General features: G+C 40.0%; 4 protein-coding genes, 2 long non-coding RNA genes, 2 other non-coding genes and 1 pseudogene across 9 annotated transcripts; 5 read left to right on the top strand and 4 right to left on the bottom strand.

Annotated features, from left to right (window-relative positions):
* Positions 1 to 5,383: 5,383 nt before the first annotated feature.
* Positions 5,384 to 7,301, top strand: LOC132405223 (general transcription factor II-I repeat domain-containing protein 2-like; annotated as a pseudogene).
* Positions 7,302 to 18,838: 11,537 nt separating this feature from the next.
* On the bottom strand, positions 18,839 to 137,012 carry LOC132405222 (protein FAM13B-like). Its single transcript, XM_059989911.1, has 22 exons — positions 136,942 to 137,012; positions 135,097 to 135,130; positions 110,086 to 110,174; positions 103,551 to 103,689; positions 97,907 to 98,049; positions 96,243 to 96,284; positions 91,176 to 91,344; positions 86,962 to 87,068; positions 83,103 to 83,160; positions 79,399 to 79,546; positions 78,109 to 78,195; positions 69,080 to 69,145; positions 63,314 to 63,530; positions 62,456 to 62,594; positions 46,559 to 46,640; positions 36,496 to 36,725; positions 35,948 to 36,031; positions 35,602 to 35,691; positions 28,223 to 28,306; positions 22,889 to 23,076; positions 21,248 to 21,349; positions 18,839 to 20,317 (listed from the first exon to the last, which is right to left on the bottom strand). Exons 1-22 carry the CDS (start codon positions 137,010 to 137,012, stop codon positions 20,188 to 20,190), a joined length of 2,499 nt encoding a protein of 832 aa, XP_059845894.1. The 3' UTR covers positions 18,839 to 20,187.
* A 16,461-nt stretch (positions 137,013 to 153,473) lies between these two features.
* On the top strand, positions 153,474 to 183,047 carry LOC132405502 (thymosin beta-11-like). 2 transcript variants are annotated; one of them, XM_059990366.1, is made up of 4 exons: positions 153,474 to 153,781; positions 155,176 to 155,300; positions 181,561 to 181,668; positions 181,942 to 183,047. In XM_059990366.1, exons 2-4 carry the CDS (start codon positions 155,270 to 155,272, stop codon positions 181,977 to 181,979), a joined length of 177 nt encoding a protein of 58 aa, XP_059846349.1. In that variant the 5' UTR covers positions 153,474 to 153,781; positions 155,176 to 155,269; the 3' UTR covers positions 181,980 to 183,047. The 2 variants fall into 2 exon arrangements, with proteins under 2 accessions (XP_059846349.1, XP_059846350.1); XM_059990367.1 differs by lacking the exons at positions 153,474 to 153,781; positions 155,176 to 155,300 and adding an exon at positions 180,553 to 180,768.
* Positions 183,048 to 190,258: 7,211 nt separating this feature from the next.
* LOC132405503 (uncharacterized) lies at positions 190,259 to 196,993 on the bottom strand. The gene is made up of 3 exons (XR_009515901.1): positions 196,627 to 196,993; positions 194,301 to 194,437; positions 190,259 to 190,535 (listed from the first exon to the last, which is right to left on the bottom strand). It is a non-coding gene; the product is annotated as an uncharacterized LOC132405503 (long non-coding RNA).
* Positions 196,994 to 197,122: 129 nt separating this feature from the next.
* Positions 197,123 to 206,981, top strand: rack1 (receptor for activated C kinase 1). Its single transcript, XM_059990364.1, has 8 exons — positions 197,123 to 197,341; positions 200,585 to 200,756; positions 200,936 to 201,083; positions 203,047 to 203,142; positions 203,850 to 203,960; positions 204,596 to 204,736; positions 205,984 to 206,094; positions 206,848 to 206,981. The coding sequence occupies exons 1-8, from the start codon at positions 197,233 to 197,235 to the stop codon at positions 206,911 to 206,913; spliced, it is 954 nt and encodes a 317-aa protein (XP_059846347.1). The 5' UTR covers positions 197,123 to 197,232; the 3' UTR covers positions 206,914 to 206,981.
* A 5,354-nt stretch (positions 206,982 to 212,335) lies between these two features.
* nme5 (NME/NM23 family member 5) lies at positions 212,336 to 223,339 on the top strand. The gene is made up of 5 exons (XM_059990365.1): positions 212,336 to 212,764; positions 216,876 to 217,081; positions 218,027 to 218,127; positions 221,775 to 221,893; positions 222,762 to 223,339. The coding sequence occupies exons 1-5, from the start codon at positions 212,648 to 212,650 to the stop codon at positions 222,825 to 222,827; spliced, it is 609 nt and encodes a 202-aa protein (XP_059846348.1). The 5' UTR covers positions 212,336 to 212,647; the 3' UTR covers positions 222,828 to 223,339.
* A 7,993-nt stretch (positions 223,340 to 231,332) lies between these two features.
* On the top strand, positions 231,333 to 243,147 carry LOC132405499 (uncharacterized). Its single transcript, XR_009515900.1, has 3 exons — positions 231,333 to 231,434; positions 239,691 to 239,765; positions 241,208 to 243,147. It is a non-coding gene; the product is annotated as an uncharacterized LOC132405499 (long non-coding RNA).
* trnav-cac (transfer RNA valine (anticodon CAC)) lies at positions 232,501 to 232,573 on the bottom strand. Its single transcript has one exon. It is a non-coding gene; the product is annotated as a tRNA-Val (tRNA).
* On the bottom strand, positions 233,720 to 233,792 carry trnav-aac (transfer RNA valine (anticodon AAC)). Its single transcript has one exon. It is a non-coding gene; the product is annotated as a tRNA-Val (tRNA).
* Positions 243,148 to 258,113: the final 14,966 nt, after the last annotated feature.

Below are 258,113 nucleotides of genomic sequence, written 5' to 3'. Positions count from 1 at the left end.
TTGAGGAGGTTACAAGGAAGGTTGTCAAAGGAAAGGTTGTTGTTTTGTCTACATGGACTTCAGCAAGGTCTTTGACAATGACCTGCAAGAGAGGCTGATCTAGAAGATAAGGTTACTTGGTATTCAGGGTGAAGTAGTAAATTGGATGTGGCATTGGCTTAACAGGAGATGGCAAGGGGTGGTAGAAGATGGTTGTGTCTCTGACTGGAGACCTGTGATTAGTGGTGTGCTGCAGGGTTCAGTGCTGGGTCCACCGTTTGTCATTTATATCAACAATCTGAATGATAATGTAGTAAACTTAAATAGCAAATATGTGGGTGACACCAAGATTGGAGGTATAGTGAACAGCAAAGAAGGCTAGCAAAGATCTGGACCAGCTGGAAAAAGACAAACGGAATTTGATGCAGTCAAATGTGAGGTGTTCCAGTTTGAGAGGACAGGCCAGATTAGAAATTAGACAGTGAATGGTAGAGCACTGAGGAGTGCAGTAGAATACAGTGATCTGTGAATACATATTCATAATTCCTTGAAAGATTAATAGGGTTGTAAAGAGAGGTTTTGGCACATTGGCCTTCACAAATCAGAGTACCGAATCGGAGCATTCACAAATCAGGTCCCAACACACTATACCACTGCCACACTATGATAAGGAATACCAATCATTCCTTTCTGAGACAGCATTTAGGCAAATTGGATCATTTGGCTGTACTCTTTACCTGCATGTGGTCAGAGCCTAAAGAGCAAGGCTCCAGAAGTCAAGACAACTAAGAGGTGGCCACAGGAGGCAGACAAATGGTTATAGGATTGCCTTGAGTCAATGGACTGGTCCGTGTTCAAGAACTTACCTGAGGATCTGAATAACTACACCAGGGTCATTACAGATTTTATTAAAACAGCTGTGGATGAGTGTGTCCCCATGAAATTGTTCAGGGTTTTCCCCTATCAGAAGCCCTGGATAGAAACATAGAAGCATAGAAAACCTACAGCACAATACAGGCCCTTTGGCCCACAAAGTTGTGCCAAACATGTTCCTACCTTAGAAATTACTAGGCTTACCTATAGCCCTCTATTTTTCTAAGCTCCATGTACCTGAACAATGAAATCCAGAATCTGCTGAGAGCCAGATCAGAGGCATTCAAGTCTGGCGATCAACAATGCTACAAGAGATGCTGGTAAAATCTCCGGAAAGCCACCTCTCGGGCGAAGTGGAGATTCTGGACTACACTGGAATCAACAAGGGATGCTTGACAGCTGTAGCTAAGTTTGAATGCCATAACCTCCTATAATCTTACAACGTAGGGGACAGCAGAGCTTTGCTTTCAGATGAGCTCAATGCCTTCTATGCTCGCTTAGATCACCAGAACAGGGTGGAACAATCGCGCACCCCCATGTCTCCCAACGATCCTTTGGTCTCAGTAGCTGAAAATGACAAGCGGTCTGCCTTCAAGAGAGAGAATCCAAGGAAAGAACCTGGTCTGGACAGAGTACCTGCTGACCACTGAGTGGTGTATTCACGGATATCTTCAATCTCTCGCTCTGCCTGTGTGTGGTACCCACCTGCTTCAAGCAGGCTTCAATTGTACCAGTGCCCTTGAACAGCATGCTAACCTATCTAAATGTCTATCATCCAGTGGTACTTACAGCCACAGTAATGAAGTGTTTTGAGAGGCTGGTGTTGCAGCATATCAGCTTCTGTCTGAGGCGTGTCTTGGATCTGCTCCAATTTGCCTACTAAAGCAACAGGTCTACAGGAGTTGCTATCTCATTGGCTCTTCACCCAACCCTGGAAAATCTGGACAGCAAAGATGCATACACCAGGATGCTCTCCATCAACTACAGCTTGGCATTTAACGCCATCATCCCCTCAAAACTAATCAGTACACTCCAATACCCAGGCCTCAACATCCCCTTGCGCAATTAGATCCTGGATTTCCTCACTTGTAGACCCCAGTCAGTTCAAATTGGCAAAAAATCTCCTCCATAATCTCCATCAGCACAGGAGCACCACAGGGATGTGTACTTAGCCCCCTGCTCTACTCACTTTACACCTATGACTGTGTGGCTAAGTACAGCTGTAACACCATATACAAGTTTGCTGACGACACCACTGTTATGGGCCGTATCAAAGATGGTGATGAATCAGCATGCAGGAGGGAGATTGAAAATTTGACTGAGTGCTGTATAACAACAACCTCTCGCTCAATGTCAACAAGACCAAGGAACTGATTGTAGACTTCAGGAGAAGGGGTTCAGAGGTCCATGAACCAGTAATCATCAGAGGTGGAGAGGGTCAAATTTCTGGGTGTCACTATCTCAGAAGACATGTCCTGGATCTATCATATAAATAAAATTGTGAAGAAAGCACATCAGCACCTCTACTTTGGCAGGAGTCTGCAGAGGTTCTGGCATGTCATCAAAAACCTTGGCAAAAATCAATAGCTGTGAAATGGAAAGTGTGCTGACTGGCTGCATTATGGCCTGGCATGGGAACACCAATGCCTTTGAGTGGAAAATCCTACAAAAGGTAGTGGAATCAGCCCAGTACATCATGGGTAAAACCCTCTGAAACACTAAGCACATCTACATGAAACTTTGCCATAGAAAAGCAGCATCCATCATCAGATCCTCACCACCCAGGCCATACTCCTTCTCACTGCTGCCATCAGGTAGAAGGTACAAGTGCCTCAGGACTCACACCACCAGGTTCAAGAATAGTTACTACTCCTCAACCATTAGGCTCTTGAACAAGAAGGGATAATTACACTGATTTAAGGACTCTTTTATATTGTTATTTCATGCTCGTTATTTATTGCTATTTATTTATTTTCTGCATCTGCATGGTTTGTTTACAGTTTAGTTTCTGATGTTTACAGTTTACAAATCCTGTTTACAGTTACTGTTCAGACAGTCAGACAAATTTTATTGATCCTGAGGGAAACTGGGTTTCTTTACAGTCGCACCAACCAAGAATAGTGTAGAAATATAGCAATATAAAACCATAAATAATTAAATAATAAGTAAATTATTCCAAGTGGAAATAAGTCCAGGACCAGCCTATTGGCTCAGGGTGTCCAAGATGGCATGCAACTTGGACAGCATCCTCTTTTCAGACACAACCGTCAGAGAGTCCAGTTCGACCCCAACAACATCACTGGCCTTACAAATGAGTTTGTTGATTCTGTTGGTGTCTGCTATCCTCAGTCTGCTGGCCCAGCACACAACAGCAAACATGATAGCACTGGCCACCACAGACTCGTAGAACATCCTCAGCATCGTCCGGCAGATGTTAAAGGACCTCAGTCTCCTCAGGAAATAGAAATGGCTCTGACCCTTCTTGTAGACAGCCTCAGTGTTCTTTGACCAGTCCAGTTTATTGTCAATTCGTATCCCCAGGTATTTGTAATCCTCCACCATGTCCACACAGACCCCTTGGATGGAAACAGGGGTCACCAGTGCCTTAGCTCTCCTCAGGTCCACCACCAGATCCTTAGTCTTTTTCACATTAAGCTGCTTGCACCCTGTGACAAAGTATCCCACCATAGCCCTATACTCCGCCTCATCTCCCTTGCTGATGCATCCAACTATGGCAGAGTCATCAGAAAACTTCTGAAGATAGCAAGACTCTGTGCAGTGGTTGAAGTCCGAATTGTAGATGGTGAAGAGAAAGGGAGACAGGACAGTCCCCTGTGGAGCCCCAGTGCTGCTGACCACTCTGTCTGACACAGTGTTGCAAGCGCACAGACTGTGGTCTGCCAGTCTGGTAATCAATAATCCATGACACCAGGGAAGCATCCACCTGCATCACTATAGACACTATAGTTCTATAGACTTACTAAGTATGGCGACAGGAAAAGAAATCTCAGGGTGTATGTGGTGGCATATATGTACTTTGATAATAAATTTTACTTTAACTTTGAAAGAGAACTTTTGGCACACTGGCACATACATTAGTGCACTGATTACGGGAGTTGGGATGCTATGATGAAGTTGCATAAGACTTTTTAATGAGGCTGAATTTGGAAGCTTTGTGCAATTCTGGTCATCTACTGCAGGAAGGATATCATTAAGCTTGAAAAACTGCAGAGAAAATTTGTAACAATATTACCAGGACTTGAGGACATGAGCTATGGGGAAAGGTTGAATAGGTTATGGTTTTAAACTCTGGACTGTAAGTTAATCAGGGAAGATCTTGTAGAGATGTACAAAATTATGAGGGTATATCTAGGGTAAATGCAAGCAGGCTCTTTCCAAAAGTTGGGTGAGACGAGAACAAGAGGTCATAGGTTTAGGGTGAAAAGTGAAATATTTCAGGGGATCATGAAGGGGAGTTTCTTCACTAAGAGGGTGGTGCAAGTGTGGAACAAACTGCCAGCAAGTGGTAGATGCAGGTTCAATTGCAGCATTGAAGATGTTTGGATAGCTAACATGGATGAAAGATATATGAAAGGCGGGTAGATGGGACTGGGCAAAAAAACACATTGGTATGGAATAGATGAGCCAAAGAGCTGTAGTATCCTATGAAACTAAGGATAATCCTGATTATTCATTACTTATATTTATACAGATAATAACAGAATAACTCTTACTATAATTCAATTTTTAAAACTGGCAATGTTCAAACCAATTGAATACTTTTAAATTGTATTTATTTACAAGTATATACAGTACTGTACAAAAGTCTTAGGCACACATATATAAAAAAAATTTTAAACCCTCTCTCTGTAAGGTAACAGTGCAGTAGATTTTCAACAGACCAAAACAAAATGAAGGCAAAAGAGCATGCAAGACAAGTCAGGGAAATGCTAATAGAGAAGCACAAATTTGGAGAAGAGTATGAAACCATCTCAAAGGCACTGAACGTATCTCAGAGCTCAGTGCAACCACAGCCACTCTGCCTAGTGCAGGCTGCATCTCTAAACTTAGTTGCCAGGGAAGAATAGCACTTGTAAAAGAGGATCCAGGATGTCAACAGTCACTCTAAATCATATATGTCAAATTCAAGGCCCGCGGGCCAAATCCAGCCCGCGGTGGAATTATCTTTGGCCTGCGAGATAATATCTAATTACTATTAAAGCTGGCCCCAGTAATCGAAGCACCTATGGCGTATGATATGGCTAATGCTGAGTTTATTCAGGTACCAGGTTTTCAGGGTTTTTAGTGTTTATTCGGTTTCCCTGGTTTATTTTCTGAATATCATTAATGAATAAATTTTTTTTCTATTAGAGCTGGCCCGCCGGTATATTGCATGCACCACTAATACTACAAATCCCACAATGCACTGCCAGTGCATTGCTCACGCTTGCCTTACTCTCTCATCAGCATCCTTATGGCGCTAGTCACGTGTGGTCAACTTTCAGCTATCCCTCACCCCAAAAGTGGCTGAATGAAAGGTGGACTGAAAACGGGTTTTCAAGGCAGGTGGGAGGCAGAGTATATGTTCGCAGATATAAAGGGCAAACCTGTTTGTCTTGTGTGCGGAGACGGTGTGGCTGTAATTAAAGAGTATAACGTAAGACGACACTATGAAACGAAACACCACGACAAATACAAGCATCTGGACAAGAAACAGAAGCTCCAGGAGGTAGAAGAGTTGAAAAGAAGTCTGGCGTCACAGCAGGCTATGTTCACAAAAGCCAAAACACAAAGTGAGGCTGCTGTAAAGGCTAGTTTTATTGTGGCAGCAGAGATCGCTAAATCAGCCCGGCCCTTTACCGACGGAGAATTTGTTAAAAACTGCATGATGAAAGTTTGCGACGTCGTGTGCCCAGATAAAAGGCAAGCATTCTCAAATGTGAGCCTGAGCAGAAACACCGTTGCTGACCGTGTACGTGAGCTTGCCACCATCTACAACAACAGCTGGTGGGGAAGGGAAGAGATTTCATCGCATATTCCCTTGCTGTGGATGAGAGCAGGGACACTTCTGATACTGCCCAATTGTCAATTTTCATTCGTGGAGTGGACTCAAGTCTGTGTGTAACAGAGGAACTTTTGGGATTAAGATCAATGCATGGCACAACTACTGGAAAAGATCTCTTTGAAGAGGTATCCAGATGTGTAAATATAATGTGGCTGCCTTGGGATAAACTTGTGGGACTGCCGACAGATGGAGTGCCCGCGATGTGCGGTCAAAAGAGTGGATTAGTGGGCAGGATCCGGGAGAAGATGCGGGAGGAAAACAGCGCAGGTGAGCTGACAGCTTATCACTGCATCATACACCAGGAATCGTTGTGTGGCAAAGCCTTGAAAATGGAACATATAATGAGCACCTTAACACGAGCAGTTAACTTCATAAGAGCCAAAGGTTTAAATCACCGCGAGTTCAAGTCGTTTCTGGAGGAGTTGGGTTCAGAATATAATAATTTGCCCTATAACACAGAGGTGCAATGGTTAAGCCAAAGAAAAGTGCTGAAAAGATGTTTCGAGTTGCGTGAGGAGATCTGTCAGTTCATGGAAAGCAAAGGGAAAGACACAACAGAGCTCCGGGATAAAAAGTTGCTTTGTGAAATGGTTTTTCTGTGTGACATCACGAGCCATCTCAATGCACTCAACCTGCAGCTTCAGGAGCGGGGTCGTGTGATCACAGACATGTACGCTGCAGTGAGGGCTTTTAAAACCAAGCTGCGCCAATGGGAGACGCAGATGCAGCAAGAAAACTTGAGCCATTTTCCGTGTTGCCAAACTATGAAAGAGCAGGTTTCTACCGCAGTGTTCCCATGTGCAGTTTGCTGAAAAACTTAGCATACTTGGTGCCGACTTCACACGGCGATTTGCCGACTTTGAAGCCCAAAAAAGCAGATTTGAACTGCTCAGTAATCCATTTGCAGCTGACGTGGAAAGCGCACCAACCAACATACGAATAGAGCTGATTGAACTCCAATGTAGTGACACACTCAAGGCAAAGTATGACTCGGTGGGCGCTGCACAGTTTCTACGTTTCATTCCCGACACAATGCCCCAGCTGCGTACCCAAGCTGCTCAAATGCTCTCTATGTTTGGCAGCACATATCTGTGTGAACAACTGTTCTCCTTGATGAAGATAAACAAAACATCACACAGGAGTCGTCTTTCTGATGAACACCTTTACTCAATTCTGAGGATTTCCTCAGCTCAGAGCCTGACTCCAAACATTGATGAACTTGCATCCAAGATGAGATGCCAAGTATCTGGCTTAGACTAGTGTGAATCACAGAGTGTTGGCCTGTGGAAAAATGTTTTCATTAGAAATTACTCTGGAAAAGCTGCAGATAAAGCCATAAGAAATAAATGCAACTGATTTTTTATTTATTTAATGTTCAATGTTGTTTTTGTAGGCAATAGCCTAAGCTTTGTTAGTTCCAGGTTAATATGTGTAATAAATTCATTTCAATAAGTTTTGCAATAAACGCTGAACCAGTCCGGCCCTCGACTTGTACCGATTTTTTAATTTTGGCCCACTGTGTATTTGAGTTTAACACCCCTGCTCTAAATGAACTGCAGAAGTGAATGGCTGCAAATGGAGATGAGGTTCATGGCTCCACAACCTCTAAAACCTTGCACAAAAAAGGAGACCCTGGCTTTAAAAAAAGGCATTTCCTTGCCTGTAAAGACTTTGGAAAGCGTGACTTAGAAGATACTGCAAAGATGTGGAAGAAGGTCTTATTATCGGATGAGACTAAAGTGGAACATTTTGACCTCAACACTAAGCAGTACATGTGGTACAAGTTGAATACAAACTGCGCATCAGCCAGGTAACACCATTCCTACTGTAAAGTACAGTGAAGGTAGCATCATACTCGGGGGATACTTTTCAGCAGCAGGGACTGGAAATCTGACCAGGATTGATGTGAAGATGAATGTTGCTAAATACAGAGAGATCCTTGATAAAAACCTGCTAGCCTCTGCCAAAAAAGCTTAAATTGAGAAGGAAGTTCATCTTTCATCAGGACAATGACCCAAAACACACCGCCAGGTCAACCATGGAGTGACTTCAAAAGAAGAGAATTGATGTTCTTGAGTGGCTCAGACAGTCCTGACCTTGATAGTGTTTCCTGGCTAGTGCTTTTTATTTTAGCCAAGGCTTCTTGCTTGCCATCCTCCCATTTGTGCAAGGCCTTGGAGATTGTGGAGCCATAACCCTCATCTCCAGTTGCAGCCATTGATTTCTAGAGTTTATTTAGAGTGACTGTTGGCATCACAACCTCCTCTCTTACAAGCACCATGTAACTAAATTTAGAGAGGCAACCTGCACTAGGCAGTGGTGCTCTGGTTTCATATTTTTTCCACATTTTCACAATGGACTGCACTGAGCTCCAAGGTATATTTGGTGCCTCTGAGATGGTCTTGTACCCTTCCCCAGATTTGTGCTTCTCTATTATCATTTCCCTGATTTGTCTTGAATGCTCTTTTGTCTTCATTTAGTTTTGGTCTGTTGAAAGCCTACCATACTGCTAAACCTTCTGGGGGTGGGGGGGATTTATTCTTATGAAATCGTTGAAAACAGGTGATCAATCTTCTACATCAACACTTACAGTGAGTTGGTAACATAATATATTGCACCCAAGGAAAGTTAGTATAGTAATTGGAAATGGGATGAATACATTTTTAGCCTCAATTTTGGTTTTTAATATTTAGTGAATTGTTGACAGGTTTTGGAATTTTTCTTTTGATTTTATATGATACACAATGTTTTGTAGATTAGCTCAAAAATCATACTTCAATATATTTTTACTTTAGAAAACCAGACAGTAAAATGTAAAAACAGTTGTAGATGGCTGAATACTTTTTCATGATACTGTAGGTTGCCAGGATAAATAGGGTAAGTGAAAGGGTGGGTTAAAAAATAACCGCATAGACAAGAAGCAGTGAAGTGGTTAGATGGAAAACTGTGACAGAACATAGAAGAATACAGCACAGGAACAGGCTATTCAGCCCACAATGTTGTGCTGAACCCACTAAAAAGCAAATCAAAAACATTAATCCCTCCTACCTACACCATGTCCATATCCCTCCATTCACCTTATATCCATGTGCCTATCCAAACATTCCTTAAAGCCTCAAATGTATTTGCCTCAACCACCATACCAAGCAACACATTCCATGCATCCACAACTCTGAATCAAAAACTTAACCCTCCCCTTATGTCCCCTTGAACCTACTCCCTCTCTGTCAAAACATGCCCTCTGGTGTTAGGTATTTCCACCCTGAGAAACAGATACAATCTGTCACTCTCTTATAAATCTCCATCAGATCTCTCTTCAGCCTCCGCTGTTCCAGAGAAAACAACCAAAGTTTATCGTCGAGCACGCACTTTAAAAGGCAGGACTTCTTTTCAGAGCGGGCAGCGGAGTCTGTGGAAGCAGAGTCCTGGGCTTTGGCTAAGTGGGCTTCGGCGTAAGGGGACTTCGGTAAGCTTGTGTGATTGCTCGCTGAGAGGAAGAAGGTAAGGTTGCTAGGTGCTTTTTAGACATTCTATTAATCCAGTTCAGGTATGGGGGAGACAGTCAGAGCAGTGGTGTGCTCCGTATGCAGTATGTGGGAGGTCAGGGTCAACACAGTTGTCCCTGATGACCACACCTGCAAAAGGTGCGTCCAGCTGCAGCTCCTATCAGACCGAGTTAGGGAGTTGGAGCAGGAGCTGGATGAACTATGGATCATTCGGGAGGTGGAGGCAGAGATGGATAGGAGTTATCAGGAGGTAGTCACACCAAAAAACCAAGAAGTAGGCAGATGGGTGACGGTCCAGAGAGGCAGGGGGAGCAGGCAGAGAGAGCAGAGCACCCCTGCGGCCATTCCCATTAACAATAAGTATACCGTACTGGATACTGTTATGGGGATGACCTACCAGGAATGAGTTGTAATGGTCCTGCCTCTGGCACAGAGGTTGAACCCTCAACTGGAAAGGGGAGGAGGGAAGAGAAGAGAGCGATAGTTTTAGGGTACTCTATAGTTAGGGGGGCAGATAGGAGATTTTGTGGGGCAGATCGGGAGTCTCGGATGGTATGTTGCCTCCCTGGTGCCAGGGTCCGGGACATCTCAGATCGGGTGCAGGCTATTCTTGAGAGTGAGGGCATGAACCCAGATGTAATGGTCCATGTAGGGACCAATGATGTAGGTAAGGTGAGTGAGGGGGTCCTGCTTAGAGAGTTCAGGGAGTTAGGAGTGAAGCTGAAAGGCAGGACCTCCAGGGTGACAATCTCGGGATTGCTACCTGTGCCACGTGCGAGTGAGGCGAAGAATAGAATGATTATGCACATTAATACGAGGCTGAGAGCATGGTGCAGGAAGGAAGGGTTCAGGTTTTTGGATAATTGGTCTTTGTTCCAGGGACATTGGGATCTGTTTCGAAGGGATGGTCTACATCTGAACCGGAGGGGTACTAACATTCTTGCAGGAGTATTTGCCAGTGCTGCTCGGGGGGGTTTAAACTAGATGTGCAGGGGGCAGGGATCCAGATCCAGAGGGTTGGTCAGAAGGTGCATGGGGTTAAATGTGTACAAGGTTTGGGTGATCTTGAGAAGGTCATCAAAATTCAGGGTGCAATTTGCCCGATGGAAGTTCAAGGAGCTGGGTTAGGTACAGTAGACAGTGTTTTAAGCAAAGAGAGGAGGAATGGGCTAAGAATTCTATACTTGAATGCGCGTAGTGTCAGAAATAAGACAGATGAGCTTGAAGCTCAGATGAAAATGGGGAACTACGATATTGTTGGGATAATGGAGACATGGCTGCAAGGGGAGCAGGCCTGGGAATTGAGTGTACCAGGGTATACGTGCTATCGTAGAGACAGAAATATGGGAAGAGGGGGTGGGGTGGCCCTGTTGGTGAGGAATGAGATTCAGTCCTTAGCAAGAGGTGACTTGGGAACAGGGGAAGTAGAGTCTGTGTGGATTGAGCTGAGGAACAGTAAGGGTAAAAAGACCCTAATGGGTGTTGTGTACAGGCCCCCAAACAGTAGCGTGGATATTGGGTACAAGTTGATTAGGGAGTTAACATTGGCATGTGCTAAAGGTAATGCAGTCATTATGGGAGATTTCAACATGCAGGTGGACTGGGAGAATCAGGTAGGTGCTGGACCCCAGGATAGGGAGTTTGTGGAGTGTCTAAGGGATGTATTTTTGGAACAGCTTGTGCTTGAGCCAACCAGGAACGAGGCTATTTTGGACTTGGTGATGTGTAATGACCAGGAATTGATAAGTGATCTTGAAGTAAAGGAGCCATTAGGAAGTAGTGATCATTACATGATAAGTTTTTATCTACAATTTGAGAGGGATAGGGGCAGATCAGAGGTGTCAGTGTTGCAATTAAATAAAGGAGACTACGGAGCCATGAGGGAAGAGCTGGCCAAAGTTAAATGGGCGGATGCCCTGGCAGGAAAGACAGTGGATCAGCAGTGGCAGATATTCTTGGGCATAATACAAAAGATGCAAATGCAGTTCATTCCAATGAGAAGGAAGGATTCAAAGAGGGGGAAGGGGCCACAGTGGTTGACAAAGGAAGTCAGAGATTGTATAGCATTAAAGAAAAAGAAGTTTGACAGGGCTAAGATGAGTGAGAATACAGATGATTGGGAAAGTTTTAAGGAACAGCAGATCTTAACTAAAAAAGCAATACGGAGAGAAAAAATCAGGTATGAGCTCAGTCTAGCCAGGAATATAAAAGGGGATAGCAAAAGCTTTTTTAGCTATGTGAAGAGAAAGAAGATAGTTAAGAACAATGTTGGCCCCTTGAAGAATGAATTGGGAGAAATTGTTATGGGAAACAGGGAAATGGCAACAGAATTTAATGCATACTTTAGATCTGTCTTCACCAGGGAGGACACAAGCAATCTCCCAGATGTATGGATGGGCCAGGGTCATAAGATATCAGAGGAATTGAGACAGATTGACATTAGGAAAGAAACTGTGATGAGTAGACTGGTAGGACTGAAGGCTAATAAATCCTCGGGTCCAGATGGTCTGCATCCGAGGGTTCTAAAAGAGGTGGCTCAGGAAATTGCGGATGCATAGGTAATCATTTTCCAATGTTCCTTAGATTCAGGATCAGTTCCTGAAGATTGGAGAGTGGCTAATGTTGTCCCACTTTTCAAGAAGGGAGGGAAGGAGAAAACGGAGAACTATCGCCCTGTTAGCCTAACATCAGTCGTGGGGAAGATGCTTGAGTCCATTATTAAGGATGAAATAGTGGCACATCTAGATGGCAGAAATAGGATTAGGCCGAGCCAGCATGGATTTACCAAGGGCAAATCATGCTTGACTAATCTGTTGGAGTTTTTTGAGGGTGTAACAAGGATGTTAGACGAGGGTAAGCCAGTAGCATTCGATAAGGTGCCACATAGGAGATTGGTGAGTAAAATCAGAGCTCATGGCATTGGGGGCAGGGTTTCAACATGGATAGAAAACTGGTTGGCAGATAGAAAGCAAAGGGTAGCAGTGAATGGGTGTTTCTCAGCCTGGCTGGAGGTGACTAGTGGGGTACCACAGGGCTCTGTATTGGGACCACAGCTCTTTACGATTTATGTCAATGATTTAGATGAGGGCATTGAAAACTATATCAGCAAGTTTGCTGACGATACTAAACTGGGTGGCAGTGTGACATGCGAAGAGGACGTTAGGAGAATACAGGGAGACTTGGATAGGCTGAGTGAGTGGGCAGATACTTGGCAGATGTCATTCGATGTGAATAAATGTGAAGTTATCCACCTTGGAAGCTGGAACAAGAGGGCAGAGTATTGTCTGAACGGAGTCGAGTTAGGTAAGGGAGAAATGCAAAGAGACCTAGGAGTCCTAGTTCACCAGTCAATGAAGGTGAATGAGCAAGTGCAACAGGCAGTGAAGAGGGCAAATGGAATGTTGGCCTTTGTTACAAGGGGAATTGAATACAAGAGCAAGGATGTTCTTTTGCATTTGTACAGGGCCCTGGTGAGACCACACCTGGAATATTGTGTACAGTTTTGGTCTCCAGGTTTAAGGAAGGACATTCTGGCAATTGAGGAAGTGCAGCGTAGATTCACTAGATTCCTGGGATGGCAGGGCTGTCTTACACAGAGAGATTGAGGAGATTGGGCTTGTACATGCTGGAATTGAGGAGATTGAGAGGGGATCTGATTGAAACGTTTAAGATAATTAAAGGATTTGATAGGATTGAGGCAGGAAATATGTTCCAGATGTTGGGAGAGTCCAGTACCAGCGGGCATGGATTGAGAATAAGAGGTCAGTTATTTAAAACAGAGTTGAGGAAGAGCTTCTTCTCCCAGAGAGTTGTGGAGGTGTGGAATGCACTGTCTCGGAAGACAGTGGAGGCCAATTATCTGGATGCTTTCAAGAAGGAGCTGGATAGATATCTGATGGATAGGGGAATCAAGGGATATGGGGACAAGGCAGGGACTGGGTATTTATAGCGAATGATCAGCCATGATCTCAGAATGGCGGTGCAGACTCGAGGGGCCGAATGGTCTACTTCTGCACCTATTGTCTATTGTCTATTTATCCAATCCCTTGTGATAGCACATGTCCTCCAAACGAGGCAGCATCCTGGTGAACCTCTTCTGCAACTCTCCAAAGCCTCAAGTAACCTAGCCAGAGTTTTATGAAGTTGCAACATACCTCTTGACTTTTGAACACAATACCTCAACTAATAAAAGCAAGCACTGCATAAGCCTTCTTAGCCGCCTTATCAATCTCTGTAGACACTTAGAAGAAGCTATGAACTTGGATACCAAGATCTCTCTGCTCAGCAACACTGTTAAGAACCTTTCCCTTAACACTGTACTGTCTCCTTGCATTTGCCCTACCGAGGTGCAACACCTCACATTTATCTGGGGTAAACTCCATCTGCCATTTCTCAGTCCATATCTGCAACTGGTCTATATTATGTGTATTTCTTGCCAGTCTTCTACACTATCCACACCACCACCAATCTTGGTATCACCTGCAAATTTACTAACCCACCCATCTACATTTTCATCCAGTTTATATACATTACAGACAGCAGAGATCCCAGCACAGATTCCTACCGAACTCCACTAATTACAGACCTCCAGCTCGAGTAAGTCCCTTCAACCACTACCCTCTGGTCTTCCATGTGCAAGCCATTTCTGAATACAAACAGCCAAATCGACGTGGATCCCATGCATCTCAATCTTCTGGATTAGCAAACACCTTAATAAAACTCATGTAGACAACATCCACTGCCCTACCCTCATCAATCTTTCATGTCACCTTGTCAAAAATCTCAATCAAGTTGGTAAGACACAACCTGCCATGCACAAAGCCTATTTAGGCCATGGGTTTTCAAATGCTCATATACCCTAACTCTAAGAATTTTCTCCAGCAATTTCCCTACAACTTCACCCAGGATTTTCCCTTGTTCCCTTCTTAAACAGCAAGGTACAACATTAGCCACTCACCAGTCCACCAGGACCTCACCTGTGACAAGAGAGGACATGGTGCTCAAGGCCCCAGCAATCTCATCTCTTGCCTCCTCCAATAACCTGGGGTAAATCCCATCAGGTCCTGGGGACTTATCCACCTTAATACTCCTTAGGAGGGCCAACTCTTCCTCCTCCTTGACCTCTAAACTCCATAACCTATTTATACACTCAGTACTGATCTCCTGTTCCTCCATATTCCTTTCTCTGGTAAATACTGAAGCAAAGTTCTCATGAAGTACCTCATGTACCTTTGTTTCCAAGTTTCCCATTTAACCAGTGGTACAAGATGTGCAGAAGCACAGTGCTCCTTTAGCTTCAGTATTTCAAGGGATAATCCAAAAATTCCAGAGAATTCCAGAGAGCAGAGAAGAGACTGTCCCAGGGAGAAGTTCGGATACTCAAAGGCAGTGTCTTCCCAACTTCCTGGAAGGTGGTGATGCATCTGGACACAGTGGCCTCTTCAGGGCCAACCAAAGGTGCTTTTTTCTTTCATAAACTACTCTTTTAAAAGTATTGGTTGAGTGGTGTCACAGCATCAACCTTGCATTCATTGTCAGTAAGACCATGGAATTGATTGTGGACTCTAGAAAGGGAAATCAAGGGAACACATACTATTTCTCAATGAGGAATCAGCAAAGGAAAGGGTGATCAGCTTCAAGTTCTTGGATGTCAGCATTTTAAAGTATCCATTGTAAGCCCAAAATTTGATGCAATCATGAAGGCACAACAGCAGCTATTTTTCATTAGAAGCTTCAGGAGATTTGATTCCAGCAAGTTTATCCAGATGTACAGTGTTGAGCATTCTGACTAGTTGTATCATCACCCGGTATGGAGGCTCTAATGTATAGGATCAAAGGAAGCCGCAAAGGGCTGTAGACTCAATCAGCTCCATCAGGGCATTAGCCTCCCCACTATTGAGGACACCTTCAAAACACAGTGCCTTAAGAAAGCAGCATCCATCATTATGGGCCCTCACCATCAGGACATACCCACTTCTCATTACCATCATCAGAGAGGAAGTACATGAGCCTAAAGACATGCAATGTTTTAGGATCAGCTGCTTCCCCTTCACCATCAGATATCTGAATAGCCCAAGAACCTATGAACTCTGCCTCACCATTTTGCTCTCTCTTCACACTATTCTTATTGCAAATTTTTTTATCCTATTGCACAGTACTGCTGCCACAATACAAAAAAATTACTATGTCATAGAACATAGAAATTTACAGGCCCCTCAGACCACAAATTTGTGCCAACTATGTAACCTACTCTAGAATTTCCCTAGTGCACAGCCCTCTATTTTTCTAAGCTCCACGTACCTACCCGAGGCTCTTAAAAGACCCTATTTTATGTGCTTCCACCACTGCCGCCAGCAGTGCATTCCACACACCCACCATTCTGAAAAACTTACCCGACAGTCATTTAGTACCTATTTCCAAGCACCTTAAAACCATGCTCCCTCATTTAGCCATTTCAGCCCTCAGAAAAAGCTTGTCTATCTACACAATCAATGCCCCTTATCTTATACACCTCTATCAGGTCACCTCTCATCCTCCGTCACTCCAAGGAGAAAAGGCCAAGTCCACTCAAACTATTCTCATAAGGTACACCCTCCAATCCAGGCAACATCCTTGTAAATCTCCGCTGTACTCTCTCTCTAGTCTCCACATCCTTCCTGTAGTGAGGTGACCGGAACTGAACACAGTATTCCAAGTGGGGTTTGACCAAGGTCTTATATAGCTGTAACATTACCTCACAGCTCGTGAACTCAATCCCACTGTTGATGAATGCCAATGCACCATACGCCTTCTATGACAGTGATAATAAACCAGATTCTGATTAGTAGTAACAGTATGGAGGTCAAGTTGATGAAATTTGATTGTTGTCTGGATTAGTGCACTTGAAGTAGCTAGGTTCCATTATTTTTTCAATCTAGCATTAAGCAATGAAAAAGGAACAATGATTGAGGATTTCAAAGGTCATTAAAGAACTAGGTAATTGTCAAGTTTATCAAGATTTGAAACTAACATGATTTGAACCAAGCTCCTAAATCTGAATAAAGTAGTAAATCTGAACAAAGGCACACAGCATCCTTGCCAAAGCTGATTAGAAAAAGGAACCACATCGGAAAAAATGGCTAAATTTTAAGAATTAGTACACAGCTCACATGTAACATATCCCACCATGTCAGAAAAAAATCATTAGGAATGAAGGACCATCTATAGCTGGGCAGTTAAATATACTATTAGATTTTAATCAAATGCATATAATGTTGAAATAAAAAGATTTGAGAATTAGGAAAACTTCAGAATTCACCAGAGGAGTACTAAATTATTTATGATGAATGGGAAGACAGAATGGAATAATAGAGACTGAAAAATATCAACTTAAGAACTGCAATAGAAAAATAAAACAGAAAAAAGTAACAAAAGGTAATGTGGTCCACTTGCTGACACAAACCAAAAAGAAGACATTAGGCATGTTGGACTTCACCAGTCAAGACAGTGTAGGATTTGGGACATCACATTACACTTAGGCAATATGTTGGTGTGACAGCAAAACGAGTAATGTGTAGAGTTTTGCTCTGTTATGGGAAAGGCATCATTAACTTGGAAAAAGTGCAAGAATATATAAAAGGATGCTGCTGGGGCTCAAGGGCCTGAGTTACAGGGAGAGGCTGGGCAGGCTAGGACTTTATTCCTTGGAATGTAGGAAATTGAGGGGTGACCTTATTAGGGGTGTTTAAAATCATAAGGGGAATAGACAGGGTGAAGAGGTACTAACTGGAGGGCTTAGGTTCAAAGTGAAATGTGAAAGACTTAAGAGAACTGAGGGGCAAATTCTTCATGCAGAGGGTGATGTGTATATTATGTAAGTGTATAAGAAGTGATTGAGGTAGGTACAATGTCTAAAAGACATTTGGATAAGCATATGGACAACAGATATACTGTATCACTAAATGCATGCAAATGTGACTAGCTTGGTTGGCATCATAGTATGGACAAGTTGGGCTGAACTGCCCATTTCCATGCTGTATTACTCACAAGTGACTTAACAGAGGTCTCTCAGAGTTAGTACCTTGTTCATGCTGATGTAGAAAAGATAACTATTATCTTAGTGAAGGGTGGCACAGGCTTAAGTGGCAAACAGCCTAATCCAGTTTTGTGCATTATGCACAAATTGTGCTTAAGTTTTTAAACATTTATCATTCTTAATAATTCAATCTTCTTCATACTCCAACTGTAATTTGGGAAGCATAGACATTACAATGCTTGAAAATGGGCAATAAAATCTAGATATTTAAATGAGCAGCTTGCCACTAAGTTGAGAAGGCAAGCTGGTGAATTTTGCCAGTGACTCTAAACACTAAATCAATTTCATTACTTATCAAAGATCATTAGGTAAGATATTCATAACTTCTGGCACTCTGGATTAAAGTTATTAAATTTACAAATCAAACTTTGAAAAAGCTACCACAGAGCAGTATCTCAATAGTTTTTAAAAGAAAACGTTCACTTCTCCTGCAAAAGAACAAATTTCATGAATACACCAGTGATATTAAACCTGATTCTGATTCAGAGTAGGCACGGCTGAGTGCAGGGCAGAATGATACTGATTCTCCCAAGAAACTTAAAATTGCCCAGTTGCCAATATATAACAAAACCCTATTAACATTTGTTAGTGTTGAATTAGCAGATAATCTATTAGATGTTATTTCAACTAATATTCCAACAGAATTACTTTCTTTAAAAAAATTGTACGTTTTGTCGTCATAACTTTTCCAAGAAACCCAGTAAGTTAAAAGGGAACCAGCGCGCAGGTGTGTGTAAAGGGAATGTGGGAACTGGGGCCTTGGGGAGCTAGGTGCCAGGCATTTCCAAACAAATTGGATAGTGGTATATCAGATCTACTGTATATTGTAAAAACTTGCGACAACATAAAATGTAGCCTACATACACTTACTTTAATTTTACTATAATATTGCACAATAGGATGATTTGTAGCAATAGGATTGAAATGGTGTAGTAACTTTGGCAAGAATTAAATAATTATTATGGCGTCTTTTATCTAATTAACTTATTCAATTACAAGCCAGACTAATATGGGAAACATACTAATGAAGAAAATAACATTATAAATTAGGAAAATAAACTATCTTCCAAGATGTGTGAAGCATGTAATATGAAAAACCTCAGTCCATAAAATGAAACCTGATATTTCAAGCTAGCAAAAATGATTACGTTAATATTTGTATTGCATGTTATAAGGAATGCTATGCAAAAAGAAAATTGCCACATCTATTAGAATTCTTTACTATTATTGTTTCTTTAAATTTTATTGCTCATATTTTTCTACATATTCAGTTCTCAAGCAACTTCAATATGGATGACAAGAGTGTACAAGACTAGTTAAAAATTCAAACACACCAAAATATACAGATATAGCTTTTTATAAAAAGGAGTGAAAATGATACATTATTTCAAAATGCACCACCTTACAATGACATATGCACACACAAAAAAGACCTCAAAGTGCTGATACCATGCATTTATTAAATTCTTCATATAGTAATGCAGTAATATTGTCATTTTTAAACAATGAAGTGTCAACATATACAGTGCCCGAAAATTTTACTGCATGGTTTTGTTACACAAAAGCAAACTCAATCATGTACAAAAATGTACACTGTTTATCAATGCATTTAAGATGCATCATTATTCATTCTTAACAAATGTATTTTCAAGGGGAAACTGATGTTTACATTCAGATGTTTTGCAGTACTAATTGAAATCATGCAAAAAAATAAATGGTAGCTGCTTAAATGACACATATACAGTAGGTGCATGCAATAATCACTCACTTACAAATAGTATTATAAAGCAACATCCATCTTATTCTTCAAATGACAAGGATACTCAAAAACATTTTTATATTTCCAAAAATGTGTTTCTTTAAAAAAAACACCTTATTCTGCAATTAATTGGTCTTCAGCAGTAAAAAGTGGCACAAGGTAACAAATTATACTGAAAGCAGGTATTTTGCATTAAAACATTCATAAATTGAACTCTGCCAAATATTTTATTCTGCAGAAAATATTTTGAAATGTTAATACATTTAGTAAAAGTAACAGCAATTTACTGTTTATTAGTGCTTTCTGTACCACTAGAAACAACTACAGTTAACAAACAACTCCAAATATATACAGCAAGTGTAAATCTCCACTTTCTGGCTCAGCATCTGTCCACTTCACAGAATGGGTGATCAATGATTCAGGAAGAGTTTTACTGAAAACCACCACCCTATCTTTCTATTCTGAAATCTTAACTTAAAATATAAAGTGTTGATACTTACGAGGAAACAGAAATCATTATGTATAGCTAATGTAGCAAGCACAGTTGAAGACAGTATTTTGTTATCAGCCTTCAAAACTGGAGAATATGGTTCTTTGCAATCCATGCCTGTTTTCATCAGTATATATACCTCAAAGATCATTGCCGCTCCCCTCCTCTATGGATTATAATGACCCATTTCAGAACAAAATGTATGATCCTAATAAAATATCAGTACTAATTTAGTCAGATATTCTTGTTATTCCAGAGCCATCTACCATTCAGAACCTTCGGGTTATAAATTTACCCTTGGTTCATTACCTTGTAAGAAGCACCAGAGTAAAGTGCACAAATTGGCATTAGGCAAGGCAATGTTACAATAAGAGGTAAGCACCAGGTCCAAAAATAAAATAATGAACACATTAGTCATGATGAAAATAGAACCGGTTAACATCAAACCAACTTAAATTTTGCAGAATCTTGCTTGCTAATAAGAACTTCCAAAAGCCTGACTCTGGCTTTTATTTGCTTATATTCTCTGTATTCTTCAATCATTGGAGCACGATCTTCCTTCTGTACACTTCTAGAATAATTAATTCAATAAATGTGTAAGACAGAAAAGATATCGCAGATTTAATTTTTCAGTCATTCAATTATGCTTAATGCTCTAATCAAAATGTTTTGTTTTAGTGACCTTCGATTATCAACCAAGCAAAAAGGTAACCATTATTCACATTTGATTTTAAATACCGATAAAATTCAAGTATACCTAGAGGCCTGTGTATAGCATAAATGTAATGGGCTGAACAACCTGCTTGTGCTTCAAAATTCATTGCAAGGCATCACATCCTAGAACTTGGTTATATATAAAACAAATCAGTTCCAATTCAAAAGAAGAATAATTTAGAAGAAATTACTAATACTTCTTCTAATTTGGATCTGGTGTTAACAGAACTATTTTCTTAAATATTTTGTACCAAAGGCATGTCACGCACAACGTTGCTTTACTCAGTTCTGAAAGGCTGTCATCCACAAGAGTTGCAATATAGTTCTAGTATTTTTATATTAGAGTAAAATATATAGCACATAGTCCAGATCTACAAAATATGGAAAGGCATTAAATTTTAAGGAGATTTATTCTTGCCAAAATTTATAAGTAGACCAAATGGATGAAGAAAATCATATCTACATATTGCTGTTAATGGGAAAAGAAAACAAGCCAGAGTTGATTAATTTCATCAAAATGTAAACCAAATGATAATTGTTACTAAAATCATGGCCAGTACATATATTGGCACATAATGAAATAACTAACAAGTTCATAGTGACACGTTACTCAAGTATTGTATGAGCAGGTAAGTAAATGGAAAACCATGCTGTGAGAGGCAGATCAGAATTAGCCTTTGAAAATGAACTGTGTAGCATGCATTTTGTGCCCCAATTATTTAAAAGTAAAATAATTTCTCAATTTGTGGTCTTTTGGTTAAATAATGAAAGACCAATTAGAACAAACCTTCCATTTTTTTGATAGAACTCCTCTTCAAACTCACGCAGTGTCTTGCGCAAATTCTTCCTTTCATCTCTTGCTTTCCAGAGTTGTTCAAGTAGTTCAGGCCTTAAAATATTTGTAAACATAGTGATTAAATTTAGGAATTTAGAAATGGTAAACTCAAATACACTTTCACCAACAGATGAATGTTAACAACTGATTAACCAAAACACAGCAACAAAAACAACAACCGAAGGTTGAACACAAAGTGCCTTCCTTGGTCTCCTAAATTTCCATTGAAACTCTACTGAAAATAAATTCTACATCAAGAAACTGTATACCTAGGATGGTATCAAAGAACAAAGATAAATACAGTTTAAAACGTACTGTCTGGGAACTTGGTGCATGTGGACATCTGAAAATCCACATTTTCAGAAATAATTCAGTATGTATTTGAGCAATGAGCAACCTAAAAATGGCTAATAATAAATAGAATACTGATTAGATTGATACAAAGTATTTAGTCCCCCAAAAAATCAAAAACTTTTAAGATGTTCCTAATTATATCTTCATATCTTAAGAAGTTTATCTTTTTGACTACTGGAATTATCCAGCTGTCAGATGAGTGTAATCGTCTGGGGATAAAAAAAAGTTGAGTAGCAACAGGAAATCACTGATAATATTAGAAACCAATTGCAGATTGTCACTTTCCTTGCCATGCCACTGCAGTGTGAAGTTCCTTAGTTCCATTTTCTTTTTCCTCTCTTCTCATTCATCTCCCACTTACATCTCCTCCAGACAAATCAGCTAAAATTATGCATTCATCACCTTCTTGGTCAGCACCACCACAACTTACATCATTTAGTCAAAGACCTCTCCATCTCTCCCACTACTTAAAACATGTTTGATTTTTAACCTTCCTGAGATTTAATAAAAGATCAATGACATGAAACATTAACAGTATTTCTCTCTCCACATTACATCTCCAAATTTTTGGGAATTTCTGATTTTATACTAGAGATATTGTTTCTGATTTCTGCAGAGAACTAAGAGAGGCAATACATGTTCTTAAGAAAGAATTTTGCACCTTAGCTAATTTAATGGAAACAATTCAAGTTGTTTCTTTTTTTCTGGGCAACGTGTTAGAATGCTTTAAGATTGACCTACAAGATATAACCTTCTGGGACTGGTGGAAACTAGTACAAAGAATTAAGAATCAGCCTTTAACCTTCTTGGATACCAGCTAACAACGGGAGTTCTGCTGTGATCAATATTTGTTAAACAGTCAAGCCTCTGGGGTAGAAATGTGCTTGCAGTGCACACTCCAAAATCAAAGCACAATAGTGGCTGCACTCTGCTTCCAAATTTTATTTCAATTAGCGACAGGTTACAGAGGCACTCTCTGGCTAAAGTTATACATTGAAGACCTTCTTTTAAAAATATTAAGTGCATTAAAAAAGTGCATTCATATTATGATTTGTAAAGGACTTATACTTAGCTTATCAAAAAAATCAGAACTCCCCAGGAAAAGAACAAAAAAAGACAAAATGATCCATCAACTAGACTTCACATGCAAAACTAATTCTATTTCTCTGCTTTCCTTGTCAATGAAAATAAAACTGCATATCATAATGTCATGCTTCAGTATTTTAATCACATACTCACATTGACGCAGCATGTATGCTTGAAACTCCTAAATCAAGGCTCAATCTTACTGAAGTTTCTTCTACAGTGGTTGAAATTGTGTTATGGTCATTATCCAACTGATCCAAAAAACTCCTTGCATGCAAGCCTGGCCTTAGGGTAACTGTAAAATCTGTTGCTATATTACAATCCTCTTCTTGCTCCTCTTCCTAGAAACAAAGGGTTATAAGCATATACTCAATCATTCTGCAAGTAAAATAAACTTTTATTAAGACTTAACATCTTCCACAGTCCTGACTGAAAAGCTACCTCCCTCTACAACTGGATCCTCAGCTTCCTAACCAGAAGACCACAATCTGTGCAGATTAGAAGTAACACCTCCACCTTACTGACAATCAACAATGGCACTCTACAGGGATGTGTGCTTAGCCCATTGCTCTACTCTACACCATGACAGCGTGGCTGGGCGCAGCTCAAATGGCATCTATAAATCTGCTGATGATACCACTATTGGCAGAATTTCAAGTGGACGAAAGGGAGTACAGGAGCGAGAGTTAGTTGAATGGTGTCACAGCAATAATCTTGCACTTGACGTCACCAAGATCAAAGAGAATTAACACTGGCGCTCCACAGGGATGAGTGCTTAGCCCACTGCTCTACTCTTTCTACACCCACAACTCTGTGGCTCAACATAGCTCAAACTGCATCTGTTGGCAGAATTTCAAATGGTGACAAAGGCGCGTACAGGAGTGAGATATACCAGTTAGCTGAGTGGCGTCGCAGCAACCCTCAACGTCAGAAAGACCAAAGAGCTGATTGTGGACTTCAGGAAGAGTAAGATAAGGGAAAACATACCAATCCTCAGAGAGGGATCAGAAGAAGAGAGAATGAGCAATTTCAAGTTCCTGTGTGCGAGCATCTCTGAGGACTTAACCTGGACGTAACATTTTGGCACAGCTGTAAAGGCAGCAAGACAGCAACTATATTTCATTAGGAGTTTGAGATTTGGTTTGTCAATTAAAACACTCAAAAACTTCTACAAACGTACTGTGGAGAGCATTCTGACTGGCTGCATCACTGTCTGGCATGGGGTGGGCGGATACTGCACAAGATGGAACTAAGTTACAGAAACTTGTAAAATTAGTCAGCTCTATCAAGGCTACCAGTCCCCAAAGTAAATAAGACATCTTCAGGAGTGGTGCCTTAGGAAGGTGGCATCCATCATTAAGGATCTCTACCACCCCAGACATCCCTGCCCTACCTGTCATGAAACAGCTGGACCTACTCCCAACAGAGGAAGAACTCAGCAAGGCCATCAACTCACTTGCTCACAGCAGGGCACCAGGCAAAGACAGCATCCCTGCAGAAATGTTCCAGTGCAGGAAACCAGTGCTCCTAAGCCATCTTCACGAACTGCTCTGCCTGTGCTGGGAGGAGGAATCAGTTTCCCAAGACATGCGAGACACAAACATCATCACATTGTTCAAGAATAAGGGAGATGGCAATGACTGTAATAATTACAGAGGCATATTCCTGCTCAACACCATTGGCAAGGCGTTTGCCGGAGTGGTTCTGAAGTGACTGCAGACACTGGCAGAACGCATCTACCCCGAGTCCCAGTGTGGCTTCAGAGCAGAGAGATCCACCATCGACATGATCTTCTCACTCAGGCAGCTGCAGGAGAACAGAGACAGCCTTTGTACGTTGCCTTTATCAATCTGCCCAAGGCTTTCCACCTGGTTAGCAGGAGAAACCTCTTCGCACTCCTGAAGATTGGATGCCCATCAAAGCTGCTGAATCTCATCGCCTCTTTCCATGACAGCATGCAGGGGTCAGTACAATTCGATGGATCATCCTCAGAGCCCTCCCCATCCAAAGCGGAGTGAAGCAGGGTTGCGTCCTTGCCCTGACACTTTTCAGGATCTTCTTTTCCCTCGTACTGTTGTACGCTTTTAGGACATCTGATAATGGAGTGTACCTACACACTAGGTCTGAGGGCAAGCTCTTTAATCTTGCATGCCTCAGAGCAAAGACCAAAGTGTGTCAGGTCCTGATCCAGGAGATACTCTTCGCTGATTATGCCGCCCTGATGTCACACACACAGTCTGGTCTCCAGAGGCTAGTCAGTTCCCTGGCACATGCATGCCATGAGTTTGGCCTCACCAGTCTGAAAAAGACAGAGATCATGGGCCAGGACGTCAGTGAAGCCCCCAGCATTGGCGACCACACCCTGCAAGCAGTAGATGAATTCACCTACCTGGGATCGACAGACTCCAGCAACCTGTCCCTTGATCCAGAGCTCAACGGGTGAATAGGGAAAGCCACTGCTGCTATGGCCAAGCTGTCAAAGAGTGTGGAAAAACAAGCTCACCACAGCCACCAAGATTGCAGTGTACAGAGCCTGCATACTGAGTACTCTTCTCTACGGCAGCGAGAGTTGGACAACCTACGAGCACCGCCTCAACAGCTTCCACCTACGGGGCTTGCGTCGGATCCTGGGCACTTCCTGGAAAGACTGCGTGCCAAACAAAGACGTCCTGGACCAGACCAGCATGCCAAGCATGTATGTCCTTCTCGCATAGTGACAACTGCGCTGGCTCGGCCACATCTGCCGCACGCAGGATGGCCGCATCCCCAGGGCATCCTATACGGAGAACTCGCTACAAGATCCTGCCCATAGGGCGCTCACTGCTGCGTTACAGGGACGTTTATAAATGTGACCAGAAACCTGCTGATATCAGAGTGGACCCTTCGGAAGAGACAGCAGCAAATCACTGCATTACAGGCATTACCAATGCAGAGGAACAGAAGAGAGAGAAGGAAAGCTGTGGCAGTAACTACCCAGCCGTGGCCATCAGCCTTCGTGTGCAGCAGCTGTGCCAAAGACTGCCGCTCAAGAATCGGCTTATTCAGCCACAGCCGACACTGTTCCACACCCAACTGAGTCCTAAACCGGGTGCATCCACTGTCTACTTAAAACAGCCCAAGCCATTACTATTATAATAATTTATATATTATGTATATGTTTTACAACATCTTTCATACAATAAAAGTAAACTTAACATTAAAGCAACTTTGGAAGAATTCTGACCCACACACAAACTTCTAGGTTTTGGTTTACTGGCAGAACCGGTATAACATCATAATTGCTTTCACTGTTTTCATTGCATAGATAAAGATTTTCAAATATATTAGTTTAAATGTGACTATGACATAACTATCAACAACCCTATCTTGCCATTATGCTTTTTATTGTGTTTTTTTGAGTATGCTCAATTAGGTTACCTTATGTTTGGAACCCAGTTGGAAATTTTACACACTTTTGGCAACTGTGTGTATGTATTAAAATTTCATTACATAAACATTGCAAAGAGTAGTTAAGAGAACTTAGCTTTTAAAATCTGTTTTTGATTTTCTTTAATTTAGTTGTCAATAGTTTTTTTTTTATTGATTAGTAGAACTATGTGTTTGTGTCACTGTGGTCTAGCCATTGATTTTCAACATTGGAAGAGAAAAGCAGATAATGTAAAAGCATATGACAAGTTCTTTAAGCTTCCTGTTCAGCTCCAGTGAAAGGTTCTCACACATTTGGCAACTTCCCTTTTTGTATAATGATGTGTAACTGTATATTTACAGTTCTTATTTAGAATTTTCCTTTTTAATGTCATGGATTTTATTAAGTCAGCAGCCACCAACTTACATGAGATTAAGAGGTGAAATAGATTTACAGGGATTTAGAAGGATGTTGCCTAATGAGAATAGATTGGCCTTTTCTCCTTGGAGTGATGGAGGATGAGAGGTGACTTAATAGAAATGTACAAGATGATGAGAGGCACTGATCGTGTGGATTTTTACAGAGGCTTTTTACCAAGGCTGAAATAGCTAACACAAGAGGGCATAGTTTTAAGGTGCTTGAAAGTAGGTATAAGGGAGAAGTCAGAGGTGCTTTTTTTTAAAAAGAGTTGTGGCTGTGTGGAATGCACTGCCAACGACAGTGGTAGAGACGGATACAATAGGGTCTTTTAAGAGACTCTTAGATAGGTACATGGAGCTTAGAGAAATAGGTTATGCAATAGGATAATTCTAGGCAGTTTCTGCAGTAGGTTACATGGTCGTAATGTGCTGTAGAATTCTATGATTCTATATACACACACACTTAATGTAACTCAGTTTTATCCTCTATACTTATCATGTATTACATTGTAATGCTGCTGTAAAGTTAACCAATTTAGCGACATATGCCATTGATATTAAATCTGATTCACTCCAAGTGTGAGCTAGAGATGAATGATGCAAGATAATATCAATATTGTCAAAGAACACTGCAAGCCCAATATCAGTCAGAAATGGCAATTAACAAACAAGTAGCAATACCTGGAGCCATGAGCAACTTCCAGGTTTAGATAATTTCTTTAACAAATACCTAATTAAGATGCAAATCTGGAGCAACAAATCTATTGTATAAACTCAGTGTGTCTAGCAGCATTTGGTGTGGGGGGGGGGGGGGGGGTATGTTAAAGAACTGCCCACCTCTGATGTCTATTTCACTTCTTTCTTCTCCTCTATATTGGCCATCTCCTTTCTTAGTCCCGATGCTGGGTTTCAACCTGAAACGTTGATGATCCTTTCCTCCCCCACCCCCATAAATGCTGTGTTCCTCCAGCAAACTGTTTATCTTAGATTCCAGATATAACTCAAAAGAGTACTTAATTTCCCCAGAAGGACAGAGGATTTTTTTTTCATATCTACAAATATTTTATGGTATTTCGCAATGGTAAAAATTTCACCATATGTTCAGAAAATTTAAGTGGTGGTACGAATGATGCATGTTTTACCCGTTATATCACTTATCACCTCTCAGCCTGTCATTATCTTCACTCCTTGCTTCCCCATCTGGATCTATCTGCCTATCAACCCTTACCTTTCACAGCTTTGTACAGCCATCTCCCTTTTACACTTGGTCTGGTGCCAAGTCTCAACCTGAAACATGAATTATCCCTTTGGGATCACAGATAGCAGACACGCTGAGTTTCTCCAGCAATCTTTTTATTTGCTCCAGATCTCATCACTTGCAGTCTCGTGTCTCCATGGTACATTACTTTACTTGCAGGCTTTTTTTTAGCAACTGTCCCTCTATCCAATTACTGGATTGGTAGTTTGGCATGGTTGTTGTGAAAGGCCTTTTTTCAGTGTTTGAATTATCTTCAAATAGCTCTAAAGCTATCTTAAATTGGTGTTATTGCACTGTCATAGAAGGTTCAATGAAATTTAATAAATAAGCAATAAGGAAAACAATCTGAAAAGCCGCAGAACTACATGCAATGATTTTATATGATTAATATGATTACACCTAACCTTTATATCCTCAAAGAACTGAGTAGTTTCACCTTCTATGATTGGCTGTAATGTCTGGCCACGACGTTTGGCTGATGGAGAGCCCTAGAAGAAAATGACGGAAAGAATTACTGTTAAAGCAAGACTAATGTGGGGATCAGTTTGATTTCCTTAAAATACAGATCACCACATTACCATTTTAAATGCAGCACTGATAATTATTTAATGAATGATGTGTTAATTAACTACATTAAATTGCAAAATGTAGTGAGAAATCAAATAAAGCAACAAACCACAAAAGAAAATATTAGACTTACTGCAGGTAGAACACATCCACAATATTAAAAGAAATGAATCTTATACTTATGAGTGTACTTTCCAAATAAATTTTCAAATACAGGCTAATAAATTTAACCTATGCTATGGTGTAAATTTAATTTAAAAGAATAAACAAATTTTTTTGATAACATTCCTAAAACACTACAGTGGAGTTAATCAGGGCAGCTGCTTATTTGGGACACTCTTAAAAAATAAAGACTAATTGAGAACATTGTCAAGATTCCTTTTATTAACTTGGCAGACTTAACTGGGACAAGAGGCTGTTGCCAAACTGTTTCTAACTAGCATCAGCCATTTGCATTGATGTAGCAATTGTGGTGAACTACATATACCTGTTTGGACACGCCTCCCCCTGCTGACTGCTCCTGTGGCTCCTCCCACGGACCCCGGTATAAAGGCGATTGGAGACACCGCCCCGGTCTCAGTCTCCAGGATGTAGTGTGGTGGTCAATTGCTGCTTGTTCTTTCTTCCAGCCAATAAAAGCCTATATCTCACCTCACGTCTCCGAGAGTTATTGATGATGCATCAACAATTAGAGACTACACTGTGCTTAGAACGGATGGACCATAAAGTGTCAGTTGCGTGTGTTTCTGTTCAAAAGCAGTGATTTTTATCACTGATAACTGGAGAGAAATAAGCAGTAGGAAATTTTGGAACTGTTTGCTTACTATAACTTCAAGCATTGAGGCTTGGAGATGCCAGAAACAGCCAAGAGTGAAAAAAAGAATTTCACTACTTCAGCATGCTCAGAACTATGAAGAATTTGAAGATAATGACAATCATCTTAAATGTTCCAATGAAATTGAATAACTGGAGAATGCAATCATCAAAAGCATTGTATGAAGGCAAACATGAGGAAATCTGCAGATGCTGGAAATTCAAGCAATACACACAAAATGCTGTACTTCTTCCTATAGATTTGTGTGTGTTGTATGAAGGCAATCCATTATCTGCACTAGGTGTCTATGCTGATTTTTGTTAATTTACAGTCAAGCAAAAGAACATGACAGCGTACACTGAATGAATTCCTTCATCAATAACTACTAGGAACTAATATACCATTCTATAGTCTTGTCTTGTATTGGTAGTATTGTAACTTGTTCTGTATTTCATACAAATTACATACATACAAGGTTTGCCTTTTTTCAAAAATACCTTTTTTAACTATTTCCATGAAAATTGGGGAAGCCACTCAATTGGGTTAAAATGTACTGGTCCCAATCATCCTTAATCTACTGTATACCAAGTTGGCAAGCATTATAATTCCAATTATGCTTTCCTGTTCCCCTCTTTACTAGCTTAAAATCCATCAGGAGAAATAAGTGATGACCACTTAAGGCTGTAAAATGTGTGTTCTAAATAGTGGTTGATCATTAAGTAGTTTTCTTTTATTTGTTTGCAGGATGTGGATTCATCCTTAATTATCCCAGAACCCAGTCAACCACAATAAGCCTGAAATCAAAAACAGATCAGACCTGAAATGGATCCCAGATCTCCTTTCTAAAGGACAGTGGAGAAGTAGATGGGTTTTTAATGTCAAACTAGCACTAGCAATTTTGTTTTAAGAAAGAAAGCATAGTTTTAATAAATTGAATTTAAATTCTCCAGATGTCACACTAGAATCCAAATTCATATCAATAATTCTGGATGTTAGTTGAGTAATGAAACCCATAATTCTACCCTACCTTTCTGTACAAGTATGAACAATAAATAATTATCATATATTCTCTATTAGCTTGATCTACAAAATTATTTCAATTGGCTGAAATCAATATCAATGTAGCCATACACATGGTTAATTTTAATATCACATTGGTTATGTTTAGTTGTTAGTGTATATGCAAATAGAGGTGTATATTCTTGACTTCAGAAGCAAACAGACATTCCTGACCCAATATGAGCATGGAGAGTGAAATAAAAACATGAAAGTAAAACAAGTTCCTAATTAAAATTAATATTTATTTTTTACAAAATCACTCCAATCACAGCATATTTTGCTTTCTGTATTAGTTGATCCATTACAATAGATCCTGCTATGGGTTGGAAAAACAGGATATTTCACAACGATTAGCAGAATGGCATAAAAGTAGGCAAGGTATATTTTATACTCCCCACATTTCTATGAAGTGGATGTGACCATTTACCCTATTACACAATTTGTTAAATTTACTTTCTAGCTGAGGTGAACTGTTCTGTTGCAACACTGAAGAATCTGTACCTCAATTAGATTTTGTGTAGTAGTGTTTTCTGAGAATTTGTTCGAGGAACACTTAAGTCAGCTGCAGACGAACATTGCTACAGTGCATTTACTCTTCTTCAGGTCCCACACGCTACATAGTTCATTTAACAGCCAAGGCTAAATTCCTTTATTCAAAGCTTCATACACTTTAAAGATCATGATCTTATTGCTTCATGATTGTGCTCTGAAGTGCCCAGTCTTCAGAACTCAAGAAGTTTTGTTTTTGCTAAAACGTCATCAGGTCAGATAGTTAACAGACATCTCAATAAAATGTTGAATTGGACAGCCATTGTCAGAAATACAGAAGCACATCTTTAGACATGTGGTATGTATGATGGATGCTATAATGTTATGATGTTTCCGAGATAGACCAGATCTCTCTCAGCTGCTTACAGATTTCAAATACTTACAGCTGCATACCTGATGGCAAGCATGAATAAAGGCACTGTAACAATCTGATCTGCTGGCTGTTCGAAGAATTTTATATAGTCAGTAAATAAAAAAGGCTAAATTTCCAAAAACGTCCCAATTAATAGTTTCATTATCTCTTTCTCCTCTGCCCATATCTTTCACTTGATGTTACCCTACTGCTAGACAGAAACTGAAATACACATTTTTTAAATATAGAATTCACTATTAATATAAGTAATGTATTCAGTAACAAATGACAAGTGAGGTTTATTGTTATTTAACTACATACATGTATATAGAAATGATACAAAGTTTCTTTGAACCAGTGTGAAACACTTAACACAATCACTTATGAGGAAAAAAAAATCTACAGATGAATCGTACATAAATAACTAACTGGTGCATTAATATTAGTACTGTAAGGTACAGAACAGATAAAACCATGACACTTCAGATATGATGCAGCTGGGAGTTCAGAAGCCCAATGGCCTGGAGGAAGCAACTATTTCTCATCCTGGCTGTTCTTGCTTTTTATACATCATAGTCTCCAGCCTGATGATAGAAAGTCACAAAGAATGCTGCATGGATGCGTGGGATCCTTAATAATACTAAGGGCCCTGAGTATGCAGTGCTCCTGATAAATGTCCCCGATGGATGGTACAAAGACCCCCAAGATCCTCTCAGTTGTTCTCAGTCCTTTGTAGGGACTTCAAGTCTGATGCTATTTTTTAAAAAAGTCAATGCTCAATCTACAGTGGTGCTATAAAGTTTGTGAACTATGAAGAATTTTCTCTATTTCTGCACAAATATGATCTAAAATGTGATCCAATATTCATGCAACTTTAAATAACACAATTAATACAAACATTATATCTGTTCATTTATTCTTTGAGAAAAATGATCCAATATTACATGCATTTGTTGGAAAAAGACAGAGTCAGGTTACTGACAGAGCCTGCTCTTCTCAAAAAAGGATCTTTAATGTGCACCATGCCTCAATCAAAACAACTTTCAGAGGACCTTAGAAGAATTGTGGCAATGCATGAAGCTGGAAAAGGCTACAAGAGCATTTCTAAAGACCCGAGTGTTCAGTCCACAGCAAAGGAAACTGTCTACAAATGGAGGAAATTCAGTACTGTTGCTACCTCCTGCAAAGAGCACAACCTGCAATGCTGAAGGAGGTCAGAAATCTCTAGAACTTGCTAAAAACTCTGTCACAAGTCCAGAATAAGAAAAACACTGAACAAAAATGATGTTCGTGGAAGGACACCACAGAGGAAACCACTGCTCTCCAAAAAAGAAAAAAAAATGCTGCAGGTCTCAAGTTTGCAAAAGGCTAGCTGGATGTTCTACCATGCTTCTGGGATAATCTGTGGACAGATGAGACAAAAGTTCAACTTTTTGGCGGAACAGCAAATTGCTATGTTTGGAGGAAAGAAAGGGCACTGCACACTAACATCAAAACCTCATCCTAACTGTGAATCAAGGCGAGCATCATGGTTTGGGGCGGCTTTGCTGCCTCAGGGCCTGGACAGCTTGCAGTCATGGGAACAATGAATTCAAAATTGTATCAAGACATTTAACAGGAGAATGTCAGGGTAGCAGTCTGTCTGTCACCTGAAGCTCAATAAAATTTTGGATAATGCAACAACGATTCAAAGACAAGAGTAAGTCAACAAAAGAATGGTTTAAAAAGAAGAAAATCTGTGTTTTGGAAAGGCTGACTCTCAGTCCTGACTTTAATCCAATAGAAACTTTGTTGAAGGACATGAAGCATGCAGTTCATGCAAGTAAGCCCACCAACATCCCAGAATTGAAGCAGTTTTGTAAGGAGGAATAGACTAAAATTCCTCCAAGCCAACGTGTAAGACTGATCAACAGTTACCTGGAAAGTTTGGTTGAAGTTATTGCTGTACGGGGGGGGGGGGGGGGTCACACCAGTTACTGAAAGCAAAGGTTCACATACTTTTTCCAACAAACACACATAATATTAGATCAATTTTCTCAATGTAAAAGAACAAGTATAATGTGTGTGTTATTTATTTATTTAGGTTCACTTTATCCGGTTTCAGAACTTATGTGAAGATCTGCTCACATTTTAGATCACATTTATGCAGAAATAGAGAAAATTTACAGGTTTCACAACCTTCCTAGCAGCACTGTACATCACGCATCATCCTTGCACTGAAAACACAGAAATCACTAAATTCATTAACTCTTGAAACTCCTTCTGCTATGCTTTGCCAAGATCACTCAAAAACACTTCTGGTTTCATTTATGCACTTCTGAAACACAAACCCCTCTCTGGTCAGATTAACTACCTGAATTCCTATCCGAATAAGCTAAAGGACCTTCCTTAACAAGACGAAAAAAAGTTTACGTTTCAAGCCGAAACTCTGCCTTCTCTTCAGTAATAACTCCCTCTGTAGATGAGTATCTCGGAAATAAAGACTCTTTTATGAGGGGAAAAAGCAATGCCCAAGTCATCACAGAGAAAATCGGAAGAAGCTGGAAATCCAAGCAACACACACAAAATGCTGGAGGAACTCAGCAGGCCAGGCAGTATCTATGGAAAAACAGTTAAGTCGCCATTTCGGGCTAAGATCCTGCCAAAGCATCTCAGCCCAAGACATCAACTGTACATTTTTCCACAGATGCTGCCTTGCATACTGAGTTCCCCCAGCATTGTAAGTGTTGCCCAATTCATCAATTAACTTGACTTCATATACCTTTAACTCTGGATCACCAGGACTGCCTATTTCTGCCTAGACGACACCATTAACTTTTGAAACAGTTATTCAAAATCTAAGTCTACTGGAGTCACAATTATTCCAATATCTTCCTTGCTTTCCTTGCGCCTTGCATCCCGAGATGAGGAAAAACTTCTTCACACAGAGAGTGGTGAATCTGTGGAATTCTCTGCCACAGGAAACAGTTGAGGCCGGTTCATTGGTTATATTTAACAGGAAGTTAGAAATGGCCCTTGTGGCTAAAGGGATCGGGGGTATGGAGAGAAAGCAGGTACAGGGTTCTGAGTTGGATGATCAGCCATGATCACACTGAATGGTGGTGCAGGCTTGAAGGGCCAAATGGCCTACTCCTGCACCTATTTTCTATGTTTCTATCAGCTATAATTTTGAGCAAATCCAAACTTCTACAGCCCATATCCCAACTCCACTGAAATCCTGCTTATCCACTAGTGGTCACTAATGTAAAGATCCCTATTCCTTGAAGCGTCCTTTGAAAAATCTTATCTCCACATTAAGAATTGTGGGAGGTTGCAAAGATGGTGCCAGAGGGCAACTTCGAGTTCATCTGTTAAACAGTTTAATTTCTTCTCTTTAATGTCTCTTCTTTCCTTTTCTAAGTGGCTGGGGTCCTGTTGGAGTCCATGATCTATAGCTGCACTCAAACTGTGGTTCTTCATGATGGCAGGTTCCCGCTCTCAGAGCTTGCCAAACAGCCTAGCGATTTTAATATCTCTAGGAATGGCCTGGAATACATGCGTCCTTGGGGTGCAGCCTTATGTGGTCCTGTCAATGACCAAATTCCTCACTAGTGTTACTGACTGAAGCGTCGCGGGAGAGCAGAACATCAAGACAGCAGGTGCAGCTGTCAGAAGCCTCTGTACTCGAGCAATTAGTTGCTTGCTCTCTCTCTCTCTCTATCTATCTCGCTCGATGGTGATAGAGACAGTTTGCTGCTGATCTCAAGTCAGAGAAACTCAAAATAAAGTAAATCTGCAGACTGTAATAGAAAAGCAGCAAGCTGGTCTCCCCTCTTGCTGTGGCAGGAGTAATGCCTCTCTCTCCCTCTTGCAGTGACAGAGAGCACCTGGGATGTCAAACTATTGGGAGAACTGGTTTTGATGGACTCTAGATCATGGTCTCTTTGGGGGCTTTGCCATTGCTTGTATAGTGGGTGGTGGTGGCTGATGCTTTTGCTGAGGCAGATGGAGAGGGTTGATGCTTTGCTGCTGCTTGTGCCTGGGGGAGCTTTGGGATTCTAACATTTTTCTGTCATTGATTCTTAGGCATTTTTCTCCTGTTTCGTGGATGTCTGAAGAATAAGAATTTCAGATTGCATATTGTATTCTTTCTCTGATATTAAGTGAAACCACTGAAATAGATCCATATTCATGTTTTCATCAATTTATTCCTAGAATTTGTCCAATTTTCATGTTATTCATCTTGTACTTCCTTACTCTGAGCTTTCAGCTTTGTAGCTCCCAAGTTCTGGAAATTTCTTATGATTCTCTTTCAAAGTAAATTTGAATAAATATCTTTTTACCCATCCTCTTCCTCTGATTGGTTTTCATATTTTGTTTGATCATATTTTTAAGAACCTTAGCACATTTTATCACAAACAGAAAAATACTATCTAAATATTTAAGAGGAATGTTTCACTTACAATAACTGGCGTAGCTTTGGCTAGCATCTGCTTCACAAGTCGGTATCTATCATATAAAGGCTTCACCAGCTGTCTTTCTTCCCTAGTGACCTGTACAGTAGAAAATTAAAAACTGAGCATTAAGTACAGGTTCAAACTGTTATGTATATTATGATACATTTTTGCAGAGTAATTCAATTGCTGCTGATCTGCACCAAGTTTAGTCTACTTGATAACCACCTATATTCAAATTTGATCCACAAAGCATGCTTAAGTGAATTTAATACCAGATACTTTCACTTAGAAGTTTTAAAAACTAGACCTGATACTTATGCAAATATTAATAATAAGTTAAAAGAATACATACTGGACGACCATGAATGCTCTCAAAATGCAACAAACTTTTCTGAAGAGCTATTTTCTCTGCTGTTAAATGATTCTGTCTCATTTCCTGTCAGAAAGATAATTAAATGCAACTTGAATTAAAAAGTGCAATTATAACAACAATTCTCAAAGTTTTGCAGACCAATTTACTGCTTGCACTTCTTCAGCATCATCATGTGTTATAAGTAATCAATTAATATTTTCCTTGTGGACACATATCCACTACACTAAGTTGGCAAAAAGGTTATGCAGAGAGGCTAGTATATTGTTTTTAAACCATGATACTTGATTAAAATATTAATCTTTAAAAAATAGGAGTTCCACTGTTCTAAGAGCATAATCAATCGAAAAAAAAACTGAGTAACAAATGTGTAAGATACAGTAAATGTAATTAAAGTATGTTTAAACCAGTCTGTGTCAATTTAATTGAAAACAGTTAATGAGCTTGCAAGTGAAGTGAGAACAAGTAGTGTTGGAGGGGATTTTGCTAAATAAATTAAAACCTACAGGCAAAAGGTTACTAAGCAATACCTTAATATCCTCTGGCCAGTCTTCCTCAGCTCGTTTCTCTTTAAGTCTTTTTAAGATCGATTCTACTGTTGCTTCCATATTTGGCTTTTTCTCCTTCTCAGATGTTTCTTTATAAACATCTCTTTGCTCATGTTCCAGACAAGAACCAAAGCTCTTTGGAAGAGTATTGCTTCTTGGGCGTAATACGGGTAAAGCTTCTAAATCATTTTCTGAAGATTTATATTTCATTTCTATTAGGAAAATACAAAGAAATTATCAGTACTTCAGTTCACTTATTTGCAGTACACAAAACTACACTATGGTAGTGAAAACATGTTTTCTATTTAATCAGAGCGACACACAAAATGCTGGGGGTACTCAGCAGGTCAGGCAGAATCTATGCAGTCAACATTTCAGGCCGAGACCTTTCATCAGGACTGGAAAGGAAGGGGGAAGAAGCCAGAGAAAGAAGCTAGGGGATGGGATGGATTACAAACTGGCAGATGATAGGTGAAGACAGTAAGGGTAAAGGTAGGTCAGTGGGGGAGGGGAAATGAAGTATGAAGATGGGAGGTGAAAAAGGATTCTGATAGGTGAGAAGATTAGAGTAAGGGAAGGAAGGGTACCAGAGTAAGGTGATAAGCAGTTGAGGAGAAGTGGTAAGAGGGAAGCCAAAATGAGGAATAGAAAAAAGGGAATTGGGAGGGGATAGAAATTGCCTGAAGTTGGAGAAATCAATATTCATTTCAGATTGGAGGCTACCCAGAAGTAACATGAGGTATTTATTACTCTCAAGTGGCCTCAACCATGCACCGACATGAAGGAATGGGAATGGAGAATGGATTTTAAATGGCTAGCCACCACAAAATCTTGCCTGTTGCAGATGGAGAAAAGGTGCTTGACAAGCACTTCCCGGCTATTCACTTCATCTCCCCTCCTCCACACACTTATCTTCCCCTTCATCTGGCTTCACCTCTCATCTGCCAGCTTATACTTTTTCCCCTCCTCCCCCCCATCAACATCTATTCCTTTCCAAAGATGTTGTCTGACCTGCTGAGTTCTTCAAGAAACTTGTTCAAAGTAAACTTACTATCAAAGTACTTGTATGTCACTATATACTACCCTGAGATTCATTTTCTTGCAGACATTCACAGTCGACACAAAGAAACACAATAGAATCAATGAAAAACTACACACAAAACAAAGATTGTCAAACAACCATTAAGCAAAAAACTAGTTTTGCAAATACAATAATATAATAATGAATTAATAAGTATTAAATAATATCAAGAACATGAGTTATAGGGTCCTTAAAAGTGAGTCCATAGATTGTGGGATCAGTTCAGTGTTTGGCGAGTGAACTGTTGTGTGATTTCAAGATTTGTTGTCTAGATTTCAAGCATTTGCAGAATTTCTTGCATTTATGTTGTTCTACTTATTGGATTCGCTACATTTTAAACATAATATATTAATGAAACTTTATATTAAATGTTAAATAATATCACAATGAGAAATGTAGATTAATGTAGATTAATCGTATTCTTGAAGCTGAGAAGAGATTACTAACAGTTTGGTTGTACTAAACCTGGTTGAATGTGGATTAACTCTTTAAATACAAGATATAATGCAGAGTAAATGTATTCTTTCCCCTTCTTGTGATGTTTTAAAATAAAGACATAATCAATAAATACAATTAGGTCAAATACAGCCACCAACTCAAACAGGATCTTGAAACACACACAAAAAAAATGACAAATTCAAAGAAAAAAAAGTTTTTTTTAAGCAAAATATATTTCTCAGTGAAAGAAAAAAATATTCTTTCTCAGAAAGGTAGATGCCAGATCTGGGGCACACAAACTGGCTCTGATATACAGCAGAAGAGGGTGGAGACAAGGAACATTGTATGGTAGTTAACGTTGTGCAATTATTTAAGAAGTGTTGCAAGAACATGCCAGGAAATTAGACTAGTGGACCTAATTTCAGTGGTGGGAAAGTTACTAGAGGGAATTTTGAAAGACATCTACCAGCATTTGGAACATCAAGGGATGATTCGGGATACTCAGCATAGCTTTGTAAAGTTTGGTTTTAAAATTTCAAGAAAATTGGGGGGGGAGGGGGGCAGTGTGGCAGACATTGGCTACAGTGATAGTAGTGAGGCCTTTGACAAGAACCACATATGCTGGTCTGGAAGGTGAGCTCAGAAGAGATCTTGGGTGAATTAGCCAATTGAATACAAAAATTGTCTTGGGTGTAAGGAATGAGACTATAAAACATATGAGCAGAATTAGGCCATCTCGCCCATTGAGTCTGCTCCACCTTTCAATCATGGTTGATCCCTTTTTTTTTTAAATCTCCTCAACTCCAGCTCCCAGCCTTCTCCCCAAAACCTTTGACGCCATGTCCAGTCAAGAACCTGTCAGTCTCTGTCTTAAATACACCCAACAACCTGGCCTCCACAGCTGTATGTGGCAACAAATTCCACAAATTCACCACCCTTTAGCTAAAGAGATTTTTCCACATCTCTTGTTTTGACTGGATGGCTCTATATCCTGATGCTGTGCTCTTGTCCTAGACTCTCCCACCATGGAAAACATCCTTTCCATGTCTACTCTGTCTAGGCCGGGGGTCGGCAACCTGCGGCTCCGGAGCCACATGTGGCTCTTTTACGTCTGTGTTGCGGCTCCCTGTTGCTTTGGGAAATAATTGGTCAGTATTTAATTAAAATGTATTTTATGTTAGTTTGTTAGTTTTTGAAATGTAATTCTAAATTTGAAGATTATGGTGATCTTGTACAATCTAAATAAGACGTTGTGGCGAACCATTTCCTGACACATCCGAACCGGCTCACAATTAGCCAGCGTTCAGGCTAAGGGAGATAGCCTACGGGGGTTTGTGAGTACGTGTCTTTTGCAGCATCCACGCCCATGGGGGGGCGGGTTGAGGGAGGCTTAAAAGCAAGGCTGTTTAGTTCGAATAAAGTCATCTTTGACTGCAGTTTACTGACTGCGTGTAGCACACCGCTACAACGTGTTTTTATCGCTGGCTGTCCAGAGGGAAGGTGCTGAAACGCTTTGTCGCGTGTCTGGAAGAAGTGAAAACGTTCCTGGGCAGCAAAGGGCTCACCTTTCCTGAGCTGGAACAGCCAGAGTGGCTGGAAAAGCTACACTTCATGGTAGACATGACAGCGCACCTGAACACGCTGAACACAGCTCTTCAGGGGTAAGGACGTACAGCCCTGCACATGTTGGAGGATGTTTTGGCATTCGAGCGCAAGTTGACAGTGCTTGCCAGAGATTTACAGAAAGGCACATTGTCTCACTTCCCCAATTTGAGAGAGTTCAAACGACGTCACGACATGATAAATTCGGAGTATTTACATTCTGCAATCATCACAATGCAAACATCATTTGGGAAATGCTTCTGTGAGTTCAGAGAGGAAAAAAACACATTATCCTTCCCGGTCACTCCCCTAAGCATCAATCCATCCCTACTGAATACGACTGCATTGTCAGGTGTGAGTCAACCTGACCAAGTATGATAAATATTTTAATTGCCTATTATTTTACGTATATTCATATGTTTTCATTGTTCAGTGAAATAGTCCTTTTATTTTTCAGGTTGACAGCTGGCTGACGTTATTTTTGGTTTGCTGCTGGCGGCAAATTTAAGTTTGGCGTTTTTCATAAATACAAGAAGGACTCAAATAGACGTTGAGTATTTTACTTTAAAGTAACCTTCAACCCGTCTTTTTTTCGGAGTTCAAAATGTTTTTGTTGCATGCAGAAATGTAATTTTGTTTTCTCTGCAGGAGTTCATCGATTTCATAAATGCAACACATTATAGTTTGTTTATACATAGCATAAAGACAAAACAAAACGTTGTATGCAGTGTTATTTCATTTTAAATGTCAAACGGGTTTTGCGGCTCCCAGTGTTTTCTTTTCTGTGGGAAACGGGTCCAAGTGGCTCTTTCAGTGGTAAAGGTTGCTGACCCCTGGTCTAGGCCTTTCAATATTCGAAAGGTTTCAATGAGATCCCCCCCCCCCACCTACTAAATTCCAGCGAGTACAGATCCAAGCCATCAAATGTTCCTCATAAGATAACCCTAAGATAACCCTTTCATTCCTGGAATCATCTTTGTGAACCTCCTCTGGACCCTCTCAAATGCCAGTACATCTTTTCTAAGACAAGGAGCCCAGAAGTATTCACAATACTCAAGGGGAGGCCTCACCAGTGCCTTATAAAGCCTCAGCATCACATCCTTGCTCTTGTATTCCAGACCTCTTGAAATGAATGCCAACATGGCATTTGCCTTCCTCACCACCAACTTAACCTGCAAGTTAACCTTTAAAGTGTTCTACACAAGGATAACCAAGTCCCTTTGCATCTCAGATTTTTGGATTTTCTCTGTTTAGAAAACAGTCCACACATTTATTTCTACTACCAAAGTGCATGACTATGCATTTTGCAACATTGTATTTCATTTGCCATTTTTTTGCCCATTCTCCTAATCTGTCAAAAGTCCTTCTGCATCCTAGGTAATAAAGCCACCTGTTCCATCATCTATGTCAATTATATACTGCCTAAAAAGAAGTGGTCCCAACACCAATCCCTACAGAACACCACTAGTCATTAGCAGCCACACAGAAAAGAATAATTTTATCCTTACTTGCTGCCTCAGTCAATTCTCTAACCATTTTAGTAACTTTCCTGTAATGCCATGGACTATTAACTTGGTAAGCAAACACATGTGTGGGACCTTATCAAAGGCCTTCTGAAAGTCCAAATGTACAACATCCACTGCAGCACTTTTATCTATCCTACTTGTAATCTCCTCAAAGAATTACAACAGGTTCGGCAGGCAGGATTTTCCCTGACGGAAACCATGCTGACTTTGTCCTATCTTGTCCTGTGTCACCAAGTACTCCATAACCTCATCCATAACAACTGACATCATCCCAACCACTGAAGTCAGGCTAACTGGTTTATAATTTCCTTTCTGCTGCCTTCCTCCTTTCTTAAAGAGTGGAGTGACATTTGCAATTTTCCAGTCCTCTGGCACCATGCCAGAGTCCAATGATTTTTGAAAGATCATTGCTAATGCTTCCAGAATCTACTGCTACCTCTTTCAGAACCCTACGGTGCAGTTCATCTGGTCCAGGTGACTTATGTACCTTTAGGTCCCTCAGCTTTTTGAGCACCTTCTCTCCTGTAATAGTAACTGCACCCACTTCTCTTTCTTCACACACTACAACATCAGGCATACTTGTAGTGTTTTCCATAGTGAAGGCTAATGCAAAATACTCATTTAGTTCATCAGCCATCTTCTTGCCCCCCATTATTATTTCTCCACTCATTTCAGCAACAACCACACAAAATGCTGGTAGAACACAGCAGGTCAGGCAGCATCTATTGGAAGAAGTACAGTCAAGACCCCTTGTCAGGACTAACTGAAAGAAGAGATAGTAAGAGATTTGAAAGTGGGAGGGGGAGGGGAGATGCAAAATGATAGGAGAAGACGGGGGGGGGGGGGGAGGGATGAAGCTAAGAGCTGGAAAGTTGATTGGCAAAGGGATACACAGCTGGAGAAGGGAGAGGATCATGGGACAGGAGGCCTAAGGAGAAAGAAAGGGTGAGGGGAGCACCAGAGAGAGATGGAGAGCAAGCAAGGAGTGATTGTGAGAGGGAGAGAGAAAAACAAGAGGGAGGGAGGGGAAGGGAGCATTAATGGAAGTTAGAGAAATCAATGTTCATGCCATCAGGTTGGAGGCTACCTAGATGGAATATAAGGTGCTGTTCCTCCAACCTGAGTGTGGCTTCATCTTGACAGTAGAGTCGAGGAGGCCATGGATAGATAACCTGATGGCATGAACATTGATTTCTCTAACTTCCATTAATGCCCCCATTCCTTCTTACCCCATCCCTTATTTATCTATTTATTTATTTCCCCGCCCCTTTTTTTCCTTTTCTTTCTCTCTCTCTCTGCCCCCCTCACAATCACTCCTTGCCTGCTCTCCATCTCCCTCTGGTGCTCCCCTTCCCCCTTCTTTCTCCCTAGGCCTCCTGTCCCATGATGCTCTCCCTTCTCTATCTAGCCTTGTATCCCTTTTGCCAATCAACTTTCCAGCTTTAGCTTCATCCCTCCCCCTCCTGTCTTCTATCATTTCGGATCTCCCCTTCCCCCTTTCAAATCTCTTATTATCTCTTCTTTCAGTTAGCCCTGACGAAGGGTCTTGGCTCAAAACGTCGACTGTACTTCTTCCTATAGATGCTGCCTGGCCTGCCACGGTCCATCAGCATTTTGTGTGCGTTGCTTGAATTTCCAGCATCTGCAGATTTCCTCATGTTTGCGTTTTTAAATCCACTCTCATTTCTCTTATTTTTAACATACTTGAAAAAATCTTTTACTAGCCACTCTGATATTATCTGCTAGCTTCCTTTCATATTTCATCTTTCCCTTTCTAATGATTATTTTAGTTGCTCTCTGTAGTTTTATAAAAATTTCCCAGTCCCCTATCTCCTCACTAAGTTTTGCTTTGTTGTATGCCCCTTCTTCTGCTTTTACAATACTTGACTTCCCTAGTCAGCCATGGTTGTACTAGTTTACTATATGAGGATTTCTCCATTTTTGGAATGCATATGTCCTGCACCTTGCTAACTTTTCCCAGAAACGCATGTCATTGCTGCTCTAGTGACATCCCTGCCAGCAGCTCCTTCCAATTTACTTTGGCCAACTCCTCTCTTACACCACTGCAATTTCCCTTACTCCGCTGAAATACTACAACATCAGAATTTACTTTCACCCTATAAAATTTCAAGTTGAACTCAATCATATTGTGATCACTGGTTCCTAAGGGTTCTTTTACCTTAAGCTTCCTAATCTCCTCTGGTTAATTACATAACACCCAGTCCAGTATAGCTGATCCCTTAGTAGGCTCAATGAGAAACTGCTCTAAAAAGCCATCTCTCAGGCATTCAATAAACTCACTCTCTTGAGATCCACTGCCAATCTGATTTTCCCCAATCGACCTGCATGTTAAAATCTCCCATGACTACCACAACGCTGCCCTTTTGACTCACTTTTTCTATTTCCTGTTGTAATCTGTGGTCCACCTCCCAACCACTGTTGGGAGGCCTGTATATAACTGCCATTAATACCCATCGTAAGATGGAGGTAGTGAAAATATGCCTTTCAAATTGAGGTCTGTGACCAGTGGTGTGCTTCAGGAATCACTGTCTCATCTGTTTTAACTACCTGAATGAAAATATAGTTGGCAAGTTTGTGGATGACACCAAAACTGTAGGAGGGTGGACAATGAAGTTTATCCAAGATAACAAGATATACTTAAAACTGGGTAAGTGCACCGAGGAATGGCAGATGGCATTTAACTCTGACTAATGCAAAACGTTGAACTATGGGAAGTTAAGCCAGGAGAAGACTTGCACAGTTAATGGCCAGGAGGATAGTGGAACAGACCTGGAGATACAACAGCACACTGATTTTCTGTAAATAGTAACACAGTTAGACAGGGGGTGATGGTGGCACTTACCTTTGTCGGTCAGGTCACTGAACACAAGCAAAGGGGCATCTTACAACCACATTAGTATAGGTGGATGCAAATACAATGCTTAAAACATTTATACAGGTACTTTGACAAGAAAGATTATATATAGTGAACACAGGGAAATGGGACCAGCTCAGATAGACAAATTGGTTGGAATGAATAAGTTCAGCAAAAGCATCTATTTCCATGCTGTTTTACTTTATGACTGCATTTCCTCTGGATTGTAAGGAATTAATCTCAATCCTTCTCTCCTTATGGGAGTTTGCCCGTGATTTAGGATCCTTTGACTAAACAGCTTCTTACAACCATTAATCAGTATTCAAATTGACTTTTTCCATCAACAAATTACTAGATCTGTACTTAAAAATAAGGAAATCTTTACTCTTTGATGTTTAATTGTCCATAAAAATCAGTGTAGTCAACAAGCATAAAAGTTGCTTATGTCAACCACTGTCCTCAGCAAAGCAATTCTCTGCTTCCCCTAACAATGTTAATGTTGATCCTTGCTTTTATCAGGCTATCTACATAGCACTCAATTTGCTCCGCTTTTCTCACCTTTATTTCCCCTAATATAGCTTCTATCATTAATCCAACACATCTTTATGATGCTAATGTGCCCAAGGGTGGCTTCTGAATGATTTAGACTAATCTGGCTAAACTAAATGAGGTGCATTATACAACATTCCACTTTACACAGTATTCAAGAATTTTTCAACCAACAAAAATTAACTATTTCAGTAAATTCCTTTTCATTTCCCTCTCTTCCACTGCAAACCCTAAGTGAAAAGAACAGACTGCTTAATCCAATTAATAGCCAGCACTCTTTCCCCTCTGAGCTTCTTTTGTGCCTTAACCCAAAATACACAACTTTTGAAAACTTGCTCTCCTTCCCTATACATGCTTCATAAGTTCCTGCTCTTATATCTCCATTCCCAACAAACTTTCTACTATTCAAATTCCTTCAGGGTTCGCCGATGATACAAAATTGTAGCTCATTTAATGCTTGGGATGCATTCCTTTAAACGAGTGCACAGACAGGGTCATTATAATATTACATATAGAAAAATGTATATTGGACAGTGCTGCTGTGCCAGGAATCTGCAATAAATCCCTGCCTTCCCAAATGTTGTACTCTGCAATGAAATATCCTACTGCAACCATGACTCCCATATCTCAAATCTGAATAGTCACATGACTCCAGCCCATCCAACTGCAAATCTTAGGAAATGACCACATAGCTCATTTATTGTTGCAGACAGAATTTCACACCAGATTTCTGCCAAAGAAGGAGCGTAGTATTCATGTTAGATTCTTGCTTCAGTAATGGTAGGCAGGGGCTCACACCAGGATAAGTCAGGGCATTTATACTCATGAATGTCTGGATCAAGAAAGTTACAACAAATCAGTATTCTGTAAGGAAATGCAAAGGATTCCTCCCTTCAGATGCATCACCACCCACCCCACAGCCACCTCCCCACAGTAGCTCCTATCATCCCTCCTCATACTTAGTCCTCAACCTTCTGTCAAAAGGAAGTTGGCATCTCCTGTTCTTCCCCAAAGATGTTTTAGCTTAACATCACTTGCTAAATCCAGGACCAAAATATCAGTATTCAGGATTGTGTCTACTACACACTGAACTACTTCTCAACAAAAGTCATATATGACATTGGAAATGTGGGGAGAAGATATAGGATTAGTACTTGAATAGTATAAATGGGAATGTGACTCAGTGGGCTGAAGAGCCTGTTTCCATGCTTGTACGACTATGACATTATTTGTTGCTATGCTGCACCATCTGTCCTCAATTTCATAAAATCTTTGACCCAAAAGTCCATACCACACTGCTGTTCATTTACAAGAGCTATGTTTATTTAATAACTACATTGAAGACAGAATACCATGACTTAGTTACAATGCATATTGTTTATCCCATGAGTTATACTGAAGTAAAACCATTTTTAATAATAAAAAGGGGAAACTATCTTTGGCAATTTACCATCTGAAAATAAATGGGGTCACAAGCTAAAACAGAACTGAGATGAATGGTCAGGCCAACCAGAGGAGTTGTGTTTAATAAGTTAGGAATTTAGTCAAGGCATAAGGCACATAGCAAAACTATGACAGAAAAATTCTGTCAGTGATCAAATGATTAACTATGGCAGTATATGTATTGTACTGGAACTCATAACTATTGTCAATGATGTTTTAATGAGGATAATGTAGAATTAAATTTTCCAGGATCTAGTGCTTTCCTAGTGTACATGACGAAGAAACACTTCTTGCACAGCCAGCCAGGTACAGATATCGATCATAACCAACGTTTCAATGACAAACTCTGCCATCTTCTTCATAGATGATATAAACTGTCATAATATAATAGATATAATACCTGTGTTTGGCTGGAAGTCCGAGAAGAATTTATTCATTAATTTTTCCAGTTTAATCTACAATGGTATGTCCACAGGAACTATGAACTTTCAAAATGGGCAATACATACAAAGTCATGTCAAAAAGTCTTACCTTTAAATTGCTTACGTAATTTGACTAATTCATTCATCCATTTCAAAACCTTTGGATTTGCTACTTTGTCACTGTGGGATGGCTGGAAGAAAACCAAGAGCCTCTAAATCCAGCACTGTCATGAAAATATTATTACAAAAACTTCCTGCCAAATCTTTTAAAATTAACTTAATATTTTTAACTGGTTACAATATGAATGCAATGGAAGTTAACATTTCAGTGAACTTGAAAGCTGAAATAGAAAAGTTCATGGAGCAGCACATTGGAGGATAACATGCCTTAAATTTTTCACTTTAATGCTATGTATATTTATTGGTCAATATTTTTGTACTTTCAAAATATTACAGTTGGCCTTTATTTTTAAATAAAATGATAAACAACTTTATGCTATATCCCAAGGCAAGAGACCTAATCATGCAAATTAACTAGAGTGTGCAACAGAATGCTAAGGGATGCTACTGCAGATGTTCTTTCAAACTGGGTAGACAAACATCTGGGCTGCAATTGCCCTTTATCTATAGGTCCAGAGAAAATCATCTAGAGACAATATCCCCCAGTACTGTTTGCCAGACCTTGTAAATAGTCATTGCCACCTTTCCCTAAATTTAACAGTGACTATAGTTCAAAAGGTACCAATTATTTACAAAATATCCAGATAATTTATATACAGTGCCTATAAAAAGTATTTACCCCCACTCCCAGAAAGTTTCATATTTCTACAACACTGAATCAAAGTGGATTTAATCTGGCTTTTTAAAAAAAAATATGCTGATCAACGGAAAAAGACTTTCAGTCAACGTGAAAACAGATCCCTACAAAGTGATCTAAATTAATTAGAAATATAAAACACAAAATAATGGACTACATAAGTATTCACTCCCTTTAATATGACACACCAAAACATTAATGGTACAACCAATTAGTTTTATAAGTCACATAATTAGTTAAATGGAGATCAGCTGCGTGCAGTCAAAATGCTTCAATTGATAGTAGTAAAAATACAGCTGTATCTGGAATGTCCAACTGCTGACGAGTCAGTATCCTGGCAAAAACTACACCACGAGGACAAAAGAACACTCCAAGCAACTTTGCAAAAAGGTTATTGAAAAGCACAAGGCAGGAGATGGATACAAGAAAATTCCCAAGTCACTGAATATCCCTTGAAGTACAGTTAAGTCAATCATCAAGAAATAGAAAGAATATGGTACAGCTGTAAATCTGCCTGAAGCAGGCAGTCTTCAAAATCTGAGTGACCGTACAAGGGGACTAGCAAGGAAGGCCATCAAGAGACCTATGACAATTCTGTAGGAGTGACAAGCTTCAGTGGCTGAGATGGGAGAGACTGCGCATACCACAACTGTTGCCCAGGTGCTTCACCAGTCACAGCTTTATGAGAGAGTGACAAAAGCCACTGTTGAAAAAAAACTCACATGAAATCTCGGCTGAAGTTTGCTTGAAGGCAAATGGGAGACTCTGAAGTCAGCTGGAAGAAGGTTCTATGGTCTAATGGAACAAAATTGAGCTTTTTGGCCATCAAACTAAGTGCTATGTTTGGCATAAACCAAACACCACACATCATCAAAATCGCACCATCCCTACTGTGAAGCATGGTGGTGGTTTCATCATACTGTGGTGATGCTTCACTGCAGCAGACCCTGGAAGGTCTGTGAAGGGGGAAAGTAAAATGAATGCAGTAAAATGAATGAAGCAAAATACAGGGAAATCCTGGCGGAAAACTTGGTGGAGTCTTCAAGACAACAACAACCTGGGAGAGGATCTGTTTTCCAAAGGGCTGTTCACTCACGAGCCTCATGCAATCTAATAAAGCTCGAACAGTTTTGAAAAGAATGGGGAATAAGTGCAGTGTCCAGATTTGCAAAGCTGATAAAGACCTAGCCACACAGACTTTAGGCTACAATTGCTGCCAAAGATGCATCTGCTAAATACTGACTTGAAGGGGGTAGTAATTATTCAATCAATTAACATATAACCATAACAGCACAGAAACAGGTCATCTCGGCTCTTCTAGTCCGTGCCGAACACTTAATCTCACCTAGACACACTGACCTACACTCAGCCCATAACCCTCCATTCCTTTCCTGTCCATACACCTATCCAATTTTACTTTAAATGACAATACAGAACCTGCCTCTACCACTTCTACTGGAAGCTCGTTTCACACAGTAAAGAAGTTCTCCCTCGTGTTACCCCTAAACTTGTGCCCCCTAACTCTCAACACATGCCCTCTTGTTTGAATCCCCCCTACTCTCAATGGGAAAAGCCTATCCCTCTCATAATTTTAAATACCTCTATCAAGTCCCCCTCAACCTCCTACGCTCCAAAGAATAAAGACCTAACTTGTTCAACCTTTCCCTGTAAATTAGATGCTGAAACCCAGGTAACATTCTAGTAAATCTTCTTTGTACTCTCTCTATTTTGTTGACATCTTTCTTATAATTCGGTGACCAGAACAGTACACAATACTCCACATTTGGCCTCACCAATGCCTTGTACAATTTTAACATTACATCCCAACTCCTATACTCAATGCTCTGATTTATAAAGGCCAACATACCAAAAGTTTTCTTCACCACCCTGTCCACATGAGATTCCACCTTCAGGGAACTATGCACCATTATTCCTAGATCACTCCACTCTACTGCATTCTTCAATGCCCTACCATTTACCATGCATGTCCTATTTTGATTATTCCTACCAAAATGTAGCACCTCACACGTATCAGCATTAAACTCCATCTGCCATCTTTCAGCCCACTCTTCTAATTGTCCTAAATCTCTCTACAAGCTTTGAAAACCTACTTCATTATCCACGTCACCTATCTTAGTATCATATATAACCATATAACAATCACAGCACGGAAACAGGCCATCTCATCTGCATACTTACTAATCCAATTTACCACCCCATCATCCAGATCAATTATTAATGTCATAAATTTAGACTAATTTGTAGAATTTGTTTTCACTTTTACACGTAAGAGACTTTCTGTTGATCAGTGCCAAAAAAGCCAAATTAAATTCACTGTGATTCAATGGTGTAAGACAATAAAATATGAAAACTTCTGGGGGGAGGGAGGAAGACTTTTTATAAGTTCTGTAGCTGTTTCCGTGTGTTTTAAAGTTTTGTATCTATTTTCATATGCTTTCACTTCAAATTTTTGAGTCACTGGTCATTGCTAGGAAATGCGTCAAAAGTCACTATATACAGGTAGGTTATTCCAAGGCAGAAACACCTCCCACAGTAGCCTGGGGTATATCTCGTCCAGTCCCAGTGACCTATCCAACTTGATGATTTCCAAAAGCTCCTGCACATCCTCTTTCTTAATATCTACATACTCAAGCTTTTCAGTCCACTGTAAGTCATCCCTACAATTGCCAAGATCCTTTTCATTAAGTACCTCTGCTATCTCCTAAGGTTCCATACACACTTTTCCACTGTCACACTTGATTGGTCCTATTCTCTCACATCTTATCCTCTTGCTCTTAATATACTTGAAGAATGCCTTGGGATTTTCCTTAACCCTGTCCACCAAAGTGTTCTCCTGGCCCCTTCCAGCTCCCCTAATTTCTTTCTTGAACTCCTTCCTGCTAGCCTTATAATCTTCTAGATCTCTATCATTACGTAGCTTTTTGAACCTTTCGTAAGCTCTTCTTTTCTTCTTGACTCGATTTACAAAAGCCTTTGTGCACCAGGGTTCCTGTACCCTACCATCCTGAACATTTGCCATATTTCTTCCATACATTTCCCTGAGAACATGTTTCCAATTTATGCTTCCAAGTTCCTGCCTGATAGCCTCATATTTCCCCTTACTCCAACTAAATACTTTCCTAACTTGTCTGTTCCTATCCCTCTCCAAAGCTATGGTAAAGGAGATAGAATTGTGATCACTATCTTCAAAACGCTATCCCACTGAGAGATCTGACACCTGACCAGGTTCATTTCCCAACACAAGATCAAGTACAGCCTCTCCTCTTGTAGACTTATCTACATATTGTGTCAAGAAACCTTCTTGAACACAGCTAATGAATTCCACCCCATCTAAACCCCTTGCCAATTGATATTTGGGAAATTTAAGATCTCTCACCACGTCAACCCTGTTATTATTACACCTTTCCAGAATCTGTCTACCTATCTGCTTCTCGATGTCCCTGTTACTACTGGGTGGTCTACAAAAAAACACCCAGTAGAGTTGACCCCTTCCGGTTCCTAATTTCCACCCACAGAGACACCGTAGACAATTCCTCCACGTCTTCCTCCTTTTCTACTGCTGTGCCACACCCCCACCTCTTCTGCCTCCATTCCTGTCCTTTCTGAAAAATCTAAAGCCTGGCACTCGAAGTAACCATTCCTGCCCCTGAGCCATGACATCAAGGCTCCAAGTACTGATCCCGCTCTGTTCATAATACTCCTTGTGGTAAAATAGACACATCTCAAATCACTGGTCTGAGCGCGTCCCTTCTCGATCACCTACCTATCCTTCCTCTCACAAGCTTTCTTTGTGAGCCAACCGTCTCTTTCTCTGTCTCTTCAGTTTGATTCCCACTGCCCAGCAAACCTAGTTTAAACTCTCCCCAGTAGTCTTTGGAAAGCTCCCGCCAGTATATTGGTCCCCTGGGATTCAAGTGCAACCCATCCTTTTTGTACAGGTCATTCCTGCCCCAATGATCCAGAAATCTGAATCCCTGCCCTATGCTCCAATCCCTCAGCCATGTACTTATCCACCACTTCACTCTATTCCTATACTCACTGTCGCATGGCACAGGCAGTAATCCGGAGATTACTACCTTTGTGGTCCTGCTTTTCAACTTCTTTCCTAACTTCCTGTAGTCTACTTTCAGGTCCTCCTCCCTTTTCCTGCGTATGTCATTGGTACCAATATGTACCAAGACCTCTGGCTGTTCTCCTTCCCAGACCCTGGCACCTGGGAGGCAAATTACCATCTGTGCTTCTTTCCTGTGTCCACAGAATCGCCTGTCTGACCCACTAACTATAGAGTCCCATATCACTGCTGCCATCCTCTTCCTTTCTCTACCCTTCTGAGCCACAAGACCAGACACTATGTCAGAGATGCAGCTACTGATGCTTTCCCCTGGTAGGCTGACCACCCCCCCCCCCAACAGTACTCAAGCAGGAGTACTTATTGTCAAGGGGTACAGCCACAGGGGTACTCTCTAGTCTCTGCCTCCTGCTCTTCCATTTCCTGACTGTTACCCACTTATCTGTCTCTCCAAGCCCCTCCTACCTATAGTTCCTATCTATCAGTTCCTCACTCTCTCTGACCAGATGAAGGTCATTGAGCTGCATCTCCAGTTCCTTAACACAGTCCTCAAGGAGCTGCAGCTCAACACACCTGGCACAGGTGTAGCCGTCCGGGAGGCTGGGAGTCTCCTGAACCTCCCACATCTGACACTGAGCACAGAACACCAGCCTAACACACATGCTTCCTGTCTGTATTCTACTCAGGCATCCTACCTTGCCTCAACCCATAATCACCTAAGCCCCATTGAGCCAAAGCCTTCTTACTCTGTCTCCCTCTACTCCGTCGTCCGGAATACTTTACTAGAATATTTTACCTCAGAATATTCACCAGAAATAGCTTTGACTACTCAATCAACAGGTCTATTATTATAAACACAGATTCCTAAAAAAACACTAATTGCAATATCCAACCCAAAAATAATTTTCACGACTTGAGTCTTTTTCTGTTGATCAGTATCAAAAAAGCCAAATTAAATCCAATGTTGTACAACAATAAGACCTGAAAATGTCAAAGGTGGGTGAATACTTTTTATAGGCACTTTATCTGTTATAAATTCCATTAACCACTCAACCATGCTAATATATATTGGAGCCTCCCTGCCCTCTATTGTGGACCTGTACTCTTCCAGGTTGAAGAAGAGGGCGGGGAACATCATAAAGGACTCCTTCCATCCTGCGCACGGACTGTTTGAACTGCTTCCGTCTGGTAGGCGCTTCAGATCCCTCCAGACTAAGACTAATAGGCACTGGAGAAGTTTTTTCCCTACTGCGGTCACTTTGCTGAACAGTTAACTGCCGGTTAACCGTCGGCTAACTATTACTTGGATTGCACTACTTGTATGTATAATCTATATTTTCATTTATATTTATCATTATTATTATGAGCAGAGAGACAACATCTGCCGGAAGTAAATTCCTTGTATGTGCAAAGGTACTTGGCGATTAAAGTCTGATTCTGATTCTCAAGGTTCAAATCTGCTTAAAAAGCTTATATGTAACTTTATCACCCTCCTTCATTATAATCCTGGTTTAAACCCTAGAAATCTCGAGTTGAGGAATAAAATTACAGAGGCTGTCAAAGTTATATTACAAAGCCACATGAATGTACATGCATCATCCATCCATGGATTAATAAAATTGCCTGCATTGGAAATTCAGTAAAAGTGAAAAGTTGTGTTCTGCCTCAGAGATTGCTAAAAAGACAACTGTAAAGACAGGCAATATATAAGTATGCTTGTTGATGTGTAAATGCTCTGAGAGATAGCTATACAATAAAATTAAATTAAATGCCTTTTATGTGTTATGAGATACATATTAACATATCTAGAAGTCCCACAGAAACAAATAGGGAAATGAATCCTTTACTGAGAAACAAACTTTATTGATATTATATCCAAAGTGGCTAAATACAAAGACAATTTAAAATGCTATGTCTCTCTTCCCCTGTATCACAGCCACACCTTCAAAATATATCAGATTAATACTTTACCATTAAATTTTCAGTGAAAAGTACAAAAGTAGTACATTTTAAGTGTTTTGTAAATGGTACATGTAGAAAGCCTACTAAACATACCAACAAAAACAGCATGGACCATAAAGTTCTCTTCCTCTTTAGGAACAGAGCCCAAGGTAACTGCTTTGTAATAGTAGATAGAAATAACCACCAGCAACCTTTGATAAAGACATAACATATGACAAGTTCAATAACTCGAGTGAAAAGGTTTTTGATTTGCTCTTCCTAAACATACCTTTCAATCCTTTCTCAATAATCCATCGCATCCTTTGACAATCCATCATTTCCTTCCATATAAACCATTCAAATGGAAGAATATAACAAAATACCAGCGGTAGGTACTTCGGCTCCACAATCCTATCATTCAGTATCACAGAACATAGAAATCTACAGCACAGATCAGCCCAAGGCCTCATCTCTTCCTGTGCCAAAAACATCAAACCTCAATTCCCCAATCCTTCAAAAATTTAACTAATTCTTTAAATATCCCCAATGATCTAGGCCTATAACCTCCTGAGGTAAAATATTCCAGTAATTTACCACTCTGAGTTTCTAGGTGTCTCAGTGTTAAATGAGTACCTCCAATTTTGAACTATTTAAACGATCTCACTCCTTTTGAGATGCTCTTATAATTGGAAACAGCTCAACATCTACCTTGCCATGCCTTCCCCCACCAATCCTAACCCCACACTGCCAAATTAATGCAGGGTTCAATATGGTCGCTCCTGGCTCCACATCAAAATAATCTAATTTCTTTAACTATGATAGTAGAAGCCTCACATTTCAGGAATTAGTTTAGTTACTTGCTTTTGGATTGTTTCCAATGCCAATATGTCTTTTCTTCAATAAGCTGACCAATATGATGTACAGTACTCCAGATGTGGACTCACCAGGACCCTGTACAATTATACTTATATATTTTGAAACTCCAACCCTCTTGCAATGAGAACAAATATGCCACATCTTCCAAATCACTTGCTATATCTGCCTGCTAGCTTCCTGAAATTCATGCACTAGAATACCATAAACACCATGTACTTAACTTATCTGCACTCATAAAAACCTCATGAAAGAAACCAAGGACAGGAATCATCTTGAAAATGTACCAAATAGTTCATCCTCCCTAGAATGAGTTCAGATACATAATTTAGAGTTGGACAGAGAGGTCTATCTATGGAAAAGGGACAAGATAAAATACTTGGCACCACCAAGTGCTAGCGGTATCTATTGCTTGGAAGAAGCCCACTGTTAGAAAATTATTCTATGCCTACTCTTTGGGAAGTCCAATCAGCTGGCTGTACTTCTATGCCCAGTGTACAGGCAGAGACAAAAACCACGGCACCAATTGTGAGAAGCAAGAAGGAATGGTCAAGGGAGGTGGAGGAGCACTTACAGGATGGATTTGGGTGAGTGGACTGGACAACATTCAGGGATTCATCTTTGAGTCAGAGTGAATAAACCACAGTTGTCACTGACTTCATCAAAACCTGTGTAGACGAGGGTGTGTCTTGGAGAACATATTGGACATAGCCAAATCAAAGAGCCATGGTTGAACCAGAAAATTCGTAGTCTGCTGAGGGCTAGATCTGTGATATTCAAGACTGGTGATTCAACTATACAAGTAGTCTTGGTACAACCTACGGAAGGCAATCTTAAAGGTGAAAAAACAATTCCAATTGACATTAGAGACGGAATCTGATGCATATTAGCTCTGACAGGGTTTGCAGGCCATTACTACTAACAAAACCTAACATTATGAACGGCTGTGATGCTTCACTCTCAAGATGAGCTCGATGCCTTTTAAGCACGCTTTGAAAGGGAGAATAAAACTATTTCTATGCAAATCCCTGCAGCATCCGGTAACCTTGAAACTTTGGCTTAGTGGCCAATATCAGAACAATGTCAAAAGGGTGAACACTTATAAGGCATCAAGCCCTGGTTTTCAGAGCCCTTTCAGGTATAGCTGATGGGCTCTGAAAACCTGTACCAACTAACTGGCTGGGGTGTTCAAGAACATCTTCAATCTCTGTTGCAGTCGGAGGTCCCTATCTGCTTCAAAAGAGGGCCAATCATACCAGAGACCAAGAGCAGGGTGAGCTGCCTTAATAACTATTGGCACTCACATGGCACTCAGATTTCCTGTGATGAAGTGCTTTGAGAGGTTGGTCATGGCTAAAATCTAATCTTACCTAATCAAGGACCTGGACCTGTTGCAGATTGCCCATCACCACAATAGGTCTACAGTGGATGCAACATCACTGGCTCTCCACTTGGGCTTGAATCACCTGGACAATAGTAATAGCTACGTAATGCTGCTGTCTATTGACTACAGCACAATGTTCAACACAACAATATCCTTAGTTCTAACCAAAATGCCACAAAACCTGGAACTCTGTGCCTCCCTCTGCAACTGGTACCTATGAAAAGAATAACCATTCACAGCCAAGGATTCTGAATGTGTTTATTTTCAGGATTTTTACACACGTGCTTTGTTTCTTGATTTTGAAATGTAGAAGTAGTGCATTTTGTAAGGATTAAGAGTTTTGTTTTTCTGCCAAAGACGATATTGCAAAATGAATTTCCATGTTATTTTAACAATGGTATTTTCAAAAATAATGATATTTCTTATGAACTATGCATATATAGATTAATACTGGCTTTGGATTCTTTATTATATATAATTTCTTTCACTTGTGGAGGATTTAATGCTATTTTTCTATATGTAATTTTTCAAATCATTTTCTACTGTTATGTCCGTAGCCCCCTCCTTTGTGAGAATCGCAAGATCACTGTTGGACTGGGTCAAGGGGCCCAGGAAATGAAAGAGAGACTGCAAAATGCCTCGTTTCCCTGGCGATGTAAAGCTACATGAACATGGCCATTGGAAACCAATTTGTGGATTGAGCTACTATACTACGTGAACGCCCTCAGGCAAAGTGGGCTGTTTGAGGGAGAGAGTGCACACCCCCAACCTGATTGACATCTACGACCCTGCCAGTCAGGATAAAAGAGGGTCTGTAGGAACAGTCCCTCAGACGCACCAGAAGAAACGTTAAGTGACCACGTAACAGCAGGGTGTCACCTGAAGGAGGCTACGTGCGTTCAATTCCGTGGCTGGAATTGGTGGCTGGAACCACAAAAAACAGCTTTTAGCTAACAACGGGGGAATCCACTCCCCTGACTCAACGGATTGGCATCATAAAAGACCTGGGCAAGTTTAAACCGCATTGCTCTTAAACCCAACAACGCTGCAGCTTGAACGAACTGATAGTGACTGTTATCTTTCCATCGGACAATACATTATCCCCTAGACAACGATAGAGCTATTATACCCACGCTTTAGATTTAGTATTGACGACGTATATTATCTGTATGTTCACATTAATCTTATTTTTGTGCCCTTTATCAATAAATACTTTTAAAAATAGTACCATCAGACTTCAACGGACCTCTCTATCTTTGCTGGTAAGTGATCCAGTACGGGATTTCGTAACACTACATTTGATGGAATGTTTGTTTAAGATAACCACATACCAGAGGGAAAATGTTGCATGTCAGTGAGAACGCAAAATCTGAGTAAGAATTTTCTGTGCTTTCAATCTCCCGAATAGAAACCCACATATCTCTCATTACCATCTCTCTCATTAAAATGGGTAGGAAATTCTGCATTGCCAAAAAATGCCGGCACCATTACCGAATATTATTCACTTAGTAATATCTTCAGTAAAGATTAAAATATTCATTAAATGAAGGGAAATTTGATACAAAATTTTCTTTGTGTTTACCTTCATCATCAATTAATGCAATCAACATTCATAAAGTTTTCAAAAAGCTCACCTTGTTCCTTTAATTCCTAACTTCCCTGAAAAATGTTATGGATTTATTTCTTTCTATTAATCCACTACGTAAAGGTTTAATATTATTTATTCGTGATAAATTAGCATCCTTACAACGTGCCCCTGTGGATAAAATTAGAATGGCTTGGGAGCATGATTTAAATATCTCCTTATCCGATGAGACTTGGGACTCGATTCTCAAATCGGTTAATTCAACCTCTCTTTGTGCTCGCCATTGCCTTTTACAGTTTAAGATTGTTCATAGAGCCCATATGTCTAAATCTAAACTATCTCGATTTTACCCTAATATTAGTCCTCTTTGTGATAAATGCAAAAGGGCCTCTCTCATTCATATGTACTGGTTTTGTCCTAGCTTGGAGAAATTTTGGAAAGATGTCTTCATAACTTTATCTTATATTCTGAATCACCTTTGATTGCTTTGTTCAGTTTTTTGGGTAAGATAGATTTACATCTGAGTTCGACTAAGTGTCGAATATTATCTTTTGCTTCTCTCCTGGCTAGATGTTTAATCCTCCTTAGATGGAGAGATGTTGCCCCGCCCATGTATGCTCAATGGCTTAATGATATTATGTCCTGCTTAGACCTTGAAAAAAAATTCATTATTCAGTTCTTAATTCGTATACAAAGTTCCATAAGGTCTTTTACTGAGTACTTTCATAACCTTCCTCTTAACTAAGGTTTTTTTTTGGTCTCTTGCTTTCAGCTCCTTTTTTTTGGTAGTAGGCATTAATATCTTCTGTTGCTAAGTGTATTTACAGTTTTGGGGGTTTGAATGTCCTGATTTATACTCTCTATATTGTGTTGTGGTTGGTCTGGAGTTCTTTTTTGTTGCGGGGCTTGGGGAGGATACTAATTTTACATGTCTTCAATTTGGGTGCTTTCTCAATTATCTTCTTTTGTATTATATTAATATTGTATTGTGGCGACCCATTTCCTGGCACATCCGAACCGGCTCACAATTAGATAGCCTACGGGGGCTTGCGAGCACAGAGCTTTGGAGCCTCTGCGCCACGGGGGGCAAGTTGAGGGAGGCTTAAAAGTGAGGTTGAGGATTTCAAATAAAGTTTTTCCTTCAACTGCAGTTACCGACTCCATGTCGTAATTTTAGCGCTGCGTGTAGCACACTGCTACAATTGGTGACCCCGACGGTCCAAATGATTTTTGGACCAGAAATGACCGACGCCGCCTCTGTTCACGCGGTTTCGTTGAAACTGCCGGGTTTCTGGACACAGCGACCGAACCTATGGTTCCAGCAAGCCGAAGCCCAATTCCACGTTCGCCGGATCACCTCAGAAGACACCCGCTACTACTACGTGGTGAGCTCCCTCGACCAGGACACAGCGGCCCAGGTCGCAGAGTTCGTACAGTCGCCCCCAGCAGACGGCAAGTACACGGAATTCAAAGCCCTGCTCCTCAGGACTTTCGGACTCTCACGGCGCGAGCGGGCTGCCCGTTTACTGCACCTGGATGGCTTGGGCGACAGACCCCCATCGGCTTTAATGAATGAGATGTTGCCTCTCGCCGACGGACACACACCCTGCCTCATGTTTGAGCAGGCATTCGTGGAGCAGCTGCCCGAGGACATACCCCTGCTGCTGTCCGACACGGATTTCAGTGACCCCCGGAAGGTGGCAGCCCGGGCGGACTTGCTGTGGAACGCCAAAAAGGTGAGCGGGGCGTCCATCGCACAGATCTCCCAGCCACGCTCCCGGCAGCAAACCAGTCCAGGCCCGGCCGCAGAGCCCGCCAACCCCCGGCCCAATGAACACTGGTGCTTCTACCACCAGCGGTGGGGCGCAGAAGCCCGCCGTTGTCGCCCGCCCTGCAAGTTCCCGAGAAACACCAGGGCCAGCCGCCGCTGATGGCTATGGCGGCTGGCCATCGGGATAGCCTCCTGTATGTGTGGGATAGAAGGTCGGGACGCCGGTTTTTGGTCGATACTGGGGCTGAGATCAGCGTTTTACCTCCGACGAGTTACGACACCCGCAGCAGGGCACCGGGTCCCCCCCTGAGGGCCGTGAATGGCAGCACAGTAAGGACCTATGGCACCCGTCAGGTGCAGCTACAGTTCAGCTCCAGCCAGTTCACATGGGACTTCACACTGGCCGCCGTAGCCCAACCGCTTCTGGGTGCGGATTTTTTACGAGCTCACAGCCTACTGGTCGACCTGCCCAGGAAGAGACTGGTACACGCCGAGACCTTTCAGACGTTCTCCCTGGGTGCAGCCCAGTTGCCAGCCCCTCACCTCGGCTCCATCACGCTGTCCGACAACGACTTCACCAGGGTCCTGGCGGATTTCCCATCGGTTCTGGCACCGCAGTTCACAGCGGCCATGCCCAGGCACGGCGTACAGCACCACATCCCGACCCAGGGACCACCCCTCCACGCACGCGCTCGGCGGCTTCCCCCGGACAAGCTCCGACTGGCGAAGGAGGAGTTCCAGAGGATGGAGGAATTGGGGATCATCCGGCGGTCTGCAGCCCATGGGCCTCCCCCCTGCACATGGTGCCCAAAGCGACGGGAGGCTGGAGACCGTGCGGCGACTACCGCAGGCTGAACGAGGCTACCACACCGGACCGCTACTCTGTGCCGCACATTCAGGACTTTGCAGCAAACCTGCACGGCGCACGGATCTTCTCCAAGGTAGACCTCGTCCGAGGGTACCATCAAATCCCGATGCATCCTGACGACGTCCCCAAAACGGCTCTCATCACCCCGTTTGGCCTTTTCGAGTTCCTCCGCATGCTGTTCAGCCTGAAGAATGCCGCACAGACGTTCCAGCGGTTAATGGACGCGGTGGGCCGGGACCTGGACTTCGCGTTCATCTATTTGGATGACATCCTCATAGCCAGCAGCAGTCGTCAGGAGCATCTATCCCACCTCTGTCAACTCTGCGCCCGACTGAGTGAGTACGGTCTTACAATCAACCCCGCCAAATGCCAGTTCGGACTCGATACCATTGACTTCCTGGGCCACAGGATTACTAAAGACGGGGCAACCCCTCTGCCCGCTAAGGTAGATGCGGTCCGCCACTTTCCCCTACCCACCACGATCAAAGGCCTTCAGGAATTCGTAGGTATGGTCAATTTCTACCGCCGCTTCCTCCCTTCAGCTGCCCGGATCATGCGCCCCCTGTTCGCCCTGATGTCGGGTCCGAGCAAGGACATTACCTGGGACGAGGAGTCCGCCGCCGCTTTCGTTCAAACGAAGGAAGCTTTGGCGAACGCCGCTATGCTAGTACATCCCAGAATGGATGCCCCTACCGCCCTCACAGTGGACGCATCTAACACGGCAGTCGGTGGGGTACTGGAGCAACTCATCGCAGGTCGCTGGCAACCCCTGGCGTTTTTCAGCAAACACCTGCGGCCACCCGAGCTCAAGTACAGTGCTTTCGACCGGGAACTGTTGGCGCTCTACCTGGCAATCTGGCATTTCAGGTACTTCCTAGAAGGTCGGCCCTTCACCGCGTTCACGGCCCACAAACCGCTTACCTTTGCGTTTACGAAAGCGGCCGACCCCTGGTTGTCCCGCCAGCAACGCCACCTGTCCTACATCTCTGAATACACGACAGATGTCCGGCACGTCTCGGGTAAGGACAATGTCGTGGCGGATGCGCTCTCTCGCCCTACCGTTCATGCCCTTTCCCAAGGGGTAGACTTTGAGGCACTGGCAGAGGCGCAGCAGGTGGACGAGGAGATTCCAAGTTACAGAACTGCAGTCTCCGGTTTGCAGCTCCAGGACCTCCCCATGGGTCCGGGTGAGAGGACCCTACTCTGTGACGTCGCCACCGGCCAGCCCCGCCCCGTCATCCCGACAGCCTGGCGGCGCCGTGTTTTCGACTCCATTCATAACTTGGCGCATCCCTCCATCCGGACAACTGTCCGGATGGTCTCCAGCAGGTTCGTTTGGCACGGACTCCACAAACAGGTCAGTGAATGGGCCAAAACGTGCATGCACTGCCAGACGGCCAAGGTGCAGCGGCACACCAAAGCCCCACCGCAGCAGTTCCATCCCGCCCACCGGCGTTTCAACCACATTCATGTGGATATCGTGGGCCCCCTGCCAGTGTCGCGCAGAGCACGGCACCTCCTGACTATCGTGGATCGGTTCACAAGATGGCCAGAGGCGGTCCCGCTCACCGACACCACCTCCGAATCTTGTGCCCGAGCCCTGATCGCCACCTGGATATCTCGCTTTGGTGTACCGGCCCACATTACCTCCGACAGAGGCGCCCAATTCACCTCCAGCCTGTGGTCAGCTATGACCAGCCTTTTGGGGACTCAGCTGCACTACACCACTGCCTACCACCCACAGTTGAACGGGCTGGTGGAGCGTTTCCACCGTCACCTGAAGTCGGCCCTCATGGCCCGCCTGCGAGGAGCCAACTGGGCGGACGTGCTTCCCTGGGTCCTACTCGGCATCCACACAGCGCCCAAGGACGACCTGCACGCCTCGTCGGCCGAGTTGGTATACGGCGCGCCCCGGTCGTCCCCGGGGAGTTCCTACCAGCCCCACGGGGGCAAGAGGAAGATCCCGCAGCAGTCCTGGGCAGACTACGCAAGAAGCTCGGTAACCTGGCCCCCATACCCACTTCACAGCATGGGCGGCACCCGACCTGCATACCCAAAGACCTACAGAACTGTAAGTTTGTGTTTGTACGAAGGGGCGGGCATAGGCCACCGCTGCAGCGGCCATACGAGGGGCCGTTTATGGTGCTCCGGAACAACAGGTCCACGTTCGTGCTGGACGTTGGGGGGAAAGAGGAGGTTTTCACGGTGGACCGCCTCAAACCGGCCCATGTGGACCTGGCATAACCGGCCGAGTTTCCGGCACCTTGGCGTAGAGGCTGACCTCCCAAGCAGGTTCTGACCCAGACTGTGGACATTGGGGGGGTGTATCGCCGGTTCTGGGGGGGGGGGGGGGGGTTATGTGGCGATCCATTTCCTGGCACATCCGAACCGGCTCACAATTAGATAGCCTACGGGGGTTTGCGAGCACAGAGCTTTGGAGCCTCTGCGCCACGGGGGGCAAGTTGAGGGAGACTTAAAAGTGAGGTTGAGGATTTCGAATAAAGTTTTTCCTTCGACTGCAGTTACCGACTCCGTGTCGTAATTTTAGCGTTGCGTGTAGCACACCGCTACAGTATGTTTATTTTTGCACTGTATTAATGTTCTTCATTTCGATCTGGGTTTTTTTTTATCTGTAGCGATGTAGAAAATGTATTAAAAAACTAATTAAAAAACTCACCTTGTATTTTCGTTCCTTTTCAAATTGTTCTTCAAATAACTTCATTTTCTTTTTGATATTCTGAATTTTTTTAGTCAGCTGTAGTTGAGCTGGGTCTTCCTTTTCATCATCTCTGGAATCAAATGATGATCTTCGAGGCCTTAAAATATCATTACAATAGTTAAGAGGAAGTTTAAGTCTTTCACTTAAGGCAAAGAAGAAATGTAAAATCATTAACCAAAATCTCTCACTAGTCATTTATTTGTCAAGTAAAAATCGTACCTTGAAATAATTAGAAAGATGCAGATTATTGTGGAAAGTATATACCAAATGCATTTAAAATACACTTAAATAAAAATAAGGTTGTGACAGTCAGTTTATGCAATCAATAAATGGTCCAATCAGACAATGTTATTCTATGTGATCAAATTTTGAAACAGACAACCATAGGGCCATTATAATCTGCCCTAGAGCACCTGGGGTAAGGAAATGCCAATGGCCAAAACAATCACTCCCAAAATTGAATTCTAGTGCACACATAGGCAAATCTATAAATGAGAGCTACACAACAACGCCATCATAAATTATTGGCACTGTCACTAGAAATCTGCATGAGTGACTACATTGGGTGGTTAAATTGTTAAGTGGTTAGTTAACTAATTAAGAAAATTAGCTAATGGATCATTCCCTGGTCTAGAGTTTAAGTGAAGAGAAGAGGGAATCAAATATTTAATTTCTGTACAGAAAAATGTGCAGTTCAAGAATCAAATCAGTTGTCATAACCATGCTAAAAACAGAAGAACAGTAACCAAACAACTGACATCAAAGGAACAGCAAGGAAAAATTGGAAAAAAATGCAATGATAATTACAAACTATACCTGAAGGTGGAAAGTCCTTTCAGTGAGGCAGTTATTGAATCAGATTCATCTAGAAAGCGCTGCCTATGACCAAAATTAAGGTAACGACGGCATAACATAGGTTGTGGGTCTTCTTCAAGTGGATGGTTAGTCAGTCTTCCTGCCTGTGGTGAAAGCTGTGCCTCTCCCATTTCATGCTCATATTCATCCTGCCATGATTTAAATGCTGGAACAGGATCTACACAAAAAACCAAAATTAACAATTATACAAATTCAACACTACTGTAAAGGTGAAAACCAGGTCAAAAGAACCTGTAACACAAGAATTAGAAGTTCCAACAAAAATATACCAATCTATTTCATTAAGACAGTCATAATTTAGTTTATACCCTAAATATAAATTCATGTCTATTCCACCTTACCTGCAAGTCTGTGACCACAGTGGACAACATAGAGCCTACAAGCCAAATCTAGACTATGAAATGATTCCATTCAGCATGCTTCAATAAGCTAAAAAACAACGCTCTCTGCTTCTCTACCCGTACTTACCTACAGCAGTAAATTGATTCCATAAGCAGTATCTTATGCATCATGGTCCAAGACAGACTGTATGTAACTTATTCTATCAGTACAGCACACACTGTACAATCCTGAGTCATGTGAACCATTATGTTGCATAACAATCAAAAGTGAGGAGAAATTTGAACCCTAGGAGGCAGTCAGCTAGAGGATTAAGCTTTCTTTTAAAATAATTAATTACACTTAATTCAACAATATTTAATTAACTTAATTCAGAGACATGCAAAATACCTGAAACTTTCCTCTCATTGTTGAAGAGATTCTTCTCTTCAATTAAATGAATGAAACCACTGAATTAAGCTAACCTGCTGTGGCTTCAGATTCCAGATTTCCCCCAGAGTAACTTCTGAGAAACTGCAGGAAAGATAGCAATAAGCCAAAACGGCTCAGGAAAACAAATGGAATGATGGCATCCAAGACTTCTGAAGTAGTTCGAGATTTATGATTTTTCAATAAGCTCTTAGATTGTCAATTTTGCTCTACCCACATAACAAAAAAACAAATCACTGGCCCAAGGGCTAAAAAAAACTAAGTCAGGGAAATACTCTATATAAAAATATTGATTTCCACCCAGCCTGGCTAACCTTCCAAAAAATTTCAAAGATTTCTACATTTATTATTATATTCCGTCCATCCGGTTTTATGAAACCTGGAGTAAGAAATCCCCAAGTATTTTTCGACTCATTGTTCAAGACACTCCTTTATCATTGTCACATTGCAGAAGCTGCAAAATAATGAACTCTGACAACAGAAATATTATTAAACCAGATAGAGGAACTAACAAACAATTCCTCTTGTGGTTAGAAACTACCATATATTTTCAGTATCTGATTGCATTGTCTCAGGCATTTTCGTCTTCCTCCATGCCTTGGCAAGATCATATTTTTCATTCTAAATCTATCAGTTCTTTCTGAAAACTCACTTGTCTAGAACACTCCACAATTCCAGAATATAAATACCTTCAAGTCTCTGGAGTTCAAACAAAAGCAGAAATTTTGACTGATACCAATTATGCCAACCTCAGATAAGCAACGCTGCATAGAAAAGTGACACATGACCCATACAGATCAGCTACTCAACAAACTAAATTTAGATTAGATAAATGATCACCTGTAGTGATGCAGTCACACAGGTTGGTGCCCAAACACTGAAACAGCAGGTTCAACAATCCTGCTGTATGATTTTTAATCCTGCAAGTCAGTATGAGCTGTATCTGCATATTATTTTTTGAAATTAGAATGGAGAATTATTAAAATGTTTCTTTCGTTAACTTGTAACTAGTCAGCTGAGACCATTATAAACAGTTATCTGGGAAAAGTAACCAATCCTTTCTGTCACAATGAGAACAAAGAAATTCAATCTATTAAAATGCATTAAGGTTTTTAAGTCCTCAATATCAATTTTAAGCAGCACAATCCTTTATATTTCACAATATCTGTTAATTTTATGATTTATATAATTGATTATTTAAAAATTAAATATCCCTGAGTAACTTTCTTGGGCCTGTGCAGGAAGATGGTTGGACCACCCATAGACTTCCTTCTAAATACACATTCTGATGATGATTATTGAAATTAATAGTTGCATAAGACCCCAATTTTAGAATTGATTTTCAGCTCCTGTATTTCAATGGGGATTTTCCATCCCAACTTTAATGTTGGCTGCCAGTGTAGATCTCAGTTACCCATGTTAATTATGATTGTATACAATATGTACAAACATTCAAATAAAGGTAAAAGTTGAAGTTTGTGTACAAGGGGTAGAGCAGTTGATCAAAAGCTGACAGCAACAAATAGCAAAAATAATCTTAAAAAGGGTAAAAATTGTATTGTTCACACTGTTATCATCATTATTGTTCAGAAAAATACAAAACTAGACAGCTTTTTAAAAATTGTGGCATTTCATGGAGTTATTAATTGACTAGGTGGTAACTTGGGACCTCAAAGTTGTGTAATGAACTACACACAGAGCATTTCCCTTCTTACTTAGTGTCTGTATTAGCTAAAAAAAAAGAATAAATAAGTACAGATTGAAATTCTATGCTGCAGTTAACAAAGTTTCAAGTTAAACAGTAAGTGCAAAATTCATAGATCATGTTTTTACAAATGGAGAGATGAAATAAAGGTACGGTCAAAATTTCTGAAAGAATAAACCCATACACTGGAGCCCGGATGTACTCTGTTTTAAGAGGCAATATTTATTTGATTCTTCCCTCTACAATTTATTCTCTACCTAACTTTGAAGCAGTAACTTACTATTTCAAATGCTGTCATACATGTTCACAACTAATTTAGTATTAAATATCAAAGAACTTTTTAATAACTCCATCAAATATTAATTCTTAGGAAATATTTTAATTCATACTACCCTTTTTAGTAATAACCCAATTATAAAACTTATATGTAACTTAATGTACAGGAAACTAAAATTCAGCAATGTTCAAACAGAGGAGCGAAACAATGACTTGATTTTCAGATAATCTCTTCAGCTCGATAGATTCACAGAAACAATCCTTTTGAGATTTTTTTTTCAAAATTCATGCATAGATGATCGCTTTATTATGGTAGTTTGGGATATACAAAAACACCCTTACAGAATTCACAATTCATAACCCACTGAATAAGATTTGCTCTTAAAGGATTTTGCATGGGTAATAAACACAAAATGTGAAAGAAACCAAAACTGTGTCAATTTTTATCTTAAACCCTACTGTGGGACAGTAAGATTTAGATATGATGTCACTGCATTGATTGGATTGGCAATCACAGCTCAGTACTTGCTTTGCCACACCCTCTCACAACCAGATCAGCCATGAACTTATTGAATGTTGGAGCAGGCTCGATGGACCAGATGGCTTACTCCTGCTCCCAGTTCTTATGTTCCGTCCAGTTTGTGTATGGTGACAGGTATCTCTTTCTGAGGTATTTTCGCTGATGCGCTGTACTGTGGGGAGCACTGTAGTCATGATTAATTCCCCAGCCTTTACTCCACTTCTACAAAATCACATTACTTTAACCAATTATCCCTTCCCCAAGCTTCTTCTGTACAGATTCAAATCCCATCCCTTTCCCTCACCATTTGTTAAACCCTTTCCTCATCCATGAATATTGCACATCAAAGAAAACAGATCAAACTGAAGAGCATGATAGTGCTGCTCTCAGAGATGTTTGTTCATGCCCAGAGACGGTGAGGGAATGGCAAAGGAGGGATTCATTTGTGACTGCTGACCCAGCTGATGCACTAACTCACATCTGAATCGTATTGCCACCCATTATTGAGCAAATGACACAATTTATTTCTTTTGTCCAAGACTTGTATGACCCCTGTCCAAATGTTGGCCCCAGCTGAGAAATAACTAAGATGGGTCAATTTGTCACTGCCAATAAAATAGCTTAATGAAAGAACAACTTCCCATATGTACATTTTCACCTTCTAACATGGAATTCAAAGGGGAAAGAAGGTTTGATACAGAAAATAGCAATACAGACAGATTTCTAGGGCTGCAATACTCCTGTAATGAAGGAGCCACAAGCAGAGTTAGCAAAATATTAACAGTGGCAGATTTTTAAAAAATGATACTGAGCTTTGTAGCTTTATGTAATTGTTCTCATTTTTCTTTCCTTCTTTTCCACTTACCCCACAAATCCTATTTGACAGGATTATGCACAGGCTTTCTTGCAGACATTTAATGTTCCTTGGTTTTATCACACAAGAACAGAAAATATTTCTTCCCCCAATCATGGACCACTAAGGCTGGTTTCAAAACGGAAAGCTACAAATAAGTTTGTTTCAGTTTTATGTGCAGACCATCTTTTTAGTTAATTTTGCCAGGAATATGTTTTACAAAGCAGACATCAAAATTTCTGTTACGTGACTAAACTAAAAATTCTGCAAAATTAAGTCACTTGTGTGCATACTACAAGCGAAAATCTTGATTTCAGAATCAGTTCCTTGATTACTAAATCTAATACAAAAATAATTTTTATTGTTATGTAAAATTTAGTGTGAATAAATTTAAATTTACAGTTGGAAACATCATGTTTTTCATTTAATACTTAGTATTTTTTATTTTAATTTTCAATGCTAAAGTAACAGTTCAAATATTTATTTTGCAGTTGTCAAAAGTATCAATCATGCTTCATGAAGCTTACATGCTTCAGCTGTCAAAAGTATTCATGAAGACCTCAAATCCCAGGAATCAGAATGTTTTAAACTAAAACATGTTTTCTTCCTGTACTTATCAACACTTAAATCCCTACAAGCCTGGGTTTTCCCTTACCCATGCTCAAAACATTGAATCTTTCTGAATGCTGCCACATATTCCCTTCCTTTTTCCACTTTCCAATCCATATCATTCATGATTAGGTCTGCACAATTGTGGTAACATTGCAATCAAATTAGGTCCAAAAAATCCTACTTTTGATATCTATGGACAGGCTTTAGGTAGCTAGCTGTTAGCATAAGACTACTACAACATCAGTGACCCAGACTCCATTCCACCAATATCTGTAAGGAGTCTGGATGTTCTCCCTGTGAGTGCATGTGCTGCCTCCGGTTTCCTCCCACATTCCAAAGACATACGGGCTGATAGATTAATTGGTCAAATGGGTATAAATGGGCAGAGCCGCCTAGTTGGGCCAAAAGGGCCTGTTACAATGAGGTATCAAAAATGGAATCATTTCTGCAATTCAGAGTTGAGAGAAACTTCAACAGAATATAACCATGGAGACCATAACACAGAACAGGTTCAGATCTGGCTTTATCAAACTGCCTGACCAATAAATTATTAACTTTACTTGTAGGCTATCAATAAAGCAAAAGCAAAGATATCTACATGTAGAGTTTTCTTCTGCAATGAATACCATCGATGATCCAAATTGTAGACTTGCATAAAAATAAAAGCAATTCAGTACATAAACAAAAATAATCAAATATATACACAAACTAGAAACCATTTTGAAACCAGTTCCAAGCAGTGTATAATTTTAGAAAGATTACTAGATTAGTTCAGTGCATGTGAATCACAGAACACCTTTAATTGTGGTACTTACATAATGAATTCTAGCAGCGTATGTTTTCAAAGGGTTAAAATTTAGCTTTCAAATAGGTTCCATTTCCCATGATTATTTTTAACTACCCAAATCTATTAGAATTCCTATTTCTAAATGCTGGTTGATTGAATGCAGATTGATGCCAAAGCATACTTACCATCCCCATCTCTTTGAAGATGCATTGTTTTGAAATCAATGAAGGGAAAAGTGATTGTACATGGCGCTAATAGAATAAAAAAATGGCAAAAATACTAGTGTGAGCAGCAAGCAGACACAGACACCCTATAAAACACAAAGTAAAGCAGAAAACAATCAAACTTTTTCACTATCCAAGACAAAACAGGATTTGTTTGCTTTTATGGTAAATATACATCATGAATTAAAATAATGTGTAAAGGCACTATGTAGCTTACAGCAATCAACTTATGGTTTTATATTAATACAATTCCCTCCACAGTGAGTGTAACTTTGCAACATTTAGTTTAGTTTTTCTGGGGCATGGACCATATAAAAAAGTAAACTTTAGCACTAACAGACATTACTTTCACTTTATCTGAAAGTCACAAGGTCATTGGAAATGCAGTTATTTCCTCACCACCCCTCACCTGGAATTGCAGTCATTGGAAATGCAGTTATTTCCTCACCACCCCTCACCTGGAATTGCATTTGTTGCCAAGACAAAGATTCTCTTACAGAACAATCAACATTTCTCAAAATAGTTGCCAAATATTCCTTTATATTTTAATGATGACCAGCTCCAGAAAGACCTCTGGTCTTCCTCAGAACAGTATCAAGAAATTTAAAGTTATTTTTCCTACGCAATCACTAGAGCTCAAAACATTTATTTTACAGCACTGCATACATAGAATATTAAATTAGCACTACCAATTTTTTTTAATGATAACCAATCTCAAGTCAACACCATTGGATCCCATTAGCTTTGGATCAGATAACTAAGATCAACTTCTTCCCTTCTGTAATTAAGACCAGCAAATCCCTTGGTTTACTACTTATACTGCACATTGGCTTTCTGCATTGTCTAAACCAGCAAGCCAAGATGCCTCCGTTCACCAACATTTCCCACATTTTAATGTTATAAAAAGGTGTTTTTCCCCTTATTCTTCCTGTGAAACTGAATAAACTATTTTCCATGACTGGAAGATATTAGAGACAGGGAAATGCAGTCACAAAATAAGTCCTAAAGTATGGCTGACAAGATAAAACAGAGTTGTCAAATTGAGAGACAATATAAGTCACACATCAATGTGCAATGGCTAAGCAGTGCTTGAAGCATATTAGAAAATGGATGAACTAAAGGTTACAAGGTAAGAAGCTCAATAGTAGAATAATAGGACTGAACAAAGAAACGGTGTTTGAGAACTTCAAATGAGACAAGATTGGGGAGACAGATAATGTTACCAAGGTAAACCTACGCAGCTTTGGATCTTGTGTCAGAAGTTCAACTCCAAGGTCGTGAATAGCCTGGTTTGCCTTCAGGTACGACCAGGGACAGGGAAGGAGTAAAGAAGCAAAGTCATTGGTTGGGGAATGTAACTTCATCAGGGGACCAAAAGCAAAGAATTTATGTCCTCAATACTGAAGGAGAAGAAATGTCTACTTATGTAATACCACATGTCAGATAAGCAGCATTACAAAAGGTGAAAGAGACAACTATATATGACTTTCATGAAACAAAATGTGATCTTGGAAGATGCACAACAAATGGAAAAAAAGGATGGAGCCAAGAATAATAGGCCACTCTAGAAGCAATGATACAAAAGAGGTTATTGCAGATAATTGACCCGCTAACACAGCCTGGGAATTGTAGAATAGCCCCTATTTGGACAAAGAAAAATTGTAGTTGGAGCATTGCGTATTCACTAATGTTAATAGTTCCAGACAGTTTGAAAAGTATGAAGAGCAAAAATTAACAAAAAATAATCACATTGAAACCTTCAATCAAGGGTCCTTCTATATTCAGGCAGAGCCAGAAACTGAATCCAAGATTCAACATGCAACTGATCAGCACAACTTTAGAAGTTACAACATTTTCAGGATCTTCAGGTAAAAGATACAGTACAAACTCAAAAAGTTTATTGATTGATTTATGCCCAAATAATTGTGTAAAATAAAATGCTTCCAAGTAACTGCTAGGGGCTACTTTTAAAAAAATAAGCTGTCATTTATCCTTCAACTGGGTCTTCATGTTCTAATAAGGAAGTATAACTTTATAAAAACAGAAGCATAGAACACATACCATTCATTGTAGAGAAGGGAAAATTAAGACATGCATATACAAGGATAAAACAAAATGCAATCATTTTTCAGAACTAGTGAAATTACAAAAGCAGTAACTATGATTTTAAATGTTGTTAAAACAGGTTCCCCTGACTAAACAAGGCTTACATATACCAGTCCTAAGAGCAAAAATGATGTAAAGTTTAACAGCACAATTTGTAATTAAATTGATTAGGAAACCTTGCAGCAGTGCTCAGTGGCTATTACTAAATAACTTCAAGATTACCAGTTTTAAATGCACAGTGCTGCTTTTGAAGTGTAGTTAAGTAGTTACCACAATTTTACAGAATAATGAAACTCAACACCAAAAACTTTATTACCATATATTCTGTATTCCTTAAAAAATTATTCTGAATAATGAATATTAATATTAATGTTACAGTAAAATTAATTATTGCTAACATACATTTTTCTTCCTCTCAAAAATATAACCACAGCACTAGTCTTTTTCAAAATCTAATGGCAAGAGTCTTTAAAATGCCTTCCCACCTGAAAGGTATCTGCAGGAATCAGTCCTCAACTTAAATAAAACATAATTTTTGGAAGTGTACAACAATCAGATCCAACAATACGGGTGAATTTACTACAAGGCCTAGCACCAAGCTTCACTAAGCCTTTTCAACAATATGTTGATGAAGCTCATCAGGTTTTCACCGACAGCTAGTAGCTACCCAACATTAATGAAAATTTGTCAACAAATGATTATGCAGTAAATCATACCAATTAACAACCTTTAATACTTTGGATTTTTGTAGAATACTTGCTAATATGGTTCATTTCTCATGTCACTTAATAGGCCCCTGCTAAGCACAGAAACCCAGCAACAAAACAGCTACAAGAATTAACGATGAAAAATAATTTTACTCAATTTGTTTTTGAAGAGGGAAGGAATAACAGGAAGACATTAATAGATTAATATAAACAATTCTGACTTGTGTGATCAAGATCTTGTCTGTATACTATCAAGTAGTGTATTCAAAAACTAATTTTCACAAATGAACTAATCTACAAAATTATTTCTTCTACCAGTTTTCACTGCTTTAACGATGAATTCAAGACCAGCCTTTCATTACATGGATCTTGCCTAAACATCATCTTCCTAATAAAACAACTGCTTTTAAAGCAAGTCCAGTACCCTAGTTTCAGTTTCCATTTCTCCCACCAATTATAGCTGTGCTTGCAAACAAAAATTCTACTGGTTTCAAACTGGAACTTTCAATCATATTACAATCATAAACTATTTCTCCACTGGCTCAGCTGCACAACAGAAACTGTTCTTTTCCTCAGTAAAATACTACAAAATAATACATACTGGTGCCTCTCATTTCAAGGACAGAAAACACAGGCTTACTTAGACAATCCTATGACCAAATCTAACAATTAGCCTCATTCTGCTTCTCTGTATAACCACAAAGACAGTATGTTGTAATGCCCAGAACTTTTTAATATTAATCCAGTAACTTACAGGTCTTCAAAATTCAATGACCTTCACAATGCACAACATTCTGCTTGTTCTACTATGACTAACAATGCTTCAGCGTTCCTTGTTCTTTTCCAGCTTACTCAGAAGCAAATTTCAGTCTGTTCAAATATCATAGAAACATAGAAAACCTAGAGCATAATACAGGCCCTTCGGCCCACAAAGCTGTGCCGAACATTTCCTTACCTTAGAAATTACCTAGCCCATAGACCTCTATTTTGTTTTAGCTCCATGTACCTGTCCAGGAGTCTCTTAAAAGACCCTATTGTATCCGTCTCCACCACTGTCACCGGCAGCCCATTCCACTCACTCACCATTCTCTGCATAAAAAACTTACCTCTGACATCTCCTCTGTACCTACTTCCAAGCACCTTAAAACTGTGTCCTCTCATGCTAGTCATTTAATGTTAATTACCTTAACTGTTTAGTATTCTACATAAATTCTTAACTTTTAATTTATGCTATTTATTTTGAGATAGTGAGCAAAACGCGAGTTTAACAGAAAAGAGTGGCTCTTACATAAATTTTTAGGACTTTTTCCATAATTACACTAGTTTCTTTAGTCTCTATAACTTATAACTTTTAGTGATAATTTTTTTTGTAATTCTAGGTATCAATGTAGTGTCATGCATATTCTAATTTCATCTTCAACAGACAACTTTTTTCTTGATTACAGTAAGTGGTTTAAAAGACCTTTTTTACCACTTCAGAATTAAGTTTTGGATTTCAATCAAAAGTTTTGAGTTATAAGAAAAACTAATGTGTGTAAAATTACTTGGATAAAACTGAACTATACTTGTTACTGCTCCAAGTAGGAGAATGGTGAAGATTGAAGACAAAAACAGTTACACTGTGCATTTCTTAGGAAAAATAATCCCTCCATTGAAAAAAAATACAGCAGTATAACAAGCATTTCAAAACATTTCTCAGATTTGGAGTGACTTTAATAAATTTAACACCAGTAATGTCACACAAAAAAACAAGTGAGGAGTTCACAACACTATCCTTCAAACCAGTACATCATCAATACAATCTTAGCTGGGGACATGAGCCTGTAGATACTGGAACCAGCAAAGACTCAGCAAGTCTAGCTGCAGCTGTGAGGGAAAGGAATTGTTAGTGTTTGGGATGGAGACCTTGCATCAGAACTGAAAATGGAAAGGGAAGTTAAGCAGTATGAGGAAGAGGAAGAGTGAGACAGGAGCTGATAGGTGGATAAAGGATGGATCAAGATTGAGAGAGGGTTGAAACCAGCCAAGGAAGGGAGAGGGTGAAGTTAAGGACAGGAGCTTAGATTGATGAACAGGAACACGAACACTACTGTGTTGGAATCTGATGAGGTACCATTAGGGGAGAGATGAATGGCAGGTGAGGACAATGAGGGAAGTTATCCAAATGAGTGAAACACGTGCATAGTGGGTGGATTTGGGGGCGGGGGGTTGAAAATGGGTAATTAGGGGCTGGAGACGGATCAGAGGAAGAGATACGTGGTAGACTACCCAAACTGAATTACAGAATTATAGGACAGTGGTAGAGAAGCTATAGAAGAGGAACTGAGGATAGAATAGTTATGTGCAATTGGAAAAGCAAAGCCTGCTTTGGACAGAAGGTCATGCCTTACAAGCTTGAGTTTTTTTTTAAAAAGGAGTTAGCAAAGGAGCTTGATATAGTGAACATTATCTACAGAGACTTTAATAAGGCATTTAAATAAGGCTGCCATCTTCCTGTAAGTTGGCTATCCTCCAATCCTCTGGTACATATTGTAATTTAGAGCAATTTATAGCTTCATTGTATGTATCGCACTGTACTGCTGAATTTCATGCCATGTGTCGGTGATAATAGACCTGACTCGGATTCAGAGCAGGTGTGTAAGGCTGTTATTCTGGCTAAAGCTCAGAGACCAGTTGTGTTGTGCAAGGATTGGCGCTGGGACCTATTCTTCGTGATATAGCAATGATTTGGATGAAAATGTAGATGGGTGAACTAGCTGTTTGAGGATGACACCAAGATTGGTGGAGTTGAGGACAATGTCAAGGACTATCAAAGAATAATACGTGATATAGATCAGTTATAGATCCGGGCAAAGAATCGGCAGATGAAACTTAATCTGGACAATTGTACAAGGCATTGCACTTAGAGAAGCAAAATGAAAGAAGGTATACAGTGAATGGTAGGCCCCTTATATTATAGATAAACAGAGGGATCTTGAGGTCCAAGTCCATAGTTCAGTCAAAATGACTACCAAAATGGATAGAGTATTAAAGAAGGGCAGCTTATAGCATGCTTGCCTTCACATCGGTAGGACTATCGAGCATAAAAGTAGTTGTGTTGCAGCTTGATAAAACTCTAGTCAAAATGCATACAGTTCTGGTTGCCCCACTATAGAAAGGATATGGAGACAATGGAAAGGGTGTAAAGGAGACTTACCAGGATGTTGTCTGATTACTGGGTGTGAGCCAAAGAGGCCATCATGACAAACTATCTAATTTCTATAGATGCAAGATGGAGAGCATTCTGATTGGATGTATTGCAGCCGTGTATGGCAACTCCAATGTGCAGGATCAAAAGAAGCTACAGAATTGTAGACTCCATCATGGGCACAACTGCCCACCATTGAGGAAATCCTCAAATGGTGGTGCCTCAAGAAGGCAAAGTAGATCATTAAAGACCCTGACCATCCAGTACATCCTCTAACATTACTACCAGTAGGGAGAAGGTACAAGAGTCTGGATTCCCTTCCTTTCACCATCTAACAAAATCTCTCCTTCAATGCACACACTCAAAAGCATTACAGACTCTAGTCCACCCATCACTTCCCCAAGAACAATGTTTAAGTGCATTTTGTTATCAAAACCTGTTCCACCATGGTAGATATCCTGAGCTTCAAGGGCACCAGAATAACCCAGCACAGGGACTTCATTCAACATGGACACCAACTCCTTAGCACGTACTGCTTTCATGTACCATCTTTGGAATTTTCCTCAATTCTGCCCACATGTGATATTCCATGCTATCCTGACCTCCATTTTAAGTAGTCCCCTATATTTTCTACATCTTAAGGGTCCTCATTTTCAATTGTCATATGCTAGTTTTTTTGGTATTCGTTATCCAGTCCTCGATATTCAAATTCTTTGACTTGCAGACACCTTTACAGGAACACACTGACCATGAACCCACTATTCCAGATAAAAGTACTTAACATTTGTCATTTATAGACCTACCTCCAAGTGGCTGTTTACCGCCTACTTTTGCCAGGACCGGTACCACAGCATTGAAATCAGCTCTCTCCCCACTCTCCTCCCTTCCCACCACCCCCCCCCCCAAACTAAGGAACTTAATTTTCAGAACATCCTGAAAAAATTTTTATACCCATCTTGGAACTTATAAGTTATAGTCACCATCTCCAAAATGCTTTTCCACAACAGACCAAGCATTTATCCAGCTATCTTTTCTAAGATTAGGTCTAGTATGTCTCTTTCCCAGTCTGACCATCTACTGCTCATAAAGAATTACATGGAATTATGAAAGAGACAAATGTAGATTTTAGAGATACACCAGGCACAATCTTATTTAACAATGAACCACAAACCATTTGTCTACCCTTTTTTCATGTGTACAGTAGATATCTGAAATAATGAACCAGAGCAGGAATTCAAATTCCTTGCAGCATCTGTGGAATTTAAATATAGTTGATTAAATAATCCAAAAATACAATTCCCAGCTTGACACAAAACATTTATTCTCAATAAACTTCAAGGAGGGAAATCTATACCCTGACACACATTGGCCTGTTTCAGAAATACAACAAAATGATATAATTGATTCTTAATGGATATGACCGGATAAGCTACTCAATTTTAAATAATGAGGAATAGTCAAACATGGGCTTGTTAATTATACAACAATCTGATTTTGTAACATCAAAAATTAATTTATCAATTTCTTCTTGAGGAGCAACTAACTCTTGGTGAATTGACTTTTTAAAATTTTAAAAAGGTCAACCCCCACCCCCCCCACTAACACCAAAGGTGCCTATCCCCTTGCATTTTAGAAAAGCAAAATTTACATCTCTTTGAAGACTTCCAAAAAAGTGTAGCTGGTACAAATTTCCCGTTTGGCATGTGGGTGCAGACAGTATTCTAGGCATAGCTGCTTTCATAGTAATGTTTATTTTTGAAAGAACTGACAAAAAAATTGCAGACACAATTCACAACATTTTACATCTGAAAATTCCTTAATTATTTGTACTGGATTTGGGTAACTGCACAAGTATTCAAACAAGCAGGAACTTAACCACAAATTTAACATTTTGGAACAAGCCAACAATTATATAAAATTTGCAAACTGCAGTTATGCACTAGTTAGCAACCCCCCCCCCCCCAACTATCCTCTTCCCACAGGGCAGGCATTTAGTCAGTGTGCGTTGAGAACTGGGCATCAAAGAGGATAATCCAGATGATCACAAACCAGGAATCATAGATAAACTGGGGGACCTACTCCCTATTAAAGTCCAGAAGTGTGGTGTTCAAATTAGATGACTTTGACCTACACAAGAAATCAGGATATGAATTTTCTAAAGCTATCAGGGATGCCAAAAGACTATACCAACCCAAAATAGAGTCCCAGATCAGCCATCAATTGTTGACAGGACTTGCATGCTATAACAAAGGCAGGCATCATCGTTGTGCTTACCTTCCTGATGAGCTTAACATATTCTATGCATCTCTGAACAGCAAGGAATTGAAATATCACCACCCAACCCAACAGCTTCAAATGCACCAAAATCTGGAGACACTGTTCTGGAGAGTGAACCCACTGAAAGCAACAGGCCCGGATGGTATCCCAGACCACATCCTTACATCCTGCACAAATCAGCTAGCGTGGGTATTTGGAGACATTTTTAACCTTTACCTGCTGCAATCTGAGGGTCCCAGTTGCTTTAAGAAGAGCACTATTATCTCCAATACTAAAAACAAGGTAACATCCCTTAATGTCTACCACCTGATGGCTATGATACCCACCATCATGAAGTGATTCCAGAGGCATGCAATGACTCCCAACATCCCAATTTTAATCCACTTGCAATGCATTTGCCGCTGAAACAGATCTGTTCCTGAAGCTCTTTCCAAGGTTCTACACTTATCTCTGGAGCATCTTAGACGGCAAAAATACCCAGGCCAGACTACTGTTTATTCATTACAACTCTGCTTTCAATTCTAAGCAAACTCATCTCCAAACCCCTAAGCCTGGGACTCTACATTTCCCTTTGCAACTATATACTTGATTTCCTGACCAACAGCCTGTAATTAGTAAGACTAGGCAGCAACACCTCTGCCATGATTACTCTCAACAATGATGTTCCACAAGACTGCATCCTCAACCCCCTACTCTGCTCCCTGTACACTTACAATTGCATAACCAGATTCTGCTCCTTAGCCGTCTAAAAGTTTGCAGATGATACCACTGTAGTAGTCTGTATTTCAGATAACGATGAGCTGGAAAACAAGGAGAAAAGAGTGCCGAGTGACATGGTGCCTTGACAACAGTCATCCCTCAATGTCATCAAAACAACAGAGCTGGTCATTGCCTTCATAAAAGGGGGGTGGGGGGCGAGTTTCAAGTTCCTCAGACTGGACAACACCTATTGGTTATTGTGGTCCAACCATGTCGACGTCATTGCTGAGAAAGCTAACTAGTGCCTCTACTCTCTCAGAAATCCAAAGTAATTTGGCATGTCCTTTTTGTCTTTCAATTTTTATTGGCGCATCAAACAAAACATCCTATGCAGATGCATCATGGTCCTGCCCAAGAGCACTCACAAGAAAAGGGTGGCACAACAGCAGAACAATTGGCACAATGCTTTATAGTGCTAGTTTTAAGATTGGGATTCAATTTCCCCCCCCCCCCCTTCCCCCACTGCTTTTAAGGAGTTTGTACATTACCTTTGTGATATGTGGTTTTCCTCCCACATTTCAAAGATGTATAGTTAAGGTTAGAAAGTTGTGGAAATGCTATGATAGCGCCGAAAGCATAACAACATTTGAGGGGCTACCAAGCACAATCCTTACTGATCTGATTTGACACAAACTATGCACTACTCTGTACATTTCAATGTACACGTGTCAAATAACTGCAGAGAATTGTGGACACAACTTAGCATGTCACAGTAAAACAACTTCCCCTCCATGGAGTCCGTGTACAGTTTTCACTGCCTTAGCAAAGTAGCCAGGATATTCAAACATCACACCCATACCCAACATTCCTCCTTGCCCCCTCCCATCAGTGATACAGAAGTCCAAAAGCATGACACTACAGGCCCAAGCTTCTATCCTGCTGTTACAAGGCTAACGAATTGCTCCCTAGTAGGATAAGCTGAACTCGATTTTACGATTTACCTTGTTGTACCCTTGCACCTTATGTCTACCTGCACTATCTCTGTACTGTAATACTTAATTCTGCACTCTTGTTGTCTTACCTTGTACTACCTCAATGCAATGCTGCAATGAATTGATCTGTATGGATTGCAAGATTTTCACTGTACCATTTACAAGGGACAACAACAACCTAATTTACCTAACGTGGTCAGTTTGACAATTAAATGAAAAACTGAGACAAGGTCTTAATCATCCAACCACCCACCAAATCAATGCAATGTGCGCATCATCTTAAATTCTTAAATTTTCTGAAAATGCAATTACCTTCCCAGTTACTTGTCTCAGTCACACTCTTCAGATCAAGCCGAGCAATTTCTGGGCGCATTCTGTTATCCCGAGTAGAAACTTCTAGATTTTTTGGCATATTAGACTCTCTATTAGCATTGAAATCATAGATCCCAGAAAGCAGTTTCTGAAAAAGAATATGGTAACAATAATTTTATTTAACTGTTAACTATTTATTAATAATTAGATTATTAAGATAGTCAGTTGAAATAAAGCATTCTAAAGCGATTTCAGGGCTGACCTGATTTCTCCTAGCGCACTTGGTCTAATCAAACACTCACAGGTATATACTCTTGAAGTGAAAAAAAATGCTCAGATTGTATATTGCTCTGCAGGAATTTGGCATAATTCCTTATCCCTGCTGGCATTTCCCCAATAGTGAAATCCCCCAAAGCTTAGTATAAAGTGGCTGCCTGCTTACCACACCACTCACCCTGCCCCACCAAACGCAAATCACACACACTCCAAATTCCACTATGGGGGAAATTCATTACTGTGGAAGTGCCAGTTTCCCAGCACAATAGCAGGAAAGACAGAAGGTCATGCCTAGTTCCTGGCTAGCAACTGTCAGTACCACATCCCTTCATGCTGTAATAACCCTTTTTATACTTAGCATATTGTCAACACTTCAGTGAGATACCAGTACAGGCAGTCCCGGATTACAAACGAGTTCCTTCCTGAGTCCGTCTTTAAGTCGGATTTGTACGTAAGTTGGAACAAGTACATCTGGGTATTATCTAGCGTCAGTTACCGTAAATTCCGGACTATAAGCCGCTACTTTTTTCCCACGCTTTGAACACTGCGGCAACACTGCGGCCTATACTACGGTGCGGCTAATGCAAGTTTTTTTTTCATGCCGCCAAAAACATTTTGCCTCGTAACAGTAGACCAATAAAATTGATGAGTAGTTCACAGAGGTCCAATGAAATTGTACGATAAATCAAGCGCACTTTCACAATTAAATTATTATAAATCAGTCATTTGTACTCACCCTCATCAACATGGAGAACACTCGAAGAAAAGCATATGATGCAGCTTTTAAGTTAAAGGCGATCAATCTGGCGGTTGAAGAAGGAAATCGAGCTGCTGCACATAATCTTGGCATAAATGAATCGATGGTGAGACGGTGGAGACGCCAGCGTGAAGAACTGAGTCAATGCAAAAAGACGACAAAAGCTTTCAGAGGTAATCATAGCAGATGGCCCGAACTTGAAAACTTTCTTGAAGACTGGGTTAACACACAGAGAGCAGGCGGCCGCGGTGTTTCCACCGTGCAGATCAGACTGAAGGCTAAAGCAATCGCCACCAAAATGAAAATCGAAGATTTTAGAGATGGGCCATCGTGGTGTTTTAGATTTATGAGACGAAAAGGCCTGTCCGTCAGGGTACGCACGACTCTGTGTCAGCAGCTCCCTCCCGACCACGAGGAACAACTTGCTAACTTCCGCACATTCACTCAAACAAAGATAGCGGAGAATTCCATCCGGCCAGATGATATCATAAATATGGATGAAGTACCTTTGACGTTTGACCTGCCTCTCACTCGGACTGTTAATAAAAAAGGTGACTCGTCCATCACACTAAAAACAAGTGGCCATGAGAGAACGCATTTTACTTGTGTTCTGAGCTGCACAGCATCCGGACTAAAGCTTCCACTGATGGTGATTTTTTAAGCAGCTGACAATGAAAGTTCAGTGAAAGCTGCCATCAAGAGTACAAACTCAATTCCAGCTGTGATTCCTGGGGGCACCACGAAGTATTTGCAGCCACTGGACATCAGCGTGAACCGGGCATTTAAAGTGGCGCTGCGCGTTGTGGGAGGCTTGGATGACGAGCGGCGAGAAATCCTTTACCAAAACAGGACGCATGCGAAGAGCATCTTTAACTCAAGTCTGCCAGTAGATCCTAAATACGTGGGGCGGTGTCACAACTTCCACCATCACCAGCGGGTTTCGAAAGGCTGGACTGCTGCGTGATGAAGAGGACCGCGTGCGCTCAAGTGAGAGTGACAACGAAGAGACTGAAGTGAGTGACGAGATCCTTAGGTTTTATTCAATTCGGACACTGAAGGACTTTGATGGTTTTAGTGCGCAGGAGGAAGATGAAGAAGGCGATCAATAACTTTTCCTGGTAGGCTGCAGTATATATATTTTTTTTTAACCAGTCGTTAGGAGATATTGGAATGTTGTTCGTGCACTGTTCAGTAAAAAAGTATATGCAATGTAATTTGTGTGTTACCGATACGTATGTATATTTAAAAGTAGCTGTGTTACAGGCACTGTTCGAAAAAAAGCATTTGCAATATATATTTGTTTATGTTACCATACGGATTTAATTAAAAGTTAAAAAATCCTTACGTGTAATATCTTTCTGTGTAAATATCTCATATTACAACATGGGACACCTGCGGCTTAAAATCCGGTGCGGCTTGTACAAGTACAAAATTGATTTTCTTTCTAAAATTAGAGCGTGCGGCTTTTAATCAGGTGCGCTCTGCAGTCCAGAATCTACGGTAGTCAAACGTTTGTCTTAGTATATAGTAATATTTAACCTTTCTATGCATATTAAACACTTAAGAAATGTATGTATTTCAATAATTAAACCATTGCGTTGCTTAGTAATAATTGTAGCTTTCATCGAGGCAGGGCCTTTCACATGCTCCATTATTCTTACTTTATCCTTTAAAATTGTTCCGATCTTTGACCAACTGTAGCCTAACGCTTTTCCAATGACCGATGGCATTTCACCTCTTTCCGATCGCTTTATTATTTCCACTTTATTTTCAATCGTGATCATTTTCCGTCAATGGAGCTGAAACACTGTGGATTCAGCAGCAGTGAGCACCCCCGGGTCCTAAAGTCCATCACACTGAGACAGGTTAAATGGACAATGGTGCTGACTGGAAAAGGCGGGGGCTCAGGGTGTATCTTGCTAAGAAAAATTTAAGCCAAATACAAAGTTATTTTATTGGCAATGTTAATGGCAATGACTTAAAATGGTGAACAGCATCATGATCCGACTTAAAATGGCAAACAGCATTCTCCTTCCTCGGTTCATAAGTACGAGTCATTTGTAAGTCGGACGTTTGTAACTCGGGGACTGCCCGTATACAGATTCACACTGGTATCTCATTTGGGCAAAAATATTTTGGAAACCGAACAATATCATGCTGCTGCTACTTTATTGCATCTTTAGTGCAAAAAACTTCTATGCCAAAGAGAACCTGCAGGATCCAGTTCATCCAACAAAAGAATTTTGAAATATATTACTTTACCAAGCTATATATTAAATTCATAACTTTTCTTTATTTTGCAATGTTGCTATTGTTTGGCTCACTTTTGGCTAAAAGAAGCAATAGCATGCGATGTATAGGAATTCTCAATTTTCCATTGGATTCAAGACTTTATGATAGTTCTAATTCAAATCTGGTACTTTTCTTAATCCTGCTTCAAATCAATCACTACTTCTAATTACAATATTCTCAAAAAACAACTGTACTCACCTACCTTGGTAAACCAAACTATATAAGCAAACTATATTCCTCTATTTGCTGCTATTTAAATAATTAATAATTATGAAACAATTATTTAAGACAAACAATAAACCTACTCTGAACATTTTAAGTTGAACATCATGCAAAAAAATCACTGTTATATAAAACTTCGCAAAATGTTGTTACTCACCAAAGTTAATTTTGAAGAATTATCCACTCTAATTTCAGAAAGCGAAGTACATTGTTCCCTGCATAGACAAAAACATTTCACATTTTGTCTCTGGCTCGCTTTCAAAAAGTTTTCCAAATAACAGCCAAACAATAGATTGCACAAATATTGTTTAAAATTCATCTCACCATAATGTACTATTCTAAAAACCAAGATGGGACATTAAAGCATAAATAATATGAAACTGAATACAACTTAAACACTCAGGACTACATGTTCGAAAGTAAACTAGCTAAAATGTCTCGAAGTTGTCAATTTTCCACATAAATATCAGCTGACAACTTTAATTATTTGAAAACAAGTTGGAAATAATGAAACAAAATATATTTTCAGAATATTCAGTTCATAATATGTTTCGGTGCAGCTTATAGACCTAAAGATAAACCAAAATAATTCAATTAAACAGGCCTACTGCAGACTACTAAAATTAAGACACAGATACAGAAATCTGGAGGAACTCAGTAGGTTGAGCACTTCCAAGGAGTTGACCCAATCTCTGCAGCACTTGAGATTGCAGAGACTGTTTGAGAGTTGCTAACAAATGCATAGTTTTGAGGGTATTAATAGGGCAAATGCAAGCAAGCTTTTTCTACAGAAGCTGGGCGAGACTAGAACTGGAGGTCATGGGTCTGTTAAAAATGATAGGCGAAATATTTAAGGGGAACCTGAGGGGGATCTTCTTCACTCAGTAGTGTGAATTTTAACAAGCTGCCAGCTGAAGTGGTGGATGAGGGTTCAATTGCAACATGGAAACCAGAATGCAAGAGCAGCTAGTGAAATGGTTGCAAGCAAGGTTAAAGAACTTAGAACATGGATCAATTATGATATTTTAGCCATTACTGAGACTTGCCTGCAGAAGGGACAAGACTGGCAGCTCAATCTTCTGGACTTTCGCTGTTTTGGACGTGATAGAGTGGGAGGGATTAAAAGGAAAGGGACAGCATTACTAGTTTGGGAAAATGTCATGGCATTTCTGAGACAGGGCAATCTGAAACTATATGGCTGGAACTGAAAAATAAGAAAGGAATGACAACATTAATGGGATTACATTATAGACTGCCCAATAGTCAGTGGGATTTAGAAGAACAAATCTGTCGGGAGATCACAAATAATTTCAAGAAACATTAAGTTGTGATAGTAGGTGACTTTAACTTTCCAAATATTGACTGGGAATCCCAAACTATGAAAGAGCTGGATAGGAAAGACTGTCAAGTGTGTTCAGGAAATACAACTGTTTCAGGAAATTTCAGGAGGAGGGGGAGGAGGAGCAGGGGGAGGGGGAGAATAGCAGGTATAGGCGGAGAATAGCAGGTATAGGCAGCAATGAACAAATGACGTACATGAGGAGTACCAGAAATGCAGGAGATCACTCAAGAGGGAAATCAGGAGGGCCAAAAGGTTTTATGAGGTTACTCTAGCAGACCAGGTGAAGGAGAATCCCAAGAACTTTTACAGACACATTAAAAGTAAAAAGGATAGTAAAGAACAAACTGGTCCTCTTCAGGAGATTGTACATTCTCCCTGTGACTGTGGGTTCCTCCGGGTTCTCAGTCCACAGTCCAAAGATGTACCAGTTGGTAGGTTAATTGGTCATTGTAAATTGTCCCATAATCAGGCTAAGATTAAATTGGGAGATTGCTGGGTGGCGTGTCTCAAAGGGCTGAAAGGGCTTATTCTACTCTGTATCTCATTTTTTAAAAAATCATCTATGCACAGAGCCAAATGAGATGGAGGATTTTTTGTATCTGCATTTATTCAGGAGATCGACATGTTGTCCAGAGAAGTAAGGCAAAACAGCAGTGGGGACCATATACAGACTGCAGCGGAGGAGGAACTAGCTGCCTTCAGGCAGGTTACTTATTTATAGCAACCCATCTATTTAACTTTGGCCTAATCATCGGACAACTTACAATTACCAATCAACTTATTAATCGGTATGTCTTTTGAATGTGGGAGGACACCTAAGCACTCTCAGTAAGGATACACAAACCTCTTACAGATAGCATCGGAATTGAACTCCAAGTTCCGATGCCTCCAGCTATAATACTGTTGTGCCAACCTCTACACTACGGTGGTGCTTAGTGTGGATAAATCCTCAGGAACTGACAAGGTGCTTCCTTGGACCTTCTGGAAGGCTAGTGCAGAAATTACAAGGGCCCTAACAGAACTATTTTAAATGTTCTTAGCCACAGATGAGCTGCTGGAGGATTGGGGAGTAGCTAATGTTGTTCCATGGTTTAAGAAAGTCTCCAAGAATAAGCAAGTAAATTATGGGCCAGTGAACCTTATGTCAGTAGTGGATAAATTACTAGAAAGTATTCTAAGGGAACAGATATTTAAGTGTTTAAAATAAACAGAGACTGATTACAGATAGACAACATAGTTTTGAGCATGGAAGGTCGTGTCTAACCAATCTTTTAGATTTTTGCGGAGGTTACGAGGAAAGCTGATGAAGGAAAGACAGTGGAGTTCATGGACTCTAACAAGGTACTTTGGCAAGGTCCTTCATGAAAGAGACCAAGATGATTTAGTCACTTCAATCACTCAGGATGAGGTAGTAAATTGGATTCAACATTGGCTTTGTGGGAGAAGCCAGAAACCAGTAATAGATAATTGACTCACTGATTGGAAGCCTGTGACTAATGGTGTGCCGCAGGGATACAGATGCTGCCTGTCATCTGTATCAATGATCTGGATAGTAACTTGGCAAACTGGATCAGCAAATTTGCAGATGACATCTAGACTGTGGGTGAGGTGAACAGTGAGGAATGCCATCAATGCTTGCAGCATGTTCTGGACCAGCTGGAAAAATGGACTGAAAAATGACAGATAGAATTTAATGCAGACAAGTGTGAGCTGCTGCATCTGGGAGGACAAAACAGTAAGCACTGAGAAGTGCAGTAGAACAGAGAGATCTGGGAATACAGATCATATTTCCTTGAAAGTGGATGCACAGATAGACAGGGTAGTAAAGACAGCTTTTGGTATAATACCCTTTATTAATCAAAATACTGAGTACAGGAGTTGGAATGTTATACTGAAGTTGTACAAGACATTAGTGAGGACTAACCTGGAGTCTGGTGTGCAGTTCTGGTCACCTCCCTTTTGTTATATCAATGAGATGAAACAGTATAGAAAAAACTTACAAGGATGGTGCCAGGCCTTGATGACTCGAGTTCAGCCTTTTGCTGAATAGGTTAGGACATTACTTCCTGGAGTATTGGAAAATAAAAGGTGATTTGATACAGGTATATAAAAATATAGTGGTATGGATAGGGTAAATGCAGGCAGGCCTTTCCCACAGAGGTTGGGTGCGACCAGAACTAAAAGTAATAGTATAAGGTTGAAAAGTAATAGTACCAGGTTGAAAAATGAAACATTTAAAGGATAACCTGAGGGGGAATTTCTTCACTCAGAAGGTGGTGCAACTGTGGAATAGGTTAGCAGCAGAAGTGGAGAATGTAGGTTCAATTTTACCATTTAAGAGAAGCTTGGATAAGTACATGGATGTGAGGGATATGTAGGGCTATCATCTAGATGCAAGTTGCTTGGACCAGACAGAATAACAGGTTGGCATGGATGAGATGGACCAAAAGGTTGTTTCTGTGTTGTAGCACTCTATGACCCCAAAGATGCTGTAATAAATTCCTCTAGCAGTTTGTGTTTTGTTACTACAAAGTACCATCTCTTCCACTAATGTAAAAAGACCTACAATATATATTAAGATAGGTACAGTTGTATTTGTGATCTTGTATACAAAGTACAATTCCGTACTTTATGAAAAGTATTTTTAAAATATTTAAAAACACAAACAAATTACCTTTCTTCTTTATTATTGTTTTCTTCATGTGCAATTGGCTCATTGTCCAGGCTTTCTTCAGGCACATTCACGAGTGGAACTTTGGGAAGAGAATAGCTTTCCGCAACCTACAAGACCCCAAAATTAAAGAAACTAATTAAGTCCATCCCGAGACTTATGTATACATTATCTGAAAGATGTGTACATCTTTCACAAGTAGAAGCATCTCTTGGCAAAACTTATGAATTGCTGTAAGCCTGCTTGCTTCAGCACTTAACACATAAATCCAAATTATTTTTGAAGATACACTTCAATGTGATTCTATTAAATATGAAAAACTGTCAGTTACAATTTTCTCTGATCGAGACTTGTTCAGCTATCAAGAGACCAGCAACCATCAATACCAGCAATCGTTTGATGGCAGATTCAAATATATGTGCAAATGTAAATAACTGTGCTTCCCCATCTGAGAAAGAATGTAAGTGTAATCCAAAAACAGCTATGTCGTCAAATAGCTATTTGCTTCATTGATTTTTGCCAATAAGATTTGATAAGAAATCACTTAATACATTTACCATCATCTGATTTTCCAATTCGCAAAGAAATGCTGTGATAGATTTTAGACTGATTTTGAAATTTAAATCACAATATCTAGCTAATATGTCAAACATGATTGGGTTCTATATTAAAACATCTATCAAATGATAAATCAAACTGAATTGCCTCAAGTCTTTTCCCACTGATTGAGGAACGACAAATGGAGTCTAATATGAATATTACAAGGTTTGCATTATGGGAAGCCAAATTAGGGTACCATTTTCATAGTGAATGGGAGAGCCATTACCACTGTTGTAGAACAGAAGGACCTGGTAGTACAGCTACCAGGAAAGTGGTGTCACAATTACATGGCCTGGTGAATAAGATTTGGCACAGTGGCATTCATCAGTCAAGGCACTGAGTTCAGAATCTGTGCTGTTATCTTGCAATTGTACAAGAAATTTCTGAAACTATTTCTAAAATACTGTGTTCAGGTTTGGCCTCCTTGCTATAGAAAAGATGCAAAGGAGACTTACAGGATTATCACTAGTACTTGAGGGACTGAATTGTGGAGAGAGGTTGAACAGGTTGAGACTTTTGTCTTTGGAGCTTAGGAGAATTATGATATAGCAGTATATAAAAATCATGAGGGGCCTAGATAGGGTGAATGCACTTTGTCTTTTTTCTAGGGTTGGAAAATCCAGAACCAGAAGAGCACTGAGTTCAGAATTTGGAATATCATGTTGCAGTTGTACAAGACATTTGTGAAACCATGTGTAGAATACAATGTCCAGTTTTGGGCTTCCTGCTATAAGAAAGCTGCAGAAGAGATTTACAGGATGGCTACTAGGACTTAAGGGACTGAATTATGAAGAGGGGTAGCTGCTGAGGAACAGGAAGCAAATCATATTTACCAGTGCCTTGTCATTGACTTTTATTATTGTGTGGTGCCAGGAAATTAGCAGACAATCTTTATTTTGCGGATGCCCAGCATACAGGTCTCCATCTCATGTGCTTGAGTGAATGTGTCATTTGCATACTGCAGCTCAGTAACTGTAATTGAGCTGATCTTGGTTTTGCAGAAAAGGTGATGTACAGTAGGTTGAACAGTTTTTCCATCTGTCCTGGCGACTAATGATATCAGCAGAAAGCTTGTCATGATAAGACTGAAAACCATTGGGCCAATTATATACAGTGGCATGGAGAAGTTTGAGCACCCCTGGTCAAAATTTCTGTTACTGTGAATAGCTAAGCAAGTAAAAGATGACCTTATTTCCAAAAGGCATAAATTAAAGATGACACATTTCTTCAACATTTTAAGCAAGATTACTTTTATTTCCATTGCTTACAGTTTCAAAATAACAAAAAAGGAAAAGGGCCCAAAGCAAAAGTTTGGGCACCCTGCATAATCAGTACTTAGTGACATCCCCTTTGGCAAGTATCAGTTTGTAAACGCTTTCTGTAGCCAGCTTTCCATTCTTGTTTGGGGGATTTTCGCCCATTCTTCCTTGCAGAAGGCTTCTAGTTCTGTGAGATTCTTGGGCCGTCTTGCATGCACTGCTCTTTGGAGGTATATCCACAGATTTTCGATGATGTTTCGGTTGGGGTACTGTGAGGGCCATGGCAAAACCTTCAGCTTGTTCCTCTTGAGGTAGTCCACTGTGGATTTTGAAGTGTGTTTAGGATCGTTATCCTGTTGTAGAAGCCATCCTCTTTTCACCTTCAGCTTTTTTTTTTAAAACGGACGGTATGATGTTTGCTTCCAGAATTTGCTGGTATTTAATTGAATTTATTCTTCCCTCTACCAGTGAGATGTTCTTCATGCCACTGGCTGTAACACAAGCCCAAAGCATGATCAATCCCCCCCCCCCCCTGTGCTTAACAGTTGGAGCGGTATTCTTTTCATGAAATTCTGCACCCTTTTCTCCAAACATACCTTATCTCATTGCGGTCAAAAAGTTCTATTTTAACTTCATCAGTTCACAGGACTTGTTTCCAAAATGCGCCAGACTTGTTTAGATGTTCCTTCACAAACTTCTGATGCTGAATTTTGTGGTGAGGATGCAGGAAAGATTTTCTTCTAATGACTCTTCCATGAAGGTAATATATTTGTGCAAGTGTCTCTGCACAGTACAACAGTGCACGACCGCTCCAGAGTCTGCTAAATCTTCCTGAAGGTCTTTTGCAGTCAAATGGGGTTTTGATTTGCCTTTCTAGCAATCCTATGAGCTGTTCTCCGGAAAGTTTTCTTGGTTTTCCAGACCTCAACTTGACGTCCACCGTTCCTGTTAACTGCCATTTCTTAATTACATTACCAACTGAGGAAACGGCTACCTGAAAACACTTTACCATCTTCTTATCGCCTTCTCCTGCTTTGTGAGCACCATTTTATTTTAAGTATCAGAGTGCTAGGCAGCTGCTGAGAGGAGCCCATGGCTGCTGATTGCTGGGACAAGGTTTGAGGAGTCAGGGTCTTTATAAAGCTTTGAAATTTGCATCACCTGGCCTTTCCTAACGATGACTGTGAGCTAGCCACAGCCCTAACAAGCTAATTAAGGTCTGAGACTTAGGTAAAAGTTATCTGAGAGCTCAAATCTCTTGGGGTGCCCAAACTTTTGCATGGAGCTCATTTCCTTTATTTCACTCTAAAATTGTACAAAACAAAAATAATACACTAATCTTGCTTAAAATGTTGAAAAGAATGTTTCATCTTTAACTTTATGCCTCTTGGAGATCAGTTCATCTTCTACTCACTTAACTATTCACAGAAACAGAAATCTTGGCCGGGGTGACCAAACTTTTGCATGCCACTGTAGCTTTGTACAACACCAAGGCAGCATATATTGTAGACACATTTGTTATAATCAGTCTGCATGTCATTATGATGCAGGTCTGAGGAAATGACAAAGTTTTGCAAGGAGTCAAATTTGAAAGAAAATACTAGAGTCACTCTTAGTTGCCTGAATCAAGTGCTTTTGCAAGGTCAATAGGGCCACAGTGTTTGATACTGTCCCCTGAATCTTTCCTTAAGTTGCCAGTGAAGATAACATTCCTAGACCCTCTAGATGGATTGAAATCATGCTAAGACTTGGGAGGCAGAGATGGTCATGGGGTAAAACTAAGTGTTTCTAGAAAGTATGCAAAAGCAAGTGTGTCATCTTCAGGAAATGTCACCAAGGGAAGGCAGCTTTGCAAGAAATAGGACAGTAACAATTCTCAACTCCCCAGTAATTAATGTTACATCATTTTCCACACTTCAGAATCAGGTTTAATATCACCAGCATATGTCTTTTTTTAAGTGTTGTAGCAACAGTATAATGCAATACATGATTAATATAGGGGCAAAACTGAATTATGGTAAGTGTATGTGTATATTAAATAGTTAAGTAATGCAAAATCGTAATTTTTTTAAAAATGTAGTGAGGTTCAATGTACATTTAGAAATCAGATGGCAAAGGGGAAGATGATCCTGAATTGCTGAGTGTATGCCTTCACACTTCGGTACCTCCTCCCTAATGGTAACAATAAAAGGACATGTCCTGGACATGTTTTGTCTAACTTTTATCCCATCCTGGTGAAAGATCACCAATCTGAATTGCTAGTCCCATTTTTCTCTCTTCCTAGGTTGTATGATCTAAGTATTTCCAGCATTCAACTTCACAATTAATTTCATAAAATACCTACATCTTTATACTTACATTTTCAACACTTTGGTGCAAATGAGTCCCAAGTACTTCCAATGTACAATTATGTAGTGAATTCTCCTGATCATCATCACCCAAACTATCAGTACGCTGCAAAGTATCTGAAAGGGCTATTTTGCTAACACTGGCATTGCAGCTATTATTCTCTTCAGTGAAATCTTCCCTAGAATGTAAAAAAAGAATCAAATAAACTGCATGCAGGTGACAGAAAATTGTTCTTCTTTAAAATCAGGTGCCCAATTCTTTCCCAAATCTACAGAATATAACCATCATGGTAGAGACTGGACAAACTAATTGCATTGATGCAAAATGCAAATTGAAAACTTTTTTTTTAATATAAAAGATATTAATTTGATGACAAATAGCCTCTGACAATCAAGTCCAGCTCCTGGTCTTCACCTATGGCTTAATTACTGAGCCCAGCAGAACAGTTTCTAATGACAGGAGAAGGGGTAGGGGCAAGCTACTGGCACCTTAAAACCAATCACTTTGGGTAGATGGGACTCATCAACCATGGTTGGCAGTTCATCTCTGAATTCATTCTACTACTTCAATATTAATACCCAACGATTGGACCTTCTGAAAGAACCTTCTGATCTCAAATCTCCACTGCCTTGCAGCTATACTCACTCATGGGGAAGGCTTTGAGAATAAACCCCCAAAGGAAAAATCCAGAGCTGGAGTCCTTAATGCAGTCCAACACTGAGTTCAACATTGACTGGCAACTCCTGAAATGCTGCTGGTGCCAAACTGTATTGGTCTCTGCCATTCCTTTGGGTTCATCAGATGCACAAAGAAGGAGAGCTTGCTACATGGGCAATAGCTTGCTCTCCATATTATACAGCCCTGGCTTGCTTATCTAGACAACTAGGGCACAACATCCATGGTTGACCCTAAATGACTGAGGCCTCATCATCAATTTGATGTTTAATCTAAATTTTCGGCAAAAAGTTAAAACTGAGCTCAAAGGAAGGGAGAATGGGATATAGTTCAGATTACTGTTACATTCTAATTTGATGCTGACTACCGACATCCTCAGGTTTTGTTGACATATCATTCAATACTTCCTTTAGCATTGATTAGCCAAGTAGAATTTATTCAAAATAATTAAAGAAAAATACATAATTTCCTGACATACAAACCGAAGTGAAATTATGTGGACGCAATTTGCAAATTTCTCCAATTTCACATGATTTATTTAGATAAAAATCAGACTTTTAAATAAATAGTTCAGATAAAACATATCAATATACTTCTTGGTAGTAAAGGGATAGTGCAAGAAAATGGCATCAAAGTAGATCATCCATGAGATAGATAAATGGTGACGAGATCTCAACAGTTCAAATGGCCTAACACTAATTTCAATATAATTATGGAGAAGGATAGGTCTGGACCCAGATAGGTGAGATTTTTGATTGGAGAAAGGCTAACTTTGAGGAGATGCAAAAGGATTTAGAAGGAGTGGATTGGGACAATTTTTTTTAAGGGAAGGATGTAATAGAGAAATGGAGGTCATTTAAAGGTGAAATTTTGAGGGTACAGAATCTTTATGTTCCTGTTAGGTTGAAAGGAAAGGTTAAGAGTTTAAGAGAGCCATGGTTTTCAAGGGATATTGGAAACTTGGTTTGGAAAAAGAGAGAAATCTACAATAAATATAGGCAGCATGGAGTAAATGAGGTGCTCAAGGAATATAAAGAATATAAAAAGAATATTAAGAAAAAAATTAGAAAAGCTAAAAGATATGAGGTTGCTTTGGCAAGTAAGGTAAAAATAAATCCAAAGGGTTTCTACAGTTATTGGATAGTGAGGGATAAAATTGGTCCCTTAGAGAATCAGAATGGACAGCTTTGTGTGGAGCCAAAAGAGATGAGGGAGATTTTGAACAATTTCTTTTCTTCGGTATTCACTAAGGAAAAGGATATTGAATTGCGTAAGGTAATGGAAACTATGATGATTAAAGAAGAGGAAGTACTGGTGCTTTTAAAGAATATAAAAGTGGATAAGTCTCCAGGTCCTGACAGGATATTCCCTAGGTCCTTGAGGGAAGTTAGTGTAGAAATAGCAGGGGCTCTGACAGAAATACTTCAAATGTCATTAGAAACGGGGATGGTGCCGGAGGATTAGCGTATTGCTCATGTGGTTCCATTGTTAAAAAAGGGTTCTAAGAGTAAACCTAGCAATTATAGGCCTGTAAGTTTGATGTCAGTGGTGGGTAAATTAATGGAAAATATTCTTAGAGGTGTTATATATAATTATCTGGATAGACAGGGTCTGATTAGGAACAGTCAACATGGATTTGTGCGTGGAAGGTCAGGTTTGACAGATCTTATTGAATTTTTTTTGAAGAGGTTACTAGGAAAGTTGATGAGGGTAAAGCAGTCTATATGGACTTCAGTAAGGCCTTTGACAAGGTTCCACACGGAATGTTAGTTAGGAAGGTTCAATCATTAGGTATTAATATTGAAGCAGTAGAATGAATTCAACAGTGGCTGGATGGGAGATGCCAGAGAATAGTGGTGGATAACTGTCAGGTTGGAGGCTGGTGACTAGTCGTGCGCCTCAGGGATCTGTACTGGGTCCAATGTTGTTTGTCATATACATTAATGATCTGGATGATGGGGAGGTAAATTGGATTAGTAAGTATGCAGATGATACTAAGATTGGTGGCGTTGTGGATAATGAAGTATGTTTTCAAAGCTTGCAGAGAGATTTAGGCCAGTTAGAAGAGTGGGCTGAAAGATGGCAGTTGGAGTTTAATGCTGATAAGTGTGAGGTGCCACATTTTGGTAGGACTAATCAAAATAGGACATACATGGTAAATGGTAGGGCATTGAGGAATGCAGTAGAACAGAGTGATCTAGGAATAATGGTGCATAGTTTCCTGAAGGTGGAATCTCATGTGGATAGGGTGAAGAAAGCTTTTGGTATGCCGGCCTTTATAAATCAGAGCATTTGTAATGTTAAAATTGTACAAGGCATTGGTGAGGCCGAATTTGGAGTACTGTGTACAGTTCTGGTCACCGAATTATAGGAAAGATATCAACAAAACAGAGAGAGTACAGTGGAAATTTACTAGAATGTTACCTGGGTTTCAGCACCTAAGTTACAGAGAAAGGTTGAACAAATTAGGTCTTTATTCTTTGGAGTGTAGAAGGTTGAGGGGGGACTTGATAGAGGTATTTAAAATTATAAGGGGGATAGATAGAGTTGGCGTGGATAGGCTTTTTCCATTGAGAGTAGGGGAGATTCAAACAAGAGGACAAGAGTTGAGAGTTAGGGGGCAAAAGTTTAGGGGTAACACGAGGGGGAACTTCTTTACTCAGAGTGGTAGCTGTGTGGAACGAGCTTCCAGCAGAAGTGGTAGAGGCAGTTCGATATTATCATTAAAAAAAAATTGGATAGGTATATGGACAAGAAAGGAATGGAGGGTTATGGGCTGAGTGCAGGTCAGTGGGACTAGGTGAGAGTAAGCGTTCGGCACAGACTAGAAGGGCTGAGATAGCCTGTTTCCGTGATGTAATTGTTATATGATTATACTCTTATTTCTGATTACTATACAAACCCATTCAGTTTGACTTGCATCTTGATAGCTCTTTATCTTTATTTTAAACATACTGTACATGTCAAAAAATTTCTAGAGTCACAACAACAATCCACACAAAAGCCATTATAAAATGTTAGTAGGCAAAAGAAAACCTTTCATAGCACATGCTCATTCTTAGGATATACAAAGGACTTTAGCAGGGAATTAAGTAGAGAAGTAAAGAGAATTAGCCTCCTCCTTTACAATGAGAAAAATAAACTTTTCTATAAAATGGGAGATAAAAGAATAACATGATCAAATCTTCCTCATGAAGATTTGATCATTAGCTATTCAAAATGGCAACCTTCTCTGAACAATGGTGCAACTTCAATGTAATATGCCTCTTCATAAGTTTTAGGTGGACTGTAGATATGTCTCCCAAGCTGGAAGTTAAGCAAGTCTCAGTTTTACAGAACACAGGAAGCTTACAAACTTACTGCTATCCAATTACATGAACATTCTCATCTCACTCACTATGGCCCTCATTCCCACACTCCCCATATGCTGCACAACTGTTAAACTGACCAGGCCCCCATTTACCACCCTTCCTTTAATTTCACTGGGTTCACTGAGAGAAAAAAAATGTTATATAACTGAACATTGAATTAAAAATATGTTGGGATAATAATAGGACTTGTATCAATCATCCAGAAAATCTGATAGTCTCACACCACTGAAGTCCTAGTGCACTGATTACCTTTTACCATATGAAGATTGTAATTGTAATTTCAATAATTTAAATGAAACCATTAACACTAGACTCAGTCCTCCATATGTGCTTTCTGTATAAATACAAGCAAGACAAGCTTTTCACTGCAGCTCAGTACATGGGACAATAATAAACCAAATTCCAATTCACCAGTGCCCTAAAAATCAAAACCTGCAATCATTTTGTATTCAATTACCTAGACAACTTATTAATTACTGTATCTGCTAGCCAACCCCTTGTGAATCACACAGACCTCTGCAATCACACACCATTTGGATAAATGTGCTTCTTTATGTTTCCTGCCAAAAAGTAGAATTTGGTATTTTCCCTAAATTATAATCAATTTGTCAGACCACTGGCTCTTCATCTTAACTTCTCACTGTCTATTTGTGTCTTCATTGTGTCCACCTTACAGCTTACCTTCCTACCAATCTTTGTCTCATTTGTAAATTTAACAAGAATTGCTTTAGTCCCTTTATTTAAATCACATATCAATTATAAATTTATTATTTTCCTTCCAAGACATTTCAAAATAGACTTCCTGGTTCCTATAATGAGAGTGGTCAATTGAACCAAATCAGAAATATCAGAGGTCTAATCATTCTGAACAGCTGATTTAAGTTAAGGTGGCAGCAGGAACATTAACATTAGTGTCAATTTCAAGAAAAGAAAATTCAGGAATTCCTACTCTTTACCCCTTAGGAGCAAATAAAACATGAAAAGTATTTGTAATTAGGGTTGTTAGGCTACAAAAATGATGAGTACTTACTCTGCAGGTACAGTCACTTGGTTGACAGAGGAACCATGAGCACTGCAAGAGAAAAGTACAGGGAGTAGGGAAATCGTGCAAAAATGCACAGAAATTGTAAATTTACAAAGAATCCTAGTAATCCTATTAGATTATTGTAGGAAAATAATTCCATTTTTATAGCAATTCTCTTAAGGCTTAGTTCATCAAATGGCTCTTTGGGCAAAGAAAATCCCTGTTTTTTTGAGTCTGTAACACTGGAAAGTTAGCAAATAATTTAGGAATAGAATTCAGTATTGACAGAGACAAATTACAAACTTATATGCTTTTATATACCTGAGGAATAAATATTACCAGAAAGAAATTCCAAGCTCTATCTTGAATACGGCTACAGGTCCCAAAGGGAACATACAACTATGCTTCTACATTTTAATCTGACTCAAAGCCTCCAAATTGTGAGCATCCCTCAAAACTTTAAGTACCAGCCCAGACCATGTCCATCCAAGCTTTTACAATATTTGTACCCAAATCAGTGCTACTTATAATAATGTTGTTAAATGTATGTTTATAATAGGCAAGCAAATCATCCTATCATCCATTCAGAAAAGAAAATACAAATATTAATTTTCACCGAGGAATTTAACATTCACTGATGGTTCAGATGGCAAAACAATAACATAAATTGCTGTGAATGGTACATGAAACTGTATTGCATATTATTTCCAAATCAACTCACAGGTTGTCTCCATGTTACAGCTTTTATGAACTGTCTGCAACACAAATTGAACATCTGTATGCTTACTCAGCCAACAATAGTAGTTTGCTGTCCTCTTGACAATACCAAATTAAACATTTACATTTGGGCAATACTGATCACCACCCATACTTTGCAAATTAAGTAAGGTGTTACTGGACGTTCACCACATTAGTTCTCATTTACCACCTTTAATTATATCCAGGTTTTCATATAATTAACATCAGGTTCATCAATAAAAAGTTACCTAGAAGTTTTATGAATGGGTGAGTAATCTGTTTATAATGCTTATTAATATGTTCCTTTAGTGAAAATGATGTTTAACATCTAACATATTTTTCTTTGTTGGAATATGGAGTTTATTTCAAGAACCACCTTAAAGCAATGCTCAAGACTATTACTTTCCTTAAATCCTTAAACACTTGCAGTAACCATATAAAAATGTTAACAGAATTCATCTTTAGTCCATACTAACAATTTTCCCTCAACCTATACTGCTGTATTTGCAGAAGAGAAGAATAAAATGCACCTGACTGAATTATCAGTAGAGATGGTAGTTTATAGAAAGCAACTAATGTAAACACTACACTAATAGACAGTATATTACTACACTGAATCAGGAATTTTAGCTTTATAATGGCACAAATCTAAAAAACTTGATAGTTTGAGCTCAGATGTGAACACTGCACACAGAATTCCTCAAGGAAGGCACAGATGAATACAGCCTTAATGCAGGGAAATAGGATTAGTGTAAATGAGTAAACAGGTCACCATGAATATGGTGGATCAAAGGGCTTGTTTCTTTGCTGTGTAACCATTACTTTCCCTAGAGTTGTACATCAATTCCAAATCAGAGGTGAAAAAGAACAAAAGCACAATATACACTGATGTACACTGATATATTCCAGATGATAAGTAGATAATAATTTACCTTGTTGACAAAACAATATTGTCAGATTCAATTATATTCTTGGTCACCAGCAAATGCTCAGTGTTCACCATCAACAACATCCTCTCTTTAGGAAGTTCATCAGTTTGCCCAGCTTTATTGCTTTCTTCACATGATTCAGTAACCTGAAATTTCAAAACATAATACTAGCATAATGGAAAAAACAAAGCTAGTGGCATATTGAGCCAATGTTCCTCTGAAAGAAAAGATATTTTCAGTAGCCAAGCCTTCTGATAGATTCCTACAACCTCCAAATAAAAAAAAATACTACAGAAAGGTAACATAACAAAAAGTAGTGCTAATTCCAGATAATGCTGACCAAATGCTTTGGCATAAAGCCAAGTGGCATGATGTCATGATAACAATCCTTTCCTCAATGCCAACAAAGCAAAAGAGCTGGTTATTGATTACAGGAAAGGATCCACTGGATGTGCTCCTGTTTACAACAGTGATGAGGAGAAGAGGGTTGAGTGAACATCTTCCTCTGAAGGCTAGAGTATTTCGGCACATCCTTTCTGACCCTTAAAAAATTTTAACTGATGCATCATAGAAAGCATCCTATCCAGATGTATATACAATTTGATATACCAAGTGCACTGGAAAACACTACAAAAAAAAAAGCAGCCTCCATTCCATGGACTTTGTCTACACTACCCATTACCTCTGTAGATCAACCAATATAATCAAGCCTATCCACTTCATTCTCTCCTCTCCGCATTTCCATCAGGCATAAGATACAAAAGCCTGAAAGCATGTATCACCAGGCTCTAGGGTAGCTTCTAGCCTGCTGTTAATGACTATTTAACAGTCCCTAGTACGATAAGATGGACTCTTGACCTCACGATCTTTCTCCACTGCACTTTCTTTGCAACTATAAGACTTAATTTTGCATTCTATTTTTGCTTATCCCTTGTAATGCATTGGATGTGATGAAATGATCCATATGGTTTTCCAGGGTTTTCCACTGTACTTTGATATATGTGACAACAATAAACCAGGTAACTGGAAAGGTACACAAAAGAGCACAATCACAATTATTCTGAGGCACAGCCAGTAATGCAACTGCCTTAAGAGCTCTAGCAACCCCAGGTCCAATCACAACCTCTGTTACTGTGTCTGAGTTTGTACATTCTCACAGGTTTCCACCAGGTGCTCTAGTTTCTTTGATATGGGTTGGTAGGTTAATCAGCCACTTCAATTTACCCCTACTGTGCATGTAAAGGGTAGAATCTAGGAATCGTAAAAATAGGATTAACACAGTATTCAAGTAAATGGATGTTTGATGGTCATCCATTGATGAATGGATGTGCACTGAAGGACTCGCTTCTGTACCTTATGTCTCTAACATTCTATAAATCACAACCTACAAATAGAGTGAAGAAAATTTAAAACATGTAAAGGAGGATAGGGTTCTGGTAGAACCTTTATAGGCCTGAAAGCCAATTAAAATTTGAATTTTTATTATTGCAGTATTGTTTACATTAATAATCTAATTTTAAATAATGCCAGTGTATGGAACATTTCAGTACTTTAGAAACTCCAAACAAGGAAAGTTGTTTCCACCAATAGGAAACAACTATGGGAACTGGGGAACATGGCCTCAAGATTCAGGGTAAAAGATTTAGGTCGAAGATAAGGAGAAATTGCTTTTCCTCAGAGAGTAGTGATTCGGTGGAATTATCTATCCAGGGAAGCAGTCACGGCTACCTCATTAAATATACGCAAGACAGATAGATTTTTTGCATAGCAGGAATATTAAAGGTTAGGGGGAAAAGGCAGGAACATGGAGCTGAGACCATGGCTAAATCAGTCACAATCTCAATAAACGGCAGAGCAGGCTCTAGGGGTCTGATAGCTTATTACCATTCCTATTTCTTCTATAAAATGCAAACTACTACTGTTGTTTACAAATAGGTAAAAAAGGGGATGGGAAGAGATGCCATCAAGATAATAGTACTGAGACACAATCAAAGATAAGCTTGGACAAAAAGATGCTTCCATAATTATCTTTAAAATGGAAAAATGATGAGAAAATAATATCCTATTAAATGGGCTCTATTAAGGGATTTTTGTCAGAAACAGGACAAACAAAGAGGCAAAATATTCAAATAATTAGAGGCAAGAAACATGGGGCAGCAGGAAATTGTAAGTGGAACAACGCCTTAGAGGAATTCATTAAAACAAGTACTATATTTGCCCCTGACATACCAAGTAGTCTAAGAACCCATGCAAAGAAATATAGTGCCCTGTAAAAACATAGCCCCCCACAAATATTTTCACATTTTTACTGTCTCATTTTCTAAATTTAAAATATATTGGAGGACTTTTTTGATCTAATCTATAAAACTCTGTGCATCATGTCAAATCAAAAGAAAAATTCCAAAACTTGTCAACAATTTACTAAAAATAAAAAACAAAATTATAAGGCTGGAAAAGTATTCATACCCTTTGTAATTACTATGCTAACTTTCCTCGGATGCAATATATTACCTTACCAGCTCACCCAATGTAGAAAATTAGAGGATTACCTGTTTTCAATGAACTCAGAATAAATACCCCCTAACTCTGTAAGGTTCAACAGTGTGGTAGATTTTCAACATTCCATACCAATGAAGACAAAAGAGCGTTCAAGACTTCATGAAAAAGTGGGATAAAGTGTGAAACCACAGCCACACGGGCTAGGTCAGGCTGCTGCTCTAAACTTAGTCACCTCAGTAGAATGATCCGTGGAAAAGAGGTTACTGTGATACCAACAGTCACTCTGTGTGAGTGGCAGATGTCAGTGGCTGCAAATACAGATGAAGTTCATGATGCCACAATCTGTAAGGCCTTGCACAAAAAGGGTATTATGGAAGATTGGCAAAGTAGCACCCTGGCTAAATAAAAAGCATTTCCCTGCCTGTAAGGACTCTGCAAAGTGTGAATTAGAAGATACTGTAAAGATGTGGAAGAAGTCCTTGTTGTCAGATGAGATGAATGTGGAACTTTCTGGCCTCAACACTAAGCCGTACATGTTGTGTAAATCTAATACTGTGTATCAACCAGGTAACACCATCCCTGCTGTAAAGTATGGTGGAGGTACCACCATGTTATGGGGTTGCTTTTCAGCAGCTGGGACTGGAAATCTGGTCAGGATTAATGGGAAGATGAATGCTGCTAAGTACAGAGAGATCCTGGATAAAAGCTGTTAGCCTCTGCCAGAAAGCTTAAATTTAGGGAGAAAGTTAATCTTTCAGCAGGATAACAATCCAAAGCACACTGCCAGAGCAACCATGGAGCAGCTTCAAATGTAGAAAAGTGATGCCATTGAGTGACCCAGTCAGAGTCCTGACCTTAACCCAATCGAACAACTCTGGTAAGACCTCAAGATTGTTCTCTGCTACCGCAAGCAATGCAGCACCGTGATCATGGACCTTATCGAGATTATGAAGCAGGAAATGTTTGCTATCTTGAGGCAAATTAGGGTAGATATATCCCCAGAGATTGACAATGTGATCCCTCAGACCCTGTGGGAGGCTAGTGCAGAAATTACAGGGGCCCTAGCAAAGATATTTAAAATATACTTAGCCACATGGGTGAGATGCAAGAAGACTGAAGGATAGCTAATGTTGTTCCATTGCTTAAGAAAGTCTCTGGGAATAAGTCAGGACATTATAGGCTGGTGAGCCTGACACAAGTAGTGGGAAAGTTAATGGAAGTAATTCCAAGGGACCAGATACGTAAGTATTTGGATACACAAAGTCAACCAGCTAACCAACTTTATAAGAGTTTGTTGAAGTTATCAGGAAAAGTGATGAAGGCAAGGCAGTGGGTGTTGTCTACGTGGTCTTTACTGAGGCCTTTTGACAAGGTTCCACGTTGGAGGTTAGTAAAGAAGGTTCAGTCACTTGACATTGGAGATGAGACAGAAAATTGGATTAGACATTGGCTTCATGGAAGAAGCCTGAGAGCAGCTGTGGATGTTTGCCTCTCTGACTGGAGGCCTATGACTAGTGGTATGCTGCAGGGATCAGTGCTGGGTCTGTTGTTGTTTGTCATCTGCATCAACCACCTGGTTTATGAAGTGGTAAATTGGATCAGCAACCATCAGGCAGTCTCTTAAAGCAAAGAGGCCAAGTTCACTCTCCTACACCTGCCCCATCAAGGACTCTTCATCTCATGCTCTCCACACTGATTGAACACTCAAGTCTGAGTGGTCCTTCATTGATTCTGGTATGGTCATTATTCCATAGATTTATTATGCCCACAAAGGAATAAATCTCAGAGTTGTATATGGTGACATAAATGTACTTTGATAATAAATTTACTTTGAAATTTTAGATTGGCGCTTTATTCCCTCGAACATAGAAAATAGAGGGGAGATTTGATAGAAGTATACAAAATTACAAGGGGTACAGACAGGGTAAATGAAAGCAGGCTTTCTCCACCGAGGTTGGGTGAGCCTACAACTGGAGGTCATGGGTTAAGGGTGAAAATTGAAATGTTCAAGGGGAACATGAGGGGGAACTTGTTCACTCAGATGGTGTGGAACAAGCTGCCACCACGAGTGATGGATGCAGAATCAATTTCAACATTTAAGAGAAATTTGGATAGGTACATGGATAAGAGGGGCATGGAGGGCTATGGTCTCGGTGCAGTACAATTCAATAGGCAGATTAATGGTTAGCACAGACTAGAAGAGCCAAAGGGCCAGTTTCTGTCTGTAGTGTTCTGTCTAAATAAAACAACTTAAAATACATCGAGGGTTACAATGAGGTATATTAAAGATTTCAAAAAAGATCAGAAACCCTAATCAAATGTATGAGGTCATCCCAAGCCTGAAGAATAAATCAAGACCAAGCCCAGAGGCAGAGGTCACATGCTCTGGCATGAGTCACAATATGCATGAGCAAGGAACAAGCTGATCTACACACTCCTGTTAAGTCAGCAACTCTCCATGCTGGAAGAGTTATATTCTGGCTACAAATCCATGTGTTTTGGCCTCCCAGATTGAAAATGTCACATCTAACTCTGGAGGGAGCAGTTAAAGTGTTGGGATGAACTCAGCAGTCAACATTGATCTGTAATAACAGCATACTAACCTTGCCACTTTAGAAATTCCTGTTGTGACTGCATTGGTAATACTGAAGGAAAGGAGAGATTAGATTATGAGAACCAAGTGTGAAAATCAGCCACCTTCTCAGTGGCACTTTTGTTGGATGACAACCTACAGAAGCAGAGGACAATTGCATAAAAGAATGGTGGGGGAGAAACATGGGAAAGGCAAATGAATGGACTATCTATGCAATGTAAATTGTATAGACTTATTTCAGGACACCATAAATAATGTGATACATGACATTAGTAGATGTAAAAAGCTTGGAACAAACAAACACATTTACTCAGAAAGTTTTCCATCACTGGTAGGTTTCTTTCAATTCATTGGCTGTAAATTAATCAATAATTGTCAATCAATTGAGAATACTCTGGGAGGACAAGGGTACCAGAATGAAAGCTACATGTTATTTTTCTCTAGGAATCATGTTCCACATATTTTAAATTAGCTGAAATTTAAAATATTTCAGGTAACTTTTCTCCACCCCTCCCACAGGAAACATGAGATTTCAAACAAATTTAACAGATTTACCTCAACACAAAATGAATTTGAGATATCTGTAGGGAGAAACTCTTCAGTACCAAAGAAATCACTGTAATTTTCCAGTAGTTCAGACATTATATTGCTAGCTGCTTCTTGTTCTTTCATATCTTCCACATCTGTGTAAATACTGTGAAATAAATATTTAACAAAGTTTACTAAATCATGAATCCACTTTCAACATTGCCGGACACCTAAACTATTAAAAGTTCCATATATTCCATCAGCTATTGCAATCTTGAACTTCAAGACATGTTAGTTTCTGGCAAACATCTTTAATGTACTTTCTTCTTCATAAAAATTGAAGTAATGTAGAAGTTAGTGCACATATTTGAATTTGAAAAACAAAATATTCATTGCAAGATTGCTCCATTGCAAATGAAGTATATACAAAATGAATGTATTCAAAAATCTACTTCAAGAAAAAAAGTTTTAAGAAGCTGTATTCCAAAATAACAGGCCACAACAGTATCTGGAGATTAATCTTTATTTCCCCCTCCCACCTACCCCCATCCCCCAACGTGGGAATTTCTGCAGAGAAGTTTATAATGGAGAAAAGATCACATCAAGTAGCAACCTCTGAAAATATACTAGGAACATGAAAATTTAATCACAAAAATGACCTGCAAGGAATTAAGGCAGCAGAATTTTCTGTAAATATGGTTACAATAGTAGTACATTATTGATACAATTTAAAAAGCAGTATAGAGATAAGCACTTATATCATCTAGACAGAGAAACCTATGGGCCACATTCTGGCAGATGGGATTAAAATGGATGGGTGCCTGCTGGTTGGCCTGAACACGATGAGCTGAATAGCAAGTTTCCATATTGTACAACTATATGTTGTACTATATTGTACAACACTTGCCAAATTCGTTCTCGCACAAAATAACTGAGCAAAAAATAAAAATAGACAGCAAAAATCAGTGTAGAATGGGCTAATGTACTGGAGCATGCCAAGGTTCAGAAAGAGGCAATGCTAAAGCTTCTGAAAAATATTAGGATACATACAGTGCCTACAAAAAGTATTCAACCCATTGAAATTTTTCATGTCTTATTGTTTTACAACACTGAATCACAGTGGATTTCATTAGGCTTTTTATACAATGGTCAACAGAAAAAGCATCTTTCAAGTCAAAGTGAACACAGATCTCTACAAAGTGATCTAAATAGATTACAAATATAAAAGACAAAATAATTGACTGCATAAGTATTCATCCCCCTCTTTAATAAGACACACCAAATCATCGCCAGTGCAGCCAATTGGTTTTAGAAATCATATAATTAGTTAAATGGTTATCTGTTTTTGGAGATCGGTGTGCAGTTAAGGTGTTTCAATTGACTGCAGTAAAAATACACTTGTATCTGGAAGATCCAACTGCTGGTGAGTCAGTATCCTGGCAAAAGCTACACCATAAAGACTCCAAGCAACTCCACAAAAAGGTTATTGAAAAGCATAAGTCTGGAGATGGATACAAGAAAATTTCCCAAGTCACTGAATATCTCTTGGAGTACAGTTAAGTCAATCAACAAGAAATGGAAAGAACATGGCACAGCTGTAATTCTGCCTAAAGCAGGCCATCCGCTAAATCTGAGTGACCATGCAAGAAGGGGATTAGTGAGGGAGGCCACCAAGAGACCCATGACAGCTCTGGAAGAGTTACAAATTTTGGAGACTGAGATGGGAGAGACTACGCGTACAGCAACTGTTGCCCGGGTACTTCACCAGTCGCAGCTTTATGGGAGACTTACAAAGAAAGCTACTGTTCAAAACAAAACTCACATGAAATCTTTGCTAGAGTTTGCCAAAAGGCATGTGGGCGACCCTGAAGTCAGCTGGAAGAAGGTTCCATGGTCTGATGAAACCAAAATTGAGCTTTCTGGCCATCAGACGAAATACTATGTTTGGTGTAAGCCAAACACCGCACATCATCAAAAACACACCATCCCTACTTGAAGCATGGCGGTGGCTGCCTCATGCGGTGGGGATGCTTCACTGCAGCAGGCCCTGGAAAGCATGTGAAGGTAGAGGGCAAAATGAATGCAGCAAAATACAGGGCAATCCTGGAGGAAACCCTGATGCAGTCAGCAAGAGAACTGCAATTTGGAGAAAGTTTGTTTCTCAGCAAGACAACCCCAAGCATAAAGCCAAAGCTACACAGGCAAGGCTTAAAAACAACAAATTTAATGTCCTGGAGTGCCATGGGAAAATGGCGGTGTGGATTTAGGGCTGCCCTGAGAGGGAAGATGGTGAAAGTAGATGCAACTTATGCTACCTGATGGACTATGACTAGTAGTGAACTGCAGGGATCTGTTCTAGGACCTCCGCAATTTTTCTTAATGACTTGGATGAGGAAGTAGAAGGGCGGGATAGTCAATTTGCAGATAACACAAAAGATGGAGATGGTGTGGGTAGTGTAGAAGATTGTTGTAGGTTACACAATATAGACAGGATGCAGAAAAATGGTAGATGGAGCATACAAAATTAATGGCTAGGTTCTTTGTAGTGTGGAGTAAGAGAGGGAACTTGATGTCCACATCCATAGATCCCTCAAAGCTGCTGCACAAGTTGGTAGGGTGGTTAAGGTGATGTTTGGTGTGCTGTAACTTATTGGAGGGATTGAGTTGAACAGCCATGGGGTAATGTTGCAGTTCCAGAAAAACTCTGGTCAGACCACACTTAGAATATTGTGCTCAATTCTCTCTTTATAGTGTAACACCCTGGGAAAGGTTTCACTACTAATGTAATGTTTTTTCTGTAGCAGCAGTGTTTAGGTTATGGCTAGAGATAATGGGGGCTTTGGAATGTGTGCTGTCCAATGAAAGGAATGTTTTTTTCTTGTTGTGTGCCTGAGAAAGAGGTAATCTGGGTCTTCTGGTCAACAAGAGATGAAGAGAGAAGACACCAGAAAGGGGAGGTCGTAGACAGCAAGACAGTGGACCCAGGAGTCGACGAAACCCAGGGAAATCGATGGAGAATCAACTGAAGGGAAACCATGAGCTTCAACATGTGCACATTAGACTATTTCTTTAAAATGGGCCCTTTTCTTTGTTTTCTTTACTAACCCTTTAGTCAAATTAAGAATTATAAAGCTAAATCTTTTAATTGCATATGGTACACTGTTATTTTGTTGTACTGATTTGTAACGGGGGAACTGATCACAAACAAGGTGGTTTTGCACCACAGATTCCACACATTTAGCGGGCCATAGACTGTCTTCCCTATTCTAACACCGCCGGTCAAACCTGATAGTTACAGTAGGAAGGATGGAGCTTTAGAGAAGCTGCAGAGGAAATATATCAGGATGCTGTCTTGATTAAAGAACATGTCTTACGAGGAAAGACTGAATGAGATAGGGCTTTATCTTTGGAGTGAAGGAGGAGGAGATGAGACTTGATAGACATGCTTAAGATTGTGAGGGGCACAGATACAGTGGACAGCTTGCACCGTTTTCCTTGGCCAGTACTAGAAACAATCTGTTTTAAGGTAAGTGGAGGGAAGTTTATAGGAGAAGTCAAACTTAGACAGACAGGCGCGCACGCACGCACACACAAACAAAAAAAAAAGCGCACGCCTGGAACCACCAGAGGAGGTGGGAGAAACTGATACATTAAGGACAACGAAGGGACTTTTTGATAGTCACATGGGTGTAAGAAAAATGGAGGGCTATGTTGAAAGGAAGGGCAAGATTAATCATAAGAGTAGATTCATGTATATGTTAACACAACATTGAAGGCTGAAGGGTCTGCACTGTGCTGCACTATTTTATGTTCTAGGTTCTAGAAAGTAATTTAGCCCTTCAAGAAAAGTTAGTACCCTAATTTATTTTTTCTTAAAAATACAGATACCTACACCACACAGAGCAACTTGCTTCATGCCTTGCCAAAGTGATCACTATTAATCTAGAGGCCAAGCTGGAAGCATTTGCACCACAAATCTATTGTTATCAATCTACAAAAGGTCAGGATGAGGTAGTCATATTCTCTTTCATGATTAATCAACGTTGCAGCTAACTGCCTAAGAATCTGCCTCAACATAAGAGTAGTTCATTCAACGCAGAGAATCAAATCTGGGACTTCACTGATTTCTATGCCTTTTGTTCTAAAAGTACACGAGGAGTTTTTTTTTTAAATATTTCATTTGCTTAAAGTTAATAAAAAGGCACATTCTCAGAAAACCCATGCAAAGATTAAGCATTAGAGACAGATGATTGAATCACAACAAACTCTTTAAATCTAATTAGAATGCTAATTTTCAGCACACAAAGATTCCAATTTAACATTAAATCCAGTAAATACTGAGCAATTCTGACTTGTGACAGATGAGCCACACACTTTGTACTAGAGGCTCAGCAGCTTATAAAGAAAGTTGTTAGAAGTGTCCATTCTTCAACAGTTCTAAAGTACATGGACTTTTTTGTTCTATTTGGATAAAGTCAGTCAAAGTGCCAACTTTAGACATTGTTTAACAACGGAAAAAGAACTGTATTTTAAAAGAGCATACTTCGAAATTTGTGATGTCTGGCACAAAATGTTCAACAAATTCATTGTAAAATTATTCACATCATCTGGCTTCAACACCAATCTAAAACAGAGAACTTCTCAGAGAGTGAGAGATCAGAGAGAGAGTTGGAGACAGTTCCTTTGGACTTTACACTCAAGTTTTAAAAAAATGAGTGGGGACCGGTGAGACACATCTGTGAAGCAGGAGATTGCAGAGTTGAGAGTTGCATCTTGGTAGATCAAATGTAAAGAAGCAGCTGTTAAGTAGAGAGATTTTGGGGTCAAAGTTTATAGTTCTCTGAAAGTGGTTACACAGGTTGGAAGGGTGGTTAATAAGGCAGATTGAATGCTTGCCTTTAATAGTCAAGACAATGATTTCAAAAGTCAAGTACTTACATTGCAGTTTTATAGAAGTCTAATCAGAGTTGTATCTAGAGTACTGCATACAGTTCTGGTCGCCCTATTATAAGGAGGATGTCGAGCTTTGGAGGGGGTACAGAAGAGGTTTACCACAATGCTGACTGGATTAGAGGGCATGTGTTATAGCAAGAGGGTGGACAAACCAGCGCTGTTTTATCTAGAATGGCACAGGCTATGGGGGATCTGTAAGGGATTTAAAAGACTATTAGAGGCATAGTTGGAGTAGACAGACAGTATTCCAGCCCCCCCCCCACAACCCCAGAGTTGAAATGTCTAATACCAGAGGGCATGCAATTAAGACCATAGACATAGGAGCAAATTTAGACCATATGGTCTATCGTCTGATCCGCCATTCCATCACGGTTGATTTATTATTCCATTCAACCCCATTCTCCTGCCTGATCCCTGTAATCTTCGATGCCTTGACTAATTAAGAACCTATCAATCTCCACTTTAAATATATTCAATGATTTAACTTCCACAGCCGTCAGTGGCAATGAAATTCACAGATTCACTACCCTCTGGCTAAAGAATTCTTCCTCATTTCTATTCTAAATGGGCATCACTTTATTCTGAAGTTATCCTTCTGGTGCTATACTTGGCCACAATAGGAGACATCCTCTCCACATCCACTCTATATAGGCCTTTTGAATATTTGGCAATATGAGTGAATCTGCAGATGCTGGAAATAAATAAAAACACAAAATGTTGGCAGAACTCAGCAGGCCAGACAGCATCTATGGGAGGAGGTAGTGACAACGTTTCAGGCCGAAACCCTTCATGTATGAGTGCTTTTGAATATTTGATAGGTTTCAATAAGATCACCCCTCATTCTTCTAAACTCCAGGGAGCTATCAAATGCTCCACATACATTAACCCTTTCATTCCCAGAATCACTCTCATAAGCCACCCCTGGCTACTCACCTTACCCCTGTAAAAAATAAGGTGAGGGGGGTAATTTCAAAGAAGATGTGAGGAGCAAAACACACACATACCCCCAGAGATTTTTCAGAGATGTTCAGACAGGCACGTGAATGTGAGGAATATGGAAGGATATGGACATTGTGTAGGCAGAAGAGATTAGTGCTGTTGGCCATTTAATTGGTTCAGCACAACATCAAGGGCCAAATGGCCTGTTCCTGTCTTGTACTGTTTTCTATTCTAGGTTATAGAACATCGCTTTTATTTATTCTCTCAACTGGTCCATGAAACCCTGATGACAAATGGCAGATACTGCAACTAACCACTGAAAAGTTTTTGTGTTACCAACTAAAGAACTGAATAATGCAAATACAAGGACTTTAGGTTGTCACGTTTCATGTAGCATTTTAACATTGAATAGGACTTAAGTTTTATAAGTACATTTAAATTCTGATAATTTGTATTTAGAAATGCAGTTTAAATAAAATGAGTGCTTTGTTACAATCAGTGCGATATATGCAGTCAATAGAAACCAATGAAAGTTTAAGCTTTTCTGGTCTATCTACTCCTAGTGTATTTCCTTATCATATGAAAAAAAAACACCATACCATTCAGAAGGGAACTTAAATTAATATGTAAAAATTAAGCAATCAGTCTACAAATAAAATGTTACACTTACTAGAAAGCATCCAGTACAGCAGAAAGATTCCTTGAAGTCCACTTTTCTTTCTTTTGGAATCCTACTTTGACCAGGAATCTAAGGAGGAACTTCAGGAGATCGCAGTTAACAGCTGGAAACTCATCCAAGAAGCATTTCAACTTCCTAAGTTCATCCTCAATATTCCCTTAAAAAAAAGTAAATAGCACAAAGTAAAAGTAAATAGCACAAATACTTCATCTATATTATTAGCAATATGTTCTCTAAGAGTTATGATTACAGTATCTCAGAAGAAAAATATTCTTGACAAAAATCAAAATAATCCATTATATTTGCTCTCTTTGTATTTTTAGAATAAGCTAAAGGGCCTATAAAAAGCATTCAACCCACCCTCCCCCTGGAAGTTTTCATGTTTTATTGTTTTACAACATTGAATCAGTGGATTTAATTTGCTTTTTTTGACACCTATCAACAGGGGGAAAAAACTCATTTGTGTCAAAATGAAAACATCTCTACAAAGCCATCTAAATTAATTAGAAATATAAAACACAAAATAATTGATTGCATTCATCAGTACTGAAAGGAAGGGAACAGAAGCCAGAAGTCAAGTGGGGGAGGGGAAGGAGCTCAACCCAGCATGTGATAGATGAAATCTGGTGAGGGGAAGGTGGGTGGGTGGAGGACAGAGCATGAAGTGTCCTGCCTAAATGACTACCATCCCGTTGCACTCACATCCATCATCATGAAGTGTTTCGAGAGGCTTGTCATGAGGCTTATCAAGACCCTGCTGCCCCCCTCACTGGACCTCCTGCAGTTTGCGTACTGCCCCAACCACTCAACAGACCACACCATTGCTATCATCCTCCACCTAGCCCTAACCCACCTGGACAAAAAAAGACACACATGTTCGAATGCTGTTCATAGACTTCAGTTCAGCATTCAACACAATCATTCCCTCAGAAACTGATTGGAAAGCTGAGCCTACTGGGCCTGAACACCTCCCTCTGCAACTGGATCCTAGACTTCCTGACTGGGATACCTCAGTCAGTCCGGATTGGGAGCACTGAGCATTGGTCATCCCGTCTCCTCCCCCCCAGGGCTGTGTGCTCAGTCCACTGCTGTTCACTCTGCTGACCCACAACTGCACTGAAACATACAGCTCAAATCGCATCATCAAATTCACTGATGGCACGACCGTGGTGGGTCTCATCAGCAAGAATGAGTCAGTTCACAGAGAGGAGGTACAGCAGCTAACGGACTGGTGCAAAGCCAACGACCTGTCTCTGAGTGTGAACAAAATACATGGTTCTTGACTTCAGGAGGGTATGGAGTGACCACTCCCCACTGAACATCGACGGCTCCTCGGTAGAGATCGTTAAGAGCACCAAATTTCTTGGTGTTCACCTGGCGGAGAATCTCACCTGGCTCCTCAACACCATCTCTGTAGCAAAGAAAGCCCAGCGGCCTCTCTAATTTCTGCAAAGGCTGAGGGAAGTCCATCTCCCACACCCCATCTCATCACATTCTACAGGGGTTGTATTGAGAGCATCCTGAGCAGCTGCATCACTGCCTGGTTTAGAAATTGCACCACCTTGGATTGCAAGATCCCTGCAGTGGATAGTGAGGTCGGCTGAGAAGATCATCGAGGTCTCTCTTCCTGCCATCACGGACATTTACACTACACGCTGCATCCGCAAAGCAAACAGCATTATTAAGGACCCCACGCACCCCTCATACAAACTCTTCTCCCTCCTGCCGTCTGGGAAAAGGCAATGAAGCATTCAGGCTCTCCCGAACAGACTATGTAACAGTTTCTTCCCCCAAGCTATCAGACTCCTCAATACCCAGATCCTGGACTGACACCTTACTGCCCTATTGTCTTGTTTATTATTTATTGTAATGCCTGCACTGCTTTGTGCACTTTATGCAGTCCTGGGTAAGTCTGTAGTCTAGAGTAGTTTTTTTCTGTTGTTTTTTTTAAGTAGTTCAGTCTAGTTTTTGTACTCTGTCATGTAACACTATGGTCCTGAAAAAGACTTCTCATTTTTACTATGTACTGTACCAGCAGTTATGGTCGAAATGACAACAAAAAGTGACTTGACTTGAAGTAAGCAGCTGGGAGGGCTCATGTGGAAGAGGTAAGAGCACTGAGGAAGGAATTCAAGAGAAGATAGTGAAACATGGAAGGAAAAGAGGAGGAGAACCAGAGAGTTGGACAGGTGAGGAGAAGAGGAGTGCGAGGGTAACCAGAATGGGGAATGGAAAAGAATCATGGAGGGAGGAGGAAAGAAATAATGAGAAGTTATAAACGTCAATATTTACACAATCAGTTTGAAGGCTACCGAGACAGAAGGAGGTTTTAATCCTCCAACCCGAGTTTTGCCTCTTCGTAGCTGTAAACGTGACCATGGACAGACACATCAGCACTTTAATGAGAAGTTGGGACTGAAATGGAAGCCACCGGAAGCTCTTACCTTTTGCAGCAGACAAAGCAAAGATGCTAACCAAAGTACAGAAGGCCACACCAGCAGCACCAGACCCCAAGAGATTTGCAGGTGAAATGTCCCCTCATCTGGAAGGACTGTTTGGGGCCCTGAATGGAGGTGAGGGAGGAGGTGCAAGGACAAATGCTACACCTCCTCCCTCACCAAAGCAAATTTATTATCGAAGTATATATATCACCATATACTACCCTGAGATTAATTTTCTTTTGTGCATTCAAGGTAGATTCAAAGCAACTACAAAGGCAGATTAACAATGTGCAAATGATGACAAACTGTGCAAATACAAAAAGAAAATTATAGAATACAAGTTGTAGAACCTTGGAAAGAAAGTCCTTAAGATTGTGGAATCAGTTTAGTATTGAGGTGAGTGAAGTTAATCACGTGGCTTCTCAAATAGAAAACAGTTACCAGAAGTAGCAGAAATAAAAGCACAACACTCAACAGGTCAACTGCATACAAGGAAAAGAAAATAAGCCTAACTTCCAATAGCAGAAAAGGAAGGGTGGGAGGAAACAAAGGGAATCTCTTTGATAGGGCCACACCATAAGCGTTAATACAGCACATTTTGCTTCTTTGTCAATGTTGTGTTGGGAATTGCAGAGAGAAAAAAAATTAAGCACAGGACAGATAAGCAAATAAAGTGCAAGGTAAATTGGGAGATCAATAACTCATTTCTCTGTACACGAGGTCTAATTAATACTGTGAAAATATCCACAGATAACCTTGCACAGTGAAGACCAAGTTTTTTTTAAATAAATGAAGCTTTTAACATCAATGTTAATGCTGGTTGCATTAAGAAACCATTTTTTAAAATCAAGCCTCATTGACAGACAATTCAAAAAGACCTTTCAAGCAACTTATGCTGTTAAAGAACAACTCGCTGTATGCTAGCTTTCCTTTGTTTAGCAGAAAAGCAGGAAACACTAGATTGTTGTGCCTTTACATATGGGGCATTCCATCAGTAGTCTTGCAATGCGACTTAGGTTGGAAATCTGCTTTCATTCCATAATAAAAATTATGCACCACTTTCCAAGTACACTGCTCATTGCCTACAAACATGAGTAGAGAAATATTTCTTTACAACTTGCATCACTAAGTCTGACCATGCTTTGGCTTTAAGTGTACATATTTTCATTCCCACATAAAATCAGACCAATTTAAGCCTTTGAAATATTGGCTGGTTTAATATTATTAGCTTTCTATATTACAAAGTATCACATTTGCAAATAAACAAAAAAATGCAAAGTAAAAAATAATCATGTGACAGAATTATGGACTATGTTTACAGTGGTGCTGGAAAGTTTGTGAACCCAGTAGAATTTTCTCTATTTCAGCATAAGTATGAACTAAAATGTGATCAGATCTTCACACGTCCTAAAACAAGATAAATAACCCAATTACTTATTCATCTATTTACTGAGCAAAATGATCCAATTTGTTGGAAAATGTATGTGAACCTCTGGGGTGATGCCTTCTGAAAAAGTTATTTGGAGTCAGGTGTTCCAATCAATGAAATGAGATTAAAGGTGTGGGTAATAGAGGTGTCCTGCCCTACAAAAAAGACAAGGTTAGCTTACTGACAGAGTCTGCTCTTCTCAAGAGAGATCTGTTTGTGCACCATGCCTTGATCAAAGCAACTTTCAGAGGACCTTAGAAGAAGAATTGTAGAGATGTAATAAGCTGGTAAAGGCTACAAAAGCATTTCTACAGACCCCAGTGTTCATCAGTCCACAGCAAGAGAAATTATCTACAAATGAAGGAAACTCAGTACTGTTGCTACTCTCCCTAGGAGTGGGCATCCTTCAAAGATCAAACCAGACCACAAAGTGCAATGCTGAATGAGGTGAAAAAGAACCCAAGGGTAACAGCAAAAGACCTGCAGAAATCTCTAGAACTTGCTAAAGTCTCTATTCATGTGTCCACTATAAGAAAAACACTGAACTACAATGGGTTCATGGAAGGACACCACATACGAAACCACTGCTCGCCAAAAGGAAAAGTTGCTACACATCTCAAGTTTGCATAAGACCACCTGGATGTTCTACAACATTTCTGGGACAATGCTCTGTGAACAGATGAGACAAAAGATGAACTAGTTAGCAGAAATGCACATTGCTATGTTTGGAGAGAAAAGGGCACTGTACACCAGCACCAAAACCTCATCCCAAATGTGAAGCATGATGGAAGGAGCATCAGGGTTTGGGGCTGCTTTGTTGCCTCAGGGTATGGACAGCTTGTTATCATTGAGAGAACAATGAATTCAAAATTGTATCAAGACATTTTACAGGAGAATGTCAGGCGAGCAGTCCGTCACCTAAAGCTTAATAGAAGTTGGATAATGCAACAAAACAATGATCTAAAAAAACAAGAGTAAGTCAACAGAATGGTTTAAAAAGAAGAAAATTCATGTTTTGGAATGGCTGAGTCAAAGTCCTGACCTTAATTCTTTAGAAATGTTGTGGACAGACCCGAAGCAAGCAGAATAGCCTAAAATTCCTCCAAGTAGATGTGCAGGACTGATCAACAGTTACCAGAAACATTCAGTTGAAGTTATTGCTGTACAAGGGATCATACCAGTTAGTGAAAGCAAAGGTTCACACACTCTTTCCAACAAATACATGTAACATTGGATCACTTTTCTCAATAAATAAAAGAACAAGTATAACTTTGTGTCATTTATTCATTCGGGTTTTCTTTATCTAATTTTAGGACGCATGAAAATCTGATCATATTTTAGGCCATATTTATGCAGAAATAAAAGAAAATTCTACAGGCTCACGAACTTTCTAGAACCACTGTATCTAACGGATAGCTTTGCCTCTATATTTCATTAATTACATGCATTTTTACAATACAATCTTTGCAGACTACAGTCAAGTAAATGAGTTTTTTTTCCCCAGAAGTTGATTTTATCCACAAGTCAGAAAATACACAAAAAAAAAATTCACTCTATGGTAAACATGCTTCCACAGTAAAGAATGGGAACATAAGCTGTTAAGAACCTGATGAGAAAAATTACCAAGAGTGGAATGAGACAGGAAACTAGGTCTAATGTTCATAGGGATAAGTGCTTAAATTTTGGACCTTTAAATTTATTATTATTGTAACTCAATCATATGAGTAGTTGTCCATTACACAGAGATGACCTGTAGAAAAGTCAGTGGTTCATTATATTTCTATCTTCAACACCACAAAAAGCTTTGTAACCTGCAATACTCTGTAGTCAATACACATTTTTATGTTTCATAGCCATTTTGCAACCAAAATACATAAAGGCATCTTTCTCAAAATGAATGCAATATTTCATAGCAATTATTAACAATTCATATTTCTACAGTAATTAGCAGTGATTTTCACACAGGGGAAGTATTTCACCACCCACCCCACATTATACAGAAATGTAAAACTAAAATAGTGTGTTGAAATCAAACTACATATAGTGCACAAAAAAAAACACAGCACAGTAAAACTCCAATAATCCAACACCAGCAGGATTTTGGTAGTGCTGAACTGGCAAATTATTAATAAAATTGAATGCCCCTCATTAGTATGTAATCTACTTTCAATGCAACTTTCTAAAGAAAACATTCAAAGTTCAAAGTATGTATACAATAAGTAACCTTGAGATTCATCTCCTTACCAGGCAACCACAAAACAAAAAAACTCAAGAGAGCCCATTAAAAAAGACTGTGCAAAGGAAACAAAGAAAACAAATCATGCAAAGAAATAAAAAGCCAGCAAATAGCATTCAGGACTGAGTCCACAAGGACTTCAGACCCTTAGTTCAGTGCAGAGCGGAGCAGCAGGCTGAAATGGCCTATTCTTCGCCCCAGGCCCCGACATCCTGACCTTTTCAATCTGCCCTAAATCGCCATCTAAACATCAAGTTCAGTTACTTCAATGGGCTCTGGGGCCACCTCAATTCAGTCTGTATCCAACCTTTCCAATTTAGCCTAGCATTTAGATGATCATCCAAACATAGGGTTCAGTCACTTCAATACACTCTTGGGCCCTGGACCCCACCTCCTCAATTTGGTCTGTATACAACCTTTTCAATTCAGCCTAGCACTTAAATTGAATGAACCTTGGGTCTCCTTCATTCTCGACAACAGCCCATTGCCTCGGTTCTGCCACATCAAATTGCCTCAAAGTCCGAAAGGAAGTTACAAGGTATTATTTGCAATGATTGTTTACCAGAAAAAGAGTGATTTACAAAATATTTAGTTCTTTTCTTTGTTTCATTGACCACTAGCCACAGTAACTGAGATTCACCAGTGCCATCTGAAACCAGAAGTGTACTATTGTAAATTTTAAGTTTGCCTGAAGCAATAGAAATCAGGCCTCAATAAGCCAGATGCCAAATCTGACAGATTGTTACCATACTTTAGTTTTAGTGTACAGTACTTTCACAAAATCATACAGCACACCATTCTCTAACAACCAACAAAAGCTGTAGGATCCTTTCCTCAATATTGAAGTTCAAAGTTCAGAGTAAATGTATCAAAGTACCTATAATGCATGTCACCATATACATCTAAGATTCATTTTCCTGCAGACATACTCAACAAATCTATAGAATAGTAACTGTAACATAATCAATGAATGACCACCAAGCTAAGGCCATAATCAGAGTGCAAAAGACAACAAGCTGTACCATGCAAAAAGAAGAAACAATAATATAAATAAGCATTAAATATCAAGAACATGAGACCAAGTCCTTGAAAATGAATCCACTGGTTGTGGGAGCATTTCAATGACAAAGCAAGTGAAGTTGAGTGAAGTTATCCTCTTTGGTTAAGAGCCTGATAATTGAGGGGTAGCAACTGTTCTGAAACCCAAGGCTTTTGCTCCTTCTTCCTGAAGGTAGTAGCCAGAAGAGAGCATGTGGTGGGTGGGAGCAGGAGGGTCCCAGATAATGGATGCTGCTTTTCTGCAACTGCATTTCATGTAGATATGCTCAATGGTTGGGAGGGCTCTACCAGTGATGAACTGGGCCATACCCACTACTTTTTGTAGAATTTTCTGTTGAAGGACATTGGTGTTTCCATATCAGGCTGTGATGCAGCCAATCAATATACTCTCCGCTACACACCTATAGACGTTTGTCAAAGTTCCACAAACTCCTAAAGTAGAGGCACTGCCATGCTTTCAGTTCCTTGGTCTTGCTGACATTGAGTGAGAGGTTATTAATATGTCACCACTTTCCAGTCTCCCTCCTTTATGCCTGATTTGGCCTACAACAGTGGTGTCATCAGCAAACTTGGATTTGGCATTGGTGCTGTGCTCAGCCATACAGTCATAAGTGTAAAGAAAGCAGACCTAAGCACACAGCTTTGTGGTGCATCTGTGCTGATGGAGATCATGGAGGAGATCCAGGATCCGATTGCACAAGGAGGTATTAAGGCCAAAGTCTTGGAACTTATTGATTAGTTTTGAGGAGATGATGGTATTGAATTTTGAGCTACAGTCGACAAAGATGCATACATCAGGTTGCTCTTTACTGTCCAGAAGTTCCAGGATTGAGTGAAGAGCCCATGAGATGGCATCTGCTGCGGGCCTCTTGCTCCTGCAGGCAAATTGGAGTAGAGTCACTTCTCAGGAAGAAGTTGATATGTTTGAACACCACCCTCTCAAAACACTTCATCACTGTGGATGCAAGGCTACTCAGCCATAGTCACTGAGGCAAGTCACCACACTCTTTGAGGAAATTGGTATAATTGAAGCCTGCTTGGAAGTAGGTAGGTACCCCCACTACCAAAGCAAAAGGTTAAAGTTCCTAGTTATCAGCACAGGTCTATAGTACATGGCCAGCCCATCCTATCTGGGCCGGATGCTTTTCGGGGATTCACCCTTCTGAAGGAATCTCACACATCAGCTTCGGAAACTGAAATTACAGGATTATCGGGGACGTGGGAGTCCGTAATGGTTCTTTCATGTTTTGGTGGTCAAAGCAAGCAAAGAAGGCACTGAGTTCATCTATAAGCAAAGCATTACGGTCTCCCATGTTGCTTGAATTAACTTAAGTGATAGTATTCAAGCCCTGTCACAACAGTCGAGCATCCGTCGTTGATTCAAATTTGGTCTGCAATTCCCAACACACCCATGAAATGGCTTTCTGGAGTTTATGTTTGGACCTCCTGAAACTTTCTTGGTCACCAGATTTGAAGACCTCTGATCTGCCTCTCAGCAGATTTTGGATAACATGGTTCATCCAGGGCTTCAGACTGCAGAAGACTCTGAATGATTTTGTGAGGACACTCATCAACAGCTATTTTAATAAAGTCTGTTACAACCATGGTGTGTTCATTCAGATCCCTAAATAAGTGCTTGAACGTGGCCCAGTCCACTGACTCAAAGCAATCCTGTAGCTGCTCTGCAGCTTCCCGTGACCACTTCTTTGTTGTCGCAGTCTCTGGAGGCTCTTTATCCTTTCCCTGTATGCAGGTAGGAGAAAGGCAGCTCTTGGCAAAGAACAGTAAGCCTTCGTGTTTTTGATCACTGTATCTGGCTTGCCTAGAGAAAGCCATGTTTCAATCAAGCATATAATGGAACAGATTCTCAGTTCCCTTTAATACATGTCTTTCCCACAGGTCTTCAATCGTGTTTTCCACTGACTGCACACTTACCAAGATACTGGGTAGAGAAGGTCTCATCCCTCTGCACTTCAGCCTGGCTTGGCATCCCCCATTCCTGTCTCACCTTCAGCCAGGGTGATGAGCCTTCGAACTCTTAAAGGTGCCATGCCTGCTTGGTCAGCTGATCCAGTTGATCGTGAGATCTAAAGATCATTCAGTTGATTTAAAAGCTCATTGCTTAAAGAGAAGTTTCACTGCAATGTACAGCATGTGAGTAGGTCAAAAGAGGCATATGTAAGGATTTGTTCAAACAGTATTCTGCAACCCAAAGAATGTCGTCAATGATCACCAGCGCCACCTTCAATCAGATTTAAAAAGACTGGCCATTCTAAACTATCTTAAAATTTCACCTACCATATTCCTCCACAATATGATTTACAATGGAGGCTCAATACACTTAAGGCATTCTTGCTATTGTTGTTCATAAGAACAACTCCAACATTTGTGTTGCTGGCTATTGATTTTATGCTACCCAGTGAAGGAAAGGAGCTCTTCCTCATATCTTCCGTCAGCTAAAAGTAAAAAGTAAAGTGCATGAGTAGAGATGTTTTTAAATAGTTTAATCATTCAAGGTAAGTGAACTTTTGATTTCACTATCTTCAGAAATGAGGTCTTAAATGAAGCTAATTAAATTGTATAAGCAGCACTGCAAATATGAAAAGTGCATGAAAATTCAAAATGAATCTTTAAACAAATATATCATACAACACAATAGACTGCTGCCAGATCAGATTTTCGTAACGACTAGAAGATGCTCATGTTTTTCCTGGGAATCCTTTGAATGACAGCAACTCATTATCCCCAAGGCAATTTCAAAAAGAATAAAAATCATTCTTTTTCAAATGAATTAAAATGGGGCTTCGGCAACAGTTGAACTATTTAGTACATAAGATACATTGACAAGGAAAACTCAGGCTTGCTTTCTAGTTTGTTCCTAAGGAACAAGAGTGGGAATTTGGCAAATATTTTCAGCTTAGGAATTACAAAGGGAGGAAAATTTTATACTTAAACATTTCATCTAACTTTGGTGAATGTTAACAAAGGACTAGCTGAACAACATTCCTGTTGCTAAAAAGACAACTGAGTAGTACATTAAATAGTTGCCCAGATGTCTCCAAAGTTATACCTTTTTCTCCAACAATACCAAACAAGGCAGTCAAAGGGTTAGGCTTAAAATTTACTTTAAAAAGTACAGAAAAAGTTTGGAATACTTCCAGTATTTTTCAAGACTCGGGCATATCCAAAACATATGGATTAGTGAAGCCTCTCCATTGTTACATCTATCGCAATATATCCAGATAACAAGATAGCTTGTCTCTGGACATGCGAGCCCTGTGGACCACTTTAAATAGTAGGAGGGAGTGGCGAGCACATAGTGATGAAGTGTTAACCAATTTTAAAATTTCATTTCAAGTCTCCTCAAAAATTGAAATCTGTAAATCTTGCTCCCAGACATTTTTAATTTTGTCTAAACGAGCCTCTCTTATTCCCAACAACATACCATAAATGTTAGATATTGAGCCATTATGAAATGGTTTCAAATTAGAAATTACATCTAGTAAGTGCTTATCAGGACTCATAAGAAATTTATGTCATTGAGATCGCAGAAAGTCTCTAATTTGTACATATCAAAAAAGTGGGTTTTTGATAAGCTATATTTAGCTGACAGTTGCTCAAACAAAAGGAGACTTCCTCCAACAGATCCTGGAAGCATTTAATATCCAATCTATCCCATTCTTTAAAAACTACATCAGTCATAGAGGGTTTAAAAAAAATTAGAAAAAAAAATGGGACTAGTACGAGAATCTCGATAAACCAAAGTATTTTCTAAATTATAACCAGATCCTCAAGTATGTATAACTACCAAATTGTCAGTTTATTTAAAGACATAGGAAGTGAGGAGCCAAGAAGAGAAATAATAGAAACATTTTTAACAGAGTTAGCTTCTAAAGAGACCCATACTGGACAGTCCTCATGGTTAATGCAATATGACCAAGACGTAAGATTTCTTATATTGACTGCCCAGTAATAAAACCTAAAATTTTTTAAAGCTAAACCTCCAGTATTTTTAACTTTTTGAAAGTGAACCTCATTTAATCGAGAATGTTTGTTTTTTCCATATATACAAAGATAGAATTGAATCAAGAAAATCAAAAAAGGAATTAGGAATAAAAACGGGTAAGGCCTAAATAAGGTATGTAAATTTAAGCAGGATATTCATTTTAATAGTTAATTCGACCAATGATAGAGAGAGGGGCTACCAGTTTGATCGTGCCCTTTTCACATAATTCAATAGAGTAAGAAAATTTTCTTTAAATAGGTGTTTACAATTCTTAGTAATTGTTAGACCCAAATAGGTAAACTGATTTCTTACAATTTTAAAAGGAAGGTTAGTATTAATTGATACCAGATTATTCAAGGGGAAAAGTTCACTCTTATGAAAATTCAATTTATATCCTGAAAACTGGCTGAAACAGGACAGTAAAGAAAGCATAGGAGGTAACGAGGTCTCAATGTTAGAAAAAAAGCAATAGATCACCAACATAAAGCGAAACTTTGCTAGTACCTCTCTTTAAAATACCAGTGATATCACGAGATTCTCGAAAAGCAATTAACTAAAGCCAGATCAAAGAGCAAAGGGCTCAAAGGACATCTTTCACGGTTACCATCAGGTAGGAGGTATACACTGAAGGCATACACTCAGCAATTCAGAAACAGCTTTTTCCCCTCTGCCCTCCAGTTCCCAAAGACATTGAACCTGTGAACACGACTTCACTTTTTTAATATATATTTTTTGTTTTTTGCACAATTTTCAATATGCATATACTGCAATTGATTTACTTATTATTGTATTTTTTTCTTCTTCTATATTATGCATTGCATTGAACTGCTATTGCTAAGTTAACAAATTTCACAACACATGCCAGTGATAGTAAACTTGATTCTAAGATATCCCTAATCAACGCTTGGCTTGTTCGTCATAGAATGCGTTCCGCCTCCAAAGAAATCACCACAGAATACAACCTCAAACTTATGGTTGAAAGTCTTTGTCCTAGCATCTCAAAAGGAAGGCTAAAGACCAAAGAAGCCTTGCCTTCTCTTTACGCAATGACTCAAGATCATAAATAATGCAGTGAACATCTTCACTGTAACTTCCCCAGCATAAATGACAAATAAACTGCTCTCCAGCTTCCAACCGGGTATAGATATCTGGGAAAAGTTACAAGACCATTTCAAAAGCACTGAACATACCTTGGAGCTCAGTGCAGTCCATTGTGAAAAAGTGAAAAAATATGAAACTGTGGCGACCCATTTCCTGGCGCATCCGAACCGACTCACAATTAGATAGCCTATGGGGGTTTGCGAGCACAGAGCTTTGGAGCCTCTGCGCCATGGGGGGCCAGTTGAGGAAGGCTTAAAAGTGAGGCTGAAGTTTTCGAATAAAGTTTTTTCCTTCGACTGCAGTTACCAACTCAGTGTCGTAATTTTAGCGCTGCGTGTAGCACACCGCTACAATTGGTGACCCCGACGGTCCAAACGATTTTTGGACCAGAAATAACCGACGCCGCCTCTGTTCATGTGGTTTCGTTGAAACTGCCGGGTTTCTGGACACAGTGCCCGGACCTATGGTTCCAGCAAGCCGAAGCCCAATTCCACATTCGCCGGATCACCTCAGAAGACACCCGCTACTACTACGTGGTGAGCTCCCTCGACCAGGACACAGCGGCCCAGGTCGCGGAGTTCGTACAGTCGCCCCCGGCAGACGGCAAGTACACGGAATTCAAAGCCCTGCTCCTCAGGACTTTCGGACTCTCACGGCGCGAGCGGGCTGCCCGTTTACTGCACCTGGATGGCTTGGGCGACAGACCTCCATCGGCTTTAATGAATGAGATGTTGTCTCTGACCGAAGGACACACATGCCTCATGTTTGAGCAGGCATTCCTGGAGCAGCTGCCCGAGGACATACACCTGCTGCTATCCGACGTGGATTTCAGTGACCCCCGGAAGGTGGCAGCCCGGGCGGACTTGCTGTGGAACGCCAAAAAGGTGAGCGGGGCGTCCATCGCACAGATCTCCCAGCCACGCTCCCGGCAGCAAACCAGTCCAGGCCCGGCCGCAGAGCCCGCCAACCCCCGGCCCAATGAACACTGGTGCTTCTACCACCAGCGGTGGGGCGCAGAAGCCCGCCGTTGTCGCCCGCCCTGCAAGTTCCCGGGAAACGCCAGGGCCAGCCGCCGCTGATGGCTACGGCGGCTGGCCATCGGGATAGCCTCCTGTATGTGTGGGATAGAAGGTCGGGATGCCGGTTTTTGGTTGATACTGGGGCTGAGATCAGCGTTTTACCTCCGACGAGTTACGACACCCGCAGCAGGGCACCGGGTCCCCCCCTGAGGGCCGTGAATGGCAGCACAGTAAGGACCTATGGCACCCGTCAGGTGCAGCTACAGTTCGGCTCCAGCCAGTTCACGTGGGACTTCACACTGGCCGCCGTAGCCCAACCGCTTCTGGATTTTTTGCGGGCTCACAGCCTACTGGTCGACCTGCCCAGGAAGAGACTGGTCCACGCCGAGACCTTTCAGACGTTCTCCCTGGGTGCAGCCCAGTTGCCAGCCCCTCACCTCGGCTCCATCACGCTGTCCGACAACGACTTCACCAGGGTCCTGGCGGAGTTCCCATCAGTTCTGGCACCGCAGTTCACAGCGGCCATGCCCAGGCATGGCGTACAGCACCACATCCCGACCCAGGGACCACCCCTCCACACCCGCGCTCGGCGGCTTCCCCCGGACAAGCTCCGACTGGCGAAGGAGGAGTTCCAGAGGATGGAGGAATTGGGGATCATCCGGCGGTCCGACAGCCCATGGGCCTCCCCCCTGCACATGGTGCCCAAAGCGACGGGGGGCTGGAGACTGTGCGGCGACTACCGCAGGCTGAACGAGGCTACCACACCGGACCGCTACCCTGTGCCGCACATTCAGGACTTTGCAGCAAACCTGCACGGCGCACGGATCTTCTCCAAGGTAGATCTCGTCCGAGGGCACCATCAAATCCCGATGCATCCTGACGACGTCCCCAAAACGACTCTCATCACCCCGTTTGGCCTTTTCGAGTTCCTCCGCATGCCGTTCGGCCTGAAGAATGCCGCACAGACGTTCCAGCGGTTAATGGACGCGGTGGGCCGGGACCTAGACTTCGCGTTCATCTATTTGGATGACATCCTCATAGCCAGCAGCAGTCGTCAGGAGCATCTGTCCCACCTCCGTCAACTCTGCGCCCGACTGACTGAGTGAGTCAACCCCGCCAAATGCCAGTTCGGACTCGATACCATTGACTTCCTGGGCCACAGGATTACTAAAGACGGGGCAACCCCTCTGCCCGCTAAGGTAGATGCGGTCTGCCTCTTTCCCCAACCCACCACGATCAAAGGCCTTCAGGAATTCATAGGTATGGTCAATTTCTACCGCCGCTTCCTCCCTTCAGCTGCCCGGATCATGCGCCCCCTGTTCGCCCTGATGTCGGGTCCGAGCAAGGACATTACCTGGGACGAGGAGTCCGCCGCCGCTTTCGTTCAAACGAAGGAAGCTTTGGCGGACGCCACAATGCTAGTACATCCCAGAATGAACGCCCCTACCGCCCTCACAGTGGACGCATCCAACACGGCAGTCGGTGGGGTGCTGGAGCAACTCATCGCAGGTCGCTGGCAACCCCTGGCGTTTTTCAGCAAACACCTGCGACCACCCGAGCTTAAGTACAGTGCTTTCGACCGGGAACTGTTGGCGCTCTACCTGGCAATCCGGCATTTCAGGTACTTCCTAGAAGGTCGGCCCTTCACCGCGTTCACGGACCACAAACCGCTTACCTTTGCGTTTACGAAAGCGTCCGACCCCTGGTCGTCCCGCCAGCAACGCCACCTGTCCTACATCTCTGAATACACAACGGATGTCCGGCACGTCTCAGGTAAGGACAATGTCGTGGCAGATGCGCTCTCTCGCCCTATCGTTCATGCCCTTTCCCAAGGGGTAGACTTCGAGGCACTGGCAGAGGCGCAGCAGGCGGATGAGGAGATTCCGAGTTACAGAACCGCAGTCTCCAGTTTGCAGCTCTAGGACCTCCCCGTGGGCCCAGGTGAGAGGACCCTACTCTGTGACGTCGCCACCGGCCAGCCCCGTCCAGTCGTCCCGACAGCATGGCGGCGCCGCGTTTTCGACTCCATTCATAACTTGGTGCATCCCTCCATCCGGACAACTGTCCCGATGGTTTCCAGCAGGTTCGTTTGGCACGGACTCCGCAAACAGGTCAGTGAATGGGCCAAAACGTGCATGCACTGCCAGACGGCCAAGGTGCAGCGGCACACCAAAGTCCCACCGCAGCAGTTCCATCCCGCCCACTGGCGTTTCGACCACATTCATGTGGATATCGTGGGCCCCGTGCCAGTGTCGCGCAGAGCACGGCACCTCCTGACTATCGTGGACCGGTTCACAAGATGGCCAGAGGCAGTCACGCTCACTGACACCACCTCCGAATCTTGCACCCGAGCCCTGATCGCCACCTGGATATCTCGCTTTGGTGTACCAGCCCACATTACCTCCGACAGAGGCGCCCAGTTCACCTCCAGCCTGTGGTCAGCTATGGCCAGCCTTTTGGGGACTCAGCTGCACCACACAACTGCCTACCACCCACAGTCGAACGGGCTAGTGGAGCGTTTCCACCGTCACCTGAAGTCGGCCCTCATGGCCCGCCTGCGAGGAGCCAACTGGGCGGACGAGCTTCCCTGGGTCCTGCTTGGCATCCGCACAGCGCCCAAGGACGACCTGCATGCCTCGTCGGCCGAGTTGGTATACGGCGCGCCCCTGGTCGTCCCCGGGGAGTTCCTACCATCCCCACGGGGGCAAGAGGAAGAACCCGCAGCAGTCCTGGGCAGACTACGCGAGAAGCTCGGTAACCTGGCCCCCATACCCACTTCACAGGATGGGCGGCACCCGACCTGCGTACCCAAAGACCTACAGAACTGTAAGTTTGTGTTTGTACGAAGGGGCGGGCATCGGCCGCCGCTGCAGCGGCCATACGAGGGGCCGTTTATGGTGCTCCGGAACAACGGGTCCACGTTCGTGCTGGACGTTGGGGGGAAAGAGGAGGTTTTCACGGTGGACCGCCTCAAACCGGCCCATGTGGACCTGGCGCAACCGGTCGAGTTTCCGGCGCCTCGGCGCAGAGGCCGACCTCCCAAGCAGGTTCTGGCCCAGACTGTGGACATTGGGGGGTGTATCGCCGGTTCTGGGGGGGGGGGTTATGTGGTGACCCATTTCCTGGCGCATCCGAACCGACTCACAATTAGATAGCCTACGGGGGTTTGCGAGCACAGAGCTTTGGAGCCTCTGCGCCATGGGGGGCCTGTTGAGGGAGGCTTAAAAGTGAGGCTGAAGTTTTCGAATAAAGTTTTTTCCTTCGACTGCAGTTACCGACTCCGTGTCGTAATTTTAGCGCTGCGTGTAGCACACCGCTACAAAACCATAGCCACACTGCCTAGGTCAGGGTAACCCTCTAAACTTAGTTGTCAAAGGAGAATGGCATTTGTAAGAGAGCCTACTGTGACACCAACAATCATAAGTTAATGGCTGCAAATGGAGATGAAGTCATGGCTCCACAATCTCAAACACCTTGCACAAAAAGGGCATTTATGGAAGAATGGCAAGGAAGAAGCCCTGGCTTAAAAAAAACATATCCTTATAAGTGGACGAATGTCTTGTGGTTGGATGAGACAAGCAGAACTTTCTAGTCTCGAGGCCAAGTTGCACGTCTGGCATAAATCTACCACTGCACATCAGCCAGGTAACAACACCCCTATAGTAAAATATGGTGAAGGTAGGATCATACTTTTGGGATGCTTTTCTGCATCAGGGACTGGAAATCTGGTCAGGACTGATGGGCAGATTAATGCTGCTAAATACAAAGATCCTGGGGAAAAGCCTGCTAGCTTCTGGCATAAAAGTTTAAACTGGGGGAAGTTCATCTTTCCGCAGGAAAATTGATGCAATTGAGCAGTCCAGTCAGAACCCTGACCTTAATCCAATCGAACATCTCTGGCAAGAGCTCAAGATCACTGTCCTCTGACCGCCCCAACTAACCTATCACAGCTTTAGCAATTTTGCAAAGAGAAATGGGCAAATCTTGCTCCACCACATTGTACAAAACGAACAGAGACTTATTCAAAAAGACTACTACCTATAATAGCTGCAAGACGTGGTTCAATTAAGTACTGAACTAAGGGGGATGAATACTTTTGAAGTGCTGACATTTCAGTTTATAAAATTTTGGTTTTTTATGCTTTACAATTTTGTCTTTTTGGGCTGTACTGTGGGGGGGGGGGAAGGAGCATGTGTTTCACAAATAAAAATTCTCAGTTAAGTGACAAGTGCTGAATACTTCCACAAGACACTAGCTCTCAGGACTTGTTGGAAAATTTCACTGTTCACTTAGAGGTATATTTGCTAATTTTAGTTAATAATTAATTAGCGGTAGCCAATAAAAAGTTAGACTCAACTGGGGCAATCATTGGTGCTCGGAGTGGCGAGACAGCAGCAGTTGGATTGGGGTTGGAGCAAAGGTCTGAGCCTGCTGTTGGGAGTTTTCCTTTGGGCAGAAAGGGGATTAGAGATGGCAGGAAGTGACAGTAAGTTGGAAGTGGTATTGGGTGATTGGAGTTATGTGGAAGGCAAATGGCAGGTTTCTGGGAAGTGGAAAAATCAATGGCCAGAAGTGTAGTGTAATGGGGTGCAGTAGTTTATTGTCTAATGATCTAAGGTAGAAGACAGGATATAAATAAAAGGAATGAAACATAAAATGTTGTTGAGTTTTGAATGTGTAGTTATTTCTGATATCAATCCAATTAAACTAACTTCGGATTTGAAAAAAAGCATTGGGAGATACCATGAGCACAAAACCTAAGGGGGTGGGGGAACTCAATATTTTGCAAAGGTAGTAAGCAATGTGAGAAAGCTTTGGGGTTAAAAGCTGTGGGAAGAAGGAAAGTGACTCCAAGGAATTATATTGAATGAAGGTGGCTTTGGGGAGAAATCTCTGGAGTGCCTCTAGATGAGGGGTTCCCCACCTGGGGTCCAAGGACCTCTTGCTGAATGGTATCGGTTCATGGCAGAAAAAAGATAGGAAACCTGATGTACCCATGCGCCAAGTTGAAAATAATTCAGTTGGAGGAAAATTTGTGGATGCAAAATATTTTAAAGGATTCATGAAGTTAGTGGACTGAGGATTATAGTGGTCAACAGCATTGATAAAATTTAAATTTGATGAAAAAAGTTGTTGATACAGTTAGTTTAGGTTATACAGTTCGAGTCTATGAGCCACAGAGATGTCTTCAATGCCAGAAATTTGGTTATGTAGCAGCTGTGTACAAGGGTAAAAAAAAGTGGCGTGGTAGATGTGGTGGAGAACATATCTCTGCTTGTGCAGGGTGTCATGAATACAAGAAAGCTGTGGAAGAGCAGCATGCTTGAGTAGAAATATCCCTATCATATACAGAGGCTCTGCAGAAAGTACAGAAGACAGTGTCAATAGGACCTATTAATATCCAAAATACAGATACAAGGCAGTCCCCAGGTTGCGAACGAGTTCCATTCCTGAGTCCATCTTTAAGTCAGATTTGTACGCAAGTCAGAACAAGTACATCTGGTATTATTTAGTGTCAGTTAGTCAAACGTTTGTTTTGGTATATAGTATATATTTCACCTTTCTATGCATATAAAACCCTTAAGAAACATATGTATTCCAATAATTAAGCCACTGCATTGTTTAGTAATAATTGTAGCTTTCATCGTGCAGGGACTTTCACATGTTCCATTATTCTCACTTTATCCTTTAAAATTGTTCTGATCGTTGACCGACTCCAATGACCGATGGTGTTTCACCTCTTTCTAAATATTTTATTATTTCCACTTTATTTTCAATCATGATCGCTTCCCGTCAACAGAACAGAAACACTGCAGGCGGTCGGTCTTGAGCTTCGCTAGCTCCCGAGCGCTGCCAGGTCCCAAGGACCACTATACTGAATTCACCAGGTCCTAAAGTCCACCACACTGAGACAGGTTAAATGGGACTAGTGGGGGCTGTGCTGGGTTCAGGTATTTGATTTTCCACAATATTCCGCGTGGGAATTTAAACCAGAGGTGACAGTGTTTTTTTTACGACGTCGACTTACAAGATCGACATCAACTGGGAGTATGGGAGTCACTGGATTGACATCAACCCAGCACGGGAGCAGTCTGTCACTGGATCGAACTCAGGAACCTCCGTTCTCGAGCCTGGCGCTGATCTCACTGTGCCACCAGCTAACCGGAATGGGGGGGGGGGGGGGGGGTGGGGGGTCAGGGTGAATCTTGCGAAGAAAAATTTAAGCCAAATACAAAATTACACACTCAACACAGTGTCAACAGCAACAACTTAAAATGGCGGACAGCATACTCCTTCCTCAGTTTGTAAGTATGAGATTGTCCGTAAGTCAGACGTTTGTAACTTGGGGACTACCTGTAGTTTAAGGAGAGCATGCAAAGTGCATGATCGTATAACAAAGGATTCTGATTGTTGATAAACTAAAGTTTGTCACATTCATGGCAAATGCAGTAAATGTACAGCTAAAAGGAGAACAAAAAAATTATCACATTTAAAGCTGCAGAAAAACATCAAGAAATAAAACTTGACCCATAAGTTATTAATGATACCTTACAGGGGGGAGTAAATAACATTTCGACTTCAAATAAGGATTGTTAATGATGTTTCTAATCTTACAATGCAATGCTATTGGCCTGTTAGCTAATGGTCAAGAGTTTAAGAAATTAATTGAAGATTTACCAAATAAACCTGATGTTATATATGTGCAGGAAATCTGGTTGAAATCTTGTCTAAGTTTTAAGATACAAGGTTAGGCTGATACAAGACACAGATGCAAACAGAAAATGGCTAACGAAGGAGTGGCTACCTTTGTCAAAAATGGGAAAGAACACAGTTTTGAAGATTTGAGTTTGCTTTGAGTCAATTCTGGTTGGAATTTGGGGAAATAATAGTAAAGCACAGAAAATAAATTTACATTATCCTTGTCAAAAGTTAACACCTGATATATTGGAGAGAGAGGGTGCAAATCAGAAAAATAAAAGATTATACAGTATGGGGATTTTAATGTTTGTAGTACTACGTGGGGTTGTAGTGACAAATTTGAATGGGACAGTGGCAGGAAAACACTCTGGAAGAAAAGTATTTGGTGTGCTTGAATGATGGCAGGAGTAGAAGGATAAATCTATTTGGCTACACTTCCTGCTATAGACCTTACACTATCTGAGGATATAAGTGTCTGTAACTGTTAAGTGTACAATGATACAACAGTGGGGAGTGATAATTTCTCCATTATCAGGACAATGGGAACAAATGTGTATCAGTGGAAAGGTTCTCATATCCCCAAATGGAATTTTAAAAAAGCAAATTGCATTATACAGTTGCAAGAAAAATTTCAAGAACCCTTTGCAATTACCTGGGTTTCTGCATTAATTACTCAAAAGGTGGTCTGTTCTTCATCTACATCACAATAATAGACAAACATCATCTGTCTAAATTAATAACACAAACAATTGTACTTTACGTGTTTTTGAACACATTGTCGTGGACACATGAACAGATACTTTAGCAAGATTTCTACAAGTCTTTTACGTTACTCTTGGGTTCAATTTCACCTCCTTCAGCATTGCATGTTGTGCTCTTAGTAGGCCACCCACAAGTGTAGCAACAATACTGAATTCCCTCCATTTGCAGTAAATTTCTCTTGCTGTGGACTGATCAACACTCAGGTCTTTAGAAATGCTCCTGTAGCCTTTTTCAGCTTCATAATCTCTACAATTCTTTTTCTAAAGTCCTCTGGAAGTTGCTTTGATTAAGGTATGGTGCACATAAACAGATCTTTCTTGAGAAGAGCAGGCTTTGTCAGTAACCTGACTGGGTCTTTTTCATAGGGCAGAGCACTTCTACAACCCACACCTTCAAACTCATCTCTCTGACTGGAACACTTGACCATACAGCTTTTGCACAAGGCATCCCCAGAGGTCTCACATACTTGTTTGAACCTAGATTGATTATTTAAATAGCATATAAGTAGTCCCTGAGTTACGAACGTCTGACTTACGAACAACTTGTACTTATGAACCAAGGACAGAGAACACCGTCTGCCGTTTTAAGTCAGATCACGACCCCCGTCCGCCATTTTAAGTCGTTGCCATTGACACTGTGTTGAGTGTGTAACTTTTGTATTTGGCTTAAATTTTCCTGAGCAAGATTCACCCTGACCCCCCCCCCCCCCCACACTTTCCGGTCAGCTGGTGGCGCAGTGGGATCAGTGCCGGGCTCGAGAACAGAAGTTCCCAAGTTCGACCCAGTGACAGACTGCTCCCGAGTGCACCCTCCATCCATGCCAGGTTGATGTTGAGCTTGTAGCTCGACCTCATTAAAAACACTGCCACCTCCAGTTTAAATTTCCACGCGGAATATTGTGGAGGAACAAATACCCAAACCCAGCACAGCCCCAACTTGTCCCACTTAACCTGTCTCAGTGCAGTGGACTTTAGGACCTTGGGAATTCAGTGCGGTGGTCCTTAGGACCCAGCAGAGCTCAGGACCCGCAGCCCGCAATGTTTCTGTTCCATTGACAGGGAATGACCACGAATGAAAATAAAGTGGAAGTAATAAAACATTTGAAAACAGGTGAAACGTCAGTCATTGGAAAAGCGTTAGGCTACAGTCGGTCAACAATCAGAACAATTTTAAAGGATAAAGTGAGAATAATGGAGCATGTGAAAGGCCCTGCCCCAATGAAAGCTACGATTATTACTAAGCAACGCAGTGGTTTAATTATTGGAATACTTACATTTCTTAAGGGTTTTATATGCATAGAAAGGGAAAATATATACTATATACTAAGACAAACTTTTGACTAACTGACGCTAAATAATACCGGATGTACTTGTTCTGATTTGCGTACAAATCCGACTTACCCAAGATGGACTCAGGAACAGAACTCGTTCGCAACCCAGGGACTGCCTGTACTCAGCATTGATGAGAAGTACAATTATTTTCGTTATTAATTTAGTCAGATTGCTTTTGTCTATTATTGTGATTTAGATGAAGATCAGACTACATTTTACAAGTAATTAATGCAGAAAGCCAGGTAATTGTGAAGGGTTCACAAACTTTTTCTTGCAACTGTATTTGATGATTTATGTGAAAATAGATTTACTGATCATTTGGTTTTGGAGGATAGAGTTTAGTAATACCTTCTGCTCTGTATTCAACTCAATCGCAAACTAATCAATTCCCAGATCATAAAACGAAAGCCATTCCCTAGTGGACAGACGAATATAAAAGAGCAGTGAAAGGGTGGAATAAAGCTTTCAGGAAAGCTATTCTTACTCATCTTTCATACAATATAAGAGTTCAAGTTATAGTTAACAGTGAGATAGATAAAGAAAATGTACTGGAGAATATACTGTAATAGCATTGGGAAAGCGATCCAGGGAGGGGAAGCTTGGATTAGAAAACTTGATGCATTACTGGTTTTGCATGGTGGGAAGAAGGTTACAGTTGCTGATTCTGAAAAAGCAGAATTATTAGCAAAAACTTCTGTCAGTGTACATAGTTTGGCCAATTTATACTGTTTCTGTATTGAGAGGGCCTCAGAATGCTGAGAAAAATAATGTTCCAAGTCCTGCCTAGATGTTAACTTTCCATTGTCTGAGCTTAAAAAGGCTATTAATGGTGCTAGTCAGACATCACCTAGGAAATATGATATTTGTTATAGTATGATTACATAGTTATCAGATTCAAAACTTATGCTTGGCTTTGAGATTCTTTAATACAGTATAGGTTGAAGGGAGACCTCCTCCTTCCTGGAAATTAATGGTTATTATCCCTATAGTGTTACCTGGCAAGGATCAATCAGTTCCTTCCAGTTATACACCTATTTTGTTAACATCACAAACACTTCTTGATCTATAGCCATCTGGAGGCTTCGTCAGTAGCCTGTGTGACAACCCTGATGATCCTTTTCTTTGCAGCCCCCATAATGCCAAGGAGAGAACAGACAGGATAATGGAATGAATAGTTATAGCAAGCCTTATTTTGTGGAAAGTAATGGAAAATTACCTGCATACCAATCTGGACTCTGTATTAAATTTGGAATCTGATATTTGTAAGGCCAAAGTTAATAAAGAATCAGTAGCAGCTGTTTTCTTCGTAGAGGAAATCTTACGTTATGGACACAAAGATTGCTACTTAAACTGGAAAAGATTGGAATAGGTGCTAGAATGTTCAATTGGATTCAAGATTTTTTTTATGTAATAGGAAGATGCAAGTTAGGGTGGGAACAACATTCTCTAAAGAGTATGACAAAAAATGGGACTCCATTGTGGAGTCCACTCCTTTTTAATGTTATGATTGATGATATTTTCTTTAATGTTGGCTCAGACATTTCCAAATCATTATATGCTGATGATGGTGCAGTGTGGAAGAGAGGCAGAAATGTAAATTATATAGTTAGGAAATTGCAGGCAACGATTAATGAAGTAGACAAGGAATGGGGGCATCGTTGGGAAGTTTAAACTTTCTATTACAAAGACTCAGGCTATTTGCTTTTTGAAAAGGAACATTATACCCATAATTGATCAAGTTATATGGTGAATCTCTTAAACAAGAGTCAGTACTAAAGTTTCTAGTTATGTGGATAGGCAGGGCCAACATGAAAGGTTCCATGTGAATAAAAGTACTTAAGTGTAAAACAACCCTTAATGTGCTCAGGTACTTATGTGGGTGTCATTGGGGTGCGGGTAGGAGGTCACTTCAACAAACATATTGCTTTAATCAGACTTGTCTTTGATTATGGATGCCTTGCTTATAGGTCAGCCTCACCAGAAGTCTTAAACCCTAGATAAAGTTCAAGCTCAAGCACTGACATTATGTTGTGGTGCTATTAAATCATTCTCAATTTTGGCATTACTGGTAGAAATAGGTGAAGCAGCTTTACATCCATGCAGGTTACAGTCAGCAATGGTTTACTGAGTTCAGGTAAGTTGGCAGCATTACTTGAATGTTGGGAACACTCTCCAGTTTTGGGTGGACATGAAATGAATAGGCACAAAATCCTGGTGTTTAATGTGGATTGTGGGCCCAGGGTACCCTTTTCTGTCATTCCTTCACAGTTTTACCCTTTGACTGTGGGGTGATTTAAGCTTTCAAGAGAAGATCGAGATGAGAAATGTTGGTTTATTGGAGGCACAGGAAGATCAGCAATATATGCAAGGCCATTATCATGGATTCTTAGATATCTACACAGATGGTTCAAAAGATCCAATGACAGGTCATTCAGATATTTCTGTTATGTCCCAAAGTTTTAGATGATGTAAAAGATTATCAGACAATATCACTATTCACATCTGAGATGGTTGCTATCATTTTAGACTTGGAATGGGTCAAAGAAGTCCATCCTTATTCTATACTCGGATTCATTCTCAGTTTTGGCATCCATAAAAACAGGCATTTCAAATTTTAGGGGACATTCATCTTGAGATTGGTCAACATCTGTTAAGACTGCAAGGTCCAGGCCTGTGGATACATTTCATGTGGGTTCCAGCTCACATAGGGGTTGAAAAGAATGAGGTGGCAGATATTCTTGCCGAGCATCACTTAAAATTAAGAATATAAATGTCGTGGTCCCTTTGCACAAGGAGGAGATGAAAGTCATAATAAATTGGGATAAGGGGAAAAAAAGGCCTGCATTTACATAAAATTCAGAGGATGGTAGGAACTCAACTGGGAGATGGGTACAAAAGGAGGGAAGTAGTTATACTTACATTTACGTACTGGACATACCAGGTTGAATAATTCCTTATTCAGAGTTAATATACATTATAAAGGCATTTGTAGGGACTGCACCTGTCAATAAACAGTGCAGCATATTTTGTTTGAATGCAGTTCCTATAAGATGCAAAGGAAAAATTGTTAAATTGAGATCTTTGGAACAGACAATTTAATATGGAAAGTTTGCGAGGATACCACCACCACTGTAATGTATATAATTGCCTATTTGATTTCCTGAAAAGCATTGGACTTGAGAATGAGTTTTTTTGGCGGGGGGACATTGTGGGTATACTTCCCATCTCTTTGTTTCATGCTCCAACCTAATAGATGGCGGTAATGCACCTTATGTTTGTCTGCCAACTGCCATTAAACTTTATTCATTGTTGGAGTGGATCAGTATTAGAGTGGAGTGTTGAAGTTTTGGTGCAAAGAGGTGGAGCAAGTGGAATTTTGGGGGGAAAAAGCTTAAGTAAGACAAAGGTAAGAACATATAAGGTTTTGGGTGCAGCCATACTGAGAGGAAGTGCTTTGTGAGAAGTATCAGGGTTCTGGTTGGAAAGTTGCAGTGAGCAGAAACAAAGGTAAGGTCTCTTGCTTTGTCATTTCTACTGCTCTGAGCAATAACAAGGCAGTGGTATGCTCCTCCAGTGTCTCTGATACTTGGTTGTCACAAGGGTAGGATTGGCTGCTTGCTGTTCCAGGATTTAGATGTTTCAAAAGGAATAGGGAGGGACGTAGGGGGTGGGAAATAGAGAAGATTGACACTGCTGATCAGGTATAGTGTCATAGAGCAGAAAGGAAGGACATTATAGAGGAACTGTCCACAGGTGGAAGTCAAACAGGAAGGGTGCAATTACACTACTGTGAGTATTCTATGAAGCCTCCACAATAGCCACTGAGGAGCACATAAGTAGGCAGATTTTGGAAAGGTGTGGAAGTAACCTTTCAATTTCCCTAATAATGATTAGCACCTCCTTAGTGCAAGAGATTTAGATTAGGGCAGAATTTGATCAGCATCCAGGAAGGACTACAAACAGTATGTAGACAGGCTGACTAGAGGGGATGCCATGGCAGATCCAGCACAAGGCAATGGACCCATCAGGTGATAGATCTGTGAACAAGCATTTTGGAAATAATGTCCATAACAACCTTTAGCAAAAGGAAACAGGGTTTTAAAGTCCCTATACTGACTATCTTGCTGGCAAACATGCAGTCTCTGGTGAATAAAATCTATGATCTCTTAGCTAGGGTGCTGAATCAGAGGGACATTAAGATTGCACGTGTCCTTTGTTTCATGGAACCCTGGTTAACCCCTTCTGTACCAGATGCAGTGATTCATATTGATAGGTTTAATATCCACCGTCAGGATAGAGCTATACAGTCTCTCAAAAGCAGAGGTGGGAGGAGTATGCCTCAATCAACTCTTCTTGGTGCACAAATCTATCAGTGCTGTCCCAATTCTGCTTGCCTAATCTGGAATATCTAGCAGTTAAGTACCGCCCTTTTTACTTACGAGAGTTCTCTGGGGTCATTTTGGTAGCAGCTTACATTCCACCTCAGGCTAATATCAAGTAGGCTTTAGATTAGTGGTCGCCAACCCGTCGATCTTTCCCAGTAGATCCCGAAAAAAATGAAAATACACAAATACTGTTGAGAGATTGTTTCCGGGTTGCAGGGTTTTAGTTCTGTTCTTTCTGCCCAGTGCGCATGCGTGTAGCTCCCCCGCCACCCACTGGTCTCCAACCACCAGGCCGCAAGGAAACAATACGAGTCAGCTGCACCTTTCCTCATTCCCAGTCATGCCCATTGTTGAACTTGATCCCATGCAAGAACATTACCCAAGTGTGTCAGGGATCACTGGTTGGCCTTGGGTAACCAGCCGTGTCATGTGGCCGGCGAGAAGTACCATTGCTACCGGCCTGGAGCACAGACAGATGGGCATCGCCTCTAAACCAGTTTAGCACACTGAATGTTCGTGGATAACCCGGTGCTAAAATATTCGCAGGCGACCTAATTCGGGCTCAGGATTTCTTAAGTAGCAGAGCAGCTACCGCGCTGCGATCGACTGAAAGTTTTGTTGGCCGATAGATCCTACAAGAGGGGCGGACGTGTCCAGTCGCATTCCTCACTCGATCGGTCACTCTCTCCGGACTGCAACCGCCGCAGCCCCAGTACAGGAACAGACGCACCTGGCCAAGGCGGCGGGCAGGCGGGAAGCTGAAGATCGGGCCTGGAGGCTGTCTAATGAGGCAATGAAGCCCTCAAAACTGCTTCAGTACCCCGAGTTCAAGCACCCCGCACTTAAAGACAAACCCACTGAGTTTTTTTCCAGTATTAAAAACGTGAACAAGCGGGACAGTGGGCAAGTGCTGAGAGCCACGTAAACTAAATTGTGGAATAGACTGGACATAAGGAACCTGCTTCGAGTATCGCTGTATTCCAGTCGTGTTTAACACCCCCCACCCCCCGTCGGCCAGTCCACAAGAATATTGTCAATATTAAACTGGTCCGCAGTGCATAAAAAAGGATGGTGACCACCGGAGTTCATACGTTATTTCTACTTCCGGGTTGTGGGGTCTTACTTCCGGTCTTTTCTGCCCCAGTGAGCATGCATGCAAGTAAGTAATCAATTTGGAGTCTATCTTGCCTTTCACTAAGGGCGAGGTAGGAGATCTTGGGCTTCAAAAGGTTGATGACCACTACTTTAGATTACCTGAACAATGGGATCAACTTGCATGAAACAGAGCACCCTAACACCTTCACCATTGTTTTGGGAGATTTTAGCCAGTCTGAAAAAAATTTAAGCAACCTCCATCAATCGATCACTTGCAATACCAGAGGAAACAATACATTGGACCATTGCTATACCACCATCAAGAATGCCTATGTGCTATTCCACACCCTCACTTCAGGAAGTCTGATCACCTGGCTGTACTTCTGCTCCCCAAGTATAGGCACAGACTGAAGACTGCAGCACCAGCAGTGAGGACCAAGAAGGTACAGACAAGGGAAGCACAGGAGTACCTACAGGACTGCTTTGAATCAGCAGATTACACTGTATTCAGGGATTCAGCTTCAAACCTGGATGAGTAGGCTGCAGTTGTTACCAACTTCATTAAAACCTGTGTGGATGATTAAGTGCCTACAAAGACTTGCTGTACATTCCCAAACCAAAAGCCATGGATGAACCACGAGCTACATCATCTGCTGAAGGCTAGATCAATGACATTCAAGTCTGGCAATCGAGGCCTGTACCAGAAACCCTGCTATGGTTTGCAGAGGGATATTTAAATGGCGAAGAGTCAATTTCAAACAAGGTTAGAGGCAACATCAGATGCACAGCAACTCTGGCAGGGTCTGCAAGACATACTTCCGACAAAGCGAAACCCAACAGCATGAATGGCAGCGATACTTCACTACCAGATGAACTCAACGTCTTCTATGCACGCTTTGAAAGGGAGCACACAGCTACAGCTGTGAAGACCCCAGCTGCACCTGATGACTCTGTGATCCGTCTCAGAGGCCAATGTGAGGCTGTCTTTAAAGAGAGTGAACTCTCACAAAGTGGAAGGTCCTGATGGAGTACCTGGTACGGCTCAAAACCTGTGCCAACCAACTAGTGGGAGTATTCAAGAACATTTTCAACCTCACTGCTATGGGCAGAAGTTCCCACTTGCTTCAAAAAGGCTCCAGTTATACCGGTACCTAAGTCTAATATGGGCTGCCTTAACGATTATCACCCAGTACATTATCTAGTGATGAAATGCGTGGAGAGGTTGGTCATGACTAGACTGCCTCAGCAAGGAGCTGGATCCTTTGCAGTTTGCCTATCACCACAATAGGTCAATGACAGATGCAATCTCAATGGCTCTCCACATGGTTTTAGACCACATGGACAACACAAACACCTATGTCAGGATGCTGTTCATTGACTATAGCTTAGCATTTAATACCATCATTCCAACAATCCTGATTGAGAAGTTGCAGAACCTGGGCCTCTACCTCCCTCCGCAACTGGATCCTTGACTTTCTAACCGGAAGACCACAACCTGTGTGGATTGGTGATAACATATCCTCTTTGCTGATGATCAACACAGGGACACCTCAGGGTTGTGTGCTTAGCCCTCTGCTCTACTCTCTCTATGGGGGGTGGGGGAATGGGTGCGGACTTGCATTTGCACTCACACTGCCTGGGCACCTCCGTGTGGCGACCTATGGTCCCCTTGAGCTAAGATCCAGGCACCTTCGGTATGGACCAACCACCTGTACTGTCGCTTTATCGGGTTCTGTCAGACAAAAATCTAATGACTCTAGGGCCTGTGCCCCAGGGCTTGACCCAATAGGATAGCACAACCATCTACTAGTTTGCTGACGATACAACCATTGTTGGTGGAACCTCAGGTGGTGACAAGAGGACATACAGGAGTGAGATATGCCAACCAGTGGAGTGGTGCCACAGCAACAAACTGGCACTCAACGTCAGTAAAACTAAAGAGCTGATTGTGGACTTCAGGAAAGGCAAGACAAAGGAACACATACCAGTCCTCATAGATGAATCAGAAGTAGAGAGTGAGCAGATGAAAGTTCCTGTGTATCAAGATCTCTAAGGATCTAATCTGGTCCCAATATATTGATGTAGTTATAAAGAAAGCAAGAAAGCGGCTGTACTTCATTAAGAGTTTGAAGAGATTTGGCATATCAACAAATACACTCAAAATTGTACTATGAAGAGCATTCTGACAGGCTGCATCACTATCTGGTATTGGGGGGGGGCGGGGGGTGGCGACTGCACAGGACCAAAAGAAGCGGCAGAGGGTTGTAAATCTAGTCAGCTCCATCTTGGGTACTAGCCTACTAAGTACCCAGAACATCTTCAGAGAACAGTGTCTCAGAAAGGCAGCGTCCATTATTAAGGACCTTCAGCACCCAGGGCATGCCCTTTTCTCACTGTTACCATCAGGTAAGGGGTACACAAAACTGAAGGCACACACTCAGCAATTCAGGAACAGCTTCTTCCCCTCTGCCATCCGATTCCTAAATGGACTTGAATCCTTGGACACTACCTCACTTTTAAAAAAAAATACAGTATTTTGTTCTTTAACCTATCCAAAATATGTATACTGTAATTAACTTGTTTATTATTATTTTTTTCCTCTCTTCTCGATTACATATTGCATTGAACTACTGCTGCTGCTGCTAAGTTAACAAATTTCACATCAGATGCCGGTGATAATAAACCTGATTCTGAACTACAGACAAAGACAAGAGCTAAGGATATGTGAAAGCATTAATTGGGGAAGAGCTAATTAGATGGTATGAGGCAGGAACTTGAGTGTAAATTGGTCTTTTCTCAGGTAAGTGCACAACTGAAATGGGGAAGCTGTTTAGAGAGAATTTGCATTCTGGATACATTCAGCAGGAGACATGGAAAGAACAGTTGGCTAATGGAAAGATGTACATTTCTTCAAGAAGGGAAAAAAGTCATACAGGGTTTTGATAATAAGAGAAGACTTGGGATAGCTATAAGGATAAAAGAGAAGGCCTTGGCAACTAGGATTAAGGAAAACCAACTTATCCTACATATATACAAAGAACAGGAAGATCACTATATATAAGAATCAGAGTGGTGGGTGCCTGGAACACCTCCAGTGGTGGTGATAGAGACTGATACAATAGGAGCATTTAAAAGATTTAATAGGCAAAAAAAAATGCAAGAGAAATAGAAGGATATGGGCTGTGCCAGAGAGAAGGGTTAGAATGATTGTAAAGTAGGTTTATAGACTGGCACAACATCATTGGCTGAAGGGCCTTTACTGCATTATGTTCTATGACAAAATATATTTTTTCTGCACCTTTCTTCTATGTTTGAGAACTAAATCTTCAGCATAGATAGCTGTGAATTGAGTCCATATGTTCTATAAGCCACAGCTGGTAAATTAAGTTCCTGTAGTTCCCCCCCCCCTCCCCATCCCACAACCCCATATACAGTACTGCACAAAAATCTTAAGCACATATGTAGCTAGGCTGTCCAAGACATGTGCACAGTACTTTAATTATGTACTGCAGCCACAAAAAAAGTCATGACAAATGTGACTGATGATAAACCAAATTCTGATATGGGTCTCTACTGTGGACCAAGAGTAGGGAGAGGGGAATTGTGGTTAGAGAAAAAAATAGGGAGAAAGTGGGAAGCACAAGAGACATTCTGTAATGATCCACAAATCAATTGTTTTGAAGCAAATAACCTTACCTGGTGTCTCATGGCTATTTTACAGGATTACATTAAAGACTAGGTGTCAGTTTTAAACATTTGAATATAACTGATATACACATCTAATCTTTAACCACCTTAAAAGACATACACTTTTAAGGGTTAAAAGTCCTTTAAGCTGTAGCAATTCTGATTTCAAGAATTAGAAGATGAACCATTACATACTGCTAGTCCAGTAAACTCCAACCACCCACCACCTCAACCCCCCAGAATCAGTGATGCCATTAATGACAAAGTGAGGCAATTCGCAGTTCTCAATATTTAACATCTTATGGAATAAATGGAAATTTGATTATCCTTTTGTCAGAAATATAATACAGTAAGAAACTTAACAGTCTTTGAACCGCAACAACACTGGCCATTTACTAAATGGTATTTCCTTGCACCTGCACTTCCTCCAAGTTGAATTTGGTGAATCATGTTTAACCAACACAATGTTTTTTTGTTTAAGAATAAGCTAATAAAATGTGATGTATAACACCTATTCCACGCATCTGAATTTTCAAAAAGGTATTAAATAAAGACATAATGAAGTTTGGTAAGCAATGCTGAAATCCATGTAGTGGTAAAGTGTCGAGTTGAGTAATATGCTCTCCTAAGGGGTTATCGATTGGTAGATCCTCAAGTGACTGTAGAGGCCAGTCTGGGATCCACATTCTGGTGCAGTGTGGCTGTGGTTAGTGGCTGGATATTTTGGTTGTTCATTCTCTCTTTTCATGCTGCCACTTGTACTCGGCAACACAGCAAAGGTCACTCTCATGTAGCACAGCTTCCTCTTGAACAGATTTCCTCCAGTGAAATGTCTTCAGTTTTTAGATGTAATGTTGAATTTCTTCAGGCTGATGTTGGTGTAATCTTTGAAGCATTTCCTTTGCCAAGCAGGGGCTTGCTGACTGTATGAACCATGCATATGTTCTCTATCTGCATTGTATCCTGTGTTGCACATTTATTATGTTAATAGTCACATGAGTGGGGGGGGGGGGGTAAAAGCAATAGGAATAAGTCACATTCATGCTTATTTCGTTGTAGTTTGGAAGCTGAGGTCCAATGGAATATTATGTATCTGTTGCTGAATGCTCAATTATGCTTAGCTGGCATTTGGGTATGCTTAGGCTTCATTGCTTAAAGATTGTATGTTTGCTAATTGCTAATAAAGGATTAAATACACATCCTTGACTTTTGGAGCAATCACAGAAGTGAGGGCGCATCATGCAAGTATAACAAATCCAAAGTGTCGCTAGTGTTTTGGTTGCTACATTCTGTTAGCAAAAGTTTGACAGTTATACCAAATGAACATCAGCATTCAGACGTGTCTGAGAAACTAGCATTCCAGCTTGGGGCAAGTAACAACTTTTTTGTTGGTTCATGCCCAGTGTTTCAGTTTGAAGCACAGGTTTGAACAGTCAATGTTGCCTGTCCATTGGGAACTGAAAGCTGTGTAATGGTGTTTGCCTGAGTAGCTCAACCACGTGGTTCTGTTGAAATGCTGAACTGAAATACTGCTTTGACTGTCGACACCGAATTGAATTTGTCATTGTTTTATCTGGTTCTTGCACTTGGAAAACAACACGAGTCAAGTCAGAAGCAGTGACCTTGAAGTCAACAGTGAGAATATATTTTTTATTAAAACTTGCAATATTGAAGGTCAGATTGCTGGAGGAAAGTGAAAATATTTATAAAGCCACAGAACAAGCTGTGACTATGTATAAAGCTGAAGACAGCATGTCTAACATGCATGCAGCTTGTTCTATTGCTAGCAGATCAGGCTATGCACCGGCATACATTAGAATGGAGACCAATTTAGCTGCTTTATACACAAGACGTTGAGGAATAAACATGCATTGGAAAAGATGGGCCAGCTTCAAAGAAACCAGGAAGAGAAAATGGAACAGCTTTGAAGAAATCAGGAACAGATGAAAGAGCAACTTCAGAGAAAGATGGAGCTGGTCAAGATGCAGAAAGAAAATGCAGCCAAGATAGCCAGAGTTAAAGCACTAAGGGCTTCAAGTTGCCATGAGTGTAGGGCAGTTCTATGGGGAGAGTTCATATGCTGACATGGAACAGAGGAAATCTAGCATACTCGGTGTCAATGTGGATACATCTGAAACACGGTTTTCAATGGTCAGTGCTGCCTGTCCAATTGGGGATTGAAAACTGTGTAATAGTGTTTGCCCGAGTAGTTCAACGACTTAGTTCTGTTATGGAAATACTGCTTTGACTATGAACCACAGGTCTGAACCCCAAGGTTCACTCTCAGCTTGTACCAAGAAAGCACACGTCACTCGTTTCACGTGATAAAAATCTAAATGCTGCACTGGAGAGCACAAAGATGCGAAAGGAAATAATGACCACAGTGATGCAACAGAAATCCACTGCATCTCTGCCTAAAAGAGATTAAAATTCTCAATGGCAATTCATTTGAAGGCTTTCAAGAACAGCACTGAAAGCAAGACTGATAATTTATGGTGACCGTTTCTATTTTCTTGAACAGTTCACTGGAGGTTACCCTAGAGAAAAGCCTGTTGTCCATTCTATATAAACTTGGTGTTCCCGGTGGCAGGTCGTGAACAATGAGGTGAAGGACGGCAGCATGAAGTAAGACCCAGAGCAGCAAAGACGTGGTAAAAGGGTGCTCTCCCAGTAAACAGTGGCACTCTTTGGGATTTGATTTACTATTTTTTTTGATAGACATTGAATTTTTCAGACATGGGCTTGGAGGATAAACATAGCAACAGACTTCAATAGAATGTTAACAAAGCAGATGAAACTCAGTGAAGAGTGCAAAGTGATACAATTCAATGTAAACAGAGGAGCAAAAATCTAATAATTGAATTCTCCAGTGGGTGCAGGACCAGAGATACTTCAGTGCAATTGCCTTCATCTTGGCAGGATAGGTTGCAAAAAGTTAGTAATTCACATGGGATTCTGGTCTTCATAAATCAAGTGGACAACAGTGAGATCCCATTAAACCTTCATGATTTTAAGACAATTTTTTTTTTAAATCATCCAAGAGAAAGGAGCAAAAGGAAGATTTAAGGGATGTTAAAAAAAAAGCATCAAGAATGACAGTGGACCGAAGACTGAAGTAAAGCAACTGGTAAAAGATGCCACAGTGATCGGCAGAATTTCAGTATACATGAAATTATAGTTATGATCTGGAATCTACTACTAGAAGCACAGTGAAGGTAAACTTACAGATTTGGATGTATTTTAAAATTTAAGGGAAGAATAGAGCTTGGGATTTAGTAGACACTCAGCAAGCTTGAAAGCAGCTGAAGCAGATCAGAAACCCTGAGAGCATCCAAGATGGAGACCAGAGCCCCTAGAATCAGGTTAAACAATTCAGCTATCTACAATAACATCATGATAAAGCAGCATTAGAATTTCTACAATACTTCCAAGTTGCAAATGGCTTTAGTTCGGCACATTAGAAAATGTACGGAATCCAGGACACTGTACAAGCAGTTATAAAGATGGGAAAAGTTTACAGAATTGATGAAAAATTTCTTTAGCCAGAGGGTGGTGAATCTGTGGAATTCATTGCCACAGACTGTTGTGAAGGCCAAGGCATCAAGGTTATATTCAAAGCAAAGGTTTACAAGTTCTTGATTTGCAAGGGCATCAAAGATTACAAGGGGAAGGCAGCAGAGTGGTTTTGAGAGGATTAATAAATCAGCCATGATGGAATGGCAGAGCAGACTTGATAGGCTGAATGGCCTAATTCTGCTCCTATATCTTACAAGAAGAGAGGTACTTGAGGTTAGTGACTGTTTTGTATTGACTGCAAAGTACGATATAACATTAAATACAGTGTTGTGGTTAATTAAGAACTCAGTAATAGGAACGAGGAGAAAAACCATGCACTTTGGTGTGCATTTGTTGAATGTGTCATACACATTTGGATTCCAAAACAAAACTTACGGCATAAACTGGAATAAGAGCTGAATAAAATTTAAGAACTTAATCAAAGTTGTTTTAAAACCGAGAAATCTCCAAAATTGCACATCCATAATCTAAAAATGAAAGCTTTAATTCAGAAAATCAACTTTTATATTTGCTTAATGAAAGGCTTGAATTTAATTTCTGAAATAAACAGAAAGTACTGGAAAGACTCAACAAATCAGACATCTGTGGAAAATAGTTAACATTTCAACATAATCAAAGACTCTTTATCATAACTGCTGGGGAATAAAAAGCAAGTTAGTCCAAATAGCAGAGAAAGTGATAGGAGAAGCATGGGTGGAATATTGAAAATGTCTGTAATTGGGTGAAATGATCAAACCTTTGAAGTAGACTTGAAGTTCCCAGATATTTTGCCCAAATTAATCAAAATGCTTTAAAACATACTTTCTAGCAAACTTTTAAATCATTACTATGAAATACAATATAGGCATCATTTTAAAATCCATTTGAGTTTAAAAGGCTCAAATTCCAGTACAAATCCTCATCACAAGCAAACAAAAGAAAATGCCTGGTTTACCTCTAGTTCTTTAAATGGTACAACTATTTAGATTATTCTTGCAAAAACAAATGTAGCAAGAGCTCTGATAATGATAAATACTCAATAAAAGCACTCTAGATCTTGTTTTTTTTAATCCAGTTTAGCAGAACTTAGTTATGCAAGCATCCAACACTCCTCCTTGGAAAAAAGAATCACAACTGAAACCAAGATTGCCAGGCAAAACAGTTTACATTGCTGCATTGCTTGATCGCCATTTTAAGAGAATGAGTAAAATTACACTGCGCAATGATCCTCACATTAGATTCAGGTTTGCAACACAAAATAAATTAATTTTGTAAGGGAGCACAAAGGAGAGAAGCAAAACTTATTTTTTCCTCTCTAGTGTTCCTCACTATTAGTTGGATGACAAGTAACAGCACATAAGGCAAGTAAGCCATAACAGTTCTGTCCACCCAGATATTCTTCTCCCCCTCCCATTGGGTAGAAAATACAAAAACCTGAAAACATAACTGATCAAAAAGTATTGCTTTACATCAAGAAACTTACCTTTGAGCACAGACACCCACTGAAAAAAACAACTTATACACCAATCACCCTTAGTGAATAAGCATTTTTTTAGCCAGCTATGGTTGCTTGAGATTGTGGCAAAAGATCAACCTGTAGTTCCTCATTGAAGAAACACAGAATATGTCCAATCTTTCTTGGTAATTAACCTAAAAGGAAAACAAATAGCATTATTAGCAAGGCAGTGCTAAATAATACATTAAAAATGGTACAGGATGGCTAATTTTTAAAAAAGGACTTTATACTTAAAAGCATTAATTTTCCCTTTTCTTCTCTATCCAATTGAAATGCAAGTACATCTTTAAATTGCAAAGCCTTTATAAAGACACTCCAAAACAAACCACTGAATTACTTCACACATATATGTTAAGTTTATTCAAATGCTTGGCAGAATTGTTTAATGTAGATTATTATTGCATGTGTTATATAAAACAAAGAATACATTTTAGAGGATTAGTACAATAATAATGAAGTCTAATGCTCTTGCCATGATTTCTTTTAAATGAATTTGAACATCTTTCACTGTGTATAAAAGTATACACAGTTCAAACTAATCAAAAAATTCATGTTCCATCATATTCAACTAAAAGAAATACACACACGATAAAATTTATTTCATAAGCTTCCCTACGGAAGTTTCAAATATTACGGAGCAGTATGGTCAAATTAAGCACTTTTGACCAATAATCACATTCATAATCACATCCACAACCTACGGACTCACTTTCAAGGACTCTTCATCTCATGTTCTTCCTATTTATTGTTTATTTATTATTATTTGTTTCATTTAGTTTTTGCACAGTTTGTTATCTTTTGCACACTGGTTGAATGCCCAAGTTGGTGTGGTTTTTCATTGATTCTATTATGGTTATTACTCTATTACGGATTTATCAAGTATGCCCACAAGAAAATGAATCTCAGGGTTGGCTCTGGTGAAATATAGGTAATTTAATAATAAATTTAATTTGAACTTTCATGTTTATTTTTGGGGGTGGAAGCGTGCCATGAAATGTATTGCCTCTTTATGACACAATACAATTACATACACTACATTTTAAATTTTATTTTTGTTCCCCCATACTGCTAAGAATCCAGCTATTAACATGTAATGTCTTCAAGTTTGATTTACCAAAGTATAACACTTCACACTTTACCAGATTGAATTCCATCTGCAACTTCCCTGCCCAGCTTTTTATCATGTCCATGTAACCTACGATAACCTTCTACACTATCCACAACAACCCCAACCTTCATATCCTCTGCAAATTTACTAACTGACCCATCCACTTCCACATCCAAGTCACTCATAAAAATCATAAGGAGGAAGGATCTCAGAACAAAGCCCTGCACAGTCACAGTCCTCGAGGCAGAATACTTTCCATCTACTTCTACTCTCTGCCTTCTGTGGGAAAGCCAATTCTACACAATCAACTTGCCATGGATCCCATGCATTATGACTTTCTGGGAAATCCTGCCATACAGAACCTCAAAGATCTTACATCATATCCATCTAACATCATGTCCACTGCTCTAATTTCAATTTGTTTTGTTTCTGCCTTGAAAAGCTTAATCAGCTTCATGAGGCACAACTTGCCCCCTCACAAAGCCATGCTGACTATGCTTCCCCAAGGATCCTCTCCAATAGTGTGGCCACCACTGAATAAGTCTACTGGTCTGTAATTCCAAGAATCATCTCAATTACCCTTTCTTGAACAACATTTGCAGTTATCCAATATTTTGTTTGCCACGGAAACGCAAAGATGACAGTCAACAACCTAGGGTATAAACCAACTGGCCCTGCAGACTCATCTATCCCAATGTTTTTTGGAAGCTCCAACATGGCTTCTTTCATAACCTTGACATGCTTTAGCACATTAACCTATTCTACAAAAATCTCATACTTGTCAAAGTCCCAGTCCCTGATGAAATCAGAAACAAAAAAAAACAATTTAAAGACATTCCCTACCTCCTGGCACATTCTTCCCCTATATACCTGAACAGTCCTACCCTCACTCTCGTCATCCTCCTGTTCCTTGCATACATGTAGAATATTTTAGGGATTTTCTGAATCCTACTTGCCAAGCTTCTCAAGTACTCTAACTTTAAACTCTTCCCAGGCTAACTTAACTCTCAAAAGCACTGCCTGATTTTTGTTTCTTACCCTTTAAATATGGTTCCTTCTTTCTCTCAACTAACTGTTCCACTTCTTGTCAACCATTTTTTTCCTGTCTCGTTGGGAAGACCTATCCATAACCCTAAACAGCCTCCTCACTTCTGCTGTGCATTTCCCCAGGAACATCTGTTCCCAATTTACACGCCAAAGTTCCTGCCTTATACCAATGTAATTAGCCCTCCCACAGTTAAATACTGCTCCTACCCTTATCCATAGCCATATTAAAGGTCAAAAAGCTGTTGTTACATCCCTTGTAGTATGCCGACACACAAAAATAAAATGTCATCCAAAATTACATTTACAGAATTGCAGACATTTATGGTTTCAAAAATGGTCCAAAATTCATTTGTTAAAATTATTGTTTTACTACAGCTCAAGGGAGGAAATGCAGAAGATATCATCTGCATGGATTTTCAATAAGTACAAAATGCTGCTGAACAATACTAACGTCCAAGGAATTTAAAGTTCACTAACAGCATTGATTGGACTAGAACAGTGCTTACAAACGTTGTGTTACCACCTCTTTGCCTCCCAGACTAAACAAAAACTTTTACTGTAATTTTAGAGCATACATTAGTAGTCCAACTACTCACTACTTCATTGCTTTTTCACCAATGAGATGAAAGGACTTGATGCAGTGATTTCAGCTTCTCAATGTCTGACTGAACATCACGCAGGAGTCTCAGATCCCCATGTTCAGTAATTTAAAGACTACTTTGTTGCTTTGAAAGTTGGACAACTGCAGTTAAACCACACTCCACTAAATATGATGTTTGAGAGGCAAAAAAAGAACATCTTGACCTTTTTCCAAAGTACATGATAGCGGTTAAATTTCTTTCTGCAATCAAAAGTCGTAAAATGAGTTTTTGAACCTCAGCTTCAGCTCAAACTCAGTGTGTTCAGTTCTTCCTCCATCCTTCCTGCTTATTCCTCATTACAAGGTGTCCAGGAATGGATTTATTACCCAATCAGGAAATTGGATAGAGATCCTAATATATCTCTGACATGTCTTTATGCAACACATCCAAGTGGGCACAGTATACTTGAGATCATCGGGTATTCTTTGTCTTCCAATTCAGACTCAGAAACTGGAAAAGGTCAAAAGCCAATATTGCACTTAAATAGGGTTAACTTGGACAGATATGTGGAGATGACTGTTAAGATTCACATCATTTCCTTGCAACTGAAGACTGATTTCATTGGACTTTGGAAATAATTCTGGCAAATAAGCAGTCACGCCTAATATTCTTGAGTTGATTACTAAATGAAGCATTTGAGTCCCCAAAGAATGCTATCAGTTTCAAAAGGCATCTCAAGCAGCCTGGGAATAATTCTGGCAAAAAAATAATGTTATGCCTAATATTTTTGAGTCAATTTCTGAATGACGCATTCAAGTCTTCAAAAATTTTTATCAGTTTCAAAAAGTGCATAAAACCATTTTAGGCCATTTCCTTTTGAGAGGCACCTGATTTCTGTGTGCAACAGCAAGCATTCGAACTCTCCATCATTCTCAATACAAAGCTCTTAAAATAGTGTAGAACTGAAGGCACAGAATTTGATTTTGTTTACTGCTGAGATAAATGTATTTAATGATCTGTGTGGACAATCACTTAGGTTTGTTGCAACAAGTTGCTGTCTGTGATTTATCATTCTGTGTAATTATGTTAGGTCCAGCTTTTTTTAAAGAAAAGTTACAACACCGTGGTGGCATCCTGTCATTGAAACTGCCCCATCTGTTGCACAAATAAGAATGTTCCCCTGCAAAACAACAACGATTGAACCATACTTGCATCTTTTATGAAACAAACATAACCAAAAAGCAGATTTGTTGCCCGGCAAAGCTGACTCACCTAACTGCAGAGCAAATTCTGTTGCCCTAAGTATGTTGTGCAATGTGTCTTCCACATTCTCATTATTCATCTTTGAACAGAGTTGTTACTGAGCAGAATCATTTACTTGGTCTGGTGACTTAAGAAAAACCACACTCAGAACTTCCCTTACTGCAAGCAGAATCAGTTCTTCTCCAACTGTATGGTGCTTTCCACATTTAGGAATGAAATGTTGTATGAAGCATCACTATTTTGTTGTGAATTGCTGGAAAACATGTTTAAGCGTTTTCCATTTCTGAAAGTTTTCAGAAAGAGCCTGAAAATAAGCTAAGATCTTATTTGCTTTATCAGAATGTATTCTTTCAGATGTTCAGAGCCAGGATGGCTTCATTGCCTCATTTGAAAAAAAAAACTTTTTCACACAACAGAGACCTTGGCTGACATTGGTTGCTTCATGCTGGTATAAATCCGTATTTCAGATACTCTATACTATGTTGTCTAAAACTTTTTCATTTGGTCTGCTCCAGCCATTTATGTTATGAATTAGTAACCACAGTCAATCACCTCAAGTGATGTTTTCAATAAAGGAGAAAATTATGACATATCATAGCTCAGACAAAAGCTGACTCTTTGCCTGAAAGTACATAAAATGGGATAGTGATATCTCAGTTGGGCCATGGGCTACAGAAGCAACGTCAAGACCATTCAAAAAGGCAGATTCTGAACTTTACCCCCATTGAACACCATATCCTAATTCACAGGAATTTTATCACTGCTTGAATAGAGTATGGTAATCACACTGCCTAACACTATACTACATTAGTGAATCGCAATAATGCTCAGGCCAGGCCTGACAATAGCACTACTTCTTCAATCCAAATTTCTCATGATATGCCAAATATAGAAGTACCACACTGCTTTTCAACACCTATAACCTGCTTTGAGCAAAGGCTAAAAGAACGGTGGGTTAGCAAGAGATTACGTCATTACACATTCATTTTATTCAATTGAGACACTGAGGATCAAATGCTTATAAGTAATTAATTCTTAAATTAAGCCAGTAATCCCTCATCTGCTCCTTGCTACCTTGCACTACCCCCGATCTAAGGAAATCTCACCAACCCCTGGGGAAGAGGAAGGCACAATATTTGCGAACCACTGGACAGTATGGTAGACTGTAACGGTCTGGATATGAATGAAGGTAAATATTGGAAGAGGAAATCATCACCAGAATTCATGATATATTTGTGGTGAACCCTACTGACCAAAACGCAAGCATTCAGAAATACTCTTAACTTTCCCTTCTCTGAGTGTTTCTTTCAGCTCAAACTTTCAGTAAATATGGAATTGTGATTCACCTGGACCAAATCCTTTTCAACTCCTAGAAGCTGGCACTTCTCCAATTAAATATTTAATTTTACCCTAACTACTAAAAGTTGTGATTTATTAACATAACCTAAAAAACTAAAAACTTTACAACATTAATCATGGTTTACAGTACAATATCTGTACTCAGCACCTATCCTTATAAACAGTTTCAGAGAGCCATTTGAAACATTAAAGGCAAGAAAGACTTTGCTGAGTCATTGTCATCGCCAGACAAAAATAACTCTCTCATAAAACTGCTGGCAAAATCCCCAATAGATTAACCACATTCATGGGTTCCAATGACTTTCAAACTCACATCAAAACCACCTCATCTCCTTCAGCATTCAACACTAAGAAACTAAATTTTAAAATGCTCAGAAAGAGTCAAAACTGAAATATTGGTAATCCATTTTACAAGACAATGTTCTAATTAATTTATAACCATTATTAATTACCAGCTTACTAAAGTTTAATAACGACATTCTGTATCCATAACTTACTAAGATTAATGCAATACAAAAAAACACCATGAAGGAGGGCTCTCCAAGTTTGTACTAAGGGTTTAATGTTCTAAATCAGAACGACTGCATGAAAGTGGATTCACTATAAAGGTCAGCTTTTCCAACTGATTACAATCTAGTAATGCCTCCATCTTCTCAAAAATACACAAGCATTGGAGGAACCCAATTTAACTCGGAAGTGAGTTTATTAAAACCTTGGGGTTACAAATTTAAATATAGAGCTGTTGAAAACTCTTAAATCTAAAACGAAATATCAGAAATTGGGATGGGGAGTTACTTTTTGTAAATGTACGAATCAATAATAGTTTATTAAAACGTTTGCAGACTACAGAATTCCTTATTAAGAGCATTTTGCCAGCCTGAAATGTTTAAAATCGAAAATAAAATTTACCTCAATTTTTTTCTGATTTATTTTCTAAAGAACAATATTTGTTACCAAGGGCGTCTCAACTTCAACAGCATTAACGCAGGGGTATATTAAATGCCAAATTATGTCTCAGGCCAGGGGCAAATTATATGCAAACTTCCTGAAGACAGTGCGTAGTTTAAAACAAGGGTTTAATGAAGGCTGAGTTGTTCTAATTCAGGATGACTAGATGTGTTCAACAACAAACACTTCCACAGCAAAAAAAGTCTACAAACAGCTTCGCAGAAAATACTTCCATAACCTTCTAGAATGGTGTGCGATCTCCTTTGTAGCCACCCCAAAATACTAGACAGCGAATAACTATCAAAACTCAGTGCAACCACCAAAACATTTGCCTTGACTTAATATTCCGGAAATGTTCGTCCTCCACAATTGCAGGAGGCGCCAACTATACGAGTCCAAATAAAACAATGCGTGACATTTTTTGCGTGCAGTTACAACATTAAGTTAGAACAAAGCTACGACCGTAAATTACAAATACAAAACCTTTCATCTGAACATGGTTTTATTGTGTTTGCTTAGATGCGCGGTGTTTTTATTATTTCAAAGGGGGACAGCGTCGCGCCCAGCCAGGCCTCCCGACAGCCGCCCACGGGAGCCCCATCCTCCCCGCCGACCAGCCGCGCACCACAGCCGGCGGCGAGCGCTGCGCAGGCGCAGTGGGGGCCGCCCGCGCATGCTCAGCGCGAGCCGTCACCGGGACAAAAATACGCGGCCGCTTGAAGTCGAACTCAGGCCGAGTCCCTCACTTACTTGTTCGGGCCCAAGCAGCGGAGCTTGGCACCGACTATCCCGGGATGGTTTATTTCCAGCCGTCACGTCGGAGAATGCTGCTGTAACTTGTTCAAACAGTCCGGCCGGTCTCGTGGAAAGGCTTGCGTTCTCTTTTCCACTTTCTATTCCACCCAGTTGTTGTATTTCCTTCGTTAATGATTAGACAACATCTGCGTCACTAACCGAAGCTACTACAGGAAGTTACATCACTCCGATTGACCATGCTAGCCATTGACAGACAGGCTGCCCAATTACGTCACTGTCAAGCGAGCTGAGCTGCCGCCCTCAGGTAGCTTGTTACTATGGTCCCGGGGTGGGAGTAGGGGTAAAGCCTATCCGGTCGGTATGGACCAGCAAACACGCCCCTGAAGATATGGTGCAGAATGTTTCTTATATTTATCTCGATAAAAGCGGCAAACAAAGTTAAATTAATCATTTTGCCTTCAACAGTCCCACTAAATATATTTCTCGCGTATCAATACCATACATGTTCGATGGTCAAGTAATATGAAAGAATGAGCGCTCTAGAGTAAATAAATGGCACAATTAAAACAAACTGTATTGCAGTAGTATGCTAGACTTAGTCGTACAGTAATGCTGCATTACTGCAGTCAAAGCCTACACCATGACATTCCAGTGTGAGTCCTGATGAAGGGTCTCGGCCCGAAACGTCGACTGTACTCTTTTCCATAGATGCTGCCCGCTCTACTGAGATCCTCCAGCATTTTATGTGTGTTGCTTGAGTGCAATATTCCTCTTGTCTGTGATATTCCTGAGTCCGCAATAAAACAGTGTTATAAAGCTCCGAAATGCTGCAGAATATTCAGGACCTTACCCATGTGACAATTATTTATTATGTGGTTGTGGAGGCAGATGTAAAACAAAGCAAATTCCCATACCTGAGATTACAGCACGAATCATTTATAAAGAGTAAAAACCTTGATTTGTTTCTATGTATCCATAGTTCAGAGAAGTTGAAGACTGCATCACTTTCAAGTTGAGGTTAGCAGTCATACACTCAAAACAAAACAAGATTTTCTTTTGCAAAATTCAGTACTTCATTCCATGATATACTCAGTTACAAAGCAATGAATGACAAGAATGGTCTGTAGTTACAAAGAACGGTTAAATAGGCTGTGATTATAATTATTTGACTATAGATCAGATTCCTATTTACTTACCACATGTTCATTGAAACAAGCAACCAAATATGTTGCTTGCATTAATAAACAGCACACCCAGAGATGTGCTGGGGACAGCCAATAAGAGCTGCCACACTTTCTCGTAAGGTGTGACTTTGTAGTTTATAAAATAATGTGGGGCATATGTAAGGTGGTTAGACGGATTCTGTTTTTCAGTATAGGACTGGACAGCACTAGTTTAAAGTGAAAAGGGGGAAACTTAATGGAGATCTGAGGGGTACATTTTTCCACACAGAGGGTAGTGATTATCTGGAATGATCAGCCAGAAGCAGTTGTAGAAGGCACATACAATATTGATTTTAAAAGATGTTTGGACAGATACTTAGATATATTCCTTTTAAACATATCACAGATCAACACTGTGCACCTCAGGGGTGTGTGCTTAGCCCACTGTTCTCTCTCTACATACCTATGACTGTGTGGCTAGGCATAGCTCAAATGCCATCCATAAATTTGCTGACGATACAACCATTGTTGGTAGAATCACAGATGGAGACGAGAGGGCATACAGGAGCAAGATATGCCAACTAGTGGAGTGGTGGTGCAGCAACAACCTGGCACTCAACGTCAGTAAAATGAAAGAGTTGATTGCGGACTTCAGGAAAGGTAAGATGAAGGAACACATACCAATCCTCACAGAGGGATCAGAAGTGGAGAGAGTGAACAGTTTCAAGTTCCTGGATGTCAAGATCTCTGAAGACCTAACCAGGTCCAAGACACCAATACAGTTATAAAGAAAGCAAGACAGCAACTATATTTCATTAGGAATGTGAAGAGATTTGGCATGTCAACAAATACACTGAAAAACTTCTATAAATGTACTGTTGATAGCATTCTGACAGGCTGCATCAGTGTCTGTTAAAGGGTGGGGGGGGGCTACTGCACAGGACTGAAAGAAGCTGCAAATTTAGTTGGCTCCATCTTGGGTACTAGCCTACAAAATACCCAGGACATCTTCAAGGAGTGGTGTCTCAGAAAGGCAGCGTCCAGTATTAAGGACCTCCAGCACCCAGGGAATGCCCTTTTCTCACTGTTACCATCAGGTAGGAGGTACAGAAGTCTGAAGGCACACCTGTCTGGACACGCTCCCTGCTGACTGCTCCTGTGGCTCCTCCCACAGACCCCTGTATAAAGGCAATTGAGGCCTGAGCCCGGTCTCCAGGATGTAGTATGGTGGTCACTCACTGCTTGTTCCTTCTTCCAGTCAATAAAAGCCGATATCTCGCCTTTACGTCTCAGAGTGAGTTCTTGATGGTGCATCACACACTCGGCAATTTAGGAACAGCTTCTTCCCCTCTGCCATCCAATTCCTAAAAGGACATTGGACGCTTGAACACTACATCACTTTTTAATATATATTATTTCTGTTTTTTGCATGATTTTTAAATCTATTCAATATATGTATATTGTAATTGATTTATTTATTATTATTATTATTTTCTTCTTCTATATTATGTATGCATTGAACTGCTGCTGCTAAGTAAAGAAATTTTATGTCAGATGCCGGTGATAATAAACCTGATTCTGATTCTTATAAACATTGTTACATCCCCTTTAAACATATCCGTTTATAAGGCATAGAGGGATGTGGGGTTAATATTGGCAAATGGGATTAGTGAAAATAGGTGTCACAGTCCACATAGACGAGGTGAGCCGTTATGGCCTATTTTTGTGTTTATGGTTCTATTACTCTTAAGAATTCACCAGCATATAACTCAGACAAAATGAAAAACTAGACCACAAGTATAATGAGGGAGATGCCTGTAAATCAGAATCAGGTTTCATATCACCAGCGTATGTAATGAAATTTGTTGTTTTTGCAGCAGCAGTGCAATGCAATACATAATAATAAAAAATAATGAATTCCAGAAAAAAATATATATAATATTTAAATAAGTAGTGAAGTAGAGTAAGAAATGAAGTAGAGTTCATGGGTTCAATGTCCATTCAGAAATTGGATGGCTAGATTTTTTGACATTATGTTGGTTGAGGTTTAAATGTTAACAGACATCAGGATTACCTTTGTTCTTTCTCAAAATAATGACATGCATATTTTGATGTCAATTGAATGAGTGGATAGGTCTGTAGTTTAATATCTTCATCAGTAAAGCAGTAAAGAGACTCACTTCTCTGGATTGAGTATTCAACTGTTGGCTGAGTTGATGATGATACATAATGAGCCACATCTTGTTTATCAACCATAAATGTTGATTGATTAATTAATGTAAAGCAATTCAAAAAATGGAATAATGAGATTGGTGCTTAAAGCTGACTAATTTCAGAATTGAAAATACAAAAAAAAACAAATTTTAAATAAATAAAAGAAAGTGATATTGAAAGAAGTTTCCAAACTGGCTGACTAATTGGAAAGCAAACTTGAGATACAGTGAGTCTGTCAAAGTTAATTTATTATCAAAGTACATATACGTCACCCTGAGGTTCACTTTCTTGTGAACAATCACCGTAAATACAACACACACGAATCAATGAAAGGTCACATCCAACAAGATGGACATCAACCACTGTGCAAAAAAAAAACAACAAACTGTACAAGTACAAAAAGAAAGACAAAAAAAAGTAAACAAACAATAAATATCGAGAACTTGGGATGCAGAGTCTTTGAAGGTGAATCCATAGGTTGTGGGAACAGTTCAGCAATGGGGCAAGTGAAGTTATCCCCTCTAGTTCTGACTGAGGGGTAACAACTGTTACTGAACCTACAGTTGTGAGTGCTGAGGCTCCTGTACCTTCTTCTTGATGTCAGCAGTGACAAGAGAGCATGTTCTGGGAAGTGGGTGTCCTTTATGACGGATGCTGCTTTCCCGAGACAGCACTCCATATAAATGTGATTAATGGTGGGGTGGGCTTTACCATGATGGACTGGGCTGTATTCACTATTTTTTTTATAGGTTTTCCTGTTCAGTGGCATTGGTGTTTCCATGCCAGGCCATGCTATACCCAGTCTCCATCACGCATCTATAGAAGTTTATCAAGGTTTTAGATGCCATGCCACATCTTCACAAATTGCTTCATGATGGCAAGTTTACAGGTGACTTCTTTAGAAAGTAAAAATTTTAAAAGGAAAAACCTTCAAAACCCCTACTGAGTATGTACAAAGTACTTGAGTAGCTCAAAAGTACTAGACTTATTAACATAAAGCAAATAAAAATTAAATTAAAACCTCAATCCAAAAAGTAAATTTAGCATATGATAATCTATATTAAAAAGAGAGTAAGGAAAAATATGAAAATAAACTGACTTTTAAGTACAACATTAAATCATTATTGTAATCTTTCACTGAATTCTAGGGAAATATATAATGAAAAGCAACACACACAAAGTGCTGGAGGAACTCAACAGCCCTGGCAGCATCTATGCAAAAGAGTAAACAGTCGTCATTTCAGGCCAAGATCCTTCATCAGGACTAGGGTGCTTACTCTTTGCACACACTTTCTGAAAGTGTGTGCCCAAATTTGCGATTATCTTCAAGGAAAGGAATTATTGGCATTTGGATCATAACCCTACATCTGGATCACATGTATGTGTAACATAGAAGGTAAATAAGAGTGATGCATTCATTGTCTACATGAATTTTAACAAGGCCTTTACTAGGTCCCAGATATCATATTGATCAAAAAAGTGAAAACCCAAGGGGTTCAAGAGAATGGGTCAAATTTTATATTACCTGATTTATAAATTTATCCATGGAGTTGACAGGAGGAAAAAACATTAGGTTATAACAGATGGTTTGGTTATTTGTACAGGCAATTGGTAGATGGAACTTAATCCAGGGAAGTGTGAGGTAAAGCATTTAGGGAATTGAAACAGAGCAAGGGAGGATGTAGAATGATATGAGGGAGCAGAGGAAATCTGGAGCTTATGTAGAGATCCTTAAAGATAGCAGGACAGGTCAATAAGATGGTTTGAAAAGAAATTTGTGATGGGAAGCTTTCCTTTAGTAATAGAGGTGTAAAATGCATGAACATGGAGGTTATATTAGACCTTTATACAAAAAGTTACACAGCTTGAGTTCTGCATACAGGCTTGGTCAGCGTATTTACAGGAATGATGTGATTGCTTTGAAAGGGTGCAAAAGAAATTTACTAAGATATTTCCAGGATTGAAAAACTGTAGCAATGAGTAAAAGTTGTATTACTGAGGGTTGATTTCTTTGAAATCATAAAGGTTGAGGGAGAGTTAATGGAAATGTTTAAAACTTTGTGGTCAGATAGAGTAAGAAGAATGGGTCTATTTCCCTAGACACAGGTTTCAGAAACCAGGTCACTAGAAATTGGTGGCAGGATCAGAGAACTAAAAAATTAGGACACCTTTTAACTGAGACAAACTCATTGCCAAAATGATTCATATCAAGATACTGAAAACAAACTAAAGGTGATCACACTAAATCATTACTGATCTTTTTCCAAGCCTTCAACTGGTGTATTGTATAGAGTTTGGGACATAACGCATTGGAAAGTATATTAAAGCCCCAAAGGATAGTGAAGAGGATATATCAAGAAGATGCCAGTGAATGAGTGAGTTCAGTTATGTTGTGAGATTGGAAAAAAATCTGATTATACTCATTAAAACAAATAAAGTACAGCCTAGTACAGCTATTTTTCAGAGAAATTTCCTTTATCAGTTAAGTGAAACCAAAGAGTCATAAAACATTTGGCAAAAGAACGAAAGAGTAAAGGAGAATTTACATTAAAAGAAAGAGGTACATACAGTCAGATCCATGAGTAATTTGTATTTGAATATGCATTTGAAGGGACTAAACTTCAGGAATCTCGGATATAGTTGACTAAAATCATCCAAGACCGAAAATGACTCTTTTTGTAGCTGTAAAGGTGTAGTGTGTAATTAATTAATTAATTTATGTATGTATGTACATATACATTTAAAACTTGTAAAGTTTAACAGTAAATTAGCTGGCTGCAACTCAGCCCTTTCCATGGTATATATTGTTTTGCATCTTTCTCTACTTTAATCTCCATAAAACAGGAAATAACAAAACAAAGGTCTTCAGGAAATAACTAAGTAAAGATATTCAGGAACTACTTTCACTGTTAAAAGCCCTGAAATTAGCACCTTGTGCCTGAAATGTTTTTTAAGGAGAACATTCCAAAATATTTTTCCAAGATGATTACTGATTTTTTTGCCTTTGTGCATGTTTCAATATTAGCATTTTGTAAAAATTCTACAGTGTGCTTGGTTGCTCAACCTGCTTGATCATTCTTTCTGTGTGCAAGGCATTCATAGAACTGACAGCTGAAAACAACATGCTGACAAAGGTGAAGTCCATGCCACATACCTTTGTAGGCAGTTTCCTTTGAGGTCAGCAATTGTGGGAAATTATTAGAGTTTATAATAAAGGATAGACTGATTCAAACTTTTCATCCAACCAGAGGATGAATATGTGAAGCATTAAATAATGCCAGAGAAACTTTGAATGGATTTGAATGTAAGCAAATGTGAAGTTACATAGAAACATAGAAAGCCTACAGCGCAATACTGGCCCTTCGGCCCACAAAACTGTGCCGAACATGTCCTTACTATAGAAATTACCTAGGGTTACCCATAGCCCTCTATTTTTCTAAGCTCCATGTACCTATCCAGGACTCTTAAAATACCCTATCGTATCTGCCTCCACCATAGTCATCGGCAGCCCATTCCACACACTCACCACTCTCTGCATAAAAAACTTACCCCTGACATCTCCTCTGTACCTGCTTCCAAGCACCGTAAAACTGTGCACCCTGGTGTTAGCCATTTAAGTCCTAGCAAAAAGCCCCTAACTATCACACAATCAATGTCTCTCATCATCTTATACACCTCTATCAGGTCACCTCTCATCCTCCACTGCTCCAAGGGGAAAAGGCCGAGTTCACTCAACCTACTCTCATAAGGCATGCTCCCCAATCCAGGCAACATCCTTGTGAATCTCTTCTGCACCCTTTCTATGGTTTCCACATCCTTCCTGTAGTGAGGCGACCAGAACTGAGCACAGTACCCCAAGTGGGGTCTGGCCAGGGTCCTGTATAGCTGCAACATTACCTCTCAGCACTTAAACACAATCCCCCAATTGATGAAGGCCAATATACCGTATACCTTCTTAACCACAAAGTCAACCTATGTAGCTGCTTTGAGTGTCCTATGGACTCGGACCCCAAGATCCCTCTGATCCTCCACACTGCCAAGAGTCTTACCATTAATACTATATTCTGCCATCATATTTGACCTACCAAATTGAACCACTTCACACTTATCTGGGTTGAACTCCATCTGCCACTTCTCAGCCCAGTTTTGCATCGTATCAATGTCCTGCTGTAACCTCTGACAGCCCTCCACTCTATCCATGACACACCCAACCTTTTACTAACCCATCCCTCCACTTCCTCATCCATGTCATTAATAAAAGTCATGAAGAGTAAAGGTCCCAGAACAGATACCTGAGGCACACCACAGGTCACCAACCTCGATGCAGAATATGGCTCATCTACAACCACTCTTTGCCTTCGGTGGGCAAACCAGTTCTGGATCCACAAAGCCATGTCCCTTTGGATCCCGTGCCTTCTTACTTTCTCAATAAACCTTGCATGGGGTACCTTGTCCATATACACTACATCTACTGCTCTACCCTCATCAATGTGTTTAGTCACATCCTCAATCTATTCAATCAGGGTCGTAAGGCACGACAAAGCCATGCTGACTAATCCTAATCATATTATGCCTCTCCAAATGTTCATAAATCCTGCCTCTCAGGATCTTTTCCATCCACTCACCAACCACTGAAGTAAGACTCACTGGTCTATAATTTCCTGGGCTATCTCTACTCCCTTCCTTGAATAAAGGAACAACATCTGCAACCCTCCAATCCTCCAGAATGTCACCCATCCCCATTGATGATGCAATGATCATCACCAGAGGCTCAGCAATCTCCTCCCTCACCTCCCGGCTGGGGTATAATTGACTTAATCAATTATTTATTTTGGTCCTGAAAAATAAAGAAAAAGATAGCTGTTTAATCCATAATGCAAGTTTCAAATCGGGCCAGTTTCATGAGACAAGTCATTTCTGTAGACACGTGCACAAACAAGGAAGCCCTAGTTTCCAGCAGTTCCCAGGACTTTCGGGAAATCAGGGTTCTAAATCTGCATTAGATTAGACACAGAGCAGGTCTAAAAACTTGTTTTTTTTAATAGAGTGAAACAGCTTCAACTGAGATGAGTAAGTTTCAGGTTGTAAATTGTTTGAAATAATTTAAATGTACTTAATAGACAACTTAAATGTTTCTAATTGTTTGCGTTTTATATATCAATAGTATGATCTAATATTTTTTAAAAATTCAATTCAATATTCATGAGTGTCAGCAATATTCACAAAGTGCATTGGTTGGTTCTGTGATTTAGTTGAACATCGAAGTATTTCTGGGGTAGGGTTTGAATCCTGTGGGAAGGTTTCAGAGAGCCTCACTGAATTGGGCCTGATTACAGGCCCAGATTGTTCCTTCAAGTGAGCGTGGGTAAGAAAGCAATGAGCATGGATGAGTCAATACTTACTGAAACATACCAGATCAAACCTTCCCATTGATCAACCAGTTGAGACATTTGGTCCACATCTTACACTCATTCTTCTGAAGAGTACAAAGCTGAAAGTAGCAGAGATGCAAAGAGAGATTGGAAGGCCTACACAGATCATTGAAATGTTATGGATGGTTGCAAAAGCTAATCAGGAAATCCAATAAAATTATGACCTTCATACTTATAGCACCAGAATGCAAATAGACAGGTAACCAAAATTCTGATTAAAATACACTTTTGAGTTGTTTTGGGCCTGATTGGTTATGAAAGATACATTGATCTGAAAGGAGAGTAACAGACACTGAAGTCCTGCATTGCTCATGGAAATTGCAATTCAATTAATTCCCCTGCCTAAGACATTAGGAATATCAATCAGCTTACTATTCTTCACTGGCATAAGTATATTTTATGCAACCATTTTTTTTCAATGCACATTTCTGAAAGCATTCCAAAGACTCAACAGCTTCTTTAGTTCTGTCCCAGCTTTATTTTTTATAATTATAACAAATATTTCCCACATTTCTGTTGCACTCTACCTACCTCTGTTCTTAATAACAAATGTATACTCATGCAGGGAAGTTTAAGACCATAAGACATTGGAACAGAATTAGGTAATTTTGACCATAGAGTCTGCTCCACCATTTCATCAGGGCTGATCCATTTTCCATCTCAGTCTCAATCTCCTGCCTTCTCCCCGTATGCTATCATGCCCTGACCAATCAAGAATCTCTCAATCTTTGCCTTAAATACACACAAAGACCAAGCCCCTCCCTCCCGAGGCCACCTGTGGCAACGCAGTCCACAGATCCACCACTCTCTAGTTAAAGAAATTCCTCCTTGACTCCACTCTAAAAGGATGCCCCTCTATTCTGAAGCTGTGTCTTCTTGTCTTAGACTCTCCCACCATAGGAAACATCCTCTCCACATTCATTCTATCAAGGCCTTTCACCATTCAATAGGTTTCAATTAGGTCACCCTCATTCCTCTGAATTCCAGTGTATACAGACCCACAGCCATCAAACACTCTAATATATAACACACTGTTCAATCCTAGAATCATTTTCATGAACCTCCGTTGAATCCTTCCCAGTTTCAGCACATTCTTTCTAAGATAATGGGTGCATAACTGCTCACAATACTCCCAAGTCTGGCCTCAACAGTGCTTTATAAAGCTTCAGCATTACATCCTTGTTTTTTTTTATTCTAGTCCTCTTGAAATGAATGCTAACATTGCATTTGCCTTCCTTATGACTGACTCAACCTGCAAATTAACCTTTAGAGAATCCTATACAAGGACTGCAAGTCCCTTTGCACCTCAGATTTTTGTATTTTCTCTCCATTTAGAAAATACTCAACCCTTTCATTTCTTCTATCAATGTGCGTGACCATATTCTACCTGGAACTAATCCATTTTCCACTTCTCTTTGCCCATTCCCCTAATCTGTCCAAGTCCTTCTGTAGCCTCTCTACTTCCTCAAAACTACCCGCCCTCCACCCATTTTCGTAGCATCCACAAACTTTGCAACAAAGCTGTCAACTCCACCATCAAAATCATTGGCATATAACGTAAAAAGAATTGGACCCCTGTGGAACACCTCTAGTCACTGTCAGCCAAGCAGAAAAGGCTCCCTTTATTCCCATTCTTTGTCTACTGCCTATCAGCCACTGCTTTATCCATGCTAGTATCTTTCTTGTAATACCACGAGCTCTTAGCTTGTTAAGCAGCCTCATGTGTGGCACCTTGTCAAAGGCCTTATGAATATCCAAGTCCACCGATTCACCGATTCACCTTCGTCTATCCTGCTTGTTATTTCTACAAAGAATTCCTACAGATAGGTCTGGCAAGATTTTTCCTTGAAAAAACCATGCTGACTTTGGCCTATTTTATCATGTGCCTCCAAGTATTCCAAAACCACAACCTTAACAATCGACTCCAACATCTTCCCAATTAACGACATCAGACTAACTGGCCAATAATTTCCTTTACTGTCTCTCTCATCAGTAAGTATCTCAACCATGAAAACAAAAGGCTGAGAGCACTGTAGATAAGGCAACATATTTGCAAAGAGAAACAGAATTAATGTTTCAGGTCAAAGAATTGCAGAAGTATGAAAACAAGTTAGATAAGTTACTGAATGAGATTTACTTTATTTAAAAGTTGTGATGTTGGAGAATTGCTGTGAAGGGAGTTAAGCTGTATAGATACATAATTTTTGAATTTGAATTTGTATTGTAGACATACTGACAAATTGAAACTGAAGGTAATCATAACACCTAAGAATAGGAATTCAATTAACTTTCTAACTAGGGAAAATAAAAAGGAAAGAGTCATCTGTAAACCCTTAAATAGGGGAAAACACCAGATCTAATTAGTTAGAGAAATTGGAGTAACCAAGGTTATTTTAATGAATATCACTGATTCTAACTAAACAGGAATTTTGTTTTTGTTGATATCTGAGATTTGGAACCTAAACAGAATGTTGGAATTTTAAATTGTTCGTACTCAAGTAAATATTTTGTATATCTTGTTTTTTATAATAAACAAAGCTTATCTCCAGAAGTGTGTGTTTTCTATTCGCTGCCTTCTTTCAATACCTAGAGCTTCTGATGCCCTATTAGCACCTAGTGTAGTACTATGTAATTTGATTTTTCTCATAAAGAGTGTGGCGACCAGTCACATGAGATAGGACTAGCACGACACAGGTATTAGAAAAATGAACAAAGGTTGTAAAATGTTTTGAAAAACTAATTAAATTTTTTTTTAAATGAGCAAAGGGATGTAATAGCTGCCTAGCTCTTTCCAAGTGATCTTCCTTCCAAGTACTGGCTGCACTTGAGTCTTCTCAGTTGGCCATATGTAATAGGGATAGTGACAAGAGCACTGATCCATTATACACAATCATGTTAGGGAATGTGAAATAAATGGTACATACATTTCCCAGCCACCAATTCAGTGGTACATACAGCAAAGGTGCAAACATATGTCCTGTTAGCACATCACAATACCTGCATCAGCCTTTATCCCTATTTTTCCAAACAGTTAACATAGATCAGAAAAGTTTAGTGGTATGTGGGGTCAAACATGGACAAATGGGTCTAGCTTAGATCAGCATCTTAGTTTGAACATAAAACAGTACAGCGCTGGACAGGGCCTTCAGCCCACAAAGTTGTGCTGAACCAAGTAAACTGGTAATTAAACTTCTTGTAATCACTTCTGCCTACACAATGTCCATATCCTTCCATATTCCTCACATTTTTGTGTCTCTTAAAAGTCTCAGCGACACACACACACAAAATGCTGGAGGAATTCAGTGGGCCAGGCAGCATCTATGGAAAAGAGTACAGTCGATGTTTCAGGCTGAGACCCTTCATCAGGACGCCTCTAATGTGTCTGCCCCCACCACCACACAAGGCAGTACATTCCAGGCACCACCAGTCTCTGTAAAAACTTGACCCTCACATCTCCTTGAAATGTCAACTTCTCACCTTAAATGCGTGCCCTCTGGTGTTAGCCACTTCAGCTCTCAGAAAGAGATATTGCCTGTCTGCTCTAAGTCTCTCATAATCTTATAAACCTCTGTCAGATCTCTGCTCCAGAGGAAATAACACAGGTTTGTCCAACCTCTTGTTAAAGCTCATGCCCTCTAATCCAGGCAGCATCCTGGTAAACCTCTTCTGCACCCTCTCCAAAGTCACAAAAACATAGAAAACCTACAACACAATACAGGCCCTTCAGCCCACAAAGCTGTGCCGAACACATCCCTACCTTAGAAATTACTAGGGTTACCCATAGCCCTCTATTTTTCTAAGCTCCATGTACCTATCCAAAAGCCTCTTAAAAGACTTTATCGTATCCGCTTCCATCACCATTGCCAGCAGCCCATTCCACACACTTACCACCCTCTGCGTAAAAAACTTACCCCTGACATCTCCTCTGTACCCACTCCCCAGCACCTTAAACCTGGGTCCTGTTGTGGCAAACATTTCAGCCCCGGGAAAAAGCCTCTGACTATCCACATGATCAATGCCTCTCATCATCTTCTACACCCTTATCAGGTCACTTCTCATCCTCCATTGCTCCAAGGAGAAAAGGCCAAGTTCACTCAACCTGTTTTCATAATGCATGCTCCCCAATCCAGGCAATATCCTTGTAAATCTCCTCTGCAGCCTTTCTATGGTTTCCACATCCTTCCTGTAGTGAGGTGACCAGAACTGAGCACAGTACTCCAAGTGGGGTCTGACCAGGGTCCTTCTCTAGCTGCAACGTTAGCAGTCTTGGCATCTTTTGTGTAACAGGGCAACCAGAAATGTATGCATTACTCCAGAGGCAGTCTAACTAAAGCTTTATAAAGCTGCCACATATTTCCTGACTTTTGAACTCAGTGCCTCAACTAACAAAGGCAAGTATGCCTTCTTAACTACCCTGTCAACCTGTGTAGCCACTTTCAGCGAGCTATGAACTTGGACTCCAAGATTCAAGTGGTGTCTGAAAAGAGGATGCTGTCCAAGTTGCATGCCATCTTGGACAATAACCCCCATCCACTCCATAATGTACTGGTTAGGCACAGGAGTGCATTTATCCAGAGACTCATTACACCAAGATGTAACACTGAGCGTCATATGAAGTCATTCCTACCTGTGGCCATCAAACTTTACAACTCCTCCCTTGGAGTGTCAGACACCCTGTGCCAATAGGCTGGTCCTGGACTTATTTCCACTTGGCATGATTAACTTATTATTTAATTACTTATGCTTTTATATTACTATATTTCTTCACTATACTTGGTTGGTGTGGCTGTAATGAAACCCAATTTCCCTCGGGATCAATAAAGTATGTCTGTCTGTCTGTCTCTGCTAATCAACATTGCTAAGGATCTTGATCTTAACTGTGTACTGTCTCTTTACATTTGACCCACAAAGGTGAAACACTTAATATTTGGTCAGGTTAAACTCCATCTGCCATTTCTTTGCCAATATCTGCAACTGACCTATATCCTGTTGTATTCCTTGCCAGTCTTCAATGCTATCCACAACACCATCAATCTCCATATCATCTAGTTATCCTCTTGATCTTGAAGTATGTATAGAGTGCCTTGGGATTCTTTTTAATCCTATTTGCCAAAGACTTTTCATAGCCCCTCCTAGCTTTCCTAGTTCTCTTCTTGTGTTCTTTCCTGGTTTCTTTATAATCCTTAAGGGCTGTGTTTGATTCTGGTTTCGCAAGCCTTACATACTTTTCCTTTTCCATCTCAATTAAAATCATTTCTGTCCACTTTCAAGGTTTTCTTATCTTTCCATCCTTGTCATTTCTTCTGACTAGGACATACCTGTCCTTTACTCCATGTAGTTGGTCTTTAAACACCCTCCACATGTCAGATGTGGACTTACCCAAAAGCAGCTTTTCCCAATTAACTTTCCCTTGTTCCTGCTTAAAGCTCTTGTGATTTCCCCTGCTTCAATTTAATACTCTCCCATAAGCTCCATACTTTTCCTTACCTATAGCTATCCTAAAGCTTTAGGATAGCTCATTTCAGTTCCCTAACTGAAAGGTTGGTCACGTGGCCAGGCTCATTACTCAACTCCAAGCCCAATACAGTCCCTCCTCTTGTTGGACTATCTACATATTGATTGAAGAAACCATCCTGGATGCACATAACAAACTCTGCCCCATCAAAGCTTCTTGCACTCAGAATGCCCCAATTTATGTTAGGAAAATTGAAATCCAGCATGACAACAACCCCCACAAAATCCTGGATGAGCTCAGCAGGCTAGGTAATGCAAAAAAGTACAGTTGACGTTTCAGACTCAGAGCCTTTGGCCTGAAACTTTGACTGTACTTTTTTCTGTAGATGCTGCTTGGCCTGCTGAGTTCCTCCAGCATTTTGTGTGTGTGGCTTTGATTTCCAGCACCTGCAGATTTTCTTTCGTTTATGACAAAAACCTTATTGTTTTTACACCTTTCCTTAATCTGCCTGCATCTCTGTTCCTCAATATCGCAGTGGCTATTAGGGGTCTGTAGCGTAATCCCATCAGAATATTTTTGAGTTCTACCCAAACAATCTCAGTGAATGAGTCCTCCATTATGTTCCCTCTGAGTACAGCTGTAATATTGTCCCTGAAGAGTAGAGTAACTCTCCCACCTCTTTTACCTCCCTCTCTATCTTTTCTAAAACATCAAAACCCTGAGACGTTAAGCACCCATTTTTGTTCCTCTCAACTAAATCTCTGTAATGGCCTCAAGATCATAGTGCCATGTACCACTCCAAGCTCCAACTTTGTCACCTTTACCCATAATACTTAAGTCAATAAACAGCATCCTGGCATAAGAGGCACCATTTTCCAGGTGAGAGTGGAAGGCAGAGGCTATGACACTGTCAGTGGACTGATTTGAACTGGAAAGGATCCAATGTAGCAGGATGATATAATTAATGTGGTGCATAACCAGCCACTCAAAGCACTTCATTATTGTTAAAATCTGTCCCACTGGACACTAGTCCTTAAGACAGGTTGGCGTCATTCTCTTGGGCACCATGATGATGGTGGAGGCCTTGAAGCCGATGGGGACAATGGACTCTTCCCGACAGATGTTGAAGATATCTAAACGCCTTGTACTTTTCTGAGTCATACCTGAACCTTGTACTTTTCTGGGTCATACCTGGACCTTGTACTTTTCTGGGTCATACCTGGACCTTGTACTTCTCTGGGTCATACCTGGACCTTGTACTTCTCCGGCTCTAACCTGGACCTTGTACTTCTCCGGGTCTAACCTGGACCTTGTACTTCTCTGGGTCTAACCTGGACCTTGTATTTCTCTGGGTCTAACCTGGACCTTGTACTTTTCTGGGTCTAACCTGGACCTTGTACTTTTCTGGGTCATACCTGGACCTTGTACTTCTCTGGGTCTAACCTGGTCCTTGTACTTTTCTGGGTCTAACCTGGACCTTGTACTTTTCTGGGTCATACCTGGATCTTGTACTTCTCTGGGTCTAACCTGGACCTTGTACATCCCTGGGTTGCCAGTCCTGAACGCCACTGATTTAGTCCTCAGCACATTGTGGATCACTTGGCTCATCCCTTGGTTCTGGTTGGAGAAGACACTGGATGATAGTGGTGTGGGACTTCTGGCTATTGTACCTCATGCCCAGTGTAGTTGTAAGAAGATGGCATGGCCTGGATGGTGGAGATTTTAAAGATGGATGTTGTCTTATTGAGGCAGTGTCTCATGTAGGTACTACAAATGGTGGGGAGGGATGTGCCTGTGATGTATTGGGTACATCAGTCTACTGCTCTCTGCAGCTTCTTACAATCCTGTGTGCTCAGATTGCTACACCAGACCAGAATACAACCAGTCAGGATACTCTCAATCGTACACCTGTAGAAGTTTGTTAGAGTGTCTGATGCCATGCTGAACCTGTTTAGCCTCCTAAGAAAGTAAATACACAGCCCATGCCCATGCATCCTGTCGAAGGTTTTTGGCCCGAAATGATGATTGTACTCTTTTCCTTGCAGGCCTGCTGAGTTCCTTCAGCATTTTGTGCGTGTTCCTTGGATTTCCAGTATCTGCAGACTTTCCCTTGCCCATGCCTCACTTGTGATTGCATAGAAACATAGAAAATAGGTGCAGGAGTAGGCCATTCAGCCCTTCAAGCCTGCACCGCCATTCAGTATGATCATGGGTGATCATCAAACTCAGAACCCTGTACCTGCTTTCTTTCCATACCCCCGATCCCTTTAGCCACAAGGGCCATATCTAACTTCCTCTTAAATATAGCCAATGAACCGGCCTCAACTGTTTCCTGTGGCAGAGAATTCCACAGATTCACCACTCTCTGTGTGAAGAAGTTTTTCTTCATCTTGGTCCTAAAAGGCTTCCCCTTTATCCCTAAACTGTGACCCCTCGTTCTGGAATTCCCCAACATTGGAAACAATCTTCCTGCATCTAGCCTGTCCAATCCCTTTAGAATTTCATATGCTTCAATAAAATCCCCCCTCAATCTTCTAAATTCCAGTGAGTATAAGCCTAGTCAAACCAGTCTTTCTTCATATGAAAATCCTGCCATCCCAGGAATCAATCTGGTGAGCCTTCTCTGTACTCCCTCTATGGCAAGAATGTCTTTCCTCAGACTAGGGGACCAAAACTGCGCACAATATTCTAGGTGCAGTCTCACCAAGGCCTTGTACAACCGCAGAAGGACCTCTCTGCTCTTGTACTCAAATCCTTTTGCTATGAATGCCAACATACCATTTGCCTTTTTCACCGCCTGCTCTCCCTGCATGACCACTTTCAATGACTGGTGTACAATGACACCCAGGTCTCGTTGCATCTCCCCTTTTCCTAATCAGCCACCATTCAGATAATAATCTGTTTTCCTGTTCTTGCAACCAAAGTGGATAACCTCACATTTATCCACATTAAATTGCATCTGCCACGAATTTGCCCACTCACCTAACCTATCCAAGTCACCCTGCATCCTCTTAGCACCCTCCTCACAGCTAACACCACCACCCAGCTTCATGTCATCTGCTAACTTGCAGATGCTGCATTTAATTCCCTCGTGGGGTCCCAGCACTGAGCCTTGTGGTACCCCACTAGTCACTGCCTGCCATTCTGAAAAGGTCCCATTTACTCCCACTCTTTGCTTCCTGTCTGCCAACCAATTCTCTATCCACATCAATACCATACCCACAATACCGTGTACTTTAAGTTTGCACTCTAATCTCCTGTGTGGGACCTTGTCAAAAGCCTTTTGAAAATCTAAATATACCACATCCACTAGCTCTCCCCTATCCACTCTACTAGTTACATCTTCAAAACATTCTATAAGATTCATCATTGTCCTTTCACAAGTCCATGCTGACTTTGTCCAATGATTTCACCTCTTTCCAAATGTGCTGTTATCACATTTTTGATAACCGACTCTAACATTTTCCCCATCACCGATGTCAGACTAACCAGTCTATAATTCCCCGATTTCTCTCTCCCTCCTTTTTTAAAAAGTGGGGTTACATTAGCCGCTCTCCAATCCTCAGGAACTAATCCAGAATCTAAGGACCTTTGAAAAATTATCACTAATGCATCCACTATTTCTTGGGCTACTTCCTTAAGCACTCTGGGATGCAGACCATCTGGCCCTGGGGATTTATCTGCCTTTAATCCCTTCAATTTACCTAACACCACTTCCTTACTAACACTTCCTTTCCCTCAATTCCTCCATCACACTAGACCCTCGGTCCCTTCCTATTTCTGAAGATTATTTATGTCCTCCTTAGTGAAGACAGAACCAAAGTAGTTATTCAATTGGACTGCCATGTCTTTGTTCCCTATGATCAATTCATCTGTTTCTGACTGATTGTCTTGACCAATCTTTTTCTTTTCACGTATCTATAAAAGCTTTTACAGTTTTTATGTTCCCTGCCAGCTTTCTCTCATAATCTTTTTTCCCTTTCCTAATTAAGCCCTTTATCCTCCTCTGCTGGTCTCTGAATTTCTCCCAGTCCTCAGGTGTGCCGCTTTTTTTTTGCTAATTCATATGTTTCTTCTTTGGACTTGATAATATCCCTAATTTCCCTTGTCAGCTACGGGTGCACTACCTTCCCTGGTTTATTCTTTTGCCAAACTGGGATGAACAACTGTTGTAGTTCATCCATGCGATCTTTAAATGCTTGCCATTGCATATCCACCATCAACCCTTTAAGTATCATTTGCCAGTCTATCTTAGCTAATTCACGTCTCATACCTTCAAAGTTACCCTTCTTTAAGTTCAGAACCTTTGTTTCTGAATTAAGTATGTTACTCTCCATCTTAGTGAAGAATTCCACCATATTATGGTCACTCTTACCCAAGGGGCCTCGCATGACAAGATTGCTAACTAACTCTTCCTCATTGCTCAATACCCAATCTAGAATGGCCTGCTCTCTAGTTGGTTCCTCGACATGTTGGTTCAGAAAACCATCCCTCCAAGAAATCCGTTCCAAGAAATCCTCTTCCTCAGCACCCTTACCAATTTGGTTCACCCAATCTATATGTAGATTGAAGTCACCCATTATAACTACAGTTCCTTTATTGCACACATTTCTAATTTCCTGTTTAATGCCATCCCCAACCTCACTACTACTGTTAGGTGGCCTGTACACAACTCCCACCAGCATTTTCTGCCCCTTAGTGTTATGCAGCTCTACCCATATTGATTCCACATCCTTCAGGCTAATATTCTTCCTTTCTATTGCACTAATCTCCTCTCTAACCAGCAATGCTACCCCACTTCCTTTTCTTTCCTGTCTATCCCTCCTGAATATTGAATATCCCTGGATGTCGAGCTCCCATCCTTGGTCACCCTGGAGCTACGTCTCTGTGATCCCAACTATATCTCTGTGCATCTATGTGCTGGGTCAAGGGGAGGTCATGTGATATGTTAATGCCCAAGAATTTAAAGCTGCTGATTCTCTCCACCGCCAATCCCCCAATGGAGATGGCATATGTTCGTTCTCTTTTCCCTTCCTGAAGTAAGCAATCGGCTCTTTAGTTTTACTGATGTTGGGTGAGAGGTTGTTGTTGCAGCTCCACTCTACCAGGCCCAATTCCATTCTGGTGATTGGGAATGGGATTGCTTTATTATTGTCACATGTACCAAGACACAATGAAAACGTTATGTACACTGTCCATTCTGATCAGATCATTACACAGTCCATTGAGACAGAACAAAGCAAAGCAGTGCAGAATAAAGTTTAACAGCAACAGAGAAAGTGCACTGTAGTAAACAAAAAGATGCAGGCTCAGAGCAAGGTACATTGTGAGGTCAAAAGTCTATCTTATTATACTAGGACACCACTTAGTAGTCTTATAACAGCAGGATAGAAGCTAACCTCGACAGGTCTGTGCTTTCAGGCTTTTGTATTTTCTGCCTGATGAAAGAGGGGAGAAGAGAGAATATCCAGGTTGGGTGGAGTGTTTGATTATGGTGGCTGATCTACTGAGACAGAGAGAAGTATAGACGTAGTTCACAGTTTGGTTTCCATAGTGTTATGAGCTGTGTCCAAAAAGGATGAAAATTCGTAAGTATTAACTGGGACATGCCAAACTTCTTTTGCTTTCTGAGGAAGTACAGGCACTGGTGAATTTTCTTGGCCCTGATGTTTATGTTAACAACCTGCTATTCAACCAAGTTGTAAAAGAGAGGCGAGTGTAGATATCAGACCACTGGAAAATGATGCTGGAAGTTAGTAATGGGGGACATAGAAATGGCAGACAAACTGAAGAAGTATTTTGCATCAGTCTTCCATGTGGAAGACACTAGCAATATGCCAGAAGTTTGAGAGTTTCAGGGGGCAGAAGTGAGTGAAGTTGCCGTTACTAGGGAGAAAGTACTTGGGAATCTGAATGGTCTGAAGATAGATAAAACATCTGGACCAGATGGTCTACACCCCAGGGTTCTGAAAGAGGTGGTTGAAGAGATTATGGAGGCATTAGTAGTGATCTTTCAAGTATCAATAGATTCTGGCATGGTTCCAGAGGACTGGAAAATTGCAAATGTCATTCCACTCTTCAAAAAGGGAGAGAGGCAGAAGAAAGGAAATCATAGGCCAATTAGTCTGACCTCAGTGACTGGAAGATGTTGGAGTTAATTGTTAAGGATATGGTTTCAGGGTACTTGGAGGGCACATGATAAAATGGGCCAAAGTCAGCAAGGTTTCCTTAAGGAAAAATCTTGACTGACAAATCTGTTGAAATTTTTTAATAAACAACAAGCAGTATAAACAATTGGGAATATTGAGTGCCAAGATTTTCTGCATGCCTTTGATAAGATGCCAGACATGAGGCTGCTTAATAATTTGAATTATTACAGGAAAGATACTAGCATTAGCTGGTTAACAGTAGGAAAACAGTGCAAATAAAGGGAACCTTCTCTGGTTAACTGCCAGTGACTAGTGGTGATCCACAGGAGTCTGTGTTGGGGCCACTTTTTTAATGATTTGAATGATGGAATTTTGGCTCTTTGGCCAAGTTTGTGAATGAAACAAGGGTGGAGGGACAGGTAGCGTTGAGGTAGCAGTAAAGTTGCAGAAGGATTTAGACAGATTAGGAAAATAGGCAAAGAAGTGACAGATGGAATACAGTGTTGGGAAGTGCATGGTCATGCACTTTGATAGAAGAAATAAAACTGTAGCCTATTTTCTAAATAATTGTCTGGTTAAGAACCTATTTTGCTGTATTTCTACCATTATGCTGTTATGTCTTTAGCAGCTTTTATGCAAACACAGTGGTTTCCATTAATTAAGCTTTGTAGGCTAGCGTTTTGGCTACAGCCGAGATAAGGAGCCATTTGTTCAGACTAGGAATGGTGTGTTAGCCAACTGAGTTCACAATGTGCTGTAATGTTCTGCCCAGTGGGATGCCATGGAACATTTAAGTGACCTGGGCAGCATCAGATTACTGGGGGGCAGTGATACGGTTTTGATCCTTTGCTGGCATGAGGTGCAGAGAGGAGCACAAGGGAAGATGCTCACAGAATGCTGCTCAAAGTAGAGACTCCGTTGTAAGGAGCGCTTTGTGCAGATGAGTGATTCCAAGGAGAAAGTGCCAATAATCCTGAGTTAGCAGGTTCATTCAGAATGGTTTTCAAGGGAAGTTCGAACTGAGGCTGGTGCTTTTTAAGCAAAGCATGAGTACTTAAAGCGAAGCATCCAACTACGCCAGAAGTGAGCTCCAACGTTTATGTGCCCATCTAAACTAGTTCAACTGTACTGTGCCCTTTTTCTTTTTTTCTATTTAGTATTTGTTAAAGTTGAAATACCAGTAAATATATTTCCACTTTAATTTCATGCTAGTGTAAGGTCTAGTATTTCCTGACAAACAATGACTTTGCATGGGTTAGCATTTACACAGCATTCACCATAATGTCCAATTCTTCATCAGAACATTTCAACTTTCCTGTTGGGCAGAACCTGAATCATACTTATGGTGTGTTACCCATGCAATGCTGAGTCACGTGGTCGTTAGCCAGAGTTACCTAATGAGGCTAGTTGATGATGAGCTGTGGGGAGAGAGTTACATCTAATTGGTGAGGAAGTTCAAAAATCTGAGGTGCAAAGGGACATGACAGTCTTCGTTCAGGGTTCCCTAGATGTTAATTTGCAGGTTGAGCGGGTGATGAGGAAGGCAAATGCAATATTATCATTCATTTCGAGAGGACTATAATATAAAAGGAAGGATATAATGTTGGGGCTTTATAAGACACTGGTGAAGCCTCACTTGGAGTATTGTAAGAAGTTTTGGGCCTTTTATCTAAGAAAGGATGTGCTGACATTGGAAAAGGTTCAGAGGAAGTTGACAAAAATTATTCTGGAATTGAAAGGCTTATTATCTGTAGATTGCTTGATGACTCTGGGCCTGTGCTCACCGGAATTCAGAAGAATAGGGGGGAATCTCATTGAAGCTTATCAAATGTTGAAAGGCCTCAATAGAGTTGATACAGAGAGGATGATTCCAATGGTGGGGGAGCCTAGGACCAGAGGATGCAGCATAAGATTAGAGGGATGTCCATTTAGAACAGAGATCAGAAGTAATTTCTTTAGCCAGAGATTGGTGAATCTATGGAACTTGCTGCCACAGGTAGCTGTGGAAGCCAAGTCAGAATCAGAATCAGGTTTGTTATCACTGGCATGTGACGTGAAATTTGTTAACTTAGCAGCAGCAGTTCAAAACAATACATAATCTAGCAGAGAGAAAAAAAAGAAAATCATAATAAATAAACAAGTGAGTCAATTACAGTATATGTATATTGAATAGATATAAAAAAGTGTGCAAAAATAAAATACTGTATATTAAAAAAAAGTGAGGGAGTAACCAAAGATTCAATATCCATTTAGGAATCAGATGGCAGAGGGGAAGAAGCTGTTCCTGAATCACTGAGTGTGTGCCTCCAGGCTTCTGTACCTCCTACCTGATGGTAACAGTGAGAAAAGGGCATGCCCTGGGTGCTGGAGGTCCTTAATAATGGATACTCCCATTCTGAGACACCGCTCCTTGAATATGTCCTGGGTACTTTGTTGGCTGGTACCCAAGATGGAGCTGACTAGATTTACAACCTTCTGCAGTTTCTTTCGGTCCCATGCAGTAGCCCCTCCTTGCCAGACAGTGATGCAGCCTGTCAGAATGCTATCCACGGTACAACTAGAGAAGTTTTTAAGTATATTTGTTGACATCCCAAATCTCTTCAAACTCCTAATAAAGTATAGCCACTGTCTTGCCTTCTTTATAACTGCATCAATATGTTGCGACCAGGTTAAATCCTCAGGAACCCAGGAACTTGAAACTGTTCACTCTCTCCATTTCTGATCCCTCTGTGAGGATTGGTATTTGTTCCTTCATCTTACCCTTCCTGAAGTCCACAATCAGCTCTTTTGTCTTACTGACGTTGAGTGCCAGGTTGTTGTGACACCACTCCACTAGTTGGCATATCTCACTCCTGTACGCCCTCTCGGCACCACCTGAGATTCTACCAACAATGGTTGTATCATCAGCAAATTTATAGATGGCATTTGAGCTATGCCTAGCCACACAACTGTGTGAATATAAAGAGTAGATCAGTGGGCTAAGCCCACACTCCTGAGATGCCCCAGTGTTGTTCGACAGTTAGGAGGATATGTTATCACCAATCCGTAAAGATTGTGGTCTTCCGATTTGGAAGTCAAGGATCCAATTGCAGAGCAAGGTACAGAGGCCCAGGTTCTGCAACTTCTCAATCAGGATTGTAGGAATGATGGTATTAATGCTGAGCTATAGTTGTGTTGTCCAGGTGGTCTAAAGCCATGTGAAGAGCCATTGAGACTGTGTCTGCTGTTGACCTATTGTGGTGACAGGCAAATTGCAATGGGTCCAGGTCCTTGCTGAGGCAGGAGTTCAGTCTGGTGATGACCAACCTTTCAAAGCATTTCATTACTGTTGATGTGAGTGCTACTGAGAGATAGTCATTAAGGCAGCCCAATTATTATTCTTAGGGTATTTCTATTTCTTAGGGTCACTGGGTATATTTTAAGGCAGAGGTTGATAGATTCTTGATTAGTCAGGGCATGAACTGTTACAGGGAGGAATAGGAGATTGGGGCTAAGTGGGAAATAGATCAGCCATGATGAAATGGTGGAGCAAACTCAATGGGCCAAATGGCCCAATTCTGCCTCCGTATCTTATGGCCTTAAAACAGTGGTTGTCATCAGCTAATATGTATATGGTTCAGATTCAGATTAATTTATCACATTTACATTGAAACATTGGTATTGGAGCTGTGCTTAGCCACCTATTCATGTATGTATAGAGAGCTCTTAATGTACAGCTATATTGATGATCCATGAGGAGACATTATTACTAAAGGGGAAACTGAGTATCCACTTGTAGATACAGAGACTCAGGTCTATAGCTCCCTCTGCAACTACTCAACTTCCTCAGTAGATGAGTTTCGATGGGATGACTGTGTTGAACACTAAGCTGTAGTTGATGAATAGCAGCCTGATATACAAGTTCCAGCTGCCCTGATGGTCTAAGGCAAGGTGAAGAACCAGAGAAATCTCATCTACTGTTAACCTGGTGTGACAGTAGGCAAACTGTAGCAGATCCAGGTCACCTTTGTGATAGGACTTGATTTGTGCCATAACTAGCCTCATGAAATACCTCACTACGGTTGATGTAAGCACTACCAGATGGTATATATTGAGGCAGGTCACTGTGTACAATAAACTCCTTTTGAAGCAGTTGGGAACTCAGACCAGAGAAGTGAGAGGCTGAATATATCCATAAGTACTCCAGCCAGTTAGTCCACATAGATCTGTAGTATTCAGCCAGGACCAGACACCTTTTGTGGATTCATCGACCTCAGAGACTGAGACTGCAAGCTCATCTGGAGACGTTAGGGTTAGTATGGATGTGTCATAATTTTCCCTATTAAATAATGCATTAAAGGCATTGAGCTCATCCAGGGGTGATAGGTCATTGTCACTTATATCTCACTTTATAGGAAATAATATTGTGCAAGCCCTACCACAGCGGTCAAGTGTCCATTTGTGATTTCAGTTTAGTCTGAAATAGTAAATGTTCTGCTTTTCTGTTCCTAACAAATTTGCTTGTATATATATGTAATCCAGGCCAATGTATCTGTTCATAGTTATAAAAGCTCTAGTGAAACCTTGCCCCAAGGTTCTCAACTTGTCCAGGCAAACACAATTCAAACAAAGATTGAATTGTCAATAATCATGAGCTGAAACATTGGGCCAGATTTGGCAGTCAGTGGTGGACAACATAAGTATAGCACAACATCATATCGAACAAAGCCGCTCACAAAGATTAAGCAATCGTTGCTGTTTGGACTTCCCCACTTTTGAGGTTAGTTGCTGTCTGGTGTCATAAAGCATTGCTTAGCAGCCAATCACACTAAAGAATTTGCTCAGTAAACCAGCAAGTAAAATGCACAATTTTCAACTAAATGTTCTGAACATTTTGCAAAGCATACTCCCGAAACTGCTGCCAGTCTGGCAGCTCTTGGGCTGTATTCCCTGAAGTTCAGGAGAATGAGGGGTGGGGGGATCTCATAAAAACATTCCAAATTATATAAAAGGCCTGAACAGATTAGATATGGCAAAGTTGTGGTAGGGGATTTTAGGACAAGAGGGCATGACTTCAGGATTGAAGGACATCCTTTTAGGATTGAGATGCTGAGAAATTATTTTAGTCAGAGGGTGGTAAATCTGTGGAATTGGTTGCCACGAATGGCTGTGGAGGCCAAGTCATTGAGTGTATTTAAAGCAGAGATAGATAGGTTCTTGATTAGCCAGGGCATCAAGTGGTATGGGGTGAAGGCAGGGGAGTGGGGATAACTGGAAGAATTGGATCAGCCCATGATTGAATGGCAGAGCAGTCTCAATGGGCTGAATGGCCTACTCCTGCTCCTATATCTTATGGTCTAAGAGTTGTACTCTTAAATATTTATTTTTGAATGCCTCCGTCAGAAAACAGTTTAGTGGTGTAATGACAATAAATGCTTACAATCTCACTGTCATTCCAATTGGACTGCTTTTTTACATTTTGCTGACAACTTAAGATACACCTGCTGTAGTTAAGGACAGTTACTTCAGCGCAGATAAGGGATTGAATTTGGGACTTTCCCTATTGTAGGTAACTCAGAATCAAACCAAATAAAACAAAAAAAACTAGTAGACTGTAAATCTGAAATTAAGCCTCTAAATTCTAGAAGTGCTTATTAGGTCAAGCAGCAATTCCAGGGAAACTGAGTTCGCATTTCATGTCAATAACATTACATCACAGCTGGAATATCTTTGAAGATGTAGCAGCTTTTAAGCAAGTACAGTAAGGGGGGAGGGGGAGGAGAGGAAAGAACAAAAGATAAAATCCGGTTAGGGTGGGAATCCGGAGATTAAGTTACAAAAGGAATGATGCTGCAAGGCCAAAGTGGTTTCCTGGTTAATTCCTTACATTGTATTGATTGATCGCTGTTACTAAAATACTATTTACAGGAAATTATATTTTGTGTGACTAAGGGTAAAGACGTCTAATTTATCTTTTGTTAAATTCCTTGGCCACTTAAATTCTGTTTCAAAAACCATAAAGTGAGATATATTAAATGCAACGCATATTTTTCCATTAGCACACTGTGTGGCTAATATTCACTTGTATTTAAAATAAATCTTTAAAAATATACCCGGCCTTTTTTTTTTGCCTTGTGGATCTATTCAGGGAGTACCAGTTTTCTTCTGCAAGAAGTGAAACTCGAGTTTTTTTTCTATTTTTTCCTTTACACTTTGTATCTACTAATTGCGTTATTCACTGCGTTTTCTGTTGACAGGACAATTGTGTAGTATTGTTCTGGCAGCAACCGATAGAAAATTTGGATTTTATAGCGGTAGAGGTTTTTAATTTTGTTGAAATGTTCTGGAATTTGTTATTGTGTTCTACTCATGAAGGCGATGTGAATAAAATTATCGGGGGTTTATCGTGATGTATATGGTAGACGTTGCATACAAAATAACGAGTGCGTCTGTCTCCCCGGTAGTATAAAACGTCTCAGCACCGATATCAATACACATAGTCTTCATAGTGTATTATTTACAGCTTGCCATTCATGTGTTGGATTTTGAACTGGTGTAAAGGTGTCGCAATGCAAAGGTACTTTTTTCTTCTATCGCGTTCTTTCTATCAATGATCACTTGTACTGCACGACTCGCCAATACTATAATTAGTTTGCGACCTGAATCCAGAGAAATGGCTTCTACAAACCAAGCTTTTGCATCAGTTTTCTACTGGTGCCAATAACCATTTCCAGGAACACTGCAATGCCATTTGCTGCACGGTTGATTTCCGGAAAGGCGGTCCCAGTTGTCAGATATTTATGCTAATCACGCCGAGCTCTGCGCTTTTTAATCCACGCCCAGGCAGTGCAGATAGAGGATAGTATCTGAGTCTGTGGTGGAGCAGGACAAAGATAAAGGTAAGCAATACTACCGGATTCTCTTTTAAACATCTTTTTGTGACTAGTATCTCGATTTCGCGAGTATTTGGATGAAAACATCCGTCGATATTCTCAATTCTTTAGGTTTTGAGGAGAAACCACTACCTTTTATTAACATGAGTACTTAATAAGAGAAACAAAATGTTAGTTTATTTATCTAAAGGTGTGCGTCAATCTTCTACGCGGATAATTCTATAAAGGTTTGGAATTAAAAGGGATTAGATCATTAATTCGAAAACTGCGACTCCCCAAAATAACTTATTTTTTTTAATTTGAAGTATTAAAACGTTTTTCTTCCCATAACCTCTAGTTTAAAATTAAACAGTATGTGAAATTGTGACTAGTTTTATTAAATTTTATTGTAAACTATAACACCAAAATATCCTGGTCTGAACTAATGCCCATCCGTAGGGCGGCTCCCTTTCACAACAATGCTAAAAAGGAGGAATAAAGGATTAGTACGTTCTTAGAACATGTTAGAATAAAATACATGCAGACTGAGAATGTTAGTAAACTATAATGTTAGAATGCATATTTTCATATGATCCATCTTTTATATATTTGCATGAGTTTAACTCGCATATCATTTAATAGGATGGTCCTTTTATTTCCGAAACTTCTGGTTAACCATATTCGCACAAAAATGCTTTAAATATTATTCAGTAATTTAAATTTACATCTGATTCTTTGCACTGGCTTCTTTGCATTCACAGTAAGAGATTTAAATGCCGCATTGCACTGGACAAGACTTTTGTGATTTTTATTTTGCAGTAGACGCCATGTCAGACAAACCAAATCTATGTGAAATCATACAATTTGACAAGAAAAAACTGAAGAAGATAGAAACCAAAGAAAAAAACCCTTTGCCAACAAAAGAGAGTAAGTATACCAGATCTGGAGACAACATACAGACTGTCGGCCACACCTGTGCGATAGATACTATTATGAAGTGTCATTAGAATTTGCTATCGGCTTGTTATGAAATCGTTATTAGCTTGATCTTCAGTGCAGAGTACTGCGACTGGAACATTTATGGATTATTTAACATCCTTAAATATAATTTAACTATATCTTGGAGAAAACCTAGTTTAGGAATTTCAAGTTGGATTACATCGATTTGCTTAAAAAGTCCGTTTCTTTTTTATGTTTCAGCAATTGAAGAGGAAAAAAGGCAAGAATCAGCTTCATGAATGTGGAATGGAGGAGATGCAACTTTTAATTATTTTTTTATGTTGACTGGTTTTAGTTTCAAAACCCTCACACCAACTAGCTCACAATGGGATTCTGTTGCAGCATCCACTCCAAATCTCAAGATGGGCTCTACTTCCTATAATGCACCAAGGGACCAAATTATCCATATAATGGTGATTGGATTGTATGGTTTTGGAAACAATGTATTGTGCACTAAAATGTGAAGCAGTTTTATTTTAGTCATGTATTTAAATTCACATGTTCATTGATTCTTCTGTTTAACCTGTTACAAAGTAAATAAATAGGTAAATGTGTGAAATAGTTTAGACTTGTTGTTTCTTATCCTTTCTCAAGCTCTCTTCCTCTTCCACTGCCCCCCCCCCCCCACCCCACTATCACCTTCAAGAAGAGTTTCAAAATCCTGGAAAAATCCATTTGCTTTCTTTTTGATTATATTTTCTATCTGCTATACTGCAACTGCAAAATGTTCACTCATTGTTGAAACTATAATTGAATAAACAATGTAGATATTAACCTGCAACCATTTTGGAACATCAAACATTACAATTGTATGTTAATGATATGGTGGAAACAGTTCAATTATAAAATAATTTTCTTGATGTATTTACAAGTAAGTTCCATTATTCCATATGTCTAGAATGACTAATGATGCATAGTTAATCATAAGTAATTGTAAGTATCTTTAAGAATGGAAAGGTCTTTCCAATATCTTGGAGAATATAGGTTGTCAGTGTGTATCCATAACTATGAAATGTGTACATTTTGAGGACTCTTGTTGACCAGTATAAATCATAAATCACTCTAATAGATGCTGTCCTATGTATCTGCAGTGAATTATCCAAATAAAATTTGAATGTTTCAGCCAACTAAGGACATATCAACAGTAAATGTATTATAAGATATTTTTATTTATAGAATATTTTAAATCTAATTTAACAGGATAAAATGTTTTGGGGGAAAATAGAATGATTTCTATCAAAGTATACTTCTTTCCAATTAACCATTTTGTAAGTTTTAAGGATTACAATAAATGGAAGTTGCATCAATTGGAAGTCTTCATTTTCATATTTTCCTAGATAAATTTTAATAATTTGATTATTATGTAGAAGTTGATAAAGAATAATTTGTTACCAACCATCAGCTAGTAAATTCTTGACTCTTTCCCAACATCCTTTCTACATGATAGATTTCAAATCACATAGCAAAGACTTAAGTTTAATGAGTACAAGTTTGCACCCAGCTTTCATATTGAAATGTCATAGACATGATGTATTGCACTTGGTAATGTGGTTATCCTTTCTTATATATCTACAATAGCAATTCCAGCATTCTGAATGCATGTAAATAAATCAGCATTGTATGGTACTGGGTGCTTTATGAGTTGTTTGGACTTTGCCAGATTAGGAACAGTTAGAAATCACCTAAAAAGGTGGCAATGCAGATGACAATGGAAGTAAATTTGATTTGCTTGGAATGTCTCATGCCCTCTATAATTTACATCATAGTTTACAAAATATCAAGGCTTCTTTATAGATATTAGTTGAAAGACCCCTGCTGATGGAATCTGTGAATTTTAATGCTGACTGTCTCACAACTTTCAGAAAGGAATATGAAAATGTATACAACAACCTTTCTTAATAACATTTATGAAAAATACGGTATATAATGTATTAGAATTGTTTAGTTTTAATGCAGTACTCATTTAAACAAATTTAAGTTGCATTCTATTTAATTATTGATTTTACATAATTTATCTTTAAAATTTATGATGGACATGTTCGTTTTTAAACATTAACCCTATTTCACAAAAATTATAAAGATGTCACTGAAACCTACAAAACCAAATTTGTTTTGCATTTTAACATAACTCCAGTTTTGTTTAAAAGAATATTTATGTCAACTGAGAGAAATGGCAGTGTTTATGCATTATGTCATCATATCAATTTCTGTACTAAAGATATACAGTATGCTCAATAAATTCCGTATTCAGACTCTGAATGGTTTTCAAAACAATATTTTTTGGTGGAGCTATTTTTAGAAATAAAGCTAAATGGAGCCCACTTCTTTAACAAACAAGTAAATGTTTTTACCTTCTGCTCCACTGCAATGTTTCTACACAATCTGAAGTAAAATATTTCTAAGCACAGTATATAAAATAATAGTGAAGTTTTTATTTTACTGATATAAAAATATCTCTGCATTGCCTCCAACATAACCCAAAGTGTAAGAAAATATTTCACTGTTTCTGCATCAACAAAATTAACTCCTATACAAAAATAGATCTAAAGATGATAAACAATATCCAGTATTTCTGATGTCGGAGCTCACAATAATTATGTAAATAAAAAAAGATCCTGATTTAGACAACATGAGTCAGCTAACAGATGGGCCATTGATTTTGGAACACTCTGAGCTTGGAACAGCTGGCAACACAGTGGAACAGACGAGCAATAGTTGTCTTTGTTCAAGAATACAGACAAATTTGTGAGCACGTCAGAATGACATAATACCAAATTTTAACTAGTCTGTTCCTGGAAATTAATAACTTTTAAATTATTCCTCATAAAGAAACAATAATTGTTCAAATCAAAAAAAATATTAACTCCTCTTTTTACCCTAAAGTGCCATTGTTTTACTTTTGTGGTTTGGATTAATTCACTAATAGTCACAGAATACTTGAGTATTGGACACTGATCTATTTCCATTTTGTGTATTGTGTGTTTCCTGTTGCATTGTGTCTGGAAAAGGCAGTCAACTGACTGCATTGATGTCTGCACCAAGCAGACAGCATGTTTAGCTATTCCAGGCATAATTAACAGGGCTGAATTAATTCCCAAGTCGATGAACCATTTTCAGCAATAGAAGGTGCACTGAAATTAGAAATACCCTTGAGTATCTTTTGTTTATTGCTATCTACAGTTCAAAGTTGAATAAATGTCTTCCTTCTGTCTTAAAATTCTTAGATTAATCTTTAGAAACTTAGTATAGTATACTTTGATTACAAATGGTGCTTCATTATTTGTGATTTTTAATTTATAATCTTAACGGTGAATATACATTTTTAAATATTTATATTTGTATCCTCTCAAATCCAGGTTCATAAGCATGAATACAACTGCCACCCCAATTCACCGAAATGTTCATTGCTAGACCTGCTCAGGCCACATCTAGTATAACTACACTTTGCTTTGCAAAAAATTGATCCAACATCACCCAGGATTTCAAAAACCCCAGGTTCTTTTTCCATATACCTGACAAACTTTTTAAACCTCTCTGCCATGCTCTCACAACCCTCACTTTATACTAAAGCCCAGATGTCATTGGCTTTATGTCACTAAGAGTGTCATGAAGTTCATCACTCACCACATCCTAACTTGGGCTGCTGTTGTTGAACGTCATGGAAACCATACTTTAAGATTTTATAAATGTGTATTATCCATGTAACATTTACCAACCAACTGTATATATAGGAATAGTGCCAGGACATAACCCTTTGTTTCCTTTCATTCCAAGAATAATCAGTCCTGTGATAATGTTCGGCAATTTCTCAGATTGCGAGATGATGTGGGACACCACCCTCAGCATTCATTAAATAATTATTACTGATCCCATGAATGGCACAGGCTGAGGGTCCAGCAGGGCACCTGGTTATATATGACAGGTACAAACAAGGCCCTAGTGTGCACGTCTCCAGTCACTTGTGTTAAGCAGGAAGTGTTTGACCGTCCCCACTGCATTAAGCTAAGCCTACCTCCAAAAAAATTCAAAAAAAGTAAAAATATTATTTAAATCATTTAAAAAAAAATCATCACTGTTAGCTTGGATGCTTCGGAGTGCTAAATTCTCTGTTACATGAGGGTTTGTTTTTGATTCTTCTGGAAAGTTGTATGCACAGTGACCTTATTCTTCCAGAAGTAAGTATTTACAATGAATAAAAATTCCTTCCATGAATAAACCACCTGATGTTGGGTTTTAATGAATAATATTGACAATTCCTCCCCCCTCCCACCCTGAGACAATTGATCTATGTTCCTCTAGCAGACTGTTGCTCCAGATTCCAGCATCTGCAGTGTCTCCTGTCTCCAAACATTCCTTTTTCCATGGTTGTTCACAGCATAACTTCTTATACATTGACAATAGCTTATAAAGTGATCACTGGGAGTATGCCAAGTTCTTTGGTTCGTAACTCCCATCAAGGTTATCATATATTTTTTGTGTTTTACATACTATTTTAATGGTTGTTTTGTCTTGCAAAGTGATATTTTTTTGCAGTGAAGACATTTTGTTGCTTGTTCCTTGCTGCAGGTTATGTGAAGTTGAAGATTGAAACTGAAGAAATACAGAAAAAGATAATAAGTAAAAAGAGTGAAAACTCTTTAAAAATATTTTCATAGTTAGTTATAGACTGGGCTCCATTTGAACAAAAATGCAAAGGAAGGCAAATTTTCACTTCCTTTTAACACTAAGGATGAAAATGATCCATGAATAATGTTGCACATATACCTGTTCATCAGCAACATGTTGTCAGCGTGACTTGCATTAAAGGTCTAATCAAATACATAATTCATTTTCAATTATTAATTACATTACAAAAGATACAACAAATTTATGTTCAGACTTTAGTTTTTACACTTAGTGGCCACTTTATTAGATACACCTATACAGCTGCTCATTAATACAAATATCTAATCAGCCAATCATGTGACAGCAGCTCGATGCTTAAAAGCATACAGATATGGTGAGAGGTTTAGTTGTTTTTCAGACCAAACATCAGAGTTGGGAAGAAATGTGACTTTAACCATGGAATGATTGTCGGTGCCAGACAGGGTGGTTTGAATATCTCAGAAACTGCTGATCTCCTTGTATTTTCACACACAACCATCTCTAGAGCTTACAGAGAATGGTGCGAAAATTAAGAACATACGGTGAGCGTTGATTCTGTGGGCAAAAACACCTTGTTAATGAGAGAAGTCAGAGGAGAATGGCCAAACTGGTTCAAACTGACAGGAAGGTGACAGTAACTCAAACAACTACGTGTCACAACAGTGGTGTGCAGAAGACTTTCTCAACGCACATGTCGAATGTTGAAGCAAATGCGCTAGAGCAACAGAAGACCACAACATAGTCATTTTATTAGGTATAGAAGGTACTTAATAAAGTGGCCCCTGAATGTATACTAGGGTTGATAAATATATTTACTGAGAAAAAATTATCATGCAACAATCCAAATTTGCTGTTGCATGGAAAATTAAGCTGTGAGCAAAGTTTAAAGTTCAAAGTAAAGTTTATTATCAGAGTACATACATGTCACAACACACAACCCTAAGATTCTTTTTCCTGCGGGCATACTTAGCAATTCTATAGAACAGTAACTAAATAGGATCAATTAACAACAAAACTGTGCAAATACAAATATCACTAAATAGCAATAAATAACGAGAGCATGAAATAGCAAGATAAAGAGGCAAGCAGCGTGGGCTCCCTTACCTCTGTCTCTCTGACCCTCAACACAGGCGCCCCTCAGAGCTGTGTACTAAACCCCCTCCTTTAATCTCTGTATACCCGTGACTGTGTTGCCACCTACAGCTCCAATCTGCACCTCATTAAATTTGCTGACAATACTACACTGATTGGCCTAATTTCAAATAATAATGAGGCAGCCTACAGAGAAGTCATCACCCTGACACAGTGGTGTCAAGAAAACAATCTCTCTCAATGTCACAAAACCATTGGACTACAGGAGGAATGGAGACAGGCTAACCCCCTATTGACATCAATGGGTCTGGGGTTGAGAGAGTGAACAGCTTCCAAGTTCCTCAGCATAAACATCACCGAGGATCTCATGTGGACTGTACATACAGGCTGTGTGGTGGAAAAGGCATAACAGCACTTCTTTCACCTCAAGACAGTTGAAGAAGTTTGGTATAGGCCCCCAAATCCTACGAACTTTCTACAGGGACACAATTGAGAGCATCCTGACTGTCTGCATCACTGTATGGAAACTGTAATTTCCTCAAGCACAGAACTCTGCAGAGAGTGGTGCGGACAGCCCTGCTCATCTGTACATGTGAACTTCCCATGATTCAGGACATTTACAAAGACAGGTATGTAAAAAGGGCCCAAAGGATCACTGGGAACCCGAGTCACTCCAACCACAAACTGTCCCAGCTCCTACCATCTGGGAAACGGTACTGCAGCATAAAAGCCAGAACCAACAGATTCTGGGACAGCCTCTTCCACCAGGCCATCAGACTGATTAATTCATGCTGATGCAACTGTATTTCTGTTATATTGACTATCTTGTTATACATAATATTTATTATAAATTACTATAAATTGTACATTGCACATTTAGACAGTGAGGTAATGTAAAGCTTTTTACTCCTCATGTATATGAAGCATGTAAGTAATAAAGTCAATTCAAGATTTCTTAAAGTGAGACCATCATTTGTGAACACCAGAAACAGAATGTAGTTTTTTCCCTTTTGTTTAAGAGCCTGATGGTTGAGTGGTAGTAACTATTCTTGAAATTAGTGGTGCAAATCCTGAGGTCCTTGTACCTTCTACCTCTGGGTGGAGGATCTTTGATGATGGATGCTTCTTTTTTAACAGCAACATTGTAAAGTAGATTTGCTTAATGGTTGTGAGGCTTTGCCGGTGATGTAGTGGGCCAAATTCGCTGCTTTTTTTTAGGATTTTCCACTCAAAGGTATTGGTGTTCCCATACCAGGCCATAATGCAACCAGTCAGCACACTTCCCACCACACAACTATAGAAGTTTGCCAAATTTTTTGATGATGTGCTGAATCTCTGCAGACTCCTGAGGAAGAAGAGCCGCTGTCATGCTTTCTTTGCTATCATATGATGGATCCACGACATGTCCTCTGAGATAATGAGACTCAGGAATTTAAAGTTACTGACCCTCTCCACCTCTGATCATCCGATGATTACTGGCTCATGGACCTCTGGTTTCCTTTGCCTGAACAATCAGTTCCTTAGTCTTGTTGACATTGAGTGAGAGGTTGTTGTTATTACACCACTCAGCCAAGTTTTCAGTCTCCCTCCTATATGCTGATCCATCACCCCCTTTGATACAACCAACAATAGTGGTTCCATCAGCAAACTTGTTTATGGTGTTGGAACTGTGCTTAGCCACACAGTCATGGGTGTAAAGCAAGTAGAACAGTAGGTATAAAGAGCTTCCAAATAATATCAAAGTTGACAGTTATACTGTGAAGTAGAAAAATTTGAAGTTTCTCACTATAGTAAAAATAGAAAGAAAGATAATTTTAAAATGGTAAGAAAGAAATAAATGATGATTTAAAGAGCGATCCTTGTCAGTAGGTTCATGAAAGATAGTAAGTTGACATGCAAGTACAAAGCAATCAGGAAGGTAAATGATACTTTGGCATTTATAGCAAGTAAATTATTACAAGAATAAAGACTTCTTTCAGCAATTGTGCAGACTTTCGGTGACATTATTTGGTCTACTGTGTGGAGTGTCTATCAATACCCATTGAAGGATACACACGTTGCGGAGCCAATTCAGCAGAATTTCACTCGATTCTTGGAATAAATGCAGACACAGGTTGAGAAAGACTACAGTGAATAAAATTGAATCAGAGCTGTAATTTCTTTGAATGCAAGATATTTTGAAAAGGTACAGGCTAAGAGGATGTATCCTCAGGCTGAAGAATTTAGAATTTAGGGATAGAGTCTCAGGATAAGAGGTTGTCTATTTGGGGTAGACATAAAAGAAATGATATATTTCTTGAGAGAATTGTTAAATCTCTGGAATTGAGTGAATTCGCAATTTGAAGAGTGAAATAAACAGAAGTAAATATTCGGCTCAGTCAAAGAAGAGGATTTGAGACATAGGACCAGCTATCTTGCTGAATTGTGGAGTGCCTTGAGGACGCACAACATCTACAACTGATTTCTTATACTCTCAAGACAAACAGACTTCCCATTTGGTTTTCAGCTGAACAGTTCCATTTTAGGGCATTATGTCTGGTACAGAAAGCACTTTGAGAGAAAATATTTAAACACCTTTAAATTCTTCAATAACCAGTGAAAACAATAGCTTCTTAGAAAGAAGATATAAAATATGAAACATACAAAACAAAGAAATCTGGATAGGTTGGTGAGGTTATTCACTGTGTGCCAAATAAATATACATAAATACAAAGTACTAAGCTTAGGAACAGTAAACTTTCAATGGGAACATGATGACAAATATAAGCTGTTACAAAGGACACACACTTAATGGCCACTTTATTAGGTATACCTGTTGCTTAATGCATATATCTAATCAGCTAATTGTGGCAGCAATTCAATGCATAAAAGCCTGCAGACATGGTCAAGAAGTTCAATTGTTCAGACCAAACATCAGAATGTGGAAGAAACATGACTCTGACTGTGGAATGATTGCTGGTGCCAGAGGGGGTGGTTTGAGTATCTCAGTGATCTCCTGGGATTTTCTAGAGTTCACAGACAATGGTGCAATAAACAATAACATCCAGTGAGCAGCAGTTCTGTGGGTGAAAAAAAATCCTTGTTAATGGGAGAGGTCAAAAGACTGGTTCAAGCTGACAGGAAGGCAAAAGTATCTCAAATAACCATGTGTTACAAGAGCATCTCTGAGTGCACAACATGTTGAACTCTGAAGTGGATGGGCTCTAGCAGCAGAAGACCACATTGGGTTCCACTCCTGAACCTAATAAGCTTACTACTGAGTGTATTTGCAACAGGCATGCCAACCATCTGCCATTGCAGCAATAAGGATATATCACTAAGTTCACAATATTTAGTGCTGGAAATGAGCTCTGAAATCCCATTTAAAAATTTTAACAAGTGTTTACTTAGATGTTCAGAATTTTTTTCAATAACTAGCCAACAAATAGCTAGACCTGTTTATTCAACACATAATTATAGTGACTATTCTTCAGGAAAGGAAATTAATACAGATTAAATGAGAAACTAGCATAACTAGCAAAAGTATAAATAGGGAGAAGATGGAGTGTGAGTGTAAACTAGCATATAATATATGATCAGTAAGAGTTTCTGGAGGTGCATAAAAATAATTTGCTGAAGAGGATGAAACTGAAAATTAGTAACTGCGAATTGAGAAATGAGAGCTCTAAATAATTATCTCGGCTAGGTCTTCACTGTAGAAGACACTAAAACATCTCACTAATTACAGATGATCAAGGGGTGATAGGGAGGAGGAATTTAAAATCATCTCTGTTATTAGAGATTAAAAAATAATAGCCAAACTAATGCGGCTAAAGGCTGATAAGACTTCTGGCATGCATCCTAGGGTCTTGAGGGAAGTGGCTTGAGAGATAGTGGACATTTTTGTTGTAATTCACCCAAATTCCCTAGGTCCTGGAGATATCCCATCAAACTGAAAAATCATAAATGTATTATCACTATTCAAGATATGAGAAAAACAGAAAGTATGAAACTACAGGAAAGTCAGTCTTACATCTGTCATTGGAAGATTGCTGTAATCCATTAATAAGCAGTTAATAGAATGCACATTTATAGAATTATAAGACAATCCTGCGGTAAACATGAAATTGCTAGAGATCTTTGAGGAAGCAAACAGGTTAATACAAAACATAAGAGCACATAAGAGTTAGGGGTAATGTAGTGGCAAGGATAGGGAAGGGTTTAAGATGTCAAATATGCAGCAGCCAAACTTTATGATAATACAAAAATATTTGCTTAGAAGATACAAGCCTGCAAATGGATGTAGACAAGTTAACTGAGTGGGTAAGAAGTTGGCAGCTGGGGTGAGAAAGTGTAATGACATCCACTTTGAATGGAAGAATGAAAAAGCAAATTATTACTTAAATGGAAATAAAGCTACAAACCTCTGTGATATGAAGAGATCTGGAAATCATACTACAGGAAACAAGAAATATATCATGCAAGGAACTGTGAAAAGTAATGGAACATTATACATCTCCAACTAGTCTGTATGCTGCTGAATCACTTGACAACCTTCTTCATTATGCACAATGCTACCAATTTTTATGCTATGCTTACATGTAAACTTACTACTCAGTCCACTGACAATTTAATTTAGATCAGCTACACAAATCACAGATAGAGATTCCAGCACTCATCATTGTGAAACATCTCCAGTCAAAATAACACTACTCTAACACTATTCTTTTTTTTTTTACGGCCAAGTTAATTTTGAATACAACCTACCAAGTCCTCCTGGACCCATGTGCCTTAATCTTCCAGATCAGCATACATAAAGAATCTTGTTGCAAGTTTTACTAAAGTTCATGGACTTAACAACCACTGCTCTTCCGTCAACAATCACCTTCATCATGTCCTCAAAAAACTCAAACAAGTTTGTAAGACATGATTTCCTCCCCACAGAGCTATGCTGACAAACACTAACTATGTCTCGGCTTTTCCCGATGCGAGTAGATTCTATCCCGAAGAATCTTCTCTAATAATTTCACTACCACTGATGTGAGCCTCAGCAGCCTATAATTTCCTAGTTTGTTTCTTTTGTCCTTCTTAAACTGAAGAAAAACCATTTGACAAAAAGACATAGGAGCAGTATTAGGCCATTTGGTTCATCAAATTTGGAGGGGGAGGGGGAGGGGGAGGGGGAGATATATGAGCTGTTGCTGCCGATATTCCTGTTGTCTTCCAAAGTCCCGTCGTGGTCACTGACTATGACTATAATACGTACAACTGTTCTTCAGTGGCGGAATTATCACCCAGGCGAGGGTGGGCACACAAAAAATTCCCCACCAATCGCACCTTTTCACACTGTGAGATTGAAGAATTGTAGAGATATATAAAGGTGGAAAAGACTGCAAAAGCATTTCTAAAGACCTGAATGCTCATCAATCCACAGTAAGAGAAACTGCCTACAAATGGAGGAATTTCAATACTGTTGCTACTCTCCCTAGGAGTGGGCAGCCTTCAAAGATCACACAAAGAGTACAATGTGCAATGCTGAAGGAGGTGAAAGAGAACCCAAGGGTAACAGAAAAAGGCTTACAGAAATCTCTAGAACATGTTAAAGTTGTTGTTTATGTGTCCACTGTAAGAAAACCACTTAAGGAGAATGGTGTTCATGGAAGGGCACCACTGCTCTCCAAAAAACATTGCTGCACATCTCAAGTTTGCAAAAGGCCATCTGGATGTTCCACAATGCTTCTGGGACAATGTTCTGTGGATAGATGAGACAAATATTGAACTTTTTGGCAGAAATGCACGTTGCTATGTTTGGAGGAAAAAGAGCACTGAACACCACCACCAAAACCTCATCCCAACTGTGAAGCCTGGCAGAAGGAGCATCATGGTTTTGGGCTGTTTTGCTGCCTCAGAGCCTGGATAGTTTTCTCTGAGGGAATAATGACTTCAAAATTGTATCATGGCATTTTACAAGAGAATATCAAGGTAGCAGTCTGTCACCTGAAGCTTAAGAGAAGTTGGATGATGCAACAAGACAATGATCTGAAAGGCGAGAATAAACCAACAACAGAATGGTTTAAAAAGAATAAAATTTGTGGTTTAGAATGGCTAAGTCAAGAGTCCAGACCTTAACCCAATTGAAAGGCTGTGGCATAACCTGAAAAGGGCTGTTCATGCAAGGTATCCCAGAAATAATGATGAACTAAAATAGTTCTGTATGGAGGAAAGGTCTAAAATTCCTCCTCACTGTTGTGCAAGTCTGATCAACAGCTGCAGGAAACATTTGGTGGAGGTTATTGCTGCTAAAGGAGGTTCTATCAGTTATTAAATACAACAGTTCAGATACTTTTTCCAAGCCTGGATTGTGAATGATTAAACAATGTGTTCAATAAACACATGAAAATTACAATTGTTAGTGTGTTATTAGTTTAGGCAGATTGTGATTGTCTATTATTGTGACTTAGATGAAGATCAGACCACCTTTTATGAGTAATTAATGCACAAAACCAGTAATTGCGAAGGGTTCACAAACTTTTTCTTGCAACTTTGTACACTTCCCTAAACTATACGCCATCTGCCACAAGATTTTAGCTTGTGGCAACAGCACACATAAGCCAACCATATTTTGGGATCAGATGATAATAAATCTTTACAAGGCTCTGGTATGAACATGTCTGGAACAGTGTAGGCAATGTTAGTCACAAATAGCATTCAAGTATTGAAAGCTAAGCAGAAAAAAATAATGAAACAGATCTATGCCCTAAGACATATGAGCAAGCTTCAATTATACCGGTGCCCAAGAAAAGCGTGGTTACCTGCCTCATTGACTACTGCCCAGTTAGACTTACAACCACAGTGATGAAGTGATTTGAAACGCTGGTGATGAAACATATCAACCCTTGCCTGAAAGGTGACTTGGATTTGCTCCAGTTTGCCATCTGGAGCAACAGGTCAGGAAGTCATATCAATGGCTCTTCACTCAACCCTGGAATATGTGGACAGCAAAGATACATACATCAGGATCCTTTTTATTGACCATAGCTCAGCATTCAATACCATCATCCACTCAAAACTAATCAAGAAGTTCCAAGACCTCAACCCCCTTGTGCAAATGGATCCTGGATTTCCATTTGTAGACCCCAGTCAGTTTGGATTAGCAACATCATCTCCTCCACGATCTCCATCAGCACAGCTACACCACAGGGCTGTGTGTTTAACCCCCTGCTCCACTTGCTTTACACTTATGACTGTGTGACTAAGCCAATGCCATATCAAGTTTGCTGATAACACTACGTCGTGGGCCAAATCAAACATGGTGATGAATGAGCATATAAGAGGTAGGTTGAAAAGCTGCTTGAGTGGTGTCATAACAACAACCTCTTACTCAATGTCAGCAAGAGCAAGGAACTGAATATAGACCTCAGGACAGTGAAACCAGAGGTCAGTGAGCCAATCCTCATCAGAAGATCAGAGTGGAAGAGAGTTAGCTACTTTAAATTCCTCAGTGGCTACTATTTCAGAGGGTCTGTCGTGGACTCAGCACGCAAGTGCAATTGTGAAGAAAGCATGGTAGCACCTCTACTTCCTTAGGAGTTTGCGGAGATTCAGCAAGACATTTAAAACTTTGGCGAATTTCTATAGATGTGTGCTGCAGAGTCCATTGTCTTCCTGCATCACTGCCTGGTATGGAGACACCAATGCCTTTGAATGGAAAATCCCAAAAAAAGTAGCAAATTCGGCCCAGTACGTCTTGGGCAAAGCCCTCCCACCATTGAGTGTGTGTAACATCCATCACAGAACCCCACCACCCAGGTTACACTTTCTTCTCTCTGCTGCCATCAGGCGGAAGATACAGGAGCCTCGGGACTCACACCACAAGGTTCAGGAAGTTACCACCCCTCACTCATCAGGTTCTCGATAACTACACTGAACTCTTGTTTCCACAACCAATGATCTCACCTTCAAGGACTCTTTATCTCATGTTCTCATTACTTACTGCTATTTACTTATATTTGCATTTGTACAGTTTGTTATCTTCTGCACTCTGGTTGATCTTTCATTGATCCTATTATAGTTACTATTTTATAGATTTGCTGAGTATGCCCACAAGAAAATGAATCTCAGGATTGTATGTGGTGATATATATGTACTTTAACAAAAAAATTTACTTTGAGCTTTAACACTACCATTATCAAACTTTGTTGTTACTTTCTTGAAAAGTTTAATCAAGTAAATCAATCATGACCTTTTCATAGTTTTTTAAAAATCAGACATTAAAACTCAAAAAGGCCAGGAGTCATTACCAGGAAAAAGAACAGGACAGCAAACATATGCATTAATGAGTGAAAATGGATATATATTTAAGAAATCACAGATCTCAGACACCAATAAAACAGAAGTTAAAAAATGTCAGTTAAATACATGAGGTACTGTAAATGATCAGCAGCATCTGTGAAGAAACAGTTAAAATTTCAGGTTTCTTATCTTTCATCTGAGTTCTGATAAAACATCAGCCTATAATGTTACTTACCCATCTCTACCTCAATGCTCTACAATAGATTTGCCTTTGATCATTGAACATGGCCCACAAAGCACAGCAGAGTAAGGGTCCTTAGGCACATGATGTTATGTTAACATATATAACACTTCCCTCCTCCACAGCCCATTAGCCTCCATCTTTCTTACATCCATTTGCTTAAGTCACTTAAATGTTTCTACTGTATCAGCCTCAAAAGAGTGTTGACTGTCCACTCTATGCATGCCCTGTGGTGAACTACGTATACCTGTCTGGTCACGCCCCCCGCCCGCTGACTGCTCCTGTGGCTCCTCCCACGGACCCCGGTATAAAGGAGATTGGAGGCACAGCCCCGGCCTCAGTCTCCAGGATGTAGTGTGGTGGTCAATTGCTGCTTGTTCTTTCTTCCAGCCAATAAAAGCCTATATCTTGCCTCACGTCTCTAAGAGTTATTGATGGTGCATCATGCCCTTTATCATTTTATACACCTCTATCCTCCAAAGAGAAAAGCCCTAACTCATCCAACCTTTCCTCATACGACATGTCCTCTAATCCTGGTAAATTTCCTGTGAGCCTTCTCTTACACATCCTTCCTCAATGAGGCTTTCTAAACTGAACACTACTCTAAATGTGGTCAGTTTTGTAAACTGCTAAATTACCTCGCGGCTCTTGAATCCACTCAAACAAATGAAGGCCAGCACGGCGTACACCTTCTTAACCACCTTCACAGCTTGCACGTCAACTTCGAGGGATTGTGGTCTTGGACCGCACGACCCCTCTGTTTCCCCACACTGCCTTGTACTTCACCTTCAAATTCAATCTTTCAAAGTGTATCCCCTCGCTGTCTTCAGTCGTTGCCGCTGTCTTTTAATTTAATTGCCCCCACCCTTCAGTTTTTTCCTACCTCCGTGACTTTTTCTTCGTTAGGAAATCACTGAACTGCCACTGTTAATTTTCAGTGAGTAGCACCAGAACAATCGATGGTAACACGGCAGCATCTCTGATCGAGAGTGGACAGACAACACATCCAGGTTTAACAACAAACTACAACTGACCTGAACACCGAACCTGAGACAATAACTCCATCTCCCACTATCCAAAGCGGCGACCTCGGTGCGCCGAGCCCCGCGTCTGTGCGTCATATCCGGGCGCGGCCCGGCGGCTTCCTCTTTCTCCGTGGCTGTGGGGAAGGCCGCTTTGTAGAGGCAAAGGCTGTGCCACAATCCGCTTCCATCGGCTCTGAAGACGCTCGATTTCCAGTTGCAATGACGGAGCAGATGACCCTTCGCGGGACCCTAAAGGGTCATAATGGCTGGGTGACACAAATCGCCACTACCCCGCAATTTCCAGACATGATTCTCTCAGCGTCCCGAGGTAGGCCAGATCGGGACAGGCAGAAGACAACCCGCGGTGTTGGCAATGTGGGCCGAGCCGAGCAACGTTTTGCTTGACTTGCATTTAATTTTACTTGTGCTTTCCTCTATTGTATATGCTTTAAAACTATCGAGCTATTCTCCTCGTGGCTCTCTATCAGGAGAGGATGCAAGTTCAACCTAGTGTGCTGACATCCGCCGGTGGAGAGCCTTAACTCTTTGCAATCTTAAAAGAGCGGTGGAAAGCAAGTTGAAAAACTGATTAACTCAATGCAGCCAACATTTTAATGAACATGTTATGTCCGAAAGAGATGTGGGAGATCTAAAACTTTTTTTTTGCTTAGCAGACCGACACAGTATATAGAAGTGAGGCAAAGTAGTAACGAGGTCACGGATCCTAAACAGATGATAGATTATTTGCTGTTTGAGACTTATTAGGAGTGGATAAATCACCAGGGCCTGACAAGGTGTTCCCTTGGACCTTGTGGGAGGATAGTGAAGAAATTGCAGAGGCCCTAGCAGATATTTTTAAAACATCCTTAGTCATGGGTGAGGTGCCAGAGAATTTGCGGATTACTGTTTTATGTTGTATAAGAAAGGCTCTTAGAGCAAGCCAAGAAATTATAGGCTGGTGAGTCTGACGCCAGTAGTGACAAAGTTATTAGAAGGTATTCTAAGGGACCGAATATATAAGTATTTGGATAGACTGGGACTGATTAGGAACAAGAAATGCTGAAAATCCAAGCAACACAAAACGCTGGAGGAACGCAGCAGACTAGGGAGCATCTATGGAAAAGAGTACAGTGGACTTTTTTCTCTGGTCCTGCTGAAGGGTCTGGGCCCCAAACATCGACAGTACTCTTGCATAGATGCTATCTGGCTTGCTGAATGTGTGTTGCTAGGAGTTCCTCCAGGGACTGATTAGGGATAGTAGATGTGGCATTGTGCATGGTAAGTCAAGTTTAACCAATTTTATGAGAATTTTGCAAGGAAGTAGCCAGGAAAGCTGATGAAGGCAAAGCAGTGGATGTTGTCTATATGGATTTTGGCAAGGCTTTTACGGCCCCTCATGGGAGGTTGGTCAAGAAGGTTCAGTTGCTCGGCATTCAAAATGTAGTAGTAAATTGGCACAGAGAGTGGTAGATAGTGGCCTTTGACTAGAGGACTAGAGGCCTGTGCCTAGTGGTGTGCCTCAGGGATTGGTGCTCAGTCCATTATTTGTATCAATGATCTGGATGATATGTGCTAACTGGATCGGCAAATTTGTTGGTGCCACAGGATTGGGGGTGTACTGGACAGGAAGGAAGACTCGAAGCTTACAGTGGGATCTGGACCAGCTGGAAAAATGGCAGATGGAATTTAATGTAGACAAGTGTCAGGTGCTCTTTTGGAGGACCAACTAGGGTGGTCTTAGACGATGAACAGTAGGGCACTGAAGAGTGAGTTAGAAGAGAGGGATCTGGGAATACAGATCCATAATTCCTTGAAAGTGGTATCACAGGTAGATAGGGTTATTAAGACACTTCGGCCTATATAAATAACAGTATTGAGTACAGGAGTTGGGGTTTTGTATTGAAATTGTATTAGATGTTGCTGAGGCCTAATTTGGAGTATTGTGCAAAATTTTTGTCACCTACCTACAAGGAAGATGTAAATCAGATTGAATGACTCAAAAATTACAAGAATGTTGCCAGGACTTGAGGACCTGAGTTGTATGGGAAGATTGAATAGCTTAGGACTTTATTCCCTCAAACATAGAAGATTGAGGGGAGATTTGATCAAAGTATATAAAATTATGAGGGGTATAGATTGGGTATATGCGAGCAGGCTTTTCCACGGAGGTTGAGTGAGATACTACAAATAGAGGTCATGGGTTAAGAGTGAAAGGTGAGATGTTTGAGGGGTAACTTGTTCACTCAGGGTGGTGAGTGTGGAAGAAGCTGCTAGGACAAGTGGTAAATGGGCTTTGATTTAAAGCATTTCAGAGTAATTTGGATACATGTGTAGCTGAGAAGGGTATGGAGAGTTAAGGCTTTGGTGTAGGTCAATGGGACTAGGCAAATTAATGTTTTGGCACAGACTAGATGGACTGAAGGGCCTGTTTCTGTGCTGTAGTGTTCTATGACTGTGCTTGCATCTAGTTGCCTTTGAAACCTGCATAAACCAAAGTGCTTTCTGTTACTTAAGGGCCCTCTAAGATATACAAGGCTTTGTTGAGGCATTAGTGGAAGCAGAATTTGTGCTTTCTCATCCTTTTAATATATTTATGATTGATCCTTTAATTCCTGGATGTCATTCTTGAATCTTCTCAATGAGCATTTATACTGCTCCAAATTTCAGACTGTTGAAAGCTTAAGATACAAATTTTAAGTTATTTCAACTTTAAATGGCTCAGCTCTTGGGCCTCCAGTTGTAGATTTTCTATTGTGGAGGTATATCAGTGTAGCTCACGTTCCTGTGAGGACTTACTTTTCATAAGTAAATGTGGGCTATTTCCTTTAATTTTTTTTACAACAATTTCCCCAATCTGTGGAATAAAGGTAAAGTCATTCTGCACTGCCCCCCCCCCCCCCCATGTTTATTCTTTGGTAAATTTGCAGCAAGATTTCCATTCTCATTTATATTGATCTGTGCAATATATATAGTCTTAGAATTGGTTTCTTAATTGCTTTGTTTTTTCCATGTTTTTGTGTGAATTCATCTGTGTACACTATCATTAAAATTCCTTGCTGCTTTAAGTGCTATTTATACATTCATTCTGTCAAAATAAATACAATTCTAGATTATATCATAGGCCATCTTCCTATCCACTTTGTTACATTTATTTGTCCAGGAGAAAATATAACAAATTTGAAATGGATCGTTTGAGCTAAAGGAAATGGAAGCAAAGGTTTGAAATTCTGCAAAATCTGAAATGCAAAATGATTTAAAAGATCCAGACCAGATATGTAGTGAAAACATATCAATTAACCTACTGAATTCAGATTTTTTTTTCTGTAAGTTTATTTCAAAATTCCCACTTGGGTGAAAAACAGCAACAGTTTTTATGGATCTTTCAGTCGTCTTTCATACTTAACAGTTATCAAGTAAAAATAAATGCTAATTTCCCTTGATTAGCTATTGTGCTAGTAAAAAAATAGTTATAAAATGAGATCTGGATAAATTGTAATAAGAAATGGGTCATTGTAGATGAGTAGCAATAGCTTCATTCGATTTTTGGTTCACTATGTTTATTCTATTTCAGATAAAACTATCATCATGTGGAAACTAACTCGGGATGAGACTAGCTACGGTGTCCCTCAACGTTCCCTCCATGGTCATTCTCACTTTATTAGTGACGTGGTCATTTCTTCTGATGGTCAGTTTGCCCTCTCTGGCTCCTGGGATGGAACCCTACGACTTTGGGATTTGACAACGTAAGAATGCATATAAATTGCTATTTTCATATAGTTGCATTTATGCAATAATTTATTTAAAAGACATTTAAAATCCAATTTGTATTGATTGAAGAATTTAGAGCTTAATTTTACAATGAATGGTAATTCTTTCTGTAACTTTCTGAGAATGTTATGAAGCCAGTTTTATTACTTTCCAGGGGCTTAACTACCCGTCGATTTGTTGGTCACACCAAGGATGTTCTGAGTGTTGCCTTTTCGGCAGATAATCGCCAGATTGTGTCTGGTTCCCGTGATAAAACAGTTAAACTATGGAACACCCTGGGAGTTTGCAAATATACCATTCAGGTAACTTCAAGGCTGTGAATTTTTATATTTCCATATACTTTAACATACATTGTTGTCTTTAACTTCCTGGTATTCACCCCCTTATTTTATGCTTGAGTTCTGTCACTAAACTGAGTTACATTCCTGAGGTGAAATGTAGATGCTAGACATTGAGGAAGAAAGCTTTAGAATGCAGGATGATGTAGGTAGTCTGGACAGTCGAGCAGAAATGTGGCAGATGGAACTCCATACAGTGGTGTGCCAAGGCCAAAAGAGGAAGAATATCAGAAGTTGTGAGAGAAGGAGGAATATGTGCCTACAGATTAAAGTAGTACAGGTGAATTAGTTAATAAATATGTTATTGGGCAAGACACGGAATAAGAGCTCAGGAAGATTGATAAAACTATATACAACTATTGGCCTTTATAAATTAAGGTATTAAGTATAAGAGTTGGAATGTAATGGTGAGGTTATGACATTGGAGACATTGGTGAGACCAAATTTGGGGTATTGTGTACAGTTTTGGTCACCTAATTACAGGACGGATATTAGTAAGGTTGAAAGAGTGCAGAGAAGGTTTACAAGGATGACTTGAGAAACTGAGTAACAGAGAAAGGTTGAATAGGTTGGGACTTTATTCCCTGGAGTGTAGGAGAATGAGGGGTGATTTGATAGAGTATAAAATTAAGATGGGTATTGATAGAGTGAATGCAAGCAGGCTTTTTCCACTGGGGCTAGGGGAGAAAAAAACCAGAGGTCATGGGTTAAGGGTGAAGGGGAAAAGTTTAAAGGGAACATGGGGGGGGGGGCTTCTCCACGCAGAGAGTGGTGGGAGTGTGGAATGAGCTGCCAGATGAAGTGGTGAATGCGGGCTCACTTTTGACATTTGAGGAAAAGCTTGGACAGGTACATGGATGAGAGGGGTTTGGAGGGATATGGCCCAGGTGCTGGTCAGTTGGACTAGGCAGAAAAATGGTTCGGCATAGCCAAGAAGGGCCAAAAGGCCTGTTTCTGTGCTGTAATGTTCTATGGTTCTATATAATGTTAATTAACAATTTGGTGTGTGGTTCTGGTCATTGATGTAAGGTATATGTGATTAATACTGGAGATATGACAAGATTGCCAGGCTAATAAAATTTCAGCTCTGAGGAAAGGCTGGATGGATTAGTTATTTTTTTGGTACTGAGAAGATCGAGTGTAAAATTCAGGGGCTAAGTTGGTAGATGGGGCAAAAGTTGACAAACATGTTTTTAAACCAGTGAAAGGATGGGGGACATGAGAAATGCTTCTCTGGGAGAGACATAGGAGTCTGCAACTCACTGCCAATGCTCAGTGTATCTTAAAGGTTTGCAGAACCAGAAATCCATAGAGCTGAATGGTTGAATTGGATTGGGTGTTTTTTAATGTCTTTTTAAGATTTCTATGGTCATGAAATGACAAATGTCATTATCTCATTGTATGGATGAGAATGGACTGAATAAATCCATTGTGTGCTATAATTGTATAAAACCTGGAATTACTGTATTGGCTGTACAGTATGTCAAGTTTAGCTGTCTTGCCCACTTCTAATTTAATACAGCTTGATTGTGTTGTTTATTCAGTTTCAAACAATGTTTAATGTTGAACTGTTAAAAATACGACTTTTATATTGTGGAAAGGAAGAAGCCTCAGACCAGATTTTCTTAACCACAGGATTGTATTTGGTATCAGTGGAGTTTTTTCATTGTTTGTTCAAGGCAGTGTAGTAACTGAAATTTGCTTTTCAATAGTTGGTACTGTGGAATGCTGTTTATCAGATGATGCGCTTTCATTTGATAAATAAAGTATGGTAGGAAAGTTATTATGCATGCCTTGGCATCTTGAAATTGTATACACCTTAGCTGATATATTGTGGTAGGAATTCTGCAATGAGTGAATGGAAATAATGATGGATTTGTTGTAATAACTACCAAATCTTACACATTTTTATCCATTAAAAATCTAGGATGAATGCCACTGTGAATGGGTTTCGTGTGTTCGCTTCTCACCAAATAGCAGTAATCCCATCATTGTTTCCTGTGGTTGGGATAAACTGGTTAAGGTAAGTATGTCAAAATTACAGATTAAAAGTTTTGAGTGGAGGGTTGTTACAGCAGAATTTGTGCCTCTTTGATATTTGTTTACTTTTTTGAGACGGACTGCATATAAGATTCTGTGTTCATTGTTTTATCCAGTTTATTTTGGGGATTTGCTATTTTAATTTGTGAAGAAGGATCCCTGTGTGCGACATGCACAAAATACTGGAGGAACCCAGCAGGCCATGCAGCATCTATGGAAAAGAAAGTGTGTAGAACATGCTACTTTGCACACATTCCATTCATGTGCAAGGCTTTTCTTTAGACAGAAAGAATTGGCATATTCTGTTCATGTTGACACTCTGAGTAATCCCATCATTCCATTCTCCCCACTTCTCTGTGACCCTTTTATAATTGCCCAACAACTCCACACTGAGCATCCTTCCACCCATTCTACACTTAGAATAATTTGCAGTAATTAATAAACCTACCATCTAATATGTACAGGGAAATAGGAATTTAACATTTCACCTGGAGAATCATGTATGGTGATGGAGAACATGTAAGCTCCACATAGCACCCATGGTCAGAGTTGGTGCCAGAGCTGTAAGATACTACCTAAACCACTTTGCAGCCCACTATAATTCCTCTGAGTTCTTTGGTTACTTAAAAATAGCATTATTTAACACAAAACTGTTGAATTTGAAAATGTATTAAATGTTATCTCTTCTAGGTTTGGAACCTAGCCAATTGCAAACTGAAAACAAATCATATTGGACATGCTGGTTACCTGAACACCGTTACTGTTTCCCCTGATGGATCCCTGTGTGCTTCAGGTGGCAAGGTACAATTCTGTTTTGTGTGCTTACTATTTTCATTTGCTGACTAAATTGTAACAAGTTTCCTTATCAATGCTTAATAAGATTAAAGCATTAATCAAAGCATTCATATGAAGAAAGACTGGATCAACTAGGCTTATACTCACTGGAATTTAGAAGATTGAGGGGGGATCTTATTGAAATGTATAAAATTCTAAAGGGATTGGACAAGATTGTTTCCGATGTTGGAAGTCCAGAACGAGGGGTCACAGTTTAAGGATAAAGGGGAAGCCTTTTAGGACTGAGATGAGGAAAAACTTCTTCACACAGAGAGTGGTGAATCTGTGGAATTCTCTGTCACAGGAAATAGTTGAGGCCAGTTCATTGCTATATTTAAGAGGAAGTTAGATATGTGGCTAAAGGGATCAGGGGAATGGAGAGAAAGCAGGTACAGGGTTCTGAGTTGGATGATCTGCCATGATCATACTGAATGGCGGTGCAGGGCCGAAGGGCCTATTCCTGCACGTATTTTCTATGTTTCTATTTGCATAGGTATGATATTTGCCTGCTGGGCTTAAACATTTAAAACAAAAGCTAGCAAGTGTTCAGTGGTGAGGAGGCTGTGAATTGTATTTCATGTCAAATGTTTTCTGTTCTGTAGGATGGACAGGCCATGTTGTGGGACCTGAATGAGGGAAAACATCTGTACACCCTGGATGGTGGTGACATCATCAATGCCTTGTGCTTCAGCCCAAATAGGTACTGGCTGTGTGCTGCCACTGGGCCAAGCATTAAAATTTGGGTAAGTGTACTATAATTTTCAGATTTTCTTCTAAGCACTGAAAGGTGAAACTGTTCCTAAGAGACAAATTAAGTTAGGTGTTCATTAATTTTAAAGCCAACTGTTTCTTAAGAGTGTACCCTCAGTGGCTACTTTATTAGATGCATCTACACATCGTTAATTTAATCAGCCAATCATGACAGCAGCTCAACGCATGAAAGCATGCAGGCATGATCAAGAAATTCAGTTGTTCAGCCCCACCATCAGATCGAGAAAGGAGTGTGATCTAAGTTATTTTGACCATGGAAATGATTGTTGGTGCATGACGAGGGGTTTCAGTATCTCAGAAGTTGTTGATCTGAGATTTTCAGACAAATCTCACACTTGGAGTTTAGAGAATGGGGCAAAAAATAATAGAAAACATCCTAGTGAGCAGCAGTTCTGTGTGTGAAAATACCTTGCTAATAGGAGATATCAAAAGAGAAAAACCAGACAGGTTCAAGGTGACAAGCAGGGAACAGTAACTGAAGTAACTATGCTTTACAAGCAGTGTGCAGAAGTGCATCTCATAAATTATAATATGCCAAACCTCGAAATGGGTGCACAGCAGAAGACCACAAACATACACTCAATGGTCATTTTATTAGCTACCTCCTAGGCTGAGTATAAAATGAAACTGCACCTGTCCCTTATCTGTTCGTCCCTCCCCACTGATCTCCCTCCTAGCACTTATCCTTGAAATCGGAACAAGTGAGTGACCTGCCCTTTCACCATCTCCCGTCAGTTTCTCCCTTTTTGTGGTCTGGGGCTAGCACTTGGTTTGCTTTGAGTATATAGTTTATTCTTTGTTTAGTTTTAAATATTAGCTGATACAGAAACTAAAATATGTAATGATTGCAGCCTAACACTTGTTTTCCTTCAAACTGACCTATTTATCAGGTAAGAATGGGCAATGCTCCGTTTTCTCCTAACTGGGTACTGCTTACTCGATGGTGTTTTATCCACAAGGGAAGGATAGCTGGCTGTTAAGAGAAATTTGGATAGGTGCATGGATGGCAAGGGGTATAGAGGGCAGTGGTCTGGGTGTAGGTCAATGTAATCAGGTATAATAGTTGACAATGGGCTAGATGGGCCAAAAAGCGTTTTTGTGCTGTTGTGTGCTATGACTCCTAAGAATGCCAATGCCTCCAAAATGCAATAACAGTTAAACAATTTTTTTAAAACTGTATTAGTAGTCATTCTAAAATATATTTTTGAATTGTTCACAGGACCTGGAAGGAAAAATCATAGTGGATGAATTGCGACAGGAAGTAATTAGCACCAGCAGTAAAGCAGAGCCTCCACAGTGTACATGCCTGGCTTGGTCTGCGGATGGACAGGTATCGATGAACTATGACCAGTATTCCTATGATACTCATTCATATGAGCATCTTACCCTTATGGGGATGCTAAGTGATGTGTAAAAGTCTTAGGCACTCTAGATTTTTTTTTATATGGCTTCAGATAGTATGCCCTCCACAGAGCCCTGATATCAACATCATTGAGGCTGTTTGAGATTACCTGGAGAGACAGAAGTAAGTGAGACCACCAAAGTCTGCAGAAGAACTGTAGTGAGTTCTCCAAGGTGTAACAACAACCTACCAGCAGATTTTTCTTATAAAAACTGCACTACAGTGTATCTAAGAGAATTGATGCAGTTTTAAAGGCAAAGGGTGGTCACACCAAATATTGATTTCATTTAGTTTTTTTTACTATTTACTGTTCTTTATAGTATTTTTGATGTTTAGAACCTTTTATTAGTTTTGAAAGCATCTTTGCTTTACAGAATTTTTTTACGTGCCTAAGACTTCAATACAATACTGTACTGTGTATGTTCTACAAATATGAAGGATTTGAGCTGATCACTTATCGGTTGGAATGGTGGCATTACATGTGGTGACTATGCACAGTATGTAGATCAAGTATTTCTTATGGCTGCTAAGAATATCTTGCAGTCCCAGTAGCAAGTATTTGGTTTAGCTGTTTGCATGTGAATCTAGAAATGTAGAGATACTGATTTTAAGTTAAATTTTAAGTTTTCTGTGTTTTAAAATCTGCAATGTAAGATTAACTTCTGACTTTATTTCTTGCAGACATTGTTTGCTGGCTACACGGACAACCTTATCAGAGTCTGGCAGGTCACCATTGGAACAAGATGAAGTGCATTTTGCAAGATGAAGAATCTTTTGGGCTGATTCAAAATAAAATATTGCTACTTTTCAACTGACTATGTGCAGAGAACACTTATTCAATTCCTTATTCTTCTCTGGGTGGATAATTATTCCAAAGATTCACTTTATCTGCCATCTGAAACAGTTTGTTTTAGATGTTGATTTGCTTTGCTATTTGTGTAATGGTTGTATTTGTGATTGAGATCAATTTGGGTATTTTGTTTGTGCCTGGTTTCCAATCCGCACTTCGCATATAATTTTTATAGCCTGGAGATTTTTTTCTTAAATTGAACACATCTAGGTTCTGAATAGCAACATTTCACCATACTGTCATTTTAGTCGAGATTAATTTAGCAGCTAGCTCCAATTCAAAGAGCATAATCCATCTTGACATCTTGGTTGAGTTGTTGGTTCTTGCTATCTGTTCTTTGTAAAATGCAAAAATTGCTTGTTATTCTTTAAAGAACAGTAGACTTCTGCTCTGCTAGTCATTTTGTAAAACCTGTTGGTTAACAGCCAACAAATGGTGGGGGTTGCAGAATACTTATATTCTTCAGGGGTAAATTTATCTTTGTATTTTTCCTGTTTGTCAAGTTTCTTGCTGTGAGATAATTAATAATTTGGTTGAGGGTCATTAGAACTAGAGAGAAATTGTCACTTTGAGATTGGGTCTCCTGGATGATTGGAGTAGAATAGAGAGAGCACCAATGTTCTGCTGTTCAGTGTTTTAGGCAATAGATGACTGACAATTTTACTGACCACACTATAAGTCAAAGACTGTCATATGCATAAGTGCATGTACAGGTGCAATGGAAACACATGTAGCAGCATCAGCAGAAACATTTGGCAGGTCAGTCTAGATCAGTGGTTCCCAGAATGGGTGATAGAGGACGCTCAGTTTGAAAGAGGGTTATTTGAGGCTTAAATTAAGAAATGAACAAGCCATGGCAGTACTGTGATGGCCAACCTTCTCAATTTTTTTTTACAGCTGCGCAGACCAATCATTGCTCTTGAGTAGGAAATTTTAAGATGGCCTGAAAACTGTGCAGCACTTTATTTCAACCTGTAAAAGAAAATTCCAGCTGTGCCACAACAAAGGCTATGCGTAGAGCATTTCGGTTACTGTCCAGCTTGGAGGAAACTGAACAGTGCACATGGCAACAGAAATGGGATTGGTTAGTGTTGCTGTAATCAGGAAAGTTGATACTTTATGGATCTTTGCGGGTACAAGAGGGAGGGACATGGTAAGAGTGAACAGTCGTGCAAGAAGACTTCTCATCAAAGGGAAAGGAGGTTGCTGAGAGGGTTGAACAGTTATTGGAGCCAGAGGCTATGGTGGATCATGTGCTTCATACATTACATTGCTGATTGCTAAATCTGGGCAATCCCATACAATTGGAGAGGGGAGGTTCAGAGAACTGTTCAACAACAAATAGATGAAAACCTTGAAAATGTTTAAGAGACATAACATAATTAAGGACGCAGTTGGATGAGAACTTTGCCTCTTGGTTATGTTCATTTAAAAGATGGAAGTGTGTTTCAAGAGTTACTTGCAAGAGAGCTAGAAATAGATGCAAAGGCGGAGGCAATATTTTGGGTATTAAGCAATTTTTCAAAAAAAAGGACCTAAAATTCTTGCTTCTGTATCAGATGGGGATCCAATGTCAGGATGCCACTGTGTGGTTATAACTTCCTTGAAAAAAGCTGTACCTGATTTATTTACCATTCATTGTAATTCACAGACAGCATTGTGTCACCAACAAAAACCTTAAATACTGCAGTATATACACTGCGGTAAATAAAATCAAGTTCCATATGCTCTCTATTGACTAATTGAGAGCTTTGTATAGGAAACGGTGAAGTTTGAATGCTTGCTGTTGCACACACAAGTGTCATCAAAAGGAAATGGCCTGCAATGCTTTTAAGCGCTTGAATGCATTATTCAGTAATTGACTCAAGAATATTAGGTGTAACATTGCTTGGTAGAATTATTTGCAAAATTTATTGAAATCAAATCTTGCAAGGAAATGAAGTAAATCCTGAGTCAAATCCATCGTCTCCACATTTCTGCCCGTTATTCCTATTTGAGTGTATCATTGGTCATCACTGCCTTTTCCAATTTCCAAGCCGCTTTTTGCATCAGTCCTCACAGTGTGCCAGATGTTTAAGGGTGCAAGGGAAGAAAAGTGAGTGCAGTTACTTATAAGGGAGAAGGTGCTTGAAATGCTGAAAGACCTAAGGGTGCATAAGTCACCTGGCCCAGATGAGCTGCACCCTGGGCTTCTGAAACTGGTAGTGGTAGAGATTGTGGAGGCATTGGTAATGATCTTTAAAGGAATCATTGGACTCTTGGCATGGTTCTGGAGGACTGGCAAATTGCAAATGTCACTCCACTCTTTAAGAAAGGAAATTATATACCAGTTAGCCTGACCTCAGTGGCTGGAAAGATGTTAGGAGTCGATCATTAAGGATGAGGTTATGGAGTACTTAGTGACGCATGGCAAGATAGGTCACAAAATCAGCATGGTGTCCTTAAGAGAAAATCTTGCTTGACGAACCTGTTGGAATTCTTTTGAGGAGATTACAAGTAGGATAGTAAACGGGGGGGGGGGGGGTGCAATGGATGTTGTGTATTTGGACTTTCAGAATGCCTTTGACGAGGTGCCTAAGAGGCTGCTGACCAAGTTAAGAGCCTGTGGTATTACAGGAAAGGTACTGGCATGGTTAGAGTGTTGGCTGACTGTTAGAAGGCAGTGTGTGGTAAAAGGATCCTTTACTGGTTGGCTACCAGTGACTAGTGGTGTTCTGAAGGGACTGTGTTTTATGCTGTATATCAATTATTTAGATTACGAAATAGATGGCTTTGTTGCTAAGTTTGCAGATGATATGAAGATTGTTGGAGGGGCAGAAAGTGTTGAGGAAACAGGAAAGCTGCAGAAGGACTTGGATTAGGAGAATGGCCAAAAAAGTGGCAAATGAAATACAATGTTGGAAAATGCATGGTCATGTACTTTGGCAGAAGAAATAAATGTGCAGACTATTTTCTAAATGGGGAGAAAATCCAAAAGTCAGATATAAAAGGAATTGGGTGTCCTTGTGCAGAACAACCTAAAGGTTAACTTGCAGGTTGAGTCAGTATTGAGAAAAGCAAATACCATGTTAGCATTCATTTCAAGAGGTCTAGAATACAAGAGGAAGGATGTGATGCTGAGGCTTTAAAAGGCACTGGTGAGTCCTCCTCAACTTGAGTATTGTGAACAGTTTTGGGGCCTTCATCTTAGAAAAGATGTGCTGGCATCAGAGATGGTTCAGAGGAGGTTAACAAGGATGATTCCGGGAATGAAAGGGTTATCACAGGAGGAATGTTTGACAGCTCTGGGTTTGTACATCGGAATTTAGAGGGATGGAGGGGGGATGGAATCTCATTGAAACCTTATGAATGTTGTAAGGCCTAGACATAGTAAATGTGGAGAGGATGTGTACAATGTAGGGGAGTCCAGGACAAGAGTGCACAGCTTCAGGATAGAGGGGCATCTTTAAAGTAGATTAGGAGAAATTTCTTTAGCCAAAGGGTGGTGAATTTGAAATTTATGATCACAGGCAGCTGTGGAGGCCAGGTCATTGGGTGTATTTAAGGCAGTTCTTGATTGGACACTATCAAACGTTACAGGGAGTGGGGCTGAGGGGGGGGGGTTAATGGGTCAGCCATGGTTGAATGGTTGGAGCAGACTCAATGGGCCAAATAGCCTAAGAATACCAAATGGTGATCTTCAAATATACTGTGCCCACCTGGGTGTGCTGCGTAAAGAAATGTCAGAGATTTCAGGATCTCTCGATCCAAATTCTTGATTGGGTAATAAATCCATTCCTGAGCACTTGTAATAATGAGGAATTAACAGGAAGGATGGAGGAAGAACTGCTCTTACGACAAAATGACTGAGCCGAAGCTGAGGTTCAAGAAATGTCATAGTAAGACCTTTGGTTGTAGGAAAAAAAATCCCTGAATGCTATCCTGCAATGTAGGAAAAGGCCAAGATATTCTTCATTGTGTTTACAACATAATATTCAGTGGAGTAGAGTGTAGTCAAAACAGACTACAATTTACTCATCGTGGGAATCTGAGACTCCGAAGTGACATTCAGTCTGATGATAAGCTGATACCACTGCACCAAGCCCATTCATCTCACTGAAAGCAATGAAGTAGACAATAGTTGGACTACTCATTTAAGCTCTAAAATTGTTGACGAAAAATGCTTTTATTGTAGTTAAATAATTTTATTTGTAGCTTTAAATAGATCTGAAGATTTTTTTGCAATTATTGTCACTACTTTGAATTTGCAGTTCCTGTTTTCTTTCACTGTGTACCATAAATCAAAATACTTTATAGTTTTTTTATGTAATGGCTGCAAAGGGAAAGGAGACCACTAAGGATGTGGTCTGGGATCCAAAGGGGGGGGGCAGTAACCTAAAAATGTTTGGGAACCTCTGGTCTAGGTCAATGAAGAACAACCAATCTGCTTTTATTGATTGTTATTTTTAAAACTGAGTTTTGTCTGTTTCTAACAATAGATATACATTAACAAATTGAGTCTGTATTTCTACCAATGATCTCTCTTAGGGCATCTTTTATTAGACTTGCAGGAAAGCTGCATAATATTTTGACACGTTCAGGCATTTCGAATCTCATGTTTATATGATAGTCTAACTTTGACAGTTCTGAGTTATATTTTATTACTAATTTTATAACTTATTTGTAACAGGCAAGCTGAAGGTGGTAAGTCCAGCGCTTCATTGATCTTGGACCAAGGAAGCTGTTATTCAGTGTGCACGTTCCCCGTGAACCCATCAGGTTGGAGGCTACCTAGATGGAACATGAGGTGTTGTTCATCGAACCTGTGAGTGGCCTCAACGTGGCAGCAGAGGCCATTAATCAACAAATGAAGACAGGAATTGAAATACAGCACAATACTGTAGTTGGCCACCAGGAAATGCCGCTTGTAGCGGTTGTTGTTGAGGTCCCAGTTGAATTTCTGTTCAGTGGAAATCCCTTGGACTTGATGGTCGGGGGCATGATGGTAATGCTAGTTAAGGGCCTGTTGCCACTAAAAAGCAAATTCATAGTAAACACCCTACACTGGTTTGCTTTGCAAAACACAAAGTCGGAAATCTCACACTTAAACATCTACAAAAGTTCAAAATATATTAAACACGCTTTCTTGGTATAAGCAATGGTTGTTCAACTAAGAACGGGTGACCAAGTAGCATTATGTGCTTTCGTTATCCAGAGAATTGGGTTGCGCTTGTAGATGTTAGCGGAATCTAGAATCTGTACATTCTTTACCAAAGGGAAATCTTACTTACCTAATGTATTTGTCAACACCCGGTGAACGTTTGCATTTAATGATTGAATTAGAGCACGTATAGAGAGAAAAAAAATGCCTGTCGAATAAATTGCGCTTTGGCGAGTCTGAAATGTTCGGAGACAGGTTGTTTCTGAAGAGTATCCTGGAAAGTACTTCTCCGCTGAGCGCCTTGGCAACTGTTGCGAAGCAGTCCTAACAAGGCCAGGGGCGAAATCCCAGCGGCATTTCGATTCCCTTCTATCAAGCAGCGAGCGTTTTAGCAAAAATACTACGTACAACATTTCGATTGTCTTGAGATTGCTCCATTTGTGTCCCATTTTCGGGGAGAGTCTGATACCTGGACCATACGCGAGAGAGTCATGGAGAAGGCGGAGGTGTACGTGGAGAGGACGCTGGCTCTGATTAAACCTGACGCCATCGATAAGGCGGACGAAATTGAAGAGACCATTCTCCGATCCGGCTTCACCATTATTCAGGTACAGTAAGTCGGGTGGTTAGTCCTGGACGGAATTGGACATCCTCCTGCCAGTGTGACTTTAGGTTTCTATACAAAGCATCGCTGCCGAATTCGTAGTGTTACTGCTTTTAGTGGTGTGAGTTTCTGGATGGTGGAAAATCTTTAACTTGTCCAAACGAAAATAAAATTTGGGTATTGTGTGTCAGGTTGGCAGTTTCGTGGCATTGGTTTCTTGTAGAGATCGTTGAATACGAATATAAAGGAAAATGGTACTTTCAGGGGGCAAACATAGCTGCAGACAATTTTCTTAAACTTTTCACGGAGACAAAATGCAAAAGAAATTGTGATGTTATTTATCCGGAGATTGCAGCGGTGACCCATTGTAATCTAAGTGTTCTTGATAAATACAGTGTGATCCTGGATTTTATCACAATTGTACCCACATTTGTTGCTGACCTATGGGGAAAGAAAGTTGGTACTTGGGAGCAATTTACTGCATTAAGTTAGTACAGTCCTCAATGGTGGAGCTCCAAGATTTTGTGAGTCTAAAGCCCATCACAGGGAAGGATCAGAACAGTTCCTGTCATTGGGCTGGGCTTCACTGTTAATCAAGTAATCAGTTTATAATATTAGAGAGTGTTGATGTGGTTGAGGGGTCAGAGATATTCCATTTTCTTCGAATTAAAGAACTATGCAAGTACCATTATATTGTTAAATTGTTTACTACAATTTGCAAAATACTAGGAAGAATATTGAGGACTATATTGATGATTATAGAGACTTTATTGAAATATTGGCCAGTAACAACGTAAAGGTGAATGAAGGAATGGATTGCTGAGATGGTTACTTTTATGATCAATGTACTTTCAGACCAATGGGAAAGAACATTCTGTGGATCAAAATGCCTGAATTGCAGGAGGTTTAATAACTCGGAAGGTGTAGAACTGGGGAAAGATCGAGATAGGGGTAAGGATATGCAAGGAAAAAGAAAATAAAGTTGAGGATTTTAATATTAGTGAACACAGACATGGCGGATAATATATACGGTATGTTTGATCATTAGCAACAGAGTTTAGGATAATCAATAGATACTTTGAGAGAGGACAGACAAGAGAGCTAGATATAATAAAGTGCATGGACAAGAAGAGACAAATGGACTGTAGTGCTCTGACTCGAAAGTCAGTATAATAGCAATGAGAGATGAGGTCGATAATAATTTCAGCAACATAATTTCAAAGTTTTCAAATGATGTCAGATTTGGTGAATAAGCAGTGAGTTGAGGCTAAGGCAGACCTGTATATTCCAACAGAGGGAAAAGGAAGGTCTTTGTAGTACTGCAGACATGTGATTTATCTTTCACGTCGGGGGCCAAAATGATCTAGTTCAGTGCCAGTTGATTGCTAAGGGAAGGGGATGATGGCCATGGACCTTGTGGCAGGAACTGAAGCCATTAGGTTATTGATTTATTTAGAATAAAGTTGTTTTCATAGGTGGATGCCTAGCAGGTAGTCTGCAATTTGAAGTACAGTGGATAGTCTATAGAGATTTGAAGGTGACAACTGTTTGTATAAGACCAGAATAGTTTCTCAGAAACCATTTTTGGGATCTTTGCTCTTTTTGATCTGTAAATTGATTACCCTGACTATAGTGTATAACTTTAAAACTTTCAGAATATGTCAAACTTAATATAGTAAACAATTACAAAGTTCAGTGAGCCATATGCAGATGTGTGGAATGTTTAAACACAGAGTACATTAAGTATTAAGTTATATTTTGGTTGAAAGAATGAAGAAAGGAAAAATAAAGTAAATGAAACAATTTAATGTGTTTGTAAAAATACATATACCTGCGGATGAATGCCCAAAAACTAATGAAACTAATGGCAAATTGACAGAATCCTTGGATTCATTAATGGAGTCCACAAACTACAAAAAAAAGCCCGCTGTGCTAGATTATAGTAAAGTAACTGTTCAAGTCTCAACTGACATCTTGAATTATTTTGTGGTCCAAAACTTTTGGGAATGTTATCAAGATTTTAGAAAATAATGGAATAGATTTTCTAATATAGTGTGAGGTAAGTGAGAATGTTGTTAAAGTTGTATTGTTTGAAGAGTGTAGAAGAGTTCAAAATCATGAATTAAAAGAAATGTTTAAATTTCAATATGGTTGGGAGCCAGAGTCCACAAATAGCAAGTGATTAAGAAATGAACCAGTATCAATGAGTGAAGCAGCTTTTTCACTACTTCGATATATATGCAGATGAAATGTTGAAAAGAAAGATGACGTTAAGAAAACTTTACATGCTTAAGGAATAAGTAAGGAAATAGTCTATCTGAAATCATAAAGGAAACAGATCTAATAAAATTAGTAAAAGAATATATCATTGTGAAACACATTGTAATGCATCAAGTTGCTGTGGTCCAGAATCCACTGCCAACATTTAAGCGTGGGCAAAGACAATTAAATAAATGCTTGGTGAGGCAGAGGGGGAGAGCAAACCTTTAGGGGGAGTGTGTGAAATGGCCTTGGAAGCTGGAGTATTTCAGTAAGTTAGTGTTGGCATAAGTATTCATGGCTGCCTCCTGTGTTGAGATTCCTTTCCTTCTGACTATCCTTGTTCATTGCCCAAATAGTTTGGTTTCAACCCTGATTTTTTTTTCAGAAAACATTTGTTTACATTTTTTAATGCTTCAAAGAAACCTGAAGGGAAATAGAAACAGGATGAAATAATGACAGCTGAGCCAGGTTCATCCTGTTAATATGCTATCTGTAATTTTATGGGTTACTTGTATTAACAATGTATGTAATAATGTATTTAATCTTAATGGTGTTATTTGTGGAATGAGTAACAGAAGAGAAATAGACCTTTTCTATCACCTTCACCATCAGATTTCTGAACAATCCATGAACTATTTTCAGCTGTTTTTCCATTACTTGCTGCTTTGTAATTTAAAGTAACTCTTTATGTCTTTGCGCTTAACTTTTACTCCATAAAAGAACAAAGTTAGTGATAGTAAGCCCTATTCTGATTCTGAACAAGACTCACGGTTTGAATGTTAGGGTATAATTATAAATGTAAGTCAGTTCTCATTAGGGGGTTGGAGGTGGCGAAGTTCAGTAAATTTAAATTCCCTGGTGTTATCATATCAGAGGAAGTGCCCTGGGATCAGCACCTAAGTACCTTTACAAAGAAGTCCTGGCAACACCTGTGCTTTCTTAGAAGTTTGCGCAGATTCAGCATGTCATCGAAAACTTTGGCAAGCTTCTATAGGTGTGTGGTGGAGAGTATCCTGACTGGTTGTATCATGGACTGGTATGGAAACACCAGTCCCCAAAAATGGAAAAACCTACAAGTGGTGGATAGAGCTCAGCCCATCATGCAGAGCCCTCTCCACCATTGAGCACTGCCACAGGAAAGCAGCATCCATCATCAAGGATCCCCACCACCTGACCAAACTCTCTTCTCACTGCTGCCATTGAGAAGGTGGTACAGAAGATTTAGGATTAGATATTACTCTTCAACCAGCAGACTCCTGAACCAGCGAGGATAACTTCACTCACTTCAACTCTGAACTAATTCCACAACCAATGGACTAACTTCCAACGACAGTACTATTTATTTATTTATTTATTTATTATTTGTATTTGCACAGATTTGTCAGTCTTGGTTGATGTGTAGTTTTTAATTGATTCTATTGTATTTGTTCTACTGTGAATACCTGCAAGAAAATGAATCTCAAGGTAGTATATAGTGACACATAAATACTTTGATAATAAATTTACTTTGGACTTTGAAGAATGCAGCATTTGAGTCAGGCTGGAATCAGTGAGTGTGCCATGGATTTAAACAGAGAAATATTGACAATGCATAATTATGTTACACCCATTTTAAATATTTCATCATATATTACATAATGGAAATGTTTTAATGGTGGTTTGAAATTTTGCATTTTTCCTTTTCATTGGAGCAACAAACTTTTGAGATCCCAACAGAATTGGGCATCTGTGTTTTAATATTTCGTACCTTCCTCCCCCACCACCTTTTTCATTTCTTTTTCTCCCATCCACCCCTCCTTTTTGCTTTTAATCCTACTAACCTAGGATTGCATTGATTTTCTTTCCCGTTGCAGAGAAGGAGAGTCTGTTTAAGCCCAGAGGTGTGCAGTGATATTTATGCAGCACATTATGGAAAAATGTTCTTTCCCAGCCTTACGGCATTCATGAGCTCTGGGACAAGTGTTGCCATGGTTATTGCCAGAGATAAAGCGATTGCACACTGGAATGAGTTGATTGGACCTGCTGATAGTGTAAAGGCAAAAGAAACACACCCAGGAAGGTGAGTGCTCTTAGAAATAAAAAAAACCTGTGAGGCAAATCTTTCTTTTCTCTTTCCCTGGCAAGTCCTGTTCAGAACTAATAGAGGAACATGATGTGATAGGGCAGAGATTATCTTGCCTGGTAAGGTATTCTGATTCTATTAATATCCCAATTGGTGGAAGAGGTTAAATTTCTTCTCTCTGGTTAGAAAGCATAAAATACACCCAGTGGCCACTTTATTAGGTATACCTGTACTGCTGCTTGTTAATGCAAATATTTAATTAGGCAATCATGTCTTAGCAACTCAATGCCTAAAAGCATGTAGACATGTTCAACAGGCTCGGTTGTTGCTCAGACCAAACATCACAATGGGGAAGAAGTGTGATCTAAGTGACTTAGACCATGCAATGATTGTTGGTGCCAGATGGGGTAGTTTGAGTATCTCAGAAACCGCTGATCTCCTGGGATTTCACACAGGACAGACACTAGAGTTTACAGGGAATGGCATGAGAAACAAAATACTTCCAGTAAGCGCCAGTTCTGTGGACAAAAAAGAGTGGTCATAGGGGAGTAGCTTGACTGTTTCAAGCTGACAAGGTGGCAACAGTAACTCTTACAACGGTGGTGTGCAGAAGGGCATTTCTGAATGAACAATACATCGCACCTTGAAGTGGATGGGTTACAGCCACAGAAGACCACACCAGAAACCACTCCTGTGCCTAATAAAGTATCCACTGAGTGTAGAAGGGGCTAAATGCAGACTATGTTTTATTTGTTGAAGTCTAGGTCTGGCTGCCCTTTTATATAGAGGTGAGAACTTTATCATAAGGACTGAGTAGCTTCATTGTATTATCTGGCAATTTATCATTATAAGCATAATTGGTTCATTCTTTTCTTACAAATAAAATGTTCTGCATGTGAAAAAAGCAGGTACATGATATATTTGTTTTCATATCTATTCCAGTTTAAGAGCGTTATATGGGACAGATGAACTTAGGAATGCTGTGCATGGAAGTGAGACTTTTTCTGCAGCAGAGAGGGAAATTAGATTTATTTTCCCAGATGGTAAGTCTTTAATTTCCACTTCCTACTTTTCCTTAACACATGTAAAGAGGAGTAGTTCCATCTTATCTGTCCTGTTATCAACTGGTATCAAAATGGCAAACAAATCAAGAATTATATTCATTTCAATAAAACATTATAAAATTATTATATCATCTCATTAAATGTAGTATTCTAACAGACTTGGAAAAATTCTTCACTTATGATTTTATAAACTCCAGGTAGTTACTGTATAGACGATGCCCATTCAGTAGAAATAGTACCGTTTGCCTCCTTGCTTATCAAGCTTCGTCCTTAAGAAATATTCAAAGTCCCTGTCTTTTGAGAAAGAGAGTTGCAAAGCCTTATAGTCCTGTAAAAGAAAAAATTTGCTTCACTTCTATCTTAAGTGGGCAACCCTTATTTTGAAAGGTGACTGCTAGTTCTAGATTCTTCCACAAAAGGCAGCATCTTCTCTGTTTGTCCTGTCAAGTCCTCTCTCCTTCTGCTAAACTACAGTGGATCTTGACCAACCTTATAAGTCAACTAGCTCTTGGCATGTTTCAGTGTAGCAAACCTCCTCTGAACTATTGTCAATGGATTAATAACCTACCTTAAATTAGGCCAATACTGTACACAATAATCCAGATGTAATCTCACATACAGTATACCCTGTACAATTTAAGTATAATCTCCCTACTTTTATATTCAGTTCCCCTAATGATAAATAATATTCTGTTTGCTTTCCTAATTATTTGATGCAGTCACATAGCAGGTTTATTTCTGATTTGAGCACTGGAATACTCCACATCTCCTTTTCCATCTCCGAGGCAAGTGTAACATATTATTAAAAAAAAAAGTATTTTCTAACAAAGGTGCTAAAATAGTTGGAAATCCTGATAGATAGCAGACATAGGTAAGTTTTTTTTTGCAATAAATAAGCTGCCTTATTTTATCAAATTTAGGAAGAACATGGGGGGTTGAACATTTAAATTCCCACTCCTAAAATCATTTCATAATATAACTTTCCAAAGGATGGCACAACAGCTTAAGAAGATATTACAAGAGCATGGAGTTTCTGTGTGATAATCCTGTTTTTAATAGACCAACATAGTCAAAGGTTGAATGCATATTTATTACCGAAGTCTGTATGTAGTACACAGCCCTGAGATTTGTTTTCCCCACAAAAAAGCAAAGGAAACAATGGAACCTGTTCAAAGAAAAACATGCACAAAAAATCCAAATCATGCAAACGGTAAAAACACAATAAAACACAAAGTTGAAAGAGTTCAGGTGTATTCAGTTCAGCTTTGTGTGACATTTTAATACGTCAAATTTCTCAATTTTTTAAGCTTGCTTTTTTTAAAAATTTAAAAATCATCTAAGTAGAAGTGTCTCATCAACAAAACAGGCTTCATGCTCTACATAATTTAGTCACATTTAAAATTACTCAAGGGAGGTGGTAAAGACTCTGAAATTTAATTGGATATTTTGGGTGCAAGAACAAAAATATATTTTGACTGATTAACACAATGGTGGATATGGTCAATGCCAGCCTGGTGGGATCAAGGACCCATATTTGTGCTGTAGCTCTGTGATGATAACTAAAAACCTGTATTTAAAAAGTTATTAATTTAAAATCTTAATTGATCACAAATTTACTTGCACTGTAATTTAACTTGATTACTTTCTGCATGGAACCCATTACTAATTGTTTAATCACTGTTGCCAAGTTAGCACACTTAAAGTTGTCAATTATCTTTGATGCATAATCAAAAGCAAAGAAAAATAAATCACACCCTGATTTTCTTGCTTAAGGATAACGTTGCATTATATGATATGTAAGTGAATGTGATGGTTTTGATAATGGGGAATGTGGAGAAGGGAGCACGGACAGTAGTTCTTCAAAGCATGTGCTATTCTGTGTCTAATTTGCACTAGAAGCATGGACTGTATCCAGTAGGGAAGCTCTTTCCTTATCACCTTGTACATCTCATGGTAATGGAAATCTGGAATTCTTTCTTTCTCTCTGCATTCCAACCTCTCTTGGCCCACCAGAGGAAGCTGTTGTGATTTGGCCCAATGAAATGTTCAAACCTGTGATTGCTAGATTTATTGCATAATTATTGTAAGTTACCCTCTGAGGGAGAAAATTGAGTTAAGGTACCAATTTGTTGTAATTTAACCAATAAGTCTTAACAGCTTCTGGTGCTGGATACCTGTTCTGACATTCCTAACAACCTTTCCTGTCTTTTTTAAACAACTATTAATTCAGATTTATTTAAAATATTTTTTAAAGAATAACTGTTAAAAAAAACAAATAGTTTCAACACATAAAAATATAACATTGTTTTCTCCATTTGAAGCAACATCATATCTATGCTTGCAAATTTGCCCTCAATTTCAAAATTGTATCCTTTGACTGCTAATTAAAACAAAAGAGAACAAATTTTAATGAAATACTTCATGTAATTAAATTAAAAATTGCTTCAATTTATATTCATTTTGACCCTCATTACAATTGTAGCCTTATGGGATTTGTAAATAAGATATATTTTAAATTAATGATGTTAATTAACATTTTGGTAAAATGTGTTAACTCTACAATTATCTATTTTGTGCAGTGTCAATTTTCTTAAGGGAATTTCAATACACTTAATTAACAAAGGTTGCTAATGGCACAATGAAGTGGAACAACCATGATCAAGACAGCTGTTTTCTAATGCCAGTTATTGATCATGTGTTTCTCTGTCTGTGTGAGGTTAAAGGCCTGATTTGAGTGGAGATTGATTGAGCTGATTTTTGATTGAATCAGAGAGCTAACACTACTCGTGATAAGTAACTGTTCTAGAAATATGTACATTGTTTCCAAGTTAGAACGAACTCTGGACATAATTGTAGGGTTATCTTTAAAACGAGGAAGATACAGCTCTGCCAGCTTATGAACCTACCTGTGGCCATCAAATTTACAACTCCTCCCTCGGAGTGTCAGACACCCTGAGCCAATAGGCTGGTCCTGGACTTTATTTCCACTTGGCATGATTAACCTATTATTATTTAATTATTTATGGTTTTATATTGCTATATTTCTTCATTATCTTGGTTGGTGCGGCTGTAACAAAACCCAATTTCCCTTGGGATCAATAAAGTCTGTCTGTCTGTCTGAACAGCTGAGGGGCTTGCCTGTAGGCAGCCGGAGTGGTAACGGGAGCAGGCTGGGGGGCTGTAATACCAGGTTTGTTAACGATGCGTATATACAGACGAACATTTGGGAGGCTGGCGGTATAGATTTTCCAGCTACTGTGGGTCTGCAGGGATCTTCTGCTGGGGGGAATGGGGCACTTCTGTCTGCCTTCTCTCCCCATCCACACTCTCGTCTACTCTACTGAGCCATGCAGAGCTGGGAACACTGAACAGGCTCGCTCACCGTGTCAGTGAGGCCGGCTGGTGACCACTTCCCCGTGGCTGCTTGCTCTTCCATCAGAGTTGATACTGATTATTTCCATTTCACGAGTAGTTCTTTGGATTAAGCTCCTGTCGGAACCTGGGTACTGCTTGTAATCCATGATTTCTTAGTACCTTCACTAGAGGGAGCAGGAAAGTAGAAAAAATTAAAAGAAAAATTAGCAGAAAATCTTGAGGTGGATTTCTGATTATTCAATACTTCACAGCTTCCATTGATCCAATTGACATCAGACAATCTGCAATGAGTTACCTGAGCAAGAATGTAATTCCTACGTTGTTGTCTGGACTAACTGAACTCTGCAAGGAGAAACCCATAGATGCTATTGTAAGTACCCTCCAGTTGTTGAATGCTGTACATTAATATCGGCGGCAATTGCTCATTAACTCACCTTGAGTATTACTCCTCTCAAATGTATTATTTGTTACCTTGTAGCAATGTTGTACTCCATGTGAAGATTTCCATCATCCCTAAGAAAATAAGGTTTTCTATTACTGTTGTTATATTTTTGTGGTCTTGTAGTAAATTACCAAGAAATTTCTCTACCCCTGCACATGATGTGCATGTAAGTAACTTTACACACAGCATTCATTTTGTTTCTTAAAATTAATTTAATTCCAAACATCAGGAGAGAATTTTGGTCAGTAACATTTTACAAGCACATTTTCATGACTCGAAAAAGTAATTTACATTGCGAAAAGGCTAAAATCAGAATGATTGGCTTCAATGGTGAAACATTGGGTATTGTTTAAGGAGAAAACAATGCCTTTATAATTGGCCTTTATCAGTTGGTGGATTTTGGAAATCTTTGACAAAAACTAGAAATACTGCAAGTGTTGAACAATTAAGGCAGCATGTGTGAAGGGTGATACATAGAATTATGATTTAAGGTTAATTATCTTTAATCATAATCTATCAGATTCTTAATGAAATGTACTTGCATGAGCAGAGTGCAACAGTTTGATTACAGTTTGCTATTGCTGTGTGATAACAAGGGCAAACTGAGGCAGACACTGCTGTGAGATTGTACTGAACTATGTTTTTGAGGAATAGTGAAGGGAGATCAAATGGGAGTTTGTGGCTAGAGATGACATGACTCCACTTCCAACCAATGATGTGCAGGAAAAGTCACTTCTTTTAATTCTTTTTAACATCAGTTATTTTTAATGCAGCGTTGTGTTGTATTCTATTTCAGACCTGGCTTGCAGACTGGCTGATTGCAAACAATCCCAACAAACCAAGCATTCATGTTGATGAATAGAAGAGCCCTAAAGTAATCATTCTGACAGCTCAATGTACTCTAAGTTGTTGGAAAGGTGAAAAATAACTCCATGTCTAGGAAATATTAATTGTAGGCGGAATTGGTCTGACCAATGCAAACAACAGATGACTTTGGATTTTAATCTATTTAATGCAGGTGATGTTTTTAATTTTTAATATCAGCTTCTGATATTTACAGTGAATGCAAATGCAGAAAAATCATTCAACATTAATATCTCTTACTTGATGGCCCTTAAAGAAACCAAAATAATTAATGATTGCGCTGGACCTGCCTAATTGAGAGGAGAGTTCAACGCATAAGATTGTATTTTACTATCAACAGCTACACTTGAATGCTATTGTTTTACTATTTCCACTTTCCTCAGATGTATGCTCCTCAATAATTGTTTGTTAAATGTTTTTCCTAATTTGTGATTGACAATCATGTCTATCGAATTGTGATAATTCATTCCATACTCCAATGATCCTTGTGAAATAAAATACTTTCTAGCACTTTTATGCATCTGGTTCTAGTCCAAAGTACAAACTTGAAGTTGATGCTTGTTCTGACTAATACATAGATCACTGTGAATATTGAAGAAATGTGTTTAAGTACTTCTGACAGATTTCATAGGACCGTGGACATTTGTGATAGAAGAAGACCCATCACATCTGTATTGGCTGAATTTTAACTCAGTCCACATATTTTAGCTTTCAATTCATCAGGTGCTCTTTGAAGTAAGTTTTATATGTACTGAGGGTTTCTGACATTTTTGGCTGTGCAGTCTGTGAGTTCCAGAATCGCACTATTCTTTGTCTGTTTTCTTTATAACTCCCCTCTTACCCTTCCACCAATTCACTTAAATCTATGACCACCATTTATTCACCCTGCTGCTATGCGTTTCATCCCTTTCACCCTGTCTCAGCCACTCATAGTTCTGCATTGCTCCATTAAACCTCTTGTTGGTCTCCTTCATACCCAAGAGTAAGGATAATGACCCAAGGCTAATAATACTTTCATAACTATAACCCCCCCGCCCCCACCCCCCGGCCTCAGCATCGTCCTTGTGCCTCTCACACACAAAATGCTGGAGGAATTCAACAGGCCAGGCTGCATCTATGGAAAAAAAAGTGCAGTCAACATTTCAGGCAGAGACCCTTTAGCAGGGTTGGAGAAAAAGAGCTAGCTTGTTCATTAAATTCATAATTTGTAACTGTTTGCCTTTTTATACATTTTTAACTATTTCCATTAAACCAGCTAATTGGGGCAGCTGCTTAATTGGGCCAAAATGTACTGGTCACTTTTTCTCTAGACCTGCTTGAAATGTCTTGACCCGAAATGTCAACTGTACTCTTTTCCATAGATGCTGCCTGGCCTGCTGAGTTCCTCCAGCATTTTGTGTGTGCTGCTTGGATTTCCAGCATCTGCAGATTTTCTCTTGTTTGATCTTTGTGCATCTGTTGGTTTAGCAAAAAAAAGTAACAGATTTTTAAATAAATTAAACATAATGTAACCCCCCTGCACATTGAGATAAGAGAAGCTACATTAGAGAATAAGGAAATAGCTGAGAAATTAAATTAATATTTTGTGTCTGTCATCACAGAGGACAGAAAACATCCTGTAAGCAATAAAAAATTACACGTCTCAACTGTAGAATAGTTCAAAGAACTGAATATTAGCAAAAAATTAGTATTGGGGAAAATTAAGGAGAATGCAAGGTGATTAAAGCCCCTGGACCTGATGACCTCCATACAATCTATGGTTTGAAATCATCTGCCTGTGGAGATTGTGAATGCACTGGTTGCCATCTTCCAAAATTCCATGGATTCCAGAATGGTTCCTATGGACTGGGTGGTAGCAAATACAATCTTACTCCTTAAGAAACAGAGAGGAAATGGAACTATGGACAAGTTAGCCTGATATTAATGCAGTGGATTCTGGTTAATTGGGACCAGTACATTTTGGCCCAATTAAGCAGCTGCCCCAGTTTGCCAAATTTCATAATTAAAAGGGTATAAAAAGCAAACTGGGTTACAAATTATGAATTTAAATGAAATACAAGACACATTATAACATTACCAATATTACTGGTGGTTGTACGTTGTATCTGATGATGACAGGAAACCTGTGTGGGAGTTTATGTGAAAGAGCTGTCGTACTGCTGCAGTTACACTCTCTCTACCCCAGAAGTCCAGGTCCAGTGGGATGAGTAGACATAGTAACTGGGGTTTTCCCTCGTTGCAGTGGTTGACTATGACTTCTTTAGTGCCTTTCTCATGCTCCTCACTCTCCACATAGTGTTACAAAACTGACCTCATGACCATTGGATGTTATTGTAGATTTCATTTGCTCAGTCCACCAGAGCTGACTTGGCACGTTAGGAAAGGCATGTCCTTATCTCACCAGGGCATGAGACCTGCCAGCTCCTCTCACCCAATTTACCCTGCCTGTTAAAGCTGTGTACCAGGGTGTGGCCGCTATCACGTGCAAACAGTGACTTGGGGCCACAGGTGACAGCTGACAATCCAGTGGGGACCAAAAGTAACATTCAAGATGATGGTCAATACCTTCAAATTCTTCATAGTACTTAGCTTATTGAAGTAGTGAAATCATTTTATTTTTTATTCCTTGCCGTATCTTGTATTTCCAAGTCTGAATGCTTGAAAATGCAGTGTGCAAAATAGTTGTGAATAGTCTTCCTTGACAGCTATCAGTGACATAAACCACTGCCTTTTGAACACAAACACAACTATTTTAAAAACTGTTTGCACTAAGCATAGGGTAGTTCAAACAGCTACTTGATGTACTTGCAACTGGCGTTAGAAAATGTTTGGCAATATTCTTTTGCCCTAGTTAAGTGGCATATTGTCCAAAATAAACTAAAGGAATCTTAGCTATTCTTTCAATTTGTCCTTGTTCTTTAAGAGCTGTCCCAATTAACTAGAATCCACTGTACTAGGGAAATTACTGAATCTATTATTAAGGAAGTATTACAAAATACAAGTTTATAACAGATGAATTATGTCTGATGATTCTGTTTTTTTAAATAGAAAACCGGTAAGGGTAAACCAGAACTGAAATGAGAATGAATTTCTTCTTTCAAAGGATATTCGGAATTCTTCATTGAAAAGGGTCATGGAAATTCATTGCTACGCTTCAAGTTTTGAAGGAATCCAGATTTGTCGGGTTAGAGCGGGAAAATTGTGTTGAGATAAAAGATTAGCAGGATCTTATTGAACAGTACAGTAAGCATTGCTTATTACGTTCTTCTCTGCATCCTCTAATATTCACATCCTTCCTGTTGTTTGGTAACTGGAACTTCATAGTGACTCATCTCTGGCCCGGCCAATTTTTTATATAATTCTAGTAGTAGTTTTCAGCTTTTCATGAGTATGGCCATCAATTAATGCTCTTTCCAAAATGCCCTCTTCTTGAAACCCTGCAGACCCAGAGAAGACTATACCATGAAAGCAATATATGCAGGAAACAGGCCTTTCAGTCTAAGCCCACACTGATCAAGCACCTATTTATACTAATCCTTCACTATCTCATCCTTATTTTTCCCCACATTCAATAATTGCATTTAATATCAGAGAAGGTATACAATATACAAGCTGAAATTCTTGCTCCTCGCAGACATCTGTGAATACAGAAGTGTGCCCCAAAGAATGAGTGACAGAAAAAACATTAGAACCCCAAAGTCCCCCATTCTCCCCCCCCCATACACAAGCAGCAGTAAAGCAACAACTCCTCCCCACTTAATACAGCAAAAAGCATCAGCATCCACCACCCACCAAGCAAGCAATAGCAAAGCCCCCAAGGGAGGCCATGATCTGCAGTCCAACTAAAACCCAACAATTTGACATACCACAGTCTCATTCCCTAATAAAGTGACAGAGATTCAGTGAGAGGAGGGGCAAAAAGAAACAACTCGCTGATTATGATGTTAAAGTCTGCCGCGTTGCTTTTTTTGCGTTCGCCTAATCTAGAATTGGCACCAAATTCTTCCCCCACAGAGAAAGAGAGAGCAAGAGCAGTTCACTGGTCTGACAACCAATCTGCTGTTCCTGATATTCCGTTTGCTCCCACGACGCTTCAGTCGGCAACACTGACATATAATCAGCCCGTCCACAGGGGTGCAATGCCTCAGCACCCCAAAGGTGCGCTCATCTTCTCGGTCGTGCCCATGGGATATCAAAAAACGGGTGGTCAGTGAGCCCCGGGTGTCCCATTGCTGTACAGAACCACAGTTTGAGTGTAACTGCAGGTCAAGGGCACTGACAGAACCCCATCCACCTTGAACAGCTAAAATAAGAGACATTAAAGGTAGAGATTAAACTGTTTTCACAGATGAGCTTGAAGAAGTTGCTCTCTAGGGTCACCATAATTCCATTTCAATCAATTGTGCCTACATTCTACCACTTCCTACATAACTAGGAACAAATTATACTGGCCAATTAATATCCTGATGTGAATTATATGCAGGCCTCTGAACAGTAGCCTGGATGTGGGGTACAAATTACAATAGGAGATAAAAAATGAATGGAAAAAGGGCAACGTAATGATAATTATGGAGGATTTAAATATGCTGATAGGTTGGAAAGAATAATAGGTTGCTGCTGGATCCCAAGAGAAGGAATTTGTGGAATGCCTACGAGATGGCTGGTCAAGCAGCTTGTGGTCGAGCCCACGAGGGAACAGGCAATTCTGCATTTGGATGTTACGTAATGAATTAGGTTTGATCAGCAAGCTTTAAGTAAAGACAGACACCCATAGGAGGCAGTAACCATAATGTGACAGAATTCACCTTGTAGTTTGAGAGGGAGGAACTAAAATTGGATGTATTAGTATTACAGTTGAATAAAGATAACTACAGAGGCGGGAGAGAGGAGCTGGCCAAAGTTGATTGGAAGTGGACACTAGCAGATATGATGGTAAAGCTGCAATGACTGAAGTATCTGGGACCAATTCAGAAGATGCAGGTCTATTCATCCAAAGAAGAAGAAGCATTCTAAAGGGAGGATGAGGCAACCATAGTTGTCAAGGGAAGTCAAAGACAACATAAAAATTCAGATTCAGATTCAGTTTATTGTCATTTATAAGCAAGAGAGAAGGGTATATAATATTAGTGGGAAGCTAGAAGCTTGGAAAGCTTTTTTTAAAAAAAGCAACAGAAGGCAACTAAAAAAGCAATGAGAGAAAAGATGACATATGAAGGTTGATTAGCCAATAATATGAAAGGGGATAATAAATGTTTTTACAGGTATAAAAAGAGTAAAAGAGAGGCAAGAGTGGGCATCAGACCGCTGAAAAATGATGCTGGAGAGTTAGTAATGGGGAACAAAAAAATGGCAGATGAACTCTAAGTGTGTTGCATCAATCTTAGAGTCCATTATTAAGGATGAGATTTTGGGATACTTGGAGACACACATTAAAACAGGCCAAAGTCAATTGGGGGAAATCTTGCTTGAAAAATCTGTTGGAGTTCTTCAAAGAAATAACAACCAGGAAAGATAAAGGAGTCAGTGGATGTTGTTTACTTGGATTTTCAGAAGGCCTTGGGACTGCTAAACAAGGTAAGAGCTTGTGGTATTACAGTAAATATACTAGGAAGGACAGGAGATTGGCTGACTGGTAGAGAGTGGGAATACAAGCTGCATTTTCTGGTTGGCTGCCGGTGATTTGCAGTGGCCTGCAGAAATCAGGGTTGGATCTGCTACTTTTATGTTAACGTTCTGGATGATGGAATTGATGGCTTTGTGGCCAAGTTTGCAGATGATGCAAAGATAGGTGGAGGGGCAGGTAGTGTTGAGGAAGCAGGAAGTTTGCAAAAGGACTTGGACAGATTAAGGGAATGAGCAAAGAAGTGGAAGACGGATTGTAGTGTAGGGAAGTGTAAATTGTTAGAAGGAATCAGAAGTAGAATTAGAATCAGATTTATTATCACCAGCCTGTAACATGAAATTTATTAAGGTGCAAAGAACCTGGGAGTCCTAGTACAGAATTCTCTAAAGATTAACTGCAGGTTGAGTCATTAGTAAGGAAGGCAAATGCAAATTTAGCATTCATTTTGAGAAAAATAGTATATCAAAGCAAGGATGTGATGCTGAGGCTTTATAAGGCATTAGTCAGACCACATTTGGAGTATTGTGAGCGCCATTTCTAAGAAAGGATGAGCTAGTATTGGAATGATTCAGAGAAGATTTATGAGAATTATCCTGGGAATGAAAGGGTTAATGTATGAAGAGCATTTGATGGCTCTGTACTGACTGGAGTTTAAAAGAATGAAGAGGGATCTGATTAAAATTTACCAAATATTGAAATGCCTAGATAGAGTGAATATGGAGAGGATGTTTCCACTAGTGGGAGAGTTTAGGACCAAAGGATACAGCCTCTGAAGGACATCGCTTTGGAATAGAGATGAGGAGGAAATTCTTTAGCTGGTGTGGTGAATCTGTGGAATTCATTGCCACAGAGGCCGCTGAAGCCAAGTCATTACGTATATTTAAAGTAGAGGTTAATAGATTCTTGATTAGTAAGGGCATCAAAGATTACTAGATAGAAGGCAGGAGAGTGTGGTTGAGAGGGAAAATAAAACAGCCATGACTGAATGGCAGAGCAGACTCAATGGATCAGATGGCCTAGTTCTTCTATGTCCTATGATCTAACCTACAACCTGCAGGTATTTGAACATGCAGATTCCACATAGACATGATTAGGGGGTCAGCAATGAACGTGGGCTACTGGAGGTGTTGCAGGAGCACCAGAGAAAATAATGGAAGGGATCTATTTTGGAAGGGGCATTCAAGTAAAGAAAATATTGTATATCACCTGGCCCTGAGAGCACTACTAGCTACCACTCTGTGTTGCCCTACTGTTAGGCAGGGAATTCCAGATTTTCAAAGACATAGTTAAACTTGTCTGAAAAGCTATGTGATGCTTTTTTAAAATATAAAATTAGATATAAATATAAATTACTGGTATTTTCTTATTATGTGTTTAATCTGTGTTGTATATTCTAAGCAGCAAATTCAACATTTATCCTTAAGCAGTTATGTCAAATATAAAAATTAAATATTCAAGTTTACAATATAAACATAAATTATACAAATAGTAGTTAATTCATGGAGAAGGTATTTCAAGTAAAAATAAGTTTCAGTTGTCATTTCTCTTGAAGGAAACCTTAATGTAGCAACTAGAAAAAAGAACTGGACTTGGATATTTTGAAATCCAACTCTTCCATTCCCCACCTACACAAAATGATGAAACAGAACTTGAAACAAAAGCTTCATTTTCAAAAAGAGATCTATAACTTAACACTCTGAACACCAGTATTTATACAATTCTCTGTTTGTATTGCATTTGTTTATTGGGTTAAAATAATTTTTTTTCTGATGCAATAAAATTTAAGGCAGTTAGTAACATTACGTGACCAAGAACAGAAAGGTAACCAAAATATAGGACTAGTTATTCAAGAGCTTATTCAGTTGCAAAGTTTGGGATGGATTCAATTTAATACATTCTCTCAGTGATGGTAAAGATTTCCACTGGATGGTCCTGTTTCCTTTCGCATTCCAGAGAAGTACGGGTTAAGGTGAGAAAGTTATGGGCATGCTCTGTGGGCATTGGAAACATGGCAACACTTGTGGGCTGCCTCCAGAATATATTTGGACAGTGTTGGTTGTTGAATTGATTTGACTTTATTACTTACATCCTTCATATATATGAGGAGTAAAAATCTTTATGTTACATCTCTGTCTAAATGTGCAATGTGAAATTTATGGTAACTTGTAATAAATAGTATGTACAACAGGACGGTCGATATAACATAGAAGCACAATTGTATCAGCATGAATTAATCAGTCTGATGGCCTGGTGGAAGAGGCTGTCCCCGGAGCCTGTTGGTTCTGGCTTTTATTCTGCAATACCATTTCCCAGATGGTAGCAGCTGGAACAGTTTGTAGTTGGGGTGACTTGGTTTCCCAATGGTCCTTTGGGCCTTTTTTACACACCTGTCTTTGTAAATGTCCTGAATAGTGGGAAGTTCACACCTACAGATGCGCTGGGCTGTCCGCAACACTCTGCAGAGTCCTGCGATTGAGGGCAGTACTGTGACACAAACACATTTCACTGAATATTTTGATGTATATGTGACAAATAAAGCTGATCTTTAATTATATGTACAGGAATATAAGAATTACAGAGAACAACTACAATTCCTGTCATTAGCAGAAATTCAATGACCACAATCAATGGTGATCCTCAACTTAGTTTAAGATTTCCATAATGAAATCTTCAGAGGTGAAAGCTGTGGTCTTTCTATTGTCAAGCCACTTAATGCTCCAGGATATCCCTGATCAATTACCACGGCAGGAACAGTATTAAAATTTATTTCTGAAATGGAATGCAATAGATTCAGCAGATGCTGGAGATGTTGAGCAACACACACAGTGCCGACGGGAGGAGCTCAGCAAATCAGACGGCATCCATTGTGGGGAATAAGAAGTTGATGTTTCAGCCGAAACCCTTCAATGGGAGCGGCAATGAAGGGAGCAGAAGCCAGTAAAAGAAGATGGGGAGGAGCGGAGAAAGATTACAAACCGGCAGGTGAGAGATGAGAGATTTGGGGGAAAGTGGTAGGGGAGGGAGGATGAAGTAAGAAGCTGGGAGATGATAGGTGGAAGACATAAAGGGCTGAAGCAGGAGGAATCTGATAGGAGAGGATAGGAGAACCGAGAAAGGTGATGGGCATGCGAGGAAAAGGGGGTGAGAGAGTAACCAGAACAGGGAAAGAAAAAAAGAATAGGCGGTAGTGAGGAGAAATGACCAAAAGTTTGAGAAATCGATGTTTATGCTTTTAGTTTGGAAGGTATCTAGGCGAAATATAAGGTTTTGTTCCTCTATAAGTGAGTTTGGCCTCATCATGGCAATGGTAAGATCATGGACAGAACTCACTTTTCTGTCCATGATTTCTGATCTCTCTGTTATACGATTTTGCCTTTTATTGTAAAAGCTTTGTAGGGACCGTAAGTCCGTACAAAGGAGTGCGGTGACTGCTGAGAGGGTCATTGGGCTTTGTTTTCCACCCATTAGAGATATTAGGAGAGCTGCGTGCGCAAGGGCCCTTCGCATTGTCAGTGATCCCTCTCATTCGTTCAACAACCTCTTTGACCCCCTACCATCAGGCAGGAGGAACCGCAGCATTAAGACAAGAACTGTTAGAATAGGAAATAGCTTCTTCCCCAACGCACAAGACTGCTGAATTCTCTGCCACCATCCAAATTCCAGTTCACTGTGTAATTTAGTGGCAATTGCGAGGAATAAGCTCTGCGGAAATGTCTTGAAACAAGGGAGCTGATATCAAGAAAGGAAAAATAATCGAGTTCGGAATATGCACAATTCATCATCAATCACCTTGCTACCTTTTGTCCGTTTCTCGACTCCGAAGAGCTCAAAACGCACAGCGAGCTATACTTTTCCACGGCCAATGAAATTGATGGTTAGGTCAAAAGCAGAACCAACGAATTACTTACAACATTCCCACTCCCCCATAGTATCAGATAGCGTATAAATTACGTTTAACTGAGGCTTATGGCATTCGATCAATGAATAGTTATTGAGCGTGTTCGGGAGCAGGAGGAAAATTCTACGAAACACTGAACGGAGAATAAAATGTTTCCGCCCGGTTTCGAACCGGGGACCTTTCGCGTGTGAGGCGAACGTGATAACCACTACACTACGGAAACTGTCATGGCCAAAAGTGTGCTGCAAATTCTTTTGTAAAGTACCAACGTCACATTCTAATTGCTTTGACTTTAAATTTCTTCTGTTATAAAGTTACGTCAGTTCAATATACAGTACGCCAAATATTGAAGGGACTCAGCAAGTCAGGGACATTTCAGGCTGAGACCCTTACTGAGTTCCTCCGACATTTTGAGCGCCTTGCTCCGGATTGCCAACATCTGCAGAATCTTTCGAGTTTATATCTGCTTCAGTAAACTTATTTTCAATATATTTGCTTCTTTGGTTAAAATTATCGCGATTTTACTATAGCCGTATTTGAAATTAATTTTTTCACTGGATGGATTTACAGTACAGAGGAAGAAATTTCACGTCTTTGTATCTTCATTTGCTCGTTAAACCAATTTCAGTTTAACTTTATTACGTTCATGGTACAGAAACACCATTGCCCAGCAACGGAAGTCGACAAAAGTGGTGGATACAGCCGAGTCCATCACAGGCGAAGTCCTCACCGTCATTAAGCATATTTAGCAGGGGCTCTGCCGCAAGATACCAGCATCCATCATCAAGACAAGACCCCCCTCCAGGTCATGCTCTCTTCTGGCTATTACTATGAGGCAGGAAGCATAGGAGCCTTTTGTCCCACACCATCAGGTTCTGGAACAGTAATTACCCTAAAACCACAAGGCTCCTAGACCAACATGGATAACTTCAGTCACCTGAACGCCAAACTAACTTCACAACCTATAGACTCACTTAAGAGGACTCGACAACTCATGTTTTCAATATTAAGTATTTACAAATTAATTTATTATTTGCACAATTTCCTATTTTGCACATTGGTTGTTTGTCAGTCTTTGCTATATATAGTTTTTCATAAACGCTATTGTATTTCTTTATTTTCTTGTAACTGCATGCAAGAACATGAATGTCAAGGTAGAATATGTCAACATATACGTACTTTGATAATAAATTGACTTTGAACTTTATTTAGATTTCGCAGCCCGAGTCCTGACAATCGTCAAGACTGTAATAATTCATAGTATTTTTGTGTGACTGTTAATCGTCCTCCCTATTTGAAATAAATTTACATAAGTAATGAAGCAAACAAAAAATTAAAGTGGTAAGTCGACATCCCGGCCACACAAAAGTGTTTCCGCCCGGTTTCGAACCGGGGACCTTTCGCGTGTTAGGCGAACGTGATAACCACTACACTACGGAAACAACTGCCCGTACAGTGGCCCGCAGGCCTGATGAGTGCGCAAGAGCGGGTGTTGGGATTGCTCTGCGCACGCGCAGGCTTCTCCATACCAACACACGGTTGCTTTGGTGATGCTGTTCAGTACGATCATTGCACAAATGGATTGGCGTCGCAACCGAGAATGTATATCTTTAATTTTTTAACTTTTCAGAGTATTTGGTGATTATCCTGGGCTTGTTAACTTCGTTCCTTCATACTGCCGCTTCTCTTTGTCAGCTCTCCATCGGCTTTCGGTGATGCAGGTTACCCGACGGTGACCTTCTCGGCCTTCTTCCAGTTCACTAATGAAGACTTCATCCATCCTCAAATCCAATATTTACTTCACGTCTTTCTCTCTCACAGATTTTCCTCCGCAGATTTTTCAGAGATTTGCAGCAATAGTTCCGATAATTAACATAATAATCGCCTCAATGGGGGAATAAGACAAGGGAAAGAAATCCTTAAGTATCATCTCATGTCTTGCTCCACTACTCAACAAGATGGTTGCCTCAGCACAAATTTCCTGATCCCGATATCTCTTGATTCCAGTAAGGTGGAAATATATCAAAGGCACTGAACATACTTAGGAGCTCAGTGCAGTTCATGGTAAAAATGAAAAAAGAATAAGTCATAGCCGCACTGCCTAGGTCAGGCGCCCCTCTAAACTTAGTCGCCAAAGAATGGCATTTGTAAGAGAGGATACTGTGGCGCCAACAGTCGCTCTGAGCGAGCTACAGTTCATGGCTCCACAATCTCTTAAAGCCTTGCCCAAAATGAGTATTTATGGAAAACTGGCAAGGAAGAAGCCCTGGCTAAAAAACTTATATCCTTGCCCGTAAAGACTTTGCAAAGCATCACTTAGAAGATACTGTAAAAATGTGAAAGAAGGTCTTGTGGTTGGATGAGTAAAGTGGAACTTTTTGGCTTCAACACTAAGCAGTACATGTGGCGTAAATCAAATGCTGCGCATCAGCCAGGTAACACCATCCCTACCATAAAGTATGGTGGAGGTAGCATCATGCTCTGGGGATGCTTTTCAGCAGCAGGGACTAGAAATCTGGTCAGGTTTGATGAAAAGATGAATGCTGCTAAATACAGAGATATCCTGGATAAAAATCTATTAGCCTTTGCCAGAAAACTTAAACTGTGGAGGAAGTTAGATGTCAGTCCTAACATTAGCCCAATCAAACAGCTCTGGCAAGACCCAAAGGTTGCTATCCACCACCGCGCCCAACTAACCTGGCACGGCTTGAGCAATTTTACAAAGAGGAATAGGCAAATCGTGCTCAACCACATTGTGTAAAGCAAGTAGAGACTTATCCAAAAAGACTACTGGCTGTCATAGCTGCGAGAGCTGGTTAAAATAAGTACTCAGCAAAGCAGGATGAATTCTTTTGTTTTACTGTAGAAGGTAGACAATAGAGACACTTTCAGTAATAAATTGTTGTAAACTCACCAACGTTTCCTTTTTGAAGTCATGCTCCCCTTTTTTTATATAACATACACAAGAAGGGATGCTTTTGGGGTCGCTATGTGTTGTACTTGATCAGAGCTTACTAAAACCAGCAGGGTTAAATTTCCAAAGCAGTAAGAGATAAAAATCCAGGCAAAATAACACACAGTTGCTGTTGTAGCACAAAAGAACCATCCTAAGTCAGGAATTTGATAGACAATGCTGATTTTTTTGCCAATATATATTTAGTATGGTCATTTTTACAGCCTAGTTCAAAGCACAAGGTAAGGAGAACAAGTCAAAGAACACTAACTGTGGTTTTCCAGCAGACCTTCAGAGAATAAAAGTGCTGGAAACACACAACATTAAAAAGAGAAGCGGATAACATTTCAAGTCCTAGATTTGAATCACTTCTGATCTGAAAAGTATTTCTAGCATCTAAAGTATTTTTTTATTTTCATGATTTTCAGGAAATGTCAGAAAATATTTCAGGAAATGGTGAGTTTACAACAATTTTGGTAAGATAATTCTAGTATAGCTTACTAATAAGTATGTAGTCTTGTTGAGACCTATATTAGAAGAATTAAATTCATATTATGTGGGTCGTGCATATTTTTGATGAAAGGTAAAAGTTGAAAGAAGGACGATTTTGTGTGCATTATGTATTAAAACAAGGGAGAGCAATGGTCAAAGGAAAATATTAGACTGCTTATTTAGTCAAAACTGTTAGATAGAGTTGTAGTCAAACTGTACAGTGCTCTGGTAAGAACATACTTTGAGTACCATTTCTATTCTGTTCACAAGTAACCAAGGGTATCTTAAGTATGAGAGGTGGTGAAGGGTGCAGCCACAGAGTTTTTCCTGTTATTGGAGTCTGGCTTACCTGTAAAGGTTGTGCATCACCTAACATTTTCTTGTAAAGTGAACTTGAGAACTTGTAAAGTGGATGTACAATACCAATCTCCAAGAATAAAGATCTATGAGGAGACCCTTGAAAAAGTTGACAATTTCAAATATCTTGGAGCCACTTCTCAAAAGGGATTGACAAAGATGATGACCTTCCTTAAATATACCATTGACCATCTTTGACTGATTGAAGGAAAAATGTATCTGAAGATCAAAACCTGAAACCTGGCACAAACCTCATTGTTTATCAAGTAACAACAATTCCTATCTTCCTGTAATCCTCTAAGACTGGACTTTCTAGAGTAGGCAACTCAAAGTGTAAGAGAGATACTACCAGTGCTGTTTTTGCAGTATCCTTCAAAGTGACTAGCAGGATGAATGAATCAACTTTAGTGCCGTTCCCTTGTCCAATATCTCCAATATTGAGGCCCTAAATACACTTTTAAGCTCTGTTGGGGAGGTGATATAATTTGTATGCTCATTACCAGATATCCAAATTTACATTCCAAGGTCTATCTGGTAATGAATCAGAATGCAGACAAACAAATGATTCAAAAATGCTCTTAAGGTCCCTTTGATTAACAGTAAACTGGAAGTCTCTGGTTCAAGATCTCTTAAAATGGAAAAGGAGCATTCAGGATGACACTGTAAACCCTTGAGTTCATTGATGACGAAGACAATGAAACCCAGTGTAGGTGGCAGAAAGAATACTTCACCACCTGCATTACTGACCCACCCGCTCCATCAAGCACCCCTGTGACAGAATCCAAGAGTCCTACATTGCCTCAGTCGCCACTTCAGAACCCATGGAACTGGAGTGAAAACAGGTTAAGGTCCTGCAAGACTTCCTAAGAAGAAGGTAGAAAAGATAATTACAGAATGCTGCTTAAAATGAAATTATAAGAAGAAAATAAATTTATGACTAAAACCAGGAAGTTTTTTTCTCTTCAAAGAAATTGATATGTACTTACAGATAGTAGGAACAATTTTGGAATTATTTTAGAAATTCCTAATATATTGTTGAGATGGACCCAGCGTCATTCTGCATGGAAGAATTAAAGTGATCCAACTGGCCCTCCTCATCCAGAGGTGATTATTTTCCCACCTGATTTAACAGTATTTTGCAGAATTGCCTTGAATTGGTAGTTGTTCAGGATTATTCATCTCAGGGAGGCAGTATTTACTGTTAGTTTTAGGATGTTCCAGTGAGTTGCAAGTTCCAGTGAGAAGTGACAGCTGTATTTAGAATTCATTTAGTTTTGCCTTCTTTGTGTGAGAAAGTATCTAGGAGAATTTAACATATACATGTGATTACACCTTCTGTATGGAATTGTCAGCACATTGCATTACTTCCCATCAAACCATGTGGAAATAGATGTCACAGGTTAATGCAACTAATTTGTTAAAGATGTGTTTAAGCACTTAACATTTCTGTTTTGTTTAAATTATAAACAGATAGCACTTTTCCTGCATTATTCTGGTTCGTAAAACTTTGTGCTGGGTGATGCTTAAGTTAATGACCAAATTTTACTAACTTTTCCCAGATACTTTCTCATGTTTTAAAATTATATATAGTTAACAGATAGAATCACTAAATTGGCAGAAGTGCAAATAAATGGCTTATCTCCACAGCCACCCTAGCCTCACCATTTCAGAAATGTTCCTTTGACAATCATTCCCCTTTTCTTCCTCTAACTTTAACCAACTAACCCACACCCCCACCAATCCTTTGACTAATGATGTCACATAAGTAATTCTGTAACCCTCTAATATTTCTCCAGAACCAGAATACAGAATTTAGGAAGGTTTTAATTAATGCTTCCACTGCATCAGTCAGCAGGCATTTCAGGATCCTAGGATAAAGACATCTGGGCTAGAAGACTAACTACCCGTTGCCCAGTAGCTTGTCTGACACTAATTCTCAAGTCTTGTGATGTCACTGAACTCATACGTTGCATTGTACAGTATTAATTTGATATTTATGATATATTTGATCCTTATGAAAGACAACTCCTATGCTTGATCTGTTTGTCATTCTATTATTACTGCAAATTCTTCATAGCTACACCACTGTCCTTCCCTCAACTTGGAAAAGTTGGGACTAATTAGAAGGAATCAGCATGGTTTTGTGCAGCACTCGTGTCTCTCAAGTCTGATTGAGTTTATAGGGGACGTAAGAAAGAACATTGATAAAAGTAGAACAATAGACATGAAGTTTAGCATGTCCTTTGGCAAAGTCCTGCATAACAGGATCATCCAGAAGATGAAGACGCAAGGCTTCTAATGTTTATAGGCAAACTGCACACAATTTGATTTGTTAGTAGAAGGTAGTGGCCCATGGTGTTTCTCTGACTGTAAGTCTGTAACCAGTGTTGCATGGCAGGGATTGGCTCTAGAACGTTTACTTACTTAGCTTACTGCCCGTTAAGCCACTGGCTTTTAGGGCAGCAATGAAGGCCCTCCATCCCTTTCTGCCCTTGGTCATCTTCTGTATTGTGGCCCAGGTGTAGTTCAGGGTCCTCATTTCTGCCTAGAACATTTGGAATATATAAAATTAATTTAGATGAGAATGTAGCTGGTATGATTATTAAATTTACTGATAACTCAAAAATTGGTGGAATTGTAAATAGTAAAGATGAGTGCAATGGAACAAAGATCAGCTGGAAAGTTGGTGGAATTTAAGTCAGGCAAGTGTGAGGTAATGAAGTCAAATTCTACTGAGAAATCTAGAGTAAATGGCAAAGTCACTGGGAACACTGTTAAACAAAGAGACCTTGGAATGCAAGTTCATAGTTCTCTGAAAATGGTAACATGGTGTAGAAGCTATTTGGTATACTTGCCTTCATGGGCTAAGGTACTGAATATAAGAGCTGGGACGTCATGATGCATATGTATAAAACATTGGTTAGTTTGCACAGAGCACTATTTAAAGTTTTTTGTTGTCACGCTACTGAGAGTACAGAAGAAATTCATTGGGATCTTTGGAAAGACAGGATTTATTCTCTGTGAAATTTAGGATGTTGAGGGTTATACAATTACGAGAGCCATAGATAGTTAGAATCTTTTTCCCAGGACAGGGGATTAAAACCAGAGGGCACAAGAAGATGAAAGGACAAGGCAGGGACTGGGTATTGATAGTGAATGATCAGCCATGATCTCAGAATGGCGGTGCAGACTCGACGGGCCGAATGGTCTACTTCTGCACCTATTGTCTATTGTCTATTGAAAATTTTAAAAGAGATCTGAGGGGTTTTTCACATAAAGGTACCTCTGTTTTATGGAGACCACTTCTAAATATAAAATCTGATTTCCATTTTAGTTTTCCTATACCAGTACCTATAATGTAGCCCTTGTTTAAAGCTTGTATGCATCTTAATCCATTTCTACCATCCTCAGCTTGAGAGTGTGCTAGCATATTGACTTCTTGGTGAGTCACTTGCCAGTAAGCCTACCAATAAAACTGGGTGGTATTTGTTGCTTTTTGGGGCATGGGTTTAAATGGGATATTTCTTGATGCTTTCAGAATGAATATCTGAGAGAGGATGGGGGTGTGATCCAACTAACAGACTTGCAGTAAGATAACTGACCTTCATACCTGGTGAGTTGCAACTCTCTACAAATTGGCAGCATTATCAATGGCTTTATTTTGTAAATCAGTGAGAATTCACTAAGTTTTAAAACATAATATTTAAATTCAATTCACTCCACAAATCTTTGCTGTTTCCAAACCTTAAAAAAACTGGAATTTAACATGAAACCTTTGCATTTCCTACATTGCCAATTAATTGTTACATGTCCTAATAGTTACACAATATTAGATTGCATATTTTTGATGATCCAATTGTGTTGAAATACTCTCTCTCTCTCTTTATATATATATAAAAGAGCTAATAGGACTTGATGTTTCAATCCCTATGATAAGTCGGCACTCTCGATGTTGGCATTGGGCTTGGAGTAATGTCAAGGATAGCTACCTCATCAGGGTCATCAGGTGGGCACCCTCCTTCTTTGACATTTCGTTGATAAGCCCACAACAGAGGGCTCAACGGTGCTGCTGGTGTCCCAGATACAGCCCCCTCAGTTCCATACCCTCCTGTCTTCATCTTGCAGCCCAGTTGTTATCTTTCCTTTTAATCCAAATCCAATTACTGCTGTCTCCTGCATTTGACAAGGACTTGATTGCTTGTTGGAGTGAAAAACCCCTCACCCCCATCTTCTTCAATAGACTGGTTGTAGATGTAGCCACAAATCCCCTGCATCCCACTTCTACAGGGAAAATCTTAGTCTTCCAGCTATTCTGCCCAGCTTCGGGGGGGGGGGGGGGTGTTTCTGTGTGTGTGCGTGCATGTAAATATTTACATACATCCACACATAGACATGTTGCTGTTTATGTTTACATAAGTGAAATTTCAGTTAAGGCATTAGAAACTGCAGTTTGCAGTGAGGCATTGGTACAGTATGCATATTATTGACTGACAAGTGAATCACTTTAGTTGAAATGAGCCTGTAGGATAAAAGTCCTATGCAGTAGTGAATTGGATGATGGGAAAGGATTTACTCTGAGTGTTGTGCTCAGCATAATGTAACTGGCTCCAGCTGGCTCCCTGCTCCTTTTTCTGCCCACTGAATCCATTCAGGTTTCTTTATGCAAATGAACCTGGGGCCACCTCTCAGTGGGTGGCAGATGTCTAAGAAGCCATCCACAGCTGTTACTTCCATTCCTTTTGCAGGAATTCCTCCTTAAATCAAGATTTAAGCAGAATCAAGCAAAGGAAAATAATTGCAAACGCTCTGTAGAATAGAAGAAAATAGACGTTAGGCCACTTGGCCCCTCAAGCCTGCCCTGCCAATCAATATGATCATGTCTGATCTATGCGGGTATCAACTCCTGTTGTGTGTCTGTTGTCCATAACCTTCAATTTTTCAATTTTAACCTTAAATATATCTAATGATCTGGCTTTGTTGGGGTAGAGAATTCCAGTAATTCACAACTCCATGAAAATAAATTCATATACAGTATGAAAGTCTTAGGCACCCTAGATTTTTTATATGTTTCAGATGGTATGGCCTCCACAGAGCCCTGATCTCAACATCACTGAGACTGTCTGAGATTACTTGGAGAAACAGAAGCAAGTGAATCAGCCAAAGCCTGCAGAAGAAATGTGGCAAGTTCTCCAAGATGCTTGAAACAACCTACCAGCTGATTTTCTTAGGAATTGACAGAGTTTTAAAGGCAAATGATGGTCACTCTAAATATTGATTTGATTTTTTATAGTGTTTACTGCTCTTTACAGTAAATTTTTGCTTTACAGATTTTTTTACATGTGCCTAAGACTTCTGCACAGTAGTGTACCCTCAGTTTTAAATGGCTGGTGTCTTATTTTGCAGTTATGCTCCTTCTTTATGACTCAGGTGGAAACATCTCAGCATCTAACAAGATTCCTCAGGATCTTTATGTTTGAGTAAGGTCAGCTCTCATTCTTCTTAACTCAAAGGAATACACACTCAAACTATCTAGCTTCTATTGACAGGCCAGCCTCTCTAGTCAGCAATTAGCCTGGTGAATGTCCTTTGGGCTCCTTCTAAAGTTATCATTTATTTTGGGTAAAGGGAACCAAACCAAGCACAGTATTCCAGGTTTGGTCTGCCTAATACCCTGTACAATTAGTTGTAACAAATTCTTGTTTTTTTAATATCAATCGTTTTGTAGTGAAGGTGAATATGCCTTTTTAACAACTTGTTAGACCTTCCTGCTAATTTTTTTGAGATTTTTTTTTACTCTAGATCGGGGGTCGGCAACCCGCGGCTCCGGAGCCACATGTGGCTCTGGAGCCACATGTGGCTCTTTTACGTCTGTGCTGCGGCTCCCTGTTGCTTTGGGAAATAATTGGTTGTGGCAACCCTTTTCCTGGCACATCCGAACCGACTCACTATTAGATAGCCTACGGGGGTTTGCGAGCACAGAGCTTTGGAGCCTCTGCGCCATGGGGGGCAGGTTGAGGGAGGCTTAAAAGTGAGGCTGAAGATTTCGAATAAAGTTTTTTCCTTCGACTGCAGTTACCGACTCCGTGTCGTAATTTTAGTGCTGCGTGTAGCACACCGCTACATGGTCAGTATTTAATTAAAATGTATTTTATGTTAGTTTGTTAGTTTTTGAAATGTAATTCTAAATTTGAAGATTATGGTGATCTTGTACAATCTAAATAAGACGTTGTGGCGACCCATTTCCTGACACATCCGAACCGGCTCACAATTAGCCAGCGCTCAGGCTAAGGGAGATAGCCTAAGGGGGTTTGTGAGTACGTGCCTTTTGCAGCATCCGCGCCCATGGGGGGCGGGTTGAGGGAGGCTTAAAAGCAAGGCTGTTTAGTTCGAATAAAGCTATCTTTGACTGCAGTTTACTGACTGCGTGTAGCAACCGCTACAACGTGTTTTTATCGCTGGCTGTCCAGAGGGGAGGTGCTGAAACGCTTTGTCGCATGTCTGGAAGAAGAGAAAACTTTCCTGGGCAGCAAAGGGCTCACCTTTCCTGAGCTGGAACAGCCAGAGTGGCTGGAAAAGCTACACTTCATGGTAGACATGACAGCGCACCTGAACACGCTGAACACAGCTCTTCAACGGGGTAAGGACGTACAGCCCTGCACATGTTGGAGGATGTTTTGGCATTCGAGCGCAAGTTGACGTTGCTTGCCAGAGATTTACAGAAAGACACATTGTCTCACTTCCCCAATTTGAGAGAGTTCAAACAAGGTCACGACATGATAAATTCGGAGTATTTACATTCTGCAATCATTGCAATGCAAACATCGTTTGGGAAACGCTTCTGTGAGTTCAGAGAGGAAAAAAACACATTATCCTTCCCGGTCACTCCCCTAAGCATCGATCCATCCCTACTGAATACGACTGCATTGTCAGGTGTGAGTCAACCTGAACAAGTATGATAAATATTTTAATTGCCTATTATTTTACGTATATTCATATGTTTTCATTGTTCAGTGAAATAGTCCTTTTATTTTTCAGGTTGACAGCTGGCTGACGTTATTTTTGGTTTGCTGCTGGCGGCAAATTTAAGTTTGGCGTTTTTCATAAATACAAGAAGGACTCAAATAGACGTTGAGTATTTTACTTAAAAGTAACCTTCAACCCAACGTCTTTTTTTCGGAGTTCAAAATGTTTTTGTTGCATGCAGAAATGTAATTTCGTTTTCTCTGCAGGAGTTCATCAATTTCATAAATGCAACACATTATAGTTTGTTTATACATAGCATAAAGGCCAAACAAAACGTTGTATGCAGTGTTATTTCATTTTAAATGTCAAACGGGTTTTGCGGCTCCCAGTGTTTTCTTTTCTGTGGGAAACGGGTCCAAGTGGCTCTTTCAGTGGTAAAGGTTGCTGACCCCTGCTCTAGATCGACCAGATCCCTCTAAATTTCAGTTATTTTTTATTCTCAATTTTCACACAAGGAAAAATGGCAGTAAAAAAGTGTAGTTTTTACTAAGTATCAGCTCTTGACATAGTACCTCTTAAATTAGTTTCTAAATGTTATTCCGCCAATCTGCAAATCAAATGCCAAGTTGTAGAACAATATAGAGATTATTGGGGGATCAATTATTGTGCATACTTATTGGGGCTCAGAAACAGCTTTGAACAAATGTTCTCCCATAATCATTTTGCAGACTGTTATGCTGTGACTGTGCTGATCATATGGAGATGTGAGATTTCCCTACCTGCTTTGATGTATGGTTAACAATGGATCTATAAAGTTGGTGCTTTATGACATCACCAAATGCAAAGGCCTCGAGTTAGACCTGTCACAGGGAATGTGTCCAAAGATCATCCAAAGACGTAAGCAAAGTTACATAGGAAGGACTGATTTCTTAATGTTGAAAGATACTTTTACAGCACTAGGAAAATGGAAAAATGATGTTAAGCAATTAAAAAAGGACTAATTATGCAGTTTCAAAAACAATGTGCAAGTTAATCATAGTTTTATATGAATTGTTAATAATAGAATACAAAAATTTTTCAATGCTCTAAGGAAAAATGTGCTTAGCAATGTGCTAAGGAAAGCAAGAGACATCTCTTGCCGATCTCGCCAAGTAAAGCGCTGAGGATGATTGAAATCATCGAGACAGGTGCGGAGACAAATGTATGTGTGTAGTGGTCTCTCTCTTCCCCCCCCCCCCCAATGCTGTCGGAGGATGGTGCCAGAACAAGGTTTATGGATTGTGTGGTTATGTGGTTTGTGGATTGTGGACTCTAATTCACATTTATGATGTGTTCTAGTTTTTTGTCGCTTTTTTTTGTTACTAGTTTGGACAATTTTAAATCAGGACAGCCTGCAGATAAAGAACACTGAGCTGAACTGAAATATACCTTTTGATTATGTTATTTATATCCTGCGATTTCACTTTCTTTGTTGCTGTTTGCACGATCTGTGTTTTTTTGCGTACGCAGTGGTGGTCTGATTTTTATTTGAACAGATTCCATTGTTCTTTTGCTTTGTAGCTCATTCTTCATTTGTTTTAAGGATGGGATTGCATGGGACAGAAAGAAGAGGTGAAGAGGAGAGGGGGGGTTCTCAATAGTGTGATAATGGTCTTTCTCCGATTCCCCAAACCTCTCTCCCCAGCACCCTGCTCTGTCTCAGTACTTCATCTCTTTTCCCCATGCCTTCTTTTCAGAATCAGATTTACTATCACTAGCAAAAAAAACTCTTTCTTCTATCACACTCCTTTATATCTCTTCCACATAATCTTTCATTTGCTTCACCTCTCTCCTTGCTCCCTTATATCTCTCCCTCCCAACATGCCCTTTTCATCACACCTTCCCCTCTTTCTTCAACCTTCAAACCCATTTTCTGTCTTCTACAGTATCAATTCTCTCCCTTCCTATGAAAATAATTTGGCTGTAAGTCACAGAGTCAAACATTTGCTGTGAAAGTAATCACTGGATATCAGTAAAATCAGATATTTACTCTAATGTGTTAAGATAGCAGAAGGGCCAGGAGAAGTATACAACAAATCCAATGGCATTCCGGTGTTGTTCTTCACTCCCATTGCCACAGATCCAGCTCCACAATGTTCTTTCATCTCCAGTTAGCACACATGTTCACTGACACCAGCTTCCTAACTGTAGTGCCAAACTACGGTATGGCTTCCTATAACACTTCCATCTCAAGGCCTTAAGAGTTTTAAGTATAAAAATAAAGTAATATGAGCAATCCATGGACTAGCAATTAACAATTTAGCTTTGCTAGGGATATCCACATCTCAGACCTATTATACTTGGGTGATTCTCTGCATTCATCTTTATAGATTTTCTGAAGAATTTAGAGTGAGTTTTGACAGACAACTGAATCTCACTGTGGCTCTTTGTTTTACAAATGTCGTTAGTAAACAGACCCCATGCTGACCTGTTGAATAACACTGTGGCTAATTTCAACAAAGGCAGCAAAAGCTAAGGAAATTAAATCTGTTGGGATATACATCCAAGTAATTGATGTCAGGGCAGCAAAGCAAATTTTGCTATTATTTTATAGTTTTTTGATGCTTCGTGTATTTTGTTATACCTGTATATTATGTCATCAGCATGTTAATTTATCTTGAAATATTTGGAAAATCTCCCAATTTCTTAGGATTTAAACAAAAAATCCTGCCTTTTCAGACTATAGCTTTTTCAGCTTTGAAGACAATTTTCTTTAAATCTTGCCCATCGTCATAGATAGAAATAAACAAAATATGAACAAATTTGTAGAATTATTTTGACATAAATTTACAGGGATAAATAATTGTTGTAACATAAATTATCCCCTCTGTGCTGCAGGAGGCACATAATTGAACAAATTGAACAGCTCCCTGTTCCTTGTCCGTGTAGGCATTGTGTGAGTCCAGGCTATGATTGTTGTAAGCTATTTTGATGTAGTAGGCAGTCTCTTACTCATTCAACACATCCATATGTGCATGTTTTTTGGATAGTAATTAGCAATCAAAAATACTTACAGCTACATAATCACGATTAGTGTTATACATCAACCTTATTTAGATGTATATTGCCATCACTTCTTCATCTTGGCTGGATCAGTATCCCAGAACTCCCAGACTGATGCCTTTGTGAGAGCAGCATTAAAAAGAAGTACATTGATTCAAAAAGAAATCCCACATTTATTTTTTTAAGTGCACATAGTGATGAACAACTTTGCATTGACAGGAGCATCTTCACAAGAACAAACAGTGTCCCAGTAGGTGATATCTATTATTTAGGTTGACACTTTGTTATCACATGCATGGCATGTTTTAACTGGAATCCATTAAGTAGAATCAGCATTGAGATGTTCCCACAATCAATGATCTCACTTAGAGGATTCCTTATCTTGTTATTTCATGCACTCGTTATTTATTTATGTTTGCGTTTGCACAGTTTTCTGTCTTCTATGCTTTGCTTGCTCTTTTCATTGTTACTACTTTATAGATTTGTAGTTACTCTTCTGCAGATTTGCTGAGTATACCCATGGGAAAAGGAATCTCAGGGTTGTATGTGGTGCCATATATGCACTCTGATAATAAAAATTTACTTTGAACTTTGAATCAGAATCAGATTTAATCATCATTGACATTGTCTGTTTAGAGATCTGATGGTGGAGGAGAAGTAGCTGTTCCTAAGGTGTTGAAACGTTGAGTATAGATAAGGTTTCTTGATATGGTAACTTTTTTTAATTGATTCTAATTCTACCAAAAAATAATGTATAGGGATACATTGCTGAGCTAAATAAGTATGCAGGATTGTTTTGCTGAACAAATTTATCACCGCTCTTCTCTGTTATGTTGGTCTCAGAGCCAACCTTCGTCACTGCAGGGATCGCTTGTCTAAATCTTGCCACCATTTACCTTGCAGTAGGTCCTGGTGATGCATCCCATTTCCATCAGGAGCTACTCTGCAGGGAACTTAAATATGATGCTTCCTACTGCCAACTTTGCTTAGTACTTTCAGAAACTAAGGACAAATCCCTATATCTGTAGAATTTAAATGTTTTCACTCACAATTAAAATGTAGACTAAAACTAATACTTATGGTGGTATAACTTCCAAATTGCATGTAGTTTCCTTGCTCTGAATTAATCCAAAATTTTCAACTAGTCTAATACCTTGGTAGGTAAGACTAGTGTAAGCACAGAGACAGTACATTATAACCCATGTAAGGCCGTAAGCTTATCGATTATCTATATTCTTTAATGCTCTTTATTTGGACCATTATTTATTAGCTAAGATAGACTGGCAAATGATACTTAAAGGATTGACGATGGATATGCAATGGCAAGCATTTAAAGATCACATGGATGAACTACAACAATTGTTCATCCCAGTTTGGCAAAAGAATAAACCAGGGAAGGTAGTGCACCCATGGCTGACAAGGGAAATTAGGGATAGTATCAAGTCCAAAGAAGAAACATATAAATTAGCAAAAAAAAAGCAGCACACCTGAGGACTGGGAGAAATTCAGAGACCAGCAGAGGAGGACAAAGGGCTTAATTAGGAAAGGGAAAATAGATTATCAGAGAAAGCTGGCAGGGTACATAAAAATTGACTGTAAAAGCTTTTATAGATACATGAAAAGAAAAAGATTGGTCAAGACAAATGTAGGTCCTTTACAGTCAGAACAGGTGAATTGATCATAGGGAACAAAGACATGGCAGACCAATTGAATAACTACTTTGGTTCTGTCTTCACTAAGGAGGACATAAATAATTTTCCAGAAATAGTAAGGGACCGAGAGTCCAGTGAGATGGAGGAACTGAGGGAAATACATGTTAGTAGGGAAGTGGTGTTAGGTAAATTGAAGGGATTAAAGGCAGATAAATCCCCAGGGCCAGATGGTTTGCATCCCAGAGTGCTTAAGGAAGTAGCCCAAGAAATAGTGGATGGATTCGTGATAATTTTTCAAAACCCCTTAGATTCTGGATTAGTTCCTGAGGATTGGAGGGTGGCTAATGTAACCCCACTTTTTTAAAAAAGGAGGGAGAGAGAAACCAGAGAATTATAGACTGGTTAGTCTGACATCGGTGGTGGGGAAAATGCTGGAGTCGGTTATCAAAGATGTGATAACAGCACATTTGGAAAGAGGTGAAATCATCTGACAAAGTCAGCATGGATTTGTGAAAGGAAAATCATGTCCGACGAACCTTATAGAATTTTTTGAAGATGTAACTAGTAGACTGGATAGGGGAGAGCCAGTCAATGTGGTATATTTAGATTTTCAAAAGGCTTTTGACAAGGTTCCACACAGGAGATTAGTGTGCAAACTTAAAGTACACGGTATTGGGGGTGTGCTGTCTTTACGACAGTTATTTAGTTTATAATATTTTCGCTTAGTAATTCATTCAATAGTATTTTCTAGTTAGAATTAGAAGTGTTTAAAGTGTATTCATTGCATGTAAAATATATCGGCATGCGATGACGTCACATCTGGTTTCGCCGCGTCTTGTGGGAAAACACCGGTTTGAAATTAGCGCGAGGGTGGGGGCTTTCCACGAGGCTCACCTGAGCAGAAGCAGTTTGCAGGCATGAGAAATCACAGTGAGAGCAACGCTGTAAGTTAATAGATAATCGATATATTGAACTAAGATGTTAATGCCGATCCTGTTAGAAGTAACGACGGTAGATAATGTTTATGCTTTCGTTAGTTAAAGAGTCGCGGATAGTTTGCATGGAAGTGTATTTAAAGTAGTCAATGGAGCAGGTAAACTCTCCCTGTATACTGCACCTTAGTGTAATGTAGTTATAGTCACCTTTGCAAGTATTTACACTTGAAATGTGATATTAAGGAAGGAACAAATACTGTATCAATCTTGTATTGTTTTATCAACAGTTTTCACCATATGTTAATGTGAAGAGTGAACAGTAAATGGTTAATCTTACTGCGATCTGGTTTGCATTGGCTGTGGTTTATCCGGACGTTAAATTCGGCGTTCGTTACACCCGAAGGAGAACGTTACAGGGGGTATGGTATTGATGTGGATAGAGATTTGGTTGGCAGACAGGAAGCAAAGAGTGGGAGTAAACGGGACCTTTTCAGAATGGCAGGCAGTGAATAGTGGGGAACTGCAAGGCTCAGTGCTGGGACCCCAGTTGTTTACAATATATATTAATGATTTAGACGAGGAAATTAAATGCAGCATCTGCAAGTTTGAGGATGACATGAAGCTGGGCGGTGGTGTTAGCTGTAGGAGGATGCTAAGAGGATGCAGGGTGATGGATAGGTTAGGTGAGTGGGCAAATTCATGGCAGATGCAATTTAATGTGGATAAATGTGAGGTTATCCACTTTGGTTGCAAGAACAGGAAAACAGATTATTATCTGAACGGTGGCTGATTAGGAAAAGGGGGGATGCAACGAGACTTGGGTGTCATTGTACACCAGTCATTGAAGGTGGGCATGCAGGTACAGCAGGCAGTGAAAAAGGCAAATGGTATGTTGGCATTCATAGCAAAAGAATTTGAGTATAGGTGCAGGGAGGTTCTACTGCAGTTGTACAAGGCCTTGGTGAGACCGCACCTAGAATATTGTGTGCAGTTTTGGTCCCCTAATCTTGAGGAAAGACATTCTTGCCGTAGTGGAGTACAGAGAAGGTTCACCAGATTGATTCCTGGGATGGCAGGACTTTCATATGAAGAAAGACTGGATCCACTAGGCTTATACTCACTGGAATTTAGAAGATTGAGAGGGGATCTTATTGAAATGTATAAAATTCTAAAGGGATTGGACAGGCTAGATGCAAGAAGATTGTTTCCGATGTTGGGGAAGTCCAGAACGAGGGGTCACAGTTTAAGGATAAAGGGGAAGCCTTTTAGGACCGAGATGAGGAAAAACTTCACACAGAGAGTGGTGAATCTGTGGAATTCTCTGCCACAGGAAACAGTTGAGGCCAGTTCATTGGCTATATTTAAGAGGAAGTTAGATATGGCCCTTGTGGCTAAAGGGATCAGGGGTATGGAGGGAAAGCAGGTACAGGGTTCTGAGTTGGATGATCAGCCATGATCATACTGAATGGCGGTGCAGGCTCGAAGGGCCGAATGGCCTACTCCTGCACCTATTTTCTATGTTTCTATTAATGCTGGCTGGTTTTCATTTCTACATACAAGATAAACAAATATATTAGCGTGAGTGCCATTGGACAGAGGTTAGGAGAACAAGTCAAGAACCTTGCTCTGCCATTGTACAAATGCTGTAGAAATTGAAGTGCTTCGAGTAAATTAACTAATTAATCACAAATTTTGAATTATGCGCTTAGCTGATTCTACCAGAAGTGCTTTATCTGTTTGTTTCTCCATCAGAACAACTCACATATCTGAATATCACACTTAACTCATAATTTAGCTTTACGTGTTTGGCTGTGTGGACGTTTGAGACTTCCATACAAATAAGCCAGTGCTGAACCCCTCACAAGCCATTTCCAAAATGCATGACATAGTGGTAGAGTAAAATCTCTACGGCTAAACTTCTGCCAAGTCAGACCCACTTCAAGAACAGTGAGCCCATCAATTGGAATGGAGAACAGCTTTTAGAGTATGGTTAAATATACAAATACATTCACGCCAGGACCACTAGACTCAAAAACAGTTGTTTCCTCCAGGCAGCAAGGCTGATCAACTCCTCCATCAACTAACCCACCCCTACATACCCCCAACCACCACTACTTTATCATTTCCTGTCAGTCATCGTACGTACAGACACTTCTGTGTCAGGCATCACTTTATGGATGTGCAATCACTGTATATAAGCTATCTTATATACTTATATTTAATTTGTGATTTTATTACTGTGTTCTTTATCTTTTGTGGGGTTTTTTGCAGTGCATCAGATCGGGAGTAACAATTATTTCACTCTCCTTTACACTTGTGTACAGGAAATAACACTAAACAATCTTGAATTTTGATTTAATTTTATGAATCTTAAAGTAACTAATAGTCTTATCCCCCTCAATTTTTAAAATGCCGCATTTTATTAAATCAATACTGACCAGTTTATGGCAATTTTTCAAAGGAATTCTGTGGGAAATATTGAGTATTAATGAATGGGAAAGCCCTATATTGAATTAGGCATCAGCAATCAGCTGTTAGGAAGATTCCTGGAAAAACTTTGTATAAATTACTGTGGCAGGAGGTTGGCAAGAATGGGCAACAACCCATGGTAGATTATGGCCAAAAGAAAGATAATTTAATTCCCTTAACTCCCATTACTGAATATATACTTCTCCTTTTATTTAGTATTTCACAAGTTCAAGGTATGCCGAAGTATTTTAAGATAAGCTTCACAGCATGGACAAGTCCTGGTCTAATGCATCATTAAAAGACATAACCTGAGACTGTATAATAGACTCAGTAATGCACTAGCAGACTAGTCCAGAGTGTATATTTAATAATAAGGCTGGAATCCATAATTGCACAATTTTGAATTAAGAATGCTATCTCTGCTAATGTCTTGAAATATCTTTTGTCAGTAATCCAGATCTCAAAAACACATAGGAGGGCAAAGATCAATGCTCCCTGGTAGACCAGAATTTTGTACTAGGTCAGAAGTTTTAATCTTCAGTTGTACTTTCCACAATTAAACAAAGAATATGCTGGCAAGTTGAAGGTGCTGATGAATTTTATTATTAACGCCTGCCTTTACTTCACAACGTCCTCCATGTAGCTAAGTGGTTAGCACAATGTTTTACAGTATAGGGGACCTGGGTTCAATTCTTGTTGCTGCCTGTAAGGAGTTTGTACATCCTCCCCATGACCATGTGGGTTTTCTCCCACATTCCAAAGGTGCACTGGTTGGTAGGTTGATTGTCCTAGGTTGGTAGGCTGGGATTAAACTGGGTGATTGCTGGGTGGTCTGGCTCGAAGGGCAGGAAGGGACTACTCTGTGCTGCATCTCAATAAAAAAATTGTTTTCCAGACATCGCTGTACTGAGAAGACTCGTCGGGCAGATGACTCACTTAAAGAACAAGGCAATAGATTATCTTCTTTTTGAAGGGCAAACGCAAAGAAGAAAGCTATCTTTAAGAAGTGATCCTTGTCATCAAGACAAGCTGCTGTGTTGGCATCCTGGCAACTCACACTGTAGAAATTGTGAATGCCTTATGTCCCTAACTGTAACATGAAGGTAAGTTGTTACAACCATCAATACATACACATCAGTCCTGGAAACTTCAGATGACAGTTTAAGATGGTGTTGGTGAATCCTAGTCACTTAGCTGGTGGCTAATGAGATAAGGAAAAATCTAAATACTCTGTTTAGTTACTCTTTTTCCGATAAGTGACAAGATCAAGGAACTGGAGCTGGAATTGGATGCACTGAAAAACATCTGGGAGGTTGCAATCTTCATACATGAGACTTTTACTGAGGTGGTCACACCCAGAGTGCAGGCTTCAGATAGTAGATAGGTGACCAGTATAAGACCGTAAGATATAGGAGCAGAATTTGGTCATTTGACCCATTGAGTCTGCTCTGCCATTTCATCATGGCGGATTCATTTTCTCTCTCAATCCCAATCTCCTGCCTTCTCCCTTCATGCCTAGACTAATCAAGAATCTATCAACCTCTTCCTTAAATATACCAAATGTCTTGGTCTCCACAGCTGCCTATGGCAACAAATTCCTCAGATTCTCCATTCTCTGGCTAAAAAATATTCCTCCTCATCTCCATTCTAAAAGGACAACACTCTATTCTGTGGCTGTGTCCTCTGGACTTGGATTTCCCTCATCATAGGAAACATCCTCTCTGCACCCACTCTGTCAAGGCCTTTCAACATTCAATAGGCTTCAATGAGGTCACCTCTCATTTCTTCTGTATTCCAGTGATTAGAGGCCCAGAGCTATCAAACTCTCCTCACATGACAGGCCTTTCAATGCGAATCATTTTTGTGAACCTCCTTTAAACCCCGCTTAGATCCTTTCTTAGATAAGGGGCCCAAAACTGCTCACAATACTCCAAGTGAGGCCTCATTAATGTTTTATAAAGCTTCAATATTGCATCCTTGCTTTTATATTCAAGTCCTCTTGAAATGATTGCTAACATTGCAGTTGCCATCATCACCACCAACCCAACTTGCAAATTAATCTTTCAGGAATCCTGTACAAGGACTCCCATGTCCTTTTACACCTCAGTTTATGAATTTTTTTCTTCATTTAGAAAAAAGTTGACCCTTCTATTTCTTCTACCTAAGTCACTTGCTGACACTGTATTCTATCCGCCACTTTTTTGCCCTTTCTCCAAATCTAAGTTCTTCTGGAGCCTCTCTACTTCCTCAAAACAACTTGCCCCTTCACCCTGTCTTCATATCATCCGCAAACCTGGCCACAAAGCTATCAACTCCATCATCAAAATCATTGACATTTAATGTAAAATGAAGCAGTCCCAACACAGACCCCTGTGGAACACCACTAGTCACCAACAGCCAACCAGAAAAGGCTTCCTTTATTCCCACTCTTTGCATCCTGCCAATTAGCTAATGCTTTATCCAAGCTAGTATCTTCCTGTAATATGATAAACTCTTAAGTTGTTAAGCAGCATCATGTGTGGCACCTTGTCAAAGGCCATCTGAAAATCCAAGTACACAACATCTACTGATTCTCCTTTGTCGATCCTGCTTGTTATTTCTTCCAAGAATTCCAACAGATTTGTCACAGAAAACCTTCCTTTAAGGAAACTATGCTGACTTCGGCCTATTTTATCATGTGCCTCCAAGTACCCTGAAACCACATCGACTCCGACATCTTCCCAACCACTGAGGACAGACTACTAGCATATAATTTCCTTTCTTCTGCCTCTCTCCCTTCTTGAAGAGTGGAGTGACACATTTGCAATTTTCCTTTCCTCCAGAACCATGCCATCTCTTTCAGAACCCTGGAATGTACACCATCTAGTCTAGGTGACTTTCTACCTTCAGACCTTTCAGTGTCAAACACCTTCTCTCTGTAGTGCCAATTTCTCACACTTCTGCCCTGACATTCTTGAAATTCCAGCATACCATTTTCACAGTGAAAGCTGATGCAGTGAAAACAAATACTTACTTATTTCGTTCACCATTTCCTTGTCCCCTATTACTACCTCTCCAGCATCATTTTCCAGCAGTCCGATATCTACTCTCACCTGTCTTTTACATTTTATGTATCTGATGAAACTTTGGATATCTTCTTTAATATTATTATCTGGCTTACCTTTGTATTCCATCCTTTCCTCCTTTATGATTTTTTAGTTGCCTTCTGTTGGTTTTTAAAAGCTTCCCAGTCCTCTAATTTCCCACTATTTTTTCTTCTATTATACGCCATCTCTTTGGCTTTTATGTTGGCTTTGACTTCCCTTGTCAGCCACGGTTGTGTCATCTTTGCTTTAGAAGTAGTAAATGTAGTAGGAGAATGGTGACAGGGAGCCCTGCACTGTCTGCTTATTCCTGCCAGGAGAAATAAATGGAATAAGCAGTCAGTGCAGGGTTCCCTCATGTCCATTCCCCCGAGCAACCATTATACCCCTTTGGATACTGCCGGGGTGGATGACCTATCAGGGCATCCCAGCAGCAGCCAAGCCAGTGACACTGTGGAACCACTCTGAGGCTCAGTAGGGAAGGGTAAAGTCAAGCAGAGTGACAGTGATAGGAGATTCAGTATTTAGGGGGATATACAACAGATTCTGTGGCCACCAAAGAAAAGCCAGGATGGTGTGTTGCCTCCAAGGTACCAAGGTCCAGGATGACTGCAGAAGATTCTGAAGAGGGAGGGTCAACAGCCATTGGTACACATTGCACTAATGACATTGGTAGAAAGGGGGAAGAGGTACTGTGCAGTGAGGATAGGGAGATAGGGAGATAGGGAAGAGGCCGAAGAGTAGGATAGTAATCTGCGGACTACTCCCACTACCACATGCTAGTCAGAATTGGAAAGGAATTATAGTACAGATGAATGAGTGGCTGAGGAATGGTGCAGGGGGCAAGATTTCAGATATCTAGATCATTGGGTTCTCTTCTGGAGAAGATGTGACCTGTACAAAAATGATGGGTTAAACCTGAACCTGAGGGGGACCAATATCCTTGTGGGTAGGTTTGCTAGAGCTGTTGGGGAGCATTTAAACTGAGTTGACAGAGGGATGGGTACCAGAGTAATAGGCTGAAGATGGAGCAGGTGGTATACAAGTCAGTGTGCAATAAGACTGTGAGGAAAGACAAGGCAGATGATAGGGCAAAACAGCCATGAGTGGAATGAGTTAAAGTGTAACATGGGGGCAGATTTGATAAGGATGATGAATACAGGTCTGAAGGTGTTATATTTGAATACGCACAGTATACAGAATAAGGTAGCTGATCTTATAGCACAGTTAGAGATTGGCAGGTATCACTTAGTCATGAAAGAAGATCATAACTGGCAGCTTAACATCTAAGGATACACCTTGTATTGAAAGGACAGGCAGGTAAGCAGAGGAATGAGGTGGTTCTGTTGGTTAAAAATTAACTCAAATCCTTAGAAAGAGATGACAGGATCAGACGATGTTGAATCCTAGAGTTAAGAAACTGCAAAGGTAACAGGATCCTGATGGGAGCTATACAAAGGCCACTGAACAGTAGTCTGGAAGTGCGATATAAATTTCAACGGAAAATAGAAAATACATGTTGATTGGAAGGGGACACTAGGAGGGATGGCGGCAGAACAGCAATGGCTGGAGTTTGTGCTAAAGGGAGGATGGTGCAACTATGGCTGACGAGGGAAGTCAAAGACAAAAACAGCGTAAAAGCAGAGGGCATACAATATAGTGAAAATTAGTGGGAAGTTAAGAGGATTGACAAGCTTTTAAAAACCAACAGAAGGCAACTAAAAAAGCTATAAAGAGAAAAAAGATGACATGGGTGGCACAGTAGTGTAGCGGTTAGCATAACACTTTACAGTACAGGTTACCCAGGTTCAATTGCTACCTGTAAGGAGTTGGTACGCTCTCCCCTTGAGCGCGTGGGTTTCCTCTGAATGCTCTGGTTTCCTCCCACAATCCAAAGATGTACTAGTTGATTGCTCATTGTAAATCATCCTAATCAAGGCTAGGAGAAAATTGGGGCATTGCTGGGTGGCATGGCTCGTAAGGCTGGAAGACTGTATCTCAATAAATAAATGTAATGCCCTAGTTCACACCTTCACTGCTATCTTGTGGGTATTTCATTTAGCAGCTCTGTAAGAGATGCTGTTCTGCTTTCAGCCTGTTTGGATTATCGTTGAAGATGAGAAATGATGTGAAATGTGTGCCATCCAATACACGGGAGGTTTCTCTGGTGAAGGACAATAAGGTTGGTCTTGGGCTTTTGTTCAACAGGAAATGAAGAGAGAAGACGCTGGGGAGAATCAGTCTTAGCATACGATCTGGTGGGAGACCAGTGTGTGCTCTCATGCTGACTGAGGGCCCAGTGCGTGATTGACAGAGAAGTTCAAGATGAGCTCCAACTTGCGTATATTTGACTGTTTAATTAGAATGCACCCTTTTCTTTTTGTTATTCTTTACTAACCCTTCAGTTAAGATTCATATAATTCCTTTACTTGTATGCAGTGTATTGTCTGTTATTTCATGACAGTAATTTGTAACAGGGTAAGAAATTACACAGCATCCACATAAACAGGGTGGGCTCGTGCCTCAATCTCACACGTTTGGCAGGGCCGGAGATTGTCCTCCCTAGACTTATGCAGCCAAGGAAACCAGAGTGTTTCATAAAAAAAAAGAAATATGAAGGAAAAATAGCCAATTTCAAAGAGGATTCCAAAAGGATTTTCAGATATATAAAGAATAAAAGAGAGGTGAGAAAAGATATTGAATCATTGGAAACTGATGCTGGAGAGGTAGTAACATAGAGACAAAGAAATGGCGGATGTACTTAGTATTTTGCGTCAGTCTTCAGTATGGAAGACATGAATAGTATGACAGAGATTCAAGAGTGTCAGGAGCTGGAAGTGAGTATGGTTGCTATTACTAAGGAGAAGGTGCTTGGGAAGTTATAACATCTGAAGGTAGACAAATCACCTGGCCCTGATGGAGTACACCTCAATGTTCTGAAAAGAGTTGCAGGAAAAAATTGCGGAGGCATTAGTAGTGATCTCACAAGAATCACTAGACACTGGAATGGTTCCAGAAGACTGGGATATTGCAAATGTTACTCCTCTCTTTAAGAAGAAGGGAGGCAAAAGAAAGGAAATTATAGACAGTTAGCCTGGCTTTAATGTTGGAAAGATATTAGAGTCCTTTATTAAGGATGAGGTTTCAGGTATTTGGCACATGATAAAGTAGGTCAAAGTCAGTATGGTTTCCTTAAGGGGAATTGTTTTTCCTGAAAAGTTTTTTGGAGTTCTTTGAGAAAATAAAGGTAGGATAGGCAAAAGCGAATCAGTTATATATTGTTTACTTGGATTTTCAGAAGGCCATTGATTAGGCCATTGAGAAAATTTAACAAGAACCCATGGTATTACAGGAAAGATACTAGCATGGATTGAAGGTTGGCTGGCTGGTAGGAGGCAAAGAGTCAGAATGAAGTTCTGGTTGGCTGCCAGTGACTAGTGGTGTTTCATAAGACTGTAAAACATAGGAGCATAATTGGGCCATTCACTCCATGTCTATTTTGCTGTTCTATTGTGGCTGATTTATTACCCCTCTCAATCCTATCTCCTACCTTGTCCCCATAACCTTTGGTACCCTGACCAATCAAGAACATATCAACATCCACTTTAAATGTATTCTCTCACTTGACCTCCACAACTGCCAATGGCAATGAGTTCCACAGATTTACTAACCTTTGGCTAAAGAAATTCCTCCTCATCTCAAAGGATGTCCCTCTGGTCTGAGGCTGTGCTCCTGGTCCTAGACTCATCCACTATTCAAAAAAGTCTCCGTACATCCACTCCTTTCAATATTCAACAGGTTTCAGTAAGATTCCCCC

This window comes from Hypanus sabinus, chromosome 15 (genome assembly GCF_030144855.1).
Source record: "Hypanus sabinus isolate sHypSab1 chromosome 15, sHypSab1.hap1, whole genome shotgun sequence".
Lineage (NCBI taxonomy): Eukaryota > Metazoa > Chordata > Chondrichthyes > Myliobatiformes > Dasyatidae > Hypanus > Hypanus sabinus.
Note: the sequence above shows the minus strand (reverse complement) of the source record. Positions and strands in the feature narration are given on the sequence as shown.

Excerpts from the sequence above, each read along its gene's own strand:
- nme5 (XM_059990365.1), top strand. The coding sequence starts at position 212,648 with ATGGAGAAGGCGGAGGTGTACGTGGAGAGGACGCTGGCTCTGATTAAA. Across the intron at positions 217,082-218,026 it reads AAAGAAACACACCCAGGAAG|TTTAAGAGCGTTATATGGGA; the intron begins GTGAGTGCTCTT and ends TATCTATTCCAG. Across the intron at positions 221,894-222,761 it reads AGAAACCCATAGATGCTATT|ACCTGGCTTGCAGACTGGCT; the intron begins GTAAGTACCCTC and ends ATTCTATTTCAG.
- LOC132405222 (XM_059989911.1), bottom strand. The coding sequence starts at position 137,012 with ATGGTACTTCTCGCCGGCCACATGACACGGCTGGTTACCCAAGGCCAA. Across the intron at positions 46,641-62,455 it reads AAAAGGAACGAAAATACAAG|CCATCCCACAGTGACAAAGT; the intron begins GTGAGTTTTTTA and ends GTTTTCTTCCAG. Across the intron at positions 36,726-46,558 it reads ATTACGTAAGCAATTTAAAG|AAATGAAATATAAATCTTCA; the intron begins GTAAGACTTTTT and ends TTTTCCTAATAG.
- LOC132405502 (XM_059990366.1), top strand. The coding sequence starts at position 155,270 with ATGAAAGAGTTGATTGCGGACTTCAGGAAAG. Across the intron at positions 155,301-181,560 it reads GATTGCGGACTTCAGGAAAG|TAGACGCCATGTCAGACAAA; the intron begins GTAAGATGAAGG and ends TTTATTTTGCAG. Across the intron at positions 181,669-181,941 it reads CCCTTTGCCAACAAAAGAGA|CAATTGAAGAGGAAAAAAGG; the intron begins GTAAGTATACCA and ends TTTATGTTTCAG.
- rack1 (XM_059990364.1), top strand. The coding sequence starts at position 197,233 with ATGACGGAGCAGATGACCCTTCGCGGGACCCTAAAGGGTCATAATGGC. Across the intron at positions 201,084-203,046 it reads TTTGCAAATATACCATTCAG|GATGAATGCCACTGTGAATG; the intron begins GTAACTTCAAGG and ends TTAAAAATCTAG. Across the intron at positions 206,095-206,847 it reads CTTGGTCTGCGGATGGACAG|ACATTGTTTGCTGGCTACAC; the intron begins GTATCGATGAAC and ends TATTTCTTGCAG.